Source organism: Eurosta solidaginis, chromosome 5 (genome assembly GCF_040869045.1).
Source record: "Eurosta solidaginis isolate ZX-2024a chromosome 5, ASM4086904v1, whole genome shotgun sequence".
NCBI lineage: Eukaryota > Metazoa > Arthropoda > Insecta > Diptera > Tephritidae > Eurosta > Eurosta solidaginis.
Window position 1 is genome coordinate 17208072 of NC_090323.1, and position 246727 is coordinate 17454798.

The window sequence follows — 246727 nt, forward strand, 5'->3', positions numbered from 1 at the left end:
CCTTCATAAGCCAACAACTAGCCCGACATTCGTACCTACCTTTTAATGTATCCAAACATGCAAAATACATGCACTCGGTATCTGAAAAAAGCGACCACTTACGAGGCATATTGTTACGTTTTTTCAGCGGCTTTTTCGTGGCCCAAACCGTTACGGGATTTTTAATTTCTGTCGCTTTTCACAACAGGCCTGTCTTACCGCAGCTTTATTCTAATCCACTTAACCTCTGAAGTATTTTAGTAGCAACTTATTTTGCTAGAAATTAAACAAAAGATTTAAGCAACGAACCTGCTCCTTTTTTACAAAAGAGCTTGCATTAAATTTTTTTTACTGCAGAGTTTAAGTTATGATATTCATTCTTTGTACGTATTTAATGCAAACAAAAAATATCAACGCGCTTCATTTTTGTTTTCATAGAGCTTTTTGAAATTTACATTTTAATTTTTTTATTTTATTTTCTTATGAATTTATTAAAATACATTTTTTCGTGCAGATTAAATTAAAAGAATACTGACACTCTACAGAAATATAAATTTTAATTGCTTTACATAAATATGCAATATGCTATACAAAGTGTTCAACAACAAAAAAGTATGAAAACAAAAACATAACCTCACAAATTGAAATTCAGGCGATAAAAGATAATTCACTGCAAGTGCATTGAAGTGCAGGCAAACTGTAAAGAATTTGCATATAAAAGTGTGAAACCATTAGCATTTGATGTTACGCGACACGGTACGTTGATGGAAATTGTGCTCGGTATGCTGGTTAATTTTTTTGTAAGTACAGGGTGTGTGAGCTGTTTAAAAGGCTGCTATGACATGGATGAAAAAAAAATAGTTTAAAAAGTAGAAAATACTGCTTTTTTTAAGCGCGGTATCCACATCATAAGAAAATGCTCAAAACATTTTTAGTATTCTTTGTTTTGCCTGAAATAGTAACGGGCAAGAAAATTGACACATCCTTTATCTCTCTGTTCTCTATGAAGTGGCATCACTTCCCTGCAAGACACAAAATCACACTCAGCAATGCATCAAAATTTATACATACGAATTGAAAATGTGCTTTAGTAAAAAAGAAAACACTCAACAAGAATTGAAACATCCAATAAAAAAGCTTATAACTACAGTAACTGTTATGCCTAGTATTTAACCGTCTGTTCGTATAGGGTCGCTGCTCCAGAAATAATGAGACGCACGTTTGCTAAAAAATCTTTAGAAGAAGGTAGCCGAAATCGTATGAATTTTCTTGACAGGTGGATACTGCAAACGAAAATTTTCTTGAGTATTTCTTGATCGTTTTTGCTTTTCTTTTGATGTGTACAGTAAGCTTTAGCCAGGGAATATCTGAATATGGCCCTTTAAAATACAAAAGTGACTTTGGAAAGGAAGTTCAGGCATACGAATTCAAAATTCGATTATAAAAGAGACTCAGTCCTCCGTGTTCACGAGGGAGCTGAATGTCAATGCCAAATCAAGATCAAGATGTATACCCTCCCTCTGACCTTCACGGTTCTATTATCCTATACATTTTAAAAGGTTCTTTGCATGCTTAGTAAAAACAGGAATCGCACTGTTCACACTAAGCACCTTTTCATCTGAAAAGAACCTACAAAACAAATGCGGAAAAGTGATTGATCGAAAATTCAAGCTCAGTCTTTTCAACTAAGCACCTTTCTTCCTTCACACTAAGCACATTTTCATCTGAAAAGAACCTACAAAACAAATGCGGGAAAAGTGATTGATCGAAAGTTCAAGTTCAGTCTTTTCAAACTTTTTAAGGGAGTATGTGCGATATCAACTCTTGATTATCTGACTCACCCTGTAAGCTTTGACTGCTGCCCAAAAAATCAAGCTTTAACAAAAACTATTCACTCTAATCAGGCATGCTTAACCAACGAAACGATATCATTTCGTTACGATAATCAACGTTAATAAACGAAACGAAGTCATTTCGTTTCGTTTATTAACGTTAAGATCGTCAAATTAACGAAATGATTTCGTTTCGTTTTCTGCCATATCAAAACGAAATCAAATCGTTTATGTTGATTATTAATTTCAAACTATGCTGGCAAAGCTGATTGATGGCGGAGTCAATAAAGGTGAAAGCATTATCCAAGCTGATTGCAACTTTTCTCATGAATTTTGACAGTACGAACATTTCTCAGAGTATTTTTGACATTACCACCAACGAATTACACAAACAAATTACATAGAGTTTGTGTGTGTATGTGCGCTCGTTGTTGCCACCTTACGGCTTCACCATGGCTATAGCATTGCCAGCATAATTCAAACATAAAGTATCAAAGTTTCGTTTTGGTTAAAAACGAGATACAATTTATCTTGATAATTTCTTTATCGATAATATTTCGAAGTGTTTCAACGGAAACGGTGGAAATTTTTTGATAAACGATTAGCTTAACGTTAAGGTGCATCCCTGACTCTAATCGAGTTCAGCATCAAATGCACAATTGCAACACGCAGCGTAACACCACAACAAAAGCACCAACAATAAAAGCTTGTAAAAACAAAAAGAGTTTGTAACGCGAACGAAATTGTAAAAAATTGGCAAAAGTGTGCACTTAATCATAAGGACGCTGCTAAGTCAATTTGTTGCAATGGTGGATATCACACAAACAATTGTATAGATGGATAGAGAAAGAATGCCACTCTGACAGTAACAAGCAGACGCATTGATGTGTACGAGTGGGACGCGTATGCGGAAGGTTTTAGGTTAATGAGCAGGTGAGTGAGTGGTGAGCGTGCTCCGTTTGGTGATGGCTGACAGAATACTTATGTAGGTATATGTATGCATATTCAAATGGATGATGACTCCGCGTAGCGTCACCGCTTTCACAATACATTATTGCTACTGCTGCAGCCTTTGATAGGCAAATGAGAGCGAACAACCAAATGAAATGAATGAATACGACTGAAAGCATTTTGAATTTATGCATAAAGTCAATGATTTGGCTGTACTTTTATTTACTTTGAAGTGAAGCCCGACTGAATACTGAATGTCGGATGAATGAATGGGCTCAATGCCTTTGTAGAAGAGATGTACTGCACATAATTCTTATACCGTGTTGTATGGAATAGACAGCCTTTTTATGAGACACTGCCAGTTCAGTTCAGTACAAAAGTCTATTTTGCTTATGTTCTTCCAATGATTATACAATAAATGTGGCTAACATTATCAATGATCATATAACGGTTTTTTTGTAGGAATACAGTATTTTTAACATATGGAGCTACGTATTTTGATGTTAGGATCTCTCAGAGCCCGAAAATTCTAAACACTTTTGCTATACCGCTTTCAGTAGCATCTCAAGTATTCATTAGGGCCGCCTCTACACTGCTTCAGTAGAATTACAAACCGTCATACACATAATTACTACTACACACGCTCTCACGGTAAAAGCGATCAGCAAGCGAATCTAAGACACATACACTATGTATATGATCACTGTCGAGCATTTCATTCGCGACACAATCGTGCGCAGCGGGGGCGTATAATTCTCCAATTGTTTACCTTATACTTAAGTTCATATATTTGCACTTAACAAAGAGTAGAAAGCACCGTTTTCATAAGGTTTTGTATTACAGTTCTGTGGGATAAACCGTCAATTTTCAATGAAGTCGCTTGGTGACTCCGGTTACCAACCATTTCTGGTATGTCCAGGGACGTGAATCAGCTATTACCTCTTCGTCTCTAAGATAGGGGCTAATTTGTAACTAAGTCTATTTGACATTGGCTCAGCATATACAGGTTGTTTGCCGGGTATTGAACGTTGGCTCATCGGTCACCAGTTTACCAGTTGTTTGCTATCAACTCATCATATATGCGGTTGTTTGGTATTAGTTCACCATCAATTGATTACCTATTCACCACTTCCTTCTTCTCCCTTTTCTTCTGTTTTGTGTAGCGATAATGTATATGTGCCTTACGCAAATAACACAAGCAAGGTAAAAGAGTTTCAGAGGGGCAAGTATATTTGAGAACAGTTTAAAAGAAATTCAGAAGTGGTTGAAAGTATTTCAGAAGAAGACAAACTAATTTCATAAAAATATAAGTCAATTCTGAAAAATGCGGATATTTACCAGAAAAGGCCAAAAGGGGCTCGCAAAAGTTAAAACATATACCATAAAAGATATAATGTTTCCCGGAAAAGATCAAAATTTATTTGAGAGAAAAGAAAAGTTTTTCAGAAAATATTAAATTTTTTCCTGAAGAGGGGAAATTTTTTCTAAGATGGCCAAATACATCTTAGAAAAAGTTTCAACATTATTAAAGAGCTTTTCGTAAACACATTTAGCCTTTTGAGTAGATGTTTCCAGCAGTTTCTAGACTTTTTCTTACATTTGCAAAAGAGTAGATAATATTAATCCACCAACTGGGTATATACTTTTTGCTTGCAACATTGACTTACTTTACCTATTGTTCAGGGGGTTTCGTGCGTAAAAGCCACCACAAAGTGGCCACTTATTTTTTCTTATAAACATAACAACGATTTTTATTACAATTTTTAATTGCTTTCAATCAATTTATTTGGCTATTTAAGTATTTCGGTATATATACAGATATATGTATATCAAGTTCATAACATTCTCACTCCTCTTAATTATCGAGGTAGTATTTGTGTAGGAAATGTTTGCCAAAGAAGCCAATATTACCCTCAGCCACACGTTCATGTAATTTTTTACATTTTGGTGTATCCACACGTTGATCGACTGGACAACCAGTCCAATATTCACGCCACATACATCTTTGGAAGGTCAATGGGTCCAGACTGCAGCCTTGTGATGTTTTGTTTGGTTTACCCTCCTTTTCACGTTCTTCTTTTCGCTTTTTCACTTCGGCAATACACTTGTCAACATAACCTTCAACAGCATCGAGCTTCCATTGTGCATCACCGATTTGTATTTTCAAATGTTCTACAATATGATCCTTCTGGAATTCGCCAGCATCACTCACGCCTTTGTACTTTTTCGCAACGCATTCACTTACACAGATCACTTTCTCTTTTACTTGCTTCATTACATCACAATTAAAGGGATCGAAAAAGTCTCCGGCTGTAGGTGAAGGCAAGAGATAAATTTTTAAAATTTAAATTGAATGCCTAAGCAATAAAGGGTAATTAGCTCAAAGGGGGCAAGTGGTATTACTTATCTTTATAGAGAGAGGCAATCAATTGATTGGCCCATGGGCGATATCTAGTCTAAGCTGTTCTCTTAAAAAAAAAAGTAGCGCTAGGCACTTTCACAGCTTCCTTGGACAAAGAAGATTATATATTGGTAGATCTCTGACAACAGACATTTCTCCCAGCGTATTTTGAATGCAATACTATCGAAGTAAGCCGCAATAATAAGACCATTAAAGCCATGACAAATGTCTTAGCAGTCTTTAGAAAATCTTTGAAAGTCAAAAAGGAAGCCATTTTGGTCTTACTTCCGCGAGAGATCCGCAATTTATATTTCTCAAGCTAGTGTTCATTGTCCAGAGCCGTGGAGCTAACGCGAACTTAAGAGAATGAGAATAATTTATCCTACAAATAATGGAGCTCAGTTTATAGCTTTCTAGGTCTACATATGCTTCCTCTATTAATAATAATAGCAGTGCGTCCACTTTACTAATACTCACCAACATCGCCTCGTATTTCCGTAATGCATTCCTTCTTTGCATTCTTGAATATTTCCATTTGGTCACTCTTTACGTTGCCTCCTTTACAACAGTGCATATCCTTCCTATAACTCTGGCACTGATTTTCGTGACTTTCATTGCTTTCGGATGAAGCATCACGGCGAGATCTGTGTATTAACGAATCAGCCTCGTTTTCTGCAGTAAGTGATTGCCACTCATTGAAGATATGTTCATCTGAAAGATTTTTAACAGTTTGAGTACCCCACGTTTATGGTTACAAAAGTTTTGAAACTTACTGAATGCGCTATCATCGAAGTCATAAGCATTAACTAGCAAAGCGCCAAACAACAATAAAATTACGAGACACTTCATCTTTACACACTAGACTTGTTGGGATTACAAATCTTTACTGTTCATTTAACGATTCGCGCAGTTCTTTTATACTAAAATTTTTGCATCTAAAAATATGAGATCAAAAAAATATGTAAAGATTTACTGATAAGAAATCAATCAGCGAACCGTTATCATATGTGAGCTAATGTGTCGACAGGAGGTATTAGGTCATAATCCACATATGAGAGGTGGCGCGATGGCATTTGTACTAATTAAAAATTAAAGTACTGCTAGATGATAGCACAAACTTAACGGTTACCAGCAAACATCTTCAATTTTGTGTGGGGGTGCTTTGTATATTTTCCTCACAAGCGTTCGATCGTGTTATATGAGGAAATAATCAGCTAGATGAATGAGCTACCGCTACTGGCAGTGCACATTTACGAGATCCCATGCAAACTACAAGCCTGGGCCTGGATTGGTGATGAATCTCTCTCTCTCTCCATTTGAGGCATTTTTGGAGATTTATGTTACGGCCTTTGCACCATCGCACTGCACCCTAAAGAAGACCGAGCCAGCAAAAGAGGAGGCGACGATAAATGTGCCGGGTAGCGCCTTGAGCGAGGCCACTATACTCGATAATGGAGATGGAGAAGAAGGAAAGTTTGTAAACGCATTTAAACAAAGCCCACCTCATCATACTCCAATTTGAAATTAGCTGGTGATGAATAAAAATTTGGAAAAAGGTGGTCGTGGATTTTAACTAACGGCCCTGGCCAGTTAAAATTGTATAATATTTGACATCCGACTCTGGAAATTCAAAAGCTTCATTAGCTTTTCTTGGAGAGGAAGCCATCGGTCTCATTTTTGCTTCTTAGGGCACCTTGAGATTAAACAAAGTGAAGCCAAGAAATTTGTGTGGTTAAAAACAGTAGACGCAATGGCATTCAAAGGCGGACGGATGATACCATAGTCAGGGGTTAATCATGTCAGTAGATCAAACGTCTCGTTATGCGGTAGTTATCTTCAATGCTAATCAGTAATAAGGAAACAATCTGTATTCTGTATAAACCAAACAGTCAAACATAATTAGAACAGTAGAGACATTCTCCGGATTGAAATCATCGTTAAAGTTATAAGTCATGGCGATATTTTTTTTTAATTAATGATGCTACGTTAATCGCGCCTTAGAGTCCTATGTCAACGGTATGAAACCGTTATACAGTTATTTTCCACTGAAAACCAAAAAACATATTTGCTATATTTTATAAACACTAGTCAACAAAATGTTTCTTTCATTTCCAAAGACAAAACGAGGACTCGTTCAGCAAAGCAAACGCATCAATGGGGGCGTTGTCTAGATGCGAAGGATCAGCTAATAGATAAGAAGCTGTCTGCATAGACATTACAACAACCCTGCTTTTGTGATATCGGGACTTCGGCTTGGCCAAATTACCCCTACGCCAGAGATTACCTCAACAGTAGAGCGTTGGGAACATATTCGGCATTCACTTACATGTCATTTGTGCGCAGCGACTGAGATTCAGCAGAGCAAGCGAGTTTCTACCTATACATACATACTACTACCAAACATGTTGGGTTTGTATTCGAAGCTCTGCTAGTTTTTGCATCGCTGCTCTAAGAAAAAAATAGGATTAGAAATATGAATAGAAACAGGTGGAGTAAGTGGAAAGGAAAGGTGAAGAGGTAAAAGAAGACAAATGAGAAGAGGAAGGTGAAATTTAATAAAACTAGCAAAACAGGAAGAAAATAGTAAGATGAGGTAGGAGGAGGAGAAGAATCTAAGGGACAATTAAATTAGGCGGAAGAAAAAGTAGGAGAGCGCGAGGAACAAAGAAAGAAAGGTAAAGGTGGGAAGTTGAGTACAAATGTTTCAAATAGGGGCATATGAATTTTCGTACAGGACAACATTAATCAAGAATATTTAACGATGAGCTGTACAAGCTATACGCAGACATCAACATAGTCCAGCGAATTAAAACGCACCAGCTGCGCTGGCTGGTCTATGTTATGCGAATGAAAGATGACGCTCCGGCCAAGAAAGTGTTTCTATCGGAACCCACCTATGGAAGCAGAGGTAGAGGGCGGCCTCCATTCCGCTAGAAGGAGCAGGTGGAAAACGATTTAAACTCCCTTGGTGTGACCAATTGGCGCCGGTTGGCAAGCAGAGAGAAGAGCGACTGGCGCGCCTTGTTGGACGGCCATAACCGTTTAAGCGGTTAAGCGCCAATTAAGGAATTATGTAGCAGCATTAACCAGATTTGCCATTCCTAAATAATAGGACAAATTTGAAATATGAGCAAGAAAAAATATTGTTTTCGCTAATTAAAACTAAACTAGTGTTATCAGTTCCTCTTATATGTACGTTTTTATGTATAGGTAGGTGCATTGTAAATAATGTTAGAGTATAAATATATATTTATATGCAATTAGTAACCGGCTGGTAAAACTTTAATTATTTTTGTTTAATTAGTTTATTTTGTTTTGACTTATTCAAGCCTTCTAGTTATCAGCTTTTAAATACAACAAAAGAAAATACTTAGTTTGTATATATGGGGTATTCCATCATTTCGACCAATTTTGAACCCAACCCCTTTAGAATTGGCTGAAAGTTTTTCTTCTTTTTCTAGCTTACGAAAGACGTTTTTCAGAATTTTTTCAAATTTTTTCATCCAAGTCCAAATAAGTTATGAATTTTAAAAAAAACACCGTTTTTGTTTTCAAAATGCTATAACTTTTTCAAAAATTGACCGTTTGTGATCTTTTTTTTTTTTTTAAATTTGTTTTTAAATGTACTTTTCGGAAAAAATACAAAAAAATGTTTAAAGTTTTTTTTTGTAATTTTTCAGTTTTTCGAGATTTTTCGAATTTCGCAATTTTTTTTTTCTCATAAAAAACTTCAATCAATTATGCAATCATCCCCACTAATCCCGGAGTGAGCCGATTATTTATTATACTCAGTTGAGCAGAGCTCACAGAGTATATTAAGTTTGATTGGATAACGGTTGGTTGTACATATATAAAGGAATCGAGAAAGATATAGACTTCCACATATCAAAATAATCAGGATAGAAAAAAAAATTGATTGAGCCATGTCCGTCCGTCCGTCCGTCCGTTAACACGATAACTTGAGTAAATTTTGAGGTATCTTGATGAAATTTGGTATGTAGGTTCCTGAGCACTCATCTCAGATCGCTATTTAAAATGAACGATATCGGACTGTAACCACGCCCACTTTTTCGATATCGAAAATTTCGAAAAACCGAAAAATATCGATAATTCATTACAAAGAGAGATAAAGCGACGAAACTTGGTACATGAGTTGAACTTATGACGCAGAATAGAAAATTAGTAAAATTTTGGACAATGGGCGTGGCACCGCCTACTGTTAAAAGAAGATAATTTAAAACTTTTGCAAGCTGTAATTTGGCATTCGTTAAAGATATCATGATGAAATTTGACAGGAACGTTACTCCTATTACTATATGTACACTTAATAAAAATTAGCAAAATCGGAGAAGGACCACGCCCACTTTTAAAAAAAAAATTTTTTTAAAGTAAAATTTTAACAAAAAATGTAATATCTTTACAGTATATAAGTAAATTATGTCAACATTCAACTCCAGTAATGATATAGTGCAACAAAATACAAAAATAAAAGAAAATTTCAAAATGGGCGTGGCTCCGCCCTTTTTCATTTAATTTGTCTAGGATACTTTCAACGCCATAAGTCGAACAAAAATTAACCAATCCTTTTGAAATTTGGTAGGGGCATAGATTTTATGACGTTAACTCTTTTCTGTGAAAATGGGCGAAATCGGTTGATGCCACGCCCAGTTTTTATACACAGTCGTCCGTCTGTCCTTCCGCATGGCCGTTAACACGATAACTTGAGCAAAAATCGACATATCTTTAATGAACTTAGTTCACGTGCTTACTTGAACACACTTTATCTTGGTATGAAAAATGAACGAAATCCGACTATGACCACGCCCACTTTTTCGATATCGAAAATTACGAAAAATGAAAAAAATGCCATAATTCTATACCAAATACGAAAAAAGGAATGAAACATGGTAAGGTAATTGGATTGTTTTATTGAAGCGAAATATAACTTTAGAAAAAACTTTATAAAATGGTTGTGACACCTACCATATTAAGTAGAAGAAAATGAAAAAGTTCTGCAGGGCGAAATAAAAAACCCTTAAAATCTTGGCAGGTATAACATATATAAATAAATTAGCGGAATCCAACAGATGATGTTCTGGGTCACCCTGGTCCACATTTTGGTCGATATCTGGAAAACGCCTTCACATATACAACTACCACCACTTCCTTTTAAAACTCTCATTAATACGTTTAATTTGATACCCATATCATACAAACTCATTCTAGAGTCACCCCTGGTCCACCTTTATGGCGATATCTCGAAAAGGCGTCCACCTATAGAACTAAGGCCCACTCCCTTTTAAAATACTCATTAACACCATTCGTTTGATGTCCATATTGTACAAACAAATTCTACGGTCACCCCTGTTCCACCTTTGTGGCGATATCTGGAAACGGCGTCCACCTTTGGGACTAAGGATTACTCCCTTTTAAAATACTTATTAACACCTTTCTTTTGATAGCCATATTGAACAAACAAATTCTAGGGTCACCCCTGGTGCACCTTTATGGCGATATCTCGAAACGGCGTCCACCTTTGGGACTAAGGATTACTCCCTTTTAAAATACTTATTAACACCTTTCTTTTGATAGCCATATTGAACAAACAAATTCTAGGGTCACCCCTGGTGCACCTTTATGGCGATATCTCGAAACGGCGTCCACCTATGGAACTAAGGATTATTCCCTTTTAAAATACTCATTAGCACCTTTTATTTGATACCCATATGGTACAAACGCATTCTAGAGTCACCCCTGGTCCACCTTTATGGCGATACCTCGAAAAGGCGACCACCTATACAACAACCACCACTCCCTTTTAAAACCCTCATTAATACCTTTAATTTGATACCCATATCGTACAAACACATTCTAGAGTCAACCCTGGTCCACCTTTATGGCGATATTTCGAAACGGCATCCACCTATAGAACAGAGGCCCACTCCCTTTTAAAATACTCATTAACACCATTCGTTTGATGTCCATATTGTACAAACAAATTCTACGGTCACCCCTGTTCCACCTTTGTGGCGATATCTGGGAACGGCATCCACCTATGGAACTAAGGATTACTCCCTTTTAAAATACTCATTAAAACCTTTAATTTGATATCCATATCTTGCAAACGCATTCTAGAGTCAACCCTGATCCACCTTTATGGCTATATCCCTAAATGGCGTCCACCTATAAAACTATGGCCCACTCCCTCATAAAATACTCTTTAATGCCTTTCATTTGATATACATGTCATAAAAACACATTCCAGGGTTTCCCTCGGTTCATTTTCCTACATGGTTATTTTCCCTTATGTTGTCACCATAGCTCTCAACTGAGTATGTAATGTTCGGTTACACCCGAACTTAACCTTCCTTACTTGTTTTTTTTTTTTTATTTAATAGAAAAAAAAACTTTAAAAGTTTTTTTGTATTTTTTCCGAAAAGTACATTTAAAAACAAATTTAAAAAAAAAAGATCCCAAACGGTAAATTTTTAAAAAAGTTATAGCATTTTGAAAACAAAAACGGTGTTTTTTTTAAAATTCATAACTTTTTTTGAGTTCGATGAAAAAATTTGAAAAAATTCTGAAAAACGTCTTTCGTAAGCTAGAAAAAGAAGAAAAACTTTCAGGCAATTCTAAAGGGGTCGGGTTCAAAATTGGTCGAAACGGGATGGAATACCCCATATGTAACTATTGTCAATGCAAAACTATCTATAAATCAATTAATTACGAATAGAAATATTTATAATAAATATAAATAATTGACAAATCGTAACCTTTATATTTTAAACTAAATATCCTATCCTAATAAATATTTTAAAGACACATATTATGCAATGCAAACACATTAATATTTACCGTTTAAGCCACTCATATGCTCTTTTACATTCCCTGTATAAGGACCTAGTCTTTTTTCCTGCCCGTGACACTTAGATGTGCCAACCTACAGCGTTTACCCCTTTGCTTAATAGGTAAGGTTAGGTTGAGCAAGCCGGTTAATTTCTTAAGACCTCGCATATGCTGAATTTGTCCATTTTGTACCAGAATTTGTTCGACGTTGAAATGAAAAAACCCTATAAACCCACGAGTTAATTCAGAAAGCCCATCGTGATCTTGATCAGATATATTCAATCACATTTTCAGTTTAATCTCGTAAGCTTTGCACATGATCTTAAGCACTTTGGAGTCTCGCGTTCGGTTTCACCTTCTTTTCGCGTTTGATTCATCGTTCACAGCTTTAGTACCGTAAACATTTTTTTTATTTTCTCCAATACATGAACTTTCCCCGACAATGCGCCCTCTACACCTTTAATGAGAAAATGTAAATTATATGGAGGCAACATAAATTTATATTAAGAAAACATAAACCATAATGAGAAAAGGTAATTTTGTATTTAGAGAACGTAAGTTAGTAATGAGGCGGCTTCTTTTCAAAATCCATAAGCGAAATTTTCTTTTTACAAATTTCCCTTTTCTCATTATAAATTTATGTTGTCTCATTATCACTTTACGCTTTCTCATTACAAATTAACGAGTTCTCAGTACAAATTAATGGTTTCTCATTATTGATTCCTAGAGATTCGGCTGTAATTTTTCTAATTATTTGTGGCGACGGCCAAAATTTAGCATTATGTTTCAAATACACCTAGACAAGCTTCCAGTCATAAATGAATACTTGACGTGATATACCTTCGAGGTTATTTAGGCCGATCTTCTGTTCCGATTTGCATCTCCCTACACTTAAATTTTTTCAATACAATACACCATGCTCGACCTAAAATAATTTTTTTAGGAACACCGCAGTCTCTTGTTCTACCTATCACCTCGCTTCCTCTTCTCCTCTCCTTTCTGTATCGATAGGGCTGCTTCCTAAAGGTTTTGGGGAGTTGATGGTTCTTTTCGGGATATTGATCCGCTACTTCCGGAAAATAGCACCATTTAGATACTAACCCGACCAACCATTTGAATCCCCCTATCTTCGAGTGTACCAAGAAATTGTATATCTCCGTTTTTAACGCAAATATGGTCTTCCGCTGTTGTTTGAGCCCAAGGTAGATATTCTGAAACAAGTAACATCTAGCATGGAACTACTTGCGAGTGTAATTCAGTTATGAAAATTATTTGTTTATTAAAGCAGCATCATCTGCTATCACCAACTACAGACTGGTGTTGGTACCTGCATCTTGTTTTCGCTCTCTGGTGAGAAATAAAGTACATAAACTCTGCGTTCAGCAAAACTAAAAATTTAAGAATGGGATTCATGCATTTTTTATTTTGAAAATCCTCCAGTTATTTGCCGAGGGGCATGGTTACGCTACGGCAACAATTTAAGAATTCCCTTGCAGATTTCAGATGTAGCCACACCGAAACTCTTCTACGCACTGCCTTTGCCCTTGTCGATCCAAAACCTCACCAATCAGAAGAGTGTGTAGTATAATTTTATCATAAGTGGTGCTTCTATAATCCAAGCACTTACGCTCTCTCTCTCTCTCTCACAACAAGCTCTCTGCATAAACTAATTGTTTCCGATCCTTATTTCTGAGATATCTAGGGCTTATGGGCTCAATTTCAGTGTAGGCGTCCTTGACTCAAGGACCTTGAGGCTTTGTATGTATTCTTGGCTAACTAAATAAATACTTGGGCAGAGCTTATCTTTCAACTGGCGTCGTGCTTCTTTTTATTTTTCCTACAAATTGGCGGTGCGGGACCTACATGTTTTAAGCCTACTCCAAACGATATCTGCAAGAAGATGAATTTTCGCTGAGAAGCTTTTCATGACAGAAATACGCTCGAAGTGTTAGCCAAATCTATGGCGAAGAGAGACCCCGCTTATTAGTATTTTGGCTTTCCTCCAAATGTTTTGGTGTTACTTTTCCAGGGCCTTCGGTGTGTTAGGCGAGCACGCAACCACCACACCACGGCGGTCACCATTCGTGGTTATTTAATCCCTGAGGTTGCTAGAATAAGTCAAAACCCGTAAGATACAGCGAGCCTTGTTAAACTCAGCTTAAATCATTTATAAATATAACAAGTAAGGAAGGCTAAGTTCGGGTGTAACCGAACATTACATACTCAGCTGAGAGCTATGGAGACAAAATAATGGAAAACCACCATGTAGGAAAATGAACCTAGAGTAACCCTGGAATGTGTTTGTATGACATTCGTATCAAATGGAAGGTATTAAATAGTATTTTAAGATGGAGTGGGCCATAGTTCTCTGGGTGGACGCCATTTATGGATATCGCCATAAAGATGGACCAGGGCTGACTCTAGAATTTGTTTGTACGATATGGGTATCAAATGAAAGGTGTTAATGAGTATTTTAAAAGGGCTTGGGCCTTAGTTCTATGGGTGGACGCCTTTTCGAGATATCGCCATAAAGGTGGACCAGGGGTGACTCTAGAATTTGTTTGTACGATATGGGTATCAAATGAAAGGTGTTCATGAGTATTTTAAAAGGGCTTGGGCCTTAGTTCTATGGGTGGACGCCTTTTCGAGATATCGCCATAAAGGTGGACCAGGGGTGACTCTAGAATTTGTTTGTACGATATGGGTATAAAATGAAAGGTGTTAATGAGTATTTTAAAAGGGCGTTGGATTAGTTCTATAGGTGGACGCCTTCTCCAGATATCGCCATAAAGGTGGACCAGGGGTGACTCTAGAATTTGTTTGTACGATATGGGTATTAAATGAAAGGTGTTAATGAGTATTTTAAAAAGGCGTAGACCTTAGTTCTATAGGTGGACGCCTTCTCCAGATATCGCCATAAAGGTGGACCAGGGGTGACTCTAGAATTTGTTTGTACGATATGGGTATCAAATGAAAGGTGTTAATGAGTATTTTAAAAGGGCTTGGGCCTTAGTTCTATGGGTGGACGCCTTTTCGAGATATCGCCATAAAGGTGGACCAGGGGTGACTCTAGAATTTGTTTGTACGATATGGGTATCAAATGAAAGGTGTTAATGAGTATTTTAAAAGGGCGTGGGCCTTAGTTCTATGGGTGGACGCCTTTACGAGATATCGCCATAAAGGTGGACCAGCGGTGACTCTAGAATTTGTTTGTACGATATGGGTATCAAATGAAAGGTGTTAATGAGTATTTTAAAAGGGAGTGGGCCTTAGTTCTATAGGTGGACGCCTTTTCGAGATATCGCCATAAAGGTGGACCAGGGGTGACTTTAGAATTTGTTTGTACGATATGGGTATCAAATGAAAGGTGTTAATGAGTATTTTAAAAGGACGTGGGCCTTAGTTCTATGGGTGGACGCCTTTTCGAGATATCGCCATAAAGGTGGTCCAGGGGTGACTCTAGAATTTGTTTGTACGATATGGGTATCAAACGAAAGGTGTTAATCGGTATTTTAAAAGGGAATGGGACTAAGTTCTATAGGTCGACGCTTTTTCGAGATATCGCCGTAAAGGTGGACCAGGGGTGACTCTAGAATTTGTTTGTACGATATGGGTATCAAATGAAAGGTGTTAATGAGTATTTTAAAAGGGCGTGGGCCTTAGTTCTATGGGTGGACGCCTTTTCCAGATATCGCCATAACGGTGGACCAGGGGTGACTCTAGAATTTGTTTGTACGATATGGGTATCAAATGAAAGGTGTTAATGAGTATTTTAAAAGGGCGTGGGCCTTAGTTCTATGGGTGGACGCCTTTTCGAGATATCGCCATAAAGGTGGACCAGCGGTGACTCTAGAATTTGTTTGTACGATATGGGTATCAAATGAAAGGTGTTAATGAGTATTGTAAAGGGGAGTGGGCCTTAGTTCTATAGGTGCACGCCTTTTCGAGATATCGCCATAAAGGTGGACCAGGGGTGACTCTAGAATTTGTTTGTACGATATGGGTATCAAAAGAAAGGTGTTAATGAGTATTTTAAAAGGGCGTGGGCCTTAGTTCTATGGGTGGACGCCTTTTCGAGATATCGCCATAAAGGTGGACCAGGGGTGACTCTAGAATTTGTTTGTACGATATGGGTATCAAACGAAAGGTGTTAATGGGTATTTTAAAAGGGAATGGGACTAAGTTCTATAGGTGGACGCTTTTTCGAGATATCGCCGTAAAGGTGGACCAGGGGTGACTCCAGAATTTGTTTGTACGATATGGGTATCAAATGAAAGGTGTTAATGAGTATTTTAAAAAGGAGTGGCACTTATTTCTATAGGTGTACGCCTTCTCCAGATATCGCCATAAAGGTGGACCAGGGGTGACTCTAGAATTTGTTTGTACGATATGGGTATCAAATGAAAGGTGTTAATGAGTATTTTAAAAAGGAGTGGGCCTTAGTTCTATAGGTGGACGCCTTTTCGAGATATCGCCATAAAGGTGGACCAGGGGTGACTCTAGAATTTGTTTGTACGATATGGGTATCAAATGAAAGGTGTTAATGAGTATTTTAAAAGGGCGTGGGCCTTATTTCTATGGGTGGACGCCTTTTCGAGATATCGCCATAAAGGTGGACCAGGGGTGACTCTAGAATTAGTTTGTACGATATGGGTATTAAATGAAAGGTGTTAATGGTTATTTTAAAAGGGAATGGGACTAAGTTCTATAGGTGGAAGCTTTTTCGAGATATCGCCGTAAAGGTGGACCAGGGGTGACTCTAGAATTTGTTTGTACGATATGGGTATCAAATGAAAGGTGTTAATGAGTATTTTAAAAGGGAGTGGGACTTATTTCTATAGGTGGACGCCTTCTCCAGATATCGCCATAAAGGTGGACCAGGGGTGACTCTAGAATTTGTTTGTACGATATGGGTATTAAATGAAAGGTGTTAATGAGTATTTTAAAAGGGCGTGGGCCTTAGTTCTATAGATGGACGCCTTTTCGAGATATCGCCATAAAGGTGGACCAGGGGTGACTCTAGAATTTGTTTGTACGATATGGGTATCAAACGAAAGGTGATAATGGGTATTTTAAAAGGGAGTGGGCCTTAGTTCTATAGGTGAACGCCTTTTCGTGATATCGCCATAAAGGTGGACCAGGGCTGACTCTAGAATTTGTTTGTACGATATGGGTATAAAATGAAAGGTGTTGATGAGTATTTTAAAAGGGCGTGGGCTTAGTTCTATAGGTGGACGCCTTCTCCAGATATCGCCATAAAGGTGGGCCATGGGTGACTCTAGAATTTGTTTGTACGATATGGGTATCAAACGAAAAGTGATAATGAGTATTTTAAAAGGGAGTGGGCCTTAGTTCTATAGGTGGACGCCTTTTCGAGATATCGCCATAAAGGTGGACCAGGGGTGACTCTATAATGTGTTTGTACGATATGGGTATCAAATAAAGGTATTAATGAGGGGTTTAAAAGGGAGTGGTGGTAGTTGTATATGTTAAGGCGTTTTCGAGATATTGACCAAAATGTGGACCAGTTTGACCCAGAACATCATCTGTCGGGTACCTCGAATTTATTTATATATGTAATACCACGAACAGTATTCCTGCCAAGATTCCAAGGGCTTTTGATTTCGCCCTGCAGTACTTTTTCATTTTCTTCTACTTAATATGGAAGGTGTCACAACCATTTTACAAAGTTTTTTCTAAAGTTATATTTTGCGTCAATAAACCAATCCAATTACCATGTTTCATCTCTTTTTTCGTATTTGGTATAGAATTATGGCATTTTTTTTAATTTTTCGTAATTTTCGATATCGAAAAAGTGGACGTGGTCATAGTCGGATTTCGGCCATTTTTTATACCAATACAAAGTGAGTTCAGATAAGTACGTGAACTAAGTTTAGTAAAGATATATCGATTTTTGCTCAAGTTATCGTGTTAAGGGCCGAGCGGAAGGACAGAAGTGGGCGGTGCCACGCCCATTGTCCAAAATTTTAATAATTTTCTTTTTTGCGTCTTAAGTTCAACTCGCCTACCAAGTTTCATCGCTTTATCCGTCTTTGGTAATGAATTATCGCACTTTTTCGGTTTTTGGAAATTTTCGATATCGAAAAAGTGGGCGTGGTTATAGTCCGATATCGTTCATTTTAAATATCGATCTGAGATGAGTGCCCATGAACCTACATACAAAATTTCATCAGGATACCTCAAAATTAACTCAAGTTATCGTGTTAACAGACAGACGGACGGACGGACGGACATGGCTCAATAAAATTTTTTTTCGATGCTGATGATTTTGATATATGGAAGTCTATATCTATCTCGATTCTTTATACCTGTACAACCAACCGTTATCCAATCAAAGTTAGTATACTCTGTGAGCTCTGCTCAACTGAGTATAAAAATATGCATATTATTTTTGGTCAATTTAAAAGGAAAAACTCGAAAATTAACTCTTCGATTGCCTAAATAAATAATAAAGAGTTGAAGGTAAAGGAAGCACACCGCATCTGCTAACATTGAATATTCATTTCTGCTGCGTAGAACAAAAGCATTTGATAGCATTTATTCGCTTAATTTTCTCAACCACTAAACGTCAATATTGACTTTATCAAAAACTCAAAAACAACTTTCATGCCAACAATTCAAATTCGATTTAAACGAAAACCAAATTTTAAAAAAAGGAAAAATAAAACTAAAAGTTTCAATGCAAAATACTCGCTTGGGTAAATGCATAAACATGAAATGGATTGTGGTGTGGGCGGCCTACTCCTACGGCGCTGGCGAACCTCGGCTTACTTGTTTAAGAGTTCTCCACTTTCGACTTGCATGCCTCCACCGCTTACTTTGTTTTACCTACTCCAACCTCCTTTCCTTCCCTACATCTCCTGACCTTACACAACTTACGAAATTTTTCCTTCTCCCCCCTCTTCCGCAACCAGCAAACACTAAAATTATTTTCAACATAATACTTTACTATTATTCGATTTGTGCCGAATCACAAATTTCGAATTCCAACCATATAACCAATGAATAAATTTAGAAAGTGTGCGCATATTATTTATCAATTCTGCAAGATTTCCCATTGAATTGAGCTCATCGAGTTAAGTTGGTGGCATATGGTGGGAGGTTGGTGACGTTAGCGCCAACAGAACAGTGCGTTGAAAAGACAAATTTCGGTAGCACCAAACCTCAAAATCGAAGCTTCAATACCCGCAACCCTCGTCGCCACCTATTCATATCACATAGATAGTTTGACCAACTTTTGCGTTTGTTTGCCAGCAAGCGTAAAACTGATATCGAATATGTATCCTCCCAGCGGCTATAGGACATGCGCGCATATTCTCGTTATCAATGCAAAGGAGAAAGTTTTGTTGAGGGAAAACTATTCTGGCAATTATATGAAATAATGCCAAAATCATATGCAATGTAACGGGGGGTCGACGATAGAGGAAGAATGGCGTTCCTTAGCTCATGCATATGCATATTTAAAACGCAAAACGAAAGTAGCCCGATCGACACACATCCCTGAATGAAAAGTTCACAGTGAAACATTAGAAGCCCTACTTGGCTAAAGTAACCAGCAAAACTTGTTATCAATAATACAATTGTATGCCCTGAAGAGCAATCAGGACTTGGGAAACCCCATGAAAACTAAGGATAATTGTACACTTTCGTCTGTGTAGTTTTTATGGAATCACATGGTATTAGGTTAGGTACAGAAGACCAATCCGCAAGCATCTCACACAACCCGAAAGTGTGCATAAACTTAACAGAAGTTGATTTTCGGGCTCGATGTCCATACTGAGAACCCCTTTCAAGAAGCAAGATATACGTTATAAAATAACTCTGTCATCGTAGAGAATTCTAGAAGTTTTCTAGGACCAAAGCTGTTGTTTCGAAATGTAGTAGGTGTACCCGGATTTCTGGTCTGGCGAGCGCATGGCACGACCATACATACCCAAAAGTTTCTCCTGTAACACACACTTCCCAGACATACCGGCTGCAGGTATATTCTAAGCTCCCTAACCCGCTGGGGCGTAGGGAAGTCGATTCATGAATATCGGTCTTTCAGTGAGGTGTCTCGAGGAGTAATTTTTGTTCGTTTCTAATTCCTGTAACTGAAAAGATTTTGGTTAACGACAAAGTTGTGATTTCCTTTAGGGATGTGATTAGCACCTACACACATGCTACATATTTGCGACAGGAAGCGGATATAAGAAAGCAATTGTTTACTACGTTTCTCAATTCACAGCGCTAATGGCAAGTCCGTGTATCAAGCACTGAAGCCAGTCGTGTCAAAGTATCATTTTGCTAGGAAATATTTGCATGACACCGCACATCTCAGCAGGTGGTTTGGCATGTGTGATTTGCGATAGAATAACATTTTACGCGCTCACCACACTTTGCTTGTTGTTGCCCCTAAAAAGTACATACAATTCGCAAATTTGTTCGGAGTTTTTCGTTTCTGAGTAACAGAGTGAAAGTTTCAAAATATTAATGTGTATGTGTAACTACGCCATTTGCTGCCACCAATAACACCTAAGGGTTACAAAAGTTGATAAGGTGAGAAATTTCGTGTGAAAGTTATGAAAGTTTTATATGAACTGATTTATTAAATGAGTTAAGAGTTACGCCCCTATTCATAAAAATTAAAAGAAGTTTAGAAATCTTTTGAAAAGAGGGTCGCATATGGTCATAACAAATCGTTCACGAGATGGTCGGGCTTGGTACCGGAACGTACCGGATCCGGCAAAGGAACATCAACTCGATAACACTCTCCAAGGCTGTCGTGGAGTTTCCTTTTCGCTACAACGAGGGCTAGAAAAAGCGAGATCATAGCATGTAGTACAACATCTTCACACGCCCGATATTACAACTCACGCAGTTTTTCGAACCCGATAAAACTTTATGCGATTACTATCTTCTCGTTATGCTTTTTCGTGTTTGTCAAAGCCTTTACAGTTGACCAGAGTTTACCAGCACTAGCAAAGAGATTGCAGTTTCGAAATGCTCCGCACATTTTTCACACATATATTGGTCTGCAATGCAAGGGTATACACTTATTTGAGAGACTTACTGGTTTAGTTTTTCGCACAAGATCACGTTCTCTCGCTAAGACTGCACATTCGGCAGAGAGATTCAGTTGTGTTGGATTCAGGCGCTCCCGTGATGGGCGGTCTTGTACCTTAATAATGTTATTTTCCGGAACGTACTGGTTCAATATCCGGCAAGGTACATCAACATCGATAAAACTCCCAAAAACCTTCGCTTAAAGAAGAATAGAGGACTACCGACCGAATAAATATCCTGGTGTCATGTGGGGACGCATCGCATCCGGACATACGTTACGTATGTCGGAGTTGATTCTGTACAAGTTAGGGTTTAACCTGTTACAGTATCCAGAGCGAAGTTGACTCGTGTCTTCCTTGGTATTGATAGTTCAATCTCTTCTTCTGCCAGGGCAGGCTGATGTATATTGATGACGGGGTTCACCTTGCGCGAACTAGCAAAGGTGTTTACCGATTCTGTTTGGATTTTGCTTAGCGCCGCCTTATGCTTATTTGGATCAAACAGCTGTGTAGGCAAGTGCCGGATGGCATCATAGTTATTACGGAGATGTTTCCTTATCCCTCTTTCACACGGGGCTGGATCAGAGAGGTGTTTGCTAGGGTGTTTTAGGGCTCTAGGTTTGTGGCAGTTTAGCAAAAGCTGTTTGTTCAGCATTTACTTATGCTATTTAAGAGGCAGGTCGATTTAGTATGAGGAGCATGGGTAGGTGGTCATATGCAAGTGTATCGATCGCTGGTCAACGCAATTATATTGCAGGTGTCTGGCGAACTGTGAAAATTGCCTTTGAATCTGGTAGGGAAACAGTAGATATGTAGATGGTAATGATCTTGAAGTTCTAACCTTTACTAACCCTGTCGATATCAGGTTTAAATAGATTGTGCTATACTGTGTGATAGATGATGAAAGCTAGGCCGCCCTCATTTTTCCCTTATGATCTTTCCTTCGGACATTATAGCCATCGCAAATTCGGATTTCCGATCTGGCGGTTATCTTGGCCTCTAGTCTCACTTCACTTCGTATGTTATGCATTTCATAAAATTTGTTATCCATGTTATGTTCCCAGTTTAATGGTTGCAATTCAAGTCCATGCCATTGACGTGAACCGAGGAAGAGGAGGTCACAGTGCGCGGCAGAGAGGGATGAATGCATCTTGATTGTACGAAGCTTATGTGTGTGCTGTCATAGCCACGGTCCCAATGTACCCGGTATTGTTCGCAGCGTAGCCATCAAGGATTGCGAAGCCCATAACAAATGGAAAGTGGCATTCACTATGGCATATGGTATATATGGGGCCAATGTCGCAGTCGTACGTATTCTGTGCTAACATATGGGGCGTATGCAGGACAAGGAGAAGGAGGCAGGACAGGTCCAGGTGCTCGACATTGCATTCGTTCGAACTACTGAAACTGTAGCTGTGGGAGCTGAACACGCCGTTAAAGGTTAACGGAGACTTATTTATATGGAAAGAAAAGAGTTTAATAGCTCTCAAGAAACCGGATACGCCTGGTTAGACGAATGTGGTGATTATAAGCGTGAAACTCACTGACGAGCTACCTTCTGCCTAAGTTTATTGGTTCTAAAAGGTTTATTGGTTTACCCAACAAAAGGCTGTTATATCAGCATAACCCTAATAAATACGCATTCTAGAAGCCCTTGCAGAAAATTAAACTTTGTATGTCACGCCATCCTAAATAGAATGGGTGGAAATCGAAGTGTGGTGTCAAAGCGAACTTTTAGACATCCCAATATATGTCTTACATGCGTATTGTCTCAACATCCTATTGTCCTTTTGGTAACTAGTGCCATAAAGGTACTAGACCGACCATCTCGGGAACGATTCGATATGGCCACGTTGTAGTTTCTAGGTTATCCCACCACCTTTGTATTGAACTTGACAACCACTTGAATCATTGTATCCGCATGATGTTGTTGTTGTTGTTGTCGTAGCGATAAGGTTGCTCCCCGAAAGCTTTGGGGAGTGTTATCGATCTGATGGTCCTTTGCCGGATACAGATCCGGTACGCTCCGGTACCACAGCACCATTAAGGTACTAGCCCGATCATCTCGGGAACGATTTATGTGGCCACATTAAACCTCCAGGCCATCCCCTCCCCTTCCATGAGGAGCTTAGATTCGCCAGAGCCTCGTCTGTTAGTGAAACAGGATTCGCCGCGGATAGGTGAGGTTGACAATTGAGTTTGTGGAAGCTGTATATTGCGCTGGCAACGTAAAGGGTTGTGCTACACTGCCACTTGAATCTGGTATTTTAGTCGCCTCTTACGACAGGCATACCTACCGCGGTTAAATTCTGACCGCCTAACCCGCTGGGGTAGTATCCACATGATATTATGCATTAGTTCAATTGTAATGTGGGGGTAAAGGATCTGAGGGCAACTTCTTTATCTTTGAACCTTGTTGTACGATGACAATGTTGCTCTGCCGACAATATATAATGCATTCTACGGTCGACAAAGATAGAAGGAGGGCCAACAGACACGCACATAAACATAAATTCAGCGCGTCACCAATTACCATCACCGCCAAAGAGGTTGAGGATACCATCGGTCATGCTAAACCATCCAAAGCATTGGGCCCAGACGGCATAGCCATGCCGATGCTTAAAAGCCTAGGGAAAAAGGGTTTCAAATATTTAGCGTGTTATGTATGAAACGAAGTGGTAACGCCACACACTGAATTAATTTACTATCATTTTGGCAACTCTGTTTTGCTTATTCTTTTTCGTTCTTTTTTATTCTTTAGTATTAACTCAACACATTTTATATTGAAATGTTCATATCCACTCATATTAAATAAACTGAGTAAATATACATATACAAAAGTGGTGTCAAAAGTGGGATTAAAAAGATGAGCCTCACACCGGAAGATTTGAAGAGGGTGATGGATGCATTGGCAGGGGCAATTCGCGAGGCTGTAGAGGGGGCGTCCCACAGTACTGGGGCAAATGCAAATCAGCGGGCAGCAACCAAACCGCCACCGTTTAGTATTGCAGAATACAAGTCAGAAGACAAATCCTCAGTGCAGGATTTTTTCACACGCGTAGTTCGGGCCTTACAGCTGAGCAAAGTTCCAGAAGAGGAACAACACAAATTCGTACTCGTGCATATGGGGGCAGAGCTGAACGCCGCACTAAAAATACTTGTTAGCCCAAAGACGCCTGACTCGCTGAAATACAATGAAATAAAAACCGTATTAATTCGCCATTTTGATGGCTCACGGAACAAGTATGCTGAAAGTATCAAATTTAGACAAAGTAAGCAAGAAAAAGGCGAATCGATTGCCGAGTACGCACTTCGTTTAAAAAAGGGCGCTGCATATTGTGAATATGGCGACTTTTTGGATAGGATGTTAACAGAGCAGTTACTGTATGGCGTGGAGTCACGCTATATTTGCAATGAGGTTATAAGTAAAAAACCAAACAATTTTACTGAGGCATGCGAAATTGCGCACACAATCGAACTAACACAAAGTGCAACAACAGATCTGAAGTGTACAGAGTGGGAACAACCAAGTGAACCAACGTTTAAAGTGGGATACGAACCAGTCAAAACAAAAAGAAATGCAAATGCTGAAAAGTTGACCAAGAAGCCAAAAGAAAAATCCGCAAATTGTTACCGATGTGGGGGCCAACACAGCAGAAAAGACTGCAAATTCAGTAGCTCCAAATGTTTTTCGTGTGGAAAATTGGGCCACATTGCAAAAGTGTGCAAGGCAAAACTAGATCAGATTTCAGAGGATGAGCTCGAACCAGTTCAGCAGCTGAACAGCATTAATGTATGTAAAGCAGTAGACAGAAAAATGCTTCACGTAAATATCGATGGAAAGCAAATACAGATGGAGCTTGATAAGCGTGCCCCATGCGCCATTATTAATTATAAAACTCTTCGCACTATAAAACCGAATTTTAGATTATTAAAAACAGATAGACGATTTACAAGCTACACGGGGCATAGAGTGATACACAAAATTCGTAAGGATTGTCTCACTTTAAAATTTGAGTTAAATAATCTAAAGTTTGTTTTTGAAACTGAGTCGAGAACTGTGCGTGTGAATGTGCGAATTTTCACCGATCAGCTGTTAGTTGCGCTACTTGGTAAAATTTACAATGAAATAAACTGAGTAAATATACATATACAAAATAGCGCATGTCTTCAACCTGTCTCTTTCCATCTTTGTCATTCCCGAAAAATGGAAAATGGCCAAGGTGGTCCCGCGACTAAAGCCTGAGAAACCAGCTAACATAGGAGAATCATATCGCCCGATATCTCTCCTATCGCCAGTAGCCAAGACGCTTGAAGCCATTTTGCTCCCCTACTTCAAAGCAAATTTGCAGCTAGCCTGTCATCAGCATGGCTTTAGAAAACTCCTTATCACCACCACCGCGCTAAATGCCATTAGCACCCAGATAAATTGCGGTTTAAATCAAAAGCCCCACCATAGAACAGTACTCGTTGCGCTAGACCTATCAAAAGCTTTTGATACGGTCAGCCATGGCACGTTTCTGCAAGACCTGGAAGGGTCTACCCTTCCCGCATTTCTTAAAAGGTGGACCACAAATTATGTGGGTGGTCGGCAGGCATCGGTGCAATTCAGAAACGAAACATCAAAGCCAAGAAGAATTAAACAAGGGGTGCCACAGGTGCCGATGACTGCACAATAATGGCCACAGGCCCGGGCACGGCCCAAATTTCGACCATTTTGAACATCCACGTCGATGGCACTACGCTACCGACTGTCCTACACCCCAAAATCTTGGGTGTGTCGTTTGATCAAGATCTACATTTTGGTGAGCATGCAGCCGCAATTGTACCGAAAATCCAGAGCCGTAATAAAATCCTCAAATCTCTTGCTGGCTGTACTTGGGGAAAAGGTAAAGAAACACTCATTACTACTTACAAAGCAATTGGCCAGCCGATTACATGCTACGCGTCCCCTATATGGTCGCCAAGCCCTGTTGTTGTTGTTGTTGGAGCTTTAAGGTTGCTCCCCGAAGGCTTTGGGGTGTTTTATCGATGTAATGGTCCTTTGCCGGATACAGATCCGGTACGCTCCGGTATCACAGCACCATTAAGGTGCTAGCCCGACCATTTCGGGAACAATTTATGTGACCACATTAAACCTTCAGGCCATTTCCTCCCTCCCCACACCCAAGTTCCATGAGGAGCTTGGGGTCGCCAGAGCCTCGTCTGTTAGTGAAACAGGATTCGCCGCGGATAGGTGATGTTGACAATTGGGTTTGGAGAAGCTATATATTGCGCTGGCAACCTGAAGGGTTGCGCTACACAGCCCCTTGAATATGGTATTTTAGCCGCCTCTTACGACAGGCATACCTACCGCGGGAATATTCTGACCCCCTAACCCGCTGGGGTAAGCCAAGCCCTAAAACTACTCACTGGAAGAAGCTACATGCCTGCCAAAATACTGCTCTAGGAATCGCCACGGGCTGTGTTCTTATGTCCCCAGAGCACCATTTACATAATGAGGCGAGGCCCAGAAACCTGGGCATCCCAACAGGTCTCTGATTTATGAGCCAACACCGCCCAGGGGCTTATGGAGTCATCTCCGTGAGCATTATGAGGAAATACGGCACCTGAGAACTCAGCCGTAAGAAGCCAGAAAACAAAAGCAGGTCCTCAGTGAACTCCACAAATAGGCGTCGGCCCTTTATGCTGGGAATTGCCCGGTGAATCCAGTACTCAAAGAACATTACCCAAAACTTGCGGAAGAGGAACACACACTCCCCAGGGAAACACGAGTCACTCTAGCTCAACTTCGATCTGGATACTGTAACAGGTTAAACTCTTACCTATCCAGAATCAACCCCGACATACAAAATGTATGCCCCGCTTGCAATGTGTCCCCACATGACACCAATAATCTCTTTAATTGTAATGTGGAACCAACGCCTCTAACACCCCTCTCATTATGGTCCACCCCTGTTGAAACAGCAAGTTTCCTTGGACACCCGTTAGAGGATATTGATGACAATTTGTGATCGGTCGCACCTATTGGATGGGGCGAAGCACTGCTACAAAAACAACAACAACATGACATATTGCACGGTCCGAAGTCCTGTTACAACAGCTGCATTTAGGAATATTGTTATTATAGTGTACATTTTTATTTAGAATATTTATTCTATTTCTTATAATACATTTTGCACCGTAAAACTAAACAAAGTGGTTCACTTTAATCCCGACGTGGATGGACCTGCCTCAGTAGCTGTTTGCGCTTTTGTCTTATGATGTTTTGCCACAGCTTCTTGTGCTCTACTCATTTTCAATTCACCCTGCATGGCACGCGAGCGCAGTTCACTTTCTACTGATTTGTTCACAGTCTTCGAGATTGCATGCTTAATTTTCTGTTGTTCGTTGAATTTGGTCTTCTTCGGTTGAATGGGAGCATCTAAAATGGGAAAATAGAAAATTATATAAGCAAAAATGAAGTTATTAAGCTTTGTTTTTGTTAATTTGGGTGAATGCGTAGAAAAACCCCTGAAAGGAAATCTAATTAAAGCTTTTTGAGTGTAGACCGATATCTTATTTTAGAAATACGTGTTTTGGAATTGCATGAAATCTAAAATATTCTTCAGAGGCAAAATATTCTCCTCGTTGAAAAAAACCTTTTCTAAGGATTTTGATGCTGCTTTTTCATTGCGTAAAACCCAGGACTTTCGGTGTGGTAGAGAGCACACCTCGGCGGTCGCGTAAGTACCTTTCATTGACATCTACTGTATCACTATAACACCCTTTTTAATTAGATAAGTCTACTAGTTTTCCCAATGCCACAGCGGTTAGCAAAAGGGTTTAAGAACTTAGCTAGCCCTTCTTCAAATGATTTCTGGTAATAGTTTACAACAGGGGCCGAATGCTAATACGCTTGCAAAAATATCGGGAGTGGTGTCAACCACGCGTTTTGACCTCACTACTAATATCCTTTATGGTGCTTGAGGTTCGCAGTCTGCGCTTCCCAATTTCTCCTACTGAAGGAATCTACTGGCAGATTATTCTTCTTAATCCTGAAGGATTTCTGAAACGATTTGGGTAATAGTGCAGTTTACGGTACCCACCGAAATTTGGGCCAAAATTTTCGAGTGAGGTATCAAAAGACGCGTATTCACGTCTAGATCAACAATCCGAAAGCGGAAGTTAACTTTTTTTACCCGTTCAAAAGATATTAGCGAAAAACCGAAAAGACCCACGGGTCCCTCCGAAACCGGGGGTGGGATCCATAGTATTTTTGCGCAGAACACCTTTCTGCGTTGGCGGCCCTGGGCCGCGCTTAAAAAAAAATAAGGTAATAGTCTAGTTGAGGGGTCGACTGCTAATACGCTACCAAAAATATCGAGAGAGGTGTCAAACGACGCGTATTAATCTCGAGAACAATAATCCGATGGCGGAAAAGAAACATTTTATCTCTGTCCGGAGATATTTGCATTTGAAGTTGGCGATTTCCATGTGGTTGTTGTTGTGTTTGTACCCCCAAAAAAAATTGTGCATCACCGTGGCGGTAGCCACGGTTATACCACACACCCGGACTTGGCATGGCGTAGCCCAGGGTTATTTTTTATAATCGCGGCCGAAGGCCGCCAACGCAGAAAGGTGTTCTGCGCAAAAATACTATGGATCCGACCCCCGGTTTCGGAGGTACCCGCGGGTCTTTTTTCGGTTTTTCGTTAATATCTTTTGAACGCGTTAAAATTTTTATTTTCCGCCTTCGGGTTATTAATACTGATGTCAAGACGCGTCGTTTGACACCTCTCTCGATATTTTTGGTAGCGTATTAGCAGTCGACCCCTCAACTAGACTATTACCAAAAATAACCCTGGGCTACGCCACGCCAAGTCCGGGTATGTGGTATACCATGCACAATTTTTTTTGTGGGTACACACAACAACAACCACATTAAAATCGCCAACTTCAACTGCAAATATCTCCGGACGGAGATAAAATTTTTCTTTTCCGCCTTCGGATTATTGTTCTCGAGATTAATACGCGTCTTTTGATACCTCACTCGAAAATCTTGGCCCAACTTTAGAGTGGGTACCGTAAACTGCACTACTACCAAAACACGCAGCTCTACCAAGTCCTTGACAGGACCGATGCTATCGATCACCTATATTTCGACTTCTATTTGCCCTTTCACCAAAAACACTCACTTGCTCTTCTTGTGAAAGCTTTCTTATTTTTCTGCTTTTGTTTTTGCTGGATGCCAACAGGTAATTTTGTCTTTTTAAATTTTCCCTGCACCATTTTTTATTGGAAAAAAATTATATTATTTGTTTATATTCTGTTTATTTAAATGACATGCCGGAGCACGTTGCAGCATGGATGTCCAAATCAGCTGTTTAGACAGCGCTGTGCAAAAACTCAAGTGCTGCTAAGCTGAGAAGACTAATTAGGCATAATTTTGGCTTAGCATACATTTAGGCGCATAATAAAAAGTTTAAAATCTTGACATTCATCGCTCATTTATGTTTAAGAATTAAAGTATGAAAGTAGTTTCACTTTAACTTTAGATATTTAACACAGAAAGAAAGTTTAGAAATCTGGCTTGGTTCAGGAAATATAGAGCAATTTAGACGCTGGGTCATCAGCGCACCGATAAATTCTCATTTTCGCCTTTCAAGGGTTAATGATGGAACTTTATACCTAATTGTGGATTAATCTACAAGTAGTATCTATATATTGCAGAAAAAAAACTGTGTAATTTGGCTTGGTTCAAGAGATATACACGAAAGGCACAGAAATAATCGAAAACCCGATTAGTCCACTTAACGCCATAACCGTTAGTGATAGAACCTTGAATCAAATCGAGACCAATCTACATTAGGTAGCTATATGAATGTAGAAAAAAAACTTTTGCATTTAGCTTTGTTCGAGAGTTATACACAAAAAGCAGTTAGTAGTCAGCACTGATCAATCAACCGATAAATCACACGTAGAAATTGAACCGTTAACGATAAAACAATTAGTCAAATTAGGGATTGATATACATGTAGGTGGCTATATAATGCAAGACAAGAATTTCGAAAATCTTGCCTGGTTCAAGAGATATAGGGCAATTTAGGTGCTGGATCATTTGTGTACCGATAAGTTCCAATTTTTGCTTTGAAGGGTAATGATGGAACTTTATACCTAATTGTGGATTAACCTACAGATAAGCACCTGTATATTGCAGAAAGAAACAATTTACCATTTGCTTTGGTTCAAGAGATATACACAATAATCGGTTTGTTGACAACTACTGCCGACTAAACCGAGTATTGTGTATATCTCTTGAACAATATCAATTTTTTTTGTTGCAGCATTCGGCTACTGACTTGTAGATTAAGCCACCATTTGATTCAAGGTTCTATCACTAACGGTTTATGCGCTAATTGCAATAATCGATTTTTCGATTAATACTGAACATCTCTTGAACCCTTTATGATAGAACCTTCAATCGAATTGATTTTTAATTTAAAAATAGGGAGATATATAACACAAAAAGAAAGTTTAGAAATCTGGCTTGGTTCAGGAGATATAGAGCAATTTAAAGCTGGGTCATTAGCGTACGGATAAATTCCAATTTTCGCCTTGAAGGGTTAATAATGGAACTCTATACCTAATTGTGGATTAATCTACAAGTAGTACCTATATATTACAAAAATAAAAACTGTGTCATTTGGCTTGGTTCAAGAGATATTCACGAAAGGCACAGAAATAATCGAAAAATCGATTAATCCACTTAGCGCCTTAACCTTTAGTGATAAAACCTTGAAACAAATTGTGGACCAATCTACATTAGACGGCCCATACATGACACAAAAGCCATGCGCAAATATAAAACGACGGAATTTGTGCAAATGAAAATTTTTACATAAACGGCTCAAAAACACTGCGCAATATTCATTTTTAATGTAGCGCAACAAATGAAACATGTGTTTTAATTGTATAAAAAAGGCACTAATTGTATAAAAAAACAATATTTATTTTCCACATTGCTGGTAATTCACAGTATAAGTCGAAAAACTCGCACCAGAAGCGTTTATTTTCCATTGTATTTATAATTTTTATATTTTAGTTGCAAGACCAGCTCAACTCATTGCAGCACTGCGCAATATTCATTTTTCAACTAGCGCAACAAATGAAACATGTGTTCTAATTGTATAAAAAATTATTATGTATTATTGAATTTGTGTGAATTCCTGTTACAAGCTAGAGATGGTCCTTACGCCTTCGATATTAACATTTTTAAGCAATAATTACTGATGTTATATTATCAGAAACCACAGGTAAACTGTGTAAGATTCACCATACACGAAGAAAAATGCATGTGCAATATTTGCAGACATACGTAAATATCAAAATCGTTTTGATTTTAGCGCAGTTCTCTGCGCAAATAGCGCAACCATTGCACACACCGGGCAAATCCTTGTGCAAATTGGTAATTGGCACAAGGATACTTGAGCCGTGTAATTGGCGTATTAGGTAGCTATATGAATGTAGAAAATAAACTTTTGAATTTAGCTTTTCTCGAAAGTTATACACAAAAAGCCGTTAGTAGTAAGCGCTGATCGATCAACCGATAAATCGCGCGTAGAAATTGAACAGTTGATGATAGGATCTTGAACCAAATTGTCAATTAATCTACCAGTAGGTGGATATATATTGCAAGACAAGAATTCAGAAAATCTTGCTTGGTTCAGTAGAGATAGGATAATTTAAGTGCTGGGTCATTTATGTACCGATAAATTCCCATTTTCGCTTTAAAGGTTTAATGATGGAACTTTATAGCTATCATCCGGTGGCAAAATCCTGAGCCAGATAAATAATTTTGCATGTAAATGCAACAACAAAGATTTGAGCCAGATAAATCCAGATAGAAGTCTGGTTCAATTTGTGAGCCAGATAATTTGTTAATTACTTCTCTTTAGGTTGCCAACGCGGCCTTTAATATACCTACTTTTTCAAAAATAAATATCGCTGCTTAGCCTTTCGCCGTATGAGTTAAATGAAAAACAGCGGCGACATCTGCCTATCACATTTCACGTGTGCGAAAATTTCACGACATCTGCTTCTCAAGTCTCTCAATGATCCAGAGCATTCCCATGAGAATTGAGCGACAGCCGGAGCTGTAAACCTCACTGAAAGATGGCATATGTCAGATTCTGGATTAATCTATAAGTGGATACATATGTATATAGTGCCAAAAAAAAATTTGTAATGTGGTTATGTTCAAGAAATATACACTCTCTTTTTGTGTCTAAAAATCTACTTGTGAAAGAAGTTAATGAGATTAAAAATATAGAAAATTTAGATGATTTAACAAATAAATTTGATAAGGCTAGAGAAAAGGCGTCTATTGATTTGGATCATTTTAAGCATATACCTAAAGTTTGGTGGGATAATGAATTGGAAAGGAAATATACGATTCTAAATGCAGCTAGGTGTAAGGCAAGAAGGGTATCAAGAAGGGAGGATCTTGATGAGGCTTGTCGATTACTTGAGGACTGGAAGCAATGTGTTAAAGAGGCAAAAAAGAAAAGTTTTTTGGAGGCTGTAGAGTCGTTGAATTCTGAACCAAATACAAAAAAGGCATGGTTTTTTATTAACAATGTTAAGAATGTTGGGGCTAGTTCAGTTTCGTTGTGGCTGTCTGAAAATAATGCTCCATATTTGGAATTTTTAGGTAATCAAGTAGTTAATAAAGAAAGTCCGTCTCTTCATGTTATGTTGGATAGATTACCATTGTTACCATGTACTATGAATGTGGATTTTGATGCTAGTTTCATGGGTTTGAGTGAGATAATTGCTAAAAAAAAGTCGACTGCTGGTGGTGAAGATAAGATAACATATAAGATGTTGAATGCACTTAATCCTGAGACATTTTCTAACATGGCAAAGCTTTTGCAAGGTCATTTTGATCTCTCATCATGGAGGAGAATTTCAGTCGTGCCCATTCCTAAAGCTGGGGCGAATTTAAATGAGATTGGTAACTTTAGACCAATTTCCCTAATTTCGGTTGTGATAAAGAGTATAAATTTGGTTATTAAGGAGTTGTTAACTGATTTTGTTGAGAAAAATGGCATTGTTCCTAATAGAAGTTTTGCCTATAGAAAGCATAAATCCACAACGGTATGTCTTAATGAATGCCTTCAGGTTATTGGTATTGAAAAAAATAACAAAAAAAAAAAGGTTTTTGTATGCAGCTTAGATTTATCGAATGCATATAACTGTGTAGATATAGTGAAGTTGATCGAAATACTTAATAACTGTGGTGTTGATCGTAAAGTTTTTAGCTGGATATATAATTTTCTTCACAGAAGAACATTAATATTAGGAAAAAATCAAATAGACATTGAAAATGGTTTGCCACAGGGTAGTATTTTATCGCCTATTCTTTTTAATTTATATACTGCAAAATTACATCTTCTAAGTGATGATAGTAGTCATATTTTTCAATTTGCAGACGATTTTCTTATTGTCTCGGTTGGTAGGTCTCAAGATAGGGCTTTTGAAAATTTACAGGCAAAGGTTTTAGATTTTCAACAATCTTGTTATCAGTCGTGTTTAGATATTAATGTTACTAAGACAAAGTTTATGTATATGGCTAAAGGTAACAGAAATTCCCTTGCATTAAGGGTTGGAGAGAGTCAAATTGAACAAGTAGGTCAAATTAAATTTCTTGGCAGAGTTTTAAATTCGAGTGGTTCTTTAAATGATCAAGTTATTAAGGTTAAGAGAGAGATAGTACAGGCAAATAATCTTGTTAAACGTTTAACTTCTATAAAAGCTGGTCTTTCTCCTAAAGTTGCTATAAATATTTATAGGGCCTTTCTTAGATCAAAACTAGAGTATGGATGTACTACATGGGCAAATGCTCCAAGTGGTTACAATCTAAGGTTGTCTAGGGTTGTTAGTGATACCTTGAGAAGGTGTATAGGTGTGCCACCAAGTGCGCTGGTTCATAGTAGATTTGTGATTGCAGGTGAGCTGCCACCCTTATTTAGATCTAAATGGTTAACTGGTAAAGAGTTGGTTCAGCAGTGGATGAAAAATTCTGATCTAAGGGAATTGGTTGCTAATGGACCACAAATTAATACCAGTTACAGCATAACTTATTATAAGTTCAAAAATATTTTTGATAGAATTATTACCACTGTAGGTTTCAATAAACATCCTAATCTTGTTTTTAAAAAGCATAGTCTTGTTGGGTCAAAAAAAAATTATTCGAATGTTCAGGTAAAGATGATGTATAATGAAATGAAAAATACGTTGATTGGAAATGGTTTTTATATCTTTTCTACGGATGCTTCTTGTTCTAGTGACTGTGTTGGGTGTGGTGTATATGATTTACAGAACAATGTGTATTTTTTGTATAAATTAAATGAAAAATTTTCATCTATTACTGGGGAGCTTATAGCGATTAAGCAGGCTATAAATTTGATTGCTAGGCAGAAGAGAGAAAAAGCTATTGTTTTTTCTGATAGCTTATCAGCGTTGGAGGTGTTAGATAAGGTGTGTACTGACAATTTTATTGCAGCTGAAATTCATAACCTACTGTATCAGTTGCGTGAAAATTTAGTTACAGTTCATTTTATTTGGGTACCAGGTCATATGGGCATTGAATTTAATGAGAAAGCTGATATTGCTGCTAAAACTGCTGTGTTAGCGGGTCAGAATTTGGTTATTGGGCTTACTCCATATGAAGCGCTTTTGAGGATTAATGATGAAATTTGGAATGATTGGAATAGTGATTTCAGAAATTTAAGTCTTTCTGTAGGTAATCGTTTTGCGGAGGTTTTTAATGATGTTATCAAAATTCCGTGGTATAGAGACAAAAATATTAATTTTAGTAGTATTGAGATTAAGCTTATTAATAGATTAATGATGGGTCATACTTATTGTAATTATTACCTTAGTAATTTCAACACCAGGGTCTCCAGTCACTGTCTTTCCTGCAATTTTCCAGAAACGGCAGATCATATAATTTTTGATTGTTGTTTGTTTCAATCAAATCGAATTAACTATAATATTTTTAATAAATTTAACAGTCTCACTGAGTTATTGAGATCAAGGAATATAGGTTATTATAAAGAGTTAATAGACTTTCTTAAAACTATTAACAAGTTTGAACATTTATGATAATAACTTTTGTATAAATGCATATACATCTTATTGTTGTTTAAAAAAAAAAAATGTTTGAAATCTTGATAGATTGTTAAACCTCATCTTGAGGAATGGCTAGGTGACAGTTGGATGCACTGTATACTTTGCCAGTATGGCATTTGCGGTGTTCAATGTCATGAAATGACATTAGCTTGCTGTCATTTGGCGGAATCGCAAACTGAGGGATGATCACACACACATATTTATCGATTGGAGATAAGAAACATCTAATTTTGATTACACGAAGTGAATTAATTGAAAGAAAACCTGGGAATTTTCAAATATATATTAATAATTTTGTGGGTAATAGTCTAGTTGAGGGGTCGACTGCTAATACGCTACCAAAAATATCGAGAGAGGTGTCAAACGACGCGTCTTGACATCAGTATTAATAATCCGAAGACGGAAAATAAAAATATTAACGCGTTCAAAAGATATTAACGAAAAACCGAAAAAAGACCCGCGGGTACCTCCGGAACCGGGGGTCGGATCCATAGTATTTTTGCGCAGAACACCTTTCGGCGTTGGCGGCCTTCGGCCGCGCTTATAAAAAATAACCCTGGGCTACGCCATGCCACGTCCGGGTGTGTGGTTTAACCGTGGCTACCGCCACGGTGATGCACAATTTTTTTTGGTGGGTACAACACAACAACAACCACATGGAAATCGCCAACTTCAACTGCAAATATCTCCGGATATAGATAAAATTTTTCTTTTCCGCCATCGGATTATTGTTCTCGAGATTAATACGCGTCTTTTGACACCTCTCTCGATATTTTTGGTAGCGTATTAGCAGTCGACCCCTCAACTAGACTATTACCATTTTGTGACTGGCGTGGTGCCAAAGTAATGGTATTAATCACAGTATAACTGCAGACCTCAAAAATGTTGCGAATAGCGTGATAGATTGCGACCAGGAAGAAATGGCATCACGATGATATTGTTATTGTTGTGGTTTTAACCGCAAAACCCTCAGCGATGAACCCGTTTCGCTCCGTATTAGCATCTTTTAGCACTAGTCCGACTACCGCGAAAATGATTTGTTCCATTTCGCGCGCCTTGGGTGTGTGGATTTTAGCCGGAAGATAATAGCCAGAGCAAATGCACTGTGTTAAAGATTGCAAGCATCCATTTCATATAGTTTAAGCGACAAGATTCAAAAACTAACTTAGGAGGTTGCTTGTGCTGGCGAGGATCAGTAGCCGACCAGAACTACTACTGCCCCAGCGGGTTAGGGGATCAGAATATACCCGCGGTAGGTATGCCTGTCGTAAGAGGCGACTAAAATACCAGATTCAAGGGGCTGTGTAGCGCAACCTTTCAGGTCGCCAGCGCAATATATAGCTTTTCCTAACCACCTCACCTATCCTCGGCGAATCCTGTTTCACTAACAGACGAGGCTCTGGCGACCCCAAGCTCCTCATGGAACTTGGGGGTAGGGAGGTAGGGAATGGCCAGAAGATTTAATGTGGCCACATAAATCGTTCCCGAGATGGTCGGGCTAGCACCTTAATGGTGCTACGGTACCGGAGCGTACCGGATTTGTATCCGGCAAAGGACATCACATCGATAACACTCCCCAAAGCCTTCGGGGAGCAACCTTATCGCTACAACAACAACAACAACCAGAACTACTACAGAGTATGGACCTGGTCTAGAGAAGTACCGCAGGCGCAATATGCACTGAATTAGCTAGCAGACAAAATTAGATCAGCCAATAACCAAGGTTCACATCACGGCAAGACACACCCTAAATCATCTTTGTCAGTACAACAAGACTATGACAAGTGCACCCCTGTAGTTCAAAACTGTTGTTTACCCACTGCCATGATTCTGACTTCCGGTAGGCATGGGTGACACCAGTTTAAATTACATAGAAGCCAGAATGTTGCACAGAAGCACAAACTCATCGGTTTGTATGAAAACCTCACTATTCGAGAGACTCTTATTTATAACCTTATAATTTGGTCTAGGTTCTACATTATATGGAAGTTTAAGGATACGGGCAAGCAAACAGATTTGCTAGAATGGCAAACATTCAAAAAACTCCATGGTAACTTGCCAATAGAGATCCGTTTAATAAGGCATTACAAAAACGTTTACACCAGTACAATCATCAACATTTCCACGATCTTTCTCCACAATATTTCCACCAAAGTGTTGAATTTTTCTAAAGCCATATGTACAAGCCGACCATCTAAACAGTTTTTCTGCTGCAATTGAAGAATGTGTGGCATATCTTGCGTAACTGTGGCTTTATTGCAATTAAAGGGATTTAGCAAATATCAACCAAAACGTGTACTTGGATAAGCCTCATGCAATAATGATAATTTGATTACATTTTTCAAGCAATATATTAATTTTATTTATTTACTGATTAAACATATATTCATTTATTTACTTTGTATTATTTGTATTATATCGTATGTTTTCTTTTCGTAATGTATATATAATATTAAAGTGGCTCCTCTTTCTTTCCTATCGATTAACTTCAATAAACATATATTCATTTTAATAAAAAAAAAACAGATAAGATTTAATGTTGATATTCTTCTTAAAGAAGTGTACAATACTCGTATTTGTGTGCGTGTTGATCCACTTTTGTTCGCTATTAACAAAACAAAACAATATGCCTTTAGCGTAACTACTACATTTTTGATAACATACTACAGGTTTTTTTTTTGTCTTTATTTTTTTTAAGTAATAAACTCATCATCATTATCATCAGCATAATGTTAGACACATACATAAATTATTTGTAATAAAACGAAAACAACAAATTAACTAGTTAGCTTTGCTACAATAATGCCCGTCACAACTAATCCTATTATCACAGCGATCACTAAAAGTAGTAGTATTTTGCGACGATGACTGCGACGATACGCTGCTGCTTTAGCCAATTCGGCACGTCCCAATTCCACATCGGTGGCAGCATTTTCAACACTATTTTCGAGATTATCTGTAGTAAAAAATAGATAAAATTATTGATTAAAAATAAAAATTAAAGTTTTAAAACCGCCTGATATTGAGACCGAAGCTTTGGCAGTCGGGCGATAAGAGTAGGGAGCAGGCTATGATCGATATGAGGATTTATAAATATTACAGATCAATTTAATGGCCATTATCATATCCCCAAATGAAGCTTATAAATAAATTGGATGAAAAAAATTACCGAGCTTGAAATTCATTTTTTTTATAAATTCAAAAACTATCCCCAGGTGAAAGCTTCCTATTGATGTTCTTGCCGTAACTGCAAAATGTCTGGAAAATTTGCGGTACACTGGCAAGATTTATTTATTATTACGGTCTTTAAGACCTAGTTTAGGTTAAAATAAGAGATTAAACATAAATACTCATGTCACATTTAGTGACGTACAATATAAAAACAATTTTTCTTTGAACTTACTAATATTTTCACAGTCTTTCAAATCAGAAGGTAACTCATTATAAATTTTATACCCTAAATATTCAAGAGACCTTTTGGCGAACTCAGTTCTTATTCTAGGCAGTCTTATATTATTGCAATTTCTTGTTCCATAATTGTGGATTTCATGATTATAATGTATTTTACTACTCAGGTAATTCGGTAAAATTCCTAACCTAAGTTGGTGTATAAATTTCAATGTGAAATAACTAACTGACTGTTTAATACTAAGCCAGTTTAATCTATTGAGCATTACAATTTTTGGCGTTCTTGGAGGACATTTTAAAATAAATCGCATTGCCTTGTTTTGCTGTATTTGAAGTTTCTTAATATATATATCATTACTTAATAGCAGAATAGTAGGACAATAAATAAAGTGTGGTTCAATAATTGAACGATATACCAATATTTTATGACTTTGACTGATATGTTTACATGTTCTATACATGAAGCCTATTTTCTGTGCAATTTTCCTTTCCAGATAAGTTACATGCTCTCCAAAATTTAGATTATCATCAATCAAAACTCCTAAATACTTAATTTTGTCTACTCTTTGGATTTCCATGTTTTTTACCTTCAGCGTAATATTATTTAAACTATAGTTACTTATGATATTAGTGTTTTTACAAAATATCATGAACTTAGTTTTTTCGACATTTAATTTCAGTTTTCTAAGGCATAACCATTTGTATAGCGAGTCCAGGTCTTCTTGTACTTTCAGTATGGCACATTCTGCATATTTTTCCCATTATGATAAGCAATGCATCATCCGCAAATAGACGTATTTTACAATATTTTAAGCATCTTTTGATATCATTGATATACAATGTAAACAATATTGGCGCCAAGACCGAGCCTTGTGGTAGACCATTGTTAACATCCACCACTGATGAAACCTCCTTTCCAATTATCGTTCTCTGTTTTCTGTCACCCAAATAACTCCGGAACCATTCCAAAGCCTTTCCTCTTATACCAATTTTAAACATAACGTCCAATAGCTCAGATCTATCGACAGTTTCAAAAGCCCGTTTTAAATCCAAGAAGACAGACACCGTAAATTTTTTGTCCGCCATGTCTTCTTTCCAATCTGCAATTACCATATTCAACGCTGTTTCACAAGAATGGCTCTTCCTGAATCCCGATTGTTCTGGGATAATCACATTGTGCTTCTCTAAGTATGCCACAAGTTGATCCTTCACCACTGTCTCCATAATTTTTTCATCTGTAGGTAACGTGTTAATTGGACGTAGTTCCTCGGGTTTCATTGTATTTTTTACTTTTTCAACAGGTATTATTGTTGAAATTTTCCAGTAACTAGGTACAATACCGCTGTTTAAGGATTCGTTAATTATGTCTTTATAGAAATTAGCAGTATATGCCATGGCATCTTTAACGACACCCTCCGATAAAAGCTTGTCGCCGCCATATTTGTTTTTAAGTGATTTTGTGATAATAATAATATCGTCCACTACAATGTCAGTAAATTTAAATGTTTCAAATGGATTACTATGATTTGCGCTTATTTCATCCCCATTTACAATTTCTTCGATGCTATCATTAATTTCAACAATACTTTGTATAAAAAAGTTATTTAGGGCATTAGCTATATCATATTCATTTTCCAGGCATACACCGTTAATTACAATTTTAGTGATATATTTTTTAACATCATTAAGCTTAAGCAAGAGGCAGGCAAATGAATAAGGTCCCTGCATAGACAAATCAAATTGACAGATTACATTCTGAGGTTGATTGCAAAACAAAACAGAAATGAAGCACTACACTACCTTGACCTGCGAAAGGTCCTGTGGTATTAAGTAGATGGGCTCTTTTGCGGAATATTTAGGGCTTAAAAAGCTGGTGGCTGGCTGTTTTTGAAGACAGAATAAAGAATGTCTTCTTATGATATCTTTTTGATATATGCATAATTGGACTATTTCTCTGACTCTACAACAATCGAATCGTTTGTCCGCCGTGGTACTCGAGCAAGCTTAAATGCTAAACTTGCTCGTGAACCATCGTAAGGCACCATTGCCTTCAAACTTAATAAGAAAGGTCCTGCGGTATTAAGTAGATGGGCTCTTTTGCGGAACATTTAGGGCTTAAAAAGAAGGTGGCTGTTTTTGAAGACAGAATAAAGAATGTCTTCTTATGATATCTTTTTGATATATGCATAATTGGACCATTTCTCTGACTAACAATCGAATCGTTTGTCCGCCGTGGTACTCGAGCAAGCTTAAATGCTAAACTTGCTCGTGAACCATCGTAAGGCACCATTGCCTTCAAACTTAATATTAACGGAGGGCGTATAGTATTTAATGTTACGATACTCCTTCCTTAGTTATTGGAAAGCATTTTAATATGTTTTTTTCTGTCTTTTTTTTACCAAATCATACCTTCAATTCACACACTTACCCACTGTTTCAGCCTGAGTTTGTACGATATCATACACTTTGCGCATTATCACATTCACGTCCACCACATCAGCTTCAATTTGACGCAATTGCCTTTCACGGTCCACTAACATGTCCTGTTCGAATTGCATGCCAGCCGTTATTTGTGCTTGTTCTTGCAAAAACTCAGTACGCTCTGCGCTGGCTTTTTCATCCTGTTCCTTTCCAAGTAGTTCAATACTCAATCTCATAGATGCAGTTATACGTTTCTGCACAGACGAATATTTTTCTACAACATTCCGAAAATCATTAGTCAATTTTTCCAGCTGTAACTTCTGTTGTTTATCGCCACGCCTCACAACAGCAGTCAACCGTTGTATATCACGACTAATCGTCTCGATGCGCATATTCGCCTCAGCATGTATGCTGTGCACCTTATCTGGTGTACCTTGTTGTTCACGTCGTGTACCAATTACTTTCAATATTTTTTCCAATTGCCTACAACTGGAGTTTACAGCACTGATATTCTGTCCAATATCTTCGCTTAGGGACATAAATTCTGTGGGACTGAAACCCGAAAAGCTAACATCGGGCATTATAGCATTTGTGCTACTCGCAGTAGCACCGTAATCACGATGACCTCCAGCGGGTGGATTGTTTATGGTGTTGCGTGACATCATCAATGCGTTTCAGAAGCGCTTTGCGCACAAAAGTTGTGTGGTTTTAACTCAAAGTGGTCTTTTGCGTGCTATGGAAAGCGAAACAATGAATCAATATAAAATTTTACAAACGCATATTTAAAAAACGGCATACACACAAAAATGCGAATAGGAAAGGAAACAGAATGTACATACATATGTGTGTATATTAGGAAATATCATAGCTGCATAGCTATGTAACGCAACAAGCGCTGCTACAGACGGTGGACACATATACTACATTCAAGTTAACGCCCGCCAAGCAGTTAAACAAATGAAATGATTCATTCAATAGCTAATGCTGCTGATATCAAATTCTATATAACGAGGTATTTTAAACAAACGCTGACAGTGAATACTGATGTAGGTGCCTGGGGTTCCACTTAATTGCAAAAGCGATTCTTATGACAAAAGGAGTGTGTGCAATGGCCTAGAAATTTTGACATGATCATATGAAATCATCAATAAACTCCCCAAAGCATGCGAACAGTGCTTATATCGCTACTACATAGGGACATTTCTTCGAAGATATTTCGGTTGATAGCTTACAATCTCTGATTTAATAGAATTGTTATTGAAGTAATATACTTTCACCTATTGTAGTTGTTGTAACGCTAAAAATGCTTCCCGGAGGTTTAAAAACCAGTACGATTTTTATACCAGAGCTCGATTTGTTTATACCTTTGAACCATTCCAATACGTTGCGGGCTAGGTCTGCCGTCCATGACACACGAGAGTAAGTGTAAGTTGAAAATCCCACAGCACTTGACCCTTTTTGTTTTTAAACCCAGTTTAAAGGATAAACTCACACGGGAATACATAGACTTCAGCATAGGAAAGACACAAGTTAAAGCAGATTTCACGATTGTTTTCTTCTTTAAAACAAAGACATTTCAGGTTCGTGATAAAACTGTCTGCACAATATGAGCCACGCCTCTTAGGTATGTGATACAACATTCTTTTAAGATACCCTACAAGAAGCGCACAGTATGTACGCACATCAATACATAGGTATGCAGCGCCAAACATTGTTTAAATAGATATCTGTGGTCATTGTACTTAATGTTTGTGATTTGTTCGAGTTCATTGTCAAGATAACTTGAAAGATTTCTAAGGCTTCTTGCATACTTTGCTTTGCAGAAAAAAAAATGACGAAGAACTACATGCGCATAGTAGCGACAGTGCCCCAGCCTACAGGAATTCAAATAAAATCAATGTGCACATATTTTTACGATAGTATGGTAATAGTCTAGTTGAGGGGTCGACTGCTAATACGCTACCAAAAATATCGAGAGAGGTGTCAAAAGACGCGTCTTGACATCAGTATTAATAATCCGAAGGCGGAAAATAAAAATATTAACGCGTTCAAAAGATATTAACGAAAAACCGAAAAAAGACCCGCGGGTACCTCCGAAACCGGGGGTCGGATCCATAGTATTTTTGCGCAGAACAACTTTCGGCGTTGGCGGCCTTCGGCCGCGCTTATAAAAAATAACCCTGGGCTACGCCATGCCACGTCCGGGTGTGTGGTTTAACCATGGCTACCGCCACGGTGATGCACAATTTTTTTGGTGGGTACAAACACAACAACAACCACATGGAAATCGCCAACTTCAACTGCAAATATCTCCGGACAGAGATAAAATTTTTCTTTTCCGCCTTCAGATTATTGTTCTCGAGGTTAATACGCGTCTTTTGACACCTCTCTCGATATTTTTGGTAGCGTATTAGCAGTCGACCCCTCAACTAGACTATTACCGATAGTATTGAGATGTGTAAATTGATTTCTGCTGTAATCAGACAATTTCATAACTTTTTAAATCCATAGTATGTGCCATCACTTTTACAGAGCATTCGTAAGATAGAGCCCGCACAACTCCCCCTAATCGACTTTCCAACAAATGCAAACAGCAACCACTTTCTCATGAGATGTATTCGTCATTGTGAATATGCCACAAAGTTCAATTTTTTACATTTTCTTACAACGCACTTACCACTAGCACATTGATTGATTGTAGCGCAATATTGCAGAATTTAAAGCACTAAATAAACTGTTATTTTTTTTAATATTCGTTGTGGTTCAGATGATTGTACGATGGCAAAGAAAAAAAATGCAATTCAACAAAATCCTACAAAAACAATTAAAAATGCCAAAAGGCGAAATTGACAAACGCACGAATGCCGTTGCCAGATGGCGAAGTTGGCGGTCTTATAACTTGGCAGCACTAGTACATTACCAATGAGAAAAACAGCAAACAATACAAATTCACGAGCGTTTAAGCATTGTGAATGATGACTAAGTGTGATATCTTCTGCATAAACGTCAAAATTCCAAAGTGATTGGATCACCTGATTTGTATTTGACTATCGCTATCTCATTATGTCTCTCTTTCTATCACCCGCTGCAGATAGGCGCCGCCATATTGAACAGCCTGTCAAAACGCTGAAAAGTAGCCATATGGAACAGCCTGTCAGGCAGTTGACAGATAAGATAACACACTTAGTCATCATTCACAATGCCTTTAAGGTGAATGGTGATATCCACAAACAGGCGCTAGGCCTCTATGTCAGGAATTGCCCGGCGAATCCAGTTCTTATGCACAGTTTTTCAGTGCAAGTTTCACCTACAGTTAAAGCTGACTAGAGTTTAACCCTGCGTCTTCGGCCGCTTAAGCTGAGATGCGCAACATAATTTTATGTTATCAAACAAACTGGCGAGGTTAAACTCTTAGTTAACTTCAACTGTAGTTTAAACTCGCACTGAAAAACCAGCCCTAAAGTGAAATAACCAGAACTCCCAGAAGAGCAACGCACTCTCCCTAGGTAAACGCCCAGCGGGTTAGGGGGTTAGAATATACCCGCGGTAGGTATGCCTGTCGTAAGAGGCGACTAAAATACCAAATTAAAGGGGCTGTGTAGCGCAACCCTTCAGGTTCCCAGCGCAATATATAGCTTCTCCAAACCCAATTGCCAACCTCACCTATCCGCGGCGAATCCTGTTTCACTAATAGACGGGGCTATTGCTCCTCATGGAACTTGGGGGTGGGGAGGGAGAGATGGATGGCCTGAAGGCTTAATGTGGCCATATAAATCGTTCCCGAAACGGCCGGGCTAGCACCTTAATGGTGCTGTGTTACCGGAGCGTACCGGATCTGTATCCGTCAAAGGACCATCACATCTATAACACTCCCCAAAGACTTCGGGGAGTAACCTTATCGCTACAACAACAACAACAGGGAAACGCCCGTCACTCTAGCTCAACTTCGATCTGGGTACGTGTAACAAGTTAAACTCTTATCTATCCATAATCAACCCCGAGATACAAAATGTATGTCCTGCTTGCAATATGTCCCCACATGACACCAACCACCTCTTCAATTGTAATGTGGAACCAACGCCTCGAACACCACTCTCACTATGGTCCACCCTGTTGAACTGCAAGTTTCCTTGGACTCCCGTTAGAGAATATTGATGACAATTTGTGATCGGTCGCGCCTATTGGATGGGGCAAAGCACTGCTACAACAACAATATAAATTGTTAATGAGAAATACATAAGCTGTGTTTATTAGTAAAGTTTACCGCAATTACCCAGAAAGAAAGGGTACGTTGTACTCATGTATAGCTATGCGTGGAGCGCATGTCCGCTTACCCGATGATGCAGAGTAAATATGCCATTCTATGAAGGCGGCCACCGTGGTGTGATGGTAGCGTGCTCCGCCTACCACACCGTATGCCCTGGGTTCGCACCCCGGGCAAAGCAACATCAAAATTTTAGAAATAAGGTTTTTAAATTAGAAGAAAATTTTTTTAAGCGGGGTGGCCCCTCGGCAGTGTTTGGCAAGCGCTCCGGGTGTATTTCTGCCATGAAAAGCTCTCAGTGAAAACTCATCTGCCTTGCAGATGCCGTTAGGAGTCGGCATAAAACATGTAGGTCCCGTCCGGCCAATTTGAAGGGAAAATCAAGAGGAGCACGGCGCAAATTGGAAGAGAAGCTCGGCCTTAGATCTCTTCGGAGGTTATCGCGCCTTACATTTATTTATTTTATGAAGTTTTTTCAACAAATAAAATAAATACCTGTGGAACGAAAGAAAATATTAAAAAGTTGACTAGTGTAGAACAACTAAAGACTTCTTCCATGAAAACTTAAAACATACGTACGAGCGCTGCTATATCAGCAGCTCAATCTGGGATGTAACTCGAAACAATTGTCATTACTCAATTGCCATTATGCACTTTCTCGTGACCCTATTACTATGCCCATTACCAAACCTCTTCGGTGAATATTTCGTAAGGCATTTAGTTAGGTATGTTAAGAAGCAGTACGCCTCAAAGTCTGCGGTGTTTGCCAAGTTGAGAAAAAGTGTACCCTAAAGTTTGTAGTGTGTGGCAGAATGCCTTGCTGTAAGGGCAAGGGTGTAATATTCCTCAAGGTTTTCAGTTTACTACGAGTGGCAGGACGCCACCTTCAATGAAATGCCAATGTTAAAAGGACATAGAATGTGTATAGGCGGGATTGCTCACACTACAACGGACATACGAATTCTCTTGCCTGAGGCTGACCTGCTGAACTACATGGAAGTGCTTGGCCATTTGCTTATCAGACTATACAGGTGGCCAACGGAACTCCAAATTCAATACAGCCTGTCGGACCCAGTTTCGTTGTATTCAATCGGCAGACGGTCTAATAATTAAATAATTCAGGGAAATCAAAAGCGAAGCCAACACACTCGATTACACCATAATCTAGCCTTAATTTCCGCTTGCCTGTACGAGTAGCTTTATCTTATCGTAGTACCCTCTATAGCATATCATCCACTGGAAAATTAATTGATTTGCCGTCCGCTTACAAAACACTACAGTCAATAGGCATCTTTAACTTGCAGTTTACATCAAATTCCTTACCGGAAACCCGATCTAAGACCTTCCCTTTCAATTGAGACTCATTCTTAACCAGTTAACTGGTAGTATTCTAACCTGCACAAAGGACACTGTCGGCACACTATAGTCCTCTTACTTGGGATAAAGTCGGAGTTGGTAATAATGCTGGAGTGTCCGAAGTCAGGGAACCCATGTTCTCATATGACGAAGATTGATCAACACTCGATCCGCAGCCGCCTCCTCGGTAGTATTCACTTTACGTAGAATGTTAAAAATGGATCTGATAGCATTGTCTGGGTTATTATTTTGGATTGTTTTGCGGCTCATTATTTTGGTGGTGATTGGAATTTTTTAATATTATGGCACTTCAACATCCGGCGCAATACGATTTTGAAATTAATCATTCGAATTACAAAAACAAAGTGCATGGGAGTTGTATTAATGTTTTTATGTATGGTTCCGCCATGGTCTAGAAACAAAACTCGTTAGTCATACCTTCTTATTGATAACCACCACAAATTAAAGTCTCGTTCGTCTACTTTTCCCCAAGCCAGTGGAGTTATTATCTCCTGGAAGCGGAGATGCCAAAGTTAGTTCAGATATAGACTGAGTGTTTGCCAAACCACTGCCGAGGGCGACCCCGCTTAGAAATTTTTTCTAATTGAAAAAACATGTCTGAAGATTTTGATAATGCTTTTTCCGGGTCTTCAACAAGGATCTTCGGTGTGGAAGGCGAGCACGCTACCCCCACACCAAGATGCCCGCCATAGTAACTACTACCGGGGTGTTATACTGCCGAACTCTCCCCAAATTACTTTACTATTCACCAAATAAATGTTTGGAGTTAAGCAGTTTAATAGGCGAATGTCACAGGAATAACGTTAAGCATGAAATACTGATGCAAATACTGCTCCATCGTGGTCCGGATCGCGAAATATCTAGAAGTTTTGTAGGTCAGTTGTCTAATTGAACGTGACTTCTTAGAATTCATTAGGTCAGATCTATCCAGCGTCCGTTAACCCGTTGGACGGCGACAGTTCTATGGACGGATGTAAATGCTCCTTCTGACTTAGTTTTAATGTTTTTGCAGGGTATATGTTTTAAGTATAAGTGTAAATGAATGACCCATGGGGTATGCGCTCTCAAAGCACACGAGAGCTGAAGAACAAGGGTTGCTTTAATATAGTCAACGGTTAGCGCGCAACAAGTCAATTTGAGCTGCTTTACCGACGCAGCTGTGCAGACTTCACGACCATTGGCATCTGCCTAAAAAATGCTAAAAAATAAGAAGCAGTTCAAAACATGCGAGCACCAACAGCAACCAGGAGAACAATTGCACATTTGAGGAACCCTCACCCAAACAAACATGCATGTACATAAGGGTGCGCCTTATTTGTATGGGGGGAAACTAGTTTTGTTTACTCATAAACAGATTTTCAAATTCGGAAGACATCCCGCAAGAGCTTGTACGTATGAAAATGCTGCGGGAAATTCTGTGAGGTATTCCTTTGACTTGGTCTTCCTTCATCGTTCTCGTTTTAAGTCGATATGTACATAGAATCATCGAAATTTAACGTGACTACTTAATTACACAAAAAAATACCGAAATAACAGCAAATGGACTTGTAGAACCCTAATAATTCCGGTAAATAGACTCCAGGACAGCCATAACCTTTTAAACGGTTAGGCGCCAATTAAGTAAGGCCTATCTTCAGTCATTTATCGCTAAGCAGAGACGACAAGCGTGTTTTGCTAAGCAACCGTCGTGTATATGGTGAAGCACCACTTAAAATATTTTAAAAATTATAAAAATGTTCAGATGATCTCAGGTTCAAAACCCGAGCAAGCAACACAAAAAACACTTCAGGGGGATTTAAAAGAGGAGTCGCTCAACAAGAATGCGTTCGAGCTATGTATGTTATTTTTATTGGATTTTGTTTTGCAGAACAATTTGCAAATAAGGCGCACCCTAATATATATATTTATACACGTAAACACGTATAGATAAGAAAATAAAAACCACCCAAAAGCTAACCTCGCTGACGAAGAAGATACGCGCGCACATTCAGCGAACTCCACTCGAACCACATTTGTCTTTCAGCATGGCAAGAAGTTGACAGCAACGCGCAAAACAAACCCATAACGGCCACCAGCACAATTCAGTCACAATTCATCTTTCGCAGCAAACAAACGTTCCCAACCGGTGGTTTCAATTTAAATTCAAAGCGTAGGAAAACAGAAAAATAAATAAAAATTGCAAAGTGGTGACAAAAAGTTGTTGAACGAAAAATATTACGACATCAAATGTGAGTTGAAAGGTATTCAAAGATTTTGTTTGTTTCAAGTAGCCAACTAACTAAGTAACATCTCAAGTGTCTAATTTAGTGCGCGCTTTGCAAATTTGAATTTCAAAACGAATTGAAATACATTTGAAGGTTCTTAAGCGGCAAAGTAGAGCAAACGCGTTCCGCACAGTGGAATATAATAGAACAAATTGTGATAAAATCTAATATCTTGAAAAAGGATAGAGCTGGAAAAAATTCTTGTTCTGTGAGTCGCTAAAGTGACAAAATACTTGCATACATTTGAATAAAATTTAGTTTGAAACATATTTTCTTTTTAACTCTTCACAGAAGAAGAATTCCACCCTAGAATGGTGATTGAAATTTAAAAATTTGATTGACAAAATCGATTAAAATTTGCTTAAGACACTGTTTCCATTTTTATGTCAACCACAAACAGGGTTTAGCAAGACAGTTAATAAATTCAACAGATTAATGGAGATTTCATGTCAGAAACCCTGTCGAAGGAATTTCCGACAGCAGCTCAGGCCTGACCGAGTACCCAAAACCCATACAAGAATCGATTAAAACCATGAACTTATAAAAAATAAAAAGTGATAAGAAATATGAAACACAGTACATGAACATCGATTATACCAGTAATGCCCGATTATTATTAAAGTTGTTGATAAGCCATACATCATATAACATCGATAAAACATAAGGTGAAATAAAAAAAATAAGTTTAGTTTTCCATTTGACAAAAATGACTTTAGTCATAGGACTAGCGTTAAGCAGAAATTTTAGAATTCTTTTTCGACGCTCAAATAATAAAAATAAAGTCATATAAACGATTAAGATCCATAAGAAATAATCACATCGATATAAATCTGACAAAAAAGTTAAATAGTTTTATTTGAAAGAAACCACAAAATATGGATTAAGGCTGTGTGCGAGTTTGCCTAAATTGCTACCTACCTAAATAGAGAAAAAACCTAAATCACTGGAAACTTTCGGCTGTCGGTAAGGCAGTGAAAAATAAAAATTTTGAATTTTTATGGGCATACTTTTCAACCTGAATTCAAATGTCAAATTTCAAAAACAAAAATATTGATTTTACAATATTGTATATGAAAATAAATGGCTCTTGTCCATTCAATTTAAGTAAATCATAGATAATAGAGCGATGATCCCTGCTGCGATTAAGGTCCAATCGATTGTACGTGATGGTGAGCTCAATTTTGTTCAAGCTGATGTTGGCAACACAATAATTGAAGCCTTCTCAAATATGGACCGCAATCTGAACATATTTGACAGCCAAGTACACTAATTGGCCTAAAGAAGTTATTGGAGGCGTACTAACATCACAGTATCGAATTCGAGATTGTGGAAAAGGTCACTGTGCACATGTTCCACTATGTCCAAAAAAAAAGCCTTATAAAACGGAGCCACTGCATTTTCTTGAACTGCTGTCTTAGGATAGATACATACCGCGGACCATAACTGACCTGTTATTTTTAAGCGTGAAAACGCATCAAAAAACCAAATTTCCCGTATTGTAATTATTTTTTTTTTTTTGCAGAAATAAACAATTAAGGTTTTCAAATCAACTCGCAGAGTTTTGAGCTTTTTTAAATTATTGCAGTGCTGGAAAGTTCCAGTGGAATATTAGTGTAGGTACCTAAAATTTAGGCGAACTCGCACCCAGCCTAAATTAAAGAATCAATTTTTTAGAAATTTTATGAATGATATAAAAAATGCGCGTAAATTAAACAAAAATTATAAAAACCGATGAAAAAATATAGTGAAACCTTTAAAATGTAAGTTTTCTAGGCTTGGGCCCCTAGTACATCTTACGATCCGTGATCGGATTAATGATATACATGAACTTGCGACAAATGATACTTTTTAGATACGCAACTTATTATAATTTTAATAGATTGGCGTTTGAATGAAAATGATTTTCAGTCACTGATTGTAAGACATAATACAAAACCGCAGTAACCTGGGGCCAAATCGTAATATACAATCCGTTATCGAATGCCGTTTTTTAATCGTAATAGCTCCGAAATGCTTTATCGGAATAATGAAATTTTGTGAAATAGGGACAACGCGTTCTCACTAGATCCATAATATATTATTTTTTTTTAAATAGTTGGATAGATTAAATTTTATCGCTGGAGTGAAAAAAGTTTTCGATCCGTGATCGTATGTTACGACTCCAAACCCAACCCAGTTGATAAACAACGATTGAAATTTATGAAAAATGATAAATCAAAAAATAATAATTAGCGTTAGAGATAATAAAATATCACAAAAGTTGAATAAAAGTGATAATTTGAATAAAAACGTAAAACTTGAATCAACAACACCCTAAATTAGAGCCTACGATTTCTCGAACATGTTCGAGAAGAGATTTCTCGCGAGATTCTCGAATCTCGAATTACTCGTAAGGCCTGCGAGCTTCTCGACATTCAACTTAATCGATTAATTGGCTGCTTTATATGGATCTTACGATTTATTCTTTAGCACAAGCCAAAATGTCCGCAAAACCACAAGTAAAAAACCCCGAAATGTATAGAGTATTGCTAATGCAGCGAATGAATTGAAAGTCAAGAAAGTCGCGAGTAATTCGAGATTCCATAATCTCGCGAGCCTTACGAGTAATTCGAGATTCGAGAATCTCGCTAGCCTTACGAGGAATTCGAGATTCGAGAATCTCGCGAGAACCCGTGCTCTTGGTGTCTCGTTGAAAAATAAAATATTGCGAACAAAATTATATGTATAATAAATATGTTTTGAATTAAATGTCATGGAAAGCAATATAATCAACAAAAAAGTAACAAGTAAAAAAAACCAAGTGTATAAATATTGTCCATACAGCGTTTAAGTAAGAATGTCGAGAAGCTCGCGAGATTTACGAGTACTTCGAGGCACGAGAATCTCGTGAGAAGTCGAATTCTCGATTTCTCGGGTCTCGAAAATCTTACTTGTGTTCGAGAAGAAATCGTAAGCTCGACTCGAAATAAACACTAGGTATTTTAAGTTTAAAAAACAAATCGTTTAAAAATATTTTTGAATAAGGCAATTCGTAGTATTTACTTAGTAGAAACCATGGCAACAACTAAAAACTTAAGCATTTAAAACGAATGCGAGACTCTTGTGAATATTCTAAAATGAGATTTTTTGTTTTCAGCTTGATGAGATATTTGATTTTAACACAAATACTTCAAAATATCCCACTGTGCGGCGCATGTGTTTATATAAAAAAAAATGAAAAAATAATTTTATTCATTTCATTATTGCAAAACTAAAATTGGCAAAACGCTGTTTAATTTCAACTCAGTGGGAAAAATATATATACTTAGTATTTACATTGTTCGACTTTTATTTTCATTAACATATTAATTTAATGTTGTCGTGTGCTTTAACAAAATTTTGTTTCGAATGCAGAAGTAGTGAAAACGAAACCACCGACAAAAAAGTGACAAACAAAAACAAAAAGAAATAAGTTTCAAAAATAAATAAAAAAAGAATAAAATTAATTAAAAGTCGAATTGACGGTTAAATGTTCATATCGTTATCCATACACACATATGTACTAAATTCATAAGTTTTGGCCGCTGTCTGCGCCCGCATACCGTAGCGTGCGACCTCACTTGTGCACCGTCGACATTTCCGTCGCCGTTGCCCCTTCAGCGTTAACAACGGAAATTTATAAAAACGGACAACGCCAAGAAGCACCGGCTGACCAAATCTACATACGAACCTATAAGGAAAAATACCTAGCACCAAACAATTTGATACGATAGAACCCGAATTGAAATTAGGTAAACATAAATTTGCATACATACAAACATACATAAATGCCCATACAATGTATGTATAAACAATTTACTTGCTATATATATGGGGTATTCCATCCTATTTCGACCAATTTTGAACCCGACCCCTTTAGAATTGGCTGACAGTTTTTCTTCTTTTTCTAGCATACGAAAGACGTTTCTCAGAAGTTTTTCAAATTTTTTCATCCAACTCAAAAAAAGTTATGAATTTAAAAAAAAACACCGTTTTTGTTTTCAAAATGCTATAACTTTTTCCAAAATTGACCGTTTGGGATCATTTTTTTTTTTTTAAATATGTTTTTAAATTTACTTTTCGGAAAAAATACAAACAAAAAATTTTAAAGTTTTTTTCAATTAAATAAAAAAAAAAAAAAATTCTCGGCCCACTCCGGGATTAGTGGGGATGATTGCAGAATTGATTGAAGTTTTTTATGAGAAAAAAAGGGCGAAATTCGAAAAATCTCGAAAAACTGAAAAATTACAAAAAAAAAACTTTACAATTTTTTTGAATTTTTTCCGAAAACAAATTTAAAAAAAAAAGATCCCAAACGGTCAATTTTTGAAAAAGTTGTAGCGTTTTGAAAACAAAAACGGTGTTTTTTTAAATTCATAACTTTTTTTGAGTTGGATGAAAAAATTTGAAAAACTTCTGAAAAACGTCTTTCGTAAGCTAGAAAAAAAGTTAAACTTTCAGCCAATTCTAAAAGGGTCGGGTTCATAATTGGTCGAAATGGGATGGAATACCCCATATACAATATACCGGGTTGCTGAAAATATTTGTAAATACGTAATGTTTACACAATCAACGTTTGACTAAGAAATCGACTGGATGTTGGTTTTAGCCTTGTGTGGCCAGAAAAATTCGTTTAGGGAAAGAACAAGAGGTCAACCACTGTATTTTATTAGAATAGAGCTCCTTTGACTTTTTTGTAATTGGTTTTGAGTATTCATGTCTGCTACGGCTTTTCTTCCGGATACAAAGGTAACTGTAGATTCTCCTTTGACTCTGTCACAAGTAGTAAAGTGATCTCTTATATAGACATTTCACCGCACCCTTAGAGCTACACATTAAATGGCGTATGTAGTCACAGATCACATTTGAACAGATATATATTAAGGCCTTTTTTCAGTATGAGTTTATACTCCAGTTAAAGTTGACTAAAGTTTAAGCTACCAATTTTGGGCGCTTGCGTAAAATGTTTCTGCTTATCTTAGTTTAAACGGCCAAAGTGGAAGGAGTTAACTCAAGTCTGAATTCAACTTCCATTGGAAAACCGGGCCCAAGGCTACAAAAATATTTGAAAAAGTGGTGGCTTGAAGGTATTGCAACCCGCGTTCCTATTTAAGTTATTTTCAGGTGGAATTATCCGAGAGATATGACTGACCATTTTGAATATACGCTTTTTTCTTTCTTTTTTCTTTCCATTTTTCGCAATGGGTCGTTTTGAAGTCATTAACCGAACATAAGTCCAGCTTTCAAATTAACTACTCAGTGTTAATGTGATGTCTCCCTTTACATATATTGTAACGAATTTACTGCAATTCCTCTTATTTCAAATTCTCTGCTAACGTTCGTATCGCTAAACTGTTGAATAAATAACTCCACTTTTCAATAATGCAAAATGGCCTTTATTAAAGTGCTTCACAATAACGTATTTCACAATAACACTACTATTGCTCGCCAGGTGGCTTCTTAAATCAAACTGATTCTCGCGCCTCTACTGTTGCTGCCTTTTATAGTGTTTGGTTTGCTCGTTGACATTTCTAGGCGGTTCTGTTCTATAATCTACTAGGTGGTTATCTGCTATAATTTTCTGAGCTATAACTACAGATGCACAATTTTTATAGCTTCTCTCACATGCGCGTATATTTGTGAGCAACACTTCCACAACTATAATTGCATATCTCAGATAAGATATCTGCATGTGTTTGTGCGTTGCTTCTCCGCTGCGTGTACGTACATATGTGTAGACATCAAAAAAAAAAAATTAAGGCGCGATAACCTCCGAAGAGATCTAAGGACGAGCTTCTCTTCCAATTTGCGTCGTGCTCCTCTTGATTTTCCCTACAAATTGGCCGGACGGCATCTGCAAGGCAGATGAGTTTTCACTGAGAGCTTTTCATGGCAGAAATACACCGGGAGCGCTTACCAAACACTGCCGAGGGGTGACCCAGCTTAGAAAAATTTTCTTTAATTCAAAAATCTTATTTCTAAAATTTTGATGTTGCTTTGCCCGGGGTGTGAACCCTGGGCATACGGTGTGGTAGGCGGAGCACGTTACCATCACACCACGGTGTCCGCCGACATAATGATTGAATTATTGATGTGCATACAGTCACTGCTGAGCATCGGCTTAGAGATGACAGTACCCCTTAGCGTTGCTAATATTCGTAACAATATGTTTATAACTAGGGAGTAAAATATATTGGGTTTATGTGGAAAAACTTCCGATATCATAGTATCATAGGGCTGACTCTCTCAAAAGTGTCAATATTCATAACTTTCCTAGGTGCATATTGGGAGAAAAACCTGATTGCCAAGAATATAGCTTTAACAGCTGCAATAAGGCTTAAGGCCTCGGAGCAACTTAAGTACAGGCCGTATGACTATTGAAGTAAAGCGTCATTGCCTATAGGGCGAACAGACTAAAGGGCCCCTCGCTTGAGCTTTGAAAGAGATCTTGGAGGCACAATTGAATCGGAGGGTTGGCGCAAGTGTGCGGAAATGGCAGAACATAATATAAAATAAAATAAAGTAAAATATAGCAATGGTTTCAAATTAACGGAAGGGGTGGGATCTTCTCTTTGCTGTGTCGGTTCAGAACTAGATTAATCGACAAGCAGGAAAGTCGTCGATAAAAGCGGAGGGTAGCAAAATGTCTAAGATCTTGTGCAAAATCAACAATATAAGGCTTACAAAGTTGGTCATTTAACCGAGAGGGCTTAAGGCTCATGGTGGGCATACTAACTGGACACTGTCTTCTGGCGTCACATAAATGGTGCGTTGTCAGTAACAGCAGATGTAGGAAGTGCGGGCTGCAGGTAGAAACGATGGCTCGCGGGGTCAAGGCTACAGCTACTAGGGTCGGAAGAGTTGCCAGCTGTTGAGACAGCAATTAGGCTAGGTTCTAGAAAACCCCTAGTATTTGGAAATAGGGCAAAGTTATTTAATAACATAAGTCCTGGTACATAATTGAGACCTTTCTGTCTGGTCGTCAGACAAATTCTGATAACGCTTTGGCCACATTCAGCCTATTTGAGGCTTTTATTGACCGATCAGTTCACCCTAACCTAAAGTTATGAACTGAATACAGGGCTCATATATTTCATTTTACCGCCAGCGATATTGTATGAGTTTTTACAATGAAAAATTACCCATTAACCCTGTATATTAATCACCTACACTACTATAACTATTCAGTAACTTTATAGACAAGCGATTAGCCAAAGAAAGCGTAAGCTAATGTGGGAGTTATTACAAAGAATTTGATTTAAAAAACTTGTTTTGCTCGCGGTCAACAGCTTCATAATGAACAAGTAAAATGCCTACAATGAGCATTTAATGCTTTCTTTTGGCGACAAATTGACTGATTTTATTGTAGCTTTCACCATTTTTTATGGCTCAAAGTGGTGTAACACAGAACAGGAAAATTACACATCGTACACTAAGTACTGTTGTTTCCGGTGTTAAACAATTTAAACAATTACTTATTTTTATATTTGGTAAGCCAATGAAATAATGTGGTTGCTGAAGAAAAATTGAGCGAAGTATTAAACAATTTTATTAAAATATCTTAAGAACACATTCATTTTTGATTGTCACACATTTTATCATTAATTTGTGTAACTACGAGTTTAACAAATGTTTACATTTGAATTTCGTTTCTTTATTCACGTTGGAAAACAATCACGATCACGGCGATGATTCATTGTTGTTTGATAAATTTAGAAAAATCCCATCTTAATAATGTCTGCCAACTGTAAAATGTGTTTTGCTTGATTAACAGATTTTACTTATTATACATTAATAGGGAAATTCTTTATGAAAACGACTCGTACAAGGATTAGTATACCCGGGTTCTACATATAAAATACCTCAGATTACCTAACACTTTTATATTTAGCTTTGTTGGCGGCCACCGTATGCCCTGGGTTCAACTCCCGGGCAAAGCAACATCAAAATTTTAGATATAAGGTTTTTCAATTAGAAGAAAATTTTTCTAAGCGGGGTCGCCCCTCGGCAGTGTCTGGCAAGCGCTCCGAGTGTATTTCTGCCATGAAAAGCTCTCAGCGAAAACTCATCTGCCTTGCAGATGCCGTTCGGAGTCGGCATAAATTATGTAGGTCCCGTCCGGCCAATTTGTAGGGAAAAATCAAGAGGAGCACGACGCAAATTGGAAGAGAAGCTCGGCCTTAGATCTCTTCGGAGGTTATCGCGCCTTACATTTTTTTTTTTTGTAAGTACGCCCATTATTGGGATTTTAAATAACTCCCTAGTGTGGATGCATATTGGACCGATTTTTGACATCCCTTGTCAATTTTGGTTTGGAGACCAACCGATTTCTTCATTGTGCCATCTTCAGTGTAATTTTTCGTTCGCTCTTTACTAGTGCGTAGACTTGAAAGATTGAACTTAGGATAGTACCCGATGAGAATGCAATATATTTAGTTAAAAATTCTGCAGGTGGCACCCGGATCGAGATACTACTAGGCTTGGGATCTTGAAGCTAGGAGCTGTTTGAAACTTGGAACATAGTTTACGACCTGATAACCATGCAATACATTAACGGAAAGAACCCGGTAGTGGAGCACGGGTATCTTGACAACACTACTTCTATATCTGCACTGTTTCCGGATTCAGAGGAGAGAAAGCACCAAGTAACATACGCGAAAGTGGCTTGGTTTTGATATTTTGTTATTTTAGATCTTATGTCATCTTCTATACATATGCTGCGAATTTGGTGATGCAGTTTATTGACGTACACTGAAGGATTTCCCATTGTCAAAAGTCACTACAGTTATTTCAACCTCACCTACCCTTTGGCGAATCCTGTTTCTTAACACCCGAGGCTCTAGCGACCCCAAGCCTCTATTGGAGCTAGGGGGTGGGGTAGCCTAGAAGGTTCAACATATTCATATTAAATCCTTCCTGAAATGCGAAGGGTGCGTCTTTGTCGCTCCCCGAGAGTTTTATCGATGTTGATGGTCCTGTGCCGGATATAGATCCGGTACGTTCAATAACGAACACCATTAAGGCACAAGCCCCACCATTTCGGGTGTGTCCTTATCGACCCACAGCGGGTTAGGCGATTAGAATATATCCGCGGTAGGGGTGTCTGTCGTAAGAGGCGACTAAAATACCGGATTCAAGGTGTTTGTGTAGCGCAGCCCTTTCAGGTTGCCAGCGCAATACATAGCTTCTCAAAACCCAATTCTCAACCTCACCTATCCGTGGCGAATCCTGTCTCATTGCCAGCCGAGGCTCTGGCGACCCCGAACTCCTCATGGATCTAGGGGGTAGGAGGGCGAGATGGCCTAGAAGGTCGCATGTGGTCACAACAAATCGTTCCCAGATGGGGCTTGGTACCGGAACGTATCGGATCTGCATCCAGCAAAGGACCATCAACTCGATAACATTCCCCAAGGCATGCGGGGAGTGTCCTTATCGCTACAACAACAACAACAGTATCTTTATCGCTACAACAACAGCTATCTCAATTTCGCGATAACTAGCGGCAATAGGGATATCAGTATTCCTGTACCTGGCACTCACAACTCAGTGAAGGCATACTTTCTTGGACAGAGCGTCATCACCGATCAATGGGTGTTGTTGAACCCAAGGAGCCTATGAGAAAGCTTGGTGGTCAGCAAGTGGAAAACAAGTCCCCCTCCACTGGCGAGTTTTTCCAACAAGGAGCCGGTATTACCGCGATAACCTCACCCTCTTCAAGGATAAGACGTCACTGCTGCACATACATATATACAATTATGTAAAAATGTGTGAAAGTGTTTACCTGCAAGCTCCTGTTAAGTAGTTTCCTTCTTCTTAAAGACACAAACAGAAAACCGGCAGACAAAACATAAGAGAGATAGTGAAAATAATAAGAAATCGAACAAAATCATACTTTAGAAAAATAGTTATGCCTGTTTTATAAAACGATACTGCCATTGTATTTGTCGTGCTGTGGGTTTTTGGAGCTGTCGCTACCAATGTTCGTTATGTGCTTTACTTAACTTGCTTATATTTTTAACCAACACCAACTACCATAACAATCAAGCACACTACTATTCGCCCAAATCATCTTCATTATTGGGTTGCGACATTGGCGTATAAACGAGGGAAGAAAAATAGGTCAGTGACCCCAACCAAGACCCCACATGACACCAACCATGTCTTCAATTCTAATGTGGAACCAACGCCTCTAACACCCCTCGCACTATGGTCCACCCCTGTTGAAAACTCCCGTTAGAGGATATTGATGACAATTTGTGATCGGTGGCACCTATTGGATGGGGCGAAGCACTGCTACAACAACAAGAACAACCCCAACCATGACTAACTCTGCTTTTAAGCACTATGCGATCTTTGGTCCGAGATAAACGGAGTCGTTGTCCGAAAAACACTGATCTTTTTTTACAATTTGAGACAATCTGCCGATCTTTTATGAGGGAAATACCTTAAACCATTAAAAAATTATTGGAAGCATCTTCAATAGTTTTACTTTCCTCTGAACAAGAAAGATATCATGAAAACCTGGGATGGTAAATATATTATATTAAATACTTTTATCAGCCAGTGAAATGAAACATCGCTCCTGGCTATTGGAAATTTCAAATATCTCTTAAAACTAATTCCAAAAAAGTTTGTTTTTCAAAGGTAAAATTTGGTAGTAAGATAACAAATTCCTTCCAAACATGCCTGGGTCAGAAAAAAAATTGCAAAAGTGCGCCCCTTAATTTGAAGCTCATGCTGAGTCTGTCGGCATTCAGTTTTTTTATCCTTACAATTACAGGCGAAATTCCTTTATTGTACCTTGGCGCCTCCTGGCACTCGAGAGCTTGAACTCTATAGTTGTGGCAAGCGTTCAAAGTTGTTTCACGCTTACTAACAAGCTATCGCTCATAGTTGGCTTGAAGCAGACAAACAAGCCACACAGCCTATGGAAATATTACCGTCGACGCAAACTGCAAGCAGCCGGCTCGACCAGGTAGACAATCTGGTTTATTGATGTTTTCAAAGCAGCATTTGAATGAATCCAACTATAAATATAGCAACAACACACAAACAAGCTACAGCAAATGATATAAGCATGACTTTTGTTATATGTTTGTTGTTTATTTTTATACCTTTCACGAACATGAAATGGTATATTAACTTTGGTCCGATGTTTGTAACGTTGAGAAATATAGAAGATAGACTCACCATTAAGTATACCGAATTGATCAGGGCGACGAACTGAGTTGATATAGTGATGTCCGTCTGTCCGTCCGTCCATCCGTCCGTCCGTCTGTCTGTTTGAACGCAAACTAGTCCCTCAAATTTTGAGATATCTCAATGAAATTGGCACAAGGATGTATTTTTGTATTATATTAGACATTTGTCGGATCCGGTAGGATCGAACCACTACAACATATATCTCCCATCCCATACCATCCTCGGTGATATATATTTTAATAATCATAGAAGATTTTCCGAAAAATTCACTTTGATAGGAACTATATATAGTATATATCCCATACAACCGATCGTTCAGATTGAAAGGTTTTTGGCAATTTCTCCCTTAATTTCCAATATAAAAACGTTAAACTTGGTGATATTTATTCTAATATATCGTAGAAGATGTCATGAAAAAATCACCCAACCGATCGTTCAGATAAGGGTGTTTTTTGCCATTTTTTTATATTTATCTTAAAATCGTTTAGGTATGTACATCTGTTCACTATATATTTCTTATCTTATACAGCGCATTATTTGGAGATTACGAATGGGATAAGATTATTGTTCAGCCCCATTCATGAAAGGTATGAAGTCTTCGGCACAGCCGAAGACAGTCCCGTCCTTACTTGTTTTTTTTTTAATTCTGGCTCTCCTGAAACACCTCGTATGGTCGGTGTGAACTTGACGATAGCTCGTTGAGTCAGCGACAACGAGTTTGAATGATTCTGTCAATAATCTCGCGACAAATAAGCGATAAGTAACAGTGTTGTTTATTGTTAAAATTACTTTGTTGAAAATTTTATTGAGAGATTTGCATAAAAATTGGCACAAAGTTATAGATCGTTAACAATACTTCAGAATTATTGAATAGGAATTATAAAATTATATAACTTTAGTCCGTTACATTTTTATGAAGTCAATAATTTTTCGATTTCTGATTCAAAAGACGATAACCGCTTGGCTCGAAATGTGTTTTTGTTATTACGTTAGCTTAACTAGCGGTAACTGGAATCGTTATAATGACCTATAAAAGTTATCGTTGAGTTCATATACCCCTACTTTCGTTCCTGAAGATGTTTCGTTCCTGAAGATTTTACGCTATTTGTATGCTCCTTATTTTATATTTGATCAGCGAGTTCTATTATCATCCGCACATGATACATAGAATAATCTGAGTTTGACGTTTTTTGACATAAAATGTCAAATGGCCGCTAGATTGGGTCAATATTCATACCTATCAAAAAAGTTGCAGCAGATTACCCTTAAATTTGAAGCTTATGTTGAGAGAACCTCAGAACAAACTTTTTTTGTTTTCTAGCAAATACCTACAGCCGTAATTGATTTTTAAATCGCAACTTTGTTATTTGACATCGAATTTGAATAATTTTTTTTTTTTTTTTGTCTTGAAAAACTTTCTTCTAATCTGTTTTTATACTCAGCTGAGCAGAGAGTATATTAAGTTTGTTCGCATAACGGTACCCGTAACAGCATAAACTAATCGAAATAGATATAGACTTCTATATGTGACCCGGCCTATGAAAAGGTGGCTTATGACTCAAAAAAGAAATTGGGAGGAACAGCTGTTAAAGATAAACAATGCATTTCTTCAGTTTCTTAGTAGTTTTCTTTTGCATTATGAACAGTCATCATCATGCCCAAAAGGCAAAGCACAAACCAGTTTCTGACCGATATTTTGACTCCATTGCCATCGAATGCTATCAAAAAAATCTGAGGATGCTTCACCAGTCACCAAAGTGGCATCGAAGGAACCAAAGGCGTCGTCGTCTTTCATTTGTGCTCTTCTTTCTCTACATTTTTAGTACACTTCTAAGCAAGTTAGGACTTTCTAGTTTTCACCACGTGAAAGAGCGTCTCAAAAACTATCGAAACCAGAAAAAAAGTGGAAAAATTTTTTTTAGTCATAAGCCACCTTTTCATAGACCGGGTCACATATATCAAAATGATCTGGGCGAAAAAAGAAATTAATTTAGCCATGTCCGCCCGTCCGTCCGTCTGTCCTTAAACACGATAACTTGAATTAATTTTGAGTTATCTTAATGCAATTTGGTATGTAAGTTCCAGGGCACTCATCTCAGATCGCTATTTAAAATGAACAAAATCGGACTATAACCACGCCCACTTTTTCGATATCGAGAATTTCGATAAACCAAAAAAGTGCGATAATTCATTACCAAAGACGGATAAAGCGATGAAACTTGGTAGGTGGGTTGACCTTATGACGCCTCAGAATAGAAAATTAGTAAAATTTTGAACAATGGGTGTGGCACCGTCCACTTTTAAATGAATGCAATTTAAAAGTTTTACAAGCTGTAATTTGGCAGCTGAGTATGTAATGTTCGGTTACACCCGAACTTAGCTTCCTTACTTGTTAAGCTCTGCAGTCGTTTTCACATAGTTGTTCTTCATAGTTTAATGAAACGATAAGCATACTTCAACGAGCTATGAGTCGGGGTAGCTAATAAAAGTATATGAAAACAACTTCAGAGCACAAATGGATATCGGAAGGAAATATGTAAAGATTTCGATTTGCAAGTGCTATAATAATTGCTGAAAATATCGTCAAGAACAGTATACTACATCTTATGTTGTTGTTGTAGCAATAAAGACACTCCCCAATATTTTTGGGGAGGGTTATAGGTGCTGATGGTCCTATGCCGGATATGGATCCGATACGTTCCGGTAACAAGCAAAATTAGGGCACTAGGACTATCTCGGGAACGATTTTATATGACCACATTGAACCCTTTAGGCCATCTCGCCCCCAATCCATGACGAACTTGTGTATGATACATTTATATTTGTAAAAGGATACCGCTCGTGTAGGTATAGTTGTTGACAATAGGGTTGCGGAAGCTGGGAATTGCGCTTATCAGACTCTTCGTGTCCCTACGGCTGATGACCACGATGGAAAAGGGATCGAATGAGCAAATAGTATAGCGAAAAACTAGCGTCTACAAAGACTAACGGATGTGAAACATTTCACAAACTGTCGGAAATATTAACAAGGTGAGAGAAAACTAAATGAGGCTCAGAACTGTTAACAGACTGTTTACACTAACTTAAAAAAAAAAAAATAAATGTAAGGCGCGATAACCTCCGAAGAGATCTAAGGCCGAGCTTCTCTTCCAATTTGCGTCGTGCTCCCCTTGATTTTTCCCTACAAATTGGCCGGACGGGACCTACATGTTTTATGCCGACTCCGAACGGCATCTGCAAGGAAGATGAGTTTTCACTGAGAGCTTTTCATGGCAGAAATACAATCGGAGCGCTTGCCAGACACTGCCGAGGGGCGACCCCGCTTAGAAAAATTTTCTTCTAATTGAAAAATCTTATTTCTAAAATTTTGATGTTGCTTTGCCCGGGAGTTGAACCCAGGGCATACGGTGTGATAGGCGGAGCACGCTACCATCACACCACGGTGGCCGCCAGTTTACACTAACTTATATACTCCAAAAAAGGCTTGAAGCCCTTATTAACATCTTATAGTGGTTAAACTTTAATTTATCATCTATCGATGTGATGATCGGAAGGCCAGCATTCTGACTCACCTTGGTCAGAGAATTAGAGTATATGTATACTGAAAAAAACATCGAATTCTTCGACTAGATCAGGTATTTTGAAAAGAAGGGTACAAAAGATCCAAGTCTAATAGTTATCTTCAAAAGTTAAATTAGAGTTCTAACTGATTGGTTGGCTTCACGCCGAAGCCACCGCTATATATGCCAAATCGCTCACCCTGTTTAAGGTTGAAGTCACCATGATATATTTTATTTTAGTGATGAAAGAAACAGCCCACTATGCAACTGACCAAAGGTGTGTGCGATATTGTTGTATGTCTCAGTTCGAATTTGTTAGGCATGTTGTACTTGTGTTTATTGCTTCAAGCTGAGCGACGGACATGAACTTGTTTACAAACTTTTACCACAGGAACAAATAATATTTTCCAATGGCAACACGATCGGATGTATTAACTTAATATTTATATATTTGTATTCAAGTTTTTATTTAGTCTGGCTCCCCGACATACCACAAATGTACAAAATTACATGTGGGAGAAATGCTTACCGGCAGAACGTCTGCCTCTAGAGTTTATCTAATCCACGTAAATGAGATTAAATTTAACGATACAAACACATATTTCGATTTCTAGCAGATGATATATTTAGTTTTTTTGTCCTGTTTCTAGATAAAGTCGGTGAACAGTTGACAGGTAAGACATAACAACAACAAAAAATGTTTTTAACTTTCACTGTCCACTGTGACGTGTGACAAGACTTATCGCTAAACAGTCGCACCTACCTTTGGGATTTCATTTTAATTGCAACTCGGTTTGTAAAATGATACTTTGTTCAATAGTGTTAGTGTGACAAGGAAACTATAAAAATAAATAGGAAATTAGGGCAACGAGTTAAGTGAATTGGATAAAAAAAAACGTAGGAAGCGGTCATCCTTACATATTTGCTTGTTAAGCATACACACCTTGTATGCACTAGAGTGGGAAACACTAGCCAACAGTGATTTTTAGCACCGAAATTTTCGGGATAAGTTGTATCTTACCGATATTCTTGGTAAGACCAATGGAAAGGCCACTGAGGATATATTTTTAGAAATTAGTGATGGGCCCTTTTTGTTGACATCAAAAGACCGTTTAACCAAAATCTAGTTTATGACTACCGTGAAAGCCTTAACATCAGACTTCAATGAAGCTCTAGTGGACAATGTTCACATGTCGCTGAAGGTAGCTGCCGTACAGAAATTGGAAAAGCTGTTGCGCAGTGAAGATTGAGAAGGGTTACGCCGCAGTGACAAAATGTTTAAGAGAGGGAATTATGTGGGCATCCTGCGTGACGAACTTAAACGAAGTATAATAATTATAAAATAAATACAAGGCGCAATATCCTCCGAAGAGATTTTAGGCCGAGATTTTTCGTACAAATTGGCGGGACGGGACCTACATGTTTTACGTCGACTCCGAACGGCTTCTGCAAGGCAGATAGGTTTTCACTGAGCAGCTTTTTTCATGGCAGAAATACACTTGGAATGTTTACCAAATCACTGCCGAGAGGCAACCCGCCTTCGAAAACTTCTTTCTCATTGAAAAAACGTTTTTCTCAATGCTCTTGTTTGGAGAACGCTACCACCACACCACGGTGGCTGCCAAGTATAATAATTATTCGGACAAAATCTTCTACATAAAATAGTATATAGACTATATGATGCAGCGGTCAAGCATTCTTTACTATGGAATTGAAGTCTGGTATAGCGCAGAAGCATGGACCATAACAACATCAGATTATTCGTCTGTGGAAGTGTTCGAAAGAAAAGTTCTTCGAAAGAACTCTACGCGTCGGCGATGGCGAGTACCCAAGAAGATTTAATGATGTACTTTACGAGCTTTATGCAGACATAGTCCAGTGAAGACAGAGGCTACACCGGCTAGGTCGTGTTATGCGAATGAAAGGTGATGCTACGACCAGAAAGTATTCTTATCGGAACTCGCATATGGCAGCAGAGAAAGAGGATGGATCTCACTCCGCTGGAGGACCAGGTGTGGTGACGAGTTCTTTCTGGCTCGAAATACCACAGCAATGACATGATTTAAAAGCAAGTAACTGCCTAGGATCATATTGAATGCACATACCTTCTGACGAATAGAAAGATGAGCCAACGGACAGTTGCCCGAATCTAAAAGGTCTACTGCTACATTAGCAAAACGATATTTAACAGAAACTAGACTTAAACCCAGCCCCATACCGCCAAAGCGGGCTTCCGTTTGTTGGCGGAACATCAGACTACCTTTAGTCTTTCTTGAACTTAAGAGGTGAGATTTCCTTCGAAGAGCAACTGAAGGCTTACGCAAGATTTCCATAACTCAGGCATACTAGAGGTGCTCATGGCACTAAATTCTCGAACTACATAAATTCTGCAAGCTCATCGGTAACTATATAAGGAATTATATCGAATTATATCGAAATCCCGAAATGCGTGCCTAACCAATCTGACTTGGAAACAACCAGCAATGAGCAACACAAATATTTTCATGTACACTATATTTTTATATCCGCTTGTAATTTCCTTTCTTCCAATAACAAATGAATCAGCTAAATCTTAAAACTGTACCTTGAAAATATAATTCGTAATAAAAATATTGTGATTCAATACAATGCAATAACAAAAGCAGCTGATTAGGGCTTGGCTTTAATAAAAAGTACATTACTTTGCAAAAGTACTTATGTAAATGTACTTAGGAAGGCAATAAAAAAATTTTATATTTTTAACAATTTGAAAATAGATATGTAATAATTGTTGTACAAGTTAAAGTTTATTGCCCAACTGTTGCAGACGCAACATTATAAACAAAACAGACAATCTACAAGAAAGCTGAGTCATACTCTAAGACAAACGTCGTATGTATGTATGTACATAAATCCAGAAGAAATACGAGTATACTAAAAATGTTTACATACTTACCTACATGACTTTTGGTCATCATAAATATAATCACTGTGCGATGTATTTCGCTAAATATGCAAGTTTTGTTCAAAAGTTTGGCTATCGAAGTAAGAGCAAAACCCAGTGAGAAATATTGTCTTAAGTAAAATGTGGCTACTACATGTTTAGTTGTGGCAGCATTTCAATATGAGTTCAACTAGTTGTCGGGCAAACTAAATCAGAGTAACTACTTCGGTCTGATATGCTGCAATGACATTATTGATTATCAGTGGGGGATCCGGGGGGGGGGCGGCGCGATCCTGTCACACCTGCTCTGATCTTGAACTTATAAAAATTATAAAAGTTTGTTTTTAAATTTTATATGTAACTAAGAATGTATAATCTTTATGAATAATCGTCCTAATCGCCCGCCCCCCTCCCAAGATCTGCAATTTATAATACTTCGGTTGAAATATCTTATGACATGAATAGTTTAGCTATATATTCATTTCCAATTTCCATTTGTTTCGCTGTGGGTAAAATCAGCAGAAAAAATGTACCATTCTGGTATTTGAAGAATGAATTGCGTACTTTTCGCTGAAATTTGGCAGCCTTGGTCACTATATCATGATCACGGTTGCCCCACCACATCTTTTTTCTGGACAAAAATTCCTTTTGAAGAAATAATAGAAGGGCCAGTCCCTACATCGCGGTAATGTGTTACTATTTGGCAGCAGTAACATTCACGCCAGGAAATCTGCATTATTTTGGGAATTGTGGCACGATCTGACTTATACTATACATAATTCTACATAAAGATAAAAAATATGTAAAATAAAAAATTAAAAAAAAAAATTTTAAGTTAAACGGTTTTATTGAAAACAATACTTACATGAAATAATAAAAATACGAAAAGCTAGAAAATAATTAGGTAGGTCCTAGGTACTAGTCATCACACTCCTTATCAATCTAGGGCGTTGATCAGACAATTAAATAAAAGCGTTGGGCGCGTGAAATTTCTAAAAATGTGAGGCGTAGCATAACCCGATTAAGGTTCAGTTGGTTTTACTTATGACTATCAATAGAAATATGACGCGTCCAACGCTTTTATTTAATTGCCTATTATTTCTCATTCTATTTAGTTCATTTAGTGACTCATTATTACGAGGACTCTTTCCTGACAATTTGTAACAACCTAAGTCCTCAATACATAATCCTTCCAAAGACTTTACTCGACTCTGCGCCACGTATGCTTGTCCCTCCTCCAACTCCAAAATATTTTGATGTCACTTCTACTGGACTGTATGCAATATTTGTTCCAAATATGAACCAAATCGGGCATCATAGGTCGCTTTCTATTCATGTATGTATTATGTGTTCCAAATATGGACCAAATCAAATCGGACCACAAATACAATTTTTGTGAATATCTCGATCCTTGCGCCACCTAGCGGCGATTTTTTTGATAGGTCGCTTTCTATTCTTGCATGTATTATGTGTTCCAAATATGAGCCAAATCGGACCACAAATGCGAATTTTGCGAATATCTCGATCCTTGCGCCACCTAGCGGCGATTTTTTTCTCATTATTACATTGTCATCGGGTTCTGAACTATATTCCAAGTTTCAAGCTTGTAGCTTATCGGGAAGTTACTTAAATTTCAATTACAAGATTCGTTCACAACGGCCGTGCGGCCGTGCATGCGGCCGTGCAGCCTGTCAACTCAAGCTAAATAAAACCGTTTAATTAAGTCAACCTATAGTTCTTTGGGCAGCTCTTAGTAGTTGATGGAACATATCTTCCTCCGGTCCGAAATTCGATTAATGCAGCAGAAATTCTTTGAAAGTCGATGGCTCGTACTTTACGAACAATGTGGAGAGTTGCTTAAATGTGGACAATCTTTTAGTATTTTTCAGCTAAGATAACTTCACTAAATTTGGATCGACCTAAATTATTATCGCTATTTTTATAGAAATATGTATTGTTATATAACATCAAAAATCCAAATAGAGACTTAAAACCTTTTAGGAATTTCAGGAAAATTCCGCGAATTTTCATGCAAATTTTCAGCTTTTCGGTAAGAATTTTTAAAATTCTGAGATAAAAATTCTTACTGAAAGCTAAAAATTTGCATGAAATATCACGGAATTTTCCCGAATTTTCTAAAAAGTCTAAAGTGTATATTTGGATTGTTGGTGATATATTTTTATAAAAATATCGAAAATAATGAAGGTCGAAGCAAAACTTAGTAAAAACTGAAAAAATCTGAGTGATGATGATTTTTGTAGATGAGTTTAGATATGTGTGTGTGTTTGCATGAAAGATTTTAAGGTCACTTTATCTTACTTAAAAAGTTGACTTAAATCCCCCTCCCAAATCGTGCTGGATCCGCCCCTGTTGATTATCATTAATTGGGTCATAGCCGCCAAAGTAGTGAGTTTGGCCGCCTGTGATTACGTGAAACTGAATCAAATTCAGTTACATTCCCAATTTATAAGGCCTTTAATCTAGCCGACTTAAATTTCATCTTAATTTGCCATTTTTCGAATAGCTCGAAAAAAGGTTTTCGAAAAAATCTGAATGATGGTCCACCGTAGTTAGTTGCGACTTAGTGCACGGTTAAAAGTTTGAGCCTCAATATAAAACTTTTTGTACTACATACATATATGACCAAACCAAATTTCGTTTCAAATATAGATTCTACCGGTCATCCTCGCAATATGTGCACAGAACTGGATTTCAATTTGAAGCTAGAGAGGTTTACATTTGCAGTTATAGAATGAAAAATTTAGCGGGCTTTGGCTTGATTTCGAACCAACGTGCTACGGATTCTAGTAGCTTGCTCTACCCTTTATGTATAATAAAATGTTTCGAAATAGAATATATGACTTGCAGCACTTTTAACAAATTTCTAAATTTTGAGCACCTTAAACTATTGGTGGTTGTTTTAAAACCAGACGAGTATACAAGTTTCTATGTTTTTTTTTTTTTAATTTTTGGCTTTGTTTCGAACCCAGAAATGACTACAAGTTTCTATATTTAGATTTTCCAAGCTTTTTTAATTTCATTTTCAAACAATTTCAAAATTATTGTCTTATTGGTCAAATAAGTTTTAAAATTTAAACTGAATAAAATGAAAAAAAAAAACACAGAGTAGTAAATTGCAGGGTTTACAATTAAGTAAAAAATTGTTTCAAAAATTGCTTAAACCGATGAATGGTTTAAAATTAAGGCTCACATTCCTAGCCGTGTGTAGCTGTCTGTGAGACCTTTTTAATAAATAGTATGTCGTGAGTTTTTATCGATTGTGCATAAAATGATAAGACTTTCAGACAATTTAGACATTAAGTCTTTGAATGTCAATTGATATCTAAGCTATATAACCCTTTTGTAACCCATATTTCGACTCTTACATGGCTGATACCAAAAACTGCCTTGAACAGTCGCGGTGGTCATTTGGTGTCAAACGAGTTTTCACTATTTCACGTAACTGACTCGAATTCGATAAAGCAGTTTGTGGTCAAAGGCAAAGCTACAATTTTGTGTTCGTTTATTGTTCAATCCGTTTCATTATTTCCCGTTGTTTCACATGCCGTTTCATAATAATTGGTGAGACGCCAATTGAAAAACGAAAACTTATGCCTTTTTCACTTATTGGTCAATTCAATAGGCAGTACATATGTAGTCAAAACACACTACAAACGCATTCGACATGACAAGCTCGTTTCATCGATATGCCAAGTTTGTTGTCAAGTTGTAACTAGTGGAAACCAAGCATATGGATGTGGTAACAATATTCATCTTCCTCAAATTTTTGAATTTCATATGATTGAAATTTTAATAAAAAATTGTATTATATGAGTTAGCCGGGGATTGCCCGTATCGCTTTTAAATGTATGAAAACATTTATTTCAAGCAATTTTTAATTTTATAATTTATTTAATAATTTGGGAAAAATTTAAACAACGTGACATCAGGACGGACAAGGCGACAGCTGTTTCGATTATACCTTGTAAATCTCTTCAAAGCCTTTTCTCCCGGGAGTGGGAGTCGAACGCGCACTCCTACGATAGTTGAAATGGTTACAAACGCATTCAGCTAAGTCGTGCCTTAGTTGTTGTAAAGTTTTTCCCAATTGCCTTCATTCGCATATAATATCTTCCACATATCACATAAAAATTGTATTGTTTGCTTTAGTCATAGAGGTTCTGGCGTACAAAGCAGAGGATCAGAGTTCGAACCACACTTCGACGCATAACAAAATTTTAGAATTTTTTATTTAAAGAATGACATAAATATTTATCCGCAGTAAAGCGATTACTGAGTGGAAAATCATCTTATCACAAAACTCTTGAGTGGCACGCTTTACTATAATTATACCTTTCATGAACATGAAATGGTATATTAACTTTGGTCCGATGTTTGTAACGTTGAGAAATATAGAAGATAGACTCACCATTAAGTATACCGAATTGATCAGGGCGACGAACTGAGTTGATATAGCCATGTCCGTCTGTCCGTCCGTCTGTCCGTCTGTCTGTTTGAACGCAAACTAGTCCCTCAAATTTTGAGATATCTCAATGAAATTTGGCACAAGGATGTATTTTTGTATTATATTAGACATTTGTCGGATCCGGTAGGATCGGACCACTATAACATATATCTCCCATACAACCGATCGTTCAGATAAGACGATTTTGGTCATTCCTGCCGCAATTTAGAAAGTATAAACGCGAAACTCGGTGACATATATTTTAATATATCATAGAAGATTTTCGGAAAAAGCCATCGGATTTTTAGCCATTTCTCCCTTAATTTCCAATATAAAAACGTTAAACTTGGTGATATTTATTCTAATATATCATAGAGGATTTCCTGAAAAAATCACTTTGATCGGAGCTATATGTATACATACAAACGATCGTTCAGATAGAAAGATTTTTGGCCATTTCTCCCTTAGTTTCCAATATAAAAACGTGAAACTTGGTGATATATATTCTAATATGTCATAGAAGATTTCCTGTAAAAATCATTTCGATCGGAGCTATATATAATATATATCCCATACACTCGATCGTTCAGATAAGGGGTTTTTTGCCATTTTTTATTTTATATTTATCTTAAAAATCGTTTAGGTATGTACATGTGTTCACTATATATTTCTTATCTTATACATCCGATTATTTGGAGATTATGAACGGGATAAGATTATTGTTCAGCCCCATTCATGAATGGTATGAAGTCTTCGGCACAGCCATGGACACATTATCAATATTTATTGATGGGACAGAATTATCAATTTTTTTTTTATACAGTATCCATAATTGTGCATGATGTAGCTGTGGATTTCTCTCGGTGTCGCCTCAAATTGCCATACCAGTGGGCATTTGCCGTTTTCACTTAATTGTCAATTCGAGATCAGAATACGTTCACCGCATTTGACTTCGTATGACAAGCTGTTTTGTTGGAAATGACAGCGTTTTCCGTCAAATTTAATTTAGTGAAATACATGTTTTAGAAATTTGCTTCTCATATGAATTTCACAATATCCAATATTTCCTGCTTGGTTTCAAAAAAAAAACCATAAGTTGGCACATCTGTTTGAAAAATGTTATGATTTGAAATTATTTCCAAAACAAAAAGTCATAAAACCAAAAACATTACTTGCTTATGTACATCATATATGTGGAAGTAAGTATTTCGATACTATACGTGACAATGAAAACGATGGCGCTTACAAATTGATCTGTATCTATTTAACAACAGAACCAGCAACAACACAAAGCGTATTAAACTTCGCAGTTAATGACCATTTTCTATTGTTCATTTCATCATCTTTGCGTATGGTTTTTGGGTGCTGCTAAGCAGTAAACTTATGTAAGCAATTGAATTGTCTGTCTTTGCTTCAAATTCTCTTTTGTTAAGTAAGAAACTTCTTTTATTTTTTCCTTGGAAGTGTAACGAAATAACAAAAACGTGCTTTCAAATGAGGAAAACACAAATTCATAAATGACATGAACATGTCCAAAATATGTTTGGTGTATTAAGAAATAGAGGAAATACTTGTTCTGGCAACAAATTTATAAAAATGGACACTTGAAGAAAACAACAACAACAACAAATGAAAAAACTTTTAACATAAACTAAATATTTAACTGCTTGTAAAATCCGGTTTTAGTTGCCGGTTTTAGTTCTTCCCTTTTTGCAGACAGCGTTTGAGAGAAAGCTTCGAAATGGTATACGCAAATATAAAGGTCAACTCGCATATACAACAAGTTATACAGACATACTAATTCCTGTATATATAAGTAGCCTATTGGACGAGTTCATTTAAATAAATTAGGTCCAAACCAAAAATTTATTTAAAAAAACAAAAAACAAATAAGCACATCTTTTACTTTGACATTTTCATCAATATTACGCTTTCAAACATCTCACAGTTCTACCGTTCAAGTCGATTGCATATTTAATATTGGCAATATATACGAACTTTTGTGAAAATATTGTTATTCGTGGGAACCCTGCAGCGAGTCGCGTTAGTTTCGAACGCAGAACTATCCTGCAAGGAAGTCGTTGTTGTTGTTGTTGTAGCGATAAGATTACTCCCCGAAGGCTTTGGCAAGCGTTATCGATGTAATGGGCCTTTGCCGTATACAGATCCAGTACGCTCCGGTAACACAGCTCCATTAAGGTGCTAACCCAACCATCTCGGGAACGTTTTATATGGCCACATTAAACCTTCAGGCCATCCGTCCCTCCCCACCCCTAATTTCCATAAAGACCTTGGGGTCGCCAGAGCCCCGTCTTTTAGTGAAACGGGATTCGCCGCTCGAAGGTGAGGTTGACAATTGGGTTTGGAGAAGCTATATATAAAGCACCAAACAAGTACTAGTTCGATAATAACTAGATTTTTTCTAGTTCAAAAATCGACAGAGTGGGCTTTTATATGTCATATTTAATATGTATTTGAGAAATGTTTTATTTATAAAACAAAAATGGCTACTAGCTTAAAGAAGCTTTGACCATGAGTATTACTCCGCTAGTAGCCATTTTTATATGGCCACATTACTCATTGAGTATGCCTTCTTTCCCTACGCTTTAAAGCCTTTCCATTACGTAAAATCCATCGTATATGCATATATGTATGTAGGAAAAGAAATTGGCGGCCACCGTGGTGTGATGGTAGCGTGCTCCGAGTGTATTTCTGCAATGAAAAGCTCTTAGTGAAAACTCATCTGACTTGCAGATGCCGTTCGGAGTCGGCATGTAGGTCCCGTCCGGCCAATTTGTAGGGAAAATCAAGAGGAGCACGACGCAAATTGGAAGAGAAGCTCGGCCTTAGATCTCTTCGGAGGTTATCGCGCCTTACATTTATTTATTTATTTTCTTTTTTTTTTAAGAAATTGGCAGGAAAGTGATTCCACTAAGGGAATTTTCCCCATACATTCAACAAAGTACCTGTAGACAATGACAAGCAACTTATATTTTAGTCAAGTAATGTTAAACAAGCCTAAAACCTTCAAAGGACAGTTTCGAGGAATGCGAAATACTTATTGCTTTTACACACACACACTTCTGAAAGAGTTTCTATTCGGAAATACTTTGTATCGTATAGCCGGTGTTCTATCTAAAACGGCCGAATTTTATTTTGGTTCAAATCCAAGGAAATACTAACAACAGAAGAAATTGATCAAAACTGTAAATTTTTGCACTATTTGGAACTATCGAAAAACTACCAATAAATACACTAGAGTGAAACTTTTTATTTAGTTCGGAACAACAGAAAAGGTAATGCAGTGGAAACAATTTCAACCGCCCAGGACATCGCCATGTTAGATTCACCAATTGAAAGCATGAAAAAGAGAGGTGGAACTAGTAGGAGTTCAGAATGCACTATGAGCGTATCAGTAGAGATTTTCCCGTAGAACTAGAGATTTTCCGGTGGAGACGGTACTAATTCTAATTCTGTACCCTTGCAGTACTTCCAACTGACACTTTTAACATTGTGCGGGGTATAATTTCCTGCACCTAGAACATCGCCATGTTCAATCGCATATAAAAAAGATTGAGGGTAAACATGTAATGGTTCCAAATGCATTAGAAATGCACCAGCTGAGATCTAGGTATATAAATTTTCCTTACATGGCAATTGTTGCGCTGGGCTTAACTCTTGGATTGCGCTTTGAGTAAAAAACCCTATTCAAATCAAAATCTTAATGCCCGTAACCTCTTACCAGCCGCTCTAACACCAGTGATGACCGCTATCTAACAATTCATCGTAGACCTATAAAATGCACATTACTCAATTCCCATAACGTTCGACCTAAAAATTGGCAATTCGACGAAAGTGTAAAACACATATCCATTTGACATCAAAACTTTAATTAACGTACATACACTTGGGCACGTCATTCCACGCATTGTTCTTTCTTGGTTTTGTTTATTTTTACCGTATAAAAATTTATGACTTCGTTTAAGCTAAACGTTTTAGAAAAGTTCATATTTAATTTGGTAATAAAAATGTCGGCAGCTTTTTGGTTCTACGTATCAACAAATCAAATAAACGCGTTGTAAGGGTGTATGCTTTTCGTTTGACTGTTAAAGAATAAAAAGTAGCGGTTAGCTTCTTTCTGAAGAAGTTTAGAAAAATCCTTTTAATATCCCCCTTGCTCTATTTTACAAAAAAAAGTACTTTTGAATTTTTTTATGCCGGCTCCGAACCGCAGCTGCAAGGCAGATGAATTTTCACTGAGAACCTTTTCATGGCATATATACACTAGAAGCGTTTGGCAAACCACTATCGAAGGGCGAGCCAGCCTTGAAAAACTTTTTCTAAATGTTTGATGGTGCTTTGCCCGGGACTCGAACTTCGGTGTGATAGGTGGAGCACGCTATCACACCATCACGACGGCCTCTCTTCTCACTTCACTAAATATTTCTTTTGGATTGGAACGCCTATTTCGTTTTACAATGGCTTTTAATTTAAAAGAACTTAACCGCGTTTTGATAAATTTATATCAATTGGGAGAGATCATCATTATTTTCCGTAAACGATCGATACGTTTGCTAATAAAAAAACTGTCTTTCTTAAACATCCAAGATCGTTTCGCCTTCCGGATCACTGTAGCGTATTTCAGGCCGAGCTTGCGGCCATACAAGACGCTGTGGACTGCCTTAGGCAGAAGGCGGTCTCTCAGAAGCACATTTATATTTTCTCAGACAGTCAAGCAGCACTGAAATCCCTTGGCTCTGTCACAGCTAATTTTGAAACTGTAGTAGGCTGTCGCAGATCACTTAACGTGATGGCTGAACAGTTTACTCTACATCTGGTATGGGTTCCGGGACATAAGGGCATACCAAGTAATGAGATGGCGGATTAGCTTGCAAGAAAGGATACCTCCCATCCATTTTCGTCATCCTGGAAGAGGTTGGGCATGCCGCTCTCCACCTACAAACTCAAGATAAAGGAGGCTCTACTGATGGAAGCATCATGATAGATGCCACACAGCAATGAAGAGGATCCTGAAACTGTTAGGCATCTACTCTGTGAAAGTCCAACGCTCGGTAGGAGAAGGCAACGTTTTATGGGCAAGATGTTTCTCGTAGATCTGACTGATATAGCTGGGGTCAATACACGACACTTAGTTAGCTTCATAAACTCAACGAAGTGGTTTGATTGGGAGAGTAGGAACAAATCCGTGTGGTTTCACAATGGGCCTATAAAGGCCTAAGTGTGCCGCTCCAATGTGGACGGCAGCCACTTGAACCTAACCTAACCTAAACATCCATTTTGTGGAATGTCATCAAATATAAGTAACAAAGTAAGATACAATTATAATTAAAGCATGTTTTGAAAGTTTCTGCTACAACGTTGTATACATTTGTAGGATAAGTTTTATATTCAAATGGTCATCAGACTTTGGTAAAACAAAGTCACAATGAAACCTTTCGTTTTATTGATTTATCTTATCACATGATGTTTGATGACGTTTGATTGACACTTAATGGGATTCCCAAAAGGCAACCGACAATTCATATAACACAATTTTAAAACTTGTTCGCATAAGATTGAAAAGCCAAGTGAATAATCGAACTTCCTTCTTTCAAATTCGATAATTCCAAGTCTTCTGCGCAAATGTTTTCACAGAAAAATTCCTTCTTTATATAATTCTTCACAAACCTTAAGAAAACACTTCCATGACTATGACAATAATTTGTATGATATTTATTTGCCGTCATCCAGTGAGTTTTACAGCTCCGGCTCACGTTGAATTCTCACGGGAATGCTCTGGATCATTGAGAGACTTGAGAAGCAGATGTCGGGGAATTTTCGCACACGTGAAATGTGATAGGCAGATGTCACCGCTGTTTTTCATTTAACTCATACGCCAAAAGGCTAAGCAGCGACATCTATTTTTGAAAAAAGAGGTTTATTAAAAGCAGCGTTGCCAAACTAAAAAGAAGTAATTAACAAATTATCTGGCTCACAAATTGAACCATTGTTGTTGTTGCATTTACATGCAAAATTATTTATCTGGCTCAGGATCTTTGCCACCGGATGATGGCTATTGTTTTTTTTTTTAATCTTTCTATAATTGAAAAATTAGTTTTAAATTTTGGAAGAGAAGATAGCTATAGTCTAAGAACCCGTGGCTGGCAAAGCCACTATGGAAAGTGTATGTCAATGAGGCTAGTGGCTTCTTATATCTTCACGAAGACCATATATGAAAATCAGTCGTTATAAAATGACGAAAGAAAGGTCTATTTTTCTGCAAAATTTTGGCACGTTATATGTTAAATCCACTATGACTCAAGTTTTATAATAGACCAACGATCCTGCTTCAGTTGGAAGTATGCACTGATGAAATTTCAACTTTTATAAAATGACGAAGGTCTGGCAGTCACGGGCTCTTGCTCTACTATGGCAGGTATCTGAAAAAATTTCTATCTTCTATTCAAAATTAAAAAATAATTTTTCAATTATAGTAATATTAAAATCAATAGTTATCATAAAAATTATTAATTATTGTCTTAGACCTTGAGCCTAACCTAGTTACCATTCAAAAAAAAAAAAAACAAAAAAACAATTTTGGAATCATCAAAAACAAAAATTAAAATTAAAAATTTCCGAAACACGCTCGAAATAAGCTCAAATTTAAAGGCCACCGATCTGGGCTTTCTCAAATTAGATATCGTTTAGATTAATATTTCGAAACTAGCTCTGTTATATAATTTCTAACGTTAGAATTCGAGTGGGGAAACATAGTGATCTCAAACAAAATGTGACCCAGTTCTCAAGTCGGAATACATAAATATTATTCTCTAATCGAATTCGAGTGTATTTCCCTAATTGAATGCTAATATGTATCGAATTTTCATTAATTCTTCATCATTCTCGAGTAGATTATAAACCGACATAGCTATCTGACTTTGTTTGCTGGGATATAGTTATGGCACATATTGAAGAATATTTATCTTATCAACTTATTAACAAGATAAATGCATACACATATGTAAAGATATTGATGCACTCTATGTGATGAATCATGATTATCAATTCATTCATCAATGATAGACACACACAAAGAAAATTATAAATATTGTGTCATATGGCACTAGTATGTACTTAAAAGCCTTATAAGCAATTCGAAAAGGCGAATGTGATATTCTGAAGGTTACTGCACACTGATCATCAGGGCCGAATTAACCGCCAACGCGGCCCTAGGCAACCATCAATCTTTTTCACGTCTGTCCCCATTCTTTTTTCGATTAAAAAATACAAACTTATATCTTTCATAAAAATTGTATTATCACAATGTAATAATATCAATAAAATTACTATCTATATTTTAAACAGTTCGTTTTCTACATTTGTTTTCGGCAAATTCGTCAATTATATCATCAATATCGATTTTGTTCAATAAATCTGACTCAATGCAAAGTATACCTAACATCTCGAGTCGCTCTTGTCCCGTTGTAGCTCTTTCAGCAACTTTGATTCTTTTTAATTGCGAGAAGGATCGTTCTGCAGAACAATTTGTGATAATTAAAGTTTAAAAAATCCGAAGAGTTATTTCAGTGTTAGGAAATACATCGGCTAATTGATCTTCTATTAAAATCTTATACAAATGACTATGAGTTTTTTGTGCATCAGTGTATCTGGAGTTCACGTAACTTGGGAATTATTTCATGAAAAATTCTTCCAAATCTCTAGCATAAAAATAACTTAGTTATTTATTATAGCTTCGTGGAGGTCCACATCCCTTAGAGAAAAGTTGCTGAGATATGCAAATCTCTCTGAAACTTCCATATACTTTCACTGTGAAGATTGTCGATGATCCCGTGGAAACCTTTTGTCCTAAAATCATCGTGAGGCGAAAATTCTACTTCTGGAGCATTTCCGTCATTAGGTTGTTTTTTTCTACGACGAGTACGTTGTACGATTTCTGCGTAACCTACACCAGGTAATAATTGCTTTGTTTTTTCCTCGAAATCATTGAACTTTTCACGGAATCAAACTAAACTCCATTCTAACGATACGTACAAAAAAGCACACGTTTGAAAATGTGCTTTTTCTCTTTGCAATGAGCTACTCACTGAACGCATAGCAGTCAAAATAGAGTTGTAGGCTTCTACACCCTCTGTTCCAAAAATAACCGAAATTTTTCAAAATAAAAACAACCAGTGTACGTTTTGAGATAATTCTTTTTTATTATTCAACTAGAAGACCCGGCAGACGTTGTCCTGCCCTAAATTTGGCCTATCTGCATACATTTTAATAAGCTTTTTCCGTCTGACTCTGCCCTCCTCCCCTCTTCACTTTTTCCTAATCCTTTTATTCAGTCCTCCCTCCGTCTTTTTCGCTTCATCTATCTCCATCTTCGTCTCATTCTATCTCTTTCTCAATCTCATTTTCCTTCTCTCTTTTCTCTTCTCTCAATTCCTTCTCATTCTTCTGCATCCCTTATTGCCTGTCCTAGAGGGTGGTATGTATTTTATTCCAGTCCCAGATCCAGTCCCACTCCGAGTCTCAGTCCCAGTCCTAGTCCTAATCCCAGTCCCAGTCCGTCTCTGGATAATATATTACTCTGTACTAAAGCACTCATCAACAGCTTTCATTTGATATCCATATTGTATAAACACTGTCTAGGCATTCATCAGAATTCATTTTAGAGGTATGGTTCCTTCGGCAAAGTTTCTTATTTTGATCCCTAGAATATGATTTTCACAGAGCAATGGTCGATTGTTTTGCCTCCCCACAAATCGACCCGCCCTAATTTACACGGAAGTATTTCCGCACCACCTGAAAATATGAGTGCCACTGCGTATACGTAACATTTTATTTTTACATATAAACAAATAAAAAATTGCAATAAAATAATATTGCGACTATAAACTGAGATATATATAACCTATCCTATCTTTCAAGTTAGATCAAACTCCACACGGGGTGCAAAACAAATTCAAAATCGGTCCAGTAGTTTAGAAGTCCATCGCGGCCAACAATTTTGTGACACGTGTTTTTTATATATTAAGATATACTCTCCTTTCACTTTGATACACTTCTTTGCACGCTAATACAATTTGTCAAATAAGTCGGAAATGTCCTTTTTAGGAACCTTGTCTAGTTCGTCGGTCGTCGCCTTTGAATGCGGTCAATTGAGTTTTATTTATTTGAGAAAAAATTATTTTCAGTTCTGATTATATTTTTCTTTCGCTCTCTAGAATTTTATGTTTGTAAGAAAAATTTGGAAGTCTTTTTCATTTTTCAAATCGGGACCCCAGGCAACTGCCTATTCTGCCTACTTGTTAATCCGGCCCTGCTGGGCATCATGTTAGAGTTCCATACAAAATAATTAGGTAAATATTTTTATGTACACAACTAAATATACGTGCTCAATGAACTTAAATTCTGGCCTCATAATATATGTTTGCATAGTATGATAACATTCTACATAATTACTTCAAATCGTACATATATGTATGCATACAAAATGACTCAAATCACTTTAGCTGAAATGTGCCAATACCGAAGCATGCAACATGCCATAAAACCTTATCTAAAAAGCAATATTTCGCCTGAATTTAGTAAAAGTTATTAAAACAAAGAATCACTAAAGTGCATTAGCTCCCCGAATAGTATGTTGTTGGTATTGTAGCGAAAAAGACACTCCCCGAGGGGTTTGAGAAGTGTTATCGACGTTCCGGTAACAAGCACCATTAAGTAAAAGCCCGACCAGCTTCGGAACGATTGAATATGACCACACTGAACCTCCTAGGCATCCCGCTTCACACCCTGTAGCTCCATGAGAGACTTGGGGTCGCCAGAGCCTCATTTGGGTATTTTAGTCGGCTCTTGCGACAGGCATATCTGCCGCAGGTATATTCTAAGCTCCCTAACGCGCTGGATATACGGATATACGGTGGCCATGCTTCCTACTTTCTTAGTCACCTACGGCTGTAAAAGTTTGAACATAGAAAGAGTTATATGAGCTTAATATATAATAGCACCAGAAAAATGTTATATAAAATGAAATGGGACGTGCCAACTACGGAACAAAGGGGATATTTGATACTACATATCTCTGGAAGTATGCATAAAAGTAATCTGATTCTGGGAATGGGAATTGTAAGAGTAAGGGGGAATCGAAAAAAAGCTGGAGGGAGAAGGAAGTAAAATCTGATCTATTTGAATGAGAGGAAAGAGCGAAGAAGCGAGAGGCAAGTGTATATACGCGAAATCCAAAGTTCGGGCACAACATCTGCCGGGCACGCTAGTAAAGTATCAATGTCATTTGATTTACTGTGGCAAATTTATAGAAGAAAATGCACTCAGTTCTTTTACAGTCGGAACTGATATCGGAAGCCCCAACATATTGAAATCATATTGGGAGCTCTTTTGTACCCTCCTGAAAGTACCCTAATATATGTATGTACCGTATTTGGTGGTTCTGTGCATATGCATAGTTAAAATTCAGCATTGCTTGGTTTTACGGTAGGAATGACGACTCCAGTCTTTTCAAAGTCCCACAAACCACAGGAATGTTGACTTTTGATTCCGGGATTGTTGAAAATAGCATTTTAAAACCCATTTAAATACATTGAAACTTGTTCGAGAAACACACCCCATTTAACAGCAAAACTATCATTAACTGGGGGACAAAAAATATAAAAAAAAAATTGTGACATTTTTGTTATTGCTTTCTAAGGGGTTTTATTGCATAAACTCTTAATCTGAATTCGGATTTTAAAAATTTGTTCAGGTTTTCGAGATATTTGTGTCTGAAATTGCGTCAAACGCCTTTTTCTGTACACCATAGTCTAATAAAAATCCAAATAAATTTTGTAACCAGAAACAAGACCATACTTTCTCGTAGGTTTCGACATTCTGAGCCCAAATCTGAGTCAAAATAGTCCCGGCACTTCAAGTTTTTAAGATATTCGAAACTAAAGGTGCAAAACACACCCTTACTTTATATACATTTGTGGCCATGCCGCTTCTAGAATTTTGTTTTTGTTTTTTAGGCCATTATTTCTCCTTAAAGTACCACTCCTACTCTTCAAAATAGAGTTTCAAAAAAATCTTTTTCTGCTTCTGAGAAATCGTCTTTTGAATTTACTGAGTTTGGCAAATTCATCAATGTGTTGCAATTTTTGGGAAAAATTCGGGACAATTCCCGAGACTGAACTTTCAGATCCCTAAAATCCTGGGAAGCAAAAATCCAGAAAATCTTCATCCCTATAGTCAGAGCTGCTCAACTCCTATACACTTATAGCACTTTTGTTTTGGTTTTGCCCTGAATCATAGGCACAGCTTCAAATTCACACTTTGAATATAAACAAAAATTTTCATAGCACTCCCATATGCCCTCACATATAATTTCGAGTCATATGAAAATGCTTAAATTTCTTATGAAGGTGCCAAGAAAAAATACTCCCGTATGAAGCTCAGGCACTTGTGTATGATAAAAAAATTTACACTAACAAATTGATATGACCAAAGAATGTAAGCAAAACTGTACCAAAACAAGAGAAGCAAAACTGCTACCAGCTTTAGCGAGCTGCGGCTACATATGAGTATGCCTCTTTCTTAACAGTACTCCACCAGTACGTAACTATCGAAAAAGTACCAAAAAGAAATTTGTATATAGTTAGGAATTAGTGAAAAGTTAAAGCAGCGGGGACAATTTCCACCACCTAGAACATCGCCATGTTAAATTCGCCCGTTGACAACATGTAAAATAGGTAGAAGGCGAACTATTAGTGGTTCAGAATGCAGTAGGAATGCACTTATTTTGAAAAGAGATTCTCCTTACGGGGTAGTTTCTGTGACTTTTCGGTATATTATTTTTCTTGGTTATGAGACATTTTTTGACTGGAAGTGGGGGGAACAGTAAAAAAACCATGCCTATCATTTACTTTTTAAACATTTTATTAAATTCAAATCGTATTTCAGCACCTCAGTAATCTCTGTTGCTAATATATTGTGACGAATATTAGCAACACTAAGGGATACTATCTTTTTTTTTTTTTTAAGGGATACTATCATCTCTAAGCCGATACTAAGCAGTCACTTGTATCTACATAAACAAATCAATCATTATGTCTACACATACATATGTACATACAGCAGCGGAGAGATACTCACAAAAGTATGCAATAATCAGGAAAGTAGTTCTCACACATACACATGCATATTTCTGAGATACTCACAAAAGTATGCAGTCTTCTTCGAGGAAACCGAAGAGTATAAAAGCAGCACCAGCTGAGGCATGAGCAATCAGTTTGATTTAAGCACGCTACAGTTGCGAAGTATAAGTGTTATTGTGAAGTATTTTCAAAGTAGTCTAATAAAGACCATTTTGCATTATTGAACATTGGAGTTATTTATTAAACAGTTTAGTTGTTAGAACGTTAGTAGAGGGTTGCAAATAAGCGGAATTTCCCTAAATTCGTTTGATGGTGTTTACAAATTCTATAATATATGTTCCAGTATGTTTTAATGCCTAGGAAGCTACGACAACTTTTTTTTTTTGAGTGTCGTTATCGCTACGACAAATGATTTAGTTATTTCTGGAGCTTTACGCCCAATAGAAGCAGAGGAAAAGAGCGGCCCAATCCACTGGAAGGATCACGATTTATGTAAATTCCCTTGGTGTGACCAATTGGCGCCAGTTAACCAAGCAAAGAAACGACTGGCGCACCTTGTTGAACGGCCATAATCGTTTAAATGATTAAGTATGTAAGTACGAATTTCGGGAATACGGTTTCTACTGGAAAAATAGATCGAACTTAGTTCCATTGTTCTTAGCGACAAGATTTTCAATGCTTTACGACAAGAATATCTTATCTTTGAGCCATACATTAACCTCATAAGTAAGTCCGGTATAAGTCCGCATTTATGGTGCTGTCAAATCGAAGCAACTCGGCAAGAGTTCTATGTAAATCCGGTCATTGTGTGTTCGATAAAAGCAAAAAAATCTATTGTTTTCACAAATATCTCTTGACAAAAGTGAAATTTTTAAAGGTTAAAATGCATTTACTTCTCCCCACATGTTTAGCAATCAACGTACTAACTTACTTAATTGGCGCTTAACCGTTTAAATGGTTATGGCCGTCCAACATGGCACGCCAGTCGCTTCTTCGTTAAATGGCCCCTGTTGTAAATTATGTATTACAAAAGAAGTGCGGATACTAGTAAGAATCGATACTTTCGAACATTTTTCGATGCTACTTGCAAATAAAGGTATCGATACATTTATGGTATCGTTTCATCTCTTCGGAAATGTACTTCTTTATTTTTGTGGTAGAACCCGTTTTTGTACATATGTGACCCGGTTATGAAAAGGTGGCTTATGACTCAAAAAAATGTTTCCACTTTTTTTCTGGTTTCGATAGTTTTTGAGACGCTCTTTCACGTAATGAAAACTAGAAAGTCCTAACTTGCTTAGAAGTGTACTAAAAATGTAGAGAAAAAGAGCACAAATGAAAGACGAGGAAGCCTTTGGTTCCTTCGATGCCACTTTGGTGGCTGGTGAAGCATCTTCAGATTTTTTTGATAGCATTTTTTTTTCGATGGCAATGGAGCCAAAATATCGGTTCTTTTTTGAGTCATAAGCCACCTTTTCATAGACCGGGTCACATATTTTGAAGGTTTGTCGAGACCAATTTTCATTTTTAGAAGATTTTTGAATCGGCTCTTGTAAGACCTGTAACCGTAAGCTCTGGTTTTTTTGAAATGGTTCATCGGTTTTTCATGTACTCACTCACTGTCTCAAAAATTATTCTTTTCTCACAAAATCTTCAAAAAGCAAAAAACCAAAATAAACAAATCTTAAGTAAATGTTTGACAAAAAAATTTAGTTTAATCATGTGTACGCAATTCAATTCACGTTTCCAAGTTAGCTTACGGGATGAGTAATGCCCAAGCAACGCGCATACTCACACATTCCATAAAAAAGTGGCTCACCCCGATATTTCACTACGAGCACACTGACGGTTGTTTAAATAAACAGATGTGAATATCCAACCTCAGTTTGTAGCATTGTGACTCAATACAACAGAGTCATGAGTAACAAAAGAAAGAAATGCTAATTGTTCAATTCAATATTTTTGCTTCTTTTCTTAAATGCAACAAATAAACATTTACAAACGAACAGCTTTGCTTGAGATCACTTTTGAAAAGCAATTAAAATAAGTCGAACTACTCTTGACTGATTCAAATTAAACTTTTTTTATTTACAAAAATTTAACTAACCAAATACTGGCAGAACAGCAATTGTGCCATTAGGAAATATGGTAAAGGGAAATCCGTTATTAGGAAAGATACCATTATTAGGAAAGATACCGTTGTTAACACCCAAAAATGGGTTTACACCAAAACCGCCAGGAAATCCGGGAAAGCCAAAGCCGGGATAACCACCAAAGCCAGGATATCCAGGATAGCCACCACCTCCATAGCCACCACCACCATAACCACCACCTCCATAGCCACTACCACCAGAACCGTGTCCTTCATTCCCATAACCACTATGGCCAAAATGATAGTGAATTGGTGGCTGCATATGGTGAGTAGGATGTTGTGTTGGTACAATTACTTGTATGGTCGGTTGCTTTTTATTATCGCCATAACCGCCGCCATGAAATTTTGGTGTAGCAATTAATTGTTCGGTACTTTTTGTTGGCTCCTTTATGTTAGCAAGATGTTCACATTTTACTGGTAATTCGGTAGTTAAATAATTATTATTTTCTGTTATATGCTCAATATCAAAGGACGCTGCTTCTACTGTTTCTCTTTCGGCACTCGTTTCGGTCTTATTTGACTCAAAATCGTAGGGCGCTGCTTCTACTGTTTCTGTTTCGGCACTCGTTTCGGTCTTATTTGACTCAAAATCGAAGGGCGCTGTTTGTACTGCTTCTGTTTCGATAAGCGTTTCGATCTTATTTGGGGTTTCGAGAACAACACTTGCAGCTTCCATGTGAGATGTGGCGTCTGCGTTATTTTCCACTTGCTGCTGTTCCTTTACATTCTGTTTACTTCCCGCAGCCAAGTCTTTTTTAACAACTGCACGCCATTCCACAACTTCGTCGTTAGCTTGTACTCTGGCATTCCTGATTTCCTTCGTTACTGCAAGGGCCACGGCAAACGCTATAAACGAAAAAGAATATAATAAAGTTAATAATTTGACTTCCAAACTAAATTTCTTTCAAACTTACCCAATAATAAACTAGAGGCTGTGCTCCAATGCATCTTTTCAAAAATAGACTACCAAATTCGTATGCACTTCACTTGCTTTTATACTAAGGCCGTTCTTTGGTAACTGTGTTAAAACTTTTACTATCATTTTTATGTGCAGATCATGTAAATTAGGTTGTTCTAGCCAGTTGAAAATTGAAATTTTAATATTTTAGATTCCACAAGCTTGACATTTTTCTTGCATTCATTTCCATCTTAGTTGCAAGTCGCATTTAAATGTTTGGAACTATTGTTACATGAAAACGGGTAACCGTATACGGAAACCCGGATTCTTAAATAACCAATAATTCATATTTAGCAGAAAGCCTGACTTATGCAAATACTGGCTGTTGTTGTTGCGATAAGAACACTCCCCGAAGGCCTTGGGGAGTGTTATCGATATTGATGTGTCTTTTGCCGGATGCAGATCCGGTACGTTCCGGTAACAAGCACCATAAAGGTACTAGGCCGACCATCTCGAGAACGATTTGGTATGACCACATGAAACCTTCTAGGGCATACCGCCCTCCCACCCCCAAGATCCATCAGGGTTCGGGGTCGCCAGATCCTCGGCTGTTAATGAAACAGGATTCGCCACGGGTAGGTGAGGTTGACAATTGGGTTGGAGAAGCTATATTATGCGCTGGCAACCATTTAAGACAGTTGCGCTACACAACACCTTGAATCAATTTGATACTTTAGTCTCTCTTACGACAGGCATACCTACAGCGGGTATATTCTAAGCCATGTTCGGTATAGGACACAAAAGTCCGCCAAATTGTAAATGGAGCAAAATTTTAAATCCGTCTTCGCTTTTACAGGTTTTTGAAACAAGTTTTTACCATATTTTCAAACTTCCAAAGTACAACCATGCGTTTAAATAAAACATGGTTTACATTTTAAGCCGGACTGAGGAAATTATGCGAGAAATAAAATAAAACCTAAAAAAGTTTTAAATTTTCAAATGTAGAGTGTAGAAGAATAAAATTAAACTAACAGATTTTATGAAATTGTCAAACTAAACAACTAAAACTAACAAAAAAATCTAATAAACCAACCACAATGTGTAACTAGAAACCAAAGCTATAGTTACCATTATGATAAAAGTTCTTGAAAATTATTATTTCAGCACTTTTATTTTTTGAGTTAGAAAAAAATATTTGTCCACCTTACATTTTTGCAAGTTCGAAGAAAATTAAATCCGCACTTTTATTTTTAAGGCCAGTATAAAAATTCGGCCCCATACCAAGACCGAACAGACTCGAAAGACCCGGTTGTCTAAATGCTTGTAAAGCTACATCACTATTTAGAACACAAATTTAACATGGTCATTTGAATATCCTAAACTCTTTCAATACTTGCACCAATTTATTTGAATGCCGGCCCTATATATTTATGTATATGTGTAGAAATTTTAAAGTGTTAAATAGTGAGCGCATTTAACGCTCTTTTGGTTATAATTATATATGTATGTAATAATAATTTGGAACGAATTTTACCAGTTTGAACCATAATAGTAACACAATAAATAAAGCAAATCTGTGTTGCAGTACTAACCTACATAGGAACAAGTTGGGTTCAAATCCGGTCAAATACTATTCTTCTATACCACGCATGCCATCTTCACTGATCATCCAATATAGATCAACAAAATTGTTCTTTTTTTATTATTAACTAGCGTACCCGGCAGACGTTGTCCTGGCCTATATTTGAAAAGTTGACCACACTAACCTTTATCACTCTATATTATCGAATAAAAATGTAAGGCGCATTAACCTCCGAAGAGATCTAAGGCCGAGCTTCTCCTCCAATTTCCGTCGTACTCCTCTTGATTTTCCCTACATATAAGCCGGACGGGACCTACATGTTTTACGCCGACTCCGAACGGCATCTGCAAGGCAGATGAGTTTTCACTGAGAGCTTTTCATGGCAGAAATACATCCGGAGCACTTGCCAAACACTGCCGAGGGGCGACCCCGCTTACACAAATTTTCTTCTAATTGAAAACCTTATTTCTAAAATTTTGATTTTGCTTTGCCCGTGGTGTGAACCCAGGGCATACGTGTGGCAGGAGTTACCGCGTATTGACATTTTTTTCTTTCCCACTCGCACTTTCAAGCCCTCTACCCCTCCCACCTAAATTACCTCCTATATAGAATCTACATATATACCAAATAATGAAGGGGTACTCAAATAATTACAGAGATAAAATATTCAAACACACACTCTCATTCCCTCTACCAATAATACCATGTTCAAACAGAAAAATAAATTGAGGCTATTTCGATTTAAATTGAATGGTGTTCATACAACTCTATTTAGCTTACACAACAGTAATTTGATAGCTGGTTGGCTCATCTCTACAGTAACAACATATCTTTGTTGAGACTGTCAAAATGTGCGTGTTGGTATGGAATGAAAACATAAAACTTTGAAATTTTTGTGTGTTGTAAGAAAATGTGTTCAATGTTTTGTTTTCATTTTGATTTTGCCATCTTCTTTTGACAGTCCCTACTCCAGTGAAATGAAAGACATAAAATCAGCTGATGAAATGAGCCAGCCATATAGTTCAGCCATGCGTAAGTGACGTTTAAATATACTCAATAAACATACTTTACAATGTTGCATTTGCAGGTTGAAACAATTTATTACGCTTTTTTTTTAAATTGGAAATTTATTATTACAATTTATTATATGACAAATTGCGTAATAAATTGCCCAAACAGTATAAATTGCCAATTTGGTGTGTGTTTGAACCTAGTATAACGCTTCTACTCCCACCTGAATTACTTCTTATATAGGATTTATCATCATATCAAATATTGTATACCCACTTCAGATAATTACCTATATATAGAAAATTTAAATTTTTGTTTCTCTTCTACTCCGACATTCACTGCCACTCCTCCTACCTCTACTACTTAATTCTCATACATATATGGAGTATATATTCGAAATATATCGAACTGGAATTTTTTTATTTACTCTCCTTTTCCACTCTTTCTTCTAATCGGATGATTACCACGCCCACTTATTTTATATATAATGTTTTTAAAATGGGCGTGGCACCGCCCACTTGTGATAAAATTAATCTTATAAATATTATTAATCATACATCAAAAATCGTTAAACCTATCGTACCGAAATTCGGCAGAAAGGTTGCCTTTACAATAAGGAATGTTTTGAAGAAAAATTGACAAAATCGGTTAAGGACCAAGCCCACTTTTATATAAAAGATTTTTAAGAGGGTCGTGGACGAATAAAATAAGCTATATCTTTGCAAACAAGAGCTTTATATCAATGGTATTTCATTTCCCAAGTGGATTTATAACAATAAATAGGAAAAACTTCAAATTTTAAAAACTGGGCGTGGCACCGCCCCTTTTATGACTAAGCAATTTTCTATGTTTTTATATTCAGCTGAGCAGAGCTCGCAGAGTATATTAACTTTGTTCGCATAACGGCAATCCGTAACGGCATAAACTAATCGAGATAGATATAGACTTCTATATATCAAAATGATCTGGGCGAAAAAAGAAATTCATTTAGCCATGTCCGTCCGTCCGTCCGTCCGTAAACACGATAACTTGAGTAAATTTTGAGGTATCTTGATGAAATTTGGTATGTGGGTTCCTGGGCGCTCATCTCAGATCGCTATTTAAAATGATAAATAAATCGGACTGCAACCACGCCCACTTTTTCGATATGGAAAATTTCGAAAAACAGAAAAAGTGCGATAATTCATTACCAAAGACGGATAAAGCGATGAAACTTGGTAGGTGGGTTGACCTTATGACGCCTCAGAATAGAAAATTAGTAAAATTTTGGACAATGGGCGTAGCACGGCCCACTTTTAAAAGAAGGTAATTTAAAACTTTTGCAAGCTGTAATTTGGCAGTCGTTGAAGATATCATGATGAAATTTGGCAGAAACGTTGCTCATATTACTATTTGTGTGCTAAATAAAGATTAGCAAAATCGGATGGCGAACACGCCCACTTTAAAAAAAAATTTTTTTTAAATCAAATTTTAACAAAAAATTTGTTATCTTTACAGTATATCGTTAGCTTAATGTGAAAATATGCTAAGTTACTTTTTTTGAAAAATTGTATTTTAATGCAGTTTTAAAACTGAATTCAAAATACAACGATCACAAAAAAAAAATATTTTAATTTTGACATGCTGTGAGCTATGATGTGTAAATGTGCTAAGTCCTTAGCTGTTAAAAAAATGTGCTAAGTCAACCAGTTAATAATATCAATCTGAATTACTAGTCATTTCTTTGTGCGCGCATTTTATTTACTTATTTAATTCATTCAATCTAAAAGTACATGCTTTGTTGTTGTTAATGTATTAACGATAAAGACAAGCCCCGAAGGCTTTGGGCCGATGTTGATGGTCCTTTGCCAGATATAGATCCGGCACGTTCCGGTAACAAAGCACTATTAAGATACTAGCCCGACCATCTCGGGAACGGTTTATATGATCACATTAAATCTTCCAGGCCATTCCGCTCTCCCCACCCCCTAGCTCCGTGAGGAACTTGGGGTCTCCAGAGCCTCGGATGTCAATGAAACATGATTCGCCACGGGTAGGTGAGGTTGACAATTGGGTTGTAGAAGCTATATATTGCGCTGGCAACACCTTGAGAGAGTTGCGAACATAACCCCTTGAAATCGGATTCACCGAATTGAGACATGCCTTTGGTGTTTGATAAATGCTTTGCGCTGACTTTTATCTACTTCAATTTTTACATGTCGATAATTGCCTGCTTCCTTACAGACTAGTTAAAAATAGAAAACAATTCAAGCTTAAACTTATATAAGCTGTTATTAAAATTAATAACAATACTGAATCTATTTGCTATGTAGATGTATAGTCCTAGTTATAGGTTCATTCATAGCATAATTCGTCTTATGAGTTATTTCGATAAATAGCACAGGCGGACAAAATTCAACCATTATTCAGACCCAGAAACCAGACTATATATTTCCGAAGGTTTATGATGCGCTGAATCCAAATCTGGCCTTGCTCTATCAGCTCTGGTTTTTGACACATCCTAACCTAAAAGTGCAAAAAACACCGTTTTTGCCCATATTTGAGGTTATGTAGCCTTGCAGATGTTTTCTTTCACCCAAATTCAAGGATGTCATCTTTGAACACAAGTCTTATTATTTCAAATGGCGTTGAGTTTGCTCAAATATCATTTTCTTTCGCTGAGATATCGCATTTTGAAATTTTCATGTTTCAAAATTTCCCTACACCTGAAAATCGATTGAGATAACATAGACATGATATAGTCGATTAATAATTGTCTTCAATTGAGTCTTATTTTTCTTAAAATTTTGCCTCACATCATAAGTTTGCTAACCCACCACACCCCTACACTATCCAACCGCTGGGTACCAAGTCACACACAGCCCTAACCCCTAGAAACCACCCCTCTCATACCGCAAGCAGGCTAACCCACTTAACCCTGGGGACAGCGTTTAGTCGCATATTTTTCAAAAAATAAGTCGTATTTATCTAGATATCTCACACCACAAGTGGGCTAACCAACTTAACTGTTAACCCATCAACCTCCGTATTCCCTAACCCCTAGAAACCACTCCTACCACACCACAAAATTTCAAAATACGATATCTCAGCGAAACAAAAATATTATTTGAGCAAACTCAACGCCATTTGAAAGAATAAGACTTGTATTCAAAGATGCCATACTTTAATTTTAGTGAAAGAAAACATCTGCAAGTCTACATAACCTCTAATATGGGCAAAAACGGTGTTTTTTGCACTTTTAGGTTAGGATATCTCGAATTTTTGAGGCCAGATTTCGATGCATCGCATCAAAATCCTTCGAAAATATATAGTCCGGTTCCTAGGTCTGAGATGCTGTCGGTCTGTGTAATCTATTATGCCGAAGATCACGCAGTTGAATATATGGAATGAACAAATTAAATAAATCAGAGCAATTCATGCTAGAGTTTATTACATTATAGGCAAGCATGAGTGAGATAAAAGTTCTTCTGACATGCAAAGCCTGAAGTCCAAGCAATTTGCGCATGCTGGTATGTGATGAGAGACCGTCTGGCCAGCAATATTTGTAAAAAAAATTTGAACTCTCTCAATTTTATAGGAGTTAGATTCATAGAAAGGATTTCATATTATTGAGCAATATTCAAGACCACTTCTGACCAAGGATATATAAAGTGCCTTCAACGTCATAGGGTCCTTCAATTCCCCTGGTGTTACGTCTACTGAACCCAAACATTGCAACAACTTTTGAAACAATGAAGTCAATGTGTCTAGAAAAAGAGAGTTTGGAGTCAAAAATTACACCCAAGTGTTTACTCTCTTGACAACGATTAAGAGATTTAGCATTTAATTTGTAAAGTATGTGGCAGTTGTCTGTTGAACTGTTATAAATATTTTGACAAATAAATAGTATTTTTTGTCAAATATATAGTTTTAGTGTTATATTTCAATCATGAAAGGGGAGGAGTGATGAGGAAACATATTGAGTAAAAAGTGCTAAGTCCGGAGAACAAATTTTTTCTGAGTGCGGAAATTGTGCTAAGTCATAAAATAGCTGCTGGGTTGGCATACATGATTTTTATTTATCTTTTTCAAACCTTCTTCACCCAAAAGCATTGCAATTATGGTATCCTCATTCACAGTTTTGAAGAAAGAAGGGTATTTCAAAAATTAATCAGTTTTTTTGGTCTCCTGTAAAATTCGTAAAAGTTGACTTAGCACATTTTCACATTAAGCTAACGATATAAGTAAATTATGCCAACATTCAACTCCAGTAATGATATGGTGCAACGAAACACAAAAATAGAAGAAAATTTCAAAATGGGTGTGGCTCCGCCCTTTTTCATCTAATTCAGGGGTCGTCACTCCATAAGCGCTTTCACGCAATAGTTTTTGTAATACGCTCAGGCAAGCGCACCGCCATGGTTCAACTATATACAGGTTGACTCATCTGTAAAGCAACAAAATATGTCTGTTCAAATTGTCAAAATCTGTGTATTGGTATTGGTGCGAATGGTATGGAATGGAAACATAAAACTTAGCAGTTTTTGTATGTGTAAGTAAAATGTTGCCAATGTGTTGGTTTCATTTTGAGTTTGCCATCTCCTTTTGACAATCCCTTCGACCATGCAATGACATAAATAAAATCAGCTGCTGAGATGAGCCAACCTGTACATAATTGAACCATGGCGCAGCGCATAGGCAAGCGCACCACACATCCCCGCGCGCACGCATTCAATCCCCTCGTCCACAACCGAATGTATTCTGCTGTACCCATTAGGAACTGAACTGTTATAATTTCGTGTAAAATTACTTTTGAAGTAATATTTTTGGGTATATTTTTGTTTCACCTGTACGAAAACAATGAAGCTTTGTTTGATTTATTTAATAATTAAATTAAATTTGAATTGAAGACATGTAAAAGTATTTTTAAATGCATTCAAGAAAACAATGCAATGCGTTAATTTTGAAAGCTACCAAGTCCGACTGGGTTTTTGTATGTGCCAGCGCCATTTCTGCTCGCAGAATGGTTGTAGCTATTTTTTTAGAAAACAAAATGATGAATAGACGTGCACTGACAAAACTTTATTTCGTCACACTTGACTTAAATATGAATATGGAATATACATATTAGTGATAAGTTTGAAGTACATGCATGCTTTGTTTCACCATTATTAACCGGAGAAGAGAATTTAAGATTATCACTCATTTATCTAATAGAATATAATAAATAATAGCCGAGGTTTTGTTTTAAACGGTTTTATTTAGCTTGACTCTGTGTAGCGAACAGAATTTTGTAATCGAAATTTAAGTAACTTCCCGATATACTACAAACTTGGAATATAGTTCAGAACCCGATGACAGTCTCCTTCTCCTTTTCTCTTCACTCATGTTCTTCTCATTCCTCTTCATCTCTTATTGCCAGTCCCAGAGGGTGGTATGTATTTTGTTTCAGTCCCATTACGAGTCCCAGTCCCAGTACCATTCCGCGTCTCAGTCCCAGTCCTAGTCCTAATCCCAGTCCCAGTCCGTCTATGGACTACTTCCCTGAAAAAAGGATCGTAAATACTAATACAGGCAAATTTATATACCACATTTCAAGCAAATCGAATAGGATGTATGTAAATAGGTATGTGGGTATTATTAATTCATATCTTTATTTCGGCTTGCATGCATATTTATCAGTTTTGACAGGTTGATGCGACTAAAGCGAATATCTCAATGAAACTTACTTTAAAGCTCTCAGCAACAGGAAAATGTTAACAATCTCTTTAATACCCTTGACATGCAATTCAAATGAGCAGAGCCCAGAACTCCAAATGGAGCTATGCGACTTACAATGCGAAGTTTTAAAATTTTATTCAATGTTTGGTAGTACGTACATTTGTGAAAGCTCCTTTTCATTCCTTAAGCAAATAAAAACAAACAACAGAAATAGAGTTACAAATCAGCATTTAGAAGCGCTTCTGAAATTATCAACCACAAATATCAAAATAGATATAGAAACATTTATTGCGGACAATTTACTGTAGGTTAATATCTCCACTTTAATCCTTCTTTCCGAAATACTATTAAATAAAAAAATTAAAAACAAAACAAAACAAAATTTTTAAAAATATACAAACAATAAAAACAAAAAATATAAAAGATTAAATGAAATAATTGAATGAATTTTTCTTTTATCAGAATTACAAAATTATTATTATTTATATAATTTTGTTTCTAAAAAACAAAACAAAACCAAAAAATAAAAAACCTAAAAATATAAAAAAAAATTTAAATAATATAAAATATTAAATTAAAAAATCGAATGAATTTACCTTCTATCAGGATTACAAAATGTATAATTTTCTTTCTAAAATAATATCATTTTATGAATTTTCGAAGTTTTTACAGTGTACTTTTTACTAGCTCCGTCGCCATTTTTTTTTTTTTTGGGATTTCAAAGTAGGTGTGGTCACGCTTCCATAAAAAGCTTGTGGCGATCCCTGATCTAATTCGTCTAGAATACTTTTAATGCCATAAGTCGAACAAAAATTTACCAATCCTTGTGAAATTTGGTAGAAGCATAGATTCTATGACGGTAACTGTTTTATGTGAAAATGGGCGAAATCGGTTGATGCCACGCCCAGTTTTTATACACAGTCGACCGCCTGTCCTTCCGCTTGGCCATTAACATGATAAATCGATATATCTTTACTAAACTTAGTTCACGTATTTATCTGTACTCACTTTATCTTGGTATAAAAAATGGCCGAAGTCGGACTATAACCACGCCCACTTTTTCGATATCGAAAATTACGAAAAATGAAAAAAAATGCCCTAATTCTATATCAAATATGAAAAAAGGATGAAACATGGTAATTGGATTGGTTTATTGACGCAAAATATAACTTTAGAAAAAAACTTTGTAAAATGGGTGTGACACCTACCAAATTAAGTAGAAAAAGTTATGCAGAGCGAAATCAAAAGCCCTTGAAATCTTGACAGGAATACTGTTCGTGGTATTACATATATAAATAAATTAGCGGTACCCAACAGATGATGTTCTGGGTCACCCTGGTCCACATTTTGTTCAATATCTCTAAAACGCCTTCCATATACAACTAAGGGCCACTCCCTTTTAGAACCCTCATTAATACCTTTAATTTGATACCCATAACGTAATAACGTACAAACAAATTCTAGAGTCACCCCTGGTCCGCCTTTATGGTGATATCTCAAAAAGGCATCCACCTATAGAATTAAGGCCCACTACGATTTAAATAATCATTAACACCTTTCATTTGATACCCATATCGTACAAACGCATTGTAGTCACTTCTGGTTCGCCTTTATGGCGATATTTCGAAAAGGCGTCCACCTATAGAACTAAGGCCAACTCCCCTTTAAAATACTCATTATCACCTTTCATTTGATACCCATATCGTACAAAGGGATTCTAGAGTCACCCCTGGTCCACCTTTATGGCGATATCTCGAAAAGGCGTCCACCTATAGAACTAAGGACCACTCCCCTTTAAAATACTCATTAACACCTTTCATTTGATACCCATATCGTACAAAGGGATTCTAGAGTCACCCCTGGTCCACCTTTTTGGCGATATCTCGAAAAGGCGTCCACCTATAGAACTAAGGACCACTCCCCTTTAAAAGACTCATTAACACCTTTCATTTGATACCCATATCGTACAAAGGGATTCTAGAGTCACCTCTGGTCCACCTTTATGGCGATATCTCGAAAAGGCGTCCACGTATAGAACTAAGGATCACTCCCTTTTAAAATGCTCTTTAATACCTTCCATTTGATACCCATGTCATACAAACACATTCCAGGGTTACCCTAGGTTCATTTTCCTAAATGGCCATTTTCCCTTGTTTTGTCTCCAAAGCTCTCAGCTGAGTATATAATGTTCGGTTACACCCGAACTTAGCCTTCCTTACTTGTTTCGTAATAAAATTGGGTACACAGATTTTCACTATAGCAGGAAATATTTCTAGAAAAAATGGAAGAGATTGGTTAAGGACGAGGACCACTTTTATATAAAAGATTTTTTATCAATAGAATTTTACTTTTTAAATTGAATTATAACATTAGATTGGAAAACACTATAATTTTTCAAAATGGGTGTGGCACCGCCCCTTTTATGACTAAGCAATTTTCTACGTTTCGGGAGTCATTACCCGAAAAAAATTAACGGATCGTATTAAAATTGGGTACACAAATTTTCCCTATAGTAGAAAATATTTCTAGTAAAAATGGACGGGATCGGTTAAAGACCACGGCAACTTAGTTATAAAACAAGTTTAAAAGGGTCGTAGACTTGAATAATAAGCTATAACTTAGCAAAAAATAGTTTTGAATCAATGTTATTTCACTTATCAAGTTTTATTGTAAGAGGAAATTGGGAGAATTTTTTTTTAACGGACGGTGCCACGTGTTATGTAGAAAAGTAATTTATCTGAAATGAAATGTACAATTGAAGCTCACGCTGAGTATATAATGTTCGGTTACACCCGAACTTAGGCACCTTTACTTATTATTTATAAGATTCGTTGGCTGGCTGTCAGATTCGGTGACTAAATTTCAATGCACAAACTTTGTGTTGTGGTTTATTTCAGCAGTTAAACGATATAACGGCCAAGCCGCTAGCGTCATCCCGTTTAATAGTAGAGTAAGGAACACCTAACGCAATTTTGAGCAGGTATTATTAGTTAACATAAAATTTCAATCCTTTAGACATTTTTTGTAGTGTTCAAACTTCTTAAGAAATTTTGGTTTAATTCCAGAAAATCAGTGAGCAATCTTTTCAGCCCTCCGTAAAGTGCAGATAGTGATGTTTCTACTAAAATCTAAAAAAGAAAATAATTCTGAATTGACTGCAATTGGAGCTGCAACAAATGTTACTTATACGCCCCGTACACGAATTTGTCGTGTACATATTTACTTGCAGACTATTTTAGTATTAAACGCAAAATTTGAATTGGTTCAAAAGTCCGATACTTTTTCAGTAAAACGAATTCATCTCATTCTAAAAACGTTAAATTTTCTCTTTATGTAATAAAATATCATTAAGCCGTTTTAAGTTTAGTAATATAATGCTTTTACGCTTGTACAAGCTAAGGATACATTTTTCTGAAACTAATTCTTATCGACATAATTTTGTCTTTCTTCTAGGTTTTTTGGAACAGTTCTTTACTAAAGGCTAAAGGTAAGCAAACGATTATTCTGTTGTTTAATAATTAGTCAATGAAAGAAGTGTAAACTGCATTTTTGTAACATAGTAAATTATAGATCAGTTTGAAGCGTTCTAAAGGGGAATGTAAATATTAACTTTTATTGAGAAAACGAAAACTCAAAAAACGTGATGGTTTTATTTACACTTCTTTACTTACTACTGTCTATACATCTGCACAGCTTGATTTACATTTCTACATTGTACGCAGCCTAAATGTAGGCAATAAAATTTTATAATAACTCGATTATACATATGTTTGATTGAGAGCTTTGACTCTGTAAGTGTAAACGCTTATCAAGTTGAACAACTACATTTACAAATACTTATTTTTCAACTTTTTAACCCATCTTAAACGCTAAACTTTATTTTAGTCATATTTTCGCTTTCTGTTTTGTTTAAGTAACGGTGAGAGATCGGAATCATATTCAAGATACTTCGCATCAAAATGTAATGTACTACGGAAAACACTGCAAAAAAGTGCGAATATTTTTCTCTAACTTAACTTCTTACGATGCGCAAAATTTTTATTGAATGAAAGTTTAAAAAAAGAATAAATCTCAGATTATTTTTGCAATAGAATGGAAAAGCTCTGATTATTTTTGGATCACACCGTCATTAAGTGTTAAGTGGCAGTAAACTGCAACTGCTACAATTTGCTGTTTCCAATGGACTTTTGATTTGTGAGAGTTGGAGTGAGAGTGGGGGTTATACTAAACTAGCACGCCTTTACGATTAAAATTGTGCCTCAGCTACACCGACACTATTACGAATACACCCTTAGCCATGTTGACGATTATTAATGCACTACTTATGATCCCCCTATAAATATATTTGTTGTTTTACTCTTTTACGGTAATACACCGCTACGAATTTACCGTATCACGGGAAAACGCTTGCGCGCTTATATGTTTTACGCTTGTGCTTACGCTTTAGCGCTCTTGGCCTTTACCATAGTTCGATTTTACGCTGATACGCGTTCAAGTTTGTACGCTGTTACGATTACGTTAACACGCGTTTTCACTATTATACTTATCCGGAAAAAATACGTTAGTTAATAGATCAAGTGGTGATGTATGTTTGTATCTCACCGATTTTAGATCCGACAGTATCAGATTTGCTAAGCGCATACATATGTACATTTGGCGCTTACAGATTGTTTTTGTGAGTTTACGCTAATACGCTTATACGTTTTAGCGCTCTTGGCCTTTACCATAGTTCGATTTTACGCTTATGCGCTGATACTCGTTCACGTTTGTACACTGTTACGATTACATTAATAGCCGTTTTCACTATTATGCTTATCCGAAAAAAGTACGTTAGTTAATAGTACAAGTGGTAGTGTAGGTTCGTATTTCACCGATTTTAGATCCGACAGTATCAGACGACTTGCTAAGTGCATACATATGTACATTTGGCGCTTACAGATTGTTTTTGCGAGTTTACGCTAATACGCTTATACGTTTTAGCGCTCGTGGCTTTTACCATAGTTCGATTTTGCGCTCATGCCCTGATACTCGTTCACGTTTGTACGCTGTTACGATTATGTTAACACGCGTTTTCACTATTATACTTATCCGGAAAAAATACGTTAGTTAATAGATCAAGTGGTGATGTATGTTTGTATTTCACCGATTTTAGATCCGACAGTATCAGATGACTTGCTAAGCGCATACATATGTACATTTGGCGCTTACAGATTATTTTTGCGATTTTACGCTAATACGTTTGTACGTTCTAGCGCTCTTGGCCTTTACCTTGGTTCGATTTTACGCTTATACCCTGATACTCGTTCACGTTTGTACGCTGTTACGATTACGTTAATACGCGTTTTCACTATTATGCTTATCCAAAAAAAGTACGTTAGTTAATAGTGCAAATGGTGATGTATCTTTGTATTTCATCGATTTTAGATCCGACAGTATCAGACGACTGTAGATTGATGTGAGTTTTCAAAATGACCCTTTATGTTAAGCAACCTTGATTACATCACAGGAATTGTTCTTGCTTTTTTAACTGAATAAGCACATTTAATATTCCGATAACCTTTAGTAAAGTTCGATTAAATTAATATTCCAATAAAATGAGATTACGTCGTATCGTATTGTATATGCTTAAATGACGATGGCCTCCTAGGTATAGAGATATTGTGCAGACCTACAATACCGACGGTCCTATGCTCGGGACAAGTAATATCAAAAATACTTCAAAAATGTTTTAATAATCGCGATAGGACCTCGTCGGTGGTTTGGCAAAACTTTATAAGTGTATTTCTTCTGTTCAACAAAAATTCGTCTGCTTTAACAGATACTGTTCGGAGTCGGGGATTGTGCATCGCAGTAGAAATTTTAAAACTTATATAAAATGCAATTTACGCACCATTGGTTCTTATAAGTATTTTCCATTCACGATCATCCATTTTATGAGTTTCAATGAGCCTATTCATTTTAACAGGCTTTCTTTTTTCAACTTTTTTTAAATTACTGATCTCAAAACCGCAAGGATAAATGTAATACCGTATATTTTCTGGTATTATAATTAATATGATTTGTCGATATTTCGGTTTCAATCTGAAACCATCCTCAGGAACAAATGAATGTACTTGATCGATCGAACATATCGCTCATTCACTTCAATAATGCCATAACTCCAAAAAAAAAAAAAAAACAATTTCCCCGGAGAGCCATTCAAAGATTTTAACTGCCATATGTTGCGCATATAAAGGCATATTTTCATTTTTATAGCACGTGGTAAATTTTTAACTGATCACAACGATTTTTTTATACAACATAGATCATGATATTGGGTACGTTTATATGTTATTAACTCAAAAGTCGTGTTTTTTGAGTTGCCCGCTTACCACACTGAAGGTCCTAAGAAGCTCATGAGCTATGTACACGTCACTAGTTTGGTCGACTGGTCTTAAAAACACATACTAATAAAGGCCGCAGTCCTGTCAAAATGCTGCTATCAGAACTTCCAGCGGATGTCTCCTTATGACCCCCGAACACCACCTACATTGTGAGGGCAAAGAGCTCAACATTAAAGATCACAACGAAATTCTGAACAGTCAGTTTTTGCTAAATTGTCATAAACCATGGCATTCTAGCAAACAACTACTTGATCTAGCACCGCCTCCACCGGGGTTAAGGGACAATCTCCATAAGCACTATGAGGAGGTCCGGCACCTACCTGCACAGCCGTTTGATCCAGACAAGCATAAGCAGGCCCTAAGCCAAATCCACACAGAATCGGTAAACGTTTTTGCCAGAACGCGCCCAGTGAAGCCTGCATTAATATGCAATATCCTACCCTGGCAGAAGAAGAAAGTACACTACCACGAGAGACACGAGCCACCCTTGCACAACTTCGTTCTGGCTACTGTAACAGGTCAAACTCTTACTTGTCCAGAATCAACCCCGACATACATATTGTATGTCCTGCATGCGATGTGTCCCCACATGACGCCAACCATCTCTTAAATTGCAATGTGGAACCAACGCCTCTAACAGGGATTTTCCTTTGGTCCAACCCTGTTGAAATAGTCAATTTCCTTAGACTCCCGTTAGAGGACTTTGATGACAATTTGTGAGTGGTCGTGCCTATTTAAAGGGGCGAAGCACTGTTAACACAACAACAACAACAAGGTCCTAGGTTCAAGTCCCTGACAAACCAACATCTAAAATTTTGAAACAAGTATTTTCCAATTAGAAAAAAGTTTTTCCCAGCGTGGTCGCCCCTCGGCAGTTCCAAACACTCAAGTGTATTTTTTGCATGAAAAGCTTCTCAGCCAAAATACATCTGCCTTGCCTCAGCATTAAACATGTAGGTCCCGTCTCCCCAATTTGTAAAACTAAAATGAGCACGACGCGAATTGGTGGAGAAACTCTGCCGGTCATTATGTTTGAATAAATGATACCGCTGGGCTAATGAGTCCTAATCAACGGCTTGTAAGAAAACCAGTGGGACATATTATCCCAGGAGAAAATATATTTTCTAAGGACATAATAAATTTTTCAAAGTGTTTTTTACCAGGTTGAGTGCTATAGCTATCGGGAAAAATTTGCCTAGTATGTGACATACGCTAATTGTTATACAGTAGTGTAGGCGTAAAAAGCCGTTCACCACAAATTGGAGGGTCAGCTCGGCCTTAATATCATCGAACGTATGCCGTGCTAAATAATTATTAACCAGTATTTGGAAAGGATAACGTTGTTGTTGTTGTTGTAGCAGAGCTACAGCCCTTGGTCGGGAACAATTCCGAGACGCTCCGGTACATAGAACCGGCTGCCTTGGGAAGCGGGAAGGATAACGTCGGGGGTCTGCTGGTTCAAAATTAAGTCACCACAACTATTTTTATACTCAGCTGAGCATAGCTCACAGAGTATATTAATTTTGTTCGCATAACGGTAATCCGTAACGGCATAAACTAATCGAGACTTCTATATATGAAAATGATCTGGGCGAAAAAAGAAATTAATTTAGCCATATCCGTCCGTCCGGCCGTCCAAACTTTTTCATTTAATTTGTCTAAAATACTTTTAATGCCATAAGTCGAACAAAAATTTACCAATCCTTGTAAAATTTGGTAAGGGCATAGCTTCTATGGCGATAACTGTTTTTCGTGAAAATGGGCGAAATCGGTTGAAGCCACGCCCAGTTTGTATACACAGTCGACCGTCTGTCCTTCGCTGAGCCGTTAACACGATAACTTGAGCAAAAATCGATATATCTTTACTAAACTTATTTCACGTACTTATCTGAAATCACTTTATCTTGATAATAAAAATGGCCGAAATCCGACTATGACCACGCCCACTTTTTCGATATCGAAAATTTCGAAAAATGAAAAAAATGCCATAATTCTATACCAGATACGAAAAAAGGAATGAAGGATTGGTTTTTTGACGCAAAATATAACTTTGGAAAAATCTTTGTAAAATGGGTGTGACCCTACCATATTAAGTTCTGCAGGGCGAAATCAAAAGCCCTTGGAATCATGGCAGGAATACTGTTCGTGGTATTACATATATAAATAAATTAGCGGTACCCGACAGATGATGATCTGGGTCACCCTGGTCCACATTTTGGTCGATATCTCGAAAACGCCTTCACATATACAACTAAGGGTCACTCCCTTTTAAAACCCTCATTAATACCTTTAATTTGATACCCATATCGTATAAACACATTATAGTCACCCCTGGTCCACCTTTATGGCGATATCTCGAAAAGACGTCCACCTATAGAACTAAGGCCCACTCTCTTTTAAAATACTCATTAACACCTTTCGTTTGATACCCATATCGTACAAACACATTCTAGACTCACCACTGGTCCACCTTTATGGCGATATCCCGAAATGGCGTCCACTTATAGAACTATGACCCACTGCCTTTTAAAATACTCTTTAATACCTTCCATTTCATACTCATGTCATACAAACACATTCCAGGGTTACCCTACATGGTGAGTTTCCCTTATTTTGTCTCCAAAGCTCTCAGCTGAGTATGTAATGTTCAATTACACCCGAACTTAGCCTTCCTTACTTGTTATAATTAAGTAGGTTAGTATAATATTTTTTATTTGCATAATAAATATTATATAGCATTTTGGCGCGCAACATTAATTGATCTACACTGCAAATTTATTTGTAACTTTAACCCATCAACGGTATGGCGTTGAGACGTGTGGTGGAAGTAGAACCGAAACTGAACTTGAATTCACAACAAAAGCATCCAATGTAAACAGCCTATTTAGCACGCTGATAACAAAAATTGTATGTATGCATATGCTTTTATTTGGATGTGTGGCTGGTTGGTTGACTTGAATGCAGTTCCAAAAACAACACATTCAAATGTGTCATTATTCCCATCCAGCAAACTTGTGAACGTTTGGCACGTTATGCGGTTAGTTACCATCCAGCCATCAGAGGCACATGTGGCACAAAGTGGTGTTGAGTTGTGCGAAATTTTGCAAGAATTTAATAAAAAAGCTATTCAAATATCAATATTTACTTGCCAACAAGTTTTTTTTTTTTGTGGCATCTTCAAACAAGATTATAAACCAAAACAAAAGTTGGTGAAAAACCCCACCAAAAGTTTTAAGCTGGCCAGTAAATTGCCAGTCAGTGCGTTGATCAAATGTTGATAAGACTCCTTTTTGGCTTTTTTATTGAGCTATTTGCATTTCACCTGCGCAACGTGTTCGATTTGAATTTCTCTCATGGTTATCGAGTGAAGAGTCTACAATTAGTATGTGTATGGACATTAGGGAGGTCGATTTTTTTTTTTTTTTTGCTTTGAAACAGGCTCGTAATAGGCTTGTTTTGGCGTACAACAGACAGTTACATATGATTATCTGTGGGCACGGATAAATAATAGGTACCAAAATTAATATATATGTGTATATAACCCAACCAAAATATAGACACATATGTATTAAGCTGGGTTGATTTGCTTGGCGAAAGTTAGCCCATATCGCGCCATCGATTTTTCGATAGGTTTTGGGCTCAGGAAAAAAAAAGCATTCCGCAAAAAATTATTTTCGAGCCTGCAAAATTTGAGTTTTTTGACTTTTTTTTCTTTGATTTTTAAGGTTTTTTTCATGACATACTTAAAAAATTTTCATTTGATTTTAAAATTTTCATATATACCCCGTTCGACTCAAAATTGTCCGCTAAAAACTTTGGCGATAACAGTTTTTTGAAAAGACGGACAGGGCTAAATCAACTTAGCTCGCCCCTGATCATTTTGGTGTACTCATTGGTGGGTCTAACGGAAACATATACATAAAAAATGATTTGGAGCCTTGAAAATGAAAAAAACGATTTCGACCAAAACAAGTCCCAAAAACCAAAAAAAAAATTTTTTTTTAAAAACTGTTAATGCCAACGTTTTTATCGCATAATTTTAATTGGGATAGGGAATATGAGACAAATTCGTTTTCATCGTCAACACTTTTGCACGTTTCTGAAGAAACCCTTAAAAAAAATGGCGAACAAATTAATTTTTTTACCAAAACACTCCTCAAAACCCAAAAAAATGTTTTTTTTTTCAAAAAACTGTTATCGCCAAAGTTTTTAGCGGGCAATTTTGAGTCAGACAGGGTATGAAAATTTTAAAATCAAATGAAAATTTTTTAAGTAGGTCATAAAAAAAACCTTAAAAATCAAAAAAAAAAGTTAAAAAAACTCAAATTTTGCAGGCTCGATAATTATTTTTTTGGGTATGCTTAGTGGAACTTTTTTTCCTGAGCCCAAAACCTATCGAAAAATCGATGGCGCGATATAGGTTAATAAATCGACCCAGCTTAATATGTATTTCAACCATTTACTTGTGTACATAATTTTTTTAATTGCAATATTTTTCTCCCGGAAATCTTTAAAAGAGCTAAACATCTAAACGTTTTTGAATAGTAAGAAAGGTTTTAAAATTTTTTAAATTTATTTTGTATTTCAAATCAAAAAACTGAAAATGTAGTTTAGTAGAACCTTGAAATTTAGTGTTTTTTTTACTACAATTGAATGGGCTACAAAACTATATTTCCGGGTTTTTGAATTAAAATTTTAAAAGTTCGGAAGTTTTAGAAACTTTTTTGAAATTTTAAAAGATATGAACAAAGTTTCGAACCTGAACTTTTACTGTTGCTAAATTTTTGTAAGAAAAATATGGAATTCAAAAAGAAATTATATAAATAGTTAAAACATGCGAATTCTATCTAAGTGGGTTATTTTTCAAGTTTCAAAATCTAAACGACATACACAAAATAGACAAAATCTAATAAAATTTGAGCATTATTTGATTGTTTATAACGTCCGGTTGAGCAAATGATCGTATTTTTTTTTTCAGGTATCGCAATCTAAGTTGAAAGTAAATCGAATTTTTGGGGCAGGTCGCTAAACCGCATAAAATAATTTTCAAAACCGGAAGATATCTACTCCTGAATGGAATATCATCGTAACTCGGCCGCCGTTTCGTAAACATTTTACCTCAGAACTCTTAAAAAACGCATTATATCAGAACTTGCTTAGCTAATTTCAGAAAACGGTTGAAGAACAATTTGCTAAGAAGCTAAGGTTTGCAGACAGAACGTTTTCGAAGCAGCGGCAAAATATATGGCGATATTCCACCCAGCAGGCGATATATTGCATATTAGAAGAAATGTTGGGCCATTTTTTTATCCAACATTTGAGACTGTTTGTGAATTAATAGTGGTCCATGGAATGGAAAAAAAATGTCCCGTCCCGAAAATTTGTAGGAGCACGACATAGTCGCACGCCTTATATTTATTTATTATTTTACGTAGATATTAAGTTGGGTCATTCTCTTTAAAAAAAATTGCAACTCAATAGACGCGTTAAAAAACATTACAAACGAAACGTTTGTGTCCGTTGCGACAGAAAGAAAAAAACTGTTAGCCACCCTAATGTTCATTCAACTACTTTCGCATTTCAACATAATTACAATGTGCAATTTGTTTCAGCTCATAGCAAAATCTACATAGAGATATTTTATTTATCTAATCACAATTATTGTGCCAATAAAAAGCTCAAGTAGAAACTAGTAAGAGTGTGTAAAAATAAAACGTCTAAAAGGAGTAAAGTTCTAAAATATGAGGTACCTAAAGAGGTAATAAATAATCAGTTATATCAAAGATAATATTTACTAGTAAGAGTGAAATATATTTAAATATTGCTGAATTGGTTTTGCTGCTCAGTTGCAAATATTTCGATTCAGTTCGATCCGGGAAGCGAACAAGTGGATGCGACGATCTCGTTAACGCACTATTTCGTGGATAAACAAAACTATCAAATAACTTCAAAAATCTTCAAAGTGTGCGATAAATATTGAGACGGTAACAGTGCAATAAATCAAGAAAAACAATTATACAATAATGGCAAGGTATACAAAAATTTTTTCTTAATAATTTCGAAGCTACTAGTTTTTTGGCGCGCAAGCCGCGATCAATCTAATATTTCTCATAGAAATCTTGTAATCTGCTGTTGAGTTCTCAGACAACCGAAAGTTACTTTTTTAGGAAAATCAAATGGCAACTATGAATTCTTGAGAGAAGTTATTTTCCAGCAACATGGCCTAATTCAGGCATATACTTAGAGCGGAGCCACAGTGAAGTTAGTTTTAGATGAATGTGTTCAATTGGGAATGGAAATTAGTAAATTTTGTAAATAAAAGTTTGTTAGATCACAGCCTACTGACCAAGTTTGGTCTAGATTTTCGCTGATATATTGGTTTTGAGTTTGTGTTTCCTCTGCAACTGGTTGGGATTAGGTTCTAATTACGGTATTTGATGGACGTAAATGGATATAGGAATAACCAGGATATTTTTGTTAATGCTTTCTAAATCGCGTCGGTGCACTGGTAATTCAAACTGCTGTTTTGTATATTACCAGATCTACTCATTCAGTTGTCTGCTTACTTGAAGACCGTTCCGCATCCAGAAGTTGTCTGTTGTGATGTCGCCTATGTAAAGCATACATTTTAAATAGTTATTAGGCCATTTGACAGACGTGACTCGAAGATGTACCGTTGTCTATAATGCCTATATTCAATTCAAAGCCTACCTTAGACTGTCCAGTTGCAGATTGCCCTGAACTAGAGTAGAACCAATAACTGAGAATATTAAAGCATGTATTGAAGGTTCTTTCCCAGCGAAGTAGTTTAAAAAAAAATTTTTTTTAGAAAAACCTTCAACTTTGGATGTAGATGTCAAAGAAGCTATTTTTTATACTGTATTTATTATGACAGTCATTATCGCTGTTGATTCATAGTAAGCTGAATAATTTTTGTAACTCTGAAAGTTTACTTAAAATATAAAGATAAGTTGGCGCCCAACGTGGGGCCCTTGTATAGCAGTTGGTTCGAATAGTAAGGGGCATGACAAAAAAAAAAATCACCTTACAGAAAGGTAGAACAAAAACAGCTTTTAGTGAATAATAAAAGTCTAAAAAATTTCATTTTAGCAGCTTAAAATTTTAAGATATATATAGCTGAATCTTTACTTATGACCACAACGAATAGTAGTCCTTACTATTACTGTGAAGTTCAAGGATGAATGACTTAAATTTAATTTCGCAATTTCTTTCTCATGTCATTAGGTTAGGTTAGCTTAAGCTGGCCGGTCCATGAGGACCTGACATAGACTGAATAAGTCCGTAGTGTTACCAGAAGTTCGTTTTAATGACCAAACTGAAAAACCCTATCAAAAACCAGGACCTATGTTATAAAATAACTCCGTCCTCTTGGCAAATACTAGAAGCTTTCTAGGATTTAAACCACTTTCTGCTTCTAGATCTGACAGCTGTATCACTCCTAAAAGCTGGAGTCTTAGCCTGGCAAGTGCAGGGCACGAGCACAGAACGTGCTCGATCGTTTCCTCCTCCAACCCGCACTTCCTATATCTGCTATCACTGACCAAGTCTAATTTAAAGGCATGTGACGCCAGAAGGCACTGTCCAGTCAGAATAGCCGTCATGAGTCTACAGTCCTCTCTTTTTAGTGATAGAAGCAACTTTTTTAGTCTAAGGTTGTAAGACCTGCACATAATCTTCGACACTTTACAGTCCCGCGCTTGAACCCACGCCTTTCCTGCTTGGTCGATCATATGCACCTCTCGCCTTCGCTTAATTTCGCCCAGCCTAATTGGGACGTCTACGGAGCAAGCTTCAAGGGATGCGCCCTTTTTAGCTAGTTCATCCGCTTTTTCATTCCCATCTATTCCCATATGCCCTGTGGCCCAATATAGATGTATGCTTCTCTCTGTCCCGATTCTGTCCAGAGACTGCTTACACTCTAACACGCATTTAGATGCTGTGCTATGCGAGATTATTGCATTAATTGCTGCTTGACTGTCAATATAAAAGTTAACACGATTGCAGCTTGGGCTATTTTCTTCCGCGGTTCCTACTGCTTTGGTTACGGCTACTATTTCCGCTTGGAAAACGCTACAGTAACCTAGCAGCCTGTAGGATCTGTTTATTTCCGGATCAGTACAGTATAGCGCAGACCCTACTCCTTCCACTACTTTGGAACCATCTGTGTACACATGTATCGCCTCGTCCGCCATTTGAGCACCATCGCGCCAACCGTCCACCTCTATTGTGGCGTGAAGATCGCCCTCGAAGCGCAGATAGGGAATCGGGTAGTCTGTTCCTCTTGTGATTGATGACGCTATACTACTATGGCCGTATGGTCGGCGCCCAAGCTGCCCCGAGGCACGGAGCCTGGTTGCAGTTGTTTGCTACCAGGTCTACAGGTGGAATGTGCAGAATGGCATACAGTGTAGCTGTCGGGATTGTTTTCAGGGCTCCCGTAATGCTAAGCATTGATAGTCTGCATACCCCCTCTAATTTTTTGAGTAGGTTGTTTTGTGTGGCTTTCCACCAAACAAGAACTCCATAGTATAGGATAGGGCTTACAATCGCTGTAAAAACCCAATGAGAAAGAGAGGGCGATAAGCCCCACGTACACCCCAGCATCCTTTTACATGCATAAAGTGCCATTGAAGCCTTCTTTACCCTCTCCTCCACGTTGAGCTTCCATGACAGTTTACTGTCTAGGATGATTCCTAGATACTTTGTGCAAGGTTGCTCCTGCAGGGTTACCCCTCCTAACTTAGGCCTTATCCAATTTACCTTATACTTCTTTGTAAACAAGACCATAATCTTCTTATTCACGTTGACTTTCAATCCGACATTTGATGCCCAGGTATAAATATCCCGAAGCGCCCGATCCATCAAAGAGCTTATCGTTGGAAGGCACTTTCCACTTATGACAATTGCAACGTCATCCGCGTAAGCCGTAAGTTTTACGGGTCCCTCATCAAAACGCCCGAGCAGTTGGTTGATGACCAGCGTCCACAGCAGAGGTGATAACACCCCTTCCTGCGGCGTTCCCCTGTCCACTGATTTCGTGGCCTCGTACAATCCCCATTGTGATGTAATCTTCCTGCAATTTAACATGCAGCCGATCCATCTGGTTAAGGCTGGATGTACTTTAATGTAATTAAGACCATCCATAATCGCTCATTTAGAACCATTATTGAAAGCCCCGGCAATGTCTACGAAGACTCCTAGAGGATATTCCTTATATTCCAGGGCTTTCTCTACGCTTATTACCACCCTATGCAATGCGGTGTCTACCGACATGCCTTTGGCTTTGGTGTACGCATGTTGTGTTGTGGAGAGCAGCTTTTCATCCACGTTGGACTTTATGTACACATCTATCAGCCTCTCAAAGGTTTTGAGCAGAAATGATGTTAAGCTAATGGGTATATAATATTTGGAATACACGTGACCGATCATCCCCGCCTTTGGTAGGAAAGCTACACGAGCAGTTCTCCAAGAATGCGGTACATGATTCAGTCTTATGCACCCATCGAATATTTTTTTAAGCCATTCCACGACCGCCCTACTTGAAACTTGTAGCATGGCCGGGAATATACCATCTGGGCCCGGCGATTTAAACTTAGAAAACGCCTTCACTGCCCATTCGATCTTGGTATCGCTCACCAAGCCCGGCACTACCCGCTCTGTGATCGAAGTGTGAGTGCTGTCTGATGGCTCTTCTAAACCATCTCCCGATGGGAAATGTGTATCGAGAAGCACCTCAAGGGATTCCTCACTATTACGTGACCATATTTCCCCTTGCTAGGAATTTTCTCAACCGTGCTGTTTCGCTGGAGCACTCTATGTCCGTACAGAAACTCTTCCATGAGATTCTCCTCGCCCTGGAAATTTCACGCTTGGACATCCTCAGTAGATCCCTGTTCTCGTCCCGACACGCTTCGCTTTCCGCGGTCTTTGCGAGCTTAAACATTTCTTTTACCTGTCTTCTTAGAAGACTCAGTTCATTGCTCCACAATGGCGGCTTTGCTTTTCCTCTGAATCTTCTTAGAGGGCAAGCTTTGTTATACGCATTCATAAGCGTCCTTGTTAGGAATTCATTAGACTCCTCCAGTATTTCCACATTGGCAACCTCTTTGGGTTGTCCCAGTTTCGTTTCTACCTGTTTCTGGAATTTAGTGCAGTTTGCTGACCTAGGGTTTCTAAAGGTTCCTCCTTTCTCTACTGCTGAAGCTGATATACGCATGGTCGGAGAAGGATGGTCTATCAAGAACCATCCAATCATATCTTGATATATCACTTTCGGAGCTCAGTGTAATATCCAAAACATTGCTGGATGTTGGACCAATGTATGTAGGGACATTTCCCCTGTTGGCTATCTGCAAATTGGTTTGCAGGATGTAACAAAATAGAGATTCGCCTCTCTCGTTCGTATCTGCTCCTCCGCACGCATTGTGGTGCGCATTTGCATCCGCGCCAATGACCAACCCGCCCTTTGGGCCCTTCGTCCTGTACTAGCCTCTTGGACTCCATCGGTGGAACCTCCGCAGCATGGGCCACGTAGCAGAATGCCAGGATAAGTACCTGCTTATTCCTTTGCTCAATGGCCACCACTACGAGGTCCTTAGTAGTGTAATTAGGCAGCATATATTAATGCAGCTGTTTCCTTACCATTACTACAGCTCGCACCCGTCCTTCCGTTTGCGCGTAGTAAACGCCAAACCCGCGCGCGCTAAGTGCTCCCGATGAGAGCCATTGCTTCTGGATCAGCGCCACGTCAAACGAATCCTCTTCAAGGGTTAGGAGGAGTTCGCTCGACGCCACTTTACTGTGTTGGAGGTTTATCTGTAGGACTCGCAGCACCATTGGGCTGTTTGTCCCCCTCCAGCACCTTCGTCTTGACGTCGTCGTCCTCCCCTTGCCCTTTTGGTTTAGAGTATTCGAGGGCCCCTTCAGCCTCTCGTGACTGTTGTGCCGGGTGTTCCTCTGTGCGACTCACAACACCATCTGGCTGTTGGTTCTCATCTAACACCTTCGTGGTGACGTCGGCTACCTCCACCTGTCTTTTCCCTTAGGCTTTTGAGGTCCTTTTCGACTTCGCCCACTTCCAGCGTGTTAGGATTTTTATCCTCGGGACTTCTTTTCCTTAGTCGCATATAAATTTTACCTTTACCAAAGGACATTTTTCCTCCGCCTGCTTGTTTATTACGAAGATGTAGAACTGACCTTCCTCCGTAGGCCGAGATACAGTAAGTACCTTCCAACCCTGTGTCGGTATGTTCGGATTCTGATTCTGCAGAAGTCCCAGTGTATCATCCGACTTCATCACGCATGGTATCCATACCTTAACTTTTGGTACCGTGGAGATTTGCGCTTTATCCACCACCTCAAACCGCGCGTTCGCCACTTACTGGCCTTTGGAGGTTTGGAACCACTTCCTGTAGCCATTGCAAGCTCGCGATGTTGTCGCACGCTATCATTTTCACACCATTATACCATCCCCCGAATCAAAGGTTGGAAGGGGCTTACTTGGTTGTTCCCATATCATCTTAAGCATTTAGCTAATAAGCTCCCTTTCCACAGATCTCCACCTTTCGCTAGTGATCTGTCCGAAAGGACTGCTACGATCAACCAGCGCCACAGTCAGTGACTGCTTTGCCACATCACTCATCTTCTCGGGAAAAGCCGGAGTCTTAGTGTTAACTCCCTTTGGCACCTCCGAGAAAGCCGGAGTCTTAGCTTTAACTCCCTTTAGCACCTTCGAGAAAGGCGGAGTCTTAGCGTTATCTCCCTTTGGCTTTTCTCCTACTTCCGTAGTTGGAACTTCCCTCTGACCCGCAGCTTTCGAGGTAGTTGCTACCTCGCTATTGGGGCCCATCTGTCTTACAGCTTTGGGCCTACTTGTCTCTATGCGACAGCCCTGCCTCGCGGCTCTGGGACTGGGTCATTTCTGCCTCTTGAAAGCATTCTTGTCGCCTTCCGCCGAACGTTGCCTCTTCATTCCTGTTGAAGAACCGAGGGTTTCTAACAGCAAACCTTTTGAACTACCTTCGACCGACTTCTACCGCCTCATGGGCCTATTCCAAGCGCTCGATCTCCACTTCTGTTGGGTCGGCCACTGCTCCCAGGCGGTACTGCGAGAGAGCTCTTTTACTTCCTCTGCTCCGTACCCTTCTCCACTCTTCTACTCCGTTTTTATTTCTGTGCTTTTCCAACACAGAGTTCATTGAATCAGCACTACTCTCGCTCCCCGAGTCCGACGCATCGCTTAATGCGTATTTGTCGTCCTTGGCTTGCGACTCAGTCCTCCTCTTATCATCCTCCTTATTACAATTTGGTAATGAGTCGTTCATCTTGGTCGTACGACCACCTGCCCGACAAGGCGGGCTCAGCGGTCCAGTATTATATACGGGGAAGGAACCGTCAGCCACAGTAGCGCCCCTTATTGTGGTAAGGCCATCAATACTTCCCGAGGTGGCCCGGTCTAGGGAAGGCTCCGTTCAAATACAGCCGAATTAAACCCCTGGCTGCAAATCGTCCAATAGGCACGGTCCGCATAACACCCTGGATTAGGGGGTTGGCAGTTCTTGGTCACCGACATCCCGCCGCCCTTCTATGAGGCGAAACGGCGTAAATGCCAGTCCTAAATAGCTCCGCCTCATAGTCGGGCGCTATGGAGATCGGTTAAGCCCTCACACCAACGACAAGGTGCCTACCCTAGTGAGGGTGATGTCATTAATTAATTAATAATAATTATTGTACTTATGGATCCTCCAAGCCTGTTATTTGAAGTATAAAAGATCTTTATCTGAACTATTTTTTATCGAAAAGCTATTAATTTGTACAACTGTTTTTTTATTGATTAAACTTCAAAAAACTTGATTTCAATGCTCACATTATTATTTCAAACGTTTGATATACATTCACAATTTTATTGGCCTTTTTACTATCAAACAGATTATTGACATTAAAAATATTTATTAGCCAAATGTGTTTTTATCACACGACTATTTGTCGTTACTGTATATAGACACGCAGGTATTTCTAAACGATAAGATGTATTGTTAAGAAACATTAAAACCATAATCCAATAGTGATAAATGCGGTCACTACTTGAAACAATTGATTTCATTAAGTTCATAACAATTTTTTTTTAACTCTTAACCCATTCACTTCCACTGTGTTCAAATTGTATTCTCTTGTTTTACTGGTATGAAAGACAAGTTTAAATGAACATAAAACCATATGACTCTGGGTACAACAGTATTTTATTGGGCAATTATGGCCACAGCGCATAACTTTCTCTGGGTTTAATTTTGCAATGTTCAATATTCCGGATTACCACAAGCGACTTAAAGTGCTCTATCAAGCAATACCCGATATCGACAATCGGCGAGCTGGACAGATAGGTGACTAGAGATATATGGATTATTATATTAACCAGGGACGGAAAATAATAATTTTTTTTTTCGGAGTGGAAAAATTCCAGGTCTAAAAAGTGTCCTAGGTGAAAATGTTTGAGTTCTCAGGTAGCCCTATAGCAATATCATGTCGAATCAAGCATCCTTTTCATTTTTCTAACTTTTCCATAAAAGTCCACATATAAAAGTAAAATCTGTAGTTTTATTTTTTGAGCCCAATATAACTAGTTAAACTCGGACTTTTAAAAATAAAAGTCCGGAAATAAAAGTTAAATCCGGACTTTTATTTTTTTATTTCGGATAAGCCGTTTCTTTGTTATCAAGCCGGACTTTTATTTTGGCCTTAAAAAATAAAAGTCCGGATTTAACTTTTATTTCCGTATTTTTATTTTTAAAAGTCCGAGTTTAACTAGTTCTATCGGACTCAGGTAATAAAAATCCGAAAATAGTTTTTATCTTGATCCAAATATGTTAAAAGTCCAAAATTAATAGTTTTGCAAGGAATTATATTATAAAAGGAATAATATTTTCCACCCCTGATATTAACGCCAAAGAATACCACCTGAAAGTTAAAGGCTGTATCACCTGTATTTACAGCCCGTAGTCAAATATGGTACGAAGTTAGTGAAACAGAGGAGAAAAATTGGGATTTGCACCTTTAGCTTGTTTTATATCTTTATACGCGTATCTTTCTCCGTCTTTGTTGGCCGACCAATTTTAGCTAACCTATACTATTGACCAACCAATATGTTGAATCACCTTATTTTAGTTTAAGTTAGATTGTTATAAACAAGTTTTGAAGTGAATTTCCTTTTGTAATCCGAAATATTTATCAGTGGTTTATTTACCTAATATTTTTCTCTATTTTTTACAGCGAAACCACAAATCGGTCAGTTATGGAGCGCGGATTGCATGACCGTGATCGTGCGGGAGTACAAGATTTTGTGCTGCTTGAAAACTTTCAAAGTGAAGATGCATTTATTGGAAATTTACGTAAGCGTTTTCAAGAAAATCTAATCTATGTAAGTGGGTAACAAATACTTTATTTTATCTACTTAAGAATTGAAAGCAAATAATAATTAAGTCAGCTACAAATTGTTAAAAAAAAGTGTTAGCAAAGAATTACTATAAGGGTATTCACCAAACAATAAAATTTGCATTGCATACTAGCGAAAACATTCAGTTTAGGTAGCAGTGTAAGTGCCATTTGCACTATCTCCGGTAAGCATACACATTTCGTTATGAAGTAGCGAAATATATATTTGCCACAGTTCCGATTCCCCGGCAATGCAATCAGCTAACATCTTGTACTCAACCCTCTCACAGAGTAGAATAGATAATGATTAGTGCTTTTACATATGTATTCAAAGTGCTAGGTTTAACGAATACTCTTAAGATGTGTCTATTTCCAAATGAATTCAACAATTGCTAATAGCTTGTAAATATTTGTCTGATATTCAATTGTTGAACAAATACTTATTTTTAATTTTTGTTTTTATTGCACATCTCCTTTCTAGACATATATCGGTCAAGTTCTCATATCAGTAAACCCATATAAGCAACTGCCAATCTATGGTGAAAATGATATCAAAGAATATCGAAACAAACACTTCTACGAGATACCACCACATGTGTAAGTATATATTGGGTTTTTTTTTTGTTATCAAGTTCATAAATTTTTATATCAAGTCAGAAAAAAGTGGCATTGAAAAAATAATAAACTTTCGTTTAGCTAAATGTCAAAAATTGCTTAAACCTCGATCTATGTATGTACATGACCCATAGTATTGGTCTAGGTTGAGTCACTATTAAAAACAAACTGTTCCCAGCAGGGAGCAACAACCCTGAAATAATGCCGAAGTAGTTCCAGCGTAATCCTCAACCAATGATGACGTGTAAACCGTTATGGCCGTTCAACAAGGCCATTGGCCTATTTGCCGCCAATTGGTCACACCAAGGAAATTTAAATCGTTTTCAACCCGGACCTTCCAGCGGAGCGATAAGAATACATATTTGGCGGGAGCATAACATGACGTAGCCAGCGCAGCTACTGTGTTTTAAATCGCTGGACTATATTGGTGGCTGCATAAAGCTCACTAAATCTTTCGAAGAAGTTTTCTCTCTAATACTTTCCGAGCCGCGTCATCTAATGCTGACGTGGCCCTGCTTCTACTCCACATAACAGGACGGGTACGTTAAGTTACTTGTAGAGCATGTTCTTCATTTATCGGAAGAGTACTTTACTTTTCAATTGCCTACTCAGTTCAAAGTAGCATTTTTGGGCAAAAGTGATTATTCCCTGGATTTCTACACTGACTTTGTTGTTTGTGTTAATGCTCATTTCCAAGTAAACGATTTCCTTTACTGCTTCGAAATTTCCAAGGCGCAAATACGCTGACTCTTTGCTTGATGACAGCAGGTACTTCGTTTTGTCGTCATTCACCATGGAACCCATCTTTTCCGCCTCTTTTCCAGTTTGGAGTAGCAGAACTTACGGTGCTGGTGTTAATGCCAATGATGTTAACGTCGTCAGCACACGCCAGTAATTACACGCTCTTATGGAATATTGTACCACAGCGGTTAAGTTCTGCAGCTAGTATAATTTTTTAAGCAAAACAAAATTAATCCTAAGAATAATTCTGAAAAGGGTTCCAAAAAAAATTAAGAAGTAGTCCTGAAATGATTTCTAACCGATAACTTTAATAATCCGGAAATAAACTTGATGATAATTAAATAAAGCGAAAAATTATCGGTAAATAATCCCAAAGTCCTTACGGAATTTATTTTGAAATAATTCCGAATACTATCAGAATACAGAGCATATGCCTAGGATATGGGAAAAAACGGTACCAAGATCATCTTTTTTGGATATCATAAGTACTTGGTACCAGTCTTTGGATCAGGGGATGGTAGAAGCCTTCGGCCGATCATACCCTACTAAACTATTATCGAAATGATCTATAAGTTATCCCTAAAGCCATCTCGGGGTTATCCTGAAAGTCCTAAAATTATCCTTTCCACACAATTTCGATGTGGTCTCAAAGTTATCACAAAAAGACAACACCGAAAATATCCCGAAATTTTAATACAACGATTCCAAAAACAATGGTGCGAAATTCTTGTTTGAAAACGTGATTAATCGGTCCCGAAAAGAATGCGCTATCAGTCTAGAAATTATCGCAAATAGCAAAGAAAAAGATCCCGATATGACCCGATAATAGTCCCAAAATATATAAAAATGTTCACGAAATTGTCTCGAAATGATACCGTGAATAAATAAAAATATATGTTCTGCCGCATCAACAGAATTTTCTAATTTTTCTTCTCTCTTTTAAAAGTTTTGCAGTGACGGATAATGCTTTTCGGTCATTAATTGAAGAGAACCGAGATCAATGCGTCCTAATTTCTGGTAAGTAAAGCGAAATACTTTAGCATTACATACTTCATTTTGCATTTGGGGATTTCTTAAGGATGTATTTAGGGATCGCACCTTGAGACGCTGTCTTCTACACCGGTTATGTATATTGGAACGATTTTGCGTCATCCCTTGTCAAATTTGGTTTGCAGACAAACCGGGACCGTATTACGTTTCACGATCACTCAAACTATAACTATGCAACTGTCCGGACCCGGTTTCGGCGTTGCACCATCTTCAGTGTCATTGTTCATTCTGATTTTTTGTTTTCGTTTGTCTTGTTGATGTACGTATTGTGTGATCATTTAAAAACGCAGTGGTTTTGACTGATCAATTTGTGTGGCTAGCTGAATGAACACACAGCACATCCACACACACAAGCATCCATTATGACAATACGAAAAATTATACTGATGATGACACAACGCCGCAAACAGTTTGCCTCCAAATAATGAGAGATGCCGGAAAATCGTACCAACATACATCCATTACCGCCCTGTAGGAAAATCAAAGAAACAAAATGAGCCCATATTTCCCTATTTTTATCTTATCTGACATCAATTTTTTCGGGCTTTTTTCGGTATTTAAAATTTATTTAATTAGACTTAATATGTAATATCCGCCAAATTATACAAATATTTATTTGCAATTTATTTTAGTTTGACAAAACTGTAAATGAATATTACCGAGTTGAACAAGCTTAATTAACAACATTGCAATAAGATATCTAAGATAAGATTTGCACCCTTAATTAGCGATATTTTTTGTTTAAATAAAACAAAAAGATACATAAAACATAAAGTTTTATTGAAACGAAATCTTCAAGTGGTAAAATTGGCGGCTGGCGATTGCCGATAATATTACTTGTTAAACATGCCATCGGCTTGAAATTGTACGAGAATACTTGAGCTTTTTTATAGAATATCTTACTCATAAGCAGTGCTCCTCAACCCCTATACACTTATAGCACGTTTGCTTCTGTTTTGTCCTGAATCATAGGCACAGATTCAAATTCACACTTTGAATATAAAAAAACTTTTCATAGCACTCCCATATGCCCTCACATATAATTTCGAATCATGATTCAATCACAAGAGGTTTGCTCGGCACACACATTTTTTGACAATTGCAGCCATTTTGCTCCCAAATCGAATTGACATCCGTTAACTGTGTTGTTTCTTTGCGAATTTTCGAAAAATATTAGTAGTATAAATGGGAAGCAATCAGTTTACAAATACCCGATAAGTACTTAACTGCATAATTCCTTAGAACATTTATTTTAATTTTATGATAAATTTACATATTAACTATGCCATGATCTATTAGTGTGGCTGAACATAGGTTTTATGAAAAGTACGGACACCAAGGAATCGTGCACTCTCGTAAACCTACATACATATGAACATACGAAACCTAAACCTCGACTATTAAATCTATTCACGTAAAACTGTCATTAGTAAATAATGGAGATGCCATAACGATATGTATTCATTGGGCATGTTAACTTATTTAGGTAAAAGTCTAAAACAGGAGTCTACTGCTAATACGCATCCAAAAATATCGAGAGAGGTGACCTCGACAACAATAATCCTAAGGCGGAAAAGAAAAATTGTATCTCTGTCCGGAGATATTTGCAGTTGAAGTTGGCAATTTTCATGTGGTTGTTGTAATATTTTTGTGCACTGAAAAAGATGTTGTGTACAAAGGGATTTTGCACGCATTTAATATTGATCCCACCTCATTGGTGAACCGGCCGGGGTAATTTTTTATAAGCTCGGCTGAAGGCCGCCAACGCAACCCGGGGTCATTTTTCGGTTTTTCGTCAATATCTTTTGAACGAGCTAAAATATTTATTTTCGCCTTCGAGTTATGGTTATTGAGGTCAATACGCATCTTTTGACACTTCTCTCGATATTTCTGGGCACGTATTAAAAGTCGACCTTCTGTTCTATTAATTCCGTACGTTCGGAACATTCGTCTCCATTTAAGAATTTGGAGAATCGGTTTATATTTGGACTATTATACATATTCGGACCTCGTGAGGTAATATCAAATGGACGTATTCCGAATATTATAAATTAACCGTTTATCCGGAACGCTTCCATGAATACTTATCGGAAAAGAGCTTTCCGAAATTTCAGAATAAAAAGGTGAATACTCCCTGTGTAGCCGGACCGCGCAAAAGTTTAACTCTTCTGTCAAAGTCAAGGTAAGAATATAAAGTTCTAAGACAATAAGCCATTTTCTTTTATTTTTGTTTTTGTCAGTTCATTGCGGCTGCTGAGTAGCGTATGTTCAAAATCATGCTATCTCAAAATATTTTTCAAAAATTTCCCAATTCAGGATTTATCACAAACCCGCCCTATATTAGAGTTAGATTGAGAAACGCTTCATATCAGAATGCTTTTCATTAACACCCTCTTATGACAAAATGATTGAACTTATGCTTATGTAGGGAGTTTTGGAAACAAGTTTTGAGATAGTGCATTTTTGAATAAAATTCTAACGTACGGTATTCTTCAAACAGTTTCTGAAAGAATGACCAAACCATATCAATTCACGAAACATTTAGTAGAAAATGAATTATTTATCCAAAAACCTTTGGCATTTACAAATCATTATCACTACTAATATACTACCAAAAATACTTGTCTACTACAATTTCACTGAAGGGGATTGAATTATTCCCCGTTTTCTTTACCGCGTAAAAGCAACCCGTCCAGATTTTTCAATTTGGGAGTGTCAAAGATATGTCAGCATTGAAGAACAAATTGAATCATGATTTTAAATCATATGAAAATGCTTGAATTTCTTATGAAAGTGCCAAGAAAAAGCACTCTCGTATGAAGCTCAGGCACTTGTGTATGATAAAAAAATTTACACTAACAATTTGACAACCGAAAAATATTCAAAAACATTGTAGCACTGAAAAAATTTTTAATCAAAATTGATTCATAAATAAAAATCAAATAGATATTTGAAATACATAGGGCATATGACCAAAGAATGTAAGCAAAACTGTACCAAAACAAGAGGAGCCTCTTCTAACTTCATATGATATTAGTTAATTATCCTCAAGGAAGTCAGTAACTAGTGATACAAAATTCTGGTTCAGAACTAGACCTAGAGTGCCAAATAAGTGTTAGTTCGTTAAAAGCTAGATTTTCAGTTATAAAATCGACTAAAAAACTGCTACCAGCTTTAACGAGCTGCGGCAACATATGAGTGTGCCTCTTTCTCAACACTATTCCACCAGTACGTAACTATCGAAAAAATACCAAAAAGAAATTTTCTATATAGTTAGGAACTAGTGAAAAGTTAAAGCAGCGGAGACAATTTCCACCGCCTAGGACATCGCCATGTTAAATTCGCCAGTTGAAAACATGTAAAAGAGATAGATGGCGAACTATTAGTGATTCAGAATGCAGAAGGAATGCACTTAAATATTCTGAACAGAGATTCTCCTTACGGGGTAGTTTCTGCGACTTTTTATTTCAATTCGGTATATTATTTTTCTTGGTCATGGGACATTTTTTGACTGGAAGTGGGAGGAACCGTAAAGTAACCATGCCTATCATTTACTTGTTAAACATTTTATTAAATTCAAATGGTATTTGAGCACCTCTGTACTCTCTGTTGCTAATATATGTATGTAAATTTGAACACAAATTTGAAACAAACCATGCGGAGCGCTCTAATTAAGCATTTCAAAAGTTTTCAAATTCAATTTCAAATGCAACATTCGCGGAAATCTCTATATTCACTTTTAGTATGATTATTGAAACCCAAATTCCGACGATATACATATGTATATAGAACATGTTACTACAAAACTTGAGGCTAGAGGTCAATGCAATTTTTCGCTACTTTCAGAATTCAATTTGTTGGCTCTTGTATGTTGGTGATATAACTATTAACGTAATATTTTAAGCAAATATTTTGTAGCATGAAACCAAATATTCAACTTTTTCCGACCTGAAACAATTAAAATTTTTTAAATATATTTTTTTAAATACAAAAAAAGTTTCAGTGCACATACAATTTTGACCATGTATTGTGATTCGCACTTCCCTATAAAAAATTTTGAGCAGCACTGCTCATAAGCATTGATTTAACTTTACATAAGAACAATATAACACTAGTCGCACAGTGGTGGCATTTTTGCTTCGTTTAGACGCGAAAAAGTAAAAATCTTCAAGTCATTTTTTTTTTTTTTTTTTGGAAATTTGAATGCAATTTGTTTTTAAAATGTCCACAGTATATAACGTTAATTATCATTTCTTATAATTATTGTTCTTCATTGAATAATCTGCTGTCAAACTGTGAGTTGTTGATGAAGCGCCAAGTAGTACAATTTACAGAAGTGAAATAACGCGTGGTTTAAAATTAAATAAAACTTTGTGGTGGAAGAAAAGCTAAAATATTTTTTGGTTATTTAAAATCTACACGTAATTATATTATTTAGCAAGTGTTCAAAAGTTTTTTTGGTTAAGTATTCTTTACGAAATTATGAGTTTATTAATGTGTATTATTTTTGTGCTGAAAATATGTATATAAAACCGTGAAAAGAAAAGCCTGCCAAAAGTTTGAACCATGCTGAACCGCAATATTTTTTGTATTTCTGCTATAATTCAATGTTTGATGTAATGACGATAACAAAGTGGAAGTTGTATGAGGTGTGGGTTGCAGAACGTGGCCAAAAGCAAAAGGATAAAGCCGTTTTATACCACGTTTGTACTGTTTTAGGGAGGGAGTAAATAGAGACGAGGGTTTGTATGATGAAAGTTCGATTGTTTACATCAAACTTTGTATGAGATGAATTCAAGTAAATTACACAAAAGTTAATTTTCTTGGAAAGTTTGCTTCATGGTTTGAAGAAGATGAGAAATTTAAATATAGGTATGTTCAATTGTGAACAAAAGAATAAGATCAGGCTATAAGAGAGTTTTTGTTTGGAGTAAATTCTAAATTTTTGGAGGAGAGTCCATCCCCGCAGACCTCCCCCCCCCCTCGTCTATCCACACTGATGAGGGGTAAGGCATACAAACATATACATTTGGTTTGAATGAAATATATTCATTTTTCAGTGAGTTATTAATTTTTCGCGTCTAAATCATGCAAAATGCCACTGTGCGCCGTGGTGTGAAGGTAGCGTGTTCCACCTACCACACCGAAGATGCTTTGTTCAAACAAGTTTTTTCAATTAGAAAAAAGTTTTTCTAAGCGGGGCGCCCCTCGGCAGTGATTTGGTAAACACCCCGAGATATTTCTGCCCTGAAAAGCTTCTCAGTGAAAACTCATATGAGATGCCGTACGGATTCGTCGTAAAACATGTATGTCGATCCCGTCTTGCAAATTTGTAGGAAAAATTAAAGCACCACGCAAATTAGAAGAGAATTGCGGACTCAAATCTCTTCGAAGGTTATCGCTCCTTGTTTTATTTTTTATTAACTTAATCGAAATTTATAATCAGGATATTCAACTAAAATCAGGATATTCAACTAAAATCAGGATATTCAACTAAAATCAAAACTAAACAGAATTTTATTTATTTATTTACAAATCTATGAGGTTTAATATTAAATATATGTGTAAGTAGGCTTTCCAATCTATATTTTATGTGCGAATAAAACTAAATTATTCCACTGTTTTCCCAACGTTTCGCTAATATTTTTATTTTTAGCATCATCAGGGGAATATTTATTAATTTATCTGTTACAAACAATATATAAAAATTATGAAAATGACTATGAGGTTTAAGCTTTTAGATGAATGCACTTAAATATGATTTAGTATCTAAATTTGTAGCAACTCTTAAATCTTAATTTTTTTTTTAATCCTTTCCTTATAACAGGTGAGAGTGGTTCGGGCAAAACGGAGGCCTCCAAAAAGGTACTACAATATATCGCCGCTTGTTCTGGTCACCAAGCCACTGTGGAAAGTGTAAAAGAGAAATTACTCAAAAGTAATCCCGTTTTGGAAGCTTTCGGTAATGCCAAAACCAATCGTAATGTCAACTCTTCACGCTTCGGCAAGTATATGGATATACAATTTGATTTCTCGGGCACACCGATCGGTGGTCATATACTTAATTATTTATTGGAAAAGTCACGTGTAGTTAATCAAAACGCTGGAGAGCGTAATTTTCATATTTTCTATCAGCTCTTGGCTGGTGCTAGTGCTGAGGAATTGCACGAATTACAGCTGAAAAGTTCGTTGGACAGTTATTACTATCTTAGTGATGGGGTAAGTTGAAAAATAATGAACTAATTTTTTTCTCTATAAATTTTACGGCGATTTGCTGGACAGACCAAAAGTTAAAACGTCGATCCGTGCTTACAAAAGCCCTTTTCGAGTTTGAGTATCCTGTTCTCCAACCCCGAAGCCCTTAAAAATGATTGTTCCATTCTAGTACAATAAAAACGTCCATTATAAAATTAATTCACATCTTTTTTTTTCAGCAAAAGGGTATCGTGAGAGGCATCGATGATGCTGCCAACTTCAAAGCTGTACAACAGGCCATGAGTGTCATCGATTTCTCACAATCAGAGCAGAAAGAAGTCTTTAATATTGTTGCAAGTGTTTTGCATCTAGGCAATGTAAGCTTCACCGAAGTGGATGGTATCGCGAAAATAACAAAAACCGAGGCAGTTGCAGCTATCGCCAAATTGCTTGCAGTTGATCAGAATGAACTCACCGCCGCGCTAACAAATCGCACAATCGATGCACAAGGTGATGTTGTGACATCACCGTTAAATCGCGAGTTGGCCATCTATGCGCGTGATGCGCTTGCAAAGGCGATCTATGATCGTCTCTTCACTTGGTTGGTGCAACGTTTGAATATTTCGCTACAAGCAAAAGATCTCAGCGGTGCTATAAACAATGTCATGGGCATTTTGGATATTTACGGATTTGAAATTTTCAAAAAGAATAGTTTCGAACAATTTTGCATTAATTTTTGTAATGAAAAATTACAACAACTATTTATTGAGCTAACCCTCAAATCAGAACAGGATGAATATCGGCGGGAAGGTATTGAATGGGAGCGAGTGGAATATTTTGATAACAAAGTCATTTGTAATTTGATTGAAGAGAAATACAAGGGTATCATATCCATATTGGATGAAGAGTGTTTACGGCCCGGTGAACCCACCGATATCACATTTTTGGCGAAACTCACTGACAAACTTTCCAAGCATGCACACTACCGTTGTCATGAGAAATCTTCGACACAAGTGCAAAAAACAATGGGACGTGATGAGTTTCGTTTGGTGCATTATGCTGGCGATGTGACTTATAATGTTAACGGCTTTTTGGATAAGAATAATGATCTTTTATTTAGAGATTTAAAAGAAACCATGAGTAAGGCGGGAAATCAAATTGTGCGCTCTTGTTTCCCTGAAGGCGAATACAAGAATAAGAAACGGCCTGATACTGCGGTTACACAATTTAGGAGTTCCTTGAATAATCTTATGGATATATTGATGGTTAAGGAGCCATCGTACATACGTTGCATTAAGCCGAACGATCAACAACAGGCGTGCATATTTGATGATGAGTTGGTGCTTCATCAAGTCAAGTATTTGGGTCTAATGGAGAATTTACGAGTTCGCCGTGCTGGTTTTGCTTATCGCAGGTAGGAAGGACACGTAGTTAATATCAAATTTAATTTTTAATGAATAATTCATGTAACTTTAAGTCAGGGAGAGTTTTTTTAGCTTTATCATGAATATTCAAATGATTTGCATGATTTTTTAGTAGACCAAATCAAAAGAATTTTTTATTTTTTAATTTTTTTTTTATCTACAGGACATAGTCCTCACAGATAGGTAACCATTAATATAATAATAATAACTAATATCACCTGTGGTCGAAATTCGGCCAACTTGTATTTTTTTCAACTCAGTCTATGCATCAAGTGTTGGAAATATAGCAAACTGGTCTAACTTACTTAAATTTTTCATTTAAATTTTGAATTTGATCTAAGACGTTGTACTTTTTGATTGTATTTTCTTAAATTTTCTACAAACTTTTCAAATGTAATTACCTATAACGTTTTGGTATGGAGCTCCTTAAACAAAAATATAAAAAAATTATGTAAAATCAAATGAAATTGACATAGAATTATGGTGAAATTAGTTGAAATTGAATTGAAAAATAGTTTTTTCCACACCACCTGGAAGGTCCCCGTTGGCGCGCTACCGAAGTTAGTTTTGGGTGCTCGGTTCCCCAGTAGGCCTATATCACCCATATGCATATATCGCCCATTTACTTCAATAGTGTCATAATTTAAAAAACACGAACTTTTAGTTAAAAACGAAGAAACGTGCTAAAGGAATTTAGCCTATTCCACGCCACCCCTTAGGTATGCAATTGGCGCTTTACCGAGTTTAATTTTGTATAAATCTTGATTTTCCCTACAAATTGGCCGGACGGGACCTATATGTTTTATGCCGACTCCGAACGGCATCTGCAAGGCAGATGAGTTTTCGCAGAGAGCTTTTCATGGCAGAAATACACTCGAAGCGCTTGCCAAACACTGCCGAGGGGCGACCCCGCTTAGAGAAATTTTGTTCTAATTGAAAAATCTTATTTCTAAAATTTTGATGTTGCTTTGCCCGGGGTGCGAACCCAGGGCATACGGTGTGGTAGGCGGAGCACGCTACCATCACACCACGGTGGCCGCCGTTATTAATTGTTATAAATAAATTTAGTTTCAACAAAAGTTAACTCAGTATTTGTGATTTCATGTTTTTTGAAAACAACTAAAATAAAAAACAAAGAATCTGTTAAATAAAGGCCAATGTATTTACGTGTAAGTGAAATTTTCCACAAAAAATGGGCCGGTCAAAAATTAATTATATTTAAGATTTTTTGGTACGCTACAAATTATTTTGGAACATTTTTTTAGGATTTTGGTAGAGGCTATTATAGGTAAGTGGCAACAATCGGAAACCATGTTTTAATCTTTCACTGTCTAGCGCGTACGCTTATGTAGGTTTGTGTCTTGGAGCACTTACATAATTGGTCCACAGATGGCACGCTTTTATGCAAGAAAGTAAATATCGATATTTGGAGAGATTGTTGGATTTACAAAAACGTTTTCTACTAATTATAAACGATTCATATAACTTTTATATGATTTTACGTATGCTAACTATGCGAAACCGCCTGTCAATTGATTGTATGGAAATTTTGTTAGCGTATTAATATATAGATAATAATAACAGTAAAAATTAAATATGAGGCAATCTCTTTTTCTCTAATAATACTGTCACGCCGATTAGTCGGGATGATAGATGGGCCAATCCGATGTACCTGACGATTCACCCATCATTAGCGCTTCGAGCATTTTTTTTTTCTCGTTTTTGCTTCTTTGAAGATTCAAATATTTTCATTACCTCAGATCGTTGAAGGTACGAAATTTCATGGATTTTGATAAAAGGTTAAGACGAATAAGAGATTTAATCGGTAGATAATAAATAAGTCCAGTAGAAGTTGCTAAATGTATGTGTATCCAAGTCTTCATGTTTCTCAGGAAGAGTCGGAAACATTTCATATGACATTTTTTACTTCACGATTTCATCTAAAATTAAGAATCGTTAAGTTCTCTTGGTTTGCAAAGCTCCTCTAGGGGAAAATCGGTTGTTTTTATTGTCACTCCAAATCTATGTCCTAAAATTGGAGACGAGCTGTTGTATCAGAAGTGTTTGAGCGGATTTAGATCCCGATGTACATTTGCACTATGCGCATGAACATAAACCTGAACCAGGACGACAATGTATATCTCCAATAGACAAAATTACAATCACTATTAATAACTCAAATGGTATTCCCAAATTATCGCTCGTCTTCTATAATTACTTCACAGTGACCTTGACCTATTACAGTTTCACCATATAAAGGTTTAAGCTCATCAGTCTCAAAAAGGCAGAGACGATCTTCTGTGTTTAAATGCTATTCCCAAACATTTTCGTTTTCTAGCTCATTTTGAGAGATGACGGTTTCTATTTCGAAAAAATTATGACAGTGGGAAATACACAGCTTACAAATCCGAAATGCTTACAAGGCAATAAGGTCAACAATTTCAGTTATCGTTAAATCATTCCAGCACGATGTGTCTCTGCACCTGGTGCGCTGTGTCTCTATCTTCTTCCTGATTCATAATTTAATCGTTTAAAGTTAGAAATACTTAGGAATAAAAAATGGGTATTGCTTTGCTAGATCTAGATTGCTTATAGTTTCTCTGTTTCCAATTTCTTCACAGAACTTATGATGCATTCCTCAATCGTTACAAGTCTCTGAGCAAAGCAACCTGGCCAAATTACAAAGGCCCTGCAAAAGAAGGTGTACGCATTCTCGCTAACGATTTGAAATATACACCTGACGAATATTGTTTGGGTGCAACGAAAATTTTTATACGCTTGCCAAAGACCCTCTTCGACACGGAAGACGCTTTCCAAGCGAAAAAACACGAAATTGCTGCCATAATACAATCACGGTGGAAGGGACGTCAACAACGTAAGAAATACCTCAAGCTACGTGAACAAATCATTACATTGCAATCGTATTGCCGTCGTCACATGGCCATAAAAGCGCTTAAACGTCGACGTGAAGCGGCCGATAAAATACGAGCTTTCATCAAAGGTTTTATTACACGCAATGATGCACCGAATGGGTATAACGAAGAATTTATTGCGAATATGAAACGTATGTGGCTTTTACGTTTAGTCAAACAATTACCGACAAAAGTTTTGGATGAGAGTTGGCCATCTGCGCCAGTGCATTGTCAAGAGGCCTCCACATACCTACATCGTTTGCATCGTTTACATTTGGCTCGTAAATATCGTTTGAGTTTATCGAACGAACGTAAACGACAATTCGAGCTGAAAGTGCTTGCTGAGAAATTATTCAAAGATAAGAAATCTAATTATTTGGCCAGTGTGCCATATTGGTTCCAAAACGATCGTATACCAAAGGAGAGCTACACAGAAATTAATAACTTTATCGGCACTTCGTTGAATGGTGAAAGCTTGAAGTATGCATCGCCATGTACAAAATTCGATCGTCACGGTTATAAGCCGAGAGAACGTTTTGTATTGCTTAGCAATAAGGCGCTCTATGTATTAGATGGTAAAAGTTATAAGCAAAAGCATCGTCTGCCATTGGATAAGATCGATTTTGTCACCACAAATCACAGTGATAGTTTAGTTGTCATACGCATTCCGCTCGAGCTTAAAAAGGACAAGGGAGATTTGATACTCGAGATACCGTACATTGTAGAACTGGGTACTTTGGTTGTGGACACAGTGGGTACAGCCAACATATTCACCATCGTTAGTCGAGATTCGTAAGTACTAAGAATTGTCTAGAGACTATCGGTAGCTGATCAAGTGTCTCGTTTTTCTTTTCAGCTTGGAACACAATGTCGTCAAAGGCAAAGGAGGCGTTATCGATATTCAAACTGGCGCAGAGCCGGGCATAATACGCGATAAGGGTGGTCATCTTGTGGTTGTAAGTTTAACTTAAATAACATTTTTATATGTAGTTATAAAGGAATCATGCCACCGATCGATTTTTTTTATCAAATTCACCTATTACCCTCTCCGATATTAACTATAACATTATCATTCGTACTAGGAAATAATAACTGCTTCAGGAATCGGATATCTCAATTTTCACCTACGGGTCTACACTAACATTCATGCGCAGCGCACCCATTTATGACTGTGTCTATGCGTCGTCCAGGTTCTGCAAGAACATTTTGTACGAACTTTTCGTTATCCAGGTGGCCTTTACGAAATTTAGATTCTATGACATTGTAGTTCTATATTAGATTTCCTTCAACATGGCGAGGAATCTGATACACTAATACATCAGGAATAATATGATCGGATATTTTTTCTGGCCGTCTGAAACCCGTAAAAAATAAAAACAGTAACTCTATGGCTGATTGCTATTTTTGTGTTAACATTACTTCGCCTAATTCAATGGATGCGACCACTTACAAATTGTCATCAAAGTCCTCTAACGAAAGTCCAAGGAAACTGGAAGTTTCTACAGGAGCGGACCATAGGGAGATTGGTATTAGAGGCTGATCTACGGATATTACGCCTGCGATATAGCACTATCACTCTATTACCTTCCGTCACATAAAGTGCTTCACTATACGTTTCCCAAACTTTTCGTGGCAAGAGCGTACCTAAGCCACACATTGACCTCATCTGTAAAAGATAAAGAATGCTCAAAGATTTTATTGTACATATGACTTTAAAACCGAAACATAAATACCGGATCATTACCCGAAAAATCTTCCCAGCGGGTCAGGGAGTCAGAATATACCCGCGGTAGCTATGCCTGTCGTAAGAGGCGACTAAAATACCAGATTCAAGGGCTTGTGTCGCGCAACCGTTCAGGTTGCCAGCGCAATAAATTGCTTCTCCAAACCCAATTGTCAACTTCACCTACCCGCGGCGAATCTTGTTTCACTAACAGACGAGGCTCTGGCGACCCCAAGCTCCTCATGGAACTTGGGGATGGGGAGGGAAGGATGGCCTGAAGGTTTAATGTAGCCATATAAATCGTTCTCGAGATGGTCGGGCTAGCACCTTAATGGTGGCGTTTTTACCGGAGCGTACCGGATCTGTATGCGGCAAAGGACCATCACATCGATAACACTCCCCAAAGCCTTCTGGGAGTAACCTTATCGCTACAACAACAACAACCCGAAAAATCAATGCCCACATCAGCAACGTTTCTATAAACTGTGTTTGAAATGCTGTTATCTTTGATAAAACAACAGCATCACTCATTCGCTTGCCTCACGCAGGCTCTTTCCAGCCACATTACGTCATATTTTGCAATCTTCTGTCGGTTATCTAAGAGTTATTTAATTCTCTCTAATAAAGCTGAGTAGAAACTTTTGAGTTTGGGCATTGGGATCATACGATTTGATCAGTATTTTATATCAGTATCCCATATTTGAGAAGCCTTTTCAGGAATTAAGGGACTGACGAAACATCAACAAAGTTGAACAATATTATCTCTTTCTCGTGTAATAAAGTTCAATCTACTGTTAAGGCTTATAACCTCGATGCTTATTAAAACATATTTCTGTACAATTTACATAGTTCACAATTTGGGCTATTCATATTTTAAGGGCAATGGCTGAATGAAAGATCGCCTTTTCGCGGCGGTTGGCTCGAATTTTTTGAAGAATGCACTATATCAGAAGTTGTTTCAAAAATGCCCTATTAAGTGTTAGTTATACCGACATGACTTGTATAAATCGTGGGAATCAAAATTATATGAAGGCGAGTCAGGTGGCTGTTAGTTAGACGCGCCTGTTAGAATTTTGTTAAAAGATTTTACATCTGTTTTAAGACATGCCTACTTTTTAACATTACATCATTAAGATAGTGTGATTTTTTGCTAAGTCGATGATATATTTTAAAATTATTTATGTAGGGGGAGTGGAACCGCCTTTTTATACTTAGCGTGCTTTGCACACAGAGTATATTAACTTTGATTGGATAACGGTTGGTTGTACAGGTAAAAGGAATCGAGATAGATATAGACTTCCATATATCAAAACCATCAATATCGAAAAAAAATTTGATGTAGCCATGTCCGTCCGTCCGTCTGTCCGTTAGCACGATAACTTGAGTAAATATTGAGATATCTTCACCAAATTTGGTACACGAGCTTATCTGGACCCAAAACAGATTGGTATTGAAAATTAGCGAAATCGGATGATAACCACGTCCACTTTTTATATATATAACATTTTGGAAAACACAAAAAACCTGATTATTTTGTAAATAATACACCTAGAAGGTTGAAATTTGACGTGTGGGCTGATATTGAGACTCTTGATAAAAATTAAAAAAAATTTTTAAATGGGTGTGGCACCGCCCACTTGTGATAAAATCAATTTTACAAATATTATTAATCATAAATCAAAAATCGTTAAAGCTATCGTAACAAAATTCGGCAGAGTGGTTGCCTTTACCATAAGAAGTACTTTGAAGAAAAATTTACGAAATCGGTTAAGGACCACGCCCACTTTTATATAAAAGATTTTTAAAAGGGTCGTGGACGAATAAAATAAGCTATATCTTTGCAAAAAATAGCTTTATATCAATGGTATTTCATTTCCCAAGTTGATTTATAACAATAATTAGGAAAAACTTCAAATTTTAAAATATGGGCGTGGCACCGCCCCCTTTATGACTAAGCAATTTCGCAGGATCGTAATAAAATTGGGTACACAAATTTTCGCTGTAACAGGAAATATTTCTAGAAAAAATGGACGAGATCGGTTAGAGACCACGCCCACTTTTATATAAAAGATTTTTAAAAGGGTGGTAGACGAAAATAATAAGCTATATCTAAGCGAAAAAGAGCTTTGTATCAATAGAATTTTACTTTCTAAATTAAGTTATAACATTAAATTGGAAAACACTAAAATTTTTGAAAATGGGTGTGGCACCGCCCCATGAAATTGTGTACACATATTTCCCTTATAGCAGAAAATATATCTAGTAAAAATGGACGGGATCGGTTAAAGACCACGGCAACTTAGATATAAAACAAGTTTAAAAGGGTCGTAGGCTAGAATAATAAGCTATTACTTAGCAAAAAATAGTTTTGAATCAATGATATTTCACTTATCAAGTTTTATTGTAAGAGGAAATGTGGAGACATTTATTTTAAACGGGCGGTGCCATGTGTTATGTAGAAAAGTAATTTATCTGAAATCAAATGTACAATTGAACCTCACGCTGAGTATATAATGTTCGGTTACACCCGAACTTAAACACCTTGACTTGTTATAGTTGCATATATGTCATTGGGGTGTCATTTCTCATCTTCTTATTATACCTTTCATGAAAATGAAATGGTATATTAATTTCGTTACGAAACCCAAAATTGTAAGTCCTTAAAGGAAAATAGATAGACCCACCATTAAGTATACCGAAATAATCAGGTTGAAGAGCTGAGTTGATTTAGCCATGTCCGTCTGTCCGTCTGTCTGTTTGTATGCAAACTAGTCCCTCAATTTTTGAGATATCTTGATAAAATTTAGTGAGCGGGTATATTTGGGTGTGCGATTAGACATTTGTCGGAACCGGCCGGATCGGACCCCTATAGCATATATCCTCCATATAACCGATTTTTCAGAAAAAGAGGATTTTTGTAATATCTTACTCAATTTAACAGATTGAAGCTTCAAACTTCACCATATACTTTCGTATATTGCACATATTGTTGCCTGAAAAAATTGATGAGATCGGTCGTATATATAGTATATATCCCCCACAACCGATTGTTCAGATAAGAAACTTTTCGTAATTACTGCCCTATTTTAAGAGCTAGAGGCTTCTAATTTCAACGAATGCTTACGTATATAGCATATATTGTTTTCTGAAAATCATAAAGATCGGTGGTATAAATAGTATATATATGGTGGTATATCTATATATATAAAAATGGTGTGAAAAATGTATAGTAATTCATCAATTGAGAACGGCAGGACCCATTTGGCTCACATTTTTTTTCAGTTCTTCGTAATTGCTAGGAGAAGATTTTTACGAAAGAAAATTTTGGGAAAACCCTGCGGAAAAGTCGGAAAATTGGAGAAATCGAAAATTGAGAACGGCAGGACCGAATTGGCTCAAATAACAGAGTTTAAACAGATAAATAACAGATGGTGCTGTGCTTAGGTTGGGCGTAATTTGACAGGTGCACTTTTCTCCTTGTCATTTTTTATTAAACAAATGTTCTATTTTTCTTGCTGCAATTGATTCGAGTTTTTCTGATTTTCGTGCTCATCGAATTATTTTTCTGATTTCGGATAGTCATATATCGCGTATCACATCCACAAACGGTACAAGCATTGCGATCAATTGAAATTCCATTGCGATATTTATCAATTCGATTATTTTTTAAGAAAATAAGTGTGCGTGTAAAAAGTGAGGTTTTCTTCTAGAACTGCGGGCATATATTGCGATACATTCATTCCGTAAGTATTTTTTTTTTTTTAAGAATTTTCTTTTTAATAGGATTAGTCAAAAATAACTTTATTGCATTTTAGCTAGAGTTATTTGCTTGACTAATGCCTCCTATTAGACGATCAAACCTTGGACGACGTACACGCCGTGCAATAATTAGTCAGAATGTCCGTGATAATCAAACGCAAGAGGAACGTGCAGAAGAAAATGAATGGAGACGTGCCCATGTTGCACAAGTTCGCGCTGCACAATAACCACAACAAATTCAACAAAATGTTGTTAGAACACCAGTCATAAATGTAGGCTTGAATCGCGCTGCTTTCGAATACGATTCCGCAATAGCCTACAAAGATCTTCGCTGCGTTGATATCGGCTGATTGTCTGTCGTATACCAGCATTGCATTGCTTTGAAATTTCAATCAGAAACCACCGGCCACCGGCTTATGCTGCGCTGGTGGCAAAGTGAAATTACCCGTTTTAACCCACCCGCCAGAGCCATTGTATTCGTTACTCTATGGAAATACAATCCAATCAAAACATTTTCTAGAGAATACACAAAAACATAACGGATGCTTTCAAATGAATTCATTTGGAGTCCAAGTTGTTGATGTACCCGGCTATAATCCCACTTTTAAGGTAATGATGTCCCATTATTATCAAAATGAACAATTATTGTTATATTTTTTCGAAATTGCTTCCAAACATTCCATTCAGATTCAAGGGCAAATTCACCATCGAGCGGGCGCTTTGTTACCACTACCGAACGAAGATCATAAGTTCTTTCAGATCTATTTCGTTGGTGATTCGGCAATTGAACTAGATCAGCGTTGTGCAATTTTTACTGAGACTAAACGTGAAATGACCGAACAATTACAAAATCTTCTGCATGAGCATAATACCCGTTGATGTTCTGTCGTGGAGACGATGGATATCACTTCAATATAAAGATGGTTAATCCATCGATAGGTTTGTTTATAAGTCATCACTTCTATTTTATTTTGCAACCGAGTTCGAATTCATAATTCAGGAGAAGAAACGAATAAGGTCAGCTCAATGAATTTTTATGCGTATCGTTTGATGATTCGGCGCGATGTTGACAATCATCTGTTGAGATATCGCCAGTTGTTTCAACAGTACTGCGTTGACATGTACGTCAAGGTCGAAACGGAGCGCCTCAATTTCATTCGTTTCAATCAGTCCAAGTTACGATCAGATGAATACATACACTTGCGTGATGCCATGGATACTGAAGGAGACGCAACCAACATCGGTTCTTTGACCATTCTTCCAGCTACTTACGTTGGAAGCCCGAGCCACATGCATGAGTACGCTCAGGATGCCATGACGTATGTGCGGAATTACGGACGGCCGGATTTATTCATCACGTTCACTTGCAATCCGAAATGGCCTGAAATTACGAATCTCTTGCTGACAGGACAAACATCCAGCGATCGACATGACATCATTGTACGAGTGTTCAGACAAAAGATCAAAGTACTCATGGATTACATCGTTAAGCATAAGGTTTTTGGCATAATCCGTTGTTGGATGTACTCGATTGATTGACAGAAGCGTGGCTTAACACACGCACACATTTGCTTTGGATGCTCGACACGATCCGTCCAGATGATATTAATTCGATCATTTCGGCGGAAATACCAGATCCAGAAACTGATCCGGAGCTGTATTCCATTGTGACAGCGAACATGATCCGTGGGCCTTGCGGAGTCCACAACCCAGACTCGCCGTGCATGGAAAACGGAAATTGCACAAAACGTTTCCCACGTCCATTGGTGGCTGACACAATCTCTGGAATCGATGGATATCCATTGTATCGGCGTCGTTCTCCAGATGACAATGGCAGATCAATCGTGATGAAAATGAAAGGAAACAATGTCATCGTCGATAACCGCTGGATCGTTCCATATTGTCCGCTTTTGTCGAAAACGTTCTCAACTCACTGCAATGTTGAGTACTGCAATTCCATTAAATCCATCAAATACGTTTGCAAATACGTGAACAAAGGGAGCGACATGGCGGTATTTGGAATTGTTGAACCGAATGCAAACGACGAGATAACGAAATGTCAACTTGGACGTTACGTGAGTTGTAACGAGGCAATTTGGCGGCTGTTTTCGTTTCGGATTCATGAACGTCACCCGACTGTGGTACATTTGGCAGTACACTTGGAGAAAGGCCAGCGAGTCTACTTTACGGATGCAAACGCGGCGCAAAGAGCAGAACAACCACCAGCTACATCGTTGACAAATTTCTTTTCGACATGCGAAAGCGATCCGTCCGCAAGGACTTTACTATATTCGGAAATTCCACGCTATTATACATTTAGCGTTGCATCAAAGAAGTTTCAACACCGGAAAAAAGGTAATGTTGTTGCTGGCTTTACTGATGTCTATTCCACCGATGCTCTCGGACGAATATACACAGTTCATCCACGCCAAGACGAATGCTTCTATCTTCGCTTGCTTTTGGTTAACATCAGAGGCCCTACATCCTTCGATTCCCTGCGTACTGTGGATGGTGTGCTATGCGCCACTTTTCGAGAGGCTTGCCAACGTTTGAGTTTGCTTGAAAACGATATACATTGGGACTCCACTCCCGTCGATGCAAGTGTTTCTTCGCCAGCGAATCAAATTCGTACATTGATTGCGATCATCATTGCCGCATGTCATCCATCGAACCCGACCGAATTGTCGGACAAATATAAGGACGAGATGGCTGACGACATTTTACGCAGATTTCGCATGACAACTTTGAATTTCAATCTTCAAATTAATGACGATATGCGCAACGAAGCGTTAGTTCTGATCGAAGACATGTGCATCCTCATGTGCGGCAGTCTGGTGTCGACATTGGAAATGCCAGCGCCAAATCGTTCGATAAACTATGCATTCAATCGGGAACTGCAACGGGAGCAAGACTATGATCGAGATGAGCTGGCCGAAAGAGTCTGAACAAATGTGCAGCTGTTGAATGCAGAGCAGAAGAACGTGTACGATTCCCTGATGAAGGCTGTTGACGATGGAATGGGAGGCATTTACTTTCTTGATGCTCCCGGTGGACAGGAAAAACATTCGTAATTTCTTTGATTCTGGCTATAATTCGGGCAAAATCTCAAATTGCGTTGGCTGTTGCTTCCTCTGGCATTGCTGCCACATTGTTGGAAGGCGGTCGAACTGCACATTCAGCTTTAAAACTGCCGATGAATCTACTCACGGTAGACAAGCCAACGTGCACAATGACCAAGAATTCAGCGACAGCGAAATTGATGCGAGAATGCAAAATCATCATTTGGGATGAATGCACGATGTCACATAAACAAGATTTTGAGGCAGTTGACCGAACGATGAAGGATGTACAAGGTGATTCGAGACAATTTGGTGGGGCTATGATATTGCTCTCCGGAGATTTTCGCCAAACGCTACCTGTCATCCCGAAATCTACTGCTGCCGATGAACTTAATGCATGCCTGAAATCGTCGTCTTTGTGGCGGCATTTTAAGAAGTTGAAATTGACCTCGAACATGAGAGTTGCGTTGCAGAACGACTCATCGTCTCTTGAATTCTCGAGACAACTGCTGGCGCTTGGCAATGGCCAAATACCTGTTGATGTTTCCACTGGATTAATATCGTTGCCGGCAAATTTTTGCGAGTTCACATCGTCGAAAGAAGAACTCATCACCAAAGTGTTCCCCGGCATTGCACAATATTATAAAAATCTCGATTGGATTAGTGAACGGGCAATACTTGCAGCGAAGAATAAGGACGTCGGTAGCTTGAATTTGATTATTCAAAGTCAAATAGCTGGAGAACTGCATTCGTACAAATCCGTTGACAGCGTGCCCGACGAGGATGAAGCGACAAACTATCGGAAAAAATTTTTGAACTCTCTTGATGTGCCAGGAACTCCGCCGCATAATTTACAGTTGAAAGGGGGATCGATCATAATCATGTTGCGGAATCTGAATCATCCGAAATTGTGCAACGGTACGCGGTTGTCCGTCAAGAAACTGATGAACAATGTGATTCAAGCTACGATCATCAAAGGCAAAATCAAGGGAGAGGAAGTCCTTATCCCACGAATTCCGATTATTCCATCAGATTTTCCATTCTAATTCAAGCGGATTCAGTTTCCCATTTGGTTGGCTTTTGCGATGACAATCAATAAATCGCAAAGCCAATCGTTGGAAGTCTGCGGGATTGATCTCGAATTTCCCTGTTTTTCGCACGGTCAGCTGTACGTTGCCAGTTCGCGTGTTGGGAAAACGTCTTCCTTGTTTCTTTTTGCGCCGGAAAACAAAACAAAAAACATTGTTCATCATATGGCTATCTACTGATTTCGATTCCGTTCAAATAAATATCATTGAAATTTGAACTATTTGTGTTTTATTATCCTTGAAGTTTATCTGAAGGCGTTAAATTGGGGGTGCCACATGAAAGGAAAAGGGGGGAAAAAGGGAAAGAGAAAGGGGGAAGAGAAAGGAAAAATAAAGAAATATTTAAAGGAGGAAAGAGGGAGAAAGCGAACGGAGAGGTAAAGCTTGAGATAGGAAGCGAAGTGCGGAATTTTTTATAGGGCTTCTAAATGACAAATGCTACCGTTTCCAGGAAAATAATGTAAAGCACTGGAAGGAATATTACCGGGCAGGATAACATCTGCCGGGCCAGCTAATATAGTATATATATATAGGATATATATATATTTGCGCAATTTTAGCCCCATTTAAACAGCTAGAAGCTTCAAATTTCACCGAATGCTTACGTATATAGCATATATTGTTGTCTAAAAAAATCATAGAGTTCGGTTGTATATATAGTATATATCTCATTCAACCGATTGTTCAGATAAGAAACTTTTCGCAATTTCTACCCCATTTTAACAGCTATAAGCTTCAAATTTCACCGATTGCTTACGTATATAGTATATATTGATGTCTTAAAAAATCATTGAGATCGGTAGTATATATAGTATATATCTCATACAACCGATTGTTCAGATAAGAAACTTTGCGCAATTTCTGCCCCGTTTTAACAGCTAGAAGCTTCAAATTTCACCAAATGCTTACGTGTATAGCATATATTGATGTCTGAAAAAATCATTGAGATCGGTAGTATACATAGTATATATCTGATACAACCGATTGTTCAGATAAGAAACTTTGCGCAATTTCTGCCCCGTTTTAACAGCTAGAAGCTTCAAATTTCACCAAATGCTTACGTATATAGCATATATTGTTGTCTAAAAAAATCATAGAGTTCGGTGGTATATATATTATATACTTCACATAAACTGTAATTTTTGCCCCTTTTTTACGGCTAGAAGCTTCAAAATTCATAAAATTTCATCAAATAGTTACGTGTAGGTCATATATTTTTGAAATACGTGATTCGTAGTCATAGTTTTTACATGCAGACCACAAAAAACGTGAAGCTTTGCATCCTCACACAAAGTACCTACCTATTTTTATACCTTTCGTGAAAATGAAATGTTATATTAATTTCGTCACGAAACCCAAAATTGTAAGTCCTTAAAGGAAAATAGATAGACCCACCATTAAGTATACCGAAATAATCAGATTGAAGAGCTGAGTTGATTTAGCCACGTCCGTCTGTCCGTCTGTCTGTTTGTATGCAAACTAGTCCCTCAATTTTTGAGATATCTTGATAAAATTTGGTAAGCGGGTGTATTTGGGTGTCCGATTAGACATTTGTCGGAACCGGCCGGATCGGACCCCTATAGCATATATCCTCCATACAACCGATTTTTCAGAAAAAGATGATTTTTGTAATATCTTACTCAATTTAACAGATTTAAGCTTCAAACTTCACCATATACTTTCGTATATTGCACATATTGTTGCCTGAAAAAATTGATGAGATCGGTCGTATATATAGTATATATCCCCCACAACCGATTGTTCAGATAAGAAACTTTTCGTAATTACTGCCCTATTCTAAGAGCTAGAGGCTTCAAATTTCAACGAATGCTTACGTATATAGCATATATTGTTTTCTGAAAAAATCATAAAGATCGGTGGTATAAATAGTAGTAATATATATATATTTTCGCAATTTTAGCCCCATTTTAACAGCTAGAAGCTTCAAATTTCACCGAATGCTTATTTATATAGCATATATTGTTGTCTGAAAAAATCATAGAGATCGGTTGTAAATATAGTATATATCTCATTCAACCGATTGTTCAGATAAGAAACTTTTCGTAATTACTGCCCTATTCTAAGACCTAGAGGCTTCAAATTTCAACGATTGCTTACGTATATAGTATATATTGTTGTGTCAAAAAATCATAGAGATCGGTGATATATATAATATATATGATGGTATATATAGTATATATATAGTATATACATATATTTTTTGCAATTTCGGCGATTACGTCATATATTGTTGAAATACGTGATTCGTAGTCATAGTTTTTACACGCAGACCATAAAAAACCTGAAACTTTGCATCCTCACACAAAGTACCTACCTATCTTTTATTTCATATTTATCTTAAAATCGTTTAGGTATGTAGATCTGTTCATTATATATTTCTTATCTTATACATCCGATTATTCGGAGATTACGAACGGCATAAGATTATTGTTCAGCCCCATTCATGAAAGGTATGAAGTCTTCGGCACAGCCGAAGACAGTCCCGTCCTTACTTGTTTTCTTGTATTTTTATTGAATATTTCTTCTTTTATTTTTCAGATTGCTGGCCAATAAATATCCATAAAAGAAGTGATTACCACTTTTTAACTAACAATCAGGGCTTTAAGACAACGCATGTATTTTATATATTCTTGTTATATTTGTTACGTGAACTTTGCTACAGATTCATTCCAGATTTTATAAAATTTAATTTAACGATAGAATTTTGTAGAGATATTTTATATGTCATTAGTTTAATTCACAAAGGCCCTAATAAACAGATTTTTCGAAACCTTGTTTTTCACAGATTTTGGTACGATATCTTGCAGCACACCCTAAGTGAAAGTATTAAAATGTTAGAACCAATAACTACGTACTTATGCCACTTTGAAAATGCCATACTCGCCTGTAGTGAATGTGAAAATAAATGTTTTTTACTTCTCCTGCAAAATTTTAAATTTGTTGGTTCGGGCCTTTGTAAATTAAGCTAACGATATATGTGACCCGGTCTATGAAAAGGTGGCTTATGACTCAAAAAAAAACAGCTGTTAACAGCTATTTCTCGCAATTTCTTTTTTGAGTCATAAGTCACCTTTTCATAGGCCGGGTCATAGTGTACAAGTACAAGTGTGTTGACTTATCTGTCAAGCATTCTGACAGGCACTCGCTGGATTCGGAATGACAGCGAATTCAAAATGGATACCATTACCGAGTGCGCCGAATGATTGAAAAATTGAAAAAGTCGATACGATTGGTAGTCAAAAATGTTGTCGTTGAGACCAAAAATGCGACTCTAGACCTGAGATTTCCATCAGGTGAGCGAGGCTGTTTGTATTTTTGACGTTTATCGCTTAGTGAACACACTTGGTATAGGTACACTATGGGCCGGGTCACATATAATAATGCGTAAAGTATTTTCTAAAATCTTTTAAATAATTATGTTTAATAAATAAATCAATGTATTATAATAAAAAAATTATAAATACAGTTTAAAAAAACTAAAAAAACACGCAAATATTAGCTGTGTTTTTTTTACTTCTATATAAGTTTACGCTTACACTTTATATGGACTGCTAAGCGACAAACGTTAAATACACCTCTGAAATTGCTGCGCATAAAGGGCTAATTAATGGTGACTTATCCATAACCAGATAAAACAGCTGATGGAACCAACCTTATGGAAATCAATGTAATCGATTAATTTTGGTTTTTCGCCATTTCCATAACCTAAAAATATTGGATTGGAGAATTTATTAACTTTTGTTGATTTTATATATTGTTTTGGTTACGTTTTGACTAAGATACTTATTTTTTGTGGTATATGTTTGTAAATTTTTGCGTTTTCTTAATTTTTATGAAATTTTCACGATTTTTAGGTTAAGGCACCATTAATCGATCACATTGAAGATGGTTATGGATATGGGTATGGTTACGACTATGGCGTTAGGGTTACGTAAGTTTAATTATCCCTTAAAATGTGTCCTACTAAATTTCAATACGCATTATACTCAGATGTAACTGAAATATGTGTCTATATTTCACCCTATGTATTCTATGTGTGTCCACAATTCATCGCAACTGATTCAGCTATATGTTATACCATATGGCCATCAGAGGATTGTGTCTCCCCTTTTCGGTACACCCTGTGCTGTAGCTAGTTATTTAACCACTGCCGCTAGATGGGTCTCCTAAGCATTATCTAACGAGGATAAGCGTTTTTTTTTTACGCGCAAACGTAAATGTATACGCGTGTGAAAAAAACACGGCTATTGTGGCTATTAACCACAACTCGTTTTGTAGCGAGTTATTTAACACTTCAATAATTACCGCTAGATGGGTATAACTCTCTTTTGCGCGCCTGGCCTACAGAGTTACAAACAAGCATACATACAAGTGAATTTGATCAACATTTCCACTTTTGGCGTCGTTATTGTGTTGTAGCAGTGCTTCGCCCCATCCAATAGGTGCGACCACTCACATATTGTCATCAGTATCATCTAACGGGAGTTCAAGAAAACTTGCAGTTTTAACAAGGGTGGACCAGAGAGAAAAGGGTGTTAAAGGAGTTGGTTCCACATTGCATTTAAAAAGATGGTTGGTGTCATGTGGGGAAACGTTGCAGGCAGGACATACATTATGTATCTCGGGGTTGGTTTTGAATAAGTAGGATTTTAACCTGTAACAAAAATCAGATCGAAGTTGAGCTAGAGTGACGCGGGTCTGCCTAGGGAGAATGGGGTTCTCTTCTGTGAGTTCAGGATATTTATCTAATGGAACGGCGTTCGCCAGGCAATTCGTGGCATAGAGGTCCGACATCTTTTTGTGGATATCACTGAGGACCTGTTTGTGTTTTTCTTCTACATACGGCTATGTTCTCAAGTGCCGTATTTCGTCATAATGCTTGCGGAGATGACTTCTTAAGCCCCTAAGAGACAGAGCCTCTTCAATCAGATGTCTGTTGGAATACCCAGGTTTCTGAGAATTCAACAGAATCTGTTCGTTAAGCATTTCATTCCTCTCCTTAATAGGGAGTACTATCCCTTCACTGTGTAGGTGGTGTTAAGGGGACATAAGAAGACAGCCCATAGCTATTCTGAAGGCATTGTTTTGGCAGGCCTGTATTTTCTTCCAGTAGAGCGCCTTTTTTTCTTTGCCCCAACTGCTGTCGGTAAAAGATTTGAGGATTTTATTACGGCTCTGAATTTTAGGTACAATTGTGGTTACTTGCTCGCCAAAACGTAGATCCTGATCGAACGCCACACCCAGTATTTTTGGGTATAACAGTCGGTAGTGTAATGCCATCGACATGGGTGTCCAATAGGTTCGACATTTGTCATGTCCATGTTGGGAACAAGATAGTTGGTTTTTTTTTTATTACATAGCTCAAGGATTAGTTGGCCGGGACCTGTAGCCATTATCCGACAATCATCGGCGTAGGATACAACGGTGACTCCTTCTGGTGACAAAGGGAGCTTCGATATGTAGACGTTAACCAATAGGGGATTGTACACCACCCTATGGTACCCTTTGTTTAATTCTTCTGTACTTTTTTTCTTGGCCGCGTCGCGTAGTGCTGCTGCCGCTAGATATGAATTGTCCAAAAATTATACGCAAAGAACATTTTGTCACGTAGTTTAGTGCAGCTCAGTGTTCAAGCTCATGCTAGGAACCAGTTAGCTCAGCGAAAAAGCTACTGGCGCGGCTTGTTGGACGGGTAAACTCGTTTAAAGTATTAAGCATAAGTAGGTTTATTGAAAGTATAGCTTTTGGTCGGAGAAATAAAACGTGCTGCTCCGGTGCGCACACATGTCTTCTTTTTGACCTAGAAGTTTGAACGTGGTCATATAATATCGTTCCCGAGATGATCGATCTTGTACCTTAATGGCGCTTGTTACCGAAACGTACCGAATATACATCATATGGGGTTGGTCCCGGGTCCCATACAAAATAAACAATTTGCAAAAGTCAGCACCTTAATTTGAAGCTTATGTTGAGAGGATCTCGGAATTTTTTTCGTTTTTTTTTTAGCAGCTTGGTTATTTGATATCCAATTTTTTTTTTTATATTTATTTGTCATTATCTTTTCGACTTCGGAACTCAAAAGAACATTAGAAATAATAATAGAGATTTTCAAGACAAAATCAGATATTAAAAAATAACAAAGTTACGACAAAAAACAATTTCGGCTGTATTTTCAAGGAACAAAAAAAGATTTTCCGAGACTCACTCAACATAAGCTTCAAATTTAGGAGCGGACATTTGCAACTTTGTTTCGACCCAGTCTAAAGCACACTAGTCTATAGCCATCATCCGGTGACAAAATCCTGAGCCAGATAAATAATTTTGCATGTAAATGCAACAACAACGTTTTGAGCCAGATAATTTGTCAATTAATTCTTTTTAGTTTGGCAACGCTGCCTTTAATAAACCTACTTTTTCAAACATAGATGTCGCTGCTTAGCCTTTCGCCGTATGAGTTAAATGAAAAACAGCGGCGACATCTGCCTATCACATTTCACGTGTGCGGAAATTTCACGACATCTGCTTCTCAAGTCTCTCAATGATTCAGAGCATTCCCGTGAGAATTGAGCGTGAGCCGGAGCTATAAAACTCACTGGAAGACGGCAACTGCTTATGTGTCGGAGCTATTAGTTAGCAGCTATAAAATTATAACTACAGATGCACGTGGATAGCTTCTCATATGCGCGTGTATATGTGAGTGATACTTGCACAAATTATTGCCTACTTTTGGGAGTATCTCAGATATATGCATGTGTTTGTGCGTTGCTCTCCGCTGCTTGTGTGGACATATGGGTAGCCATAATAGCTGCCCTGCAAAAATTGTTGGATTACGTGTTCCATTTTCTTCATGTTGGAGTACTCTAACAATACTCCTTTGCAATGCGTTTGCGGACCACCATCAGCCGATCGTTTTTTAACGACCGTAATCACAACACGATGACGATCGAACAGAGTTGCCAAAAGTAAAATATTGCATACAAATAACTGATGATAAGATTTTACTATGGCAACTCTGATAAAATGCAACAGCGCACTGGTTTTATGTATACATACTATAGTATAGAGAAATATTAGTTTCTTTATTCACGCAAATGCTAAATAACATAAAAATATTCGTAGTATAAAATATAAAAGTTGTATTGCCCCACTTCGTTTACTTTCATTTTAAATTAAATTCACTCCGATAATTCTTTCCGACAACACAATTCCTCTTTAGTATTTTGGCATATGATCCTCTGTGAGTGCTCTATGGAGTACTAGAGTGAAAGTACTTTGGAAAGTACTCGCACGTATGTACTCCATGGAATACTCACAAACAAAGCGAGAGTGGGATCACCTACTCCTCCCCTAGGACATCACAATGTTAATTGGAGCACATTTTTTGTATGAATACAGATTAGTTTTGGTACACTCCTATACTCCCAAAGGAGTATTCCTTACATTATATATGGAGTAGTCGCGTTTTTTGAAGGGTGTGTTTTTTTTTTTCTCATCTATATACGTTTACGCTTAGATACACCTCTGAAATTGGTACGCATAAAATTAGTACTACTAAATTTCAATACGCATTATACTCAGATGTAACTGAAATATGTGTCTATGTTTCACCCACTACACTAATTCTATGTATTCTATGCGCTATGCGCGTCCTCTATTTATCAAAACTGATTCAGCTATATGTTATACACAGAAATACAACAGATGGTTGTGTCTCCGCTTGTCGGTACACCCTGTGCTGTAGCTAGTTATTTAACCACAGCCGCTAGATGGGTCTCCTAAGCATAAGCGAGGATAGGCGTTTTTTTCAAGCGCAAACGAAACGTATTCGGGTGTAAAAAAAAACACGGCTAATGATTGATTTGTTGATGTGCATACAAATCACTGCTTAAGCGCCAAATACACGACACGAACATTTCCGCGAACATTTCGCAATCTTGTTCGCAGCTTTGGCCATACACCATGCGAACTTTTGGCCGAACATTAGTTCTCTTTCAGACAGCACAACAATTGTGCTGCAGCAATATTGCTCGCTGTGGCAATTAAGCGTAAAAAAAATTTATACATTTCAATAAATTCACTCAGAAATTTTTTATTGTCCATTTAACTTTTCCGCGCACGTCTGTTCCGTTCAGAAATTACTACGATTATGAGCTATTTCGCCATACACGCACGAACAGTTCGCGCAAATGTTCGCCAAAAATTTAAATATTTTGATTTTTGGCGAACATTTGGGCGAACTGGCAAACACCACCATACACGACAGAAAAGGTCACAGAAACATGACATAACGGGAATGTTCGCGGAAATGTTCGTGTCGTGTATTTGGCGCTTTAGTATCGGCTTAGAGATGTGAGTATCACTTAGTGCTACTAATATTCGTCACAATAGCCGTGTTTTTTAACACGCGTATATCCGTTTACGCTTAAACTTTATATTGACTGCTAAGGGACAAACTATAAATACACCTCTGAAATTGCTGCGCATAAATTTTGTCCTACTAAATTTCAATACGCATTATACTCAGATGTAACTGAAATATGTGTCTTTGTGTCACCCTCTACACTAATTCTATGTATTCTATGTGTGTCCACAATTCATCGCAACTTATTCAGCTATATGTTAAACCCTATGGCCATCAGAGCGTTGCGTCTCCGCTTTTCGGTACACCCTGTTGCTGTAGCTAGTTGTTTAACCACAGCCGCTAGATGGGTCTCCTAAGCATTATCTAAGCGAAGATACGCGTTTTTTTACACGCGCAAACGAAACGTATACGCGCGTGTTAAAAAACACGGCTAATATTGGTTATGGCTTTAAGCTGGAGACATTGGTGCTTTATCGGTAACCGTATCGGTAACCTTTTAACAGCTGATTCGACCAACCTTATGAGAATCAATGCAATCGATTATTGGTGCCGCTAAAGTCGTAACCGTATCGTAGCCAACCAATTGGGTTTTGGTTTACCGTCGTAACGATAAACAGCTGATTAATGGATAAGTTACCACTAATTGACGCCTTATCCAAAATGCTATATACCAGCCCACAAATCACGCACACAAGATTGGGCATTACGCATGTAAACAAAAGATCAGCTGTTTTTTATGGCCAGTTTTTACGTCATTTTCCTTTAGCTCTTGTTTTTTCTCTCTTTCTTTCATTCGCTCAAGCAGGCAAGTGTGACGTAGATGCGCAGAACGAAGCAATTTTGAACTCTGCAATGCAACTTTGGTATTCTGTGTTCCAATCTCTTTCGATCCAACTTCGAATCGTTCGATTTTTTGTATTCTACATTTCGATCGTAGTTCCGTTTTTCTAAGTTGCAAATTAGTTGGCGGAAAAATATTTTCTTTTTATTTTTTTATTAATTTATAACAGAATTTTAACAAAAATGTAAGTAAAACTTGTTAAGAAACGTAGAAGGCTTTATGATGATTGTTTTTTTATATGTTTCCGGGTCAAAAACAACATGTCGATGTCGAAGTCCTTGGACGTATTTGCCCCGCAAAAGTATCTAACACATACTTGAAAGCATCCTTGTTAAGTCGAGAGTTTTTTTGAACCTAAATAAGAGAATAAGTCTTTAAACTTTACCACTTTTAAGTTCAATTTCTTACAATTCGTCACTCATCTCAAATGGATTACACAAATGTCGCAATATTTGCCTTTCCATTCTCGTCTGGCCATTTTCGTATGCGTTGCTTTCCAACTCCACAAATATGCCGCGGCTATTGATTCCATTATAATAGAAAGCTATAATCTGTGTCTGTTCGTTGGGTCCAGTTATATGCCAAAGCAAGCTGCCGGCGTAGAGGAAGGTGAAGCGAAAACGTAAACAATCCTTGCGGAAGGAATAAATAAACCTTTATAAAGTATTTTAGGCCAGTGCAATGAAATTAGCATCCTTAAAATTCAGAAAATGTCAACTATATTCGTGCAGGAATCCGTTTTAACAAAACTTGGTGGCCACGGCAGGGAATTGGGCAAAAGAACAACAAAAACACACTTACAATTATGAAAACACTTCACTCAAAAAAATATAACACTGCGGCAATATATTCTATTGCTTTTTTTTGTACAAAATGGCGTGGATAATAAAATATAAACGTTTTTCAGTGTTTTTTACAAATTTGCTTTAATTTATTTTGTTCCAATGTTCACACATTCCGTACCAACAGATGACTTCGAAAAATAATTTGCTCTTCCTCTTCTTTTTACGATTCCGTCGTAATGCAGAATACCAAACTTCGATTAAAGCGGAGCGGAGAACGGGAACGTAATCGAAATGCAGAATAGTGGTGACAAAAAACAATCATCATCAAGCCTTCTACGTTTCTTAACAAGTTTTACTTACATTTTTGTTAAAATTCTGTTATAAATTAATAAAAAAATAAAAAGCAACTTAGAAAAACGGAACTACGATCGAAATGCAGAATACAAAAAATCGAACGATTCGAAGTTGGATCGAAAGAGATTGGAACACAGAATACCAAAATTGCCAAATCGAAAAAATTCCAATCCAAGTTGAAATGCAGAATAGGGCTGTATATGTTTCCAGGTCAAAAACAACATGTCGATGTCGAAGTCCTTGGACGTATTTGCCCCGCAAAAGTATCTTAACACATACTTGAAAGCATCCTTGTTAAGTCGAAAGTTTTTTTTGAACCTAAATAAGAAAATAAGTCATTAAACTTTACCACTTTTTAGTTCAATTTCTTACAATTCGTCACTTATCTCAAATGGATTACACAAAACTCGCAATATTTGCCTTTCCATCCTCGCTTGGCAATTTTCGTATGCTCTGCTTTCCACCTCCACAAATAATGCCGCGGCTATTGATTCCAGTATAATAGGCAGCTATAATTTGTGTCTGTTCGTTGGATCTAGTTATATGCCAAAGCAAGCTGCCGGAGTAGAGGAAGGTGAAGCGAAAACGTAAACAATCCTTGCGGAAAGAATAAATAAATCTTCATAAAGTATTTTAGGCCAGTGCAATGAAATTAGCATCCATAAAATTCAGAAAAGGTCAACTATATTCGTGCAGGAATCCGTTTTAACAAAACTTGGTGGCCACGGCAGGGAATTGGCCAAAAGAGCGACAAAAACACACTTACAATTATGAAAGCACTTCAATAAAAAAATAATACTGCGGCAATATATTCTATTACTTTTTTTGTACAAAATGGCGTGGATAATAAAATATAAACGTTTTTCAGTGTTTTTTTACAAATTTTCTTTAATTTATTTTGTTGCAATGTTCACACATTCCGTACCAACAGCTGATTTCGAAAATCATTTGCTCTTCCTCTTCTCTTTACGATTCCGTCGTAATGCAGAATACCAAACTTTGATTAAAGCGGAGCGTAGAACGGGAATGTAATCGAAATGCAGAATAGGGGTGATTATTCAATCTTGAGCATAAATCATTAGCATATTATCATTGTAAACTTTACCAAGTAGCGCAACTAACAGCTGATCGCTCAAAATTTGCACACACACACAAACATCAATAATGGCCATATTACGGAAAACTTATACTATGTACAAACACACAACAAATTGTCAATTTATACTATTTTGGCAATTTATTACGTAACTTATCATACAATAAATTGCCAATTTAAAAAAAATTGCGTAATAAATTGTTTCAAACCGCAAATGCAACCTTGTAAATTATGTTTAGTGAGTAGATTTAAACGTTAGTTACGCAAGGCTCAACCATATGTTTGGCTCATCTCATCAGCTGATTTTATATTTTTCATTTCACTTGAGTCGAGATTGTCAAAAGAACATGGCAAAGTCACAATGAAACCAAAATATTAAACACATTTTCTTACAACAAACAAAAATTTCTAAGTTTTATGTTTTCATTCCTAACACGCACATTTTGATAATCTGAACAAAGGTATGTTGTTGCTGTAGAGTTGAGCTAACCAACACCACTCAATTTAAATCAAAATTGCCTCAATTTATTTCTCTGTTTGAACATAGTATTAGGGAAATTGAATTTAAACTTTTCAACAGACATAAAATGTTATAATTTTGGAATATATAGCATCTAGGACATCTTAATTGCAGTAATTGAAAGAAAATGTTTGCTTATACTCAAGTATTTAATTATTTTTTCTAAATTTATCTTTGATATCGATGCAATGATTGATCCAATGCAACTCTGCTTCTCCTACTGTTCTTCATTCCACTCCATTCGAGTGTCTCTTCCACTGAATTCGAGTGTCTTCCGCTCTATTCGCAACATAACCTAAATTTAAGCTGCCAGACTATATAGTATACAATGATATTAGTTTCATTCACAATGGTCAAAACCTTTTTGTCTTTTTAATAAAACGATTACTGGTAGCACCATACACAAATACACTGGCAGCATTATTGACAGCTGTCAAAGACATTGTTTACTATATAGTTTGGCAGCTTAAATAGAGCTTATGTTGCGAATAGAGTGGAAGGCAGTCGAATGTCATATAATGAAGGAATTGATGTTCGGAGTTTTTTCAAACTTTGCCCGAAATCCTGAATCAGAAAAGGGAGTGTAGTTAAGAACGAAAATGAAAAAATTTAGTTAGGTTTTCTTTCTTTTTTAGCAGGAGATTTTCATTTTAAAAATGTAATGCACAAACCAATGTTCATTCTATTACTTTTTTAACAGGAGATTTTCATTTTAGAAATGTAATATATAAACCAATGTTCCTTCTATTACTCATTTTATCTATGGAGCTTCACATGCACTTTATAAAAACGTGCTTTTTAGTTTTACGAACTTATTCCTCAATGAAAATAAATGAAACACGTATTAATTAAACATTATTCATGTTTCTTACTTCTTAAATGTTCTTCTTAAATATTATAAATGTGTTAAGAGTAGCAGGACTAAAATAATATTGACAAATCTGATATGTCAAACTAATTTTATATAATAAAAATGATTTCATAAATTGCATGCACTTTATACATATGCATTATATTTTAAATTTTCTCTAACTATTCGTTTTGTGCTGACTAAATTTTGCTTATGCATAACTTTCTTTGGCTATATACAGGGCCGTAGATAGATAATCCGGGCCCGAGACTAAACAATTTACGGGCCCCCTATAAAAAATCCACTAATACATTTGACTAACTTGAATTAGTGACGTCTCATTCATGAATCATTATTGATGGATTACGTCAAAAAACATTTTTGCCACATCAACTAAATGATTTTTGGACTAAGAGCTGAAAATAAAATTAACACAGAATATTTACTATTTACACTATTTTATTGCAACGTACAAATAAAATTCTCTTTTAAAAGCCACATATTATTTCAAATAATATTTTCTAGTTATTTGGTGACATTTTAAAACATTTCTGATAAATTTAATGATGATTATAAATTTTAATTATTCAATATAGAAAGTTCGGATATGAAAGAGTGTCTTTACTTGCTTTCTTCGCTGCAAAATGTTTATAATAATATCAAAATTTAACTGTCTTACCAAAACGGATTCAACACAAAGCGTGTCAAGTTCTGAAACTCGCTCTTGAGATGAACACAATCTATGAAAGTTTTTGATTCTTGAAAGGACGCTGAAGGAACGTTGTGCACTAGCTACAGTGACAGATATAGTGCAAAATATACGTAAAGCAACACAAATGTTGGGGGAAATCGTATGCAGATTTTGAACATATGTAGATAGCATTTAGCGATTCCAATGGTGGCAGACCTTTATCAATATTTGCTTCGTAAATGTGTTTCAAGTGAATTATTTCATATTCTAAGCTTTGAGAAATGTCCTACTTGTATTTTTCAGCAAATTTTGCTGCGCGGTTATCGTACCCTTGTGCACGACAATCTTCAATCAAGTATGGCAAATGAGCTCTAAGTATCGGATCATATTGGCTTATGAGATCTTAGATGCCCAACAAATTTCCATCGTTTCGTTCACCAAGATATATATTTTCGCCTTTGAAAGCTAAGCCTCTTTTACCCAAAAAGAAAATAGTGTCCAAAATTCTATATAAAATTTATTTCCACTTTTGAGTTTCAGTGATTATCTGGTCATTGATAGGTGTATCAATTGTAGCCCCTTTTGATTTAGATTTTGTAAAGATCGCAACATTTAATGTGATTTTGAGTATTTTCGTGTGATGGCAGTTTATCGTATAGCTTCTATCATTCCTGGAATTTTGAATATCCGCCAGGACAACAAATTTTTAGGTCGATTTAAAGTATTGGTGGTTAATAGACGACATGGTAGGCAAAAAAAAAGCATTGCCACTGGCACTCCACACTAACCAGTCACGCTCCACTTTGTCTCCATTTGGCAAGATTCTGTTTAACAACGAAGTAGGAAATGCAACGTCATGACAATCACGTGGAAAAATAACAGGACGCTTTTGATGACCTCGACGAATTATTTCGTTGACTTTTTCAGATCGCAAAAACTCATTATTCACTGTACCGATATCAAAGTCTTTTAAATAATCTGGATTTTGATACAGAGTTGGTGGTACTGTTGGAAGACTTTTTGAAGATGAACCTTCATCAGTGTCACCACGAAAACTTTACGATTTCGGATTCATGTAAACATACATTTTTGTTTGATGTTTTTATTGTCTCCTCAGACCCAGGCAAAAAATCATTATCAATATTCGTTGCTTTTGAAATTCGTTGCTGAGAAACCCCGGGCCCGGGGGAATCCCTCTATTCCTGCCCCCTCTCTTCGGGCCTGGCTATATAAGCTAACAATTCCAGGGCCGTTTTCACCATTTCGGTGAACGCTAACAAACACTTTATTTGAAAGAAATCGTTCAGTGATTCGTCAAATAAGGGTTACTTTAAAATAACGGACGTTAAAAGTTCCCCTGTCACATGAGGAAAAATGAAATACAACTATTTTTATAACATGAAGATAGATAGAAAATTTATTGGGGATTGCAATGCGACCGTTGATCTATTGTGCCCTCATCAGATTGCGTCGCGTTCCAGGAGGATATGTTCCACCGTCTCTCCTGTTCGATCACGAAATCGACATGAATACAAAATTATGTTTTTTATTTAGTTGAACGGCGATAGAAAATCGGTTTTTTTTTCTAACATGCAAGAAACTTCAAGAAGAACGTAAGTTTTTAATTATTTGTGTGTTGCTTTGACGTTGGCGTTGCGTTGCTTATGGATTGAAGCAATTAAAGCACGTGTGTTCAAAGTCAGGTGTAGAGGCAACGCAAGTGGCCAAACGACGCCAAAGTCACCTAAAGCGTATTTGCTTTAGGTGTTATTTATCAATATTAATTAAAAATGTTAGATCTCCTAAAAAGTTGAACTTAGGCAAGATACACAAGAGGCGTAGCTTCGTAGACGCCTGCAAAATATGGCACGCAGTTAAGATCTCTACACCTCAAGATTGCTTATGCTGTGCCTAATACGCGTCTATGAAGCTACGCCTCGTGTCCATCTTCTCTTAGATTATATTTCAAAGACATTTTTTTAGCTTTAAACTTTGTTCATAATATTCATGTACATGTCTACTACTATGGCAGTCGGTTGCATACTACTATTTCATTATTTAAAAAATCGTAAAATTCCAACCTTACCACGTGAATTCTCAAATACGGTTGCCACACCATGTTGTCATTTGGGACCAAAACTAATCGCAAAAAGGAATAGAAAAAAAAGGATCAAATTTTAGTTTTATTTGTTGTAAAAAGCGAAAATTGTAGGATGTTTCAGGGGTGTCCTATATAAAATTTTAATAAAGGGGACATTTGGCTTTAGTTACAACTGCACAAACAAAAACAAAGTGTACCTTTAGGTATCACATTTTCAAATTTTTAGGATAAGACTATGTCTTTCACCAATCTAACGTTGTGAACCTAGTTTTGCTTGATTGCAATAAAATAAAATGTATAGCGCAGTTAGGTTTTAGTAAGGAACGGTTACAAAATTTGCGTTGTGGCAAACTCAATAAATCGTAAATGAAACTAAGCAATTGTGTTAATGCTATTTTTGTAGATGCTTTCATTTTCATTCAGTAAATAAAGTTCAAAAATAAATGATAAAAACTTTCAATATAAATAAAAAGATTATTTTAATAACAACAAAAACGCCTTATATATTCTATATATGTATCAGTTGGTAAGGATTATCTCACTTTAAAATTTAAGCTGGAGTCATTGGTGCCGTATGTCGTATGGCTGTATCCGTATCCCTAACGTAATCAGCTGTTTATCGTTACGACGGCAAACCAAAACCCAATTCCCAATTGGTTGGCTACGATACGGTTACGACTTTAGCGGCACCAATAATCGATTGCATTGATTCTCATAAGGTTGGTCGAATCAGCTGTTAAAAGGTTACCGATACGGTTACCGATAAAGCACCAATGTCTCCAGCTTTAAGCTAAATAATCTAGTTTTTTTTTTTTGCAACTGATGCGGCAGTTACCCACGAACGTACGTAGAAAAAACGTGTCAGCTGACACGACCTATCTTATGAGTGTGCAATGTAAACGAAAACTCACCGACGTGCAACGCCCGTACGTACGTAGCCCGGAACGTAGAAATCAAAACAATTTTGATTTTTTCCGTAAGAACGTGTCAGCTGATCGCTCTCTCACTAGACAGAGTTACCTAGTAAACTTTTGTGCGCTAATTTTTGACCGTTTCCAATTTTATGCAAAAACGCCTAATTAAAGTTTGAAAAATTGTGGAAATAATTCGAAATAATTATGTAAAAGTGCTGATTATAAATATTTAATCTATTTATACTTATTTAATATGTATTCCGGCCTTTTACAATATCAAAAATTAAATTGGAAAAAGTTGATGTTTCCATAAGCATACATGCAAAATGGTCAATGGCAACAGTGCTTATCTGTAAACAATACACACACAAATATGTTATGTACATGTACACAGACCCATACATTGATTCCTACGGGCTTGAAAGTTCGGTCAAACGTGCTTCGTACGACAAACGTCCTTACGTACGGCACACGTCGATGGGTAACTGCCGCATGAGTCGAGAACTGTGCGTGTGAATGTGCTAATTTCACCGATCAGCTGTTAGTTGCGCTACTTGGTAAATTTTACTATGGCCAAAGACATAGTACAGGTCTACAAGTAGGATATGTAGCAGCATGCACATACACAGCCACGATCACCTGATAAAATGCTTGTTCTTGTTCGTTTTTTTTGTGGATGGTATTTGGCACTGTTGTACTTCTTAGGTCCAAGAAAAGTGTAGTATCTGCTAACGAAAACTGCGTAAAATTTTTATCGTAATTTTACAAAGAAATGCCCTTATTTAATTTCAAGCGAGCACTTAATTACATCCTTCTTTAGAATCCATATGTTTTCGACAATTTTAATTAACAAATTGTGATACTTTATTACCGGGGACGATTGCTAAAACACGACCAAAACCGTGGGGGGAGGTATTAATAGACGCGTTTTTGCTCGCTTCCAATAATTCGATTACTTTTTCGTCTTTGGGCTATTGATAAAAGGACAAAACGCGTATTTTCATTTCTCTTTCCACATTTTTGGACGGGTTATTGCAGTCAACCTCGGTTTCACACTGTTTTTCGCCGAGAACTTTTGAACGGGTAGAAAAACTTAGCACCCGTGTTTGTATTGTTAATACTGGAATTACTACGCGTCCTCAGATACCCTAAATCAAGACTTTTGTATAATTTTCTGTAGGACCCATATAGGTGCACTACATTTTCATACTAAATTCGTTCAAAAAATTTACCATCACAGCAACCCATATCTGATATTCCGCTCCTTTTTTTGTTTCCCTGCGTCGCTTCCAACGACAGCAACCCCGGTAATTTTTACACTTCGTTCAGTGTCAAACGCATGTCCCACGCAGGTTCCACTGAGTTCCACAATAGTTTGACACTGACCGAAGTGTCAAACTGCAATGTGTTAGAAAAGGAAAGGAAATGCTTCCTTCTCATACATATCATACTTGTAAACCTGTACTATGGCCAAAGATGTCATCGGATAAGAAGACGCCAACACGCTTTTTTGTCAAACTGAACTTTACAAAAATGAATACATCCGATATTAAAACATGCAGTTTGTGTAAAAAGGATCATGATAAATTATTGAAACCCCATGATAAAGTGCTTGGCACACAATTGTCTAGCGTAATAAAATCAATACGACACGATCAGGTAATTACTTTGAGTAAAAATTAAGAATTTCACTAAGGTGTGCTTCTGCTTGCAGCAACTTAAGTTTCCGCAAAAATTTCTGATCTGCGGAGAGTGTTCCATATCGATTGTACAGACCGAAATTTTATTTAAACGTCTTAACGACGCGTTTAGTAGCAGTAAAGCAGAAGAAAGTAGTGTACAAAGTAAAAAAATTCCAGAGATGAAGCTAGAAGAAGAAAATGAACCAAGTGATATATCAAGAATAGATGAAAATGATAGAGACGTATCAGATTTGGATAAACCCATAGCCGAATGGATATTCAAATGTAGGCATTGTGATTACACAACTAAGAAACCAAATTTATACAAAAAACATTTGAGTGCCAAACATAACTTAGAATATCCGCGTATTTACCAATGTATGTATTGCACTGAATCTTATCAACGTGTCAACGGTATACAAAATCATATAGCGTACGTGCACGAAAACAAACCACGACCGCAGCGGCAGCGACTCAAGACAACTGCTTTGGATACACCTCCATTAATGAGCAGCACAAAAATTGGAGAGCAATTCAAAAATGATATTTCCCTAGTTAAGGCACCCAAAGTGAATAAAGTTGCAGATAAAAAAAAATTTGGAAATCCACCAATAACTGATGTCACACCTGCTAAGGCAACCAAAGTGAACAAATCTGCGGATGAAGAAAACTTTAAAAAACCACTAACAACTGATTGTAAAATTAAGGCAACCAAATTGGATAAAGCTCCTAAGGGAAAGCGTGAAAACCCACTGCCGAATGCTGTTACTGATGTTAAGGCAGCCAAAGTGAATAAAGCTGCTGATGAGGAAAAGATTACAAAACCACTCAAAACTGATGATACACTTTTTAATACAACTAAAGTGGTAAAATCTGTAGATGATTCACAATTTGCGTACGAATTCACTTGTGAGCATTGTGAATATAAAAATATATCTCCGAAAATTTTTAAAAATCATTTAAAAAGTAAACATGAAATAGAGGAATCGAAAATCTATAAATGCAAACAATGCGATTGTGCTTATGCGCGCCAATTCGCCTTGGAAAATCATATTTCCTACAAACATGAAAATAAACCACGTCCGTTGCCGCAAAGGCGTAAGTCTGTAATACCAGATCTTGAGCTAAGTACTACAACAGATAAGGAATTGCTCGGATTAGTCGGTGAGATAAGACATGAAGAAGTCGAAAATGAATTTAAATGTAAGTTTTGTGCCTATGAGACAAATAATTTCAAGAGCCTTAAACATCATACGGTTATAAAGCATGAAATTGATAGCAATAATCTAAATGGAAGCTTATTAGTAGTTGATGAGGAAAATAATAATGAGGATGATGCTCCGCATCAAAAGTCGCATAATGAGGGAGATGTGAATGTACTAGAAAACGATTGGATTTTCCGTTGTTCACAATGCACATTCGAAAGTACAAAAAGGAAAATATACAAAACACATATGAAAACCGAACACGATTCCAGCGATGAAAATATATACAAATGTATTTATTGTGCTGGAGCTTACAAACGTTATAACCTATTACTATCACATGTAACCAATAAGCACAGCATAAATTTGACGGGAATAAATGATACACCACCAACCAATATCGAATCAAATCAAGAACTCAACGTTAATGGGTTATCAACTGCAAAAAAGCGTAAAAACGAAGATATCAAACAAACCGAACAGATTGTGAAGCGTAATAAAACTGAAGATATCGGAGGGAAAGCAAAACAAAAAGTAGCATGTGTTGTTTGTGGTAAGACATTTGCAACCATCGATAAGTTGCGCGCTCATATGGATAAAAATCATGCGGGTGATTTTATAAAGCATTGTACAAATTGTGACGCACAATTTCGTTCAATTGAAAAATATGAAGAACATTTATTTACAGAGAAATGTTTGGGCATTGATTCGTATGCATGCCAACATCAAAGCTGTACAAAGATTTTTAATAAATTATCAAAAATGAAAAAACATATGCTTGACAAGCATCCAGAATTCGTTGGTTAAAATATGTCATCCAAGAATAATTTCTTTATAAAATGTTTGTTTTGTTATGTTTTAAATAATATTATTATCAAAACTAATTTTGCGAATTATATCATTACGAATATGCAATTTCCTTTAACGCAATCATATATTTCCGAATATAGTTATGGATTACCCCAAATTCTAGAAATACTATTATTAAAATATACGTATAATTTGTAATAATCTAAGTTTTAGGCTTAAAACGCCGTAATAATAAATAATCAGCCCATTCTGCATTTCGACTTGGATTGGAATTTTTTCGATTTGGCAATTTTGGTATTCTGTGTTCCAATCTCTTTCGAATCGTTCGATTTTTTGTATACTGCATTTCGATCGTAGTTCCGTTTTTCTAAGTTGCAAATTAGTTGGCGGAAAAATATTTTCTTTTTATTTTTTTTATTAATTTATAACAGAATATTAACAAAAATGTAAGTAAAACTTGTTAAGAAACGTAGAAGGCTTGATGATGATTGTTTTTTATATGTTTCCAGGTCAAAAACAACATGTCGATGTCGAAGTCCTTGGACGTATTTGCCCCGCAAAAGTATCTTAACACATACTTGAAAGCATCCTTGTTAAGTCGAAAGTTTTTTTTGAACCTAGATAAGAAAATATGTCATTAAACTTTACCACTTTTAAGTTCAATTTCTTACAATTCGTCACTCATCTCAAATGGATTACACAAATTTCGCAATATTTGCCTTTCCATTCTCGCCTAGCAATTTTCGTATGCCTTGCTTTCCAACTCCAAAAATAATGCCGCGGCTATTGATTCCAGCTATAATTTATGTCTGTTCGTTGGATCTAGTTATATGCCAATGCAAGCTGCCGAAGTAGAGGAAGGTGAAGCGAAAACGTAAACAATCCTTGCGGAAAGAATAAATAAACCTTTATAAAGTATTTTAGGCCAGTGCAATGAAATTAGCACCCTTAAAATTCAAAAATGTCAACTATATTCGTGCAGGAATCCGTTTTAACAAAACTTGGTGGCCACGGCAGGGAATTGACCAAAAGAACGACAAAAACGCACTTACAATTATGAAAGCACTTCACTCAAAAAAATATAACACTGCGGCAATATATTCTATTGCTTTTTTTTGTACAAAATGGCGTGGATAATAAAATGGTAATAGTCTAGTTGAGGGGTCGACTGCTAATACGCTACCAAAAATATCGAGAGAGGTGTCAAAAGACGCGTATTAATCTCGAGAACAATAATCCGAAGGCGGAAAAGAAAAATTTTATCTCTGTCCGGAGATATTTGCAGTTGAAGTTGGCGATTTCCATGTGGTTGTTGTTGTTTGTACCCACCAAAAAAATTGTACATCACCGTGGCGGTAGCCACGGTTAAACCACACACCCGGACGTGGCATGGCGTAGCCCAGGGTTATTTTTTATAAGCGCGGCCGAAGGCCGCCAACGCCGAAAGGTGTTCTGCGCAAAAATACTATGGATCCGACCCCCGGTTTCGGAGGTACCCGCGGTCTTTTTTCGGTTTTTCGTTAATATCTTTTGAACGCGTTAATATTTTTATTTTCCGCCTTCGGATTATTACTACTGATGTCAAGACGCGTCTTTTGACACCTCTCTCGCGTATTAGCAGTCGACCCCTCAACTAGACTATTACCAATAAAATTTAAACGTTTTTCAGTGTAGCGGAGCGTAGAACGGGAACGTAATCGAAATGCAGAATAGGGGTGATTGATTTAATAATGCTCTTTCTTCATTATTTCATTCCTTGTTTAGTAATGTGGCTTAAAAGTCAACCCATTCTTCATTCATTAGTGAGAAAAAAAGAATGCACTCTTGAACTCTTCGAAGAATGAAGTAACTGAATGAAACACAAAAATGTTTCAACACAGAATAAGCAATCAAATGAATGCAGCCTTTGCTGAGTGTGCACACACTTTTCTAGTACCAATCAATTATGAAAAATGTACAAGCACAAAACCCGCTCAAATAACACATGGTTGTTTTAATTAAAGCCACTTCAAAATATCAACACAAAAATTTAGTTAAGTACAGTGATGACCAGTTTTTTCGTTATTTAAATGATAATAAAGCACAAAGAAGTTAATTGAAAAAGCATTTTTATTAAAATTATTCTAAAAATTTAATAATAAAAAAAGTAAATGACAAATATTTCAACAACCCTGTTCCGAAAATTGTCATCGTTCTAAATAAGTGTTGTCAATGTGCCATATAAAAGGTACTTGCATGTAAAAGTACTAACCTACATTTGAACGTCCTCAATTGGAGTTTAAACAATTGAAGAAAAAGCAATTCATAAAAAAAATATTTAGTACAAGTTCCTTCATGTATTCTTCTTAGCGGTATATGGTCAAATACTGTATCTCTATACTGGTCCGTGGGTTTGCAAAATGCAATAGTAATATCCGATTTTTCTCTATGTATTTAAAACTTGTAAAATATAAAATTGGCTCCAAAGTGCCACTGGTTTTTGGGACAGAATGATACCAACTTCAGATGAAAGATTCAGGTTAACCCCTTTTCTGGTCAACGCGTGCCTTACATGTGGATCACCACAAAAATCATCTTTTTAAAAGCTAAACAGAAACATCTATTGGCACAGAAATTTCCTTGGACTTCCGTTGATAATTCCCTCAGTGGACGTGTCGACTGTGCATGACGAAGTACTGGTAGCGTAAATAGAGAAACCAAGAACCTATTTAAAAGTTTTCAAGTTTGAAAACTGGAAAAAAATTTTAATGGAAAATTGTTCATTTATTATATTTCTTGAGAGTTTCTTGGCGGGTCGGATTAAAACGTTTACATCGGTATGGGAAATTACGACAGCGAATCAGCGGAAGTTAATTTTGAAGAGTTCTTCGAAATTGTCGGGGATTCTCTGTTTGAACAGAGCCGTGATATGGTACATGAAGCGAACGATGAAAACAATAAAACAACTGAAGAAGGCATTGAAAGAGAAATGGACGAAACCTCAGTTTTCTCGGAGACAATATTTGCTGCAAAATATGATATTGGCGGAAACGAAATCCTGCTCACTAAATATTTTGAAATTTTGAAAAAGGTTCGTATGCACGTGACAATTTTTTTTTTTTGGAGTTTAGGGGTTGTTTATCTAAAGAGCGACTGTCGCTCGCCCTGAGGGAACAATTTATCAAGAGCCTGATGGTACAAAAATTTGTAGCTTATTCACGAATGTTGTGCACATTTACGCACAAGTAATATTGTTTGGTGTACTTCAATAAAGTATCCAATATACGAATTTTGTTTTATATTGTTTTCAGCAACTTTTTGTGGCAATGAAATTTTTAAATAATTTTTTGTCTACTGTCAGATTAGTGATGGAACGATATTTCGCTATTGGTGATTGCATCGCCGCTATTGAAATCCAAAAATATCAGTGATTGGCGATTTTCCTTCATTCGATTCTTTTGAATGGCAATCACCTCTGGCAGAATATCGCCAATAGCGATTATAGCGATTGGCGATTTTCCTTCAGCATGAAATTCTAATACTAAAGGCTGGTTTCCATTATGTCAAAACTACTGACATCAAATATTGACATCATGTGACAGCTGGTCATTTGGTGTCAAAAGCGTTTTCATTACATCTCCTTAACTGACACAAAGTATGAGTGTCAAACGCCTTCGTCAAAACTACGCGTCAATTGATTGACCTTCCGTTTTCATTTCTGATGTCAAACCTTACGTGTCAGTTGATTGACATTCCATTTTCATGTTTGATGTAAAAGCCTAAACGTCATTTTTTGGCAGATGATCAGCTTTATATAAATAAAAAGAATATTAGAAAGTAAAATAATATAAACAAATAAAATGCGTAAAAATATAAAAATTAGTATAGCTACTGCCGCTCTTTGTTTGGTAACATCGCTACGAGCTTGGCAAAATAAAAGGTATAACCAAAGAAACCCGAAACAGTGGTGGATTCGACCCGGTCTGCGGAATAGAGAGACATGTGGGTTTTATTCTACGTTGCGCACTAAGCTGGTCAAGCGGGATCCAAAGTGGCTAAGCAATTTTTTGCGAATGTCTGTGGAAGATTTTGATTTTCTTGTGGAGCGCCTCACTCCATATATTTGCAAGAAAAAAACAGTTTTTCGAAAACCTATTTCGGTTGGCGAAAGAATTGCTGTTACTTTGCGTTATTTAGCAACTGGCGACAGCTTTTCTAGTCTGATGAGTGTTTTCCTTCTGGGGAAAACCACCATTTGTAAGATAATACATGAGACATGTCGGGCTCTTTATACTGTTTTAGGAGAAGAATTTTTAAAGGTGGGGAGCGTAACATGTGTATTCCTGCAAAAAGCGTTAAAAAATATGTTTTATCTTCCGTGAAGGTTCCGAGCACCCATGACGAATGGACGAAGATAGCTGACCGTTTTAACGAGCGATGGCATTTTCCTAATTGCTGCGGGGCATTAGATGGAAAGCATATTGCTATTCAAGCTCCATCAAACTGCGGTTCAGAGTATTTCAATTACAAAAAGTATAACAGCATTGTCCTGATGGCTTTGGCGGATGCTGACTACAAATTTTTGTTTGTTGAAGTTGGGGCATATGGCCGTGAGTCTGACGGGGGCGTTTTCGCAAGGTAAATCACATGCATGTTGCACCAGAATTATCATAACTTAATCAAAATTTCAGATGCCCTCTCTCAAGTGCTCTTGCTGACAACACATTAAATTTCCCGCCTCCAAGGCCGCTTCCGCTAGAAATTGCTGAAATGCCTTTTGTGATTGTGGCTGATGACGCGTTTCCCATAAAAACATACTTAATGAAACCATTTTGCTATCGGGAACAGGTGATGTCGCACAAAATTTTTAATTATAGGCTATCGCGGGCAAGAAATGTAATTGAGAATGTGTTCGGAATATGTGCGTCTGGTTTTCGAATTCTCAGAAGACCAATGGATGTGAAACCGGAGCATGCGAAAAAAACGATTATTTGATACGTTATTACGAATTACGGAAAGCCACCCCTGCATAATTGAAATTTTTTAAAAGCGCCTAAGTAAGAAGTACAAAATTTAGGTAAACTTAAATAATCATAAGATTTTGCAATTTTATTTAGTTTTAATAATAAACAAATTAGTTGCATATTGGTTACACAGTACAACAAATTTCGAATTTTTCGTAACATAATTATAACCATATCTGGGCAGGGTGCATTAAAATTTTAGTGCACTCAGAATTCCGCTATCACTAAAAGGTTTACACCTTTTCCAGTTTAAGTTCAGAAATTTACAATTCAAGTTCAGAAATTTCCAATTCATATTCAGAAAATTACAATTCAAGTTCAGAATTTCCAATTTAAGTTCAGAAATTTACAATTCAAGTACAGAAGTTTCCAATTCATATTCAGAAAATTAAAATTCAAATTCAGAAAATCACAACTCAAATTCAGAATTTCCAAGTTAAGTTCAGAATTTCCAATTCAAGTTCAGAAAATTACAATTCAAGTTCAGAAATTCCAATTCAAGACCAGAAATTTTCATATTCAGAAAATTACAATTCATGTTCAGAAAATTACAATTCAACTTCAGAAAATTTTACTTTGTGCTTTAAAATTTTTTTCACACTTTTTTTCACACATGTTCGTAAAAGTAATTGAGTCAAAATTCCTATGATTTTACTTCATTCTGTAAATGTAAATACACGTGCGCGGCCAAGGTAAAAAAATTTTTTTCACATTCATACAAAGTATAATATATAAAAAGCGAAGCGTAATGGAATGTAGCGAGGTTTCTCTGATATTCATATGGAAGGGTAGGTAGGTAGGTTGAACTGGCCGGTCCATGAGGACCTCACATAGACTGATTGAGTCCGTAGTGTTACCAGAAGTTTGTTTTAACGACCAAACTGAAAAACCCTATCAAAAACCAGGACCTATGTTATAAAATAACTCCGTCCTCTTGGCAAATACTAGAAGCTTCCTAGGACTTAAGCCACTTGCTGCTTCTAGATCTGACAGCTGTATCACTCCTAATAGCTGGAGTCTTAGCCTGGCAAGTGCAGGGCACGAGCACAGAACGTGCTCGATCGTTTCCTCCTCCAACCCGCACTTCCTACACCTGCTATCACTGACCAAGCCTAATTTAAAGGCATGTGACGCCAGAAGGCAGTGTCCAGTCAGAATACCCGTCATGAGTCTACAGTCCTCTCTTTTTAATGATAGAAGCAACTGTGTTAGTCTAAGGTTGTAAGACCTACACATAATCTTCGACACTTTACAGCCCCGCGCTTGAACCCACGCCTTTTCTGCTTGGTCGATCATGTGCACCTCTCGCCTTCGCTTAATCTCGCCCAATCTAATTGGGACGTCTACGGAGCAAGCTTCAAGGGATGCGCCCTTTTTAGCTAATTCGTCCGCTTTTTCATTCCCATCTATTCCCATATGCCCTGGGACCCAATATAGATGTATGCTTCTCCCTGTCCCGATTCTCTCCAGAGACTGCTTACACTCTAACACGCATTTAGATGCTGTGCTATGCGAGATTATTGCCTTAATTGCTGCTTGACTGTCAATATAAAAGTTAACACGGTTGCAGCTTAAGCTATTCTCTTCCAAGGTTTCTACTGCTTTGGTTACGGCTAATATTTCCGCTTGGAAAACGCTACAGTAATCCGGCAGCCTGTAGGATCTGCTTAATTCCGGATCAGCGCAGTATACCGCAGACCCTACTCCTTCCACTATTTTGGAACCATCGGTGTACACATGTATCGCCTCGTCCGCCATTTGCGCACCCTTGCGCCAACCGTCCACCTCTATTGTGGCCTTAAGATCTCCCTCAAAGTGCAGGTAGGGAATCATGTAGTCTGTTCGTCTTGTTCTTTGCTACCAGGTCTACAGGTGAAATGTGCAGAATGGCATACAGTGCAGCCGTCGGGGTTGTTTTCAGGGCTCCCGTAATGCAAAGCATCGATAGTCTGCATACCCCCTCTAATTTTTTGAGGTATGTTGTTTTTTGTGTGGCTTTCCACCAAACAAGAACTCCATAGTATAGAATAGGGCTTACAATCGCTGTAAAAACCCAATGAGAAAGAGAGGGCGATAGGCCCCACGTACACCCCAGCATTCTTTTACATGCATAGAGTGCCGTTGAGGCCTTCTTGACCCTCTCCTCCACGTTGAGCTTCCATGACAGCTTACTGTCTAGGATGATTCCTAGATATTTTGTGCAAGGTTTCTCCTGTAAGGTCACCGCTCCTAACTTAGGCCTGGTCCAATTTGGGACCTTGTACCTCTTTGTAAACAAGACCATATCCGTCTTCTCCGCATTGACTTTCAGTCCGACATTAGATGCCCAGGTATGAATATCCCGAAGCGCCCGATCCATCAAAGAACTAATCGTTGGAAGGCATTTTCCACTTATGACAATTGCAACGTCATCTGCGTAAGCCGTAAGTTTTACGGGTCCCTCATCGAATTGCCTGAGCAGTTGGTTGATGACCAGTGTCCACAGCAGAGGTGATAGCACCCCTCCCTGCGGCGTGCCCCTGTCCACTGATTTCGTGGCCTCGTACAATCCCCATTGTGATGTAATCTTTCTGCAATTTAACATGCAGCCGATCCATCTGATTAAGGCAGGATGTACTTTAATGTAATTAAGACCATCCATAATCGCCCATTTTGCAACATTATTGAAAGCCCCGGCAATGTCCAAGAAGACTCCTAGAGCATACTCCTTATATTCCAGGGATTTCTCTATGCTTATTACCACCCTATGCAATGCGGTGTCTACCGACTTGCCTTTGGTGTACGCATGCTGTGTTGTGGAGAGCAGCTTTCCATCCACGTTGGACTTTATGTACACATCTATCAGCCTATCAAAGGTTTTGAGCAGAAATGATGTTAAGCTAATGGGTCTATAGTCTTTGGGATACACGTGACCGATCTTCCCCGCCTTTGGTAGAAAAGCTACACGAGCAGTTCTCCAAGAGTGCGGAACATGATTCAGTCTTATGCACCCATCGAATATTATTTTAAGCCATTCCACGACCGCCCTGCTTGAGAATTGTAGCATGGCCGGGAATATACCATCTGGGCCCGGCGATTTAAACTTAGAAAACGTCTTCACTGCCCACTCGATCTTCGTATCGGTCACCAAGCCCGGCACCACTAGCTCCGTGATCGAAGTGTGAGTGATGTCTGCTGGTTCTTCTAAACCGTCTCCCGATGGGAAATGTGTATCGAGAAGCACCTCAAGGGATTCCTCACTATCACGTGACCATTCCCCGTTCTCTTTCTTTATTAGTCCCTGGACTATGTTTCCCTTTGCTAGGACTTTTTTCAACCGTGCTGTTTCACTGGAGCACTCTATGTCCGTACAGAAACTTTTCCATGAGTTTCTCTTCGCCCTGGTAATTTCACGCTTGTAGATCCTCAGTAGATCCCTGTACTCGTCCCGACACGCTTCGCTTTCCGCGGTCTTTGCGAGTTTAAACATTTCTTTTACCTGTCTTCTTAGAAGACTCAGCTCATTGTCCTTGTTAGGAATTCATTCGACTCCTCCAGTTCCTCTACATTAGCAACCTCTTTGGGTTGTCCCAGTTTCGTTTCTACATGTTTCTGGAATTTAGTCCAATTCGTTGCCCTAGGGTTTCTAAAGGTTCCTCCCTTCTCTACCCTCTTTAGTGGGATGCTGAAGCTTATATACGCATGGTCGGAGAAGGATGGTCTATTGATAACCATCCAATCATACCTTGATATATCACGCTCGGAGCTCAATGTAATATCCAGAACATTGCTGGATGTTGGACCAATGTATGTAGGAACATTTCCCCTGTTGGCTATCTGCAAATTGGTTTGCAGGATGTAACAAAATAGAGATTCGCCTCTCTCGTTCGTATCTGCTCCTCCCCACGCATTGTGGTGCGCATTTGCATCTGCGCCTATGACCAACCGCCCTTTGCGCCCTTCCTCCTGTACTAGCCTTTTGCACTCCATCGGTGGAACCTCCGCAGCATGGGCCATGTAGCAGGACGCCAGGATAAATGCCTGCTTATTCTTTTGCTCAACGGCCACCGCTACGAGATCCTCGGTGGTGTAATTAGGCAGCATATATGAATGCAGCTGTTTCCTTACCATTACTACAGCTCGCACCCGTCCTTCCGTTTGTGCGTAGTAAACGCCAAACCCGCGCGCTAAGTCCAGAAACCTTTCCTCCCGATGAGAGCCACGGCTCCTGGATCAGCGCCACGTCAAACGAACCCTCCTGAAGGGTTAGGAGGAGTTCGCTCGACGCCACTTTACTGTGTTGGAGGTTTATCTGTAGGACTCGCAGCACCATTGGGCTGTTTGTCCCCCTCCAGCACCTTCGTCGTCCTCCGCTTGCCCTTTTGGTTTAGAGTATTCGAGGCCCCCTTCAGCCCCTCGTGAATGTTGTGCCGTGTGTTCCTCTGTGCGAGTCACAGCACCATTTAGCGGTTGGTCCTCTTCTAGCACGTTCGTGGTGACGTCGGGGACCTCCACCTGTCTTTTTTCCCTTAGGCTTCTGAGGTCCTTTTCGACTTCGCCCACTTCCAGCGTGTTAGGATTTTTATCCTCGGGACTTCTTTTCCTGAGTCGCATGTAAATTTTGCCAGTGCCAAAGGACATTTTGCCAAGCTGCGTGTACAAAATATCCTCCGCCTGCTTGTTTATTTGGAAGATGTAGAACTGACCATCCTCGGTAGGCCGAGATACAGTAAGTACCTTCCAATCCTGTGTCGGTATGTTCGGATTCTGATTCTGCAGAAGTCGCAGTGTATCCTCCGACTTCATCACGCATGGTATCCATACCTTAACTTTTGGTACCGTGGAGATTTGCGCTTTATCCACCACCTCAAACCGCGCGTTCGTGCCTTGCCTTTGGAGGTTTGGAACGACTTCCACCAGCCACCGCAAGCTCGCGATGTTGGCGCACGCTGGAAGGGTTTTTTGTTTACATATTTATTTTGGAAAAGCCACATGCTCTTTTGAAGAGGAAGCTATGTATGTATTTATGTACGAATTAATAAAATTAACATATATGTTTAAACAATTTTGCATGCGCAGATTTCCTTTGGATGAAATAAAAATACCTGAACAATTTTCTGTACTTAGATTGTAATTTTCTGAACTTGAAATATAATTTTCTGAACATGAATTGGAAATTTCTGTACTTGAATTGTAAATTTCTGAACTTAAATTGGAAATTCTGAACTTCAATTGTAATTTTCTGAATATGAATTGGAAATTTCTGAACTTGAATTGTAAATTTCTGAACTTAAATTGGAAATTCTGAACTTGAATTGTAATTTTCTGAATATGAATTGGAAATTTCTGAACTTGAATTGTAACTTTCTTAATTTAAATTGTAATTTTCTGAACTTGAATTGTAATTTTCTGAATATGAATTTGAAATTTCTGAACTTGAATTGTAATTTTCTGAATATGAATTGTAAATTTCTGAACTTAAACTGGAAAAAGTGTAGTGGTACTTCAAATGAAAATTTGTACACTGTGTCCAGGTATGGTTATAACACTAATTACTGAGCTTTACAGTTTGTTAAATTACGCATAAAAAGAAAATAAAATAAATTAATTACTTCATTAGCAAGAGAAATAGATTTGAATTCATTTATAATGGTGGAACCATTTGCATACACTTTTTTCTTTAATATAACTTAAGTCCGCTTACATGTATTTCTTTTTTTTTTTTGTAATTTTCACCAATTTTGCCTACAGTAAAATTACTCAACTACTTTTCTATAAAAGCCATCGAATTTTCGTAAAAAGTAAAGTTTTTTTTTTAAGAATTTTTAAAACTGTTTTAGTACGCTGCGGCTAGCAGAACATTGGTCAAATGAACGGACGGAAAAATTAATTAATGAAGTGGAGTCGAGGGAAGGGACCTGGAACTTCTTGACCAAAGAATATAAGGACAGGAATGCCAGGGAAGCCCTTTGGCAAGAAATTGCAGTTATTATGTAGCTGCCTAGATCAGAGGTATCCACAATATTAATATTAATAAAAATTAAAATTATTGTCGTAAATACAAATTGTTACCTTTATTCACAAAGGCCATAACCTACATTTTTTCCTTTATAAATTAAATAAATTTCCGTTGAATGGATCCTTAATCCATCAGATATTCTGCTGGATAGACCTGTAGAAGAATATAAATTAATAAGATCATCCATATGCAGTGTAAGTATTCACCTCTGTAAGCCTTTCTGAAATGTGAGTACAACCTCATAAATATTTGATTTAAATTCGTGTGCATGTTGGGGATTTGAGGCTTCCCACAGGCGTCCATTTGAGGCAACAAATTGTCCGACATCATCCCAAGCATCACTTTTTGTAGCAGCAGTTACAGTTTCTAAGCACCGCTCAACAACTTTGGCGTAACCATCCTCATGACAATTGTCATATCTTCGTCGCTTTGTGCCTGATGTGGATGGTGTCGGAGAGGACTCTTCTGGAGAATGTTCGGAAGCAGATGCAGATCCAAGTGATGGGATTTGGCTTTTCTAAATTGAAATCATACACATATTTTGGATGAGTCAGTATTATTAAATGAAGAGTGATTAAACAAAAGGCCGTATTGCCATTTTCCACTCAATGCGGGATTTTAATGAAATAGGCCCGGAAAACAAAATTACACATGTTGTCTTCAATGGAAACTGCTAAAAGACGCTACTTCCTATATAAAAGATCTGTCAAAAACTAAATTTCATAAAAAAGGGCATATTTCTTTGAGTTTCAACCAAGAGGAAAAAGAAACTCCATCTGCGGTATACGCTTACTGACCCGCTAGCCGGAAATGTTTTGACAGATAACCGAACGATTTGTCAATTCAACTGTCGGTAAGCGTTTACCGGAGATGATGAAAACGGCTTATTTTAGTATTCCACTTCTGTATATACTTACATGATTCAAGTTCGAAGTTGTTGGCGCTTCATTTCGCATCATTGGTTCTAAAAATTTAAGGGATGCGTGTATAGGGTTTGCTGTAGACGACGTTGACCCTTGCCAACTCTTTGTCTGTCCCATTTTATTAAATGCGGCCTAAATTTGTAGAGAAAAACAATATGATTATTATTCTGTAACGTATTTGAATGTGACACCAAAGACAATAAATTACTATAAGCTGAGTCAGTTCGTTATAGTGAAATTACAATTTGGCACTAACAGCGACGGTGGCAGTGGCTACTTTTTTTTAGGGAATGTTCAAGTAATAACTCACATTTGCACAGTGGCAGTAAGAAGCAATACTGCCGAGTTTAGCACTGTTTCTAAATTCACTGCCGCTGCCACGATACTGCTACTGCTAAATTGTAGTTTCACTATTACTTTGTGAAATCTACAATAAATCCCACAATATCTTTGGTGACACAAAACACAATAACTTACCCGAAACGAACAACGAAGACTGTTCCACTTTGTGGATACCTCCGACCTAGGCAGCTCCATAATTTCAGCAATTTCTTGGCAAAGGGATTCCCTTGCATTCCTGTCCTTATATTCTTTGGACAAGAAGTTCCAGGTCCCTTCCCTCGACTCCACTTCATTAATTAGTTTTTCCATTCGCTCGTTTGTCCAATGTTCCGCTAGCTTTCGCACTTTTTTTTTGGTTGCAGGGGTTGGTGGCGTGGCTTCCATTTCGTCCATTTATCTAGTTTTCATAAATTAAACGAAAACAATTTAAATACATATATCATTCTTTATATATTATATTAAATAATTAATTTCCTTACCTTAACGGCTGAATTCTGTAATTCAGTCTCATCTCAAGTCTCTAAATTTGAGATTTTCTTTTAGAGACAATTTTTGTGACTTGAGATGATTTCGGTATTCAGTAAACGAAAGTCACAAAAACAATTCACCATATCAACGAAATTCACCAAAATGAAAATTTACTCATACATTGAACAAATAATATAGCATCGCATTTTGTCAACGCGATGTTGAGTGGTGTTGTGGCTCAGCTCGCTAAGACACCGGTCACAACATTTATAGAAAATCCGAAAGTGTGTAGGTTCGAATCTCAGCGGAATCTCAGAGTTCTTTAAGTATTTCTGTTTTTTTAAGTATTTTCTGCTTTTTATTTTTTTCTATGCTTATTTTAATTTGAAGAATAAAAAGAATATATTTAAAGCGTTTTTCGCAAATAATTTTCATACTTTTTCTGAAATTTTCACGTTTGTGATCTGCCCCGAACCAGCTCACAAATTAGTGATTGCTTTTGTGAGGCTGGAGACGCGAGACAGCTTACAGAATGGCAAATTGTCTCAAAAGTGATTTTCACCCCAAATAGTCTCTAATAGTGACTAGAGACGGCTTACTGAATTCAGCTATAAATTTGCAATTTGATTTTTGGCTTACGAAATCAGCTGTGTAAATGTCAAACCTAGAGAAAAATGCCAACATGCTGCCAAATGCATTTTGACAGTCAAATGATGCCATATCAACTGGCAAACAGAAATGGGGCCGTTTTCATTTAGCTGACATTTTAATTGACACAGCGTAGTCAAAAGTGACGACAAACACAAATGACACTATATGAAAACCCGTTTTCATTAAAATGGCAACGTTTGACGTGAAATTTGACATAATGAAAACCAGCCATAATATAGATGGCGGGGATGCAATCATCGATAGTGAAATATCGTTCATCACTACTCATCTGTGGACTTTCCGACTGTGTATTGGCGACAAAAAGGAATAATTTTCTCGAAAATTGGAAAAAATATACTTTTACAAAAGTTTGCCAGCTATTATCGTAAAATGGGGATAGTTATCTTAAGAACTGCACAACAAAAAAATTTCTCAACAGATAGTGGTAAATAAGGGCGAAAAAAATATGCTTTTTGTGCAGAGAAATTGTGGAAACGGCGAACGGAACAAAGCAAACTTGTGCAACAACAATTTCGACGACGAAGTGATGTGCAATAATTGCAAAAAATGGTTTTGCAATAGGCGTGGAAGCACATCTGGATCCCAAATTGTTAAACTTTCGGTGACGGCTAAACATAGGGAAGTCACCCTACATTCTGAAGGTCCACTTCGAGAAACAGTACTAAAATTTTACTCGTGTGGCGTACGTAATGTATATGAATTGGGATCAAGAACAATGGAAGCCACTTATAACTGATCGTTCGTTTTTGCCATGGTTGGTTAAGGTGCCTACCGAGCAGGAGCAGTGGCGTGCACGACAAATATCAGCAGCACAAATAAACAAATTAGAGGAATTATGGAAGGAAAATATCGATGCAACATTTCAGGATTTAGAGAAGCCAGGTATAGACACTGAACCATCACAAGTGCTATAGCGTTATGCAGATGGTTATCAATACGAGATAGTTTTTGGTCCACTTGTGCGCCTAGAAACAGAATACGATAAAAATTTAAAAGGATCGCAAATACAGGAGGGTATAGAAATAAGATGGGACGTTGGTCTAAACATAGAAACAATAGCATATTTTACGCTTCCTAAAACAGATTCGGACATGAAACTAATGCATATGTTATTCATAAGTTAATACTTCTAGGCTGTAGCCGTTAACAGTTTTATAAAATTTGTGTTTTTGATGGAAAAATAAAAGAATTATAGAACCATATATCACTCGTCTTATTGTAAACAGATTAACTCAAAATTTAAGTTTTTTGGGAGAATGCAATTCAAGCTTTGTCATATGGTTTGTATATGGTTGAATTCTCCGGCTAATTTCTAGGGCACTGAAGTGGGTGGCTAATTTTCTGCTAAAGAATATTTTTTTAATAGTTTGAAGAATTTGCTATATTTTTCCTCTGTATTTTTCATTAAAAATTGATTCACTTTACTATATAAATATTATGCAGCCAAATACAACTTTCAGAATAAATTCATACGGAGTATTTCTGAATACATCGGTGTAGTATAATATAGTAAATAAATCATGTTTTTATGGTGTTACATATACCGATTTATTTCGGGTTGATTCATCTTACATTTAAAAATCAAAGCATTTTCAATTAGCAAAATTTATAAAACAAAGATGCATAGACATCTACTTCAGCTAGTTTCATCTCATTGAGTGTAATACGAGACTGAACATATTAGAATTTCACATTTCATCAGTTTACTATAAAAGGTACATATTTTCGTCTTTTTATTCCAATTTTGGTTCATATATTCTGTATACTAAATTAAATTAATGTATAATATTCAATCTACTCCGGTAAACAAACTTAAACATTCAACTTTTATATCCAAGTATACAAATAATTGCAGATTCGCTTATCAAAGATGAAGCGATCGCCATAGCTGTAAAAATAGCCATATCTACTGATAGCTTAAAATCGCTGTATCGCCCATCATATCTTCTGTATTGAATCGCTTGTAAAAATAAAGCGATCGCTATAGCTATAAAAAATAGCCGTGATTCAAAAATAGCCATATCTATTTTCACTGATAGCTCAAAATAGCCATATCGTCCATCACTATGTCAGATTGATAGGGATTTAAAAAGGATACGATAGTATATCGATACATTTCTCTCGATATTTCCAAGAATGAAGTATCCAGATCGAAATGTATTTTTTTTTACCCCCAGCGGGTAAGGGGGTAAGAATATACCCGCGGTAGGTATGCCTGTCGTAAAAGGCGACTAAAATACCAGATTCAAGGGGTGTGTAGCGCAACCCTTCAGGTTGCCAGCGCAATATATAGCTTCTCCAAACCTAATTGTCAACCTCACCTATCCGCGGCGAATCCTGTTTACCTAACAGACGAGGCTCTGGCGACCCAAGCTCCTCATGGAACTTGGGGGTGGGGAGAGAGTTGATGGCCTGAAGGTTTAATGTGGCCACATAAATCGTTCCCGAGATGGTAGGGCTAGCACCTTAATGGTGCTGTGGTACCGGAGCGTACCGGATCTGTATCCGGCAAAGGACCATCACATTGATAACACTCCCCAAAGCCTTCGGGGAGCAACCTTATCGCTACAACAACAACAACATCGAAATGTATCGAATTGGGCGAACAAATATATATAAATTATTATTATCTACAATGCTAGGCATCACCAGATCTTTTTCATACATTTAAAGTATTGTGTTTAATTCATCAGACTTAACTTTGTTTCAAATAATTTTACTCATATGTATAGCTTGACATGACCGTTTATCATAAACAGCGATTTTGGAAACAGAAGTAATTAAAATATTAGTTTAATCATATATCACATTATATATTTTAAGGTTTTCCAAAAATCATAGATGAAGCTGTTGCATCCGAAAGTTTGATAATCAATAAAGCCGAAAATGAATATTCCAATTATATTGCAGATCCCAGCACTAATAAAGGAATGCTTTATAAGTATCCAGAGCTGAAAAAGTGCTATATGAAATTTAATACTCCTTTGCCCTCATCGGCATCAGTAGAGAGATTGTTTTCAGCAGCAACTATATTGAATGCACCTCGCCGTGGATCCCTCTCTGACGAAAATTTTGAAAAACTTCTCTTAATTAAAGTTAATTCTTTTTAATATGGTTTTGCTGTTGATATATTCTAAACTTTGTTAATTTTTTATAAGCGTTATAACAACTTTAATGTTCTATACCCCTACATTTACCTCAAATTGCAATTACATTTGATTACCGCATGAAATATTTGATGACGTGTTTAAATTTCGGGCGATTTTCTCTTTTTTATCATAATTAAATGGTTTTCATTGTGATACCTCAATCAACATTTACAAAATTGAGTATCTGGTATACAAATACATATTTTGCTTAGTACAGGAACCATCGTCTCGCCACAATGGCACAGCGTACATGAACTGCCAAAAATACACGCATTCATGGAAACGAACATGATGGGACGCTAGACGGAACATATGCCGTTTCGATTAAAAAATTACATATTTCATCACATAGATTTATACCCTTTTAAAGAAAGCATTCCTTTAACATACCTGTATAGCTACTGAAGTATAAAAATATCAACTCTGATATAAGAAAATTAGTACTGAATGGTAAAAAAGTGTGCATTCATTTCAATTTTACATTCAATAAGTTTACATTCACACTCTATATTAAATTATGTTTTACCATTCAATAACACTCACACTTTAGATTTGAGTTAAGGTATATTAAGCCATTCAGGAATGGGAATTTATAATATGCAACCAAAAAATCACAAATTTTTAAAAGAATGCTGAGAGAATGCACACCCAATTGATTCAATCTTTTTACAGCTCTGATCTTCAGTACATCCTTGGCGGAACCAGGGTCCGGATTATGTATTCCGTGAACTGCACACTCGTCTCTTAAAGGTGCCCTTTAAGTATTACGTCATACATGAACGCATAGCTGCTATCGTAATTTGATATTATGAATACAATGAACGTAGCCAACAAATCTCAAACGTCGCAAGTTTCTATTCGATCGCAAAAAGACATTCGAATGCCCTTGAAGTTTCCTCGTTTTTCAAACTGGTTAAAAAATAATTTTAAGTATTTTAAGCTTCTATTAGATCAATTTAAAATAGAAAGGTGAAAACTGGCACAAAAAAGGCTTTTCTCACTCGCATATGACTCAATTGTCAAAATACATTTCTTTTTATAGATGTTTTTTGAAATTGCCACAATTTTTAAATTATTCTTGCTACAAATTTTTTGGTAAGTTTAGTTGAGGGGTCGACTGCTAATACTCTACCTAAAATAGCAAGAGAAAATAACTCGTTCAAAAGATGTTAACGAAACCTGAAAAACGATCCCCGGGTCCCTCCGAAACCGGGGGTAGGTTCCATATTATGGTAATTCTATACGACAGCATGATACTGCTAATACGCGTCCAAAAATATCGAAAGGGGTGTCAAAAGACGCGTACTAATCTCGACAACAATAATCCGAAACCGGAAAATAAAAGTTTTATCTCTGTCCGGATATATTTGTAGTTGAAGTTGGCGATTTTCATATGGTTGTTGTAATGTTGGGTACCCACAAAAAAAATTGTGAACATAAGTGTTTTGCGAGGATATAGTTTTGGTCTCCAAACCGGTGTTGGACCCACCCAGGGTAATTTTTTATAAGCGCGGCCGAAGGCCGTCAACGCAGAAAGGTCTTCTGCGCAAAAGTACTATGGATTTCACCCCCGGTTTCGGAGGGACCCGCGGGTCTTTTTTCGGTTTTTCGTTAATATCTTTTGAACGAGTTAAAATTTTTATTTTCCGGTTTCGGATTATTAATACTGATTTCAAGACGCGTCGTTTAACACCTCCTCCGATATTTTTGAACGCGCATTAGCGTGTCATCCTGTCGTATAAAATTACCTTTTTTATTGTATATGCTTTTTTCGGAAAACAAATTTTTTTATTTTACAAATATTGTCGATTAGAATGTGACTCAGCCGTTGGATTGCCAGACCATGCAATACTTTTCGTACATACGTAGACATATCAACCCTGTCAAATACAACTCTGAATGCGACTGAGCCATTTGAATGAAAACAGTCAGTTGAACTCAGAGAAAGCACCAATTCGGTAACGTGGTAATGCGCTAATGCATTTAAATGTCATAAATTTATAAATCTATACAAATAACAGTCTCACTTTATTTCAACTATTCTTATTAATAAATATTGTTAGCCACGAAGGCATTTTAAATACAGTGTTTTTCTTAATAAGGACTAACTAGACGACATTTAAGTTTACCGAATTGCTTTCTGCGTTAGTGAGACAAAATTTAACACGCATTTGTAATAAATCGTCATTGGTGAATACATTTCGACCAACATTGCATCATATTTCGCTTTCAAAATATATATATCTGCTTCAGTAGCAGCTAACAGGAATCGTCGTGCTTTGATCGCAGTCAGAGTACTCACATATGTACATGTCACCATTAGTTGCTTCAGTAGCAGCATCAGTAAGTCTCGCTTAAGTTGCAACAACACCGAATTTCAGTGAATTCGTAAGCATACAAATATTGCCGTCAGCAGAGTCAACAGTGGATTCTGCCTCCGTCAGCTTCAGTAGCAGTCGATGTGCGTAACGTTCGCAGTTTAAAGAGTTTCAGTGAACTCGTCAGTTGAATTTAATATTCTTAGTCGCCGTCAATTTATTTTTTAGTCGCCGTCAAATACACAAATTATTTGTTGCCATAAATAGTGTGTCGGCTCGCTCTTAGTCGCCGTCAACTACACAAATTATTTGCGGCCATAAATAGTATAGTCGTCTCGTTCACACTTAGTATATAAGTATTGTAAATGCGTACAAGAAGCAAAACAAAGAAAAACAAAAAAGAATCATACACAAGTAATACACAAAAAGAAGAAATGTCCAATCATTCAAGCTTAAATAATACAATAGTTGAAAATTCTCCTATGGAAACAGACGGTGATTGTGCAGCGAGTTCTGTAATTACTCAGGAACATATTGGCGCATTGTTAGCAAGCATAAACTTATTAAATGACAAAGTAAATGAACTTCGCCGTGACAACGAACAAATTCGTAGCGCAATCAGAATGGGTGATAGCAACAGCGCTGCAGCGTCAACGTCAGCAGAGCCAGTACAGGGAAATGGAATCGCTCGTGCAGCCACAGAAAAAACAGCAGAACAGTCAAATAAATTACTAATGGAGAACAAGTTGCACTTGCAATCAACGTATACAAATTCGGGTATAGTAAATATGAATATATCTCCGCCGGAGACAAATTCTGGTATAGTAAATATGAATATACCTTCGCCGGGCACACAACGTCCACAGTATTTGCCACAATCGTCAAACGTCTCACACAATGGTGTGATTTCATATGTAGATAATATAGTTGCTAAATTGTATCCGCTTCCTTACTTTGATGGTAACTCAGAGGATTGGCCTCTATTCAGTGCTTGTTACCATGATACAACTAGGTAGTTTGGGTACAACAATCGTAAAAATTTAATGAGGCTTCAAAGAGCATTACAAGGTAATGCAAAACGTCTTGTATCATCTTTATTAATTTACCCTAATAACGTGCCACAGGTCATTGAAGAATTGCAATTTAATTTTGGAAGACCTGAATTATTGATTCGAGTACAAATGAGGAAAATTCAACAATTTCCGAACATAACTGACAGTCATCTTGAACAAATCTTGGATTTCTCCAATCAAGTTCAGAACATTGTCGCCTTTTTAAAATCATCTCAGTGTGAACAACATTTGTATAACCCAATGCTTCTGGAGGAACTAGTCCTCAAGCTGCCAGCTTCCAAACAGTTTGAGTGGTCTCGGTGCGTAGCCGATGCATCATCACATCCAAATCTACAGACATTCGCCGATTGGTTGAGGGATATCGCTAAAGTTGTAAGCCTCATGCCATCGATGTTTACGTTTTCACTACGTGCAGCTCAGCCACAATCATCAACGAATAGCCGTCAAGGAATGCAATTATCGTCCAGCCGCCCAATGACAAATTCTTCACGTAGGGTGTTATACAGTAATGAGTCAGATTTTGATGAGCAACAACAGCGGTCACAATACTGCATAAAATGCAAACAATCGCACAAATTAAGTGAATGTCCAGAATTTAAGGCACTTATGTTGAATAACAAATGGAAGTTAGTAAAGGACAACCGTTTGTGCTTTGGTTGCCTTCAAAGAGGTCATGGCTTGAGTGAATGCCGATCCAGGCGCGAGTGTGGACTGGAGGAGTGCAAGCGTATGCACCATCCTCTCCTGCATCAACCGATTATTTCTGATACGCAGGTCGAGTCAATGACAACTTCAGTTAACCACAATGATAAACATCTCTTGAATTGCCGCGATAACCAACATGGTGAGTGTTTATTCAAAATATTGCCAGTAATTCTTACAGGTCCCAAAGAAAGTATAGCAGTATATGCCATGTTTGATGAGGGTTCATCGATAACGCTGCTCGAAGAAAATATCGCCAACATTTTGGGTATAAAAGGTCGTAATCTGCCGCTCACTTTGCAGTGGTACAATAACAAACAAATAACAGAGCAGTCACGGGTAGTGAACTTGCAAATACAAGGACAGGGACGAGACGATTCATTTCAGTTAAAAAATGTGCACACTATTAAACAGTTAGATCTGCCAACACAGACATTTGATCGAAACTGTTACAGCCAGCTGCGTAATTTGCCCATGCCCAATTACACAACCGTCAAACCAACTTTGTTAATCGGTTTAGATAACAGTCACTTAAGCGTAGCTAAAGATATAATTAGTTCGGACCCTAATGGGCCAATAGCTGTGAATACTAAGTTGGGCTGGGTTGCTTATGGGCCAACACATCCCATGGAGCTTTCAAGTACTAAATTCCTTCATGTTCGTAAACCATTCGCGACTCAACAGTTGCATAAATTAGTTGAAGAATATTTCAGTTTGGACAGCCTAGTAGTGAAGAGTCCAGCTGTGCCGCTTCAGAGCAACGATGATCTAAGAGCAATCAAAATTCTGCAGGAGACGACGAAATACATTGATAAGCGTTACGAAGTAGGTTTATTGTGGCGTAAAGATACCGTTAATTTGCCACAAAGTTACGAAATGGCCAAGCGTAGACTCATAAAGGTGGAAAACAAAATGGCTAAAGATAATAAATATGCCGAAAGCTACATTGCTGAGATGAACAAATACATAAGAAAGGGATACGCTCAGCTTCTAACAATCGAAGAACTGAGAGTTGAAGGTCCGTTAACGTGGTATTTACCACCTTTTTGGGGTGGTAAATCCTCACAAGCCACATAAGCTGCGAATAGTATTTGATGCTGCAGCATCCACATCGAATGTGTCATTGAACTCAGTACTATTGAAGGGGCCAGAGCAGGCTCAGCCGTTAATGGCCATCATGTTCCAATTTCGTCAACGTCAAGTTGCAGTAGCTGGCGACATACAAGAAATGTTCTCACAAGTAAAGATCCGTATTGAGGATAGACAATCGCAACGCTTTCTGTGGCGAAATGGCGACCAGTCTCAACCGATCCAAGTGTATGTCATGTCGTCAATGATATTCGGTGCTGCATGTTCGCCTTGTTGTGCCGAATACATAAAGAATCTCAACGCCAATAGTTTCAAGAAAAGGATGCCCCGAGGTGCAAAGGCTATCATAGAAAGTACGTATGTGGATGATCTCGTCGCCAGCTTTGATCATACACAAGAAGCCGAAGAGGTAGTCAAGGAAGCTGTCTTAATAAATGCGGCCGCTGGATTCCATTTGCGTAACTTCATCTCAAATTGCAAGAAGCTTCAGTGTGAACTAAACCAGGGAGCCATCACAACTTCCGATGTAGTGGCCATGGAGCGTCAGCCCACAACCGATAAAGTCTTAGGTATGTATTGGAATTCGAGAGATGATGTTTTGGAGTTTCATTTCAGATTCCACAAAATACCGCGCGAGGTTATCGATTGCAGTAGGCCGCCAACGAAACGTGAATTGTTGGGATTAGCTATGGCCATTTACGATCCGTTCGGTTTTCTGGCCAACATTACCGTCGGGGTCAACCTAATTTTGCAAGATACATGGAAACAACAAATAGACTGGGATGAACAACTGTCATTCAGTCTCAACATACAATGGGTTGCATGGTGGAAATCGTTCCAAGAGATCAAGTATTTTTCAGTTCCAAGATGCTATTCGCCCGCATACTCCACCGCAGAGGAATTGCAACTACACATATTCGTAGATGCCAGTGAAGCCGCTTACGCTGCAGTGGTCTATCTGCGACTTAAACATGTTAACGATATACAAGTAAAATTTTTGGCCGCCAAATCAAGATGCGCACCGAAAAGAGAGACAACAGTACCACGTTTGGAACTACAAGCTGCAGTCCTGGGCAGCCGACTCAGGACGTTAGTGGAAAAATGTCTAGACCGGGGTATACATAGTGTCACGTTCTGGAGTGACTCCAAAACCGTGTTGCTTTGGATCCTATCAATAAAAAGAGATTTTAAACAATTCGTAGCCAGTCGAATCTCAGAAATCTTGTCAAGCACAGATGCTAATCAATGGCGATGGCTTCCGACAGTAATCAACATAGCAGATGAAGCCACAAAAATGAAAACGCAAATTTCGTCTAGTTCAAGGTGGATAACAGGCCCCGCTTTCCTGTATGAAAATGAGGAATTTTGGCCAGTCGAACCTACACACTTGCACTATGATCTACTCGAAGAGGAAGAGCGTAAGAAAATGTCATTGCATGTCATTAATGTTATTTCTCTCGTAGATGTTCGCAAATATTCCACACTTGGGAAATCCCTACGAGTAGTTGCATGGATATTACGTTTTATAACCAACATCAGGTCTAGGCTACGACTTTCAGGTGAGTTGTCGTCTGATGAATTGAGGAACGCCGAAATTGCTTTATGTCGACAAGTTCAGTACGAATTCTATAAACCCGAGATCGACTTACTTCAAGCTAAGAAGTGTCTACCGAAGTCCAGTTCATTGTTTAAGTTGACACCAATGCTAGACACGAATGCGGTTTTACGTATCAATGGGCGCATCGATGCCGCATATTGCCTACCCGACTCAGCACGTCGTCCAATAATTATTCCACGTAATCATCACTTCGCCATACTGGTAATGGATCACTTTCACCGGAAGAACCACCACCAGAATAGTAGACTTACGATAAATGAAATGCGGCAGCGATTCTGGATACCCAGGGCTCACTCCTTATTAGCTGCAGTAAAGAAGAGGTGTCCACTCTGTATCCGTGCCAATGCCAAGCCAGCCGTGCCATTGATGGGTCAGTTGCCACCTGACCGTCTGACGCCATATGTGCGACCCTTCTCTTACACGGGTGTGGATTATTGTGGTCCATTTCTAGTCGCTATTGGTCGCCGTCAGGAAAAGAGATGGGTAGCGTTGTTTACGTGCCTGACGACCAGAGCGGTGCATTTAGAGGTTGCTGTGGACTTATCTACAGATGCATTTATACATTGTTTAAGAAATTTTGTTAATCGTCGTGGTGTACCAGTTCGCCTCAGAAGCGACAATGGCACTAACTTCATCGGAGCTCAACGTGAGCTGAAGAATGACCGCCAGCTTTTTGATTTTGACCAAATCCAAAAGGAGGTGTCCAAAGTAGGCATAGAATGGAACTTCAACTGTCCAGCTAATCCCTCAGCTGGTGGCTGTTGGGAACGCCTTGTTCAGTGTGTTAAAAGAATATTGCAGCGAGTACTTAAAGAAGAAGCTCCACGTCTAGAAACCTTCCGCAGCGTATTAATAGAGGCGGAGAATATAATCAACAGCCGTCCTTTGACCGACATTCCATTATCACCAAACAGCGAAGAGCCATTGACTCCCAATCATTTTTTGTTGGGATGAGTAAATTCAACCCAGACGCCGTGTGAATCCGAAACGAAGATCTGCTTAAGAAAGCAATGGAAAATCTCACAGAATTTGAAGGACCGCTTCTGGAAGCGGTGGATTAATGAATATTTGCCGCAGTTGTTAACGCGTCAAAAATGGCAAGAGGAAACCTCACCGTTGAAGCCAGGACAACTTGTTATCATCTGCGATCCGAGCTTGCCTCGAAGTCAGTGGCGAACAGGTCGCGTACTAGACGTCATCACAGCTAAGGACGGGCAGGTCAGAAGCGCCAACGTACAAACTAGTCACGGTATCATAAAACGTCCGTCATCAAAGCTAGCCGCCTTAGAGTTTGTGAATCCCACAGAGAATTCACCAGGGGGTGGAATGTCGATTAGAATGTGACTCAGCCGTTGGATTGCCAGACCATGCAATACTTTTCATACATACGTAGACATATCAACCCTGTCAAATACAACTCTGAATGCGACTGAGCCATTTGAATGAAAACAGTCAATTGAACTCAGAGAAAGCACCAATTCGGTAACGTGGTAATGCGCTAATGCATTTAAATGTCATAAATTTATAAATCTATACAAATAACAGTCTCACTTTATTTCAACTATTCTTATTAATAAATATTGTTAGCCACGAAGGCATTTTAAATACAGTGTTTTTCTTAATAAGGACTAACTAGACGACAAATATAGAAGCTGATATTTCATTGTCAAATTTTCTATTACAATCCGGCGTTAATCTATTACAAATTGTAAGAAATTAGGATACGATCCGTACACCATAATACCAATATTGACATGCGTAGGATTAGTCACGTTATAGTGTTAACTACTTTGTACTCTTTACTTTAATTTTTAAAATAATTTTTAATTGAGTTTTCGTGTTAACTTAAAATTTTTGAATAACCTCAAAAAAAGAAAATTCTAATTAGTTGGAAAATATCTAAACTCAAAAATAAACAAAAATTAATTTTTATACTTAAAATCAATATAAAAGATTTTTTAAATATCAACTTGAATGTTGATATATTGGCGATCCTGCCAATGAGCCTACAACTTTAAAACGAACTTTAAACCGAACTTTAAAACTAAAATCAACTTGGATCATAGACGAATTTATTTTGCTTTTATGTGATTTCGCAATATATAGTAACGTGATGTAATTAAAGAAAACTGGGATCATTAATGTACATAACTATCCCTCCATATTTGTTATAATTAAAATAGCATAATGCAGTACGCGCTGAAGAATTAACTAAATAAAAATTTAATAAATAGCACTATTGAAATTCTTGTGCATATAATTTGACTATATTTGTGTTCCCTATACATTTGTGAACAAGAAGCAATACAACAACATTCTGTGCAAATTTCATATAACAGTCGCTGTAAATTATATATACGAAACATTAAAACATAGAATAAATGTTGAAAATCAAATTAAAAACATAAAAAACTCTAAAAACGTGTGTGTAAACAAAATAAAAACATTTACAACCTAATACTCTTAAAAGCAACGATTGAGTTATCCAAGCCACAACAACAATTTTGCACGCAATACACACAAGAACAGATTTAAAATGAAGACATCACGATGAAAATTAAGAGATTTACAAAGAAAACAACAAAGCCATTGCATATTTTAAAAGCATTACGATATCAAACAATCCAGATATTAATTTCAAGATATTTTTAAACAATCATCAATCAACTACTTATTAATTTTAATATTTTTTTATTAAATTTAATTTTATGTAAGTATAATTTTTATTTTAATATTAAATTTAAATTTTTCAATTATAATTTAAATTAAAATTTTAAACCTTTTAACTTTCAAATTTATTTTAAGATTATTTGTATATCTTAAAAATTTTAATATAAGTTATTTAAATTTATTTATTTTTTATATAAAATTAAATATTGTATTTAAATTGTTAACTCCCTTTCCAAAAAATTCTTAAATATTTTCTTATTTTCAAATTTTTCATTTAAATTTCTTTTCATATGGTTCTACGTTCACCAATACGAACTCGTAAATTTACAAATTCAGAAAATCAAAATATCAACCATACAAATAACATCATGACTCACAATACAACTCAAAATTCTAACATTAATACAACACAAAACAACATCTCTAATACAACACAAAATACTTCAACACAAGATAACTTTACAAATTTTCCTTCTACTAAATCTATTAAATTACCACAATTTTGGCAAGATTTTCCTGATGCCTGGTTTTTGCTTATTGAAGGACAATTTGAAATTAACAATATCAATGATGATAATTTAAAATTTCAAAATATTCTAATTACTCTTCAACGAGATACTATATCTAAAATTTTAGATGTTATTAACCCTCCTCCTCTTTTTAATAAATATTATACAATCAAAAAAGTTCTATGTGAAAGATTTTCTCTTAGCGAAGAAAAACGATTAGAACAATTATTTTCAAAAACTGAACTTGGTGATCGTTCACCATCTGAATTATTCAGATTTATGAAATCACTTATAGGTTCTGCCTCCATAGTTAGCCAAGAATTACTCTTTAAATTGTGGATTCGTAAATTACCACAAAAAATACAAATTCACTTGACTTCCAATAATAATCAAAACAGAGATGAAATTATTATTTTAGCTGACAAACTTCTTGATTTAATCAATAAACCTCATTCTTCCAAATCTCCTGTAGTCTCAAGTATAAATAATAATATTTTAGAACAATGCGTTAAAAATTTAACTGAATTAACTACAGCTATTTATCAAAATTTAAATAAAATTTCGAATGATATTAATCAATTACAAATCCGTTCAAGATCTAAAGATAGGAATAGATCTAAATCTCGAAATTTTTCAGGATCAAGAAATTTTTCAAACAATCGTAATTTTAATTCACAAACAACTATTTGTTGGTATCACAAAAAATTTAAAAATAACGCTCTCAAATGTATACCCCCATGCAATTTTAATCAAAATCATAATTCAAATTACGAACAAAATTTAAACTGAAACGATCCATTATGACGGTGACGGATAATGGAACTATTATTAAACCTACTCGTCGCCTATTCATATTTGATAAATTCAATAAACTTAATTTTCTTATCGATACCGGCGCAGTTGTATCAGTTATTCCTTTTTCTAAATTTAAAATTTATAAAAGAAATTCGGATCTTACTTTGACCGCAGCAAATGGTTCTTCAATTGAAACTTTCGGTACAAAACTACTTAAAATTGATTTAGGTTTAAGAAGAGATTTTGAATTTCCATTCATTATTGCGAACATTGATACACCAATTTTAGGAGCAAACTTTTTAGAAAAATTCGGAATTATTGTCAATATTAAAAATAAAGAAATAATAGATTCTACTACAAAAATTAAAGTTGCTGGATCTTCTGGATTTTCTGATATTTTCTCACTCAAAATTCCTATTGTCGAAAATAAGTTTTCAAAATTACTTAATGAATTTCCATCTATTACCTGTGAACCAGACTATACTAAAAAAGTTAAACACCATACGGTTCACAGGATAGAAACAAAAGGTATTTTACCATTTTCACAACCCAGACGTCTTGATCCAATCAAACTTAAAATTGCTAAAGCTGAATTTGAATTTTTAGTTAAAACGGGTATAAGCAGACCCTCAAATTCTCTTATTGCATCTCCACTTCATCCCGTTCCTAAAAAAGAACCAAATGATTGGAGACCTTGCGGAGACTATCGAAGACTTAATTTTATTACTACACCAGATCGGTATCCTTTACCACATATTCACGATTTAACAATTGATTTAAAAAACAAACAATTTTTTTCCAAAATTGATCTTGTGCGTGCTTACCACCAAATTCCAATGGCAGAAGAAGACATTCATAAAACTGCAATAACTACCCCTTTTGGAATGTTTGAATTCGTAAGAATGCCTTTCGGTTTACGAAACAGTGCTCAAACTTCCCAACGCTTTATTAATGAAGTATTTTCTTATTTCGATTTTGTATTTACTTACATTGATGACATTCTTATTGCCAGTGATAATGAAGATCAACATATAAATCATTTAAAATCAGTTTTCAAAAGACTTGAAGAATATAATTTAAATACCAAACCTTCAAAATGTACTCTCGGTGTAAATAAATTAAATTTCTTAAGCTACGAAATTTCAGGCGAAGGTATTAAACCATCTTTAGATCGAATTGAAATTATAACAAATTTTGAAAAACCAATTTCTATAAATAAGTTACAAAAATTTTTAGGTATGATAAATTACTATCACAGATATATTAAAATGTTAGCAACAGAACTTAGTCCTCTGCATGAAATGTTAACACATGCAATTAAAAACAAACTCAAACAATTAAATTGGACAAATGAAACCACAACAGCTTTCGAAAATGTTAAACAACTTTTTGCTAAAAATACTTTACTTACACATTTCGACAAAAATGGTACTTTATCATTAGCAGTAGATGCATCAAATGGTGCTATTGGAGCAGTTCTTCAACAAACTAGCAATAATATACTAGAACCCTTAGCTTATTTTTCAAGAAAATTAACTACAACAGAAACTAAATATTCAACATTTGATCGGGAACTTTTGGCAATTTATAATTAAATTAAACATTTTAAACATTTTCTTGAAGGTAGAACTTTTACAATTTATACTGATCATAAACCTTTAATTCATGTTCTAAATTCTAAAGTAGATATATCTCCTCGTCAACTACGTCATCTTGAATATATTGCTCAATTTACAAATGATATTCAATATATACGTGGAAAAGACAACATAGTTGCCGACACACTTTCCCGTATTCCAGAAATAAATGCAATTTCAACTCAAGATATAAATTTAGAAACTTTATATAAAGAACAACAAACTGATACATTTTTACAAAAACCCATTTCTGATCAAAATTCTAAAAATAATTTAAAAGAAATTCATATTCCAGTTATTAATTTAAACATATGGTGTGATGTTTCTCTACAACCTTTTCGACCTTATGTTCCACATTCTATGAGAAGAATTATATTTGACAAAATTCACTCATTATCTCATCCAAGTATAAGAACAACTAGAAAATTAATTCAAAATAAATATTATTGGCCTAACATGCGTAAAGAGATTAACGATTGGACTTCATCTTGCATCAATTGTCAAAAATCCAAAATTTTAAGACATACTAAATCTCCTATCCAAAAAATTCAAATACCATCAGGCCGTTTTGAACATATTCATATGGATATTGTTGGACCTCTTCCAGTTTCAAATGGAAATTGTTATATTTTAACAATTATTGACAGATTTTCACGTTGGCCTGAAGCTTATCCGCTTAAAGATATTTCAACAAATACTATAGTAAAAACTTTTATTCAAAATTATATACCACGAATTGGTATACCATTAAATATTACAGTAGATCAAGGTTCACAATTCACCTCAAAATTTTTTACAGAATTAACTAAACTTTTAGGTTCTCATAAAATTCATACATCTCCTTACCATCCCCAAGCAAATGGCATGATAGAGAGATTTCATCGAACTTTAAAAGCAGCAATTATAGCATCAAACGACTCGGTTCATTGGTCTGACATTTTACCATTCATTCTACTTGGTTTACGAACTTCACGAATGTTCATCTGCTGAACTTGTTTATGGCCAAACACTTAGAATACCTGGTGAATTAATTATTTCAAATAGTAATAAAGAACATGATTTTTCTAATGACGCTCTTCATAAAATAAGAGAATATTTTTCACTTGTTCGTTCTAAAGTTTTTCATCATAACAAAGAAAATGTTTTCGTTTCTAAACAATTAGAAAATTGTGAGTATGTTTTTGTTAAAGTTCTTCGTAAATCTAATTTAGAATCACCTTACGAAGGACCTTTTAAAGTTATATCTAAGAAACATAAAACATTTACAATTCAATTCAATAATACTATTAAAAATATTTCAATTGATTTACTTAAACCAGCAAACATACTTATTAACACTAATTTAAATACAAATACATTAAACAACAAAAAACAAAAAAAGGTTACATTTAATATTAATTAATAATTTGTTTGTTTCAAATTTTCTTGGAGGGGGAGTAAATATAGTGTTAACTACTTTGTACTCTTTACTTTAATTTTTAAAATAATTTTTAATTGAGTTTTCGTGTTAACTTAAAATTTTTGAATAACCTCAAAAAAAGAAAATTCTAATTAGTTGGAAAATATCTAAACTCAAAAATAAACAAAAATAAATTTTTATACTTAAAATCAAAATAAAAGATTTTTTAAATATCAACTTGAATGTTGATATATCACGTAATTATTTTTCATAGGGTTGCCGTGTCGATCACGGAATATGTAATTTGAGCACAGAACACACTGGCTTTGAATTTATTAGTGTAACCGTCATAGTTGATTCGTTAGCGTTATTTTAAGTTGACAGATCAGTGAAACGTACCGATGACAATAACTCGAAGTCATAAAATTCGTCGTAATATTTACGACTTTTAAAGCGGAGTCATTGGTGCCGTTTGTCGTATCGCTGTAGTCGTATCCCTAACGTAATCAGCTGTTTATCGTTACGGTGGAAAACCAAAAACCAATTGGTTGGCTACGATACGGTTACGACCTTAAGCTGTAGTTACCCACGAACGTACGTACAAAAATCGTGTCAGAAGACACGACCCATCTTATGAATGTGCAATGTAAACAAAAACTCACCGACGTGCAACGCCCGTACGTACGTAGCCCGGAATGTAGAAATCAAACCAATTTTGATTTTTTCCGTAAGAACTTATCAGCTGATCGCTCTCTCACTAGACGGAGTTGCCTAGTAGTTTTGTGCGCTAATTTTTGACCGTTTGCAGTTTTATGCAAAAACGCCAAATTAAAGTTTGTAAAATTGTGAAAATAATTCGAAATAATTATGTAAAAGTGCAGATTATAAATATGTAATCTATTTACATTTATTTAATATTAATTCCAGCCTTTTACAACATCAAAAATTAAAATGGAAAGAGTTGATGTTTCCATAAGCATGCACGCAAACTGGTCAATGGCAACATTGCTTTGTTGTAAACAATACACACACAAATATGTTATGTACATGTACACAGACACACACATTGATTCCTACGGGCTTGAGGGTTCGGTCAAACGTGTTTCGTACCATTGTGAATGATAACTAAGTGTGATATCTTCTGCATAAACGTCAAAATTCCAAAGTGATTGGATCACCTGATTTGTAATTGACTATCGCTGTCTCATTCTGTATCTCTTTCTATCACCCGCTGAAGAGATGCGCCGCCATATTGAACACGCTGTCAAAATGCTAAAAAGTAGCCATATTGAACATCCTGTCAGGCAGTTGACAGATAAGATATCACACTTATGCGGCAGTTACCCACCGACGTGTGCCGTACGTACGGGCGTTTGTCGTATGAAGCACGTTTGACCGAGCTCTCAAGTCCGTAGGAATCAATGTGTGCGTCCGTGTACATGTACATAACATATTTGTGTGTGTATTGTTTACAACAAAGCACTGTTGCCATTGGCCAGTTTGCATGCATGCTTATGGAAACATCAACTTTTTCCAATTTAATTTTTGATATTGTAAAAGGCCGGAATACATATTAAATAAGTATAAATAGATTAAATATTTATAATCAGCACTTTTACATAATTATTTCGAATTATTTCCACAATTTTTCAAACTTTAATTAGGCGTTTTTGCATAAAATTGCAAACGGTCAAAAATTAGCGCACAAAAGTTTACTAGGCAACTCTGTCTAGTGAGAGAGCGATCAGCTGACACGTTCTTACGGAAAAAATCAAAATTGTTTTGATTTCTACGTTCCGGGCTACGTACGTACGGGCGTTGCACGTCGGTGAGTTTTCGTTTACATTGCACACTCATAAGATAGGTCGTGTCAGCTGACACGTTTTTGGTACGTACGTTCGTGAGTAACTGCCGCATAAGTCATCATTCACAATGTTTCGTACGACAAACGACCGTACGTGCGACACACGTCGGTGCATACTTGCAGCTTAAGAAAATGTTGCCAAGCCAATTGCCGTCTTCCAGTGAGTTTTACAGCTCACGCTCAATTATCACGTGAATGCTCTGGATCATTGTTTACTATATAGTTTGGCAGCTTAAGTAGAGGTTATGTTGCGAATAGAGTGGAAGGCAGTGGACCAGGCAGTCGAATGTCATATAATGAAGGAATGGTGTTCGGAGATTTTTCAAAGTTAAAAAAAAAAAATGATAAAGCTTTAATATAAATAAAACTATTGTTTTAATAACAACAAAAACGCCGTATATATTCTGTATACATTAATTTGTAAGGATTGTCCCACTTTAAAATTTGAATTAAATAATCTAAAGTTTTGTTTTGAAACTGAGTCGTGAACTGTGCGTGTGAATGTGCGAATTTTCACCGATCAGCTGTTAGTTGCGCTACTTGGTAAAATTTACAATGCTCTGGATCATTGAGAGACTTGAGAAGCAGGGGCCCTATTCAGTAACTGTGAGTTTTAGAATGTACACTTTTTCTTCATATAATTTATATGAGAGAAAAATGTACATTTCAAAACTCATAGTTACTGAATAGGGCCTCTGATGTCGTGAAATTTTCGCACACGTGAAATGTGATAGGCAGATATCGCTGCTGTTTTTCATTTAATTCATACGGCGATAGGCTAAGCAGCGACATCTATTTTTGAAAAATTATGTTTATTAGAGGCAGCGTTGCCAAACTAAAAAGAAGTAATTAACAAATTATCTGGCTCACAAATTGAACCAGACTTCTATCTGGATTTATCTGGCTCAAATCGTTGTTGTTGCATTTACATGCAAAATTATTTATCTGGCTCAGAATTTTGCCACCGGATGATGGGCAAATAATGTGTTGGTTTCATTTTGAGTTTGCCATCTTCTTTTGACAATTCCTTCGACCATGCAATGAAATAAATAAAATTAGCTGATGAGATGAGCCAACCATATAACTGAGCCATGTTTGGTGACAGCTGTCGTTGAATATAAAAAAGAATTCTGTACACCATTGTGAATGATGACCTGTACACATTAGACGAGATGTTGAAAATTTGGGATGAGATTGTATATAAAATGCTGAGTATGTTCATGAATAAGTACTGATTTATTTTAAAATAAACATGTATTTTGTAAAGTAAAAATTAAGTAATTTAGTAACCTAATAAATATCGAAGATACATATATACATAATAACGTTTAACGTTGGAAACTCGTCGTGTCGGTATTTGAGGTGCAGATTTCTTTGAAGGATATGTACTCCATGTCTTTAGATGTAATCTTTTTTAATTAAAAAAAGCACGGGTGTGTTGAAAATTTCAAATGAGTCGCTTTGCCACAGAACTTTCGCGTTCAGCGCCATTTCATGGTTGTTTTGATCAAATTTTTCTTTTGGCTCCTCTGATCGGAACCGATTTCGCTTTCGGTTTAATTTTTGGATACTAGTTCGGTTGTAGTACTGACTTCAATTACGGTTCCGGGTTTTCCTTCTGGCTCTAGCCAGGAGGCTTTTGTAGCAATTTCGGCTTTAGGTTGGATCAGGTATCGGTACCTGCTACGGTAAAAGTTCGGCTTGGAATATTTCCATTTTCAACTCCAGTATCGGTTATACTCCAGTTTTTTTCTTGTCATCAAATGGATGATATAAATAATCCAAAAGTAAATCTATAGCATATAAAACATAATTGTCTAGCAATATTTTCTCTTTGCAAACTGTTTGTGGCCCTGATAAGGGCCGCTTTTCGTAGGTATAATTGTTTAGCATTTTTTTCTCTTTGTTGACTAGTGGTGGCCCTGATAAGGGCCGTTTTGCGTATACTTGTATAGCATATTTTCGCTCTTTGTAAACTAATGGTGGCCCTGAAACTAGGGGAAGTTACTGCGTCTGGGTTTCACGGCTTGTTCGTGGTACATCATGCATATCCGTTTGTGTGCTGCAGCTGTTCCGTGCGAAGTATTGACCTTTCGCTCCAACGGTGTCACTTAAAAAAAAGCGAACATGTAGAAGGGACTTTATTATTTATCCTTCGCCCTTCCTTCACGTTGTAGCGGCGAAAGTATTGTCCGATATTTTGGTAGATAACTGTAGGAATGACCGTTGGGGACGATGAGACAACTTCCGTTTTTTACAAACTCTTGATTAGCACTGCTAAGTCATACATAAAATTATATTATATTTTTTATTTTACAACATTCGGGAAACAATATTTACATCAAAGACGGTAAATATAGCGATGGAGTGGAGTTGGGCATCAAATGAGCTCCCACAATAAGGTCACAGGCCTGAAAATGGAGCGAAAAAATTAAGCCATTTTAGGGAAGCTAATGCCACAAGCTTTTTCCCAATTTTTCCTCTTCCTTGATCTTGCGGGGTAATTCTTTACTTTAGCTCACAACTACAAAAACTCGTGCAAAAATATCGGGAGAGATATCAAAAAGATGTGTTTTGGACTCAGGACGACGAATCCGAAAGCGAAAATTAAAAATTTTATTTCTGTCAAAAAATATTCCCAAAAAACTGAAAAATGGCACCGGAGCGCTCCGAAACCGGGGGTGGAATCCATAGTATTTTTGCGCAGGTAATAGTCTAGGTGAGGGGTCGACTGCTAATACGCTACGCGTCTTGACAACAGTATTAATAATCCGAAGGCGGAAATTAAAAATTTTAATTCGTTCAAAAGATATTAACGAAAAACCGAAAAAAGACCCGCGGGTTGTTACGGTCCGCTGCTACGGCCTACGGCTACGACCCGCTTGGGAGCGTGTTCACGCGAACACACCTAGCGATGTGGTGAATGTTGCGATAAAAAGATATCAAAAAGGAAGGGAACACACAGACCTGCCATCACGAGCACAAGAAAATGGATGGAGTTTTTTTTGCCAGCAGATAGGCACGAGGAAAAAGAAAAAAGAAGGAAAATTTGGCCTTTTAGCACGAGGTTCCGGCCATAAAAGTTCAGCTAGATTGGAGCGAAAAGAAAAAGGAAAAACTCCCAAAATTGGACAACAATAAGCGATTGTTTTCCCGCTATTTGTATTGCACATAATACACTACGATTATTATAAAAAAATTTTGTAGAACAGCGACAAGAAAGTCGCTTATCAATTAAGTTCATACGCTGATGGCCGAAAATGAAATTTTAACGAAAAGCACAAACAAAAAAATGCTGCTAATTTATGTGTGACTGAATCTAACAACACTCAATTGTGTGGAGAAAATTTAAAAAGGTTACAGCACTTTTCTTTGACTGGGGTAATACATCGATTCCCACACGCTCGGGTGAATTGTCGAAAGCAGTGGAAAAGATCAGTCTCCGGTAACAATATCATATTATCGCCACCAAGCATAAAACACCCATATATGAAGCAAATAACATAAGGACAATTGAGAGACGGCGGCAGCACGCGGCAGCGTAACCCAACGAACGTCAAAATTAGCACCAAGTCATCAAGTTCGTGAAGGTCATCACGAAGTCTATTGCCACCAGGTTCACTCGATCACCTCGGGCCAGAGCGCAACAACCACCAACAGTACCAACACCAACTACAACAACAACGTTTGAAACTGGGTGAGTCCGTTCCAACTCGGTGAAATTATATTATGTATTTATATGAAGTGATAAAATTCGTCACTTACAGATTATCGTTTCAAATTTTTGTAATTCATTCCAAGCACGCTTAATGAACCTAAAGACCCCTTTCTGTAACTCGATTCGAACATACGGTATATGAATTCGGACACTTTGGTGCTCTTAACTCTGTTGACCCGTCGGATAAGTGCAATGTAAAACCCGTTCTGTAATCTTGCGAGTAAGAAACATTGTTCTGTAAAGCTTGTGAAAGGTCAACACAGCCAAGAAATAGAAAACCTAAATTATAAAAGTTTGAGTTCTGCAAATAATTTTATTCCAGTCAAGTTACAGAATAGTGTCACTAGTACATATAGTACCTTACATTTTTGAATGTGTCACTCGGAACCATATTTTTTTTTTATACATACATGCGAAAGCCATGCGGATGGGTAATGCATTACACATTAGCGACATATGCCTTTCCGCGAGAAATTAGAATCTAGTCGCAACAAGAAATAGAGGATCTACGTCTTGGTGATCAGGAACAAATAAACTCTTTCTATAATTTTTTTTTGAAATATTTTTTTTTACTGCTCCACTATACTGTTGCGACTGAAACGTCACCTGAAAGTTCATAAATATTTTTTCTCTATATGACCACACGGCACAAGTTAGTATGTGTCAACGAAGACTAAAGCTATAAAAGCTTATTAAATTGTTACGAGAGTTTTGCCGACCATATCCATTGGTGTGGCAATCAGATTTCCATAGACTCGAGATAAGACAAATGAAATGAATTTAATACAATTGAACTTGCTGATATGAGAAAAGTATAATTAACGTAATTGGATACAATCGAATGCAGTTATCATAAATTGGAACTTAGAAAAAAAAAAATAAAAAATTTTACTAAATACAATCCAAAAGTAAATTTGAAGTTTGGAAAACTATAATTTAAAATAGATGTGAAATAAGAAAATCTAATTAAATCCTAACAAAAGGAACATTCTAAGTTAGAAATAAGAAAATGTAAATGTTAAGAAGTCTGCAAACTCTGTAAGGCGGTCTACGATTTACTATAGGAATTTTGAGCCAAATAACCACATTTTTCTTAAGGTATTTTTTTTTACTCCAGTGTGCTTCGCTTGGTTTCCACGTTATTTGCTATGTACAAGCATACCTATGAAATTAAAATCTATTCAGCAGTATGGAAATAGATTCGAAAGAGCATTTAGATGAATTCCACATTATTTTCAGCAAATGACCTGTAAACCAGAGCAACAACCGCAACAATGTTATCAAACTTAGTTATAATAAGAAGGAATACAACTTCCTGTATAATTTTTTTTTACAACAAAAAAAATGTTATATGTACATATAGCTGCGAACAAAAGAATAGCAGTCGAAGATATTAAACACCTTTTATTAGTAAAAGAAGGATCATTTATTTGATAAGCTGCAATAAACTTGCAACCAAACTTATTTTAGAACCATCTAAAAACGTTTAAAGCCCCTAAAAGGAATTATTGCTTTGGCTTTACAAAGTAATATTTACTATTCATGTTTCTTAATACCGGGATCGTAATGAATTATGTCAATTAGATACTTATGTACAATTTCTTTGTTCGAAATTATTTCTTTTACTTCTTAAACAAGCATTTTATTCATCGTTTCCTCTGTAACTTAATGCGTACAACTTATTTTGAAGAAAGCAAATTTAGATAAAACTCAGGATTGATTAGTATATACATCTACATATTAAATTTTTTTAAATGATGGATTATAAATAAAAATTGTAATTAAAAATGGGAATGTTGGCATCTTCATTCTTTTAGAAGGCACGTAGGGTATACAGGTAAGGGGCCACCGAAATTTAGGTGCGTCGGTGGCCATGGTTATTTGAGGGTGGGACTAAGCACCGGGCGTCGCAACAACACCCGCGGCGCCCCTCTGTGTATTCGGCCTTTTATTTTCCTTTCAGTTTTGTTATTTTACTTTTCAGCTTTATTGATATTTGATTTCAGAGTAGTAACCGGTCATGCCCGGTTCGGTAATTTTTTCTTGCGTCAGTTTTTTTTATTTTTTTTTGAATTTGAATTTAAATTTTGGAATGTTAACGGTCTGTCCGTGACATCCGGTTCAGCCGGATGTTGTTTTATTTTGTATTGATAAGCGTTTTGAGTCGGTCTCTGCGCTTCTGCCAGGTTTTTTGAATTTGACAGCTGCTCGTTTTGATAGGCATGATAGGAACATTTTTCTGCTTATGGCGCAGGAACAGTAAGGTTGGCAAGGACCCGCCCCAGCCGACAATGACTAGCCACTGTGCACCACTACATCATGCCGACCGCCTTCCTTACTGCTTCCATCGTAAATGCGATTCCATAACAGATGGCGCCCAACGGGATTTGGTGCCCGAGGCGCTGTCGCGCTGGTCGTTTTGGTCAACTTGTGAAGTTGACCATCCCACCAGTCCGAGTGAGCAGCCACAGGAGCTGCCACCTACGTTGCGGTGGGATGGTTGGACGGATCAAGTTGTCCAGAATGATCATCGATGACAGTTGCTGAGGGCGCCATAACAGATGGCACCCAACGTGGTTCCTGAGGCGCCGGGTGCGAGGGTCACTCCTGGTCAACTTGTGAAGTTGACCATCCCACCAGTCCGGGGTGAGCAGCCGCAGGAGCAGCCACCTGCGTTGCGGTGGGATGGTTCGACGGATCAGGGTGTCCGGAGTGATCATCGTCCCCGGTAGCTGAGGGATCCACGCGACTTTACGTCAGTTATCGGGATTTTGTATTCACCCGATGAGGCAGTGCTGCACGCACTTAAGTTTTTTTTGTAGATTTTGGGGTTTTTTTTTTATTTTTCCCGGAATGTTGTCCGTTAGTCGGTTTGGTAATAATATGTCCGCTAATTGGGTTTTTTTTTTAGAAAAATTTTTTTTTGTTCTTTTAGTTTCCTTTAGCCGAATTTGTGTTGTCCAGGGTGAATGTGTGTGTGCGTGTAGTGAGGACCCCAGCTCATCCCACGTCCCAGGTGGTAGCTTGGAATACCACCTGGAGGGTGATGGGTTGAGCTGGGATTCCGAGTGGCACTCCTTCCTGTCCCGCCAGACTGGGGAGCGGTTGCAAAACCGCTCCACCCATTGCGGCGGAGGCAGGAGGGGTGTCCAGGGTGAATGAACGGGAGGCCTCAGCACCCCCAGCCAGTCCCACTAGCGCGTCCTCAGAGACCGCCTCTGCGTTGCGGCTGGGTGTGTTGGGACCAACCTGGGTGTGTAGGACATTGACCCTAGTGGCCCCAACCAGTCCCAGAGTCAGGTCCTTAAGACCCCCCTTATGCGTTGCGGTTGGGAGCACTAGGGACAAGAATGAATGAGTTTGTGTTTTTTTTTTGATTTTTTTTTGGAGCCCGAGTGCCTTCGGGGAACAGGAGATGTCAGCGTTCCCATTGAGTATCCAACGTTTTTTTTTGGCCTTCTGTGGGGGCGATGACCACTAGCCTTTTGGAGTTTGGACGAGTTCTCCTTTATCAAAATGTCTACCCAAATTTTTTTTTGGCCTTTTGTGGGGGCGATAACCACTAAAACCTTTCGGAGTTTTGACGAGTTCTCCATAACAAATGTCTAATTGCCGCAAAGCCCTTATAACTAGGAAACAGAAATTATTCCCAACTTGACTTAATTTTTTTTTGACAGACCTATGTTGCCCGGCTAGCTTCGTAGTAGGACTTTGAGACTCTTATCTCAGGGGTGAGTCGTGCCCCACGTTGCTTGTCGTCGAAGATCCCTGGCAGTAGATTCCCACAGATGACCCGGTTTCCTGTTCGCTTCGTCGTCAGGTCTTCAAAGCGAAGCAGGTTTGTTACGGTCCGCTGCTACGGCCTACGGCTACGACCCGCTTGGGAGCGTGTTCACGCGAACACACCTAGCGATGTGGTGAATGTTGCGATAAAAAGATATCAAAAAGGAAGGGAACACACAGACCTGCCATCACGAGCACAAGAAAATGGATGGAGTTTTTTTTGCCAGCAGATAGGCACGAGGAAAAAGAAAAAAGAAGGAAAATTTGGCCTTTTAGCACGAGGTTCCGGCCATAAAAGTTCAGCTAGATTGGAGCGAAAAGAAAAAGGAAAAACTCCCAAAATTGGACAACAATAAGCGATTGTTTTCCCGCTATTTGTATTGCACATAATACACTACGATTATTATAAAAAAATTTTGTAGAACAGCGACAAGAAAGTCGCTTATCAATTAAGTTCATACGCTGATGGCCGAAAATGAAATTTTAACGAAAAGCACAAACAAAAAAATGCTGCTAATTTATGTGTGACTGAATCTAACAACACTCAATTGTGTGGAGAAAATTTAAAAAGGTTACAGCACTTTTCTTTGACTGGGGTAATACATCGATTCCCACACGCTCGGGTGAATTGTCGAAAGCAGTGGAAAAGATCAGTCTCCGGTAACAATATCATATTATCGCCACCAAGCATAAAACACCCATATATGAAGCAAATAACATAAGGACAATTGAGAGACGGCGGCAGCACGCGGCAGCGTAACCCAACGAACGTCAAAATTAGCACCAAGTCATCAAGTTCGTGAAGGTCATCACGAAGTCTATTGCCACCAGGTTCACTCGATCACCTCGGGCCAGAGCGCAACAACCACCAACAGTACCAACACCAACTACAACAACAACGTTTGAAACTGGGTGAGTCCGTTCCAACTCGGTGAAATTATATTATGTATTTATATGAAGTGATAAAATTCGTCACTTACAGATTATCGTTTCAAATTTTTGTAATTCATTCCAAGCACGCTTAATGAACCTAAAGACCCCTTTCTGTAACTCGATTCGAACATACGGTATATGAATTCGGACACTTTGGTGCTCTTAACTCTGTTGACCCGTCGGATAAGTGCAATGTAAAACCCGTTCTGTAATCTTGCGAGTAAGAAACATTGTTCTGTAAAGCTTGTGAAAGGTCAACACAGCCAAGAAATAGAAAACCTAAATTATAAAAGTTTGAGTTCTGCAAATAATTTTATTCCAGTCAAGTTACAGAATAGTGTCACTAGTACATATAGTACCTTACATTTTTGAATGTGTCACTCGGAACCATATTTTTTTTTATACATACATGCGAAAGCCATGCGGATGGGTAATGCATTACACATTAGCGACATATGCCTTTCCGCGAGAAATTAGAATCTAGTCGCAACAAGAAATAGAGGATCTACGTCTTGGTGATCAGGAACAAATAAACTCTTTCTATAATTTTTTTTTGAAATATTTTTTTTTACTGCTCCACTATACTGTTGCGACTGAAACGTCACCTGAAAGTTCATAAATATTTTTTCTCTATATGACCACACGGCACAAGTTAGTATGTGTCAACGAAGACTAAAGCTATAAAAGCTTATTAAATTGTTACGAGAGTTTTGCCGACCATATCCATTGGTGTGGCAATCAGATTTCCATAGACTCGAGATAAGACAAATGAAATGAATTTAATACAATTGAACTTGCTGATATGAGAAAAGTATAATTAACGTAATTGGATACAATCGAATGCAGTTATCATAAATTGGAACTTAGAAAAAAAAAAATAAAAAATTTTACTAAATACAATCCAAAAGTAAATTTGAAGTTTGGAAAACTATAATTTAAAATAGATGTGAAATAAGAAAATCTAATTAAATCCTAACAAAAGGAACATTCTAAGTTAGAAATAAGAAAATGTAAATGTTAAGAAGTCTGCAAACTCTGTAAGGCGGTCTACGATTTACTATAGGAATTTTGAGCCAAATAACTACATTTTTCTTAAGGTATTTTTTTTTACTCCAGTGTGCTTCGGTTGGTTTCCACGTTATTTGCTATGTACAAGCATACCTATGAAATTAAAATCTATTCAGCAGTATGGAAATAGATTCGAAAGAGCATTTAGATGAATTCCACATTATTTTCAGCAAATGACCTGTAAACCAGAGCAACAACCGCAACAATGTTATCAAACTTAGTTATAATAAGAAGGAATACAACTTCCTGTATAATTTTTTTTTACAACAAAAAAAATGTTATATGTACATATAGCTGCGAACAAAAGAATAGCAGTCGAAGATATTAAACACCTTTTATTAGTAAAAGAAGGATCATTTATTTGATAAGCTGCAATAAACTTGCAACCAAACTTATTTTAGAACCATCTAAAAACGTTTAAAGCCCCTAAAAGGAATTATTGCTTTGGCTTTACAAAGTAATATTTACTATTCATGTTTCTTAATACCGGGATCGTAATGAATTATGTCAATTAGATACTTATGTACAATTTCTTTGTTCGAAATTATTTCTTTTACTTCTTAAACAAGCATTTTATTCATCGTTTCCTCTGTAACTTAATGCGTACAACTTATTTTGAAGAAAGCAAATTTAGATAAAACTCAGGATTGATTAGTATATACATCTACATATTAAATTTTTTTAAATGATGGATTATAAATAAAAATTGTAATTAAAAATGGGAATGTTGGCATCTTCATTCTTTTAGAAGGCACGTAGGGTATACAGGTAAGGGGCCACCGAAATTTAGGTGCGTCGGTGGCCATGGTTATTTGAGGGTGGGACTAAGCACCGGGCGTCGCAACAACACCCGCGGCGCCCCTCTGTGTATTCGGCCTTTTATTTTCCTTTCAGTTTTGTTATTTTACTTTTCAGCTTTATTGATATTTGATTTCAGAGTAGTAACCGGTCATGTCCGGTTCGGTAATTTTTTCTTGCGTCAGTTTTTTTTATTTTTTTTTGAATTTGAATTTAAATTTTGGAATGTTAACGGTCTGTCCGTGACATCCGGTTCAGCCGGATGTTGTTTTATTTTGTATTGATAAGCGTTTTGAGTCGGTCTCTGCGCTTCTGCCAGGTTTTTTGAATTTGACAGCTGCTCGTTTTGATAGGCATGATAGGAACATTTTTCTGCTTATGGCGCAGGAACAGTAAGGTTGGCAAGGACCCGCCCCAGCCGACAATGACTAGCCACTGTGCACCACTACATCATGCCGACCGCCTTCCTTACTGCTTCCATCGTAAATGCGATTCCATAACAGGGTACCTCCGAAACCGAAGGTGGGATCCATGGTAATTTTGCGCAGAATACCTTTCTGCGTTGGCGGCCTTCGGCCGCGTTTATAAAAAATTACCATGGGAGACCAAATCTATATCCGCGCAAAATACTTTTACCCACAGTTTTTTTTGTGGGTACCCAACACCATCAAAATTATAACAGCCATATGAAAATGTTCAACTTTGTAAATATATCTGGAAAGAAATAAAATTTTCAATTTCCGTTTTCGGATTCGTGGTTCTGGGTCCAAAGCGCGTCTTTTGACACCTCTCCCGATATTTTTGGACGAGTTTTAGTAGTTGTGAGCTAAAGTAAAGAATTACCTAATAAATTTTCACATCAAAAGTAAATAAACAAAAAATGTAAACATAAACAAAGTTTGACATTTTATGACCACCTTCGAATGAAAAAACATGTAAAATGCAACTCTGATGCTTTTACCTGGTTATTGTACCATGCAGAAGATATCACACTTAGTTATCATTCACAATGCATGCGGAATGCGCAATCTCATTGTAAATTTTACCAAGTAGCACAACTAACAGCTGATCGCTCAAAATTTGCACACACACAAACATCACTAATGGCCATATTACGGAAATCTTAGGGAAATTGAATTTAAATTTTTAAACAGATATAAAATGTTATAATTTTGGAATATATAGCATCTAGGAGACCTTAATTGCAGTAACTGAAAAAAAATGTTTGCTTATACTCAAGTATTTAATTATTTTTTCTAAATTTATCTTTAATATTGATGCAATGATTGATCCAATGCAACTCTGGTCTTCCTAATGTTCTTCATTCCACCCCATTCGAGTGCCTATTTTCATGGCTTGCGAGTGCCTTCCATTGTGAATGATGACTAAGTGTGATATCTTCTGCATAAACGTCAAAATTCCATAGAGATTGGATCATCTGATTTGTAAATGACTATCGCTGACTCATTCTGTATCTCTTTCTATCACCCGCTGAAGATAGGCGCCGCCATATTGAACAGCCTGTCGAAACGCTGAAAAGTAGCCATATTGAACAGCCTGTCAGGCAGTTGACAGATAAGATAACACACTTTGTCATCATTCACAATGCCTTCCACCATTGTAAATTTTTCCAAGTAGCGCAACTAACAGCTGATCGGTGAAAATTTGCACATTCACACGAACAGTTCTCGACTCAGTTTCAAAACAAAACTTACGATTATTTAACTCAAATTTTAAAGTGAGATAATCTTTACGAATTTATGTACATAGAATATATAAGGCGTTTTTGTTGTTATTAAAACAGTAGTTTTATTTTTATTAAAGCTTTTATCAATTTTTTTTTTAATTTTGAAAAAACTCCGAACACCATTCCTTCATTTTATGACATTCGACTGCCTAGTCCACTGCCTTCCACTCTATTCGCAACATAACCTCTGTTTAAGTTGCCAAACTATATAGTAAACAATGCCTTCCACTCTATTCGCAACATAACTCCGAATTAAGCTGCCAAACTATATAGTTAATAATAGGGCCGTTCCATTGGTTTATCGAGCTCTGGCTCTGGCTCAAATCTCATTAGAACGATCTGGATCAACTTTATGAGAGCTGGCAGCACTAAAAAAAACATCTGTTTTGTTGAAAATAAGTAGAAGCGTACACAAAATTTTATGATGCTGATAGAATTATTAACATTTAAATAGTTTTGCACGTAAGCAAACTATTTTCCTTACATCATCTTCAAGTTGTTTACTCTGTCATTGTTTTTGCTTTTAAATATGGCGAAATCTTGTATGTATACACAAATGTACACATATTTAGTTCAGGCTACAATGGCTCAACTATATGGTTCGCTCATCTCAGCAGCTGATTTTATTTTTTTCATTTCAGTGGAGTAGGGATTGTCACAAGGAGATGGCAAACTTAAAATGAAACCAACGAATTTACAACATTTTCTTACTACATACAAATGCTGCTAAGTTTTATGTTTTCACTCCATTCCATTCGTCTAACACCTACATGCTGATTTTGTTAATGTGAACAAAGGTGTGTTGTTGATGTAGAGATGAGCCAACCATATAGTTGAGCCATGAGTGCTACCAACTCAAAAGTGGTTAGCTGTCAAAAAATCTACTACAGAAAACGAAACGACCCTACAAGAATACTGACTATCATATGACTATCATCTGATTTTCAGCAATGTCAACCTAACTATCAGCGCCTCATACAAACTTTCTATCACAAACTTAAGGGGACTTGCGCAAATGTGATGTAAACAACTGTGTACGTGTGAGTTTTTTTCTCCTTCCTCCTACACTAACATGGCCTACTGATTAAGTATATAGCCGTACTGCTCACCCTCATTCCTTTTCCTGGATCAGTGCTGACACTCTAACTATCAAAAAGTGTCATAAATGATAGTTTACTGTAGATATCAGGTTTGACTGTTATACTATCATAAATGACCATTGTTATATTCCGCCAAAAATGAAACAATGCTTTTTGCTTTTTATTTACTTTATTTCATTACGTTTTTAATTTTGTACGTGATAAAATCATACGTGTTTCTTATTTGTTTAAAATAGTTTTATAAGAATTCGAGTTCAGAATGTTCAATTTAAATTCAGAAAACAACAAAACAACAGAAGAGCGCTTTCCTCATGCGGAAACCCATTTAAAAATGAATCACCACTAACCACTATTGTTTTTCGCGTATCAATTTTTTGAGTGCGCCCCATACATTCCGACAGCTTTTGGTATTTTTTAATATTATTTTCGATTTGTTTTCTTTTAGCATGGAGGTTTGAAATGCTCTCTTTTTCATTTTTTAAACTTATTTTTTATATGGTTTTCGTCGGTTGAAAATGGAGGAATTTAAAAAATAACAAAACAACCGTGATAATCATTTGATTGTCATATGACAGTCAGTAGTGACAACATGATTAAATCGGATAAACTGTTCTCGCATACATAAAATTCCGTTGAGAATTATGTATCTGTATCACATGCATAATGGTATCTGCTGTGTGTTCTTTTGTTCTGTACCAGGTGTCCGAAGCTTTCCCAGTTTGAGTCCTTTTTCATGATTATAGGCTGTCGTTGGGAACATGCGGACATGCGTGAGCGAACAAAGGAACATACATAAATTTGAGTATCAATGTTTACGTCATCGCAGGATCAGCATTGTCAATTACAAGTGCGAGTGTATTAGTAAAGCTATCAGCGTTTCTTGTAGGGGAATTGAACTGCTATACGGATCAGAAATTGAACCAGATAAATATGAGGATCACAACGTTCCCTACAAGAATACTGACTATCATATGACTACCATCTGATTGTCAGCAATGTCAACCTAACGATCAGCGCCTCATACAAACTTTCTATCACAAACTTAAGGGGACTTGCGCAAATGTGATGTAAACAACTGTGTAAGTGTGAGTTTTTGTCTCCTTCTTATACACCAACATCGCCTACTGATTAAGTATATAGCCGTACTGCTCACTCTCATTCTTTTTCCTGGATCAGTGCTGACACTCTAACTATCAAAAAGTGTCATAAATGATAGTTTACTGTAGATATCAGGATTGACTGTTATACTATCATAAATGACCATTGTTATATTCCGCCAAAAATGAAACAATGATTTTTGCTTTTTATTTACTTTATTTCATTACGTTTTTAATTTTGTACATGATAAAAGCATACGTGTTTCTTATTTCTTTAAAATAAATAGTTTTATAAGAATTCGAGTTCAGAATGTTCAATTTAAATTCAGAAAATTACAAAACAACAGAAGAGCGCTTTCCTCATGCGGAAACACATTTAAAAATGAATCACCATTAACCACTATTATTTTTCGCGTATCAATTTTTTGAGTGCGCCCCATACATTCAGACAGCTTTTGGTATTTTTTAATATTATTTCCTTTTAGCATGAAGCTTTGAAATGCTCTCTTTTTCATTTGTTAAACTTATTTTTTATATGGTTTTCGTCGGTTGAAAATGGCGGAATTTAAAAAATAACAAAACAACCGTGATAATCATTTGATTGTCATATGACAGTCAGGAGTGACAACATGATTAAATCGGATAAATTGTTCTCGCATACATAAAATTCCGTTGAGAATTATGTATCTGTCTCACATGCATAATGGTATCTGCTGCATGTTCTTTTGTTCTGTACCAGGTGTCCGAAGCTTTCACAGTTTGAGTCCTTTTTCATGATTATAGGCTGTCGTTGGGAACATGCGGACATGCGTGAGCGATCAAAGGAACGTACATAAATTTGAGTATCAATGTTTACGTCATCGTAGGCATAGTGTACAAGGACAAGTGTGTTGACTTATCTGTCAAGCATTCTGACAGGCACTCGCTGGATTCGGAATGACAGCGAATTCAAAATGGATACCATTACCGAGTGCGTCGAATGATTGAAAAATTGAAAAAGTCGATACGATTGGTAGTCAAAAATGTTGTCGTTGAGACCAAAAATGCGACTCTAGACCTGAGATTTCCATCAGGTGAGCGAGGCTGTTTGTAGTTTTGACGTTTATCGCTTAGTGAACACACTTGGTATAAGTACACTATGCGCTCAAGTCGCAATGGAACGTAACTATTGATATTGTGTGATTGATTTGTGGATTTTTTTAAGGTTATAAAGAAATGGCTTGCAGTTTATGTAAAAAAATTTATAATAAGTTACTTAAACTTAGAGACAAATTTCTTGATACAAAGCTATTCAATGTAGTCAAAAATGTATTATCCGTTCAAGTAAGTAAAGTCATTATTAAACAACTTTTTGTTTGATTATCTTCCGCTTAACTTTAGTCAGTAGTGCTCCCGGCAAATTTTCTCATATGCAACGAATGTGCATTAGCCTTATTGCAAGCAGAAATAATCTTAAAACGTTTACGTGTAGTAATACTGAAAGACGAAAATGCATTTAGTTCTTCAACAAAGCAAGACCGGAGGAGTGGACGTAAGGACCATACAGATGAAGAAAATGAAAAAGATTTCGGGATCAGTAATACACCATCACTTAATACTGGTGGCGATTTCGTGACGTTAAATAAACCACATTTTTTTTTAGATACACTGCTTTCGGATTGGACTTTCTTTTGCACACATTGCGAATATACTTCGAACAAGTCAAAGTGGTATAAAAGACATCTAATCACCAAGCATCAGTTGAAAAATCCACCCATTTATCATTGTCCATATTGCAATGAATCATATCAACGTTTAGTGGGTATAAAACTTCATTTAGATTTACACGGCAATAAACCACACCCGACACGTATGCGTCGGAAAACACAACAATCAAATAACAACTCAATAAATGATAGTGAAATAAGCGAAAATTCTCAGGATGCCACATTTTTACATGATAACCAGATGGGGAGAGCAAGTGAGCCAGACATATTCGAATGCAGTTTATGTGACTACGAATGTGCAGACACCCAAGTGCTGAAAACACATTTAAAAATTAAACACTGTGTGGAAGATGCTAAGATTTACAAATGCAAAAAATGTCCACTTAGATTTGTGCGTAAAACTGCCTTAGATAATCATATTGCTTGTAAGCATGATGAAAAAAGGAAAAGACGGCAAAGCACACAAAAGCGCAAATCTTTACCACATTGCAGCACTATATTGTCAGAAGAAATAGAGATCAATGATGTCAAGGAAGAAGCAAGTGATGCTGAAACCGAGGTGCATTTGAAATGTTCGCAGTGTAATTTCGAACCAGAAGGCATTAATGAACTAAAAAGGCATCATGAAGCGCCACATCCAATTGCTGATACTGCAAACGAATATGTTGCCTTTAAAGATACACTAGCTGATGACAAAAGCGAAAGCCAGGAGGAACGTAAAACGGCAACACAAAGAGTTTATAGAGAACAACCCCTTGAAAAAATTGCAATTGAAGCACAAAATGGGGATATGACAGAAAATAATAAAAAAGCTGTAATGGTAACCATTCCTATAACAGTCGCGCTTAATCATGACGATAACACGATTAAAGATGGTAGCTCTAGCAGCACCTTTAAAGAATTGCAGGATACACGATCTGGTGAACCTACGATCGTACCAAAAGAAGATATGACACAAAGTCATATTGCTGAGAATAGTGCCCAAATATTGCTTAACAAATTAGGTTTGCAATCAAATTTCGAGGTGGATAAAAGTTCCTCCATCAACACTTTTCCAAAATTTCAGGATACACAACAACAAGAACATGAAATAAACGCACAAAACGGAGATACGACACAAAGCGATATTGATAAGAATAGCTCTCAAACGTCACAAAAAGAAGTGTGTAGCAAATTAAGTTTGGGCCCAACATTGGGGGAAATACCAAATGCTGATATTTATAGCGATAAACAAAGTATGGACAACTTTTTCCTTACTCCGCAAAACCTATCGCCTCATCAAATGAATGTAAAGCTAACATCTAAAAATGATTGGGTTTTCATATGCTCGCAGTGTAATTTTGAATTTAAGCAAAGAAAAGAATACAAAGAGCATATAAAAAACGAACATGATTTAAACGATGAAAATATTTATAAATGTCTTTATTGCACTGCGGCATTTGGGTATTATAAATCATTAAAAGGTCATGTAACCATGATGCATTCCATTCATCTATCATCAAAGTATGAAACTCCGGCTACATATTCGAATTCAAGTCAAGACAATGATAAACTAGAAACTCTGCGTTTAAGAAAGCGTAAAAATTCGTTTGAAATAAACAAAAAAGGATATTCTTCGCCAGATACAGAATCATCTCCTTCAAAACAATTGGCTAAGCGCAAACACGTTCTGTCCTGCGTTATTTGTGGTAAAATATTTTCATCAGCAGAAAAGTTGCAGAACCATTTGAATAAATACCATAGTGCTGATGAAATGTGTCAATAATTATTCATTGTAAAATAAACAAAAACATTTTATTATGGCTTATTACTTTTCACTAATAGAAATGGATGATTTCATATATGTCGACATTTATCGGTCGTATGAGATCCTCTGCAACTTATCACAGTCATTACACGAATTAAACGCAAGGCAGTGAATTTGAAAGTCTAATTAAGGTACCAGAATGATTTGGTTGGTAATTTTTTTTATACTTTCGATTAACCTAAAACTGCATAAATAAGCATGATTAAAATTAAATAAATTAGAATAATCAGGGCTGTCATGGAATCCAATTGTTGTCGGAATCGAATTTAAAAACGACAAAATAATTACTTTGGTGTCATGAAATCCAATGTTATCGGTTTAATGTTCGAATTGGAATTAGTGTCGGTTTTAGGTGTCACAGAATCCGATAATATCGGTTTTGCTATCGGAAACAATCCAATCAGTTAAATGCTGTTGGATTTAATTTTTTCCTAGTTGTATTTCTCTTGCAGTTGAGTATTTTCTAAAAATTTAAGTAAATAAAGGTTTATTTTATAAAAATAAATGTAAATTTACATATATTTTCATTCTTAATAGGGGAAAACATAAAATTTGAATGCAAAACAGTATTTTGACTGAATTTATGGAGAAACATCCAGATATTGCGAAGGGCTTCACGAAGCACATCATCTAAAATCGTTGACAACGTGCTTCTTTCTACCTACACTCATGCTAGAATCTTTGCTAACTGATCTTTGATAGGATCCTTCAGCTAAAAATCGTAATGTAGCTGCTAGTTGCAGCACTGGCAGAACTTTCGAGCGGGTTAAGCATCTTTCAATGGTGTCCAATACCATTCGGAAAGCCTCTTTGTTTATGCAATATTATTCAATGTAACTGCAAATACACTATAAATATTTAGAAACCCACATTAAGACATTTTTTAATTACGCTGTCTCTGGCAACTCAAACGGATTGCTGCGATCTCTCAAAATTTTCCTTTTGACCCTCTCGCAACTTTCTTCTTCCAAATATAAATTCCATAATATAACTGCTACAACTGCTGATGCCATTTTGATGTCAATAAATTTTTTTATTTCTATATATATATATTTCTAGATATATTTCTGTTTAATTGCACAAAACAACTATTTTATAAAATTTTGCCAAAAAAATGAACATCAAAATTGCCGGTGCATCGCAAAACAGCTGATTCGAACATCGCTTTTATTTACATTCGAAAAGAGCAAAACCAATACGGTTTTATGACACCAATTGAAATCAATATTGGTTTGTAATTCCGACAAAACGCAAAACCGACTTGGATTCCATGACAGCCCTGATTGTTTGGCGTCATACAAACGGGTTGCATAAAAGAAAGCATTACATAATTGTAGTTTTAATTGAAAATTTTCTTTAGTTTAAATTTGGAATGCCTCAGTTTCCAAACGGAGAAACAGGTATTTTAAATTACTGTATTAACGTGAGCTGGACTAACTTTAAAATACATACTTAATAAGTTTTCAAAAATATTGTTTTCAAACATCCACTTTCGATAATATAATTTACCTGGAAAGCATCTAAACATTTTTTTACAAGTTGGACTGTAAAATAGCAGAAAAAATTATTACAACTGTTAACAGTTCTTGTTTATTAAGTTAATTTGTTAAGTCTTGAATTTTTATAACTAAAACTATGTAAAATTCGAAAATGCGAGAAGTGTGTAAAAATCTTTACGAAAACTCTGTATACTATAAAAAGTGTGTAAAGTTTTGTTCTTTTGATAAAAACAAAAAAAAAAAAAAACACTTAAAAAAAATTATTAATATATGTATAAATGCATATTTTGAAAAACTTATACTTTGTTAGTCTGAAATTGATTGGACTACAAGATTTTCTGGTAATTCTTTACTATGGCTCAAAACTGCTAAAACTCGTCCAAAAATATCAGGAGAGGTGTCATCAGACGCGCTATGAACTCAGGATCACGAACCCGAAAATTTTTATTTCCTTCCAGAGATATTTGCAAACAAAATTGAACATTTTCATGTGGTTGTTGTAATTTTGATGATTTTGTAGTACCCACAAACAAAGACTGTGGCTAAAAGTGTTTTGAGCGGATATAGTTTTGGTCTCCAAACCGGTGTTGGACCCACCCAGGGTAATTTTTTTTAAACGCGGCCGAAAACCGCCAATGCAGAAAGGTGTTCTGCCCAAAAATACTATGGATCACACCCCTGGTTTCGGAGATATCCCGAGTAATTTTTCGGTTTTTTGGAAATATCTTTTGACAGAAATGGACTTTTCAATTTCCGCTTTGGGATTCGTGGTCCTGGGTCCAAAACGCGTCTTTTGTCATCCCTCCCGATATTTTCGGACGGGTTTTAGCAGTTGCGAGCTAAAGTAAAGAATTACCTATTTTCTTAGTAAAATTTTAGAAATTTTTAAAAACTTTTTGAACAACGAAAATAATAAAAAAAAATGTGCTACTGTAAGCAACAATATTTCTTGTACATTCAATAACTTTAATTCTTGAAATATCATATGATACTTTTTCTTTATACTCAGTTTTGATTGGAAAAATAGAAAATAAAATATTTTTGCAATGAAAAGTTGTGCAAACGATAAAACTTAAGAACTTTAAACTAAAAGTTAAACAATAAAATTAAGTACTTTGTACTACTATTGTTCACAACTGTATATACTATATAGAAATATGCATACATCTGCACACATGTTTTGCCATACATTACGCACTTAAACTAGTTAAATATGTAGATATCATAACATACATATATGTTTACTACAAAAATTAAAAAAAAAAAAACAAATTTTTCGTTCTGATCAACTTAGTAGTTTTGTTTTATTTTGATGGTAAATAATATTAAAAATACAGATACATTGCCAATCCACATAATAACAATAAATATGTACATCAAAAACAATTAAATTAATGAAGCCAACCAACTTCTATATAATTAACTATAAGAACTTTCAACTAAATTTAGAATTGATTGTAGATGTATACTTTTTAATTCAATAAACATATAAAGAACTATAACAAATATAATCGTTGAATTATTCGCATTACAGCTTTGCTAATATTACTCACGTTTCATCCGGAAATTTTCATTTTATACAAATTAAGAATTTTTTCTTCTTCGATCGGAAGATTTACTTTAATATTATTTTTCTTCCTATTTGGTTGTTACCGATTTACAGAGTAAACTTTTCCGACCTCTTAAATAGAGACAGCGGTGTACCGCTGAGGGAGGATGATGAACCCGAGACCGAAAACGATAATGATGGAATTAATGATCCTCCATGGGTATCAAATGAAGTTCGGGCATAAATTAGTTCAAAAGTTATGGAAAATTCGCAGTATAATTATTATTAACTTATTCGATACAAAAAAATAACGACTCCGATCGATAATCAATTTATGACAGAACGATCATTAACCTCTACATTTTAAAGCAAAAACATCATACAAAACTAAAAACTAAATATTCTTCTATTTCTATTCGTTAATTCTTTTCCCTATTTATATGTTTATGTATGCCCATGTACAATATGAGCCTTTCACGTTTATTCAACCTTTGTTCGACCACCTGTTGCAAAATTTTGATTTTTAATAACAGTCAATTTCTTTCAAACCAGATTAGTGCATTAATTTTAAAAATTAAGAGTCATCAAAATCCCGTGGATGCATTGGCACAGAATACACAATATGAATATATACATATCTACATCTTCATACATTTTATGCTTTGCTATGTATTTCATCTTGTGCAATTTTCATAACTTCTAAGGCACCTTTTTTAATCAACTCTTCAGCTAATTGTTGTCCTAACGCATTACTTTGTATATACAATTTTCGATTGTAACAAGCATGCTGATATAAACCACAATATAAATTATCAACATCTTCGCTTAGTATTTGTACTTTATGCGGTAATGGTTTCTCCTCATCTGAATAATCAAACATTTTCACAGTTTTCTGTAGGAAGGGACATTTACCAGCAACAGCGTCTGCTGCACTACTTGAGTATTCATTATCACTTGCCGTACTATGCATACTAGCAAATGGGCATTTTGAGGTAGATGGCAGCGGCGGCGCTGTTATGTTGGCATTCAAAGCGCTAGCATTATCTAGCTTATCATTTTGCTTACGCTTCAATTCATTTGTTACAGGGCATTTGCCAGCCGAAGCTAAAGTAACTTTTTGCTCTTGGCTGACAAATGGACATTCACCCATAAAATCTTGTCCAACATTAATTGTTAGCGGGCAATGTGGATTTGTATTTGCATTTGAATCACCACCAGCACGATAATCTACAATTGTATTGCCATTTTCTGCATTACTCTGCATGCTCATGTTGAAGCTATCAATCTTGTTTAAGTCAGCGCTTATTACTGGGCAATGTTTAACTAAATTCATATGCTTTTCTATAATTTCGCCCATGCTGTAAGTGCTTGTTAATTGTTCTGCATCAGCATCATCATTTATGACAGGCGGACTATGCTGTTGCGTTTCTGGGCTACGGCTACTAGATTGATTATTACGCCTGCGTTTAGTTGGTGGCTCATTGCTATTCTCGCCATCAATGCTGTTCTCGTTATTTATGCTATTAATCCTTTTACACTTGCTATTCGTTAAATCCTCTATGGTAAATGTGCATGCCTTTTTGTCACGTATTTCTGTAGAGCCATCTAAACTCCAAACAGCGCCCACTAAGGATAATGCACTGCTTGTCTTATTTTCATTTGTTTCTAATAAATCGCCATCTAAGTTACTCCAAACTGCTACTGGTGCACTACAGCCACCGCCTAATGTTTTGAGGAAACTTCTCTCAGCCAGTATACGACAGGTTGTCGAAAGGCACATTAAACTACGTAACATTGAAAGTACAACCTCATCATTGGCACGACATTCAACTGCTAGTGCACCTTGTCCCACCGCATAGAGCAAATCAGTTGGTTCGAGTACTTGACTAATACGATTGTCCCAGCCCATGCGTACAAGACCAGCTTGCGCAAGTATAATGCCAGCAAATTTAGAATTTGATGCATCCAATTTGGCGAGACGCGTATTTAGATTGCCACGGACATCGCAAACGGTAAGATGTGGATATTGACGGCGTATTTGTGCTGTGCGTCGCAACGAGGAGGTGCCTGATAGAGGAGAAAAGAGAGGACATTTAAAAAAATATAGTTGTTGGAGATTCAAATTCAACTAGGTGAGTTTATAACACTAATTCAAGCGCTTTTGAATAAGGTAAACGAAGTGGTAACAAAAATGTGAAGACATTTTGCATTTCCTCTCTCTTTGAGACCCACCCTATTTCTCGATCGCTTCTTTTAGATCTTCTTACATAGTTATCTCTACCTCTACATATTTCTCTTCTCCTCCCTATCCTTTTTTGGACACCACTTCCATTTTACTCTCCATCCTTAAAATTTCGCTATTGGTTGGTTGGTCGTGAGTTAACCAATGAAAGGTTGTTGTAAGAAGACTAATAAATATTTTTAGGCGCGTCAGGGAAATCCGTCCTCCCATATCCATGCCGTGGAGTTTATAAATTTGAGAAGCTCTCCCGGCCTAACATTCGAAAAAGCGCTTTCCAAGAAACTATATTCTGCTTCGACAGTGTGCTGGGCATTCGCACAGCAGATGCTCAACCGTTTTCTCCGCCTCCGGACGCTTGCAGCTGCTACAGGAGGTATTGTGTTCCAGTCCCATCCGTGCCGCATGTATCCCAATTGTCCAATGCCCCGTGAGCACCGCTACTACTCTGGATATATTCCTTCTGTTCGTCTTAAGGACAGCTATAGAATCGTTTTTCGTTATATAATGGTCACATGGTCCTGGAAACTACAGGGCCGCAACCGATTCCACCTATTGTTGGCCTCGATCAACCAATGCTGGAAGTTGCGATCCTTGATGAGTCCTAGGGGTGCAAGGACCTCCTTCGCTCCTGAGACATTAATAGCCGCTCCACGCCGTGCCAGCTCATCCGCCATCTCGTTACCCTGTATGTTTCGATGCCCCGGCACCCATATCAGGGTAATGATCTGCCGGCTCGCCAGAATCATGGCGCTCTCCCTTCACTGCCCAACCAGGTTTGATGATATTGTCTCTGACCCGAGGGGCCCAAGAGCTCCTTGGCTATCGGAAAAAGTGGCTACCCTGTTACCGTTACCATTGATATCCATTAACGCTTTACACGCCTCTCGGATAGCGAAAATCTCAGCTTGAAACACGCTTGCCGAGTCGGGAAGCCGGATACATAAGGAGTGGGCGGGACAGTCGCAAATACTCCCGCTTCCACTCCGCAAGCCATTTTAGATCCTTCCGTGAAAACCGAGATGTCGAATCTCTGAGTGATCCCCCCGCCTTTCCAATATTTCCTTGTGGGGAAGAGAATTGTAAAATTTCGTTATACTCCCTTCAGTATCTCTCCTTCCACGTCTAGCTATTCACCCTCTTCCCCCTCTTAATTGATCCCAACTTTTTGGAAACTGGAAGCCTGGTAGTATATGAGCCCCCGCTAATAATTTATGTATCTCACCTATCACACAACCCTCTGGCAGTGTTTCAATTGTATGCCCTTTGAATTCTTCACGCAATACCAATGCATCACGTGCATCCTCTCGTTCAAGTACAGCACCAATTGCCATACCAGTTGGTAAAGCGGTGGGTAAATCTTTAAGTGAATGCACAACAAAATCAACTCCACCATTACGTAGCGCATCTTCGAGATCACGTGTAAATAGACTTTTCTCTCCGATTTTCGGCAGTGATACGTTGAGGACGCGATCACCTATGGTTGACATGGTATCTAAATGCGAATAAAGATGAGAATATATATGTGAGAATGTAAGATGATATAATGGTATTATCTATACATAGATAATCTGTCCCAAACAAAAAAGTTTTGTTAAAAAATTAAGTGTGTTTAATCGGTAATACCTCTAGGAAAACTGAGCGTAATCAAATATGGTAACAATACCCATACAAATCGAATTTTTCAAATTTTCATATCTCTGTAAGTATTGGTAGAAGTGTGAAAAAAAAAAGCGTAATATGGGGGAAATGAGCGTAGAGTGGAGATAATGAGAATGATAAGAATAATAACACTACTCGACAAAAAAAATCTCCAAAAATAAAATAGGCCTTTCCTAAAGTAAAATTTTCTTCTGATTCCGAATATGACTTCCATTTTTCTGTGGCAGCTCTAGTTTCCGAGATATCGGAATATCGGATATGAAAATTCCCATTTTTGCAGAACACTACTTCATATAGGTAGGGCAAACATTTGTAGTTTTAATTTATTCGTTTTAAACTGTTGAATTATACATTATGCTAATTCCCATAAACATTTCTTGTCTGCACCTCCTTTCAGTATCTTCAGTAGTTTAGCCACTATGCCAAAAAACGTTGCAAAAATTTTGAGAACAAAAAGAATTTTATTACCAAATTTCAGATTTAACCACTTTAAAATCGGAAAAATTCTATGGGCGATAAAAAGTTGTATGTTGTAGGTAATTTAACTACGAAAATTTTAAGCATACCAGTACAACAATCGGACGTGCCATTGAAACTATAGCCTCGTTAACTTGCAAGCGTCTATCCTAAAATTTTAGTATTACTTTGATAAAATTGGCGAGACATTTCATTTGGTCACTCTACCTTAGGGTCTAATAAATTTAAAAAGACATCAAGTATTGTTGTAAATTTTGTTTTGCAAATTGTAGTGCAAATTTATCGATAGATATGTTTACGAAATGGCTTGTTGCAAAAGAGATTTTAAATGTAAAAATAATCCGGATGATTTTTGCTTTATTTGCGGACATTATATTTTCGGAAACTCAGCTCGGAAAATAACCAATTCTGTCAAAGATGCATACTTTCATTATTTCGGTTTCCGTGTAAAAAATCTCGATAAATCTTGGACACTACATTTTATTTACGCCTCCTCTAGATTAACTTTAATGAGATGGGTATCGGATAAAGGTCATAACATGAAGTTTGGTGTTCCAATGATGTGGACTAAACCCTTTAACCACGACCGGTGCTATTTTTGCGTCATAGACCTTAAAGGTAAAACGAGAAAAAAAAGAGGAAATCAATAAGTTATCCAAATGTGGCATCAGCTAAAAAACCAAAACTACATGAGCATACCTTACCCATACCTAGGCCGCCTAAAAGTTTTGAAGCCTCAAGCGAAAGTGACTCCGAAGCGGATAATTCAGACAGTGAACAAGAAGGAGAGGTCCCAAATCGAGTCTCACAAGCCGAACTTAATGACTTGGCCAGAGATTTGAAATTATCGAAATTTGATAGCTAAGTTCTAGGATCTCGTTTGCAGTAATGGAACAGCCTGGACCCTTCCACAAGTACTTCCAAATTTCGAAATAGACACAAGACTTTCTCTTCTTTTTTTACTAAAAGTGAAAATATTTGCTACTGCAATGATGTTCAAGGTTTATTTGAAGCACTAAAATTAGAAAATAAAGTGGATGATTGGCGCTTGTTTATAGACAGTTCAAAGCATAGTTTAAAAGCAGCAGTACTCCATAAAGGAAATTCGTTACCGTCAATACCAGTGGCACATTCTGAGAATACTAAAGAAACTTATTTAAGCATATCCAATTTACTTGAGCTCATTCAATATAAACAATTTAATTGGAAAATTTGTGCGGACTTACAGGTAAGCAGTTTCGGTGGTACAATTTAAAATAAATAGTATATTAAATACATCCCAGGTTGTAGCTATAATTCTCGGACTTCAAGGAGGTTTCACTAAATATTGCTGTTTTCTCTGTCTTTGGGACAGCCGTGCTAGAGAAACCTATTATATTCAGGAAAACTGGCCACCAAGAGCTGAGTACGAACCAGGTGCCTTCAATATCGCAAACCCGCCTTTAGTAAATCCCGAACGAGTTATTTTGCCAGCACTTCACATCAAATTAGGATGAATGAAAAATTTTGTAAAAACTTTAAATAAGGACGCGCCATCCTTCCAGTACCTAACAAATTTTTCCCTAAAATAACTCAAGCCAAATTAAAAGAAGGTATATTTGCTGGTCCGCAAATTGGAAAGTTGCTGAAAGACAAAAATTTTGCGAATCATTTATCATCAGTAGAGGCAGCGGCTTGGGACAGCTTTAAGCAAGTCGTTAGTGGATTTCTTGGCACCAACAAAGATCCCAACTATAGAGAGATGGTCAAAGCCTTGCTGAAAAACTACAGAGCTATGAAATGCAACATGTCCCTCAAAAATCATTTTTTGCTTTCATATTTGGATAATTTTCCGGCAAACCTAGGTGCTGAAAATGATGAACAGCGTGAAAGGTTTCACCAAGACCTCATGATTTTTGAAAAGCGTTACCAAGGTTTTTGGAATGAATAAATGATGGGAGATTATTGCTGGACAATAATACGGGAGACAAACCCAGAAAATTATAAACGGGTAGTTAAAAGTACCCACGTCCCTCACTATTGACCACCACGGTAAAATCGCTCAATTTGACTTTTTTTAGATGTAGGTATGTATGTATTTAATGGTGTTGTCGTTGTTGTTTTTTACTGAATTGCTGATTTATACTCATATTACTCAATTGAATACAGTTTAACGTACAAACATATAATAAAAATTGTTTCTATAAAAAATTGTAGGATAGACGGCACGTCTGATTGTTGTACTGGTATGCTTAAAATTTTCGTAATTAAATTACCTACAACATAGGAGGGCTAACTTTTTTTTCGTCAATAGAATTTTTCCGATTTTAAAGTGGTTAAATCTGAAATTTTGTAAAAAATTTCGTTTTTTTTCAACATTTTTGAACGTTTTTTGGCATAGTGGCCAAGCTACTGAAGATACTTGAGGTGAAGACAAGAAATGTCTATGGGAATTATTATAATGCATAATAGTTTAAAACGAAAAAATGAAAAATACAAATTTTTGCCGTACCTATATGAAGTAGTGTTCTGCAAAAATGGGAATTTTCACATATCCGATATCTCGGAAACTAGATCTGCCACAGGAAAATGGAAGTCATATTCGGAATCAGGAGAAAATTTCACTTTAGGGAAGGCCTATTTTATTCTTGGAGACTAAAGTTAATCAAAATTTGTTGAGTTGTGTATTAAGCATTCCGTGCGGCAGATGCAGTTTTGGTGAACCATAGTATGAGGTTGGTAAAAACAACAATAAAAATGTCTGTTCTTAGATTTGGGCTTAAAAAAACTTAGAAATTACAGGTTTTGAATAATACTAGGATAATCCAGAAAGAGATGATGGCTTAAGAACAGCTTAGTCTTGGGCTTTTCAAACAAATTCTCCTAATTTTCGACGTCAATAAACGTAATGATACATATTTTCGGAGATTTTTTGTATACTCAGCGTGCTTTGTACACAGAGTACATTAACTTTGATTGGATAACGGTTGGTTGTACAGGTATAAAGGAATCGAGATAGATATAGACTACCATATATCTAAATCATCAGTATCGAAAAAAAATTTGATTGAGCCATGTCCGTCCGTCTGTCCGTTAACACGATAACTTGAGTAAATATTGAGATATCTTCACCAAATTTGGTACACGAGCTTATCTGGACCCAGAATAGATTGGTATTGAAAATGAGCGAAATCGGATGATAACCACGCCCACTTTTTATATATATAACATTTTGGAAACACAAAAAACCTGATTATTTAGTAAATAATACATCTAGAATGTTAAAATGAGACTCTTGATAAATATTTGAAAAAAAAAATGTAAGATGGGCGTGGCACTGCAATTAACGAAATCGGTTAAGCACCATGCCCACTTTTATATAAAAGATTTTTAAAAGGGTCGTGGACGAATAAAATAAGCAATATCTTTGCAAAAAAAATCAATGGTATTTCATTTCCCAAGTGGATTTATAACAATAAATAGAAAAAACTGCAAATTTAAAAAAATGGTGCAAAAATGCAGTACTACGGCCACTTTTATGACTAAGCAATTTCTATGTTTCGGGAGCCATAACTCAAAGAAAAATTAACGGATCGTAATAAAATTGTGTACACAAATTTTCCCTATAGCAGGAAATATTTCTAGGAAAAATGGACGAGATCGGTTAAAGACCACGCCCACTTTTATATAAAAGATTTTTAAAGGGTCGTAGACGAAAATAATAAGCTATAACTTAGCAAAAAATAGTTTTGAATCAGTGATATTTCACTTATCATGTTTCATTGTAAGAGGAAATGGGGAGACTGGCGGTGCCACGTGTTATGTAGAAAAGTAATTTATCTGAAATGAAATGTACAATTGAAGCTCACGCTGAGTATATAATGTTCGGTTACAGCCGAATTAAGACACCTTTACTTGTTTGTATTTAAATTCGTGCCCGCCTTTTACTAAATAAACAAATGTAAGGCGCGATGTGATAACCTCCGAAGAGATCTAAGGCCGAGATTCTCTTCCAATTTGCGTCGTGCTCCTCTTGATTTTCCCTACAAATTGGCCGGACGGGACCTACATGTTTTATGCCGACTCCGAACGGCATCTGCAAGGCAGATGAGTTTTCACCGAGAGCTTTTCATGGCAGAAATACACCCGGAGCGCTTGCCAAACACTGCCGAGGGGCGACCCCGCTTAGAAAAATTTTCTTCTAATTGAAAAACCTTATTTCTAAATTTTGATGTTGCTTTGCCCGGGGTGCAAACCCAGGGCATACGGTGTGGTAGGCGGAGCACGCTACCATCACACCACGGTGGCCGCACCTTTTCCTGCTGTGACTATATATAATCTTATCGAGCAAAATGAAATTGTGCTTTGTCATTGCAATTAGCATAATATACCAAAAAACTCAAGAAGTCATATACAATAGGTGTATTTGCTTGTTTTATGGTATGATTGCGAGATATTTCTTGTTAGAGCTGGTTTAAAATCACGTTTTGTTTTTTTTTTTTTGAAATGTTTGTTTGAAAGTTTAGTAACGCCACGTATCTTCTTTTTAAATGAACAGTTATGCAGTCAATCACGCAGTAATTAGCTATATAATTTTTATTGCAAAAACAAATCTGCCGAAAGTGCATAAGTCCAATCTCAGCAAGCATAATCCAATATTTTCGTTGAATGTATTAAACGATTTTTAGGTGAACTTTACATTAAGGATCCAGGAGGGGGATTAATTAAAATCAGTATTTTTCAAATGGCTAAAACGAAAAATAAATAATGTGACCGAAAATTTTTCTAATCCTCCTTGTAATTAACTATGAAGTTTATCTGCTGCTAATATTTAACCGAATATTTATCCGGAATTTTCCGGAAATGTGCTTTCGCACCATTTTGGGAACGATTTAATATGACCACGTTGAATCTCCTAGGTCTGTCGATTGTTTTTTTTTTTTTGCCTCTGACGTCAGGCATGCTTACCTCTGGATCTGACTTTCCCTGTGCTTTATTAATTCAAAATACAATTCATATTACGAATGAAAGAAGTCTCGGAGAAAAAAGTGATAAGGAAACCTAGTGGGCATTAATATCGTTACTTCTGCCGGATGTGTGTTTAAAGCTATTCATTATATCATTGAATATTGTTAAGAGCTGGTCACGTTTATATACACACTGACGATAAACAGTATAGTTCTGGTTCATTTTTTGCGTTACACTATATCAGCTATGTAAATATGTATTTATTTATTAATGTATGTACTTAAAATCACATTAGTTGGATTTTTTGTTTGTCAGAATTCCACATATGCCTACAACGATAAGTACTACATATCTACATATATGTATGTACAATAACTTAATATGAATAACAATGCATTCAAATCAAATTTCTTAAAATTGTATCTACATACATACAATATAAATTGAATAATAATAACTTACGAATTTCGAATTTCTTTTTGGGATACATTTTTTGTAGACGTGCAATAACATGTTTCGTCTGAATGAGCGCTAACTGAAATTATAAAGAAAAGAGAATAATAAAACAATTATTTAAATCTTATAAGGAAACTAATTTTAAAATGTAACAAAATCTTAAAGACAGCTTTTCATAGGTGATTGTGTTTGTTATACAGAGGAACGACATGCTACATGTATGTGAGTAACTGCAATTGAGCCCTTGATTTTGAAAGTGGTACAAGTCAAAATTTTTAAAAATCTAGTTTATCAGCTTTTCCTTATCAAATCCTAATAAAATAACATAATCTGAAGAGATTAGCAGTATACCATGAAAACTAGCTCGATAAATGTGTTTATTTTTTGGTTGGTGAACAAAATAGAGTTACTGTTTTTTTTGATAGTGGTATAAGTCAGTCTGTTCACAAAGTTTGACAAAATAATTAGTAATTTTCTAATGTCTTTTAATGTAAAGAGATTAAGCCGCGTCTTAAATGATAAAACACCTGGAACGGTTGGTCGTGGCAAAATGGCTGGTTCACCTAGAAAAACAGATGAAGAAAAAATTAAAGTGGTAGGAGAACATATATTCGGAGTTTTCCAGCATGTGAGAGCCATTACACGAGATCACATCACACTTCAGGTCGAAAGTATATAAGTGTTCACTTAGATATTCGAAAAATGTATGAGCTGCATGTAAAAAAAGGTGATGAAAATAATACATCACGCGTGAAGGAGTGGCCTTACAGGAAAATATTCAATACGGAGTCCAACCTAAATTTTCATACTTCTCGTAAAGACACGTGCGAAAAGTGTGATTCGCTAAAACTAAAAATTGAAGCATCCAGTAATGAAGACGAGAAGTTCCATCTTATAGAAATTCATGATACACATCTTAACAGTGCCGAACAGGCTAGAAAAAGTTTTACAGATGACATACAAAAAGCAAAAGATAACCCTAGTGAATATTACGGATTCACATTTGATCTACAGAAAGCACTTTCTTATCCAAAACTTTCTGTTTCGGTAGCTTATTATAAGCGCAACATGTATGTATATAATTTAGGGATTCATAATTTCCATTACGAAAATGCTAAAATGTATACATGGGATGCAAAAATCGCCTCAATAGGATCACGGGAAGTTGCGTCCTGCATCTTAAAGCACATTCGGCACATTACAACTCAAAAGCATGTCATAGCTACAGTGATGCCTGCTCAGGACAAAATCGTAACATTAACATAGCTTTAATTTGGTTAAAAATTGTTTAGTCATCTGATAATAATTTTGAAGCCGTTGATCATAAATTTATGGTATCCGGCCATTCTTTTTCGCCAAATGATCGCGATTTTGGTTTGATAGAAACTAAAATTAAAAGATCGAATTATTTATACATCCCTGAGCATTGCTATAATTTAATTTAATTATGTAAAAAAACCACCCATTTTTGGTAGTACAAATGGCTCAGAAAGATGTCATTTCAACAAAACAACTAAAAGAATCAACGAACAATAGAAAGAAAAACACCAACGGAGATGCTGCGTCTTGGCTAATAATATAATAAATCAGATTTCTAAAAAAATGCTCCATATAAGATGTTTTATAAAGCTTCCATGGATGACAATTCCGAATTCAAAGCATTAGACCTCTCACCTAAAAGAGGAAGACCTAAAATATACGAAAACATTGATTTATACAGAAGAAAAACGTAAAGATATGATGATTTACTACCCTATATCCCTCCAATTTTTCACAAACACTTTATTTCCCTAAATGTTAATAAATAATTTACTTAGTTATAATGAAATTAGTTTGAATAAAATGTTAATTAGGAATAAAAATGTTTGCTTGTTGGTGCAAGTCATTTATAAAGTAATGCAGTTGATTTTGAAAGTGGTATAAGTCATTTCAACCTTTCAAAACCACATTTCCTTTTAGAAATGGTTATAAATTTCACGAGCCTTACTTTACTGTCGAAAAATCATATTCCATAATACAAAAATATTTTTAATCCTTTAAAATGCAAAACTCTAAATATCTCGAAATAAGGAAAATATGACTTATACCCCTTTCAAAATCAAAGGCTCAATTTATAAGAACCCTGTAATGACTGGGCAATTTTTTTTTTAGGAAATATGTAGATTATAGCTCCCAAAATCATGATACGCACAACAGCAATGATTGTTTCCAGCCGTGATTTCATGGCGGAACGATACAAGGTGCCAGCATGGGACGGCTGATCATAAACTTTTTTATTTGATTTGATACATCAACTTCCGGTGCAGTACGATTTTGACATTTGTCCATCGCATTTACAACAACAAAGTGCATGGAATTTTAATTTATGTTTGTAGGTATGTCACCATGGCGGCCACCATGGTGTGATGGTAGCGTGCTCCGCCTATCACACCGTATGCCCTGGGTTCACACTCCGGGCAAAGCAACATCAAAATTTTAGAAAGAAGAAGAAAATTTTTCTAAGCGGGGTCGCCCCTCGGCAGTGTTTGGCAGGCGCTCCGAGTGTATTTCTGCCATGAAAAGCTCTCAGTGAAAGCTCATCTGCCTTGCAGATGCCGTTAGGAGTCGGCATAAAACATATAGGTCCCGTCCGGCCAATTTGTAGGGAAAATCAAGAGGAGCACGACGCAAATTGGAAGAGAAGCTCGGCCTAAAATCTCTTCGGAGGTTATCGCGCCTTACATTTATTTTTTTTTTGTTTTTTTTTTTAGGTATGTCACCATGCTGTCACCTTGTATCGTTCCGCCATGCGTGATTTTTATTCTTATTTTTTTTTTTCATTCGCACGCAAATTCTACTTAAAAATAATGGCATTTCATTTAAGGCGCTGCTGTTCCGGAATGGAAATCTTGTCGTTGAAAACTGTTTATAATTCTAATTTAATATTCATTATTCACATTCAAATGAACAGTTTTGACATTAAACGTGATCGAGACACGAAAGAACCATTATTGGTAAAATACAAGGTGTAGGGTAAATAAGTGAAATATTTTTTTAGAAATTTTTTCTTAAGTTTTATGTGAAATGCGTTAAAATGATAGAGTTTTGGATTACGATTAACTCCGTTTTGGTTGAGACACTACTCTCATTGTGATTCACGGGGTTGGTGAGCGCAATTCAGAGCATCCGTAACCCAATTGTCAATCTCACCTACACGAGGCGAATCCTTTTACAAATATGAATTTCTTAAGCACATATTAACAGGCGAGCCTCTGGCAAACCCAAGTTCCCCATTGTTCTAGGAGGTGGAGGGCAGGATGGCCTAAAATTTCAATGTCATATTAAAAGTTTCAATGTCATATTAAATGTTAAATTTTAATTAAATTAAATATTAAATCGTTCCCGCGATGGACGGCTGGTACCATGATAGTGCTTGTTACCGGAACATACCAGATCAGTATCCGGCAAAGGACCATCAAGAAATCCTTCGGGGAGTGTCTTCATCGCTGCAACAACAACAGCAACAACTCTCACTGGAAAGCAGCTTTTTTTAGATCCCAACCATTTGTTATTTATCGTACTTTTCCGAGTTTTGTGCAAAAGGGGGTTGCGGAATTCATGTATATTTTTCATATTTTCATATTTATATTTATTTTCCGAATACAGCGAGCGAATTCGAGTGAAAGTGAAATGAAGCACATGCCTATATACAAAAAACGTAGTAAACCCAGTGATCTAACTAAAAGTGGGCATTCGGGGCTCCTCGCAAACCATTTCTTGGCGGGGAAAAATTTTCTTATTTCTAGGGCTTTTTATATCGTGAGAGTTCTATAACGAATATAGAAGTTATAAGGGAAAGGTATATCCCTACAAAAATCGCGAGTACTCCATGCATGCATGCATGGAGTACTCACTATGGACCAAGCGAGTGCTCCAAAATTAACTACAATTTATACAAAACATATGGCACAATTAACATTGCGATGTCCTATGACTGAACCATATATTCCAGCTCAGCATTACATCAGAGTAATTATGAAAAAAGTGGATCACATGAGCCAACGATTTTTGCAGGGATACAGCCGTTTTTGCACAGGGTGCTCATTTTCATTTTAAAACCACCCCATATACTTGAAGCAAGAACCTCAAATTTTCAAACGAACTACCCAACAGAAGACGCTTGTAATTTTTTTGCAGATAGTTTAAAGATTAAAAAAAAAATATGGGTAAATAATATAATGCCGACTTTACACAAACTTATATTCAAAGGCTTTGTGAATCTTGATAAAAAATATAAATGTATCATACAGGTATTTAGCAGGCGAGACTTTGGCGACTCCAAGTTTCTCACAGAAGGACTGGCTGGGTTGACCTAAAGGCTTTGAAGTGGTCATATTGAACCGGTCCGGTATGTTCGGATTAGGACCGTCAGCATAAATGACACTACCTAAAGGACACTTTCCAAACATGGCCAAATCTCGACCAATCATATTGTAGACACGAACATACCTCGGCCATACATAATCCCTGCAAGACAAAATAACAACCATTGGTTAAGCGCAAAAATAACAAAATAATTTTTGAAAAATTAATCAACGAAACGAAATGCAATCGTTAACGTTGAAAGCAAAAGGAATCAGTGATATTAATTGGTTTATAACCTTAACTAAGTGTACAAATTTGAATCGTTTTGATTTTTTGGTAAATTTTAAAATAAACGTTACGATGCGTACTTGCGCCCAAACACCCTGTATAGGTACCATACAACACAAAGAGTTTGGAGCTAAGCAAGTAAAAATGGTGAGCTATAATAAATAAAATGAGTTTCTCATTGCACTAACTTAATGACTTCCATTTCAAAAATATATGTACGTATGTATAATTACCGATTGCAAAAATTGCAATGCCATACTTTTGTCTTTTATTTTTTAAGAAGTTGATATCTTAACGTATCTATTATAGGCAATCCACTGAGTCGCCTTTGTTACCAAGCCCCACTTTTGTATTGTATTGGAGCTACGAGTGCACCATCACAAGCATTTGTAGTCGCAAGTGCATGAATATTGACGCTCTTTTTTCTCGTGCGAAGTGTGCGATTGTGTAATTAGTAACCACAAAATATGTATATATATTTCTAGTTTTTTTTGTGAGATTAATTAAGACCAAATATTTCAAAAAACAAACTTTAAAGTTGGGCAAGCTTAAATTAATACCACAAATTTTATTCAAAGTTAAATGGGCACTATGCGCTAAAAAACTTGAGTACTTAACTGCTTTATTTATGAGTTTCATAGATACTTGTGTAATAGAAAATATTTAGCACTTACTTCACTTTTTCTGGAACCCACTCGTATTGTCTTATCCTTATCGTTAGTCATCTCAATTGATCAACGATTTACCTTTGAATTTTCTTTTTTAAACGTAAGTGAAAGTGGTGGAATTTTTTCTGTCAATGACCTTAGATTATTTTATTCTCATTAACCTTTGATATCCTGAATGAACATAAGCATGCTCAGCTCAAGGTTCAATTAACATCTCCGGTAGATCAACAACGTATCAACTGCATGAGCTGAAACTCCACAGCACACCTTAAATAATCTCTAATGCAAGTGGCCCCCAACGAAACGGATCCAAACGATAGGTTAAAGTAATTTACCCCGCATTAGTCCAACGATCTTAACGAATAGAGCAAACACGCGAGCCAATATAAAAGAAAAAATGTTGAAATGTTGTAATCAGGTGTTAGTTGGGGGGATGGTGTTGGGGAATTGAGATTTCCAAAGTGAATGGTTGCATTTTACATAGCGTTGCCAGATATGCTACTGCTAGATAGAGAAGGGGAAAATTCATGTTCATTTCGTGTTCTTTTGTGAGCGCGTCATACGATGACCACATATCTGACCGTAGATAGATTTACATAAAACTCTTGACGCGTCGCGGATTTGTACCTTTGAATGTAAAGCGAGAAAGAAAGCTCATATATTTTTTATTTATGGTGTCAAAAGACGCGTAATAATCTCGACAACAATAATCCGAAACCGGAAAATATTTGCAGTTGAAGTTGGCGATTTTCATGTGGTTGTTGTAATGTCGTATACCCACAAAAAAATTGTGAACATAAGTGTTTTGCGCGATATAGTTTTGGTCCACAAACCGGCGTAGGACCCACCCAGGTTAATTTTTTATTAGCGCGGCCGAAGGCCGCCAACGCACAAAAATGCTATGGATACCACCCCCTGTTTCGGAGGTACCCGCGGGTCATTTTTCGGTTTTTCGTTAATATCTTTTGAACGAGTTAAAATTTTTATTTTCAGGTTTGGGATTATTAATACTGATGTCAAGACGCGTCGTATTTTTGGTAGCGTATTAGCAGTGTCATGCTGTCGTATAGCATTACCGACGCTGCTAACGGGAAGCAAGGTGTCAAGAGTGGTTTTTATAGCGGATAAAAAAACGCGTCCAAAGCATTTAATAAAAAAGATTTATTGGAGCGCAGTAGTTGATGCAACGTTAGATCACAACTATCCATTGGTAAAATTTGCATTGAAGCATGCTTGATAGCCATTTTGGTTATTGTTAAACTTTTCGATATGCGTTTAAGTAAATGCATTAATTCTGTTAACTTTCCTAAAATTGGTATACGTTCTTGCGTTAAATTTGAAGTTATACGTAAAACTTGTCTTGCGCCGACTTAAACGCTTTTGAATCGTGTTCGCTTTTTCGGAAAATTATCGATTCCATTAGAATACACATCGCGAAATTGAACAGCTGTTATTTGTTTTGAATAATTTGCAAATGTTAATAATTTTTGCATTTACATTAAATACAATAATAATCAATATGAGTAATGAATTCCTCTCAAATATACCTTTTGGAATGATAAATGAAGTGTAGTCTTGGACGAGAAAAGCTAGCCAACGCATTTATAATGTTTTTGGTGAGTTCCCTATGCGCTTAAACAATTATGATCTCAAATTAAGGGTAAGTACTTACTAAATTAATTCCTTATTGGAGTCAGTTTTGGAATCGGTCATCAGGAGGTAACGCAAACCCCGCAGCGCAACGTACCCGTGATGCGCTAGGTGAAGAATTTGTTAGGCAATTAGATGCCTTACATGATGAAGTTTTGCGCACTGGCTTAGTCACAACAGCGGATTTGCAGGAAGCATATAGAAAATCATGCGATGCTGAACGTAGTCCTAATAGAACAAATATGTGGTATGCAATGGGAATATTTGCATTCATTATGATTGTAACACCTATCTTTTTTGAATTGCTGACATTGTTATTGAGCGTACGCTGCTTTTTGCCCAACAATTACATTGTTTCGGAAGCGACACGTCCAATAAGTGATTGTGGATTTTGCAGGTATGTCTACTATTTGCAAATAAAAATTATTAAATAATACCATATTTTGAATATGTATTTACAGAGATGTTGTAGGTCCAAAAGTTTTACAAAACCTCACCCGTGAAGAGTTTGCTCCATACGCCTATTCATCACATCCAATTATTATTAAAAATGCTGTGGCACATTGGACGGCTAGGAAAACCTTAAACTTTCAGTTTTTGAAAGCGTTATTTGAAAGAATACCGGGGGCAATAGATGCAAATTGCCCTTTTTGGCACTTTCGCTCAAACTTCAAATCACTCCGTGAAGTATTTGCTATGCCTACCGCACGGTCTAATCTTAGTGATGGAGAGATGCCATGGTATGTTGGTTGGAGTAATTGCCATCAAGTTGTCTTGGAAGAATTGCGTAAAATCTATCCGCGTCCACATTTTTTACCTGTTGATGCTGAGACGACAAATGTAGATTATATATTTATTGGATATGATCAAGGCGATTTTATGCATGTGAGCTTTTTATGTGCATAATATTTGTTATATCCTTATTTTTTACTTCACTAATTTACCCTTAGTTGGATTATATTCCACGTCTGATGTGGCAAGCTCAGTTGCATGGCAACAAAAGTTGGATTGTGGCACCAACTCCAGAATGTGATCACGTTTGTCAATCGTTTTCCTTCTATGTAGAGCCTGGAGATGCAGGTAAGCACTATGCGCTAACTGAAATATTAGGCTATATCGTTACCCGTTTTTCACATTGTAGTTCTAGTCGATACAAGAGTTTGGTATCATGGCAGTTCCGTTCCGAATAAAGGACAATTTGCGCTTACCATTCAGTCGGAATATGGTTAGTTGTCTAGTGTTGTTGTTGTTGTACCACTTATCACATTTATTTATAATAACAATTAAAAAAAGTAACATTGTTGTTTTCATTCCACAAGTAACAGTTTTGAAACTTATTGGGTTTCAAAAATTATAGGTATATGAACTCGTTACATCTTCAAAACTTACGGTGCGCGCTTAAATATAAAAGGGGTCTAAAATATGTCATAAAACCGTTCTGAACAGGAAAATTCTAATCTCTAATCACAAGGAGTTCTATCGGACGCCAATTGAGGTTTTCATAATATCGACTGCTAAGTGGAATACACCCTATTTTTTTTTTAAACACTCCAGCTGTTGTCAAAATGTATTGAATTTGTAACAAAATCTGAGATGGGCGTTCTTCATACTCAGACGTTTTCTGAGATAAAACGTTTTCGAAACGGAAGATTCCTTGATCCCTTGAACGCAGCCCTTTCAGGTTGTCAGCGCAATACATAGCTTCTCCAAACCCAATTGTCAACCTCACGTATCCGTGGCGAATCCTGTTTCATTAACAGCCGAGGCTCTGGCGACCCCGATCTCCTCATGGATCTAGGCGGTGGGAGGGCAGAATGGCCTAGAAGGTCGCATGTAGTCATAACAATTCGTTCCCGAGATGGTCGGGCTTGGTACCGGAACGTACCGGATCTGCATCCGTTAAAGGACCATCAACTCGATAACACTCCCCAAGACCTTATCGCTACAACAACCACAACATCCCTTGAAACTTGGGTCTGTGATTTATTACCTATAAACCTTTTCAACATTTTTCATATATATATAATGCGAGTGTATTGTACTAGCAATATATCGATTACTGAAAAACTACAAACATAAATAATTTGTTACATAGTGTATGTCCATGGTTCAACTATATACAGGTTGGCTCATCTGTAAAGCAACAAAATATGTCTGATCAAATTGTCAAAATCTGTGTATCGGTGTTGGTGCGAATGGTATGGAATGGAAATATAAAACTTAGCAGTTTTTGTGTGTGTAAGTAAAATGTTGCCAATGTGTTGGTTTCATTTTGAGTTTGCCATCTTTTGACAATCCCTTCGACCATGCAATGACATAAATAAAATCAGCTGATGAGATGAGCCAACCTGTACATAATTGAACCATGGTGTATGTCATTGTGACTACGCCATCTACTAAAGAAGAAGTATCGCAGTAAATTGTTTTAAATTTTTGGAAATACGCAAAAATGAATACCAAATGGAAATCAAGTTTAATTGACGAAATGCTGACGGAATTAGGTAATAACTAATGAATAGAAGGTACGTAAAACTAAATAAATTACATTACCAACAAATGTCTCCCTATGCAGCAACCAGCCGCCAATCCATGGCAAAGCAAACGAGCGCCATTTCAGATGTAGTCGATAAATCGAACAACATTTTGCTGCAAATTGAGTCTACGCGAAGCAGCAGCAATACAAATCAATCCCATAACAGTAATACAAACAATGCCACGCTCAAAGCTTATACATGCAAAAAGGAGACAGTACATATATTAGCAAAAATTATTGAAAATGCTCCGCAACTTTTCAGCGCCAATATGCAAACACTTGCTGCTGGTTTAAGTCAAAATAGTGACCAATTTGAACAGTATTTGGAACAGAGCCATCAACGCGCCGAATACTTAAGCAGTTGTGTGCGAAAATTACTTGCTATTGGCGATACAATGGTTCAAATTAAAACAGTTGTACTAGAGGAATCTGATGATGAAAATTTGGAAAATGAATGTGGCAACTTGCCCGCAAGTGCATGATGTTGCACTTTTTTTAATTTTATTTATTTATTTATTTATTTATTTATTTAAAGTCGACGCAAACACAAAGCGGTCGACTAATTATTGTAATAGACAGATATATATGTAAAATACAGAGCCATTCTTAAAATTAAAAAATTCAAAAAAGGTACATAGAAAATTTGTATGTTATAAACATTTGACATCGCATTGTATAAGAAAAAATAAAATTAAAATATCAGGCTAAACATAAGAGTATAGCAGTATGTAAAGCAGCAAACGAACATTCAAAGCCAATGCAGTTATACAAATCATTGTACCGCGAGCACCAATGGCGCAGGGGACTGTTTCTAGCAAAATTTTGCCGGCATAGAGGTAAATGAAAAGGCACAAAATGCCTGGACGCCCTAGCAGGAACCGCAAAATTTAGTTGACTGATTAGGTCAGGGGAGTCAATCACACCAATGATGAGCTTGTGAATGAACATAACGCCAAGTAATACTCTACGATTCTCTAGAGATGGCAAATTAATTAGAAGAAGTCTATTCCTGTATGGTGGAAGATGAGTACTTGATTCCCAGTTGAGACCTCGTAATGCAAAAATTAAAAACCGTCGCTGGACCGACTCAATCCGATCAACATGGATTTGATAGATCGGAGACCAGACACATGAACAGTACTCGAGAATAGGACGTACCAGCGAGGTATAAAGGATCTTTGTGAAATAAGGGTCATCAAACTCTTTAGCCCAACGTTTGATAAAACCTAATACACCAGTTGCTTTGTTTATAGCGGTTGAAATATGTGTGGTAAAACTTAATTTCGGATCAAAAATAACTCCTAGATCAGTAACAATAGATATCCGCTCCAAGGGGTCGCCGTTAAGTGTATAAGATGATAGGACCGGCTTCACACGGTGAAAAGTCATTTGCTTACATTTAGAGTAATTCAAATAGCAAAATAAGCAAATTTAACATATATTCATGGTATATTTAGCAAATTAAACAACTTATAGTTACAAACTAGAAACAGTATTTAAAAGGTATGTTATCAAATTCATAAAACTATCAGTGCGTGCAGACTGCCCGGTTATTGTTGGAGCACCATTTGAAAATACTTCCTGATTTTCACGTATAAAATTGAGTTCTTCCAAATTGATTAGTATTGATTGCAACTTCTTTTCTTCCTCATCGGTGAAAGCTGCCACTACATTTTTTGAAGTGGGGCGCAACTTTTCTAATTGCTTGCCAAATGCACATAGTTGATCCAAACGCTTCTCATAAGCTTTGGTGCCTTCCTGCTCCTGTGTTTCGCTAAGGAATTGGGCAAACTTTTGCTGGAATTTTCGAAAATCGTTGTAAATTTCAGTTGCTGTTGGTAGCTCTGCGGCGCTGCGTATCATATTCTGCAATGAAGTGCTACATGGCGATTGTTCACGCGAGTTTGTCATTAAAGTTATATCTCGTGCCATGGTGCAGTTCATACGTTGCTGTTGTGTTGTTGTTTGTCGCTTAGGTTTTTGCAAATTGGCTGGATACTCGTCGAATGCTTTGAAAATATCAGCAAAATCCGCCACCGTGGGGTTATCCTTTGAAGGTGTAATTTCGGAGTTGATTTCCTTAATTTCTTGCTGATAGCCATCATAAAGGTCAGACATACTAATGACAGATGTTTTTACCCAATTTTCCTTAATACGCCTTTCATGCTCTTTGTAATTTTTATAAATGTTTTTGGAAATTTCTTCAAAATTAAGACTTGGACGTGACATGATTTTGCATTTTCATTTAAATTGGTTGGTAAATAAATGGTGGGACATCATTATGAATTCACAATGGATGATATATTTAGTTCCGAGTTGCCAGAGCAATCAAAATTTGAAAGTTTAAGGCGCGAACAAACACAAAGCGGTCGACTAATTATTGTAGTAGAACAGATATGCATGTAATTACAAAGCCATCCTTAAGATTAAAGAATTTAAAAGAGATACGTCATAAGTGCGCCCAGTGGGGGGCCATCGTGATGAGCTCAGAAGGGAGCGAGGTGCTCAGAAAGGAGCTCGGTGCCCATAAGGGTGCTGACGGCACGTTCTCTTAAAGGAGCCGGATGCTTAGTAGGGGGAACGCGAACTGCATGCAACGAGGTTAATAGTAATTTATTTATGTCGTTTAAAATATTAGGCCAAACACAAGAGAATGGCAGTATGTAAAGCGGCAAACGAACATTCATAACCGAGGCAGTTATACAAATCATTGTAACGCGAGCACCAATGACGCAAACGACTATTTCTGGCAAAGCTTTGTCGGCATAGAGGTAAATAAAAAGGCACAAAATGTCTGGAGTCCCTAGCAGGAACAGCAAAATTTAGTTGACTGACTAGGTCAGGGGAGTCATTCACGCCGATGATGAGCTTGTGAATAAACATAACACCGAGTAATACTCTACGATTCTCTAGAGATGGCAAATTAATTAGAAGAAGCCTATTCCTGTATGGTGGAAGATGAGTACTTGATTCCCAGTTGAGACCTCGTAATGCAAATATTAAAAACTGCCTCTGTACCGACTCAATCCGATCTATATGGGTTAGATAGATTGGAGACCAAACACATGAACAGTACTCGAGAATAGGACGTACGAGTGAGGTATAAAGAATCTTGGTGAAATGAGGGTCAACAACTCTTTAGCCCAATGGTTGATAAATCCTAGTACACCAGATGTTTTGTTTATAGTGGTTGAAATATGTATGGTAAAACTTAATTTCGGATCAACAATTACACCTAGATCAGTTACAACAGATATCCGCTCCAAAGGGTTGCCGTTAAGTATATAAGATGTCAGGACCGGCTTCACCCGGTGAAGTCATTTGCTTACATTTAGAGTAAATCAAAAAAGTAAATTTGCAGCACACCAGCTCTTAAATTAGTCAAGATCGGCCTGAAGCTGATCAAAACAGAACAAGTTTGAAGGCAGATATGTTTAACAAAGTTTTACATGATCTGCATACATAAAAACTCTAGAGTGTAAGATAACCTGTGGTAACCCTGCTAGACAGAGCTAACGGAAACTCCAACACATTAACAGAATTGTTGACATCACTAATACACTCGCATAAATTTTTCCTTTTATTCGTATGGAAAACCATGGTATGCATGTGCATGCATACACGTATACAGAATGTTTACATCAGGTTTGTCATGTCGCTTCTAACAACCTGATAGAAACTTTGCTTTACGCTGTGATGTAAATTTCCATCAGCCATATCTGTCAATTGATGCCTCAAATGACTGATAGCTGTCTAGCAGGGAAGTCATTAATGAACAGGGCAAAAGTAATGGGCCCAAAATAAAAATTTGTTTTTAATCTCAGCTTAAGCGACCGAAGTGTCAGGGTAGAGCTCTAGTAAATTTTAAGCTCGCATAGAAAAATCGGGGCTTAAACTCGTAATATATTAAAAGCTACGAGACTAGTTGTACATAACACCTATGCGATTAATTTGTTACGGGCTCCGATGACGATCAGTAAACATGCGGTAAAATAGCTTTAAAAGACCGTATACAGACAAATCAGCTTTCTGCGAACTTGTCTTCGACGGCGCTCTTAAAAAGCAGTCCTGGACATATCCAACAACGCTTTGGTTGTTGTGACGGTTGAATCACGTGTCCGATATCCTTCCAAATGTATATTTTGATATGTCGTAAAGGAAAAATGGAGATTGATTGGAAAGATTAAAGGTATCATATTCGTACAGCTGGGACCACGAAAAGAGCAGTGGCATTTTTTTTTTAACAAATGTGAGCCCAATCTCAAATGGAAGAAAATCTGAAACATCTCGAAATTCCAAAAATGTTTTTGAGATCCTTAGTGATTTTGGGCCAGAGTATAATTTTTATTAGTTTCGGCTGTTCGGCCGATAAATAAAAAGACAAAAACTTTTGTTTTTTCTTATTCTCCTACGCCTTTCGATGATTTTGAGATTGATTTGCATAATTTCAGTTGCATAATTCATGAAATTTTGTTTTCTTAAATTATTGAAACTAAAAAGAACAAAATTGATGAAATTTGTTAAAAAAAAAAAAGCCACTGCTGTTATCGTGTTCGCCACTGATTCTCGCAATACTTAAACATACATAAATAACTAATAGGGATTTTCTTTCGCTTAGGAGATCATAACTTCAGACAATTATTTTTTCTTTTCATAAAAACTCTTCAAATACGAAGCCGCAGTTCATTTTTGGCCGTACCAAGGCATTCGGTTCGCTTACACAATTTTCGTCACCAGCTATAATAGATTTGAATAAATATTGTGATGACAAATTTTAACTCAACCATATTTTAAATGTGATTCCAGTTTTTATTCTTTTTAAGATATATTTGGTTTCAACATTTAATTATGTATGTAAATAACTTACACGTATTCCATGTTTTTTATTCAAATTACATTTCACTTTCGTTAATTGCTACCCATTATTTTAGATCTAAAAAATATTCCCAACTGCTTATTCATAGATATCCTCTTTATCGGCCACATATTTTATGATATCGGCAGGCTTTAACAACTTTTCAGCATCTGAATCGGGTATTTCGAAACCAAATTCATCTTCCATCGCCATTATCACCTCAACATGATCCAATGAATCAAGACCAAGATCGTTTATGAAATGCGAGTCAACGCTGAGCTATTGTATAAAAAAATTTAATATATAAAAAGAATAAAACGAAACTTGCTTTCGGTTCGTATTTCTAGTTTGGTTGCTTACAAACTCAGATTTTTCATTACCTTGCTTGGATCGATCTTGTCATATAATTTCAGCACGAGCAAAACGCGTTCGTTGATCAATTTGAGTGTAAGCGGCGGCTTAGCTGAATATGTGCGTAACGATTGTGTTTGCCACATAGATTTGTTCTAGCGAACCGAAAACAAGTGCAAAATAGAGCAAAAAAGAAAAAATACATTAGTTTTATTGAACATTTCTTGATTACCTTATCAGCAGTCACTTTATCATAGCTGGAAATTACTTTTAAAACACGATCTTTTATTTCTTCCATACTGCGTTTACCCGAAGAATAATTGCGCACAACGTATGATTTGTAAATACTCTGAATGCAAAATATGAATTTTATAAGTTTTACTGCGCACGAATTTGAAATATGGTTTAAAAAAGGTTCACTTTACTAAGCAATTAACTTTAGAGAGCTTAAGCTCAAAATTCAAAGCCCATCTCTAAAAATGGCTACAAAAAAACGCCCTAATCCTGGCTTACCAGAACAGTTTTAAAGGTTCACCTAGTTAATTGCCTGATTACTCCGTGCAGTCCCGGGCTTGTGAAGATTTTATCTCAAATAGTTTTAGCAACAAAGCTATTGTGCTGTTGAATCTATTGAGTATAAAGATTGTAGCTCAAACAAATAAATAAGCTGCCTGGCTGTTAATTTAGCCACAAATACACGACACGGAAGTTCAGGAAATTATTACAGATAAAAGCCGCCTTTCACTGGATATTAATCAGGTACTCTACGGTATTAGCACAACTGCCGTGGAAGCGATTTGTCCCATTAAGAAGCCAAATTTTGCTTATTAAATTTATCCACATATTATCCCCTAAGTGGGTGACGAGATGGCCTAGAATGTTTAATGTGGTCATATTTAATTGTTCCCGAGATAGTCCACCTTGTACGTTAGGTGCTTGTTACCGCAATGTACCTGATGTATACCCGGCAAAGGAACATTAACATCGATGGCACTGCCCAAAACCTGCATGATAATGTTAAAACAACAACGAAGTCATATCAAGCTGTTCGTACGCGTCTATATGCTTAGTCCATTTCTCTTATTATTTAGACATAACGCAAGTGTGGCGCATTAGCATCTACCGCGTAGTTTTTTCGATAGTGACTAATGGGTGTTAGGAATGCATATCATTAAATACTGACACCATACCATGAATTTAAGGGTGTAGGCGAAATAGTTTATTCACTTTCATGAGAGTGAATTGTTCCCCCATGGTAATTTTTATGGAGCCTTTTTTTCGAGGGTTTAGATAGTCTTTTTATGAACCGAGGCTATTGTATTTGTAACGGACGTCTCTCACAGCTTTAACAATGTTACCGAAATTATATAGTAGAAACTGCAATATTTCTGCATATATTGTAGTCAAACTTCCGCGTTATATCGCTGAGAAAGAGGTTGTGTTGACATATTGCTTGTTAAAGGCCTGAATACTTTTACAATATTTAAAACTAAAAAAGCTGAAATGACAAACTTAAGTTGTACTAGTCGATGTCATACCTTTAAAATCTTTGGGTAGGTTGTGCAATATGTGTTAGATACTATAATCATTTTGGAAAATGCTGTTTTTTCATACCAGCACAACCATCTTTGTAAACGATTTTGAGGTTAAGACAATTGCAGTACTTTGAATTGTATAGTTTTTTTGCCACAAATTCATTTACTCACTTGATTAACCAAAATGTTTATGGCAGGTGTGTTAACATTGCTCATATGCATCTTACACACGGAAGATGATACTACGGCGGTCACACGCAATGCATTTGCAGCACCAGCAATACGGCCGCAGCTACGTGCAATTTGGGTTAGTGACATCTTGCTTGGCTTCTGTACTGTAAACAATGATGAAAATATTAAGGAAGTTGATCACAAAACTTGTTTCTATTAATTATTTTAGCCAAAAATTTCATTACAAACCTTTTACGAAGATTATTATGTAAAAACGTCAGGAGCTGTGTCAAAGTGCGGCAAAAAAAGTGGGAGACGAATTGTCAAAAATCATTCCCAATTATACATGGCAGCTGCGCGAATTGAAAATTGCACGGCGTCGAGTTTTTGTTTAATTGGCAGACAACGCCGGACCGCAAACTCAAACGCCATTGGTGACAAAGAGGATATATATATAAAACCTTGGAATTCCTGTGGGGTTATGGGAAAGAAATATTTTTTTGACGATCAGAGTTAGCTGTTTGATCAAAGAGCTTCAAGCTTTTTTATGCAAAAACACCTAATTAAAGTTTGAAACATTGTGAAAATAATCCGAAATAATTATTTAAAAGTGCAGATTATAAATATGTAATCTATTTATACTTATTTAATATTAATTCCAACCTTTTACAACATCAAAAATTAAAATAGAAAAAGTTGATGTTTCCATAAGCATGCATTCAAACAGATCTATGGCAGCATTTTTCTCGTTGCCACTACGGGCATAAATTTCCCTCAAATGTGTGTATGTACGGCATATGTATACGGACGTTACACACGTCGGTGGGTAACTGCTGCTTCAATCTTGATAAAGGCGAATCTATGCATAGTGATGGGAAAGCGAATCCAAGCCCAGAAGAATGTCAAATCAAAAGAAAATTTGTAGTGATTTCGATTTTATTGTACCAAATCCAAGGCGAATTCAGTACCAGGCAAGGCGAATTCAGTAGAGGTGGTGTTATCCCAACAGCTGATTGCTTCTTCTTGATAATTTTCCATACAAAGCCTTTTTTTATATCAGGTAATCGAAATCAATGAAAATTTTATTTTGAACTGACATTCTTCTGCACGGCGAATTGGTTGAATTCGCTTTGTCACCACCTGGTATGGATTCGCCTTGGTACCAGGTGTTGTTATCCCAACAGCTGATTGCTTCTTCATGATAATTTTCCATACAAGGCCTTGTACCCCAATATGTCAATTAATCGAAACCAATGAAAATTTTGTTTTGACTTGACATTCTTCTGCACGGCAAATTGGTTGAATTCGCTTTGTCACCATCTGGTATTGATTCGCCTTGATCAAGGCGTTGCTTGGAAATTAATAAGAAGAATCAATCAGCTGATGGGATAACACCACCTTGCATTAAATTGATCTTGAAACATCAACTTGGCAGCACTGCAAGATGATCGAGGATCGCAGTACGATTTTGACATTAATCCATCGATTTACAAAAACAAAGTACATGGAACTTTTATTTATGTTTGTAGGTGTGTCACCGTACTGCCACCTTGTATGGTTCCGCCATGGAGGATCGATTTAATTCTTTGTAATTTTGTAAACACCAAAGATGAAACAATTTCAATGAATAAAATAGCCAGAAGTAATGAATGAACGAACAAGTAGTTGTCAAAGATATTTGTAAAGGCCAATGAATGCAAATAATTTGCCGGTTTTAGGCGCTTGCTGACATTTTTGGACGCGTATTAGCTGAAGACCGCCGGTCCAATACAAACATACAAACAGCGGCCATTACAAACAAAGAAACAAGCGTTCTACTAGTGTTAATAACTAAATGAAAATTGTTCATTTTGGTAAAAAACCATGGAGACCTGGGTAAAATAAAAGAAAAATTTATATAAAAAACATTAAACTCCGAGTTGCTTTAATGTTTCTTAATTTAGTATACAAAAACTAAGCCACTTGTTGAGTGCCACCTGTGAAGAATTTTAATTGCGAAGAAAGCAAAAAAAAACAAAAAACGTACATGACTTTATTGAACGACGGCGTGCATGTGTGAGTAGTAATGAAATGACTGAAAGTTCTTCGTTAGGCTAGCTGTGGAATAAGTATAAAAAGGTTTGTAACTTCTATTTCATTGTTGCCGGTAAGCCTTATAAATATGATTTTATCTTATTTCTTAGTTATTACCATGGAAATGTTCGACTGTCTGAATTCAGTTGCATCAGAGCAGGATTCTGGATTTGAAGATTTAATTGAATATATATGGAAAGAGGATGAGCTTATTGATGACTTGCAACAAACACCACAAGATATACCTACTGAGAGTCTAGATAAAATAAATACCACCGAGAATTCTGATAAGCTTAATAATACATCCAAAACTAACGAGAAGACACCTGGGAAAAATAAACGCGGTCGTCCACCTAAACGCCACCTTAATCAATTTAAATGTGATGCTTGCAATTTCACCACTGCCTATGCAACAAAGTTTCGCATGCATTTATCAGACGTTCATCAAGAGCAACAAGTACGTATTTTCAAATGTACTCACTGTTCAGAAGCATATGTAGAGGAGCGTTATCTACTCGAACATATTAAACATATACATGATTGCATACCCAAACGTCCAAAATTAATTTGTGATGAATGTGGCAAAGGTTTTCCGAAACAATCACACCTTATACGGCATTCTTATGTACATAAACCAGATGAGAAACCATTTTTGTGCGAGCATTGCCCTAAACGTTTCCCAAATAAATCGAGTTTGGCGCGCCACATTGATGCTAGGCATTTGACAAAAAATCCGCATGCTTGCGAAATGTGCGGCAAAGCTTTTGGTCATATATATGCACTGAAGGCGCATAAAATACGCATGCATTAAGGGAAGTAAATTGAACAAAAATCATATCATTATCTTACACCAGTAATAAGCTATTGCAATATAAGAAATACAAAATTCTGAACAGATGTAATTTTCAGACAATAATAAGTGCTCAAAGAGCTAGTATAATTAATATGCACACTTAAATATACAAACGTATTAGATAGTTACTAAGCGCTAAAAGAACAAAAGACTTAAGCAACGAACTCGAACAAAGAAAGTGAGATAAGTGGTGCCTATAAGGGATGTAGTTAGGCTTCCGCTTCCAATTTCCGGTTGGCATCGGATTTATAACGGAATTCGATCAGAAGAAAGGTTTATTGAAAACATATGGAGTTTACGCAAGTGTGTATTTAGTATGTCACCTGTGAACACTTTTCTCGGACCTTTTATTTCGGTTTTGATTTCGTAAAAGCAAATTTTAAAGTTCCGTTTCCGGTAAGCGCATTTCTGTTACTTTCCTAAGGTCTATATAAAAATAAGAGTATATACATACATAAATAAGATATTAATACTTCATATGACTGCAACTTTCAAAATATATTTATGATTTTTTTTATACAATAATATTAATAAATTACACTGCTTTACTTAACATCTTTTTTGTAAGAGAGGTATATTTTAAATGCAATAGATTATACTATTTTATTTAAAAAATTAGTTTACCGAACTTTAAATATGTTTACAACTTTTTGGAAATTTTTTTTATTTTATCGGAAAATGCAATAAAAGTAGGTAAATTTTTATTTCGAAATCTATATGGAAGCAAATTATAAATGTATATCTGACCGTCCTTAAATATTGTGCTTTAAAGCCATTATGCTATATATATTAAGAGCTGCATTACATATTTATGAATATTGTAATCAAAACAGTATATTATATTGATTCATACAATTACTACAAAATAAATAAAAATTAATAAATGTAACACCCAAAACTACTTTAGAGCGGCGAGGAACACCCTATCCTCTGAGCAGCGCAGTCTCTTATCCAAGTCTAGCTCCGTCTTAAAATCAAAAAGGGACTACATACAGTAAATGTTTGGTTTGTGCAAATGTATTTTGAGTCTGCAGCTCTGTATAAGTAAGCCAGTATAGATTGTCGATTGATATTTCTTTATATGGCTTTTGTGTGCCTGTCTGCCCAACGTTTCTGCCACAGTACAGGTTTACAAGTATGATATGTATAAGAAGGAAACAATTACTTTCTCTTTCTAATACACTACGTGGAAAACGACGCAGGGAAACAAAAAAAGGAGCGGAATATCAGATATGGGTTGCTGTGATAGTAAATTTTTTTGGACGAATTTAGTATGAAAATGTAGTGCAACTATATGGGTCCTACAGAAAATTATACAAAAGTTTTGAATTGGGGTATCTGAGGACGCGTAGTTATTCCAGTATTAAGAATACAAGCACGGGTGCTAAGTTTTTCTACGCGTTCAAAAGTTCTCCGCGAAAAACCGTTTGAAACCGAGGTCGACTGCAATAACCCGTCCAAAAATGTGGAAAGAGAAATGAAAATACGCGTTTTTTCCTATTATCAATAGTCCAAAGGCGAAAAAGTATTCGCATTATTGGAAGCGAGGCAAAAAAACGTATATTAATACCTCCCCCGACGGTTTTGGTCGTGGTTTAGCAATCGTCCCGGTAATAAAGTATCACAATTTGTTAACTAAAATTGTCCAAATTGTAATTAAGTGCTCGTTTGAAAGTAAATAAGGATATTTCTTTGTCATTTTACAATAAAAATTTTACGCAGGTTTCGTTAGCAGCTACTACACTTTTCTTGGACCTAAGAAGTACAACAGTGCCATATAGCATCCACAAAAAAAAAACGAACAAGAACAAGCATTTTATCAGGTGAGCGTGGCTGTGTATGTGCGTGCTGCTACATATCCTACTTGTAGACCTTTGCAATGTTTTATGCGTTCTCTTTGCGGAGTGGAGAATATTTCCGCTTAATAGCTACATTTTCCCAGTGGAAAAGACAAATTTATTCATAGGTTAGAAAATTTTAAGTCCGATGGCTTTTGGTGTCTTCATTTGTCTTGTCATACAACTCTCAATTGTTGAAATATCTCACGAGGTCGCCCACCCATATTTTGAAACGAATTCATCTTGAAAAAGACCATAACGTGTGGTGTACATAAAACTTAGGATTTTGGCGCTAGGCAGAGTCCCTATTATTTACCTGTAATACACCTGCACACTTTTATGGCTCTTGTAGCCTTGGGTATTGAATTTTCATCTCTTTTTTCCATAGTATTTTGGAATAATGTGAGAGCCAAGGTGAAAATTCACACTCTATTACATTACTTGGGCTAGCTGAAATGTGCTGGTATCTTCCCTATCGAGTGAGATGCAACCCTTTTTCCTATTTTGGGTATGAAACCCACAATGCCTGTTCTCAACGCCCTAGAAATATAAGTGCGTATTAGTCCCTCACTCTTCGGCAAAAAGCGAGGTTAAAGCTGAGAACAGCGCCATCGGCGCTATAGGGATGAATTTAGACAGGGTTTTGGAGGAATTGTACAAAAAAGACGTGCGTGGATCTTATATCAGAGAAGTTTGATGAATAAGTTTCCACGACTTCCGGTCCTGTTGTTTATTTAAAGTCGACACAAAACGAAAACGGTCGACTAGTAAGTATAAAATTTGTACAAAAAGTATTAAACTTATAAATTATAAGATTAATATTAAAAAAAGTAAACTTAAGCATTTAACAATTCAAATCGATTCAGAGAGAATATCAAACTATAAAATATCAGGTCAAATTAGAAAGTATCAGGCAATTTAATGCAGGAAACGAACATATGATACTTATACATTTATACAGGTCATTTTTGTGCGCACACTAAATCCGCAGGGGGTCACTTTTTGCTGAGCGGTAAAAGAAAAGGCACGTAGTGTCTCGACGTCCTAGCGGGAATAGCGAAATTAAGCAGAGCTAGCAACTCAGAAAAGGTAATCTCCCCGGTGACCAACTTATGGATGAACAAAACCCCAAGTAGAATTCTACGATTTTCAAGAGTAAGCAGATTGATGAGAAGAAGCCTACTTCTGTAAAGTGGAAGACGATTGGTGGAATCCCAATTAAGACCGCGAAGTGCAAATACTAAAAATTGTTTCTGCACAGACTCAATCCGCGTTATATGCTTTTTGTGTCCAGGACACCAGACTTACTTAAAATAAAATAAATAAATGTAAGGTGCGATAACCTCCGAAGAGATCTAAGGCCGAGCTTCTCTTCCAATTTGCGACGTGCTCCTCTTGATTTTCCCTACAAATTGGCCGGACGGGACCTATATGTTTTATGCCGACTCCGAACGGCATCTGATGATGAGTTTTCACTGGGAGCTTTTCATAGCAGAAATACACTCGGAGCGCTTGCCAGTCACTGCCGAGAGGCGACCCCGCTTAGAAAAATTTTCTTCTAATTGAAAAACCTTATTTCTAAAATTTTGATGATGCTTTGCCCGGGGTGCAAACCCAGGGCATACGGTGTGATAGGCGGAGCACGCTACCATCACACCACGGTGGCCGCCAACCAACCAGACTTACTTACTTACTTACATAATTGGCGCTTAACCGTCTAAACGGTTATGGCCGTCCAACAAGGCGCGCCAGTCGCTCCTTCGCTCCGCCAACCGGCGCCAATTGGTCACACCAAGGGAGTTTAAATCGTTTTCCGCCTGGTCCTTCCAATGGAGTGGGGGCCGCCCTCTACCTCTGCTTCCATAGGCGGGTTCCTATAGAAACACTTTCTTGGCCGGAGCATCATCTTTCATTCGCATAACATGGCCTAGCCAGCGCAGCCGCTGCGTTTTAATTCGCTGGACTATGTTGATGTCTGCGTATAGCTCGTACAGCTCATCATTAAATCTTCTTCGGTACTCGCCATCGCCAACGCGTAGAGGTCCATAAATCTTTCGAGGAACTTTTCTCTCGAACACTCCCAAAGCCGCTTCATCTGCTGTTGTCATGGTCCATGTTATCAATGACATCAGCATATGCCAGTAATTGCACGCTTGTATAGTATATTGTTCCAGTGCGGTTAAGTTCTGCAGCTAGTATAATTTTCTCCAGCATCAAATTAAAGAAATCGCACGATAGCGGGTCACCCTGTCTGAAACCTCGTTTAGTTTCGAACGGCTCGGAGAGGTCCTTCCCAATTCTGACTGAGCTGATAGTGTTGCTCAACGTCATTTTGCACATCTGTATAAGTTTTGCGGGGAAACCAAATTCAGACATAGCGGCATATAGGCAGCTCCTTTTCGTGCTGTCGAAGGCGGCTTTAAAGTCGACGAAGAGGTGATGTGTGTCGATTCTCTTTTCACGGGTTTTTTCCAAGATTTGGCGCATTGTGAAAATCTGGTCGATGGTAGATTTACCAAGTTTGAAGCCGCACTGATAAGGTCCAATCAGCCGGTTCACGGTGGGCTTCAATCTTTCGCACAATACACTTGAAATGACCTTATATGCGATATTAAGAAGGCTGATTCCACGATAGTTGGTGCATTTTGCAGTATCCCCCTTCTTGTGGACTGGGCAAAGAACACTTAGATTCCAACCGTCGGTCATGCACTCGTTCGCCCATATTTTGCTAAGAAGCTGCTGCATGCGCCTTACCAACTCCTCGCCGCCGTACTTGAATAGCTCCGCAGCCAATCCATCAGCGCCCACGGCCTTGTTGTTTTTCAATCAGATTATTGCTATTCTAAATTCGTCATAATCGGAGGGACATATATTCCATCGGAGGGACATATATTCCATCATCATCGATTGCGGGATCGGGTTCTTCATCCCTGCGCGGTGAATTGCTGCCTCCATTTAGGAGAGCAGAGAAGTATTCCCTCCATAATCTAAGCACTCTCTTGACATCAGTTACAAGGTCGCCGTTTTCATTCCTACAGGAGTTTGCCCCGGTCTTAAAACCTTCCGTCTGTCGCCGTATTTTTTGGTAGAATTTTCGGGCGTTATTCCTGGTGGCTAGCAGCTCAAGCTCCTCGCACTCACGCCTTTCTGCTTCTGCTTTTTTCTTCCTGAAAAGGCGTGTCGCTTCCCTTTTCAACTCACGATAGCGTTCACACACTCCTCTTGTCGGGCTCGCTTTTAACGTAGCCCTGTAGGCAGCGTCTTTTCTTTCGGTTTCAACCAGTTGTTTTTTCGTGGTCGCCGGTAACCAATTTTTTCCTCGGCGGCAGTACGAAGTGCTTTGGAGATATACTCCCACTGCTCCTGTATTCCTTCAGGATGAGTTGTGCTCTCAGAGAGCAGGTGAGTCGAGTTGCGAAATCATTGGCAGTCTGTTGTGATTGAAGCTTTTCGACGTCTAGCGTTCCTTGTGTTTTTTGTTCCTTGGTTTTAGCCGCGTTGAGGCGGGTGCGTATTTTGGCTGCAACGAAATAATGGTCCGATTCGATGTTAGGTCCTCGGATCGTGCGTACATCTAAAACACTGGAGGCATGCCGTCCGTCTATCACAACGTGATCGATCTGATTGCGAGTATTTCGATCAGGAGACAGCCATGTAGCTTGATGTATCCTTTTATGCATGAACCTCGTGCTGGATATGACCATGTTTCGAGCACCGGCAAAGTCAATCAGCCTCAGTCCGTTAAGAAAAGTTTCATTGTGTAGGCTGAACTTTCCGACTGTAGGGCCAAAAACACCTTCTTTGTCCACCCTGGCGTTAAAGTCGCCAAGCACCACTTTTATATCATGACGGCAGCGCTCGTATGTGCGTTCTAATTGTTCAGAAAAAGTGTCTTTAACCTCATCGTCTTTCTCCTCTGTCGGCGCATGGGCGCAGATGAATGATATATTAAAAAAATTTGCTTTTATTCGGATAGCGGCGAGACACTCGTCCACAGGCGTGAACGCCAGCACTTGGCGACAAAGTCTCTCTCCCACCACGAATCCGACGCCGAAACTGCGCTTATTCGTATGGCCACTCCAATAGATGTCACAATTTTTGATCTTCTTTCTTCCTTGCTTCGTTCAACGCATTTCTTGGATGGCGATGATGTCAGATTTTGCTTTGACGAGGACATCAAACAGCCGGGCATCTGCACCAATCCCATTCGGGGGCGGACGTTCCAGGTGCATGCCCTGAATTCATTGTCCTTCAAACGTTTGCCATGGTCGTCATCAATAGGGATTGTATTTATCCGAGGCTTGTTGTTATATTTCATTGGAGTATGGTTTTACGTGGCGGGTCCCAAGCCCAGCGCACAATCCGCTTAGCGGGGGTGAAAACATTACTTGCACATTTATATAGCGAGCCGCTTGCTCCAAGACAGACGCCCGCTTGCAGCCGCACCTAGAGGTGTACAGACGCTGCCAATG

The 246727-nt window shown here is 37.0% G+C and overlaps 16 protein-coding genes and 3 long non-coding RNA genes across 44 annotated transcripts; 9 read left to right on the plus strand and 10 right to left on the minus strand.

Annotated features, from left to right (window-relative positions):
• Nucleotides 1-4510: 4510 nt before the first annotated feature.
• Nucleotides 4511-6091, minus strand: LOC137254438 (uncharacterized). The gene is made up of 3 exons (XM_067792098.1): nucleotides 5937-6091; nucleotides 5641-5874; nucleotides 4511-5072 (listed from the first exon to the last, which is right to left on the minus strand). Exons 1-3 carry the CDS (start codon nucleotides 6010-6012, stop codon nucleotides 4618-4620), a joined length of 765 nt encoding a protein of 254 aa, XP_067648199.1. The 5' UTR covers nucleotides 6013-6091; the 3' UTR covers nucleotides 4511-4617.
• Nucleotides 6092-27190: 21099 nt separating this feature from the next.
• On the minus strand, nucleotides 27191-29428 carry LOC137252302 (uncharacterized). Its single transcript, XM_067787805.1, has 2 exons — nucleotides 29252-29428; nucleotides 27191-27498 (listed from the first exon to the last, which is right to left on the minus strand). Exons 1-2 carry the CDS (start codon nucleotides 29343-29345, stop codon nucleotides 27278-27280), a joined length of 315 nt encoding a protein of 104 aa, XP_067643906.1. The 5' UTR covers nucleotides 29346-29428; the 3' UTR covers nucleotides 27191-27277.
• Nucleotides 29429-34922: 5494 nt separating this feature from the next.
• LOC137254538 (uncharacterized) lies at nucleotides 34923-37876 on the plus strand. 3 transcript variants are annotated; one of them, XR_010954022.1, is made up of 3 exons: nucleotides 34956-35545; nucleotides 36112-37158; nucleotides 37220-37876. It is a non-coding gene; the product is annotated as an uncharacterized lncRNA (long non-coding RNA). The 3 variants fall into 3 exon arrangements; XR_010954021.1 differs by having other exon boundaries at nucleotides 34958-35545; nucleotides 36123-37158; XR_010954020.1 differs by having other exon boundaries at nucleotides 34923-37158.
• Nucleotides 37577-43918, minus strand: Syx13 (syntaxin 13). The gene is made up of 3 exons (XM_067792275.1): nucleotides 43756-43918; nucleotides 41086-41811; nucleotides 37577-38205 (listed from the first exon to the last, which is right to left on the minus strand). Exons 2-3 carry the CDS (start codon nucleotides 41741-41743, stop codon nucleotides 38027-38029), a joined length of 837 nt encoding a protein of 278 aa, XP_067648376.1. The 5' UTR covers nucleotides 41744-41811; nucleotides 43756-43918; the 3' UTR covers nucleotides 37577-38026.
• Nucleotides 43919-48733: 4815 nt separating this feature from the next.
• Myo61F (Myosin 61F) lies at nucleotides 48734-141563 on the plus strand. 12 transcript variants are annotated; one of them, XM_067790572.1, is made up of 11 exons: nucleotides 48734-48959; nucleotides 52270-52753; nucleotides 98106-98139; nucleotides 115322-115469; nucleotides 115965-116080; nucleotides 117786-117856; nucleotides 123717-124108; nucleotides 124324-125498; nucleotides 128130-129212; nucleotides 129277-129376; nucleotides 140609-141563. In XM_067790572.1, the coding sequence occupies exons 4-11, from the start codon at nucleotides 115344-115346 to the stop codon at nucleotides 140621-140623; spliced, it is 3078 nt and encodes a 1025-aa protein (XP_067646673.1). In that variant the 5' UTR covers nucleotides 48734-48959; nucleotides 52270-52753; nucleotides 98106-98139; nucleotides 115322-115343; the 3' UTR covers nucleotides 140624-141563. The 12 variants fall into 12 exon arrangements, with proteins under 12 accessions (XP_067646673.1, XP_067646670.1, XP_067646675.1 ...); XM_067790569.1 differs by having other exon boundaries at nucleotides 52377-52753; XM_067790574.1 differs by having other exon boundaries at nucleotides 52380-52753.
• LOC137254128 (uncharacterized) lies at nucleotides 85412-86409 on the minus strand. Its single transcript, XM_067791869.1, has 2 exons — nucleotides 86376-86409; nucleotides 85412-86307 (listed from the first exon to the last, which is right to left on the minus strand). Exons 1-2 carry the CDS (start codon nucleotides 86407-86409, stop codon nucleotides 85412-85414), a joined length of 930 nt encoding a protein of 309 aa, XP_067647970.1.
• LOC137254540 (uncharacterized) lies at nucleotides 133146-139187 on the plus strand. Of its 2 annotated transcripts, XM_067792277.1 has the most exons (3): nucleotides 133146-133886; nucleotides 133959-134511; nucleotides 134590-139187. In XM_067792277.1, the coding sequence occupies exon 3, from the start codon at nucleotides 135480-135482 to the stop codon at nucleotides 136845-136847; it is 1368 nt and encodes a 455-aa protein (XP_067648378.1). In that variant the 5' UTR covers nucleotides 133146-133886; nucleotides 133959-134511; nucleotides 134590-135479; the 3' UTR covers nucleotides 136848-139187. The 2 variants fall into 2 exon arrangements, with proteins under 2 accessions (XP_067648378.1, XP_067648377.1); XM_067792276.1 differs by having other exon boundaries at nucleotides 133146-134511.
• A 5363-nt stretch (nucleotides 141564-146926) lies between the features above and the next one.
• On the minus strand, nucleotides 146927-149403 carry LOC137233782 (uncharacterized). The gene is made up of 3 exons (XR_010947561.1): nucleotides 148785-149403; nucleotides 147682-148730; nucleotides 146927-147627 (listed from the first exon to the last, which is right to left on the minus strand). It is a non-coding gene; the product is annotated as an uncharacterized lncRNA (long non-coding RNA).
• A 6592-nt stretch (nucleotides 149404-155995) lies between these two features.
• Nucleotides 155996-159390, plus strand: LOC137254065 (zinc finger protein indra-like). The gene is made up of 2 exons (XM_067791762.1): nucleotides 155996-156243; nucleotides 156299-159390. Exons 1-2 carry the CDS (start codon nucleotides 156010-156012, stop codon nucleotides 158276-158278), a joined length of 2214 nt encoding a protein of 737 aa, XP_067647863.1. The 5' UTR covers nucleotides 155996-156009; the 3' UTR covers nucleotides 158279-159390.
• LOC137254067 (uncharacterized) lies at nucleotides 158679-161620 on the minus strand. Of its 2 annotated transcripts, none has more exons than XR_010953964.1 (3): nucleotides 161504-161620; nucleotides 158953-159124; nucleotides 158679-158898 (listed from the first exon to the last, which is right to left on the minus strand). It is a non-coding gene; the product is annotated as an uncharacterized lncRNA (long non-coding RNA). The 2 variants fall into 2 exon arrangements; XR_010953963.1 differs by lacking the exon at nucleotides 161504-161620 and adding an exon at nucleotides 159927-160289 and having other exon boundaries at nucleotides 158953-159389.
• Nucleotides 160970-163553, plus strand: LOC137254066 (uncharacterized). Of its 2 annotated transcripts, XM_067791763.1 has the most exons (3): nucleotides 160970-161351; nucleotides 162645-162898; nucleotides 162952-163553. In XM_067791763.1, exons 1-3 carry the CDS (start codon nucleotides 161100-161102, stop codon nucleotides 163253-163255), a joined length of 810 nt encoding a protein of 269 aa, XP_067647864.1. In that variant the 5' UTR covers nucleotides 160970-161099; the 3' UTR covers nucleotides 163256-163553. The 2 variants fall into 2 exon arrangements, with proteins under 2 accessions (XP_067647864.1, XP_067647865.1); XM_067791764.1 differs by lacking the exon at nucleotides 160970-161351 and adding an exon at nucleotides 161844-162579 and having other exon boundaries at nucleotides 162645-163553.
• Nucleotides 163554-169317: 5764 nt separating this feature from the next.
• On the minus strand, nucleotides 169318-171112 carry LOC137254000 (uncharacterized). 2 transcript variants are annotated; one of them, XM_067791654.1, is made up of 5 exons: nucleotides 171027-171112; nucleotides 170683-170944; nucleotides 170200-170337; nucleotides 169489-169799; nucleotides 169318-169435 (listed from the first exon to the last, which is right to left on the minus strand). In XM_067791654.1, exons 2-5 carry the CDS (start codon nucleotides 170938-170940, stop codon nucleotides 169414-169416), a joined length of 729 nt encoding a protein of 242 aa, XP_067647755.1. In that variant the 5' UTR covers nucleotides 170941-170944; nucleotides 171027-171112; the 3' UTR covers nucleotides 169318-169413. The 2 variants fall into 2 exon arrangements, with proteins under 2 accessions (XP_067647755.1, XP_067647756.1); XM_067791655.1 differs by lacking the exon at nucleotides 170200-170337.
• A 34675-nt stretch (nucleotides 171113-205787) lies between these two features.
• LOC137252797 (zinc finger protein 521-like) lies at nucleotides 205788-211626 on the plus strand. 2 transcript variants are annotated; one of them, XM_067788881.1, is made up of 3 exons: nucleotides 205788-206077; nucleotides 206135-206330; nucleotides 206397-211626. In XM_067788881.1, exons 1-3 carry the CDS (start codon nucleotides 205970-205972, stop codon nucleotides 208223-208225), a joined length of 2133 nt encoding a protein of 710 aa, XP_067644982.1. In that variant the 5' UTR covers nucleotides 205788-205969; the 3' UTR covers nucleotides 208226-211626. The 2 variants fall into 2 exon arrangements, with proteins under 2 accessions (XP_067644982.1, XP_067644981.1); XM_067788880.1 differs by having other exon boundaries at nucleotides 205789-206077; nucleotides 206135-211626.
• On the minus strand, nucleotides 211039-226818 carry Hmbs (porphobilinogen deaminase-like protein l(3)02640). Its single transcript, XM_067788882.1, has 4 exons — nucleotides 226403-226818; nucleotides 221103-221175; nucleotides 214780-215049; nucleotides 211039-213382 (listed from the first exon to the last, which is right to left on the minus strand). Exons 1-4 carry the CDS (start codon nucleotides 226451-226453, stop codon nucleotides 211971-211973), a joined length of 1806 nt encoding a protein of 601 aa, XP_067644983.1. The 5' UTR covers nucleotides 226454-226818; the 3' UTR covers nucleotides 211039-211970.
• Nucleotides 226819-227834: 1016 nt separating this feature from the next.
• LOC137233992 (uncharacterized) lies at nucleotides 227835-229333 on the plus strand. 2 transcript variants are annotated; one of them, XM_067757592.1, is made up of 6 exons: nucleotides 227835-228012; nucleotides 228094-228293; nucleotides 228369-228443; nucleotides 228508-228931; nucleotides 228997-229126; nucleotides 229188-229333. In XM_067757592.1, the coding sequence occupies exons 1-6, from the start codon at nucleotides 227959-227961 to the stop codon at nucleotides 229274-229276; spliced, it is 972 nt and encodes a 323-aa protein (XP_067613693.1). In that variant the 5' UTR covers nucleotides 227835-227958; the 3' UTR covers nucleotides 229277-229333. The 2 variants fall into 2 exon arrangements, with proteins under 2 accessions (XP_067613693.1, XP_067613692.1); XM_067757591.1 differs by having other exon boundaries at nucleotides 228094-228443.
• Nucleotides 229334-230272: 939 nt separating this feature from the next.
• On the plus strand, nucleotides 230273-231939 carry msd1 (mitotic spindle density 1). Its single transcript, XM_067756632.1, has 2 exons — nucleotides 230273-230547; nucleotides 230619-231939. The coding sequence occupies exons 1-2, from the start codon at nucleotides 230496-230498 to the stop codon at nucleotides 231059-231061; spliced, it is 495 nt and encodes a 164-aa protein (XP_067612733.1). The 5' UTR covers nucleotides 230273-230495; the 3' UTR covers nucleotides 231062-231939.
• A 70-nt stretch (nucleotides 231940-232009) lies between these two features.
• On the minus strand, nucleotides 232010-232852 carry msd5 (mitotic spindle density 5). The gene has a single exon (XM_067756631.1). The coding sequence runs from the start codon at nucleotides 232806-232808 to the stop codon at nucleotides 232056-232058; it is 753 nt and encodes a 250-aa protein (XP_067612732.1). The 5' UTR covers nucleotides 232809-232852; the 3' UTR covers nucleotides 232010-232055.
• A 1687-nt stretch (nucleotides 232853-234539) lies between these two features.
• Nucleotides 234540-241211, plus strand: LOC137233682 (oocyte zinc finger protein XlCOF15-like). 3 transcript variants are annotated; one of them, XM_067756929.1, is made up of 4 exons: nucleotides 238645-238951; nucleotides 239021-239366; nucleotides 239435-239609; nucleotides 239675-241211. In XM_067756929.1, the coding sequence occupies exon 4, from the start codon at nucleotides 239683-239685 to the stop codon at nucleotides 240373-240375; it is 693 nt and encodes a 230-aa protein (XP_067613030.1). In that variant the 5' UTR covers nucleotides 238645-238951; nucleotides 239021-239366; nucleotides 239435-239609; nucleotides 239675-239682; the 3' UTR covers nucleotides 240376-241211. The 3 variants fall into 3 exon arrangements, with proteins under 3 accessions (XP_067613028.1, XP_067613030.1, XP_067613027.1); XM_067756927.1 differs by lacking the exon at nucleotides 238645-238951 and adding an exon at nucleotides 234540-234768 and having other exon boundaries at nucleotides 239021-239609; XM_067756926.1 differs by having other exon boundaries at nucleotides 239021-239609.
• Nucleotides 235368-237881, minus strand: ND-ACP (NADH dehydrogenase (ubiquinone) acyl carrier protein). 5 transcript variants are annotated; one of them, XM_067756932.1, is made up of 5 exons: nucleotides 237741-237881; nucleotides 237492-237655; nucleotides 236054-236134; nucleotides 235815-235940; nucleotides 235368-235713 (listed from the first exon to the last, which is right to left on the minus strand). In XM_067756932.1, the coding sequence occupies exons 2-5, from the start codon at nucleotides 237636-237638 to the stop codon at nucleotides 235534-235536; spliced, it is 534 nt and encodes a 177-aa protein (XP_067613033.1). In that variant the 5' UTR covers nucleotides 237639-237655; nucleotides 237741-237881; the 3' UTR covers nucleotides 235368-235533. The 5 variants fall into 5 exon arrangements, with proteins under 5 accessions (XP_067613033.1, XP_067613031.1, XP_067613032.1 ...); XM_067756930.1 differs by having other exon boundaries at nucleotides 236033-236134; XM_067756931.1 differs by having other exon boundaries at nucleotides 236033-236134; nucleotides 237492-237650; nucleotides 237741-237833.
• Nucleotides 241212-246727: the final 5516 nt, after the last annotated feature.

Bases quoted from the DNA above. Each gene is read 5' to 3' on its own strand.
- LOC137254438 (XM_067792098.1), bottom strand. From the start codon at position 6,012: ATGAAGTGTCTCGTAATTTTATTGTTGTTTGGCGCTTTGCTAGTTAAT. The intron at 5,875-5,936 runs GTAAGTTTCAAA...AAAATCTTTCAG, and splicing joins CTTCGATGATAGCGCATTCA to ATGAACATATCTTCAATGAG. The intron at 5,073-5,640 runs GTGAGTATTAGT...CTTCACCTACAG, and splicing joins GGAAATACGAGGCGATGTTG to CCGGAGACTTTTTCGATCCC.
- LOC137252302 (XM_067787805.1), bottom strand. From the start codon at position 29,345: ATGGTGCAGGGAAAATTTAAAAAGACAAAATTACCTGTTGGCATCCAG. The intron at 27,499-29,251 runs GTGAGTGTTTTT...TTCCCATTTTAG, and splicing joins AGCTTTCACAAGAAGAGCAA to ATGCTCCCATTCAACCGAAG.
- Syx13 (XM_067792275.1), bottom strand. From the start codon at position 41,743: ATGATGTCACGCAACACCATAAACAATCCACCCGCTGGAGGTCATCGT. The intron at 38,206-41,085 runs GTAAGTGTGTGA...TTTTTACTACAG, and splicing joins AACTCAGGCTGAAACAGTGG to ATAATCTCGAAAATAGTGTT.
- LOC137254128 (XM_067791869.1), bottom strand. From the start codon at position 86,409: ATGCATTGGAGCACAGCCTCTAGTTTATTATTGG. The intron at 86,308-86,375 runs GTAAGTTTGAAA...TTTCGTTTATAG, and splicing joins AGCCTCTAGTTTATTATTGG to CGTTTGCCGTGGCCCTTGCA.
- Myo61F (XM_067790565.1), top strand. The intron at 115,470-115,964 runs GTAAGTGGGTAA...TCTCCTTTCTAG, and splicing joins TTCAAGAAAATCTAATCTAT to ACATATATCGGTCAAGTTCT. The intron at 124,109-124,323 runs GTAAGTTGAAAA...TTTTTTTTTCAG, and splicing joins ATTACTATCTTAGTGATGGG to CAAAAGGGTATCGTGAGAGG.
- LOC137254540 (XM_067792276.1), top strand. From the start codon at position 135,480: ATGCTCGACACGATCCGTCCAGATGATATTAATTCGATCATTTCGGCG.
- LOC137254065 (XM_067791762.1), top strand. From the start codon at position 156,010: ATGCTTCCTTCTCATACATATCATACTTGTAAACCTGTACTATGGCCA. The intron at 156,244-156,298 runs GTAATTACTTTG...TTCTGCTTGCAG, and splicing joins AATCAATACGACACGATCAG to CAACTTAAGTTTCCGCAAAA.
- LOC137254066 (XM_067791763.1), top strand. From the start codon at position 161,100: ATGGGAAATTACGACAGCGAATCAGCGGAAGTTAATTTTGAAGAGTTC. The intron at 161,352-162,644 runs GTTCGTATGCAC...TCTTCCGTGAAG, and splicing joins ATTTTGAAATTTTGAAAAAG to GTTCCGAGCACCCATGACGA. The intron at 162,899-162,951 runs GTAAATCACATG...TCAAAATTTCAG, and splicing joins GACGGGGGCGTTTTCGCAAG to ATGCCCTCTCTCAAGTGCTC.
- LOC137254000 (XM_067791654.1), bottom strand. From the start codon at position 170,940: ATGGACGAAATGGAAGCCACGCCACCAACCCCTGCAACCAAAAAAAAA. The intron at 170,338-170,682 runs GTAAGTTATTGT...CTACAAATTTAG, and splicing joins GTCTTCGTTGTTCGTTTCGG to GCCGCATTTAATAAAATGGG. The intron at 169,436-169,488 runs GTGAATACTTAC...ATTCTTCTACAG, and splicing joins TTTCAGAAAGGCTTACAGAG to GTCTATCCAGCAGAATATCT.
- LOC137252797 (XM_067788880.1), top strand. From the start codon at position 205,970: ATGGCTTGCAGTTTATGTAAAAAAATTTATAATAAGTTACTTAAACTT. The intron at 206,078-206,134 runs GTAAGTAAAGTC...GCTTAACTTTAG, and splicing joins AAAATGTATTATCCGTTCAA to TCAGTAGTGCTCCCGGCAAA.
- Hmbs (XM_067788882.1), bottom strand. From the start codon at position 226,453: ATGACTAACGATAAGGATAAGACAATACGAGTGGGTTCCAGAAAAAGT. The intron at 221,176-226,402 runs GTAAGTGCTAAA...TTATAATTTCAG, and splicing joins TGGGTTCCAGAAAAAGTGAA to TTAGCGCTCATTCAGACGAA. The intron at 213,383-214,779 runs GTGAGATACATA...CTCCTCTATCAG, and splicing joins GCCAGAGGGTTGTGTGATAG to GCACCTCCTCGTTGCGACGC.
- LOC137233992 (XM_067757591.1), top strand. From the start codon at position 227,959: ATGAAGTGTAGTCTTGGACGAGAAAAGCTAGCCAACGCATTTATAATG. The intron at 228,932-228,996 runs GTGAGCTTTTTA...ATTTACCCTTAG, and splicing joins ATCAAGGCGATTTTATGCAT to TTGGATTATATTCCACGTCT. The intron at 229,127-229,187 runs GTAAGCACTATG...TTCACATTGTAG, and splicing joins TGTAGAGCCTGGAGATGCAG to TTCTAGTCGATACAAGAGTT.
- msd1 (XM_067756632.1), top strand. From the start codon at position 230,496: ATGAATACCAAATGGAAATCAAGTTTAATTGACGAAATGCTGACGGAA. The intron at 230,548-230,618 runs GTAATAACTAAT...CTCCCTATGCAG, and splicing joins CGAAATGCTGACGGAATTAG to CAACCAGCCGCCAATCCATG.
- msd5 (XM_067756631.1), bottom strand. From the start codon at position 232,808: ATGTCACGTCCAAGTCTTAATTTTGAAGAAATTTCCAAAAACATTTAT.
- ND-ACP (XM_067756930.1), bottom strand. From the start codon at position 237,638: ATGTCACTAACCCAAATTGCACGTAGCTGCGGCCGTATTGCTGGTGCT. The intron at 235,941-236,032 runs GTGACTGCTGAT...TCGGTTCGCTAG, and splicing joins TAATTTCCAGCTATGATAAA to AACAAATCTATGTGGCAAAC. The intron at 235,714-235,814 runs GTAATGAAAAAT...TTTATACAATAG, and splicing joins ACAAGATCGATCCAAGCAAG to CTCAGCGTTGACTCGCATTT.
- LOC137233682 (XM_067756927.1), top strand. From the start codon at position 239,683: ATGGAAATGTTCGACTGTCTGAATTCAGTTGCATCAGAGCAGGATTCT.